General features: G+C 35.8%; 6 protein-coding genes and 1 long non-coding RNA gene across 18 annotated transcripts; 5 read left to right on the forward strand and 2 right to left on the reverse strand.

The window, feature by feature from the left end:
- The first annotated feature begins 1,308 nt into the window (after positions 1-1,308).
- LOC123547524 (ankyrin repeat and protein kinase domain-containing protein 1-like) lies at positions 1,309-16,908 on the forward strand. Its single transcript, XM_045334697.2, has 5 exons — positions 1,309-1,583; positions 7,993-8,139; positions 10,346-10,573; positions 14,503-14,715; positions 15,432-16,908. The coding sequence occupies exons 1-5, from the start codon at positions 1,343-1,345 to the stop codon at positions 15,977-15,979; spliced, it is 1,377 nt and encodes a 458-aa protein (XP_045190632.1). The 5' UTR covers positions 1,309-1,342; the 3' UTR covers positions 15,980-16,908.
- A 7,824-nt stretch (positions 16,909-24,732) lies between these two features.
- LOC123547525 (uncharacterized) lies at positions 24,733-30,751 on the reverse strand. The gene is made up of 2 exons (XR_006685667.2): positions 30,642-30,751; positions 24,733-30,268 (listed from the first exon to the last, which is right to left on the reverse strand). It is a non-coding gene; the product is annotated as an uncharacterized LOC123547525 (long non-coding RNA).
- Positions 30,752-38,547: 7,796 nt separating this feature from the next.
- On the forward strand, positions 38,548-54,677 carry LOC123546317 (uncharacterized). 3 transcript variants are annotated; one of them, XM_053551790.1, is made up of 6 exons: positions 38,548-38,667; positions 40,054-40,252; positions 40,992-41,329; positions 41,831-42,000; positions 48,333-48,507; positions 50,544-54,677. In XM_053551790.1, exons 2-6 carry the CDS (start codon positions 40,146-40,148, stop codon positions 51,293-51,295), a joined length of 1,542 nt encoding a protein of 513 aa, XP_053407765.1. In that variant the 5' UTR covers positions 38,548-38,667; positions 40,054-40,145; the 3' UTR covers positions 51,296-54,677. The 3 variants fall into 3 exon arrangements, with proteins under 3 accessions (XP_053407765.1, XP_053407766.1, XP_053407767.1); XM_053551791.1 differs by having other exon boundaries at positions 38,550-38,667; positions 40,115-40,252; XM_053551792.1 differs by lacking the exon at positions 40,054-40,252 and having other exon boundaries at positions 38,570-38,667.
- LOC123547526 (NHL repeat-containing protein 2-like) lies at positions 54,495-177,284 on the forward strand. Of its 2 annotated transcripts, none has more exons than XM_053551788.1 (13): positions 54,495-54,631; positions 67,108-67,262; positions 80,611-81,110; positions 92,068-92,157; positions 115,184-115,318; positions 121,108-121,240; positions 126,226-126,319; positions 142,011-142,145; positions 148,595-148,685; positions 159,552-159,674; positions 161,233-161,442; positions 165,485-165,665; positions 176,884-177,284. In XM_053551788.1, the coding sequence occupies exons 2-13, from the start codon at positions 67,115-67,117 to the stop codon at positions 177,126-177,128; spliced, it is 2,085 nt and encodes a 694-aa protein (XP_053407763.1). In that variant the 5' UTR covers positions 54,495-54,631; positions 67,108-67,114; the 3' UTR covers positions 177,129-177,284. The 2 variants fall into 2 exon arrangements, with proteins under 2 accessions (XP_053407763.1, XP_053407764.1); XM_053551789.1 differs by lacking the exon at positions 54,495-54,631 and adding an exon at positions 57,511-57,585.
- LOC123547527 (uncharacterized) lies at positions 108,203-112,090 on the reverse strand. Its single transcript, XM_045334699.2, has 2 exons — positions 111,886-112,090; positions 108,203-109,513 (listed from the first exon to the last, which is right to left on the reverse strand). The coding sequence occupies exons 1-2, from the start codon at positions 111,944-111,946 to the stop codon at positions 108,531-108,533; spliced, it is 1,044 nt and encodes a 347-aa protein (XP_045190634.2). The 5' UTR covers positions 111,947-112,090; the 3' UTR covers positions 108,203-108,530.
- Positions 177,285-183,378: 6,094 nt separating the features above from the next.
- Positions 183,379-233,046, forward strand: LOC123546318 (nucleolar protein dao-5-like). Of its 9 annotated transcripts, none has more exons than XM_053551778.1 (9): positions 183,379-184,870; positions 217,312-217,496; positions 221,274-221,636; positions 224,060-224,099; positions 225,608-225,670; positions 226,063-227,303; positions 227,573-227,593; positions 228,991-229,062; positions 229,688-233,046. In XM_053551778.1, exons 1-9 carry the CDS (start codon positions 184,203-184,205, stop codon positions 232,000-232,002), a joined length of 4,968 nt encoding a protein of 1,655 aa, XP_053407753.1. In that variant the 5' UTR covers positions 183,379-184,202; the 3' UTR covers positions 232,003-233,046. The 9 variants fall into 9 exon arrangements, with proteins under 9 accessions (XP_053407753.1, XP_053407754.1, XP_053407755.1 ...); XM_053551781.1 differs by lacking the exon at positions 183,379-184,870 and adding an exon at positions 190,803-191,327; XM_053551783.1 differs by lacking the exon at positions 183,379-184,870 and adding an exon at positions 191,922-192,573.
- Positions 233,047-235,862: 2,816 nt separating this feature from the next.
- On the forward strand, positions 235,863-242,795 carry LOC128559343 (uncharacterized). The gene is made up of 6 exons (XM_053550662.1): positions 235,863-235,872; positions 237,745-237,766; positions 238,157-238,443; positions 240,023-240,784; positions 240,959-241,030; positions 242,437-242,795. Exons 1-6 carry the CDS (start codon positions 235,863-235,865, stop codon positions 242,793-242,795), a joined length of 1,512 nt encoding a protein of 503 aa, XP_053406637.1.
- The last annotated feature ends 860 nt before the right edge of the window (positions 242,796-243,655 follow it).

Here is a 243,655-nt window from a genome sequence, read left to right on the forward strand (position 1 = left end):
GCTTTTTAGTCTTTTATTGCATTTTATTTCAGTTTCAGCTTTTGTTTTTCCAGTTACAGCTTGTCAGCATGCTCGCTAGTCTACATATTTTAAACCTTTTCTTATAATGTACTGTATATTATTTTATCCTGCTTTTGTCAGACGTCAGACGTGTTTTTTTAACCATGTTTAAATGTAAGTATTTTTGTTTATAATACTAACATAATATCTTTAGTAACAGGTTGTTTTTGTTTTTTTTTTAATGCTTTGTTATGTCTTTTGTGTAATAGTCGGAAAATAGCAAATTACTAATGCTAATGTTATATGTTAAAACATAAGACTCAAATAAAGATTAGGGGCCTCCGTGGTCGAGTGGTTAAGGTCGATGACTTCAAATCACTTGCCACTCATCGATGTGGGTTCGAGCCTCACTCGGGGTGTTGAATTCTTCATGTGAGGAAGCCATCCAGCTGGCTTACGGCATCCAGCTGGCTTACGGAAGGTCGGTGGTTCTACCCAGGTGCCCGCTCGTGATGAAATAATGCACGGAGGGGCACCTGGGGTCTTCCTCCACCACCAAAGCTGGAAAGTCGCCATATGACCTATAATTGTGTCGATGCGACGTTAAACACGACAAAATAAATAAATCAATCAAGTAGATATTTTTGTGTTTGCTCTCAGACGCGGAACACCTGGCCCCGATTTCACGAAAAAACTTAAGTAATTACTTAGCTAAGTCTGTTATTTTAAATGCCTGTCTTTGCTCTTTATGTGTGGTTAATGTTGACTTTTTTAGTTATAACAGAACCGTATATGACTATTTCATAAATAAACAGACAAATATTCTGAATTTTAAAGAAAACAAAGTATAAAAATAATAAATATACTTAAGAAAATACTTAAGTTCGTTATATCGTGCTTAAGTAGAAATGTGATATTTGCTTGACTGAAATAAGTACTGCAGACAAAAACCAGTAACCATAGTTTAATTTAGATACCAATACATTGTTATAGAAAACATCAACATAAAATAGCAATGAATTAAGCAATAGCATAATTTTGAAATAACAGACTTAACTAAGTAATTACTTAAGTTGTTTCGCGAAATCGGGGCCAGTACTGATATTGGCAGTTGGACAACAGTTTAGAATTGACCCAAATTAAGGGATAAATTATTGTAGAAATCTATTATAATTGATATTTTTAAATAGTTTGTGAAAGTTACAATAAACTCTGTCAACAATTAATTCATCATATACAGTAAAATTCATATTTTTATCAAATATAAAATGTTAGATCAATATTTATAAATAAAAACGTAATATTTTTATAATTTAACAATTAGTCCCGGATTTTCAGGAAAATGTCCCGGCGGCGATGTGACATCAATTTAAAAGACATAGAGGACGAGAAAAGACTCGTAGAAGTAACAAAATCAGGAGATTACAACGAGGCAGAAAGACTTCTGCAATATGGGGTGTCTCCAGATACGACCGAGTATAACAGACAATTGTTTTACCAGTCCGAAAATTACATGACACCGCTCCATTTTGCAACTGTGAAAGGATTTCCAAGGCTTTTAAAACTGTTCATTAGTAAAGGGGGTTTGTATAGATGATTCTTTATCGTTATTTGACAAGTTGGAACTACTGTATTTATTTGTCATGTCAAATAATTGCCGAGATATTAATGTGACTGTACTAGTGTTCGGACAGATATATCTGGATACAGATTTAAGAGATGTTAGCATTATACGCAGTTGTACAGTGAACATGTCCTTTATTGTACATTTGTTAATTGATTTAATCATATTTTATTGCTTCTGAACACATAATACATAGCACATATACATAATAAGTAACAAAAGCAAATGGGTTGGGCTACAAGTTATTGCAACATTAGAAGTCAGCCCTTCCCAAGTGCGTAACATTAATAGCAAATGAAAAATGAACGAGTGTATTAGTTTAATTAAGCATTCCTTATACAAAGATATATGATAGTGATAACTACAAAGATAAAAAGATGAAGGAGAAGAAAAAGAAGAAGAAGAAGGGAAATATTATAATGATGATATCAATGTAGTAACAAAATGATAACCCTAATAGTATTTATGATAATAATTACACGATGATGTAGTAACAAAATGATAACAATAATAGTATTTATGATAATAATTACACGATGATGTAGTAACAAAATGATAACAATAATAGTATTTATGATAATAATTACACAATGATAATTAATAAATTTCAGTATTAGTCAAGTTATGGTTGTAATCATTATAGCTGAGTTAGAGAAAAGAAAAAGAAATATATGCTGCTCTATATCCCCGAGTGTCTACCCAGTAATCACAAACATCCTGTCCCAAAGTAACGTAATAATGACAAGAGGACATAAGAAATACATTATGTACTGTCGAAACGTCTTGTATGTTTGATATAGTTTTGAACTTCTGTGAAAAGAGTAGTGTTATCTTCTATAGAAATATTATCATTGCCATATAAAAGCTTAATGACACTTAGTGGATGAAATAATCTTGTTTTAGTAAAAAGTTCTCTTCTTTGATGTGAAAAACGAGTGCATTTAAAGAAATAGTGTTCTGCGTCTTCCGTTTCGGATCCGCAGTCGCAGTTTGGATTTTCTCTGATGTGATTATTAAACAAGTCGGCGTTTAGATTACTGCACTTGTTTCGTATCCTAGCGTGAAACACAGAGTATCGTCTGTCACCAATTAAGTAAAAAGTAGGGAATTGTGGAGGCTTGAAAATTTCTTTAAGTTTACTTTTGAAAGCCGAAAGAGTTGGTAGTTGACGAGTTTCAATGTTCAGATCATTCCATAATTTTATTGCAGAGGGAATAGTAGATTGGGAGTAAATTTCAATACGCCTAGCTAAAGTTTCAAAATCGGCATTGTTTCTCAAATTGTACTGGTTTGAGTCATTCACGATCGATGGAAATAAATCTAGTAAATATGTTGGAAGATCATCATGTTTTCCTTTGTATATTAAAATTAATTTTTGTATTTTTCTGCGTTCAGAAAGAGAAACCCATCCAATTTCGTTAAGAAGTCTTTCTATTGATACTGAACGCGTTAGCCCAGTAACAATACGCGCTGCTTCAAGTTGAATCTTTTCTAATTGATCTTTTTCATAACATTTGTTAATTATAATATACAGGCAAACATGTGAACAAAAGCCAGCCAAGAAGTCTAATATGAAATTAGGTGCTACCTAAAAAGGAGAGCTCCCTTGAAAAATCACCAGTGCCCCATAAAAAATTAGAGTGGTGTTATTGCAGTGGCTGCAAATATCTGGAATTATAGATCCGTTTTAGGAAGTTTATGTTCCATTAGATCTATTACAATTATTTGTATTAATGATAATTCATGATTTCTGAATGCAATATAAGTTTGTTATGACAGTCTTAGACTGCATTAAGATTAAATCTCGATATGTGAAAACTCGACAAATATTCTAAACAAAAGAAAGTTCAGTATAGATTTAGATCTACACCAAGATGAAGAGAAAAACGTATTTGAATGATTTCTGTTGTTCATATTTAATCGTACTGCATCAACAATTTTACATAAATTAATATTAACATTCGCCCTATTCTTTTCCATTGAAAATTATGACGTTCATTTCATATGAACAGCAAAAGGAAAGGCGCAGAATTTACGTCATCGCTGCTTAGTGATAACCGACCGCTGTTTTGACGACGACCGCGTATAGGCAGGGAGAACGTTCCTTAGATGACGTCGAAATTGTTCCGTGTGGTGAACAGAATGGCCGGGAATCTTATTTTAATGTTAAATGCCACAAAATATGTGCAATTTATAATATTACCTTGTTTACAAATGGAAAGGAAATATAATGTAAATATAAGAAATGAAACTATTTTTTTTCGGTGTTCATGCGAAATGAATGACAGAAAAGGATCGGCAAATTAAACATGAATCGCTAGTACAATTCATGGATTTGCTGATCCTATTTTGTCGTTCATTTCACATGAACACAGAAAAAAATCATTTCATTTATTAATTATCATAGAAACCAGTCGCTTCAAAATTGAAAAGCTTGAACTGTGAAATTTTTAAACCTAACAGAATCTCGTTAGGCTTTTAGCCTAAGAAATTGTGTCTCTTTTCATGTGAATGTTTGGAAATGAGGACATAATGTAAAAAGTTTATATAATAATTCATTAAAAATCACTCTTTATTGAATTTTCAGCCACCTGGCCTTTATCGAAACATGAAAAGTCATTGGTACAGCTATGTAACATACATTTTATTTATAGCTGTATCAATGACTTTTCATGTTTTGATAAAGGCCAGGTGGCTGAAAATTCAATAAAGAGTGATTTTTAATGAATTATTATATCTACTTCCCTATGGAAGATCTTTGAATGAATATAAAAAGATTATGTTCCAATTCCAAAGTTTATAGAGATCAGAATTTACGTAATCCTGGGATCGTAGACAATGACTATTGTAATTCTTTTTAGTGACATTATTGTCAATTAAGACAATTTACGGTTCTTTTTGGAAGGACCAATGGGTCCAACTTTCAGGCAAAAATACTGCTATGATAGACGTTTGGTATGGGAGAATGACAAACAATTATTTACATGTACAAAGCTCGTTTTAAATTGAAAAGACAAACCATTTTTAAAAGTTAATGATCAGAATTTTGCTCAGAGAAAAACTGTTTAATTTACTGAACTGCTAAGTTAACAGTCTATGGCTTTTTTAAGGTTATCTTAGCTCTATAGAGTAGGGATGGCAGTAGGAACTTTTTTTATGTTTATTGATAATTCTCATGATTTTGTATAGCCAATACTTTTTTCCAAGTGTTAACCTCTGGTCAGTAATTTTTAAGATAGTGGATGAAATATATGTGAAAGGGGAGAAGAGCAATATATGTGCTTTTCAAAGTTCAATGCCTGTTAATTTTGACCTAAAAACTTTTTAAAAAAGTTATATCTACTGTACAGGCAGTACATTGGAACCTTACATCAAAACAAAACGCTGGTTAGATTTTCACACATCAAAACAAAACGCTGGTTAGATTTTCACAAGAATGACTTTTGTTACAATATTTTCAAAATTCATGATAAAAAAAAAAAATAGTAGTGAAATAAAAACAAGAAATAAAAAAAAAAAATGTGTGGTTCTGGTGAGGATCGAACTCCCGACCTCTGGATTTTGAAGCGAACATGCCAACCATTAGGCCACAGTGGAACTATGACGTCATATACCTTACAAACATATGTATATATAATAAATCTAAGTTACGGTAGCGTGACGAAAATCATTTCACATTGGAAATATTGCATTTTATTTAATTTTTCTACGTAGTAAATATATATTGCGCTAATTTCTTATTTTCAAACGCTCATTTACATTTTTTATTCAGTGTTCAAAGCAGTTAGCGAGACGCTTTTATCATCCGTAAACAGCAAGCGTCTACTGACTCCGATAAATTACTATGCGCATAGTGTACTGGAAGAAACCTGATTCCTAAAAGTACCACGAATTTTCAACTCGATAGTATACACAATATTCATTTTCTTTTTCACACGTCTAACCGTAATGCGGCGCCAGTAGCTCTGCTGTTAATAGACAGCCTTGCATAGACTTATTATATCTGAAAGTGTTTATATCTTAGTTATTCCTAACCCTTAACTGGTATTGCAGGTCCTGTCAGTAATAGATTTTAATTTCAAAAGAGTTTTTGCTATATTTGATACTCCAACATTTAAACTTAAAAAATCCCCATGAAGAAAAATCCTTAAGATTGTTGTCAGTGAACAGTCCAGGCTTTCACATGATGATCCGCACAATTAGCCAGATGCTTTCTCATTGAAGCAAGACTTGTGATCATTTGTACTAGCTGTCAAAATCAAGGCTTTTTTTTGAAAAATTCTTTTTTGAAATTAAGAACAGATATATAATTGTGTTTGCAGACAAAAAAGTTTTACAATAAGTGGTTACTGTTTACTATAAGAAGAAACTATATTACCCCAGTGATTTTAGATAAGCAAATTTTGGGGAATTTTTTCTGTTGTGCATATCCAATTTTAATGTGAAAATAATATTTTCTTTTTTATTCCTTTTAACTGTCATGGTTTGCAACAACATGGATACAATTTAGAAACAGAAAATAGCTGCAAGTGCTAATTTTCCAAAGGCTCGGATCAATGAGAAGGCTCAGAATTATGAGGAAAGAGACATACATATTTTTTTACATCTCCATATGAAATAAAGGATTGGTATTTTACTAAAATTAAATTAATGAAACATACACATCAAAAATGCTGTTATTTTGTAGTTATTTCATTAGGCTTCATGTTAAACATCTTTCATGGTTAAATTGTGTTGTTAAGGATCATAGTTCACAGCTTGTTGCAGGTAAGACTGTATTTTAACCACTTTGCCTGATGAGGTTCTTAAGATCTCCAGAAAAGTGTATGTAGGAAATCTTGTAAGGGTTGCTTTACTGAAATGGCTGCTAGGAGACAAATCCTAACTCAACGCTTGTCTTCTGGCTCAGCAGGAGGTAAAAATAAACAGTTCTTCAGTTTTGCTCATGATTAATTACATTTGCTTTTTTAGCTCACCTGAGCACGAAGTGCTCAAAGGTGAGCTTTAGTGATCACCCTGTGTCCGGCGTCCGTCGTCGTCCGTCGTCCGTCCGTCCGTCCGTCCGTCGTCAACAATTTGACTGTTAACACTCTAGAGGTCACATTTTTGGCCCAATCTTAATGAAACTTGGTCAGAATGTTACCCTCCATAAAATCTTGGACGAGTTCGATATTGGGTCATCTGGGTTCAAAAACTAGGTCACCAGGTCAAATCAAAGGAAAAGCTTGTTAACACTCTAGAGGTCACAATTTTGACCCAATCTTAATGAAACTTGGTCAGAATGTTACCCTCCATAAAGTCTTGGACGAGTTCGATATTGGGTCATCTGGGGTTAAAAACTAGGTCACCAGGTCAAATCAAAGGAAAAGCTTGTTAACACTCTAGAGGTCACATTTTTGGCCCAATCTTAATGAAACTTGGTCAGAATGTTACCCTCCATAAAATCTTGGATGAGTTCGATATTGGGTCATCTGGGGTCAAAAACTAGGTCACTGGGTCAAATCAAAGGAAAAGCTTGTTAACACTCTAGAGGTCACAATTTTGGCCCAATCTTAATGAAACATAGTCAGAATGTTATCCTTAAAAAAGTCTTGGACGAGTTTGATATTGGGTCATCTGGGGTCAAAAACTAGGTCACCAGGTCAAATCAAAGGAAAAGCTTGTTAACACTGTAGAGGCCGCATTTATGACTATATCTTCATGAAACTTGGTCAGAATGTTAATATTGATGATCTTAAGGTCCAGTTTGAATCTGGGTCATGTAGGGTTAAAAACTAGGTCACCTGGTCAAATCAAAGGAAAAGCTAGTTAACATTGTAGAGGCCACATTTATGACCATATCTAATGAAACTTGGTCAGAATGCTTATCTTGATGCTCTTTAGGTCAAGTTTAAACCTGGGTCAGCTTCGGTCAAAAACTAGGTCACTAGGTTAAATCAAAGGAAAAGCTTGTTAACAGTGTAGAGGCCACATTTATGACTATATCTTCATGAAACTTAGTCAGAATATTAAACTTGATGATCTTTAGGTCAAGTTCGAATCTGGGTCATGTTGGGTCAAGAATTAGGTCATGGGGGCAAATCAAAGGAAAAGCTTGTTAACACTCTAGAGGCCACATTTATGACTGTATCTTCATGAAACTTAGAATGTTAAACTTGATGATCTTTAGGTCAAGTTCGAATCTGGGTCATGTTGGGTCAAAAACTAGGTCACGGGGTCAAATCAAAAGAAAAGCTAGTTAATACTGTAGAGGCCACATTTATGAACATATCTTGATGAAACTTGGTCAGAATGTTAATCTTGATGATCTTTAGGTCAATAGGTCAGGTGAGCGATACAGGGCCTTCATGGCCCTCTTGTTTATTTAGCCAATGTGAATGCGAAGGACAGGTTTGATGTGACACCACTACATACAGCAGCAGAGCTTGGACATGAGGAATGTTTGGCATTGTTGCTAGAAGGAGGGGCAGATTGTAACATTAGTACAAAGTACTCTAAGCATGGGTCATATACTGGTAAGACAGGGAAACGTTATTTCAACATTCAAAAGAAAAAAATATTGTAGGCATCATTGAAATTAATGTACTTTACAGAGAATTGAAAAATATTCTTGCATAAAACTGATTTCAAACTGTTTAAGTTAAGGAGGTAGGTTACCTTGTTACAAGGGTAAATTCAAGTTAGTTTAACCGCAACATGTTTTTGTATTTCGTGTAATATGATGTTTTAACTGCTACAATCTCAATTTCGTTTGTCTCTGTCCCTTCAAGTTCAATTTTTATCTAGGTTTGAAGAACATGACCCTCTAAAGATATTTCATATTAAAGAAAGAAGGAAAATACGGATATTTAACACTTTTCAGCGTATTTTAGTTTCATTGATATTCGTAGAAGTCTGCATAAATATTAATTTTCCTAGTATGCACGTTAGCTTTCTAATATAAGCTTTAAATGCATATGTCGCGGGGCTCGTGTTTCCATGGTAACGCATTTTCTCTCATTTTTAAACAACTATGTATAAAAATAGGGGTTTTCGACGGCCTAAGTGGCATTCTGTTAATGACTAACATGGAATATTTGGGAAATATTAGAAGCAAAATACCATGCACTTTACATGGTACCCTAGTTTTCTTAAAGTTTTCAGTAACCATGGCAACATAGATGTTTAAAATAGCTTATATCTTACTTTTTGTCGTAATTTCTTATAAAAATATATTGAATAAGATTATCTTTCTAGTTACTGTAGCTTTAAAACATATTATTTCTAACGTAAGTTATATTTTCTTGTTATTTGCATTTATTCAAACAAATTTTACAGCTTAGAATACATACGACAGTACCCCTCGCCTGGCATTTTTCATGGAAAAATAGTTCAGCATGCTGATATTATTCTTATGGATATTGTTGAAATGAAAATAAAAAGCCGAAGTTGTGTTTCTTAAATAGACCAGTGTCAACGCTTTTGAATTTTACATTTAGATACATAGGTCACGGGCTTCGTTTCCATGGTAACATCAATTAAATTTAAGGAATCACATTTTTCTACTAAAAATTGAACAGTTTTAGATCTTATTTTTAGTATATAAGTAAAAAATTATCAATGGAACCTGAAAAATAGGTAATACAAATCAAACTGCTAGATTTTTTATTTGAAAATGGCCGTTACAAGTAACCTTTCATCCAACTATATTCCAAATAACATTGGTTACCATCATCCATTTTCTTACAATCCGCATAACGTTTCAATATAACTACATAAAAGAAGCAAAATATTGATGATTATTCAGAGCAAAAGATTCATAACAAATATTTCAGCAAATATTTGTTATTTGAAGAAAGTTAAAATAAAGAAAATGCACAGAAATACGTACTTTCAAGATAAAAGCTATTAATTTTGCGCGGTAACTGACACGTAACGTCATGACGTCAATGACGTCATTTTAAGGCAACATTGTTTTGAAGCGTTTCTGCGGCGATTGATTCATTATTTCTGCATTATTAAACCATAAAGTAACAGATCGGAGGCAGGTTCATGATTTGTTTTCAGGAGAATGAATATACAAACACATTTAATTTGTCGTAAACGTCGTCGTAAATCGTCACGTTAGCTTCCGGTTGGACATGCGCACATACAAATATGAAGGTAACCTACCTCCTTAAAGCCTTTTTCTGCATCAGTTATCATCAGCTTGAAAGGGTTCTGTGGCCAAGTGACACTGACTTCAAATCATTTGCCCCTCACGAATGTGGATACGAGCCTTGCTCTGGGTGTTGAATTCTTTATGTGAGGAAGCCGTCTAGCTAGCTTACGAAAGGTCGGCAGTCCTACCTAGGTGCCAACACGCAATGAAATAATGGGTCATCATCAATGCTGGAAAGTCGCTGTGTGACCTATGATTGTGTCGGTGTGATGTTAAACCCAACAAAAACATTATAAGCTAGAAAGGGCTAGTACTGCTAGGCAATGTACTTCCAGAATTGTTCACGAGTGTAAACAGTAGTACTCATACATTTTATACCAGTAACAGTTTCTTCAAATCAAGTAAGCTCTACACTAATCCAGGTAATAGGACATTTAGGAACAGCCTGATAACTTTTAGAGATATTAGATCATAAAATAACCAATCCCATTAAGCTGAACAAGTAAGGCTAAGTGCATTGATGGTTTTAGATTAAAACTTGCTGTTATATAACGAAAGTGATGATACTATTTTTGTTACAGCTGTACCGCACCCTGGTGGAACCACTCCACTGCATCTAGCAGCTGCTAACAATCATGTGAGCTGTGTTAAGTTACTGATCTGGAATGGAGCAGATTATAACGCCGTTGATGAGAGATGTAGAACCAGTCTGTATCTAGCTGCACAGCAAGGATTTGCTCCGTGTGTTCATGCTCATCTTGATAATGCAATATGGAAAGATATTCTGTCTCTCCCAGAAAAGCATACAGGTACAACTTACTTTTCAGTTAGTTTGTTTTACTTGTAAGGTTTATGCTTGATCAGACTTGGTCTTAGCCATTTCAAATGCAAATGGAGCATATATATTTTCAAAGTAAGAAATTGAAATAATTTTAAGAGCCAAATGATAAGAAATTGAACAATGGAATAAAATGAAATTACATGTGAAACACAGCTGGTTAGAGCATCTAATAAACTATGACTGAAGCAAAAGGGCGGACTCGAACAGTTGGTATGGTCCCCAGCCGTTGTCCAAATGATAAAAGTTTGAAGATGAGAGTGAAATCATAGCAAATGTCTCAAGTGGTTAATTGCAGGGTAAGAGTTGGTTGGTATGTCTGTGTGGGGAATGGAGTATTGCAGGGTAAGAGTTGGTTGGTATGTCTGTGTGGGGAATGGAGTATTGCAGGGTAAGAGTTGGTTGGTATGTCTGTGTGGGGAATGGAGTATTGCAGGGTAAGAGTTGGTTGGTATGTCTGTGTGGGGAATGGAATATTGCAGGGTAAGAGTTGGTTGGTATGTCTGTGTGGGGAAAAGAGTATTGCAGGGTAAAAGTTGGTTGGTATGTCTGTGTGGGGAATGGAGTATTGCAGGGTAAGAGTTGGTTGGTATGTCTGTGTGGGGAATGGAGTATTGCAGGGTAAGAGTTGGTTGGTATGTCTGTATGGAGAATGGAGTATTGCAGAATATACTTTCAAAAACCTAACCATTTGTATATAAGATAAGAAGATATTCATTTTGGGATGGCGTTGTTACACTGTCTTGATATTTTTAACATAAATTTTTTTAAAATATTAAATTTTAGATTCAAAACTTAGAAAATGATCAATCGTTTCAAAAAAATGAAATGAATGTATTCTACTGGTCATCTGGCTTTTACAGTTTATTGATTATGTATAAGGTCCTAGTAGTTGACAGTTCATTAAGTTGAATGTTTTGATATTCAGGCAGTCTAGCGTCCCTAAAATTCCTACTTTTTCCTATTTTTTTTCAGTTTGGCTAAAATTCCTATTTTTTTAAAAAAATCAAAGGAAATTCCTAAAAAGGCCCTATTTTTTCACAAAGATTCCTAATTTTTAAACATTTTTGCAATGATCAAAAAGAGAAAATGTTTTAAATGTTGTTTAAAAGTTCTTCTAATTCAGAAAAAAACAGTTTAGCACAGTTCAAAGCAGTTTACCAGTGGATCCATGTGTTCAGCTTGTTATTGGTTGTGACTAGATGACAGAGATAGGATTTCTGAAGGTAAATTGTGATACTTGAAAGATCTATTTCCCAATGAAGATTATCTGAGGGATATTTAGTGCTCCTTCACTCGAAGTGTAGCATACACACAGTGCAGAAGTAATACCTAGTTAATAGGTGTATATAGGTGTAGACATAATAACAAATCAGGTCAAATTCTGATTATTTACTTGGCCAGTTCTTCATAATTATGTAATATGTGATCACAGTTCAGATTTATTCTTTATACATGTATGTTAATTGTTTGCAAGCTATACAAGTTTCTAGTCAAATACGTAACTGATGCCCATCAACATTTTTATTAGACTATTAGATGTATATTTTTTCCCACTGCAATTTTTTTTGAGCTGTCAATGCTTCAAATTAACAAATTGTTTATTGTGGAATGTGATAGCTGAAAAGGGTGAAGAGGAGACGATTCTTGAGATTTTTCTCACAATCATGCACTGATGTCAACAAATGTATGGCTTGGAAACAGTTTTTGTAAATTTGCTAATTTAATGACCTGTGCTGGTTTAATTTGTATTTTCTAAGTATATCAAGTACCTGATATCCATGCTGAATGTTGTAAAACTATGTATTTGTTGGTAATAAGTGTGTTATAATTTCTGTACAAATTAATCATAGTTATGAGTTTGTTGAACACTTGTCTTAGTTCACTCTCATTTTGTGTACTCTGATATGCACTGTTGCTGGCAATACACTGTACTCCAATTGACAGCATTTCTTACTTTTTGGCATTGTTTCATTGTTTAAAAAATTAAAGAATAAAAAAATATGGTGTGGATTGTGATGGCTATAAGGGAAGAAGAGGAGGCCATAATTAAACTCTTTACAGTCAGACGTAGTAAGTGTATAGCTAGTGACACTGTGCTCTTTTTAATGTGTACTTTTAGTCAAAGTAGTTAATTCTCATTTCTGTTTATTTCCAGGATACAGCCAACAATAGCTGAAAACAGTGGAAAGCTGGTAGACGTCTTTTCTGTAAATAAAGCACTATTTGTGAGTTACTTTTATGTCAATCACATAAAGGTAAGCACATTACATGGTCTTTAAAGTCCATATTTTAATTTAAAAAATTCCTAAATTTAGCCCTAAAATTTCCTTTAAATTGTACCAAATTCCTAATTTTAGCCCTATTTTTTTGTACAAATTGCCCTAAAATTAGCCCTAATTTTTTGTCAGGGTATGCTAGACAGCCTGGATATTAAAAAATAAAAATATTGTTGGTTAAAAAAAAATTAAGATGCAGTATTCTAATAATTAAGTTTATCTCTGTTAAAACACGCCTACGCTAGATTGACGTCACGCATACATGTCATACGTCCCGGATTGTCCAGGATTGTCCCGGAAATGACATACTCATCCCAGTGTCCCGGACAGTGTTGAAATGTCCTGGAAATTTAAAAATACAGAAAACAAAAATAACCCCCCAAAAAACTAGTTTTTTTGGTCAATAAATTGTTGAATTTTACATTAATAAAACACAATAAACAGTCCTCGGTGTAACATTGTTTATTCCTAATTATCCGATATCAGTTTCATGCCCTCGAGCGGCACACATGTTGATTAAGCCAGCTCCAATCAACACTCATATATTGAACGTGACCCTGATTATGAATTGACAGAATTATGCAATCAATAACAGTTTTATGATAAGTTAATGTTAGGAACAATAGCCGAAAATCTCGTTGTTTTTAGCACGTCGGCGGTGAAGCTACATGTAGCCTTTATGGAAGAAGTGGCTGAAAACGTTCAATTAAATGATAATTATTTTAAAAGGTTGTAATCTTTTAAAATGTAGATTGATTGTCACACATATTCTAAAGTAAAATTTTGACTGTTGAATGGCTTTGCCGACTGATCCATGAAAATTGACCCAACCCGAAATATTTTATATCGATTTTATCTACAAGATTTATTTTATTCCTTTGAGGATTCCATTTTATTAATGATTAGATAAGCGTTCAAGCTTTAAAATGATACCAAATAAGCTGGATTCTAAATCATGATGACCAGGTTAATTCTTCGTATGTAGTAAGTCTCCTAATTCTGTTCCCCTCGGGAACGCAACCAATTCACGTGCCGAACTATAGACGTGAATTACCCTATTTACCTCCCTTAGAATCTAGACGACATTTGCAGCAAATTATTCCTAAGCGAGTGAACAATGTTTATCTCCCGAAACTACATGTAATTTTATGATATTTATGCATGAAACAGACGAATACTAATGTCACGGTGTATGTCCTTGACAAAGGGTAAAAATCCTGGAAATTTTAACTCAGAATCCCGGAAATGTCCTGAAAAATTATGGCATGTATGCGTCATGTTAACGTGCGGTGACGTCAAAGTTTTTGTTGCGACAAGAAAGAGCGCTACTATATTTGATCTACTGTTTAGATTAAAGGCATATTAGAATTGAAATAATTTATAGCAAATCCGTGTTTTAACACTATACACTCGGGCGGTAATACGTCACGCAAATAATTCCACTTGGGCTATGCCCTCGAGATATTTTTACGTCCAACGTATAACCGCCCATTGTGCATAAATAGTGTTAAAGCACTCTTTTCCTATAAATTATTTCTTAAACAAATGCACTTTGGAACTGTTGTAAAATGTGTACAAGTAGTGGTTGTATAGCATGGTGTATTTTACTTTAAACAAACAGGTGATACACCTCTCCATGAATGTGTGCGGAAAAACCTGCTGGACTGTATCATAAAGTTACTAGAACGAGGCTCTGATGTGAATCATTTAAACCAGACAGGATTCTCTCCCTTGCACCTTGCCATTCGTGCTGGTGAAAACTTCAACATAGACGTTATAAAATCTCTCATCATAAAAGGCTACAACACAAATGTGAATCTCCCAGAAACTACAAGTAGGTCACAAAATCAGTACTTTGACCGTTAAATAGATAAAAGATGACTTAGAATTTAATCATTTTACCTTACTTGTGATTGAATATTTATGATATTTTCTTTAACATGAAACTTTATATTGTAATGAAGCTTGAATACCTTACCATTACTAATGTTGTTACAGATTCTAGATGTAGGACAGAGACTGTGAATTGAAATCTCCATCAAGAAATGAATAAGGAGGGAAGGAGCATAGTGACCAACTGTGGTTTCTTGATGAAGCTTTCACTTCATAGCTTCTGTCAGACTTGGTGATTTTACAAGTTTTTCAGTGCAGCTATGGATAAATCAGCCTGTTATATATATTGTACAATTTGTACACTCATCATGAATAAGTATTTGAAAAATCAGAAAATGTCTTGTATGAGATTTGTTGCAAAGGTAGGTTAAACACTTCCTAAAAGTCATTGGTGTTGACTACATACAGATTGTTATAAAATGTAGCGGGGATAAACAAGGTTGTAGATCACCATAACTTTTCCATAAAGAAAAGGCAACTTGCACATGTGCATTATGATATTACATTATGACCTCATAAAGTAAATACAGAATTTCCATAAAGGGTTTATAATGTACAATATTTTTGAAACTGATGCCATGACATTAACAGTAGGGAAAAAAATCTGTTAATGGCATTTACGGCAGTTGCTACTACAGTATTTCTTTGATTTTACAGATTGTTTTACGCCACTACATTACGTGTGTTTCAATGATGCCCAGCATCAGGAGCGACGGCCTGAAGTAGCTGTACTACTTCTTGCTTATGGTGCAAATTACAATGTCAGAAATAAACATGGTGACAGTGTCCTAGTTAGTGAACTTAGAGGTCGCCATAGAGACACAACTATACTCAGTGCAATAGCTAAATGCATGACACACCTACCCAGTCTTGATGCTTTAGGGCTTGGGGCACTGCATGCAAATCAAAATCCATTAATGATGCCCCCACCCCCACATCCCCCACCCCCTGCACACCTTATTCGTCAGGATCACCAGGACTTTCGACAGCATCAAATGAACATGGCAAGATTGTGGTCAGAAAACCAACAGGCTAAATTCGCTTGGTATAAAGAAATGTTAAAAGGACCAAGAAGTTTGCAGCATTATTGCCGCTGTGTAATTCGGAACAGTATGGGCCCAAAAAGACTGAGAAAAATAGATGTTCTGCCTTTACCAACAACAATGAAAGAATTTTTATTATTAGAACATGAGGAGTTAAGGTGATGGTTATAATCTTTAAGCAGTGAAGGAATGTATAAGGATATACTCCTTTCCGTTGTTGTAACTACACAGCTACTAAACCCTAGCTCCACCACCCAAAAGTGGTGATAAGGAAACGGCTTATTTGTGTGCACAGAAATGTTCTTATAGGGCGTCTATGCATCAAAATGTTGTTGGAATACTGGCTGACACCAAAATTGTGTAAATGTCAATCTGGAGAAAAGGTTTTGGCATAGCAATGTACATAAATAACTTACTGAAAATCTAGTCAGCCATTAAAAATGTTCTTACAAAGCACCACATTCTCATATTTTCAAAGTAAGTTCTATCACTAAGAATAGAAGATAAATTGTTTACAGTTTGAACATGGTGGTGGCTGTACAAGCGAAATGTCTGCAGTCCCTTTTCTTATCACCACTTTTTGGTGGTGGAGCAAACATTTAGTAGCCATGACCTCGTATTTTCCATTTTCTCTAAAAAAAGGAGGGCAAGCACTTTTTGTTTCCCCTCCAAATTTTTTCAAAGGTGGGAGCTCTTGGATTTGCCCTTGTCCGTCCAAATTTTGTTGTGCCTATCTCAAAAAGTATTTGACCTAGAGACATCAAACCTCAGGGTTGTTACTAAGCATGTAACGTTGTGCACATGGTGTTTTAAATAGGATTTTACACAGCCGGACCAGAGTTGTGGCCATTTACTTAAATCAAAAATATGCATACAGTGACAGGAGTGGGGGTACAAGTGTCTTATGGACACACATCTAGTTTTTACTGTGTTGATCATGGGAAAATTACATGTCTCAGTGTCTTGGAGGGTTTTATTGATTTAATTTTAAGTTCATTTGGAAGTTACATGTTAAGAGATGCTGTTAAACTGCTTTTGAACATTCTGTGAAATTGTAAATATTTGCTGAAGACTAATTTTTGTGGAATTCTTGGTTGCATTATTCCTTGTTGTTCATCTTTACCCTGCTAATTTTCTGTAATGAACTTGTCCATCTTTCAATTTGGACAGTACCATTAACTGTTTATAGGGGTGCTTACCAAAAAGATACTGACTGAATGGCGAACAGTGCAGATCATGATCAGACTGCAAGGATGTGCAGGCTGATCATGATCTACACTGGTCGCAAAGGCAGAATAAATTGTGTCCATCATGATAAGGGTTAAATCCCAACAAACATGTAAAATCCATATTCATTTTATCTTCAGACTTTGAAATCCACAAGTATTTGTCCCCATTGAATAGCTTTTTTAACCAGAACTGCAGAATTTCATGCCCACTAAATTAAATGATTTTGCAGTACATTGTTAAAACTTATCATTCTTAAATCAGTGAAATCTAGTCTTGTTAGAAATGATATTCCTAGAGTTTAAACCCATCCAAAAGAATTGAACATGACTGTGCAGATTTCCTGTAAAAAATAGTGCAATGATTATCATGTAGTTTACTATGTATAAGTAAATCTTACGTTTACCTATATGTTGAAAATGTATCCTCCTGAGTTTATAATACAGATTGGAAAGCAGTCTCAGAATGCTCTATTGCCATTGGTCAGTGTCAGTAGTATGCTCTGAAACAGCCAATCAGATTCTGTAGTTGTGTGACTGGTTTCCAGTCTAAGTCAGCTGTGAAATCTAAGAAAATTAGTCCTCTTAGAAATATTATTTTCATAGTGGTTCTGTTAATGGGAACTAAAATTCAACTAAATACCGCTGTTTAAGAAAATAGTGCAGACAGCATTGTTCTGCAAGTGGAATTCCCAGTAATCATTCCAAATATTTTGAGTAGTTTATAATGAGATTATATCACAATTACAGAAAAACGCCTTTTTTAGCTCACCTGTCACAAAGTGACAAGGTGAGCTTTTGTGATCGTGCGGTGTCCGTCGTCCGTGCGTGCGTGCGTCCGTGCGTGCGTGCGTCCGTCCGTAAACTTTTTGCTTGTGACCACTCTAGAGGTCACATTTTTCATGGGATCTTTATGAAAGTTGGTCAGAATATTCATCTTGATGATATCTAGGTCAAGTTCGAAACTGGGTCACGTGCCATCAAAAACTAGGTCAGTAGGTCTAAAAATAGAAAAACCTTGTGACCTCTCTGGAGGCCATATATTTCACAAGATCTTCATGAAAATTGGTCAGAATGTTCACCTTGATGATATCTAGGTCAAGTTCGAAACTGGGTCACGTGCCATCAAAAACTAGGTCAGTAGGTCTAAAAATAGAAAAACCTTGTGACCTCTCTAGAGGCCATATATTTCACAAGATCTTCATGAAAATTAGTCAGAACGTTCACCTTGATGATATCTAGGTCAAGTTCGAAACTGGGTCACATGCCTTCAAAAACTAGGTCAGTAGGTTAAATAATAGAAAAACCTTGTGACCTCTCTAGAGGCCACATTTTTCATGGGATCTGTATGAAACGTGGTCTGGATGTTCATCTTGATGATATCTAGGTCAGGTTCGAAACTGGGTCACGTGCGGTCAAAAACTAGGTCAGTAGGTCTAAAAATAGAAAAACCTTGTGCTCTCTCTAGAGGCCATATATTTTATGAGATCTTCATGAAAATTAGTCAGAATGTTCACCTTGATGATATCTAGGTCAGGTTCGAAAGTGGGTCACGTGCCATCAAAAACTAGGTCAGTAGGTCAAATAATAGAAACACCTTGTGACCTCTCTAGAGGCCATTTTTTTCATGGGATCTGTATGAAAGTTGGTCTGAATGTTCATCTTGATGATATCTATATCAGTTTCGAAAGTGGGTCACGTGCCATCAAAAACTAGGTCAGTAGGTCAAATAATAGAAAAACCTTGTGACCTCTCTAAAGGCCATATTTTTCATGGAATCTGTATGAAAGTTGGTCTGAATGTTCATCTTGATGATATCTAGGTCAAGTTCGAAACAGGGTCATGTACGTTCAAAAACTAGGTCATTAGGTCTAAAAATAGAAAAACCTTGTGACCTCTCTAGAGGCCATACTTGTGAATGGATCTCCATAAAAATTGGTCAGAATGTTCACCTTGATGATATCTAGGTCAAGTTTGAAACTGGGTCATGTGCCTTAAAAAACTAGGTCAGTAGGTCAAATAATAAAAAAACCTTGTGACCTCTCTAGAGGCCATACATGTGATCTGTATGAAAGTTGGTCTGAATGTTCATCTTGATATTACATAGGTCAAGTTTGAAACTTGGTCAACTGTGGTCAAAAACTAGGTCAGTAGGTCTAAAATTATTAAAATCTTTTGACCTCTCTAGAGGCCATATTTTTCAATGGATTTTCATGAAAATTGATCTGAATGTTCACCTTGATGATATCTAGGTCAGTTTCGAAACTGGGTCACGTGTGGTCAAAAACTAGGCCAGTAGGTATAAAAATAGAAAAACCTTGTGACCTCTCTAGAGGCCATATTTTTCATGAGATCTTCATGAAAATTAGTGAGAATGTTAACCTTGATGATATCTAGGTCAAGTTCGAAACAGGGTCATGTACGGTCAAAAACTAGGTCAATAGGTCAGATAATAGAAAAACCTTGTGACCTCTCTAGAGACCATAGTTTTCAATGGATCTTCTTGAAAATTGGTCAGAATTTTTATCTAGATAATATTTAGGTCATGTTCAAAACTGGGTCACATGAGCTCAAAAGGTAGGTCACTATGTCAAATAATAGAAAAAACGACGTCATACTCAAAACTGGGTCATGTGGGAAGAGGTGAGCGATTCAGGACCATCATGGTCCTCTTGTTTGGTCTTTTCTACTAGTGCCTCATTTTGTAAGCATGTACGTTTGATCATTGTCTCATGCCAGAATAACCAGGGTTTGACCTTAAGGACTGCCCTATTGCCCTGGGCAGGTAAATCATACTCAGTTGCCAATCGGGCAAGCAAAATATATGAAAGATCACAATACTTCTCAGATATTCGTGTACTACTGTTCATAACAATATATTGTCACATCACCACAACCAAAACTTTGATTAAGGCAAGTAAAAATATAGTTGAAGTTGCCCAATGGGCAAGTGCTCTAGAGTTGAAGTCAAGCCCTGGTAACAGGCCTGTATTTTTTTACAGAGACATTTTATACTCGTTTATTAACGTCATTTTGAAAATAATCACTGCTTTTCCGATTGAAAAACCTGATCATATGTGATTTTTTTTGTAACAGTCCTGTTTTCCAGCAGTATTTTGTTGAATTTAACACTGTTTTTAGCTCACCAGTCATGTAGTGACGAGGTGAGCTTTTGTGATCACCTGTCGTCTGTCCGTCCAGTGTCCATTCACAATTTCTTGTGGACACGATAGAGACCACATTTTGCAATCGATTTTAATCAAACTTGCACACAACATGTATTGGCATCATATCTTGATTCCTTTCGAAAACTGGCCAGATCCCATCATGGGTTCCAGAGTTATGGCCCTTTAAAGGGCCAAAATTTGCTATTTTGACTTTTGCAGCCATACAGAGACTTCATTTATGGTTTGATTTGATACAAACTTGCAGAATATCTTTAACAACAATAGATCTTGGTTTCCATGATTCAATGATAGGTTCCAGAGTTATGGTTCCTGATTGATGCCTGAAAGAGCGAACATTTGTTAATATTTACTTTGTGAACACAATAGAAGTGACATTTATTTGATTTTAACCACACAGACAACTTACAAGTCACAATAACATCTGGGTTCCTTTTGAAAACCGTCTAGATTCCATCATGGGTTCTAGAGTTACTGCCTCTGAAAGGGGCAAAATTTTCTATCTTGGCCCTTTTGGCCATATAGAGGTTTCATTTATGCTTTGATTTGATACAAACTTGCACAGAATGTTTATCTTGATGGTCTCTAGGCCAGGTTAAAAACTGGGTCATGTGGGGTCTAAAACTAGGTCACCAGGTCAAATCAAGGGAAAAGCTTGTTAACTCCATAGAAGCCACATTTATGACCTTGTCTTCATGAAACTTTGTCAGAATGATTATTCTAATGATTCTAATGCCAAGGGCAAAACTGGGTCATATGGGGTCAAAAATTAGGTCACCTGGTCAAATCAAAGGAAAAGCTTGTTAACACTCTTGAGGCCAAATTTATGACCCTGTCTTCATGAAACTTGGTCAATATGTTTATCTTGATGATATCTAGGCCAGATTCGAAACTTGGTCAAATGGGGTCAGAAACTAGGTAACACACCCAAATCAAAGGAAACTAGGTCACCAGGTCAAATCAAGGGAAAAGCTTGTTTTCTCCCTAGAAGCCACATTTATGACCTTATCTTCATGAAACTTTGTCAGAATGATTATTCTAATGATTCTAATGCCAAGTTCAAAACTGGGTCATATGGGATCAAAAATTAGGTCACCTGGTCAAATCAAAGGAAAAGCTTGTTAACACTCTTGAGGCCAAATTTATGACCCTATCTTCATGAAACTTGGTCAATATGTTTATCTTGATGATATCTAGGCCAGATTCGAAACTTGGTCAAATGGGGTCAGAAACTAGGTAACACACCCAAATCAAAGGAAACTAGGTCACCAGGTCAAATCAAGGGAAAAGCTTGTTTTCTCCCTAGAAGCCACATTTATGACCTTATCTTCATGAAACTTTGTCAGAATGATTATTCTAATGATTCTAATGCCAAGTTCAAAACTGGGTCATATGGGGTCAAAAATTAGGTCACCTGGTCAAATCAAAGGAAAAGCTTGTTAACACTTTTGAGGCCAAATTTATGACCCTATCTTCATGAAACTGGTCAGTATGTTTATCTTGATGATATCTAGGCCAGATTCGAAACTTGGTCATGTGGGGTCAGAAACTAGGTAACACACCCAAATCAAAGGAAAAGCTTGTTAACACTGTAGAGGCCATATTTATGAACCTATCTTCATGAAACTTGGTAAGAATGTTTATCTTGATGATTCCTAGGCCAAGTTCGAAACTGGGTCATGTGGGGTCAAAAATTAGGTCACCACCTAATTCAAAGAAGGAAAAGCATGTTAACACTGTAGAGGCCACATTTATGACCCTATCTTCATGAAACTTGGTCAGAATTTTTTAGCTCAACTATTCAAAGAATAGCCTAGCTGTTCTACTCACCGTGGCGTCAGCATTACACCTTGATTAAAGTTTTGCATGCAAGTACATATGGCTATCATTTAAAGGCATATAGCTTTGAAACTTATTTTTAGCTCGACTATTTGAATAATAGTCTAGCTATTCTACTCACCCTGGCATCGGCATCGGCGTCACACCTTGGTTAAAGTTTCGCATGCAAGTACATGTACATATGGCTATCATTTAAAGGCATAGAGCTTTGAAACTTATTTTTTCTTTTTCTAGATGAATTACCAACCGCACCGGGTCAAGTCCCATAACTCTGACATGTATTTTGGGCAAATTATGCCCCCTTTTGGACTTAGAAAATCCTCCCATTACTCTGACCTGCATTTTGGCCAAATTAAGCCCCCTTTTGGACTTAGAAAATCCTGGTTAATGTTTTGCGTGCAAGTACATACAGCTTATTTTTTGATTTTGGTCAAATTATGTCCTCTTTTTCTGGTTAAAGTTTTGCATGCAAGTTACTATCTCATGGTTCGCACAGGTCCTTGAAAGTCCTTGAATTTGATCCCAAGTCCTTGATTTTTTTCTTCCAAAAAATCCCCTGAAAAAGAACTTGAATTTTGAAAAAAAGGTGGAAAATCCTTAAATATTGCTAAAAACGGGGGTGCAATCGTATTGTAGGGGAAAAATACAAAAAATAAATAATAAATAAATCAAAACGAGCGAAAAAATGGTGTAAAATAAAAATACATGCACACCGACGGAGGGAACGCTAGTTGAACACCGTTTCGGTACGGAAGTTTTGTATGGAATAGCGATTTTCACAACGTTAAAATATGTGCAAGTAGCGATTTTCACAAGGTTGAAATATTATGCGCAATGAGTGGCCCTAAAAATAAATGTAGTTTCGCCAGTAAATGGCTTACACAGGATGATTATTCATCGTGGTTAAAGGAGTTTAAGTCGGACAAGCATAAGTGTATTTGTACTTTGTGTGATAAACTCATTGATGTCGGAACAATGGGAGAAAGTGCGTTGAAATCACACACGAAAAGTCCCTTGAGGACAAATTGAAAACTAGTCTTGAGAGCTTGAAAGACTTATAAGAAACATGTACTAGTATGTATACAGGCAAATATAGCTCATAAAAGGTAATCCCATTGAAGATCTCATAAAGGTTAAGATATGCTATTGTAGCTTATGGAAAATAAAACTGTTCTGTAACTTTTCTTCTATCATAATGCCTTATGAAGAGCCTAAATGGTTTTGTAATTTAAGATTTAAAGGAATTAAAATAGTCCTTGAAAATCGATAAAAAGTCCTTGAAAAGTCCTTGAATTTTTTTTGCAAAGTCCTGTATGAACCATGTATCTCCAAAACAAATGCAGATACTGGATTGAAACTCTATAGATATTTTAACATTTAGGGTAATACTTTCCTGCTTCTGGGACAATAATTCGAATAGTCAAGCATTGGCTATCTTAAGGATAGCTCTTGTTATCTTGATGATTCCTTTGCCAAGGTTAACAGGTGAGCGATATACGGTCATCATGACCCTCTTGTTTTCATTATTGTTGGGAGTTTTCACTGCTTTCAGCAGTAATATGTTTAAATATCGCATTCATTTAACAAGGTTTCAGAGATTGTCCTGTTTCATCAAGTAATTTACAACTTCTAAACATGAATTATAGAGAATATGTGGACTTTGATATATTGTCTGTACTCAGTCGTCTTGGAAAACATATGGCTTTCAGGAAATTCATATCTATGACATCCTGAAAACCTTATGCTTTGTAATTTGAAACATAATTATGAAATTGGCAATAAAAGAGCTACTAATGTAAATTCCACTCAATTGCCCTCAAAACTGTTGTTTGATGTGGAGAAGTTGTCATTTCCGCAGCCCCATATTGTGTAAGGAATCCTGGAACGCTGTTTCTTTTACTGTCATTACTAAGATTTTTGATATAAAACATTATGTTATTATAGTACTATTTTTGTAAGTATGTGTACTTGTATGTATGAACCCTTTAGAATTGTTATTGTTATTACTGCATTCTCAAAGCAACTATTATACATCCTCATATGAGCCGCGCCATGAGAAAACCAACATAGTGGGTTTGCGACCAGCAAGGATCCAGACCAGCCTGCGCATCCGCGCAGTCTGGTCAGGATCCATGCTGTTCGCTAACAGTTTCTCCAATTCCAGTAGGCTTTAAAAGTGAACAGCATGGAGCCTGACCAGACTGCGCGGATGCTCAGGCTGGTCTGGATCCATGCTGGTCGCATACCCACTATGTTGATTTTCTCATGGCACGGCTCATATATCATAAATAAAAAATCATTATGGACTTTATTTGTAGTATTCAGCTGTCAAAGTCACTTAAGAAGGTCTTATCTAGTATACTAGCAGAAAATTCAGAGGTTCTGTCATGCTATTTCAGAGGCTTTATCTTCCCAACTATCAGAAAGTTTACCTCATATGGAATGGATGCTTTGTTAAGCTTTATTAGTCCCCTACCAGTGGCTGCTCAAGGACAGTTTCAACTGTAGTTTCTATGACTATAATAAGTTCTGTAGAATTTCTTGAGTTTTGGACAAGTTTTGGAACAACATGAAGTAAACAGTAAATTGAATTTACTGGGCTCATGGACTAAAGAAATCCAGGGAACACTTTGTTAAGGATATGAAAAACAACAATTTGAAATCATTAGTTTTCATGAAATCATTAATATTAATTTCCTGGTGTCAATCCACCAAAATTAAATCCCAGCAAACACATGAAATTTCCATTCATATTAATATCTTTAAAAAATAAAGTCTTGATATTTATATACCCACAAAAATAGTTATTTCCACCTAAGCCAGAGTGATTTAATGCCCCCAAAAGTTGAAGGTTTTCACAATATACCATACTAAGTATTCTTTTAAATTAAGCAGAAAACATACAATAGAAAATTCAACTTAATTTCAGAATTTAAACTCTGGATGCAGTTAATTTCTAAGCATGGTAATGTGTTTCAAATGATTAACTAGTGGAATATAAATTATTTTGTAGAATACACAGTATGATATGGAATTACATTTTATTTCCCTGCTAGCTTATGTAAGTGCTAAGTCTTACATAAAATGATATATTTATACCACAGGTGTTTGAAGCTCCATCAATGAAATATATATGCAGGTTAGATCTCTTGAAGTAGTATATTAAGTGGTTGGGATATGATAATGCATATATAACTATTGATAGAGCTTCAAGGTCTTTGATTTATAAATCACTTTGCAAAGGAAGTAACTTTAAAAATTCAAGTCATAAGTTTCTAGCGTTTACTATGGATTGAACTTAAACTCCTAAAAACTATCACCAAATAAAGCCAATAAACATGAAGAAAAATTTATATCTATATTGAAAAGAACATATTTGCAAATAATTCTTACATTCAAATATCTGAAAAATAATCCTGAGTGTCTCCTTTTGAGTGACAATAATAATTTTTTTTTAGTGCAGCGTTTGTTTTAGAAATTCATTTAATTTAGAACAATATATAAGCATTCTTCAGCAGTTTTACTGTATAACATCAGAATTTGGCAGTTTTAAGAAAAGTATTTAGTTCCACATATTGGCGCAGTTTTGATTTAAGTCTGTAGTGGGTACGTCCAAATTCAACTGTTCACAGACTGGTTGAGAATTATTTTGCACAACAGACTTTGTCTGCCAGTAGTGCCGTAATAAAAATACCGCTAAAGTTAAGTGTTACAGAGTACTACATTTTGTAACTTTGTTACACAGTATCTTTGAAATATAATGGAAATATAAACAATAACTATGGCACATAGAATTCACAAATGAATGATGGCATGTTGAAATCATTAAATAATTGTGTAATATATTATAATCTATATTTGCTAAAATAATAGCACAATGAATACACTAGATAAATAGGACAATCTGAACAAGTGTTGTTTTTATATATGGCACATCGAATTCACTCTATAGTAGCATATTGCAAGCATCTAATAATGAAACTATGAAATTAACTAAACCATGGCACATCGTGTTCACCAAAAAGTAGCACACTGCATTCGTTAGATGAATGGAACTATGAAATAAACTAAACAAGGGCACATCCAATTCACTCTAGAGCCCGCCCGCTTAGCTCAGTAGGTAGAGCGTCGGTCTACGGATCGCGGGATCGTGAGTTCGATCCTCGGGCGGGGCGTATGTTCTCCGTGACTATTTGATAAACGACATTGTGTCTGAAATCATTAGTTCTCCACCTCTGATTCATGTGGGGAAGTTGGCAGTTACTTGCGGAGAACAGGTTTGTACTGGTACAGAATCCAGGAACACTGGTTAGGTTAACTGCCCGCCGTTACATGACTGAAATACTGTTGAAAAACGGCGTTAAACCCAAAACAAACAAAAAAAAATTCACTCTAGAGTAGCATATTGCAATCATCAAATAATGGAACTATGAAGTTAAATAAACAATGGCACATCCAATTTCTAATTTCTATTGAAATCACTCAATAATAGCACATTGCAAACATTAAATAATGGAACTATGAAATTACCTAACAATGTCACATCAAATTCACTCAATAGTAACACATTGCATTCATCAAATAATGGAACTGTGAAATTAATTTAACAGAGAAATCGCAAATTGAATTCATTTAAATAAAATTACATCTGTTGTGATATATACATATTACATTATCTTGCTTACTGGCTACAAAAGGAACAAAAACAAATAAAATTTGAACAGATAAAAGTCAAAGGGAAGGTCAAAATAAATGACTTGCTTTGGATATCCATAACTAAAATATGCTTCATAGTTTTAGATATTGTACTAGCTTGATTTAAACTTTATTTCAGCAAGTTTGACATACATGGTATACAACAATAGATGCATGAAATTAATGGAATCGGAAAACAAGTTATTTAAAACTTATATAAATTCTTCTCCATATATGAAATAACTACAAATCATCAAATACCACATTGTCAGGAATCATGGCTAGTGATAACTAATTTTATATGACAAATAAGGATTGTATAACATAGTCGTAATACTATCTGTTCCTACTGAATTTTGTAAAATAAAAAGGAGTGTTGCTTGAACCAAGTATATAATTATGGTACCGGTAGCTTACAGTAGTATATTTATGTAACATATTCCTCCTACTAAATGCCCACCCATATTTGCCATATGCCATAGAGATTTTTAGTCCGCTTAGTTTGGTAAATGGTTAAGATTCATTAGAAGCTGGGATTATCCTTGTATTCATTTTGAAATTTGTATTTTTTTTAAAGTTGGCACCTAAATAGGGACTTCAAGCACTTCGCCAAATGTAATGCTCCTGGAGTGTTTATTCAGGGGTATATGGGGTGTATTTTTTTTTTTTTTTTTTTTTGAGAGAAAAATCCTGAGAAATAAGGTTCTGAACTTACAAGGATGACGCCAGTCCTATTTCTGATTTTCCACAATTTTTGTAAAAAACATATAGGTCTTTATCTAGTTGCTTATGAAAAAAAAGAAGAGAAAACTTTCTTACTTCTATAATTATTATACAAAGAATATATCTCTTGATGTACATAATTTAATTGCCACAATTGTAATTTATCATTTGACCGAAACAAAATTATATCTTAATGTGATCCATTAGTATGTCATTTGGAAAATACTTATTCATAGTGTAAGAGTATAAAGTTACCACATGAATACAGGTCAATAACCTTTATATAGGAGTAATGAATTAAACTTATATATATATACCAGTACAAAAATATCAATAGATGAACAAGTAAAGCTGCCATCGCTAATTTTGATATCGATGTATAGGCGATATTTTCATGTCAATGATATATCGAAACAGGATACTGGAATAACCGTATAATTAGAAAAAAATCACAAACTTGCAAAAAATATACTCCCCCCATGAATACTCAAAAGAACATGAACTTATAAAATTCTGGTGCAAAATTGTTATTTAACCTTGGCTGCATAAGAGCAAGGTCGGTACATCGATGTATTGTCGATATGTATCAGCTGATACATCGATACCAAATTTTCAGTCAACAGTCCTGTGTGTATGCCCTAAAAGTATCAGCACTAAAAATGTATCAGATTACAAATGTATATATCTGGAGAAGCTGTACTAGAATGAAACTGAATTTGTTTTAATTTTTAGATCTAGAATTAGTACGAGTCTTTCATAGCATTTATCTTTCAGTTGTATAAAGTTTTAAAATGTGTGTTCTTACGACATAACGATAGATTCACTACGCCATTTATACCATGACGTCATTTTAACATTACTGACAAAATTCATTCAATCATGCTTATTGTTACACTAATGACAAAACAGATTAACACTAAAATATGAAATTTCACCGGTCCTGTATTCTCCGCATTAAATTTGTTTCAGCAAGACGACAAGAAACGGATGTTTTCTACGGTCGTCTGCTTGGTACAAAATTTAATATACCCGTAATTCGGAACTGCAGTATTTATTTATGATTTGGCCAAAACTGTATTTTTCTAGCGACCAGTCATGCAGAACCCCCTTTTGTAACAAAAAAGATATTTAACAAAGGCAACCGCTTAAAGTTTCATTGACTTTAATATTTTATAAGTTATGGAAAGTCGCTGCTCAGTACCCTTTTTGGAAGGTCCCTAGAAAAGCACATTTTTGATCTTTTTTCAAAGAATGTATCACTCGCTCTTTGCATGTACTCATATGTGAAGATGTTAAAAAGTGACAAAAATATTATCAGTTATACAAAATGGCCGTATCTGCGTCGCTGTACAGAAATTCAAATACCAATATTTTTGAACATACATAAAATGATAGATGATTCTCATGCACCATAAAATAACTAAGATGATTATTTACACAGGTAATGTTACACTCATTCCTTCGTTAATGGTATTAAATGATGTTACTCGAAAATTAATGAATTGCTGGCCCCGCTTACACTGTAATAGAAAGGAACTATTTTCGGTAGGTGAAACATTACGTAAATACCCCCAGTTCAAACCTTACGACGGACGGTTTAAACAGTTTCTAACTGTAGTTGTTCTGTTACACAAACGCATTTTATGATTAATACTTTGTTGCCGAGCATTTTGCCTGTCCGTTGTAAAGAGTAAATATCCGATTTGGAATTTTAAAAAATCGTCAGTGTAAGAGGAGCCAAGATGGAAAAAAAATCACAGAAAATTCACCGGGATTTCTCATCGTGTCCAAGATATGACTACATTTTATTATGCTTCTATTCACTACAACGACTAAAGTATATATTTAGTCTGGGAAAGGAGAAAAGAGCCACCACCAAGATGGAACTTTGGTATAAGCTGGTTCTTGTATCGGTAGACCATGTTTTGTAGAGCTGAAGGAGGATATTTTTGCAGGTGGTCTTTATCCACATCTTCAGTTATGAAAAACGGACATTATTAAAGTAATGTTTTCTTAAATACAGGTGGTCAGTGTTCACAGGTATCTTAAGAACAGGTTTGACTGTTTCATTTCTCATGTACGTAATGAATTATGGTGTTAAACAAATACCGTCAACCATGTATACATCCATTTATATAACACACCACCTTGAAGTATTAAAAGCCCATGCAGCCTCTGTTAGAATCACATGCTGTCAGATTAATTTCTTGCTGCTAAGTTTTGAAATACAAAGATCTTCTTTCTTCATACTTGACACTGGCTTTTGCAAAAACACGTATATATTGTCTCTTTATTTGGGTGTTAAAGAAGATTTCACATTTTCAGTTTGAATCTAAACTTTTACTAGACCTTATAAAATGCATTCTCATCCATCAGAGGTTTGTCAAAATCCCGAGACGAACCGAGGAACCATGGCAGACCTCTGGTATGCAAGTGGTTGTTTCCGTCGAACTTTAATCCAAAATTAGTTTTCATCGATCAATTTTTTTTGTAAGATTCTGTTGTTGCTGGTTCTATTGCTAAGTTGATGTTTTTGTTTTGCCACAGCATAAAGTAGCCATTTACCATTTTAACATCTATGAGATAGGCTCACCGTTGCCTCCGGCACGTTGCAGATGGAAGAAGACATGTGTCCCGGCCTTTTGGTCGTGTAGGTTGCAGATTGAAGAAGACATGACTCCCACCCTTCAAGTCGATGGAAGAAGGCAGGCTCCAGTTCGCAGATCATGCAGGTTGTGGACTTAAAATGCATGGTTCTGAACTGTCTTCATACATACACTGCCCTTTAAAATAGACAAAAAAAAGAAATATGAAAATGTGAATAAAGTAAGGGTCTAGACAAGTACAGATTGCGTTGTTTTAGAAAGAGGTCACAAAAAAACAACTATCGTGGACATCCTTGGCTTGGTGGTTAAGAGCGCTGGTACCGAATTTCTTGTTACGCATTATAATTGTTAGCAGTTCGAAATCCATGTGAGGAAGTTCTCCAGCAAGCTTGCGGACAGTCCATGTTCTATCCGACGATCCACGGGGACATGACCTAAATTGTGTAGGAATGACTTTTAACACCCAACACAACACACAAACAATGAAACAGGCACAGAGAAAAATGCAATACAGCATTCTGGAATTCTAAGAGAAAAATATTTTTCTTACCAAAAAACCGCAGCTGCTTTTATCTTTAAACACTTTTCCATTTTTCTTATTAAAACCTGAAATTATAACATAATTATCATTGCGTACGTGAGAATTCTGAAAGCACTTACGTATCGGCAAATGGACACATACAGTGTATAGAGAAAAAAAGTAATTCCTCTGATCATATGCAGCTTTAGGGAAGTCTTTCAAATACACACCGAAATTTGCATTTCCTGAAAGAATTTCATTATTTTCTAAAATATAAAAAAAATGTAAGCGAATTCAATCAAACAACCAACGTTGTTTTACCTTGTATATAAATTAACCCACATAGCTAGTCCCAGTAACCTAGATTCGAGTGACATGAATAATTTAACCTAGAGACCTATTTGGTTTTGAAAATAGCTTTAACTGGATGTTGCTCTTGTAGAAGAAAATGAAGTTGAATTAAAAAGCAAATTTTATGAATAATTCAATGCGATATCATAAATAATTATATGTGCACAATATATGTAAAAATAACTATTTATATACTTAATAGATCAAGTATAATATACAAAATTGTAAGTACTTACTCGTCCAATTTATTTTTATTTTGTTGAGTTTAACGTCGCACCGACACAATTTTAGGTCATATGGCGACGTTCCAGCTTTAATGGTGGAGGAAGACCCCAGGTGCCCCTCCGTGCACAATTTCATCACGAGCCGGCTTACTCGTCCAAATTGTATTTAAAAAAAATCATTTAATATTACATCTTAAATAATCCCAGTAGGGACACTCTCCTCACGACACGTCCACAACTATGACAGAATCTTGAAAATACGTATTCGAATGTATATAAAACTGACGTATTAGCAAGGAAAGAGAAAAAAAAACGATAGAAGTGTTACCGCAGCGGTCGTTGACCCACCAGCAATCAATATCTTGAAGCAGTGTGAATGACCGAAGAGCTGTTAACTCCTAATGTACTGATACAATATTTGCGTGTTTTAGATGTATGAAATGTTGGTAAAATTTACCTTATTGACGAAAATTTCAACGTTAAATCTTGGTCTAATTACGATATGGACTACATGTAATGAATATAAGTTTGGCAAAATTCACAATGCTGAAATGTTTTTATAGGCTGTTGCACAAAGGTTTAATCCGTATCATTTTAAGTATCTAAGTTTCCACTCTTAACCGGCACCTCTAGAAAGCGGAAACCCCTCCAAACGGAACAATTGTCTTATCCGGGACATGCCCGCTATACCCCCTCCAAACTAGAAACTCCCTAAAAATGAACCGTCCCGGGTCGGTTTACAGGTCGTTCAGATTTATATTTAACGATAGTTTAATTAGCTTGTTTATTTGTCTGGGGCTGGGCGCCGTTTTCAACAGTATTTCAGTCATGTAACGGTGGGCAGTTAACCTAACTAACGTTCAGTACTAGACTGTTTTCTGCAACGGTACTTGCCAACTTCTCCACATGAATCAGAGATGGGGGACGAATGATTTCAAAACACAATGTCTTTCATCAAATCGTCAAGGAGGACATAAACTTCGTCCGAGGATCGAACTTAAGACCTTCTGCGATCTCCCTATTGAGCTAAGACCTGCGATCTCCCTATTGAGCTAAGACCTTCTGCGATCTCCATATTGAGCTAAGACCTTCTGCGATCTCCCTATTGAGCTAAGACCTTCTGCGATCTCCCTACTGAGCTAAGCAGGATAAATGCGGGCATCTACTTCTTACACACATGCATTATAAAATGTAATTACAAGTACAAAGTCTGTTACAAAATATCGATGGCAACGAGATAAAGTGGTAACATCTTTCGAAAAGATACAGGTCAGGTAAAATAATTATCTTTGTCCAAAATAGCGGTCAGGTGAATGACATTTTATGTCAAATTGATCATGGAAAAACGATATTTCTTAAAAAGCACGACCAGATAACCAGATCTTTTGCTGTGTTAAATTATTTGAAACAAAACCGACTAGTTTTTGTGACAACCGTTAAGTGAATGGATCTTTTTTGTTAGCTTGAGCTTCTTTTTTTCATTTTCAAATATTATCTCTAGCTTTTGTCAACCTTTCGCCAGCATCCGCGCCGCAGACGTTTTGTGTGTAAGCATGCAGGTTTCTCAACATTTCAGTCTGAATCAAATGCTTTCAAACTTCAGTCATGTCTTCTGCAACATCAGATTAATTTAGTAAAATAAGTTTTGTCAAAATTATGTCCCTTTTTAACATAGAAATTTCGGTAAGCAGGTTTCTCCGAAGTTGCTATCAAAAGTCCTTTGGCATTTTTAGATTCTAACACTATAAGTTACGTAACTTCAAACAACTCGTCAAAGTTATGCCACATTTTATCATAGAAGTTTTGGTGAAAGTTTTGCATGTTTCTCAGAAACATGACTGAGTGCTAAGCATTGCTTTACAACTCATCACGACTCTTGGGCAATATGAAATATGATCTCACAACTCTAACTTACAATTTGTCAAACTTATTTTAACATAATTTGTGCGTGAAAGTTTTGCATGAAAGCAGGTTTCTCAGAACAGAAACTACTAATCCAAAAACAATCCATCCACACACGTCTTTTTGATCGTATGGTGGCTGTGCAAGACAGGTTTCGTAACTTTTGCTTGCATTTTGACAAAATAATGTCCCTTCTTTACTTAATAAAATGAAAATATATTTAAGCAGTTTTCTTATGTGTGATTGGACTGAATGCTTTTAAACTCACCACAAAACTTCGGCATCATCAAATGATGGCTCTGCGCCAGGTTCTGTAACTCTGACTTACAGTTTACGAAACTATGCATTTTTTCTAAACTTAGAATTCTTTTTAGAATTATCCTAGGGTTTCGAACAGTCAAGCACATTGTCACTAGACAACTGTTAAAGTGAATCACATGACAAATGTGGACGCATTTGTTGATAGGGTTAACACGCTTTCCTACGTAGGTGAAAACCCCGGGTTCGATTCCTGGCTACTCTCATTACGGTGTGTCCTTCGGTAAGGCACTTTATTCCGACTGCCTCAGACGACCCAGCTGTAATTGGGTACCAGCAAATTGCTGGGGATAATGTATTATTGGTTTAAACCGTTCTTGAAAATGTGTCACTTAAAAGCTCTACAGAGCTTATTTTCATCGTTTCACAAAGCGACGGTAAATAAAACTTACCATTACCTTCATATACCTATTATATTTTATTCGGTGTGAAAACGTCGGCATACTGACCTCAAATGATCATACGGGCGAGCGGTTAAGTTTGAGGCCATCATCTGAGGTATAGGCTGATTGCCGATACCAGACACTTGAATATTTTACATACCACTGAGCCTGTTGTTGACCATATTGTTGATATAGTTGCCCGTAAGCTTATTATACTAATTTATTTTAAGTCGATTGTGAATCGAGTTCTACAACTATATATTAATCACTCTTGATACCTCATTCCTGAAGGAATACATCGCCATGAGGGTACGAGAGAAGTCACGCTAATTCCCTTTTAATGCTGAGCACCAAGCAAGGGAGCTACTGGTACCATTTTTCAAAATGGTACCAGCTCCCTTGCTTGGTGCTCATAAGTTATGTCTTTGGTTTGATGCGACGGGTATCGAACCCACGACCTCCCGCGCTCGTAGCGGACGCTCTACCACTAGGCAGTTCAAAGGCTCTACTTATCAGTGCAACATTATTTGCCAAGGCCAAAACTGAAATAGCATTTGAAGTTATTTGACCGGTTGCTATCCTCTTTCATCCCTCTGTTATAAAAATGACGCCAAATATCTAAGCTTTAGACTTCCCGGTTTTTGGACAAGAAGATTTTTATATAAGTCTGTGTCAATCAAGTGAAACTCTGGACGGGGTCAATTTGACCCAAGAGGCATGAGAGGCATGATCTGATCAAACTTGGCAGAGGAAAGAACAAAAGGCAAGGGTAGATTTCTCGGTAGCACAGAGCATCGCATACACAGTCGGAGAGCCATGCGTCGCAAAGTAGGCCAGCAACAAAAAGGGACTGTAGTAGAAAGATACTAGTATAGCAGACGGGTTGTTTAAAAATCCAACAAGTACATTTTAATTATATTCAAAAATGAAACAATAGGTAAGTGTTAAATAAAGGGGTAAGGTGTTAGGGGAAGTGGAAAATGCAAGGATGAATATTTAAAAGGGAAAGCAACGCTCAAAAACTCAGTTTCCATCCACGTAAACCACACCTGCGCAAAGACGTACATACGCACACACGCGGCTAGCTTTTAAGGGCACGACTAAGCAAGTTGCAATACTCCAACCGTCTTTTTTGTAGGATTTAGGAAAAAAGCATCGCGGAGTCTCACACTTTATTGGTCATCGTAGCATCAAAAACATTACAAATATTTGATTAAAATAAGCATTATTTTCCGAAGTGTATAAACTACATCTCCACAGTATGCGAGGTGTGTAAGACCAAGTTCTAGAAGTGTTTTAAGGTTTTTGTTATATTTCTCTAGTAGTAAAAATTGAATAAAGCCGCTCGTAGTTTATGATATCGGTAACCCTATTGTTTTAAGCTCTTTCAAAACGATTAAGCTGTGAGACAACGTATGGTGTCAATTGAGGAAACAATCCAAGGAACAACCAGTCAAAGTTTCATCATCTTTTACAAAACGGTTTCTAGAGGAGAAAAAAACACAACAAGCGGGTCATTCACCCTAAAGCGCTTACGTACAAAGCTTCAAGTGTGTTTGTATAACGTAATGGTACAAGTACAGAGTTAGGTTTCTTCTATGTTAGCCTATATTATATACATGTAACGCACATTTTTTAACCTAGGGCAAATCATTGAATTTGAACAATCACGGCAGACAGTACAACTCTGATATCATACGCCAAATATCATAGCTATTATTGATTCAGAGAAGAAGATTTTCAAAGACTATTTCTGGTCTGTCTGAGGTGCACAACTTCATATATTCTATATAATAATCCTTTGATCTTTTATGACTATAGGTCAAATCAACTTTGAGATACAATGTACACAAACTTTTATGTCCTTTTTACACATTTTTCACTAAGTCAAGTCAGCGTTCGACACTAACTTTTTTGCCAGGTATCCCGAAGGAATACCTGCTGGGAAATTTAGGAATCCCTGCTGAAAATTAGGAGTCCCTGATAACAAAATGTGGTAAGAACATGAAAAAACTAAAATGTAACAAACACAACTGTTTACAGTACTACATGTATTTTATTTCCACTTTATTTCCATTTTACATCAATGACAACAATAGCTTGTATGACTTTTGCTGTAAAAGAATAATGTCATTTCTGTCCAAGTCCTCTTCCCCCTCGTCTTCACTACCATCGCACTCCTCTGTCATTTGTTGTAGTTCGTCTAAATGTATGCCGCCTAGTTCATTCCCCCTTATAACCCCCTTATTAGTAATCATTTTTTTGACATAAAAAAAAATTCCGAAGTCTCCCTTAAATAAAAAAAAAAAATTCAAAAAAAAAAAAATTTTCCGACCTACCTACCCTAATTTTTTGAGCATGTTACCAGATACAAAGATTTTTTAGGCCTTATTAATGCAACTCCCAGACTTTATCTACAACTAGTACATTGGTCATAACAGATTTTCTTAAACATTTCATTTTAGTTGTTTTATTTTGCACATTGCCTAAAAGTGGGTGGGGTTTAGTGTTTGCATGCTTTTATTATCAGCAAATTCTTCTAAATAAGAGCTGCTTTGGCAACAGTGATCATATTTTTCGTAAATGCAGACGTTTTATTGGCTTTTAATTTTAGTTTGTACTAGAAAAATCTTGTAAGAAATGATAAAAATGTTCGAAATTGTCGGTCTAGAAAACGAGAGGACAAATACGTAAAACAAAAGTAACAGTTAAAGTTCTTGAAAAGATAACTGTTTTAACTTTATTTTCTCATCATACCACGTATAATTTCTGCTTATTTAATTTGTTTTGCCCAAACAAAGCCTCGGCAATGATAATAAATTTGTTATAGACCGTAACGGCCGACCGGCTTATGTAATCGTATCGAGCACACAAAATAATGGTACAAACATGATAATCTAAGGCTGCATTGTTTATCAATTAACATGTAAACATTGATCAATAAACACCTTTGATAATGACAAGGCATATTGTACTAAATACAAACCGCGATTATCTCTCGCGGTTTGTATTTAGTACAATATGCCTTGTCGCACGTGCTTATCGCACGTGTCATTTGGCGCGTGGCGTGACTGACATCTGTCGGTAGCTAATTAACATACGACGCTCCGCCTACTGCCATATTTCCGCTTGTGCTGGCGAACAATATTGAAATTCACTGGGATTTTGATTGACAGGGGGCAGAACTAGCGAACTTGGAACGCATCTAAGTAAATTTCCGCGAGTCAAGCTGACGCACGTGCCGTAATTTATGCGGGTAAAATACGAGATTTTCTCGATTTTCGCGGGTCAAAACCCGGGACCTCGGGTCAACTGAACGCTTAGCTTAGCAAAAGAGCGGTGTTTGAGCGAACAAGACTGGGGAATTTCATTTTTTTTTAGAATCATATTTTATCTGAAAATCAAGAGTCCCGACGGAACACCGAAATTGTGAACTTTAGGATCCCTTGCGGATTTTTGGTGTCCTCGGGATTCCGGGACACCGTTAGTGTCGAACGCTGCAGTCAAGTACATTTTGAGATACATGGGACACAAGCTTGTATATGCCTTAATGGATATTTTTGACAAGGGGCATTAACTGGTCTTGCAGTGTAAAATTCAGAAAAGAACCTCAAGTACACAAATTCACATGATGAATGATATTCCTGCATGGTTTCATGACTCTATGTGAAATGTTTTTAAGTTATATGTGTAAAAGGAGCGGAAAAAATGTGCAGCCAGATACAGGACTCGAACCTGCGACCTTCTACTTGCAGGTCAGATGCTCTACCAACTGAGCTAATCGGACAATCGATATCATAGACTAATTATATACACACTGTTACATTCTTCTCTCCTTTTTTTCAAAGACAAACTCAGATTCTTTTGACTAACCCAGCCATTGCTTCACCCTAGCTCTAGGATTCCAAGGCTAGTCACCACACTCACGGCACCAATGTAATAGGGGCGGGAAAATGTGCAGCCCGATACAGGACTCGAACCTGCGACCTTAATTCTGCTTGCAAGTCAGATGCTCTTCCAACTGAGCTAATCGATATCATAGACTATTTATTTACATTATATACACACTGCTACATATGCAATAGAAACTTTTAAGCGTTTTATGTGCATTTTTCACTAAGTCAAGGACCATTACTCTGGTTTGGATGAGTGAAATCTCAAACAGAACCCCAGGACTGGTGCACAACTCCACATGCTATAAAACAATCCTCTATTGTTTTATAACTCTAAGTCACTTCCTGAGATACATGCGACACTAACTTGTATGCCCTTAATGCATATTTTGACAATCAATGGACATAACTCTAGTCGGACCCAAAGACTTCAAATGCTAGATAATGTCCTGTTGTGTTTCATGATCCTAGGTCAACTTGATTGTTTTGTTATTGTTGGAATGAATTTCACTAGTGTGACTGGTGATTCCGAAACTGCCTAAGGTCAACAGAACTCCTAAAAGGAATGTTTTTGTTGTGTCAACTAATTGACAACTTTTTATCGAATAAGTATAAACCTCAAATAAGATTTGAACAGCTTTTTTATCCAGGATTTTCCCTGGATCCTGGATTGTTTAAGATTTTTCTGGCTACCAGGTAGATTCCAGTTTTTCCCTGGCTACAAGAATGATTCTAGGATTTTAGGTTTCTAGTTCAAACTGGAATATTCCTGCTGGTATTTTCCTCGTACCAGGACCATATTTCCTAATTTCTGCACGGGTTAGTACGGTACGGTACAGATTTTATCCAGGAACATTCATACGTTTACAAACCCAGATGGATGAATTACAGTCACTTGTATAACCCAGATCAAAATTGTGAAACACGTGAACAAAGAAGGTGTATTTTAACCGTTTTGCCAGTTTGAGCAGAAAAGTTGGAACAGGTCAGAACAAAATTTTATCCCTTTTGTTCCGTTTAAAGTATAGATCTAGATAATATCGTCCGAATGTCTGGCCGTCCGGCTGATTTTGTGTTGTGTATCTCAAAAAGTATTTTGACCCAGTCGTCAAACGTCATGTTGTGGCCCCTCATTTGACAGGAATCTGGTCTGGCGAAGTCAGTTTCAGCTGGTACTTCAATAATATTGCGGACTATGCGGTACAAAATGATGACTTTGGCATTTTGACGACATTGTTGTAAAGATTCTCAGGGATTCCCATACTTCTTGCAGCAAAGATGTCACGTATACCTCTTGATGCTATTTTCGTGTTATATCTGATCTCGCGGTATTTGATTTTTGCGAGAACAACAATGTGCAGTGCTCTCTACTGGAAACAAATTTGACCTACTTTGAAAGCTGATTACGTTTCACAACCTATTGGTGTAAACGTAGGTTAATTAATATTTAAATGCCCTCGTCGATCATTTGACAAAGTAAAAATTGTAATGAATTGTGTGTTGTCTAAATATTTGATGGATTTACCCTGCCACTGTCTTAAATTTACATTGCAATAATTGTTAATGTCTTACTCACGAAATTAATTTTGAAAATATACTGTGAAATCATTAATATTCGTGGGGGACTAATTTTCATGGATCTCGTGGTTCAGTCAATCCACGAAGTTTAATCCCAACGAACAAGTAAAATTCCCATTCATTTTGTGTTCAAAAGTTGAAATCAAAGAATTCATATCCCCCACGAAATTACAGTTTTGACCAAAACCATGAAATTTCATGCCCACGAAATTAAATGATTCACAGTAGGGGTCCGTTCACACAGGATGCGCTTTATCAAGTCGGATGCCGTAACACAAAATTAGAATTAACTCCCTTGGTAAAAGTGAAGGTCACATGCACCGAAAACAGGATGGGTTTTAAAGGAAACAAGGACTAGAAAAATGATTTTCTTCTTAAAATAATAGTGGAGAAGAAAGGGTTTACGACGTTAATAGGAAGTAACATAGCAATATAATATTGTTTTTCTTTCCTTTATTCATTTATTACCGCAAAAATAGGTGCAAACGGGCTACACTGCTAGTTCTGTTGTATTCCCCAGTAACGTATCTTGCAGCTCTTCGTTGAACTTGTTTTATTTTACTGATGTTAGATTGTTACCATATAATATCTATATAATAAATGAAATTCTGCTCCTTATGTTCTGTTTAGGATTTCACTCAGCCAGACCAGAGCTAGGGTCCTTGAGTCGACTTGTTGAACAAATACACATAAAGTGCCTAAAAGTTTCTTAAAAATATTTCACCTTCAGTCATGGACACACATCTAGCTCATTGAATTGTTTCATGTCATTATTATTATCTCATTTTTCTAGGTGTATGTTTCAGTTTCTCATAAATACCTTCAAGTTTATTACTTCTTAATTGTTATTGAAGAGGATGGAGTAAACGCTGAAATGAGGGAACAATGAGCTGGAGGTTATTGGTCCAAACTCTTCGGAAAAGGTGTAGCAACCAGTTTATGAAATTGAATGAAAACAAGCCTGTAAGGAAAACCAACAAATTATTAAAGAGGTTTGTAAAAGACTTGATCTGAATACATTGTTTAACCTTAAGCCTACTGGCGGCTAGTGATTCTACCCTTTGCGACCAGTGCGGACCAAGGTCATGGTCTGCACTGTTTGCTATTCAGTCAGTAAATTTTCATTGAACACCCCATCGAATAATATTAATAAATGGTACTACCGTACTGCCCAAATTGAATGATGGACCAGTCCATTTTAGAAATTTAGCAGGGTTAAGGTTAAAGGTGAAGGAATGCCTTATAATAAATAGATTTTAGAAAAGCCATTGTTGACACTGTTATAAAGCTTTTTTTAAGTGTGTCTTTTGTGGACATTTACACACTGTTGAACTTTTTAAAAAAATATAAAAACCCGAAGTGCTCATGGTGAGCTATTGTAATCACACTGTGTCTGTTGTTCATGTGTGTGGCATGCACTTACTATAGGCTTATATATTAGAAACTTTGAAAATCTTTTTCTCTGAATCAATAATAGCTAGAGCCTTGATATTTGGCATGTGATATCAGAGTTGTACAGTCTACCAAGATTGTTCAAATTATTGCCCTAGGTTCAAAAATGTGTGTGATATTTATATAATATAGGCTAACATAGAAGAAACCTAACTCTGTATAATTGTACTATTACGTTATACAAACACACTTGAAGCCTTGTACACAGGTTAGTGCTTTAGGGTCAGTGACCCTCTTGTTTGCTTCATTGATTGAACATTTTTGTTATCTTTTTTTCAGTACCGAGATGGAACCTGCAAAAAAGAAACAGAAATTTATACCAGAAGAGTGTGAATTAATGATCGAAATAAATAAGAAAGGGGAATGCAGGTTTGATATCATATCGAAGGTAGAATCTGTCTGTGACGATAAGATATTGAACTTCCCAACTACTAAAGAAAAAGTGCCAAGGCTGTCAGAAAGTACTGATATAGATAATGCCAAACCTGCTGATGAAGTGGATTCTGCAGAAGATATTTGTGATATTGGCGATATAGGAACTCAGTTACCTCCGACCTCCAAGTATGTGGCCCTCGATTGTGAATTTGTTGGCGTATTAGGTGATATTAGTGCATTAGGTAAGACATACTGCACTGAAAAAGTGTAGATTTGTAGTAATAAATTCATAAATGATATTTAAAATTAGTATGATAGTGCAAACATCCAACTTTGACTCTTTCCATTAAATAAATATTTGTAGTTTAAATCAAGTACTTTATTTAATTCAGTTGAAACAATACACAAAAACAATTTCTTGCAGGTACAGTAAAAGCAAGTTGTATCCAGATATTTTATAAGCCTAGACCGGACACAATCTTTTTGCCACACATTTTAATATTTTCTCTTAAAATCATAATTTTTGTTGAGCTGATGTGTGGATGAAAGGAAATCTGGAAAAAGTTGTTAATAAATTTTCAAGAAGATTAAAATAGTCTTAATCTAAATTTTTTTGGTTGAGTTTAACGTCGCACCGACACAATCATAGGTCATATGGCAACTTTCCAGCTTTGATGTGTGCCCCCCGTGCATATTTTCTGAAGCTAAATACTGACTAAATATTTCTATGCTTGGTATTGCAGGGCGGTGTAGTATTGTAAGTTATGACGGAGATGTTATCTGTGATATATATGCACAGCCTCTAGAGAAAATCACCACATACCGAACAAAATGGAGTGGTATCACGAAAACACACATGAAGCGAGCAATACCTTTAGAAAGTGCATTGTCACAGATTTCTGATATAATTCAGGTGAGTGAAACATTTTATGTCTCTCCCCCCCACCCCACACACTGGGGGAGACGTAATGTTTTTGCCCTGTCTGTCCGTCACACTTCATTTCCGATCAATAACTGGAGAACCATTTCACCTAGAACCTTTAAACTTCATTGGTTGACAAGGCTTATGGAGAAGACGACCCCTATTGTTTTTGGGGTCACTCCATCAAAGGTCAAGGTCACAGGGGCCTGAACATGGAAAACCATTTCCGATCAATAACTTGAGAACCACTTGACCCAGAATATTGAAACTTCATGATTGGTCATGCAGAGTAGATGACCCCTATTGATTTTGGGATCACTCTGTTAAAGGTCAAGGTCACAGGGGCCTGAACATGGAAAACAATTTCCAGTCAGTAACTTGAGAACCACATGACCCAGAATGTTGAAACTTCATAGGATGATTGGACATGCAGAGTAGATGACCCCTATTGATTTTGGGGTCACTCTATTAAAGGTCAAGGTTACAGGGGCCTGAACAGGGAAAACCATTTCCGGTCAGTAACTTGAGAACCACATGACCCAGAATATTGAAACTTCATAGATGATTTGACATGCATAGTAGACCATTAGATGACCCTAAGTGATTTTGGGGTCACTATTTAAGGTCAAGGTCGCAGCGGACAGAACATGGAAATCCATGGAAATTTCATTATTGTCATTAGTTGGACTGACTGAGCCAATCAGGGTAGATAACTATGGACTGATTTTATGTCAAATTACCTCCCTTTATTTCAAATTAAAATAGGTATATCTCCGTAACTAATGAAGATACTGATCTGAAATTTCATTTATGTCAACAGATTTATTTGGCAGATCCTTCTTTTATTCACTTACAATAATTTTCTTTTTAATTACTTCCCTTTTACATTACTAAAAATAGCTTTTTTTAAGTAACTTTTTTATTATTGGCCGTAGAGGAGAACCAAGACCACTTTTCTGTGGTACAACATGGATGGTACCTCCAATTTTTAGGTGTATTTTGACATATCTGTACCTTTTAAGAATTCTTTTTTCTTTTTGGTTAAATTTCTTCCCTTTGTTGTTCCTGTCCTTTGGACTTAGATATTTTTTCTGAGGACCTTCTTGTCCTCAAGTGCAATGATAACAGGTGAGCGATATAGGGCCATCATGGCCCTCTTGTTTTCAGTAAGTACTATAGGATAGTATAATTTTAAGACGAATAGAACAAACCACAACTGAACATAGGGACATTTTGTTTTATACTTACATTGGTTAGGGATTTTTCCAGACCTCTAAAAGGGGCAGGGTGCTGCTAAAAAGGGGCAGTGTGCATTTTGCGAACCTTGGACTACAAAAATCAAAAGGTCGATTTCCATGGTTTTTGGTTATAAATGTCCGTTTTGTAAGTTACTACATTATGTATTAGATTGTGCAATACAATCTTTATGCAGAACTTAACATTTTATGGTATTTCTAATCAAGAAAACTTGCAAGACAAAAATATTGAATGCAATCATAAAACAAACAGTATGTATTTATTAATGATAAGCATGTTATGTAAACAAACAGGAATAATGTTGTTTTTTTTTTCATTCAAATTCATTGCAAGTTTCTTCTAGTGTAAATCTGATTACATTTTCAATAAATGTCATTATACATTCATCATATTATTGAATATAGTTGATACTCGTGTAAAATTCGCAGATTTTTTATCTCTGGGACCCCCCATCCCGTCCTTCTGTCCTTCCGTTAACAATTTCTCGTTATCGCATCTCCTCAGAAACTACTGGGGGGGATTTTGACCAAACTTTGTCAGAATGATGTATTGATACCCTAGTTGTGTCCCTCTGAAAATCAGACTGGTTCAACAATTTTTGAGTGAGTTATGACTCTTTGTTTATTTTTATAATTTACTTAGATTTATATAGGGAAAAACTTTGAAAATCTTCTTGTCCAAAACCACAGGGCCTAGGACTTTGATATTTGGTATGTAGCATCATCTAGCAGTCCTCTACCAAGATTATCCAAATTATTTCCCTAGGGTGAAATATGGCCCCGCCCCGGGGGTCACATGGTTTAATTATATAGACTTATATAGGGAAAAACTTCAGAAATCTTCTTGTCATAACATACAACATTCAAATTTGGACCTTATGTATAGTTTTGAGTGGCTAGATGAACCTTGACATGAGTTGACCTTGATCTTGACCTAGTGACCTACTTTCACATTTCTGTAGCTACAGCCTTCAAGTTTGGACCACATGCATAGGTTTGTGTACCGAATGAAACTTTGACCTTGACATTGACCTAGTGACCTACTTTCACATTTAATTTGGACCACATGCATAGTTTTGTGTTCCGAAATGAAATTATGTCTCCCCCAGGAGACATATTGTTTTTTGCCCTGTCCGTCCGTCCTTCCATCCGTCTGTCCGTACGACACACTTCATTTCCGAGCAATAACTGGAGAACCATTTGACCTAGAACCTTCAAACTTCATAGGGTTGTAGGGCTGCTGGAGTAGACGACCCCTATTATTTTTGGGGTCACTCCGTCAAAGGTCAAGGTCACAGGGGCCCGAACATTGAAAACCATTTCCGATCAATAACTAGAGAACCACCTGGCCCAGAATGTTGAAACTTCATAGGATGATTGTACATGCAGAGTAGATGACCCCTATCGATTTTGGGGTCACTCCATTAAAGGTCAAGGTCACAGGGGCCCGAACATTGAAAACAATTTCCGGTCAGTAACTTCAGAACCACTTGACCCAGAATGTTGAAACTTCATAGGATGATTGGTCATGAAGAGTAGATGACCCATATTGATTTTGGGGTCACTCTGTCAAAGGTCAAGGTCACAGGGGCCTGAATATGGAAAACCATTTCCGATCAATAACTAGAGAACCACTTGACCCAGAATGTTGAAACTTCATAGGATGATTGTACATGCAGAGTAGATGACCCCTATCGATTTTGGGGTCACTCCATTAAAGGTCAAGGTCACAGGGGCCCAAACATTGAAAACCATTTCCGGTCAGTAACTTCAGAACCACTTGACCCAGAATGTTGAAACTTCATAGGATGATTGGTCATGAAGAGTAGATGACCCCTATTGATTTTGGGGTTACTCTGTCAAAGGTCAAGGTCACAGGGGCCTGAACATTGAAAACCATTTCCGATCAATAACTAGAGAACCACTTGACACAGAATGTTGAAACTTCATAGGATGATTGGTCATGCAGAGTAGATGACCCCTATCGATTTTGGGGTCACTCCATTAAAGGTCAAGGTCACAGGGGCCTGAACATTGAAAACCTTTTCCGGTCAGTAACTTGAGAACCACTTGACCCAGAATGTTGAAACTTAATAGGATGATTGGTCATGCAGAGTAGATGACCCCTATCGATTTTGGGGTCACTCTGTGAAAGGTCAAGGTCACAGGGGCCTGAACATTGAAAACCATTTCCGGTCAGTAACTTGAGAACCACTTGACCCAGAATGATGAAATTTCATAGGATGATTGGTCATACAGAGTAGATGACCCCTATTGATTTAAGGGTCACTCTGTTAAAGGTCAAGGCCACAGGGGCCTGAACATGGAAAACCATTTCCAATCAATAACTTGAGAACCTCTCAACCCAGAATGTTGAAACTTCATATGATGATTGTTCATGCAGAGTAAATGACCCCTAATGATTTTGGGGTCACTCTATTAAAGGTCAAGGTCACAGGGGCCTGAACTTTGATAACCAGTTCCGATCAATAACTTGAGAACCTCTCGACCCAGAATGTTGAAACTTCATAGGATGATTGAACATGCAGAGTAGATGACCCCTATTGATTTTGGGGTCAGTCTATTAAAGGTCAAGGCCACAGTGGCCTGTTCATGTAAAATCATTTTTTGGAAATAACTTGAGAACCACTTGACCTACAATGTTGAAACTTAATAGGAGAGATCGCCGTGACGTCACGCGTTAACATCTGTTTATCTGGTGGTTGGCAAAACAAATGATTTTAACACCGTTTGCGTATTGAATCAGAATTTTCAATTTTTAATAACTTTTTTGCTCATTTATGGATTTTCAAAATTCAAAAAGATTTGAAATACTAACAATCTTCATATTTTTGTATCCAAATATCTTTTTTCAATGAATAACCGTTTTAAATGACATACAATTTTAAAAGCGGCGTAGTGATTTTCACAACCTTTAGAAAAACAGTGTAAGTTAAGCGTTCATAATTAATCCATTTTATTTCGAAATAACAATTAAAAGTAATCAATAAATTGCTTGTTTTATAACCTTTCCATTGATCAAAAAATTATTTATGTTATTTGTGTTTTAAGAAAGTTTAGACCGTTAGAAAAACATCACTGTTTACAAAAAACATGGACGGTCGGCTTCTGCCCACCCGATCACTGTCTTATCAGTTCTAAAAATAGAATTTGTATACAAACACGATCTCTCCTATAGGATGATTGAACATGCAGAGTAGATGACCCCTATTGTTTTTGGGGTCACTCCGTTAAAGGTCAAGGTCACAGGGGCCTGAACATTGATAACCAGTTCCGATCAATAACTTGAGAACCTCTCGACCCAGAATGTTGAAACTTCATAGGATGATTGAACATGCAGAGTAGATGACCCCTATTGATTTTGGGGTCAGTCTATTAAAGGTCAAGGCCGCAGTGGCCTGTTCATGTAAAATCATTTTTTTGGAAATAACTTGAGAACCACTTGACCTACAATGTTGAAACTTAATAGGATGATTGGACTTGCAGAGTAGATGACCCCTATTTATTTTGAGGTCACTTGATCAAAGGTCAAGGTCACAGAAGCCTGAACAGTGACTTGAGAACCACTAGGCCAAGAGTGTTGAAATTTAGCGGGATGATTGGACATGCCAAGTAGATGATCCCTATTGCAGCCAACCATCAGTGTCTCTTTGACTTTTGCTCCTGACCCCTATTGACTTCTTGCCTATAGGACTTTGCATTGGGGGAGACATGCGCTTTTTTACAAAAGCATTTTCTAGTTTGACCTTGATTTTGACATAATGACCTACTTTCACATTTCTCAAGCTACAGCCTTCAAATTTGGACCATGTGCATAGTTTTGTGTACTGAAATGAACTTTGACCTTGAGATTGACCTAGTGTCCTACTTTCACATTTCTGTAGCTACAGCCTTCAAATTTGGACCAGATGCATAGGTTTATGTACAGAAATAAACTTTGACCTTGTCATTTATCTAGTGACCTACTTTCACATTTTTGAAGGTACAGGCTTCAGATTTGGACCACATGCATAGTTTTGTGTTCCGAAATGAAATTTGACCTTGATTTTGACCTAGTGACCTACTTTCACAATTCTTAAGCTGCAGCCTTCAAATTTGGAACACATGCATAGTTTTGTTTACCGAAATGAACTTTGACCTTGAGATTGACCTAGTGAGCTACTTTCACATTTCTCAAGCTACAGGCTTCAAATTTGGACCACATTCATAGTTTTGTGTTCTGAATTGAAATTTGACCTTGAATTTTACCTAGTACCTACTTTCACATTTCTCAAGCTACAGCCTTCAAATTTGAAGCAGATGCATAGTTTTGTGTACAGAAATGAACTTTGACCTTGAAATTGATTTAGTGACCTACTTTCACATTTCTCAGGCTACAGCTTCAAATTTGGACCACATGCACAGTGTTTTGTACTGAATGAAATTTGACCTTGAGCTAGTCTTGAAATTTGAAACGTTCAAAAATTGCTCAGTGGTGGGTGCGAAGACCACTCTGTGATCTCTTGTTAGGTTAATAGGTTAAAGGTCAAGGTCAGATTGAACCAGAACGGTAGAACTTTTGTTTACAGTGAGCATACAATTTCTGTTCCTTGTGCAATTACTGAATGCATCAAGGGGGGCATTTCGTGTTTGACGAGCTCTTGTTACTGAAACTGTGACTAAAACTTTCAACATAAATGAGTAGTTTTAACAAATTAACTCTGAGGAAGTTGTGCAGCTTGCTTGTGGAGGGTTATGGTTCTTCCGCACTGTTCAGTAATGACAGGAGGGACTGTTGGTATCTTTGCTCCGAAATAAGGCTTGGAAAAGCGCCACAGGACGTGAATAAGGTCATTTGACTTTATAAGCTACATAATGCAGGTGTAAAATTGTGAAATATGACGTAAATTTCAATAAAAGCAGTCTCTTTAATTAGGTTGGGAAAAGCTCCGCAGGACATTAGTAAGGTCCATGTGACTTAGTAAGCTAATGTACAATTGTGAAATATATATAAATTTGTATAAAAGCAGACATCTTATTAGATTTCAATATTCTGTATTATTTCAGGACAAGATTGTTGTGGGTCATGGTATACACAATGATTTCCGAGTTCTCGGCTTTGGTCATCCTGAACATATGATCAGAGACACTCAGAAATGTAAATTTCTCCGTGATAAAATGGAGCTTGATTGTGACAGTAATCAGTGCCTGTCTTTGAAAAATATGGCTCTTAAATTGTTAGGTAAGTTCAAGACAGAGGGAACTTGAATTTGAGTTGTTTCTGTTATACATCTTCTTTGAAATTGCTGGGTTACTGCAGCAAGTTTGATACAAATGGTCTTAATGTAACTCTACCAAGGTTTTTCAAATTATTCTGATTGGTAAAAAAACCCACATTACCTACCTGTATTTATTTAATTGAAACTTTTAAATATTCTTGTCAGAAAACACCGGCACTATTTCAATATAATTTCACAGACATTTTCCTTGCATAACGATCTACAAAAACTGTTTAAGCAAACAGCGTAACTGAAAGTGAGTGTTCTATGGCCATCCTGGCCCTCTTGGTTTTTGTCGAGCCCGCTTGCAGAAGCGAAGACATGGTCATCCAAATGGCTGTTCGGTGTATGTGTAGCACGCACCTTGTTTTTCCGGACCATAACTTTGACATGCATGGAGCAATCCATGAATATTAACCTCAGTGAGACGGAGTGTCATGTGCAAACCCCAGGTTCCTATCTCAAAGGTCAAGGTCACAGTTGAAGGTCAAAGGTCATGTCAGACCTTGTCTGGCCCATAACTTTGACGTGCATTGAGGAATCTTGTTTATATTTAGCATGACTGTTTAACTCAATGAGACGAAGTGTCACGTGCAAAGCCCAGGTTCCTATCTCAAAGGTCAAGGTCACAGTTAGGGGTCAAAGGGCTCGACATGTTGCCCATGAGCATCAAGTTTTTACCATTTAAACTTGTAAAAGACATTTTGATGTAAATTAGGTGTGAAACCAAAATTTAAAACCTTTTTATGCCCCCGGTATCTACTGATGCGGGAGGCATATAGTGATTGTCCCGTCCATTCGTCCGTCCGTTAGAGGTAAACCAAATGGGACCGTTTTGTCTAGCATCAGTACCCCTTACTAGAATGACTTGATCACCTGACCTCAGTTTGACCTTGACCTCATTTTGGACTTAGGTTGCTTTATATGGGCCATCTCTTGGTTAACCAAATGGGACCGTTTCGTCTAGCATCAGTACCGCTTACAAGAATGAATTGATACTAATACAGATGTAACCTGTGACCATTCCTCATCTTCAGACATCACCTTACCTCAGTTTGACCTTGACCTCGTTTTGGACTTGGGTTGCTTTGTTTCGACAAGGATGCCACCGGGGGCATCAAGCGTTTATTGAACGCAGCTCCTTGTTTGGACCATAGTTGTTACCTGTACTGTGTTGGAAAACCATAATTCATAATATTATTATGCCCCCCTTTGAAGAAGGAAGGGTATATTGTTTTGCAGATGTCTGTCGGTCGGTATGTAGACCAATCCATTTCCGAATGATAACTCAAGAACGCTTGGGCCTAGGATCATGAAAGATGATAGGGAGATTGGTCATAACCAGCAGATGACCTCTATTGATTTTGAGATCAGTAGGTCAAAGGTCAAGGTCACAGTGACCCCGAACATTTAAATGATTTCCGGATGATAACTCAAGAATGCTTGGGCCTAGGATTATGAAAGTTGATAGGGAGGTTGGTCATGACCAGCAGATGACCCCTATTAATTTTGAGGTCAGTAGGTGAAAGATCAAGGTCACAGTGACCCGGAACAGTTTAACAGTTTCTTGATGATAACTTGAGAATGCTTGGGCCTAGGATCACAAAACTTGATAGGGAAGTTGATCATGATCAGCAGATGACCCCTATTGATTTTGAGGTCAGTAGGTCAAAGGTCACAGTGACCCAGAGCAGTTAAACTGTTTCCAGAAGATAACTTGAGAATGCTTGGGCCTCGGTTCGTGAAAGTTGATAGGGAGGTTAATCATGACCAGCAGATAACCCCTATTGATTTTGAGGTCAACAGGTCGAAGGTCAAGGTCACATTGACCCAGAGCAGTAGAACTTTTGTGTACAGTGACCATATAATTTCTGTTCCTTGTGCAATTACTGAATCCATCAAGGGGGGGGGGGGCAGTTCGTGTTTTTTATGAGCTCTTGTTTTAACAATCAGGATCTGTGAACTATAATTATGTACAGACTATGACACTAAATTTCAGGTAAAACCATTCAGACTGGAGCTCATTGTTCTGTGATAGATGCTACAGTTACCATGGAGTTATTTAAACTTGTTCGGGAGGAATGGGAGACCAGTCTGTTGAAAAAAGGCAGAACATCAAGCTTTCCAGATGACCTTGATCAGTCATTTAATCACACTGATGAAACGGTGGGTACCAAAAAGGAAAATAATGGACTGGTTTACAAAGAAAGTAAACATTCAAATAATGTGGATCATATTGTGTCTTTGACTGGTATACAAAATGGTAGAATAAGAAAGAAGAGAAATAGGAATAAGAAAAAGACTGGATTTAGAACTCATTTTGGACAAATAATTGCTGGTAATAAAAATCTTACAGATTATTTCAAAGAAGATGTTACTGTTTTGAAAAAGGGAAAGACCAAATTCTCAGAATTCTTAAAAAACAAATTTTGTGAAGGGAAGACCTCAGAAGCAGGTTATGCAGACAGTAATGGAGTTCTAGCATCAGCCTCAGACATGTCCATCGAAATATGTAATCCTATGTCACTGAGAGATGGTACAACATATCAAACAGCCAGTAGGAACAGAAAAATGTCGTGGAAGGAGTCTAGAAACAGAAAATTAAAATTGAAAACATCGTCAGAAAAATTAACTTTGAAGTCTAGTTATGCGGAGAATATCAAACAGTTGTTCCATGATGATTTTTGGAATGATGGGCATGTGTTTGAAGATACAGATAACAGTGTCGGTGCTGTATCTGTCGAGAAATAATATTTATTTAAATTTCATTGCAAGATTTTAATATCTAATACCGTATTTTATTTGACATTTGACACAGAACAAGGCTGCTATAACTATACTGGGTTATGAATTTACAAGTGAACTGATCACAAATTGACAAGTTGACACCAGGTTGAAGCTGAGTAACAAACTGCAGTAAACCCTCTTGAAGGGAGTATTGTGTTGGGGTAACATTAATCAGTTGAAACTTGGGCTATGGAAATCTTGTATCAAGGTCGCAATTGCATACACACATGGTGATCAAATACTGTCATGTGTAATTGATTATTAATTAATTACATGGGACAAATTCATTCAAATTGATTATTACAAAACCAATTATATAATACATACCACTATACAAATTCAGTAACAAAATGAAAAAAAAAATGATGTTCCAGCACTTGGGAGGCACTAGAAAATTTGCTTTAAAGGGAAAATGTATGTTTGTAAATGAAATTGTGTTGAGTAACTTTATTTAAAACTAATCTTATAGATGTTTACAGTCAACATTTTTACTTTCTACTTCATGGTTTCAGTATTGTAAAACAAGCTTACGGTGGGATATGCATATCATCGGACTATTACTTCATGAAAGTAAACTTTAATTAATCGTTACACCTTTGAAGGTGTTTGCCACTAAATTCAGGAAATAAAATGGCTGAATATCTCAATTTCTTGATTTTTATCCACCCTGTGTCCCGCCTATAACTTTTGTTGTGCTTCAGATTTTAGATTAAGCTTGCAAAAATAACTACTATAACAAGATGACATATCTTATGCAGAATGCAAACTCCTACCTCAAAGGTCAAGGTCACACTGCAGTCAAATAGATGCCCTCACCGTTGAAAATTTAGGCGCATACAGTTTTGCCCGTCGGTGTTTGCGCAGAATTGTGCCCGGTGTATGACTTGGTTGTGCTCCGTAAGATTTTGAAATAACTGGTATAGAAATTCACCATAACAAGACAGTGTGTTAAAATCAAAGATTTAAAGGCATTTTTCTTTTCTGCTATAAAACATTTTTATGCATGCATTGATGTTCAAATAACTTGACAGAGACCTTCATCATTACAAAGCCTGTCCCGCTTAGCTCAGTAGGGAGAGTGTTGGTATATGGATCGCGGGGTTGTGAGTTCAATCCCCGTGTGGGGCGAATGTTCTCTTTGACGATTTGCTAAAAGACATTTTGTCTGAAATCATTCGTCCTCCACCTCTTATTCATGTGGGGAAGTTGGCAGTTACTTGCGGAGAACAGGTTTGTACTGGTACAGAATCCAGGAACCCTGGTTAAGTTTACTGCCCGCCGTTACTTGACTGAAATTTTCTGTTGAAAAATGCCATTAAATCCAAAACAGACTAACAAATCTCCATTACAAGACAACTTATCAAATTAAAGACACATACCCCTACTTTAAAGGTCAAGGTTACACTTACAGGTCAAAGATTTTACACTATGAATGAATGTTAAAATACCTTGTTATTCACAATATCTAGACAGTTTGTTGTATGCAAAACCTAACCCATTGTTGAGAAGTCTAGTTCACCTTTAGATGTCAAGATTTTACACAGATAACTTCTGAATGAATGGATGAATTTTGATATAACTTGGCACAAATATCCACCATTACCAGTGATTTCAAGATTTTATTATTTCAGACTCAGTACGTGATACATTTAGATATGCGATGTCATGTGTAAGACCTAGACCTCAGACTCGAGTCAAGTTCATACTTAGAGGTAAAACTCAGAGGTTAAAGGTTTTTCTTCATTTTTCTTTTTGAGACTGTAACATTATTTGTATATGTTAAAGGATATTCAAATAATTTGTATACGTTAAAGGATATTCAAATAATTTGTATACGTTAAAGGATATTCAAATAATTTGTATACGTTAAAGGATATTCAAATAACCTTGTACAAACATTCACCATAAGAAGATGATGTGTCAAGAGCAAGACTTTGGCCCCTAGCTCAAAGGTCAAGACCACACTTCAGAGGTCGAATTTTTTTATCTTATTATTTGTCTGAGCTATAAATATTATAAGCATAGCAGGACGTTCAAATAGATTGGTACAAACTTTCACCATAACAGGACAATGTAATAAATAATTATTTAAATCATGTAAAATAAATATTTACAGGAATTTTTTCCTGTCAAAAGCTCCAGTAGTATACTTCTGTTTTCGAAGTGAAATTACTCACAGGACTCGCATTTTTGTGTACAAACATCATCTCTAACCTTGAATCACTAGCCTCTTACCAATGAGGGTTCAAGCCTCATTTTGAAAATTTAAATGAAGAATTTAAGCCAAAATTTAAAGTTGTTACATTTGTATCACTCTGTGTATTAAACATTTTGTGCTCCTAAAAAACAGTGGTGTTGTGTAAATGTCTTTCTCCATTTTGCTTCATTTTATTATCATTTCTTTTATTTTGAGGACTCATTATGTCTCCCACCACACAGTGGTGTGGGAGACATATTGATTTACTCCACTCTGTGTGTCTGTCACAAAGGTTGTCCGCACTCTAAGTTGAACGTTTCTCATCAGTTCTTCACCAAACTTGAACAAAAGGTGTTTGACCATAAGACCTTTGCCAAGTTCGATAACTAGCCAAATCGGTTCAGGCATTTTGGAGTAACGGCCCTTGAATTACCGAAAAATCTGCCTTTTTGCTCTTGTCCGCACTCTAAGTCGAACATTTCTTATCCGATCTTCACCAAATTTGAACAAAATGTGTTTGACCATAAGACCCGTCTAGGCCTTTTGGAGTTCTGGACCTTGAATTGTAGTGAGTATATAAAGACTGACTTGCTATTTAGATGACTAGGCAGTTGTGGGAGACATTCGCTTTTCTCAAAAGCAGCTCTAGTTGTTTACTGATAAAGCCTGTCCTAGTTTTGAGACATCAAGTGTGTCAATAAGTTCTTTATAGACTATGATTTCTAGAAGGTTCCATAAACAGGGTGTGTACACAGTTTTAAAGTCTGGGTTATTCTGGATTTTTCCAGAATCTTTTTATTCTTGGTTATACATGAAAGTGCTGGAACTTTCCATGATGCTTTAAATAGGACATCTGTCTGAGGACAGGGCAGAACCTAAAGTAAGATCTTGTTGATAAACTTTCCTGTATTTCTTAATAACAAAATGTTACCATTTTGGACGTTTAACATTTAAAAAAAAATATTTTATTTTCAAAGACAGGATTTATATTCTTTCAATGAAATTTGGAATAAATACTGACTGGATTGAAATTTGACCAAGACAGGATTTGTACTATTCTTTCATATTATAATTAGACTTGATGGCTAGTTAATATTTTAAAGGTATTTTGATTATTATTTTTCAGAATAAACTTTGTTATTGTTAATAGTTGCTGGTTTGTTTTTCTGATACCATAAGTATTTTAAGTAACAATGGTTTCAGTTCTAACTTATAAATGAATCAGCTGAGTAAAAATAGAATATACTAAGTTAAGTCTACCACATGGCCACTTCCTTTATATGATTATTTGCTGTGTAGACCCCTCCATACTCTTTAGAGGCACAACCTCCGCCACTCGGGAAGTTTTCTATTTGGTACTAGGAAATATGCCATGATTAAGTGAAAAAGCACTAATTAAAAATTTGGAGGCTTCCACTGCCAAGTGGTAAGTTAAAGTTGCTGACTTTGAGTCATTTGACCCTTAATGATGTGGGTCCTAAACTTTTCTTTATGTTAGGAAGTCATCCAGCTAACTTAAAGAAGGCTGGTGGTTCTACACAGGAGCCCGCCCATGCCTGAAATAATGCCTGGTGGGGTACCTGGGGTCGTCCGTCACAAGCAAAAGCAAAGTTGCTGTATGACCAAAGTATTGTTGATGTGACTCTTAACCCAGCAAAAATATTTAAAATTCAAAATGGCTGTGCATTTTGTATCTTCAATACCCTAGTGACAGAATGTTCATAGCTGGCCAATTTGGCCACTGCTAATCTTGTATAATATTATGTCCCATTGTCTAGCTGCCAATAACGTCCTGAATATTGATTTGTGCAACATCGGAAAAAGATATACAGTGTTTAAAGAGTTTAGTCCATGTAGATGCAATGGGGAATGAGTAATATTGCCTTAAATAGGCAAAAAAGTTTAATCTATATAAATCCTATAGATGTTTTATAAGTCTTAAGTGATAGGCTACATGATAGCTGCCTATTCCATGGTATGCAGTATATGTTGTTTAGTAGAGAGTAAAGTCTAGGTACATGTATATGTTATTATGTCTCCTACTTTCATAAATACATTGGTCACAGGAAATGTCACAGGAAATGGTTTCAGCTCAAGAACTTGAGAAACCATGCAACCTAGAACCTTCAAACTTGGTAGCATGATTGAACTTATAAAGAAGATGACCCCTATTGTTTTTAGAGTCAGTAGGTCAAAAGTCAAGGTTACAGGGCCTGAACCTGGAAAACTGTTTCCATTTAATAACTTGAGAAAGACTCTACCCAGAACCTTCAAACTTGATAGCATATCTGGGCTTATGAAGTAGATGACACCTATTGCTTTAGAGGTATGTAGGTAAAAAGTCAAGGTCACAGGGCACTTTCTGTTCAATACCATTCAAAATTGATAGCATAATTGGGCTTACCAAGTAGATGACCTCCATTGCTTTGGGGGTCAGTAAGTCAAAGGTCATGGTCACAGGGCCTTAAACTTGAAAACGGTTTCCACTCAATAACTTGACAACCACTTGACCTAAAACCTTCAAACTTGAAAGCCTGAATGATTTTATGAAGTAGATGGCCCCTGTAGTTTTTCGTGTCAATAGGTCAAGGTCACAGGGACCTGAACATTTAAAACAGTTAACCTACAACCTTCAAACTTAAGAGCATCATTGAATAGACGACCCCTAATGGTTTTGGGATCAATATGCTAAAGGTCAAGGTCACAGGCGCGAACCCTGAAAAATGTTTCTGGGCAACCACTTGCAAACCACTTGACCCAGTATTTTCAAACTTGATAGCATTATATGAAGTTGATTTCCTGTATTGTTTTAGGTGTTAATATTTCAAAGGTCATAGTGTAAATGGGACAAGCCATCATGAAGGGCATATGTGTTTTTTGTTGTCTGGCATCAATCACCATCCATCATCCTTTGTCCTGTGTCAACATTTTTCCTAAACATCTTCTCTGTATCAAATCAAACTTGGTTTGTAGCATTCTGGCATTGGCTTTTCTTCAAATGGTTTAGCTTGGCGCCTTCAGGGATTGCCAAAGCTAAGAATAGAAAAAAAAACTAAAAAAACTTAACAAATTTGCATCCCTTTATGGTCCTCTCTTATGATTTTTCAAACAGTGCCGTTTTGGATCCTTTTAGAGGCCATCAAAGCCAAAAACAGAAAAAAAACTTAAACAACTTTTATTCAAGAAGCAAGTATTTGATCTTTACCAAACTTTGCCTGTAGCAGGATTATTCAAATGGTTCTGCTTTACCCCACTGAGTGGCAGTCAGAAGTAAAAAAGAGACAAAATCTTTAAATGTCTTCTCAAAAACCACATGATGGATCTTCACCAGACTTGGTCTGTAGTATCCTGGCATCATCCTCTTTCAAGATTGTTCAGATAGTTCCGCTTGGTCCCCTTCTAGAGGCCACCGGTGCTAAAAACAAAAACTTTCATCAACTTCTCATGAACTAATTGATGGATCTTAACAAAACTCTGTAGCAGCTTTGTATAGTCCGCTCCTTCAAGCTTGCTCTAAAGATTCAATTGAGGCCCTTTTAGGGACTTCAGAGAGAAAAAAGCATGAGAGAAAACATAAACAACTACTTAGAAACCACTGTATGGATCAACACCAAACCTGGTATGTAACATCCTTGTAAGGTTCTCTCCAAAAAAATACATTCTTGGCCCTTTTTCAGGCTACAAGTGCTAAAGATTGAAAAAGACTTTAAACAACTCCTCATGAAATATTTGATGGATTGTCACCAAATTTAGTCTGTAGACTAATTTACCTTTTACCTTTACCCTTTAGACAACGTCTTCTCAAGAACATCTGAATTGATCTTCACCAACTTTGGTCTGTAGGTTTCTTGCTTGGACCTTTTCGTATTTTATTCAAGTTTTAAACGTTTCAAATTTGCATAACTGAAAACATTGCAATTTGCACCTGTGGACATTCAATTAGTTTACTGTACATGGATGGTACGGTACGGTACAGGGAATAGATCCGTCTGCGGAAGTACGGGAAGTACACTTATTTGTCAAAATAAACTGAAATTAATACAGTTGTAGTTTTCAGGTAAGTTAAATAATTTACACATGTATTGCGCATAACATTGGAAGTCTTTACCCTCATTATGAATCAGAAAATATGTAAAAAATATCGCAATATTTTAAATTATCATCAGTTTACGCGACACGGACCATTCCACAGAAGGTCAGAAACGGCTATTTACTTTCCCACAGGCTTCCATCATAAGGATTAATTCTTCCAAATACCTCAAAATTGACAGAGGTCCATTGAAATATGATTCTTTTAATTAGATTACCTGTCAAACACCAAAAAGTAACGGCCTATAGTTACCAGTTACCAGTATTAGTAGGTCATATCAAGTCAAAACGTCTGCTAGTCCAGGGCCTCTGAGTTTTTCATACTTGTCGCCAACCTTTTCGCCAATTTGAAAAAGTTAGAGCCACTTTAAAGCCAATGGCCCATTTTTGAGCCAAAGTTCTGAGCCACTTTATTTCTCTTAGTTGGCTGTCATAGTGTGCATAGAGAAATAAAATATTGTAAATAATTTCATTAGGAATAATAACAACTTTTGAATGTGTATTAGTTTATTGTAGAAGTAAATTCAGTTTGTAGCTGGATACCATATCCATGTCAGAATTACCAATATTTCAGGACTCATTTATTTTCAGAAAGGAAAATTTGGATTTTTTTCTATTTTAAAAGGTCGAGTTGAACACTCGTCTAACGATTTTTAAGAAGCCATGGTAGCAAGTGATATCTTCCAATTTCTGAACATTTCAAAGAAACTAACCAGGTCCAGGATACAAATTGAGACCGATGTGTTTTTGTTTTCGGATCCATTGTTAAAATCTTTTCTGAAAACTGATGAATTACAAAATTATCTTGCAAAGAGTAACAAATTAAATGTATCTTTCGTACTTATTTAAATGTATCTTTCATACTTAATTCGTCAGTCATACAACTGCATGCCACAAACATGTCGATCTTTTTTTGTAAAAATCGCAACACATAAAGTACACCGTAATCGGCGTTAATTTTGGTGAATTCTCGGCAGAGGTCAAACATACAAGCTGGCAGATGTTTTGATTATTGATTAATCATCAGTTCACACATTATTACGCAATTATCTTCTCAAAGTGTCAACCAACTTCAATAGTTGAATTGTCAAATACACCGCCTAGACTGGTTATCGATTTTATTCACTACCAGCGCCTAGGTAAACACGTGTATCGGGAACCAATTCTTGGGCCGCTTATATCTATTTATCACTACGGAAAAAACAAATGCCGAGGAAAAAAAACTATGTGCCACTTATTTTCACCAGTTCGCAAAATCTAGCGCCAAATTCTTAAAATTATCGCAAATGGCGACATTGGTGATCGACAGCGGAGGCCCTGTGGTCAAGACACCCCCAGTCAAAACACCCTCCATTTTGGTCAAATCGTCCCCCATTTGGTTTAGAATTTGGTCAAAACATCCCCTCCCTATAAAACACCCCCTATTTCTTTTTTTTTAAATAAAAATTTATATATATTATAAAGAATAAGGTCATGCAGTAATTCGGTCGAAAATGTGCTTCCGTGGTGTAGTCGAAAGAAGTCCATAGTAAATAGATCCTAATTTTCCCATATTTTGCACAAATACGTATAGAACGAGAGCCTTAATCACACTTTTTCACTACTAGAATACATTCTGCATGAAATGAGACAGTTTTCATGTTCATACACCACAAATGACAAGTTTTGTAGATCGAAACCGGAAGTAGGTGCTTATTCTGCTGACAAGAGCAAATACACTGACGAGATATGAAAATGCAACAAACATACGCCTGAATATATATGTTTTACTACAAAAAGCATCACCTGGAAATGTTCAACACGTAGAGGATATTTGTTTGTTTGCAGTGTGATATCGAAATATATCTTCACTGATAAGGGAGACAATTGAATATTTTCACGAAGGCAGAGCCTGAGTGAAAATATCAAAATTGTCTCCCTTATCTGTGAATATCGGTCTATATATTTCGATATCTCACTGAAAGCAAACAAATTCAAATAAGACCAATACTTCATGATGAAATTCGAATTTATATGGGCTACCATGTTACATATGATGCATCCGCTAAATTACCATGGACATTTAGGCACATTGATATCGAATATTGGTGATTAGGTCCGGGAAATCAACATGACGCCATTTTGTTTTTAAAAACAAAAACTGCATTTAAAATATTTTGTTTAAAAAATGCACAAAAATCTGTGGCCAACAGACAGTGGCAAATGTTAGTATTTAAAACTTTTCGGGTCAATGCCGTGAATAACCAGAAGCTTGTTTTGTTTACAACACGCTGAAGGTCAGATTGGGGACTATCCAAAAGTCCTTGGAAAATCAAGCTGCAGAATTGAATATCATCATGGATTCAATGGAAATACTGATCTAGGAGCTGTATAGCACAACAAATAGGGATGTCATCATGAATATTGGAACACAACTAGCTGGGTGGGAAAGTATTTCGACAAAAATGCTGGCATATTACGTAATGTTGAGTTGATGTCTTGTGATAATAAACTAAGACAACAATCATCTAAATGTGCTGTCGCCAGTAAAATCTACCATACAATAGTAATGAACCGATGAAAAGTGGAGGAAGCAAGTATCTATAGCTATATGAATGGCAAGGCCAAGCAACCAAGGTAACATTTCTAGAGCATTGCTATTATTTCTTTTGCAAACTTTATTATAGCTAGCTTGTCCTATATAGGATTGTCTAGCTGTACATGACTTGTGTATCAGTGTATGGCTTGAATATTAGGATAATCATAGGGTACCAGTTATTCTAAAGGCAACAAAGGGAGTTAATTAAAGAATATATAAAAGAAGTTCGGCACTGTGAGTAATATAGAGAAATATCTCACTGATATTTTTCAGTATTTCACCAGTTAGCATAAAATGAATACACATCTCGATACTCTATACCCATTGTGTTCAAATTTAATCAGTACAACAAACTGTAAAATTAACACAATGGGTATAGAGTATTGAGATGTGTATGTGTTGAACATTTCAAAGTGATGCTTTTTATGGTAAAACATATATTCAGACATATAATTGTTGCGTTTTCATATCTCATCAGTGTATGTGCCATTTTTAGGGTAGCAGACCACAACTGACTGGCATTTCACTAGGAACTATTCAACCTCGTATTTTCTTTTCATTTTTAGCTCACTTTCTGATCGCTTGATGTCCGTCGTGTCTGTCGTCCGTCTGTCGTCTGTCTGTCGTCCGTCAACATTTAGCTTGTGTATGCGATAGAGGCTGTATTTTTCAACTGATCTTCATGAAATTTGGTCAGTATGATGACCTTGATGAAATCTAGGCCGAGCTTGAAAATGGGTCATCTGGGGTCAAAAACTAGGTCACTAGGTCAAATCAAGGAAAAACCTTGTGTATGCGATAGAGGCTGTATTTTTCAACTGATCTTCATGAAATTTGGTCAGAATGATTACCTTGATAAAATCTAGGCCGAGTTCTAAAATAAGTCATCTGGGATCAAAAACTAGGTCACTAGGTCAAATCAAAGAAAAACCTTGTGTATGCGATAGAGGCTGTATTTTTCAATTGATCTTCATGAATTGTGGTCAGAATGATTACCTTGATGAAATCTAGGACGAGTTCGAAAATGGGTCATCTGGGGTCAAAAACTAGGTCACTAGGTCAAATCAAGGAAAAACCTTGTGTATGCGATAGAGGCTGTATTTTTCAGTTGATCTTCATGAAATTTGGTCAGAATGATGACCTTGATGAAATCTAGGCCGAGTTCGAAAATAAGTCATCTGGGGTCAAAAACTAGGTCACTAGGTCAAATCAAGGAAAAACCTTGTGTATGCGATAGAGGCTGTATTTTTCAATTGATCTTCATGAATTTTGGCCAGAATGATTACCTTGATGGAATCTAGGCCGAGTTCGAAAATGGGTCATCTGGGGTCAAAAACTAGGTCACTAGGTCAAATCAAAGAAAAACCTTGTGTATGCGAAAGAGGCTGTATTTTTCAACTGATCTTCATGAAATTTAGTCAGAATGATAACATTGATAAAATCTAGGCAGAGTTTGAAAATGGGTCATCTAGAGTCAAAAACTAGGTCACTAGGTCAAATCGAAGAAAAACATTGTGTATGCAATAAAGGCTGTATTTTTCAATTGATCTTCATGAAATTTGTTCAGGATGATTGCCTTGATGAAATCTAGGTCGAGTGTGAATATGGTTTATCATGGATCAAAAACTAGGTCACTAGGTCAAATTAAAGAAAAACCTTGTGTATGCGATAGAGGCTGTATTTTTCAATTGATCTTCATTAAATTTGGTCAGAATGATTGCCTTGATAAAATCTAGGTCGAGTTTGAACATGGGTCATCTAGGATAAAAAACTAGGTCACTAGGTCAAAGTAAAGAAAAATCTTGTGTATGCAATAGAGACTGTATTTTTCAATTGATTTTTATGAAATTTGGTCAGGATGATTGCCTTTTTGAATCTAGGTCGACTTTGAATATGGGTCATTTGGGGTCAGAAACTAGGTCATTTGGTCAAATCAAAGAAAAACCTTGTGTATGTGATAGAGGCTGTATTTTTCAATTGATCTTCATGAATTTTGGTCAGAATGATTGCCTTGATAAAATCTAGGTCAAATTTGAACATGGGTCATCTAGGGTCAAAAACTAGGTCACTAGATCATATCTAAGAAAATGCTTGTTTAATCCCAAGAGGCCAATATTTTGGTCCAATCTTAATGAAAATTGGTCAGAATATTTGTTTCCATGAAATCACTAGGTCAAACATGTTTTACACTGTTATGGTGTGTTTCTTAGGTGAGTGACCTAGGGCCATCTTGGCCCTCTTGTTAATACGCCCGTCTCTGAAAGAGCGGGGCGTATTATGTGAACACCCGTGGCGGGCAGGCGGTCGGCATCCAAAGCATGTCCGCTCTAAGTTGAAACAGTTTTCATTCGATCTTCACCAAACTTGCTGACAGTGTTTGTGGGCATAATTTCTTGGCCAGGTTCCATAACCAGCCAAATTGCCCCAGGCACTGGATTATGGCCCTTGAATTACTGGATAAACTGCAAATTTAGCCTTGTCCTCTCTTTAAGTCGAACAGTTTTCATCCGATCTTCACCAATCTAGCTGACAATGTTTGTGGGCATAATATCTCGGCCATGTTTGAAAACCAGCCAAATCGGGCGCTCTTAGATTATTGTCCTTGAATTACTTGAAAAACTACGAATTTAGCCTTGTCCGCTCTCAAAGTCGAACAGTTTTCATCCGATCTTCACCAAACTTGCTGACAATGTTTGTGGGCATAATATTTTGGTCAAGTTCAATAACCACCCAGATCGCCCCTGGCACTCCTGGATTATGGCCCTTGAATTAGGCCAAGTTCGATGACGGGTGTATTTTGTGACAGTCTGGCGCTCTTGTTCGTTAATTTATGATAGAACTTTCATGAAAAATATGTGTAGGAAAAAGTGATGTTCTATAAAGATACGTAAAGATGACCTGAAGTTGTTGTTTTTTATATGAAACAAAGAAGGATTTGAATTACTGACCTTCAACCGTAATTTTTATCTCAGTTCTTGTTAGCTCACCTGTCATGTAGTGACAGGGTGAGCTTTTGCGATCGCCCTTTGTCTATCGTCTGTTCATCAGTTCTCTATTTCTTGTGAACACGATAGAGACCACATTTTGCAACTGATTTTAATCAGACTTGCACACAACTTGTATTGGCATATCTTGGTTCCTTTCGAAAGCTGGCCAGATTCTGTCATCAGTTCAAGAGTTATGGCCCCTTAAAGGGCCAAAATTTGCTATTTTGGGCTTGTAAACACGATAGAGACTATATTTTGCAATTGATTTTAATAAAACTTGCACACAACTTGTATCAGTTGGCATAATATCTCGGTTCCTTTCGAAAACTGGCCAAATCCCATTATGGGTTCCAGATTTGCTATTTTGGCTTTTGCAGCCATATAGAGACTTTGTTTATGGTTGTATTTGATAAAAACTTGCAAGATATCTTTAACAACAATAGATCTTGGATCCCATGATGAATCCGTCAGATCCAATCATAGGTTCCTGGGTTACGGCTCCTAATTGACCCCTGAAAGAGCCAAAATTTGTTAATTTTTACCTTGTGAACACAATAGAAGTGACATTTTACATTTGATTTTAACCACACTTAAACACAACTTAAGTCACAGTAAGATCTCAGTTCCTTTCGAAAACTGGCTAGATTCCATCATGGGTTCTAGAGTTTCTGCCCTGGGGCAAATTTTCTATTTTGGCCCTTTCAACCATATAGAGGTTTCATTTATGCTTTGATTTGATACAAACTTGCACAAAATGTTTATGTTGTTTGCAACTGGGTCATATGGGGTCAAAAACTAGGTCACTAGGTCAAATCAAAGGAAAAGCTTGTTAACACCCTAGAGGCCACATTTATGACTCTATCTTCTTGAAACTTAGTCAGAATGTTTGTCTTGATGATTCCTAAGCCAGATTCAAAACTGGGTTATGTGGGGTCAAAAACGAGGTCACCAGGTCAAATCAAAGGAAAAGCTTGTTAACACTGTAGAGGCTACATTTATGACTATCTTCATGAAACTTGGTCAGAATGTTTATCTTGATGATTCAAAGGCCAAGTTTAACAGGTGAGCGGTACAGGGGCATCATGTCCCTCTTGTTAGATTAAAAACAACAATTATCATCCAATAAATCGGAGCTCCCTTAAGGTTTATGTCAATACAATGTTTAGGTTCTTCCTTTTACATGTATTTTCTTTCTTGTAGTCTGACTTTATCAGAATATTTCAATACCAAGTTAGTTTATGTTGTGGTGTCAAAGTTGATTTAATCAACACCTTTTAGCTCACCTGTCACGTAGTGACAGGGTGAGCTTTTGTGATCGCACTTCGTCCATCGTCCGTTCACAATTTATTGTTTCTTCTCGATAGAGACCACATTTTGCAATTGATTGTAATCAAACTTACACACAACTTGTATTGGCATAATATCTCAATTCCTTTCGAAAACTGGCCAGATCCCATCAAGGGTTTCAGAGTTATGGCCTCTTAAAAGGCCAAAATTTACTGTTTTTGGCTTGTGAACAAGATAGAGACCACATTTTGCAATTGATGATAATAAAACTTGCACACAAGTTGTTTTGGCATAATATCTCAGTTCCTTTAGAAAACTGGTCATATTAATTCATGGGTTCCAGAGTTATGACCCCTTAAAGGGCCAAAAATTGCTATTTTGACTTTTGCAGCCATATAGAGACTTCATTTATGGTTTGTAGTGTTATTTCTAGAGCTCAAAAAGGGCAGGGTGCTGTCCGAAAGGGGCAGGGTGCCCTTTTAGATGTGAAAGTTACCATAGCAGTAGTTGCATTTCTAGATGTCTATAGTTAATATGTATTCCATTTATCTTTATTGCACACTTAAAAGAAATGTCACAGAATAAAGTAGTAAATCTTCCTAAAGGCAGTAACATAGTTTAAAAAGGCCTTTTACTTACTTAATAGTTCAGGTTAAACCATTCAAGCCTTTCTCTTAAAAATGTCACCAAGAATGTCAACTTATTCATATGAATTCAATATGAAATAGTGGAGGGCTTTAATGTAAGCTTAATCTTGAAACCAAGATCATGTTGTAAACAACATAGTAAAATGCCTGTTTCAGGCCACATTGTAAACTAATAATTATCAAAAGTCATTTTGTGTTGATCAGGTCTTTCATCAATATTTCATTAACAATAAAAAGCTATTACAGTCAGGTTAAAGTTTACTAAAACGCATATCCAAAATATACTATCCGGATACTGGTACACTTTGGGAATGTTGTCTGAAAGTAGTTTTTACTCAGTTTACATGAACCACTAGGGTAAACCAGAGATAGTTCCTCAAATTTTGATGTTTCTCGTCATAAAAAATACACCGACAGTCAGCTTTTTTGAAGGAAATATAGAAAAATTGCATACGACATCGGGAGGAATAAGACTCGTGAACGGACATTCTAAATTTAGTTTTACTTTCAATATTCATTGATATATACTTGTTATTATACTAAACAACGGTCTAATTTAAATTTTGCACAAAGGAATCTAGGGCACTTTTCATGTGCTCGGTAATCAGCTGGCCGCTTACGAACGCCTTTTTGACATTACACAGGATCCATTCTCTTTATCAGTTAGTTTTAACACTTCATTGATTCTCATTACCTGTGTGCACTCGCCGTGACGTAATTTGCTGATCAAAAAATCGTCGAGGCATGTCAGCAGGATAATTTGCGGGATTTAGCAGAAGATCAAAGGCAAGAGGGCACATTTTAAGGGCAGCATGGCGGCAGTAAAAAAGGGCAGGGCGGGGCGCCCCGCTGCGTCGCTGTAGAAGTAACACTAGGTTTGATTTGATACAAACTTGCAAAATATCTTTAACAACAATAAATCTTGGATTCCATGATATATCTGGCAGATCCAATCATAGGTTCCTGAGTTACAGCCCCTGATTGACCCCTGAAAGAGCCAAAATTTGTTAATATTACCTTGTGAACATAATAGAAGTAACATTTTATATTTGATTTTAACCACACTTACACACAACTTAAGTCACAATAAGATCTCAATTTCTTTTGAAAATCAGCTAAATTCCATCATGGGTTCTAGAGTTACTGCCCCTGAAAAGGGCAAAATTTTCTATATTGGCCCTTTCAGCCATATAGAGGTTTCATTTATGCTTTGATTTGATACAAACTTGCACAGAATGTTTATCTTGATGATCTCTAGGCCAAGATTGAAACTGGTAAAGCTTGTATACACTCTAGAGGCCACTTTTTTTGCTCCAATCTTCCTGAAACTTTGTCAGAATGTTTGTTTTCATGAAATGTTGGACAAGTACATATCTGGATCATGTTGGGTAAAAATCTAGGTCAAATCAAAGAAAATGCTTTCAAACGGCCACATTTTTGGTGCAGTCTTAATGAAAATTGGTCATAATATTTGTTTCCATGAAATCACTAGGTAAAACATGTTTACACTAATATGGTGTTACTCAAGTGTGCGACCTAGGGCCATCTTGGCCCTCTGGTCTAAATTCTGTTGTTAAAGATTGAAAAACAGGTGTCATAAACATCAGTATATATGGATGCATTTGTCAAAAGGGCTAAGACGCTCTCCTATGGAGGTGAAGGCCCAGTTCAATTCCTGGCTACTTACACTTTATCGCATTTGCTTCAGTTGACCCAGCTGTAAATGGGTACCAGCAAATTGCTGGGGGTAAGGTATAATTGGTTTTAAATGTTCTTGAATAGGGTCACTTAAAAGTTTTACAGAGCTTAATATGTTCATTGTTTCACAAAGCAGCGGTAAATAAAATTTACCTTTATAGAGTTATGAAAATTAAGAGGCCAGAGTTATACATATAAGTTACTTAAGTCAAGTGAATAGAGTTATACAGTTTAAGTAGCCAAATATTTTATAGGAAGTACAAAAACTTCATAATTTATGTTTATATTTTCAGAGTGAGAATGCATGATATAAATGATGTTTTGGAAGCATGCAGTGATCTTGATGAGAAACTGTCAGGGGAAACTTACTCCAGAGAAGAGGAGATTAAAACACATCTCAATTTGGTGGAATCCAAATTGAAATTTGAAGTGCCAGATTTTCCAGACGGTAATCTTTTCTTACTTCATTTCCTTAAGCTATACCATGATGGATAGATCCATGTTTGAGGGTGCTTCAGCTGGTAGTTTTACAGCAGTAATAAAAGAAACCCCAGAAACACCAGTAATGATGTAAAATCATAATCCCAGTGTCAGTTTCTGTTCATTACCATATTACTGTTTTTTTATACGCCCGTTCTGAAAAAACGGACATATGTGATTGCGCATGCATAATTCGTGACCAGAGCATAACTTCATCACAATTAAAGATATTGACTTTAAACTTGGCATATAGGGAGATGGCGATGAGATGATGTGCAGAGCGATTGAACCGGCTCTGTAGGTCAAAGATCAAGGTCACAACTTGAGCTCAAAGGTCAACACTGTCCATCATATTTTGTGTCTTGATTATATCTTAACCATTCAAGGTATTGACTTCAAACATGGCATGTAGGTAGGTAGTGATGAGACAATATGCAGAGAACATGAACCTGGTCTGTAGATTTAAGGTCAAGGTCACAATTTGAGCTCAAAGGTAAAATCTGTCTGTCATATTTTGTGTCAAGAGCATAACTTATTAGCCATTCAAGGTATTGACTTCAAACTTGGGATGTAGGTAGGTGGTGATAAGTCGATATTCAGAGTGCATATATCAAAGGTCAAGGTGAAATCTGCCCATCATATTTTTTGTCCAGAGCATAACATAGAAAATATTAAAGGTATTCCTTGAAACTTATGAAACTTAGAATACAGACAGGTGGTGATGAGACGATTGCAGACTGCAAAAATCTACATTACACTTTCCCCCATTAACCCTTTCCCTGCCCCCCCCCCCCCCCCCCCCCCCACTCCCAACCACCAACACAACAGAAAAACATCATTAATTTTCTTGCCCTTTAGTATCCTGTCACCACCTGCACTTCTGTTCGGGCATATATTGCCCCACTGGTGGAGCTCTTGTTTTCCATTTTTTCACAGTTTAAGGCTTTTTTAGCTCGACTATATGAAGTATATGGAGAGCTATCCTACTTTACCCGGTGTCAGTGTCTTTCCGCGTCCACACCTTGGTTATAGTTTTGATGCATTTTCTTTTTTTTCTCTTTATCTAAATGTAATTTCTTGATGGATTTGCTGCAAATTTAAAATAGTTATTCCTCATCATCACTCACATGATATATAACACAAGGGCCTTAGCACCAATATTTCATGAATTACCCCCCCCCCCCCCCCCCCCCCCCCCCCCCGTACTTTTTACTTACAATTTCAGGTTAAAGTTTTGGTGCACTTTCACTCTTGTCACAATTATTTCTAAATGGATTTGATTCGAACTTAAAATAATTGTTCCACATCATCACCCACATGATATGACACACAATGTCATGAATTAAGCCCTCTTTTTACCTAAAATTTTAGGTTAATTTTGTTGCATTTTCACTATATCTCTGTAATTGCAGAAGGGATTTGATTTGAGCTTAAAATAATTGTTCCACATTATCACCCACATCATTTTACACAAGGGCCGTAACTGGCACCAATATTTCATAATTATACCCCCTTTTTTTCTTAAAATTTCAGGTTATAGTTATGATACACTTTCACTCCATATCTGTTATTACCAAACAGATTTTATTCAAACTTAAAGTAATTGTTCCACATCATCACCCACATCATTTGACTCATGGGCCATAACTCTGCCACCAATATCTCATGAATTATTCTCCTCTTTACTTAAAATTTCAGGTTTAAGTTTTGATGCACTTTTACTTGCACTTTTAGTTTATCTGCTATTACTCAACAGATTTGATTCAAACTTAAAACAGTTGTACCACATCATTACCCACATCATATGACACATGGGCTAAACTCTTGCACCAATATTTCATAAATTATGCCCCTTTTTGCTTAGAATTACAGGTTACCGTAATGTTGGTGCATTTCGATTATATCTTTGTTATTCATGAATTTGATTCAGACTTAAAATAGTTCTTCCACATCATCATCCTCATCATATGACACAAGGTCCATAACTCTTGCACAACTATTTTGTGAATTATGTCCCCTTTTTAGCCCACCATCATCAGATGGTGGGCTATTAAAATCACTCTGCATCCGTGGTCCGTCCGTCCGTCCGTTAACAATTTCTTGTTATCGCATCTCCTCAGAAACTACTGGGGGGATTTTGACCAAACTTTGTCAGAATGATGTATTGGTACCTTTGTTGTGTCCCCCTGAAAATCAGACTGGTTCAACAATTTTTTAGTGAGTTATGGCCCTTTGTTTATTTTTATAATTTACATAGATTTATATGGGGAAAATTTTTGAAAATCTTCTTGTCCAAATCCACAGAGCCTAGGGCTTTGATACTTGGTATGAAGCATCATCTAGTGGTCCTCTACCAAGATGATTCAAATTATATCCCAGGGGTCAAATTTGGCCACGCCCCAGGGTCACATGGTTTATATATACTTATATAGGGAAAAACTTTGAAAAACCTCTTGTCCAAAACCACAGGGCCTAGGGCTTTGATATTTTGCATGTGACATCATCTAGTGGTCTTCTACTAAGATTGTTCAAATTATCCCCCTAGGGTCAAATATGGCCCCGCCCTGGGGGTCACATGGTTTACATAGACTTATATAGGGAAAAACTTTGAAAATCTTCTTGTCCAAACCCCAAAGTCCTGGGCTTTGATATTTGTTATGTAGCATCATCTCATGGTTCTCTACCATGTGACATCATCTAGTGGTCGTCTTCTAAGATTGTTCAAATTATCCCCCTAGGGTCAAATATGGCCCGGCCACAGGGGTCACATGGTTCATATAGACTTATATAGGGAAAAGCTTTTAAAATCTTGTCAATAACCTACAGCATTCAAATTTGGACCTCATGTATAGTTTTGAGTGGTGAGATGAACATTGACATGAGTTGACCTTGATCTTGAGCTAGTGACCTACTTTCACATTTCTGTAGCTACAGCCTTCAAATTTGGACCACATGCATAATTTTGTGCACCGGAAAAAACTTTGACCTTGACATTGACCTAGTGACCTACTTTCACATTTTTTAAGGTACATGCTTCAAATTTGGACCACATGCATAGTTTTGTGTTCCGAAATGAAATTTGACCTTGATTTTGACCTAGTTACCTACTTTCACATTTCTCAAGCTACAGCCTTCAAATTTGGACGACATGCATAGTTTTGTGTTCCGAAAAAAACTTTGACCTTGACATTGACCTAGTGACCTACTTTCACATTTCTCAAGCTACAGCCTTCAAATTTGGACCACATGCATAGTTTTGTGTACCGAAAAAACTTTGACCTTGACATTGACCTAGTGACCTACTTTCACATTTTTGAAGGTACAGGCTTCAAATTTGGACCACACGCGTAGTTTTGTGTTCCGAAATGAAATATGACCTTGATTTTGACCTAGTGACCTACTTTCACATTTCTCAGTCTACAGCCTTCAAATTTGGACCACATGCATAGTGTTGTGTTCCGAAATGAAATTTGACCTTGATTTTGACCTAGTGACCTACTTTCACATTTTTCAAGCTACAGCCTTCAAATTTGGACCACATGCATAGTTTTGTATACCGAAAAAAACTTTGACATTAACATTGACCTAGTGACCTACTTGCACATTTCTCAAGCTACAGCCTTCAAATTTGGACCACATGCATAGTTTTTTACTGAAATGAAATTTGACCTCGACATTGGCCTAGTGACCTACTTTCACATTTCTCAATCTACATCCTTCAGATTTGGACCACATGCATAGTTTTGTGTTCCGAAATGAACTTTGATCTTGAGATTGACCTAGTGACCTACTTTCACATTTCTCAAGCTACAGCCTTCAAATTTGGACCACATGCATAGTTTTGTGTTCCGAAAAAAACTTTGACCTTGATTTTGACCTAGTGACCTACTTTCACATTTCTCAAGCTACAGCCTTCAAATTTGGACCACATGCATAGTTTTGTGTTCCGAAAAAACTTTGACCTTGACATTGACCTAGTGACCTACTTTCACATTTTTGAAGGTACAGGCTTCAAATTTGGACCACACGCATAGTTTTGTGTTCCGAAATGAAATATGACCTTGATTTTGACCTAGTGACCTACTTTCACATTTCTCAATCTACAGCCTTCAAATTTGGACCACATGCATAGTTTTGTGTTCCGAAATGAAATTTGACCTTGATTTTGACCTAGTGACCTACTTTTACATTTCTCAATCTACAGCCTTCAAATTTGGACCACATGCATAGTTTTGTATACCGAAAAAAACTTTGACCTTGACATTGACCTAGTGACTTTCTTGCACATTTCTCAAGCTACAACCTTCAAATTTGGACCACATGCATAGTTTTGTTTACCAAAATGAAATTTGACCTCGACATTGGCCTAGTGACCTACTTTCACCTTTCTCAATCTACATCCTTCAGATTTGGATCACATGCATAGTTTTGTGTACCGAAATGAACTTTGATCTTGAGATTGACCTAGTGACCTACTTTCACATTTCTCAAGCTACAGGCTTCAAATTTGGACCACATGCATATTTTTGTGTTCCGAATTGAAATTTGACATTGATTTTTATCTAGTACATACTTTCACATTTCTCAAGCTGCAGCCTCCAAATTTGAAGCACATGCATAGTTTTGTTTACCGAAATGAACTTTGACCTTGAAATTGATCTTGTGACCTACTTTCACATTTCTCAAGCTACAGCTTTCAAATTTGGACCACATGCATGGACCACATGCACAGTGATGTGTACTGAAATGAAATTTGACCTTGATTTTGACCTTGAGCTAGTCTTGAAATTTGGAACAATCAAAAATGGCTCAATGGTGGGTGCCAAGATCACTCTGTGATCTCTTGTTACTTAAAATTTCAGTTAAAAATGTTTAGATACACTTTATTTCTATCTTTGTTATCCTGTCCAATATTTTTATCAACATTGGAGTCTTTAAAACACTCCAGTGTCAGCTCCAGCTTCCTCAGATGTGCCCAGTTTCACTATCCAGCATCGAAACAGTCGAGTGCACTGTCTCCTGTGACAGCTTTTGTACTGTATGAAAATTAAGATTAGGATTGAACCGTTTGATACAATGTCATGTTTTATCCCGTATTGACTTTCTTGGCTTAGTATTACTAAGATAGTGTAACAGTATTATGGCTGTATTACAGTACATCAGATTCTGTCTCATGGAAAAATTCTGGTACAGTAAAACACCACTCGCTCGAGGTCGCAAGGGGATGAGCAAAATGCTCGAGTTATCCATGGTTTTGAGCGACCCAAACATTGACCTACATACGAAGAAAATTCAAGTTTGCTTTACCAATTTTCGTCGGGACCATTTGCAGAGTAAACGGAGATGCGTAATAATAACATACTTGTGATTTTTAAAAAAAAAACAAAAAAAAAAACCATATTACAAACGTTATATATGACTGACGTTTCAGTATGTAATTTTTAAATGGCACATGTGAAGAAACAACTAAGACTTATTTTATTTTTATTTATCAACAAGGGCATATCAGAATTATTGTCTCAATTTTATGAAAATGCTTTATTATTTCCTTCATTTGCATGCAAACAACAGCTGATTGAAATACTAAGATCTCATAACTGTCTTCTCGATCCTGCAGAAAAGATGTTTTAAGTTATCAGTAATTGATCGAAATTTGATCAATAAAACTTTTCTTCAACATTTTATTAATAATTAATCTCATTATAAGTCATTATAAGATGATATATACCGACAAACAAACATTTAAGATAGCTGGGGAGTAGACCATGCAATTCTCACGGTGTGTGAAAATGTTTAATTAACCGATACATTCTGACCGCCGAAAGTGTGAAAATTTTGACACCTCTGTTCGAGTTTGCCAAAAGAAACGAAGAATAAATTAATACACATGGACCAGGTGTCATGCTCGAGCGATCGAGTTATCGATGCTCGACCCAGCCATGGTAATTCACATAGAAAATAGAAGGATATCGACCGCGACCACATCAATTGCTCGAGCGAGCCCTGGTGCTCGAGTCATCGATGCTGGAGCAAGCAGTGTTTCACTGTGTTTCCCTTTAATGTCAGTTTCCACAAATTCACAAATTTTGAACATTAATGTATATTTGTCTAACATAGAGTAACTTAGTTAAAAGAAAGAAATCGTTGTAATGCATAGTGTAGATTTTTCTCAAAACTGCTGATTTCTGTTTTATAGAAAAACTTCAGAAGTTAAGTAAATGAACAAGGTTGTGGATCTTTAAATGTCGAAGCATTATTATGGTGGAAAGTAAGTTCTGTAAATGATGTTACTGGAGATGAAAGTCAAATCTGATTTTAAGTACATTGTCACGTCCTGTTGTATTCTTGATTTTATAACACAGATAAAGTGTAAAACATGACTTTGATCTGACAGATACCTAAAGAACAATTTATGTCAGACATCTCAGGTAAGAAAACAGACTTTCAAAATAAGGCAAACTAAGTCATTTTTTGCAGATGTAGGTAATATCTCTTTAAACATAATTCTCAAAAGTGTGTAAGATTGCACAGTAGCAGGCAGTCGATATACGTCAAAATGCATCATCTATTCCCATGCAGTTAAAATATCTGCAAAACCATAAAAATTCTCACAAGTGTTTAACATCAGCATACAGGACATGTGTTAATAAAGTTAAAATGATGAAGTCCTCAGCTCCTGGGAGATTATAGGGCTGTCATTGATAGAAACGATATCGATGTATCAACGATATTTTTTGGTCGATCGATTATCGATTCCCATTTTCAAAAATCGATATTTAACAGAGAGAAAAAACTACCCAAATAAACACTCAGACCCTAAAAAACAACTAAAGTTCACAAAGTTGTAAATTTGGATAAATGCAAAAAAAGGAGTGAAGGCAAAATAAAAATGAAAGATGTCATTAATTATTACGTATTTCTTTTATTTCATAAATACAAATACAACACAATCAAACAGAAATATGGAAAGTAGGCAATAAAATTTAAAATAGCATTTACAGGAAGGTATATAGTATGCATATGAACAAATAGGTCATTAATCTAACTTAATAATCAGTATATCGATGTATCGTCGATATTTGTCTTCTGATATATTGGTATCGTCGATACGTCTAAGACCCAATCAATGACAGCCCTAGGAGATTATGCAGGATATGTCATTGAGCATGCTTATATTCACACGACTTTGAATTTAAAGGAAAAGTTAAATAACCAGAACTAGTCTTCACCCAATATTTGTAGGAAGACTTTTGTTGTTACGGTAATTTTTTTCAAGGAAATTTCGAACATGTGTACTTCTTTCCAGAGACGAAACATGAACAGAATCTCCGAATTATTCAACTAAGAGAAGCCGGAAATACTTGGCGACAAGTTTATGAGTTAATGGGCGAGACAATTCCACAGAGAGTCATGCGTTACAGATATAGGCGATTTAAAATCCATGGAACTGTCCATGACCTGAAAAGATCGGGACGACCTAGAAAAATGTCTGAAAGTGAAGATAAATTTGTTTTGAAACAGGTGCTGGATAATCGACGTGTCTCGTTAAGACAGATTAGTGAAGAACTTGAACAGCAGTCTGGCGGGACAGTGACTGTCAGTCCGTCAACATTATCAAGGAGACTGAAGTCAATGGGTGTGAAAAAAAATTAAATGAATTATGATACAGAGGATTAATACACTTATTATATATCATAAACTTTTAAGAGGACATCTCTGTCACTGGAAAAGCCAACCAAAAAGCTAGGAGACAAAACAAATAATGAGTGTAAATATTTATAATGTCAGAAGACGGAAAGATGTGATTATTCATTTGTGATAAAAACAGTTTTATAAAGGGTCAACAGACAGTATTTGTTTATTATAGTATTATAAACATATGCTCTTTTTTAGCTCACCTGAGCCAAAGGCTCACGGTGAGCTATTGTGATTGCTCACTGTCCGGCGTCCGTCTGTCTGGCGTTCATCCATCCACACTTTCCTTTAAACAACATCTCCTCCTAAACCACCAGTTCAGTTTTGATGAAACTTCACAGGAATAATCCTTGGATGGCCCACTTTCCAAATTATTCAAAGAATTGAATTCCACCATGGCAAGGGAAAGGAACAACTTAAAAAATCTTCTTGTCCAAAACTGCTAGGCATAGAGCATTGATATTTGGCTTGTAACATCATCTAATGGTCCTTTATAAAGATTATTCAAATTATGCCCCTGGGGTGAAAAGAGGCCCCACCCCAGGGTCCCAAATTTTACATAGAGTTATGTAGGAAAAAAACTTTAAAAATCTTCTTGTTCAAAACCACAGGTCCTAGGCCTTTGATATTTCGCATGTAGCATTACCTTGTGGTCCTCTACAAAGACTGTTCAAATTATCCCCCTAGGGTCAAATATGGCCCCGTCCCGAGTTTCCATGGTTTATATAGACTTATATAGGGAAAAACTTTGAAAATCTTCTTGTCCAAAACCACAGGGCCTAGGGCTTTGATATTTGGTATGTAGTATCATCTAGCAGTTCTCTACCAAGTTTTTCAAATTATACCCCTAGGGTCAAATATGGCCCCGCCCCGGGGGTCACATAGTTCATATAGACTTACATAGGGAAAAACTTTGAAAATCCTTTTGTCCATAACCACAGGGCGTAGGGCTTTGATATTTGGTATGTAGCATCATCTAATGGTCATCTACCAAGATAATTCAAACAATCGCCCTGGGGTCAAATATGGCCCCACCCCGGGGAGCACATTGTTTAAATGGGCTTGTACAGGGAAAAACCTTTAAAATAAATTCTTGTCTTAAACCATAGGGTCTGAGAGCTTAGATATTTAGTATGTGTTATGATGTAGTGGTTCTTTACCAAGATTGTTCAAATCATGACCCTGGGGTCAATATAGGCCATGCTGCGGTGGTCCCTTGTTTTACAGAGAATTACTTGTTTTTGAAGCAGTGGCAAAGAAATTTGGACCACAAGCATAATGTTTGATACAGATTTCGATATTCATCTTGAATTGTCTTAACTACTTTCTTGTTTTTGAAGATACAGCATAGAAATTTGGACCACGTTTATAACTTTTGATACTGATTTCAATACTCATCTTTAAATCCCTAACCCAGAACTACTGACCTACTTTCTTGTTTTTGAAGCTAAGCAAAGAAATTTGGACCACCAGTTTAATTTCTAAACAGATTTTATTAGTTATCTTGAATAATCTTTACCATGACATACTCAACTAGTTTTTGTTAGTGAAGCTTAAACAAAGAAATTTGTTTAAGCAAGCGACTAAACTCAGGTGAGCGATATAGGGCCATCATTGCCCTCTTGTTTAAAAAACAAAATAGCTTTGAGAATTATTATCCATAATATGTGCCTTGTCTTCCCTACAGTTGGACCTTTATGCAATATAATTTTGACATGTTCGTTTGTTATATTAGTTATTACTGCATGTTTTATTTGTAAATATACATGTACTGCCAGTATTTCATAACATTGAACAACAAACTGTTCAATTATATATTTGTTAGTTACCATAGAAGAGTTTCTTACATTGTGGAAAGTAATATGAATGAAGCATGTTTCACATTTTATAGAGGGACAGGAATTTGAGTCTTCTATCTATTTCCCCTGAATTTTATAAAGATAAAATAAAGCCATCAGTCTGTAAAGGTATAATGTTTAGACAAGAAAAACTATCAATTGTTGTACTGCAAATTCAGTTAGTAATTTGTTTAGCACTGTTGTATAATTGACCATAGTTTTATTTCAGAATATTCAATGTCATTCACAATTTTTTTGTATAAAAAAAGGGCTGCCTTGAAAATTTTGCAAAGATTGAGAATATCATCCTGCTGTAGGATGTACCTAGGTTAAAGATTTTAGAGTTGAGCTTGTAGACCAGTCTAGGACTGTGTCCTTGCCATTGGTCAGTTTCAAATTTTACCTTGAAATTAACCAATCAGATGCAACAGTTTCAGACTGATCTCCAAACTCAACCTTGTTTTTTAACCTCTGACACAGGATAGCATTAATTAAGTGTTTCCTACTCTCTATGGTCATCAGAGGATGGCATTTTATTAAACACTTAAAAATACAAAAATTTTCATCAATCAAAATGACAATAAAGGATGTAAACTTTGGTTTTGTAAATGCAGAATGTTTTGTTCATTATTGTATGTAAATGTTTTAATGTGTGTTTAATTATGCCAATATGTGCCTGAATGTATTACCAAATATGCATTTTTACCTTTACTTTACAAACAGTAGACAGAGCTGTTGCACTTACCCTTTTATCAGCACCCTGGTTGGTGAAGTCGTTGTAATGCTATGTAAGCTGGTGCCCGCCCGCTTAGCAAAGTAGGGAGTGTGCAGATCTACAGATCTCGGGATTGTGAGTTTGATCCACGGGCAAGGTGTATGTTCTCCATGACGATTTGATAAAAGATATTGTGTCTGAAATCATTCATCCTCCACCTCTAATTCATGTGGGGAAGTTGGCAGTTACTTGCGGAGAACAGCCCGCCCGCTTAGCTCAGTAGGTAGAGCATTGGTCTATGGATCGCGGGGTCGTGAGTTCGATCCTCGGGCGGGGCGTATGTTCTCCGTGACTATTTGATAAACAACATTGTGTCTGAAATCATTAGTCCTCCACCACTGATTCATGTGGGGAAGTTGGCAGTTACTTGCGGAGAACAGGTTTGTACTGGTACAGAATCGAGGAACACTGGTTAGGTTAACTGCCCACCGTTACATGACTGAAATACTGTTGAAAAACGGCGTTAAACCCAACACAAACAAACAAACTTGCGGAGAACAGGTTTTTACTAGTACAGAATCCAGGAACACTGGTTAGGTTAACTGCCTGCCATTACATAACTGAAATACTGTTGAAAAACAGCGTTTAACCCAAAACAAACAAACAAAAATGTAAGCTGGTATCTCAGTAACAACTGGTAGGAATTGATTGAAACTTAACAAACTTGTTCACTGTGATAATTGATATGCAATTTACATGTTCCATAGTTTTCCTAAAGTTTTGTCAGTTTTACCTCTGGCATTATATACATGCAGAATTACTTAACATTTTTTTGTAACCAGACGAGCTCTGGTTTTGTTACACTATACGTCTGATACTTTAACTTACAGTTGTAAAGAACAACATCTTGTTTTACAGTATATTGTGATTTATATCTCATGTTGATCTCTTAAAGCTATGCACATTTATCCAGTGTAAATATTTCTTATTTGTAACATTGATGAATTATGACATAAATAGTCTGTTATAAATAAAGCATTTTTATACTTTGTTAAAATAATGACTTTATTTTTCTCTGTTTAATGTCTTAAAAATTGAAAGTTTGCCAGTCTTAGATGAAGAAGAGACTTGGACTGAGCTGCTGAAATAATTTAACTGATACCCCAGTCAAAGGTCATAAAGCAATGTTTGAAGACCAGTCTCAAAGCTGAACATCTGATTGGTTGTTTCAGGGCAAAATTTTGAAATCTACCAATGGTAAGCTTGCGACCAATGGTGACTGGTCTCCAAGCTCACTTTTATGACACTGACTGGAAATCAAAATTTTGTAAAACATTTGATGGAAAATTGAAGTGTTGTAAAAGATTGACTGTTGGTCTGGATTAGGTTTGAAACAAACAATCGAAAGAAAGTTTATATACATTATGGTTTGTCATAATACATTCTGATGGTGAATTTTTGTTTTGGTCACGATATGATTTTTTTCTCAAAATCTCGAAATCTCAAGTGACAGTTTTGAAAGTAAGTATTTCAAGATAAATGGAGCAAATATAATGTAATATTGCAATGGGATTGAATCCCTGCAAGACTATCTAATTTCTGTTCAGTATTTTAACAGAATATATATTAACATTTAGATAAAAATTTGAAAAGAAGCAGGCAGCAAAATACTGGTTTTGATACAGTCGAACTTGGATACCACATTTTACTTGACTCGGGAAAATTCCTGTAAAATGTATATTGTCTGATGGCTTGAACTACCAATAACTCAAACAAATTTTGCCTGTCGCATCAAGATTGTTTGAACGATCTTTGACTATATAGATGCCACTGTACTTCAAAAGTAAAATTGGCAGAATTGTTAGGTATCTGTTCATGTACTACATTTTCAGCATTACAGTTTTGACTTTCATCTCCATACAGTGAATTCCTTAACAAGTACTGAAAATCTTCATTAGCTTTCTTGATAAATCACCTCTGTCTCTTATGTCGAAAAATGGTAACAGAAATTGGTATTTAAAGGGAGATAAAAAAAAAAATTTCTTAAAATAAAATTGTGTCATCGGTGAAAGGTGTTAGTCAAAGTTGAAAGAAAATTTTGCTATAAATGCCACTTTTTGACAATTTGTGACGTTGCAAACACACAAGAAGGTAACTTTCGTCAGAGAAAAGTGACTGTCTGAATTTAATTGATCATAAAAAGATAGGTTTTTTAAAAAAACATGGTTTAAAATGTCCCAGATGTGACCTGTATCTTCCTTGCCTGCCAACAAACTTGAAAAAACGGCCTTGGTTTTAAAGCTTTACAATTGATCATATTGCTTGATATTATTTTTACAAAGAGACATATATTTCTTAAGCATAGATAAACCCCTGGGCCTCACACTTATTATTACAGTTATAGTATTATCTCAGAATGACCCTTCTTTTTGGGGGGGCCTTCAGATTTGGTGGCCATGTTGTTAGTACAGAACACTTCCATCATAAGGTGATCCCAGAGGGAGTCTGCCACAGGATGCTGATGCTGACAGATGCCAGTATATCTTAGGTCATTTCATGTCACTCAACTCTCACATGTGCAGGGAAGTTGATAGGTAGTTTGCAATAACTAGAAAGTACTGAAATAGATTTAAGGAGCACTGATTAGTAAAACTGATTGCAGTTAGGTTACACAAGAAGTGAGAGAATTTCAGAGGTAATGGTGTTCTATATCCATATCAAACAAACAAACAAAATCCTTTTTAGCTCAACATTTTGATGTCGCCATTGGTTAAAGGTTTTGATAAAGTCAGATATCTCTGTTACTATCAAAGCTATCGACTTGAAACTTAAAATAATTATTTACTATCAAAGTCTACACCTGGAGAAACAATCCCCATAACTCTGGTTTGAATTTTGACAGAGTTATGCCCCTTTTTAACTTAGAAGTTTTTGGTTAAAGTTTTTTCTGGCAAAGCCCTAATTCAGTGTCAAGCTCTGAGAAAAGTTTCTTGTTTGGTAGTTTTGTGGCTGTCTCCTCACAGATTATCTTGAGGCAAACAAAAACATCTCTTATTTTTAACTTTCAGGACTAGAATGGCTAAATGTCTCTGAACCTTTATTCTTGAAAAACCATCTGAAGGGAAAAATTGTTGTTCTTGACTTTTTCACTTACTGTTGTGTAAACTGTATGCACATTTTGCCTGACCTTGAGGCTCTAGAAAGCACATTCTCAGTTAGTGATGGTGTTGCCGTGATTGGTGTACATTCAGCAAAGTTTGAGAATGAGAAAGTGTCAGCGAATATTCTAAGTGCCATTCTGCGTTACAACATTCACCATCCGGTAGTGAATGATCATGCAGCAACATTGTGGTCAAAGCTTCAGATTGCCTGTTGGCCAACACTGGTCATCGTTGGTCCATCAGGGCAGTTTCTGTACCAACTTGTTGGAGAAGGACATCGGCAGAAGTTATTAGAGTTTGTTCGTGTAGCGAGACAGTACTACCTTGAAAAGGGTGAAGTCATGAACCATGACCTGCCGATCAAGTTGGAACAACTGCCACCATCACCTTTAAGCTTCCCTGGAAAGGTAAGAGCAACGTTTTCTTTTTTTCTTTAAAGCAGCAAGAAGTATACAAGAATAACTAAATCAGTATTAATTATTGGGTTTGTTGGGTACCCTCTGCGGAAATATGTAGGGTCAGTTTGATAAATGGTGGTTGGTGGCGGGGGAGACGGGGGTGAAGCATTAGCCGAGTCCCTATATTTATCATACTGACCCAGCATATTTCCAAGGAGGGTCACTAACAGACACTATAATTGATTTGATTTATCAACCACTTATTTTTAGCTTAGGACAACATGAAAAACTACTGACCCTACACAGAAATAAAAAGGGTCACCGCATGACTACCTTATAACCAGTGAAAATGCTAGAATCTTATGGGAGGTAAAATATTTACAAAGAGCAAGTGGTAAGATCTCCATCTAAGGTTATCCCCCCAATCCCCATGCTCCACATATTCAATTATATGTTCCTAGTGCACTATTTTTCATGAGATTGAACTGTGAATATTTTATGCCGGGGGCATATTGTTTTTGAACCGTCTGTCTGTCGGTCTGTCAGTCTGTCAGTCTGTCCGCAATTTTCGTGTCCAGTCCATATCTTTGTCATCCATGGATGGATTTTCAAATAACTTGGCATGAATGTGTACCACAGCTAGATGTTAAATGTCATTTTTCATGATAGTGCATTGATGGGCGTGTCCGGTCCATATCTTTGTCATCCATGGATGGATTTTCAAATAACTTGGCATGAATGTGTACCACAGTAAGATGACCTGTCGCGCGTAAGACCCAGGTCCGTAGCTCAAAGATCAAGGTCACACTTAGATGTTAAAGGTCATTTTTCATGATAGTGCATTGATGGGCATGTCTGGTCCATATCTTTGTCATTCATGGATGGATTTTCAAGTAACTACGCATGAATGTGTACCACAGTAAGACGACATGTTGCGCGCAAGACCCAGGTCCGTAGCTCAAAGGTCAAGGTCACACTTAGACGTTAAAGGTCATATTTCATGATAGTGCATTGATGGGCGTGTCCGGTCCATATCTTTGTCATTCATGCATGGATTTTAAAATAACAACGCATGAACGTGTGGCACAGTAAGACGACGTGTCGCGCGCAAGACCCAGGTCTGTAGGTCAAAGGTCCTAAACTCTAACATCGGCCATAACTATTCATTCAAAGTGCCATCGGGGGAATGTGTCATCCTATGGAGACAGCTCTTGTTGTGAATATGTTTTATGCTCTTAAAAGGAGGTATATAGTAATCACACCTTACAGAAATTCGTTACTCTATTTGAAAACTGTTACTTTTAAATGTTCGAAGGTGAGGGTCACACACAGAGTACTACTAGTTTTCATGTACATTCATAGATAAGTGTCTAGGCATAGAGCAATTGATGTGATCATCAGTTTGTCTGTCTGTACGAACCAGATCTCCTCCAGCCCACATTAATGTCCCGATTTAGTTCATACTAACACTTAATAATCCTTGTGGCAAGACCTACAAACTGACCTATATATCAATGACCTTGAACCTCATATGACCTTCAAACTTAAAAACCTTAAAAAAACATTTTATGGCCCTACAGCCTGCGGTTATGACCCAAATAAAGTTAATACACTCATTGGACCTTGTGGCAAGATCTATAAATTAACTTTGATCTTCACCTTTAATCTTAAAACTTCAAAAACAACATCTTTGGTCATGTACCCTTGGGCATGATTTTGCCTCCTTGAAGCTATTAAGTATTCAAGGCAGTAACTGTTAAAATACTGCAAAGAAGTTGATGTTTATGATAATCATAAATTCCAACTACAACATGCTCTTCAGCAGCCACTGTCACTTAGTAGTGATATTTCTTGTTTGTTCTTAAAGAAATATAGTCCATGTCAAAAACACTATTTTTTGTAACATTGTAACAGTTTTGCGCTATTTTCTGCAAAGTGTTATTTACTAATATTGCCCTAAATTGTGACTACTGTTCGAATTATAAATTCTGTAATAGGGTTTTTAGTCAATTAACCTTTAGCCAGGTGGTTGCAAGTGACTTTGCCTTTGCGACCAGTGCAGACCAAGATCAGCCTGGATGTCTGTGCAGGCTGATCATGGTCTGCACTGTTCGCTATTCAGTCAGTAAATTTTCAGTGAACAGCTCTTCGAATAATAAATGGTACTGCCCAGATTGAATGATGGACAAGTCCATTTTAGAAATTTATCAAGGTAAAGGTTAAAAGAAACTTGATTATTTCACTGATATTGCAGTGATTGAGTTCAAGAACTAAATTTATAACAAAAAACATTTAACTATTTTTTGTCCTTTGTAAATTTGAGCTATTTTTGATTCCTGCATAGTGAAAATTATTTTTAGATAGCAAAATTTGAGTTTTGACTGCACTTGATAGATTGTTATGTCATGTTCAAAGTATATCAACTGGCATGCAAGTAAGATGTTTTTGTTAAAAAAAAACATATATACTAGAAGATATTTGTTTGTTTCAGTGTAAGATTGAAATATCTTTCACAAGTGTACACCAGATGCAGTATTTTCACAAGTGGCATAGCCATGAGTGAAAATGTAAAATATGGTGGTCTTGAGTGGAAGATATTTTGATCTTACATGTAAATTTTTTTTTTCATGTTTTGACAAAATTTTCCCATTTTTAGCTCGACTTTTCGAAGAAATAGTAGAGCTGTTGCACTCGCCCCAGTGCCGGCGTCGCCATTGCTTAAAGTTTTTGATTAAGTCAAATATCTCTGTTACTATCAAAGCTTTTGACTTGAAACTTAAAATAGTTATTTACTATCAAAGTCTACGCCAGGAGAAACAGTTCCCATCACTCTGGTTTGAATTTTGACAGAGTTATGCCCCTTTTAAACTTAGAATTTTTTGGTTAAAGTTTTCTAAAGTTTTTACTGGCAAAGCTCAAATTCAGAGTCAAGCACTGAGAAAAGTCGAGCGTGCTGTCATCAGCCAGTTCTTGTATAGTTTCTTACAATTGAAAAATATATGTGATATTTTTCTGACACTTTCAATGTTCTAACTTCCATTCTTGGAGATTTTCAAAACTAAGTACTGTTAAATCGTTCAGCTTAAGGACACTAAATTTTAGGGTGAAAATGGCCATTTCTAATGTTTTCATGGGGATATAATATATATTTCAAATTTTGTCCAAAAAGGTAATGGCAATTTTACTTGGTTACTAGTCTTGGACTTAATTTTGTGGATTGGCTCAGGCGCGAATTCCTCAAATCTTAGTCCCCTTTTAAAATTAGTTATTTCAAAATACAACTAGACTGGCTCCCGTCCCTATGTACATATATTACATATATCAGTTTTCTTCATTAAGAGGGAAGTAACTCCACTGAGTCCAGAAGGTTGTTTCTACATTGACATTTTTTATTGCCCCTGGCTCCAAACATAGGTTCAGCCATCAGATAAAATTGTGCTATTTTAGAGGCTTAGAATTTGTGAATCAGACAATAATTACAGACAGATTTATAGCCTTGCCTACAAAAATATGAGGGGATGCCAGTTTTTACAGTATTAAAAGGTGGCTACATTAGCAGTAATGATGATACTTTAACAGTCTTATTATCTTTTTTGTGTTTTATGTTAACAGACTAATGTGTTGTCTGCAAATCTCCCCTTAAATAGGCAAAATAAATTACAGCTTGTCATGCCAGTCTCCTGTCTTCATATTTCTTAACTAATTTTTGCTCGTAACTTTTGCCACACATGATGATAGGTATTTTCATGGTTCTTATTTGATAAACTCTTAGTCTCCCAGTACCTTCTTCACTGGCAAAACAGACAAGAAAGAAATAGAAAAAATCTGCACAAATGTCATGCTAGGGATGTCACTATAAGGCATATCTAGACAGTTATCAATATATAAAATAGACATACCATGCAATATAGCCAAGGTAGGAGGCCAGTCTTAGATTGATTGATTCTGAGCTCAAGCCTGAAATTGAATGGCAAAATGTATGTAATAGGTCCATGCGTTTGCCTGTCTGTTTCTGCTGAATGACTTGGTAACCACTTGACCCAGAACATTCAAACTTGAACACATGACCCCTTTTGTTTTTGGGCACAATAGGTCACATAGGTCTAGGTCACAGGGACATGAACATTAAACACTAATTTGACTATTTCTGCATAGTAACTTGAGAACCACTTGAACCAGAACCTTGAAAACAGTTTCTGCTCAGTATCTTGAAAACCATCTTACCCAGAACCTTCAAACACAATAACATGATTGGGCTAATGAAGTAAATGACCCTTACTGTTTTTAGCTCACGTGTGTCAGTCAACATTTTCTAAAAAAATCTTGAAAACCACTGGGCAGAATTACACCAAACTTCACAGGAATGATTCTTGGGTGGTCCCCTTTCAAAATTATTCAAAGAAATTAATTTCATGCAGCCATGGCAACCGAAAGGAAAAACTTTAAAAATCTCCTTGTCCAAAACCACAAGACATAGAGCCTTGATATTTGGCACGTGACATCATCTTATGGTCCTTTATCAAGATTGTTCAAATTGTGCCCCTGGGGTGAAAAGAGGCCCCGCCCCGGGGGTCACAAGTTTTACATAGACTTATATAGGAAAAAACTTAAAAATCTTCCTGTCTAAAACCACAGTACCTACAAGTTTGTTTGATATTTGGTATGTAGCATTGCCTTTTGGTCCTCTACCAAAAATTTTCAAATTATTACCCTTGGGTGAAAAGAGGCCCCGCCCCGGGGGCCTCAAGTTTTACATAGACTTGTATAGGAAAAAACTTTAAAAATCTTCTTGTCTGAAACTACAAGACCTGAGTAGGCCTATGATATTTTGTATGTAGCATTGCCTTATGGTCCTCTTTGAAGATTGTTCAAATTGTGCCCCAGGGGTGAAAAGAGGCCCTGCATAGGGGGTTCCAAGTTTTACATAGACTTATATAGGGAAAAACTTTAAAAATCTTCTTGTCTGAAACTGCAAGACCTAGGCTTTTGATATTTGGTATGTTGAATTGCCTTGTGGTCCTCAAATTATTACCCTGTGGTGTAAAGAGGCCCTGTCCTGGGGGTCCCAAATTTAACATAGACTTATATAGGGGAAAAAAAAAATCTTTTTGTCTGAAAGTTCAAGGCCTAGGCCTTTGATATTTGGTATATATCATTGCCTAGTGGATCTTTTACAGGATTGTTCAAATTATACCCCTGGGAAGAGGCCCCGCCATGATGGTCACTTGTTATATGAGTTATATAGGAAAAAATACTTCAAAAATTATCAGATCATATTTCCTAGACTGTTTAATTATATTTACCTGATGTACCCAAGTGATTACATGTCACCTTACTGTGACCTTGACCTACTGACCTACTTCCTTGTTTTTTGAGATACAGCCTTGAAATTTGGATGACATGTACAGTTTTGCATACGGATGTTAAAACTGACTTTCAGTTACCATGAATGTGACCTACTGACCTACTTTCTAATATTTTAGCATCAGTTTGCCATTTGAAACATGTGGCTCATATTACTCAAGTGAGCGATTTAGGGTCATCATGACCCTTTTGTTTAGATCTATAGCTCAAAGGTCAAGGTCACAGGTACCTGAACATTGAAAACTGTTTCTGCAAGGTAACTTGAGAACCACTTGAACCAGAACCTTCAAACTTAGTAGCATGATTGATCTTATGAAGAACATGACCCCTGTCGCTTTTGGCTTCAGTATGTCAGAGGCCAAGGTCACAGTTAATTATGTCTCCCCAGGTCACAGTTAATTATGTCTCCCCCCCTCTGGGGGAGACATACTGTTTTTGCCCTGTCCGTCCGTCCGTACGTCACACTTCATTTCCGAGCAATAACTGGAGAACCATTTGACCTAGAACCTTCAAACTTCATAGGGTTGTAGGGCTGCTGGAGTAGACGACCCCTATTGTTTTTGGGGTCAGTCTGTCAAAGGTCAAGGTCACAGGGGCCTGAACATTGAAAACCATTTCCGATCAATAACTAGAGAACCACTTGACCCAGAATGTTGAAACTTCATAGGATGATTGGTCATGAAGAGTAGATGACACCTATTGGTTTTGGGGTCACTCCGTCAAAGGTCAAGGTCACAGAGGCCTGAACATTGAAAACCATTTCAGATCAATAACTACAGAACCACTTGACCCAGAATGTTGAAACTTCATAGGATGATTGGTCATGAAGAGTAGATGACCCTTATTGATTTTGGGGTCACTCCGTTAAAGGTCAGGGTCACAGGGGCCTGAACATTGAAAACCATTTCCGATCAATAACTAGAGAACCACTTGACCCAGAATGTTGAAACTTCACAGGATGATTGATCATGAAGAGTAGATGACCCCTATCGATTTTGGGGTCACTCCGTTAAAGGTCAGGGTCACAGGGGCCTGAACATTGAAAACCATTTCCGATCAATAACTAGAGAACCACTTGACCCAGAATGTTGAAACTTCATAGAATGATTGATCATGATGAGTAGATGATCCCTATCGATTTTGGGGTCACTCCGTCAAAGGTCAAGGTCAAAGGGGCCTGAACATTGAAAACCATTTCCGATCAATAACTAGAGAACCACTTGACCCAGAATGTTGAAACTTCATAGGATGATTGGTCATGAACAGTAGATGACTCCTATCGATTTTGGGGTCACTCTGTTAAAGGTCAAGGTCACAGGGGCCTGAACATTGATAACCAGTTCCGATCAATAACTAGAGAACCACTTGACCCAGAATGTTGAAACTTCATAGGATGATTGAACATGCAGAGTAGATGACCCCTATCGATTTTGGGGTCACTCCGTCAAAGGTCAAGGTCACAGAGGCCTGAACATTGAAAACCATTTCCGATCAATAGCTAGAGTTCTAACCACTTGACCCAGAATGTTGAAACTTCATAGGATGATTGGTCATGAACAGTAGATGACCCCTATCTATTTTTGGGGTCACTCCGTTAAAGGTCAAGGTCACAGGGGCCTGAACATTGATAACCAGTTCCGATCAATAACTTGAGAACCACTTGACCCAGAATGTTGAAACTTCATAGGATGATTGAACATGCAGAGTAGATGACCCCTATTGATTTTGGGGTCAGTCTGTTAAAGGTCAAGGTCACAGGGGCCTGGTCATGTAAAATCATATTTTGGAAATAACTTGAGAACCACTTGACCTAGAATGTTGAAACTTAATAGGATGATTGGACATGCAGAGTAGATGACCCCTATTTATTTTGAGGTCACTTGATCAAAGGTCAAGGTCACAGGAGCCTGAACAGTGACTTGAGAACCACTAGGCCAAGAGTGTTGAAATTTAGGGGGATGACTGGACATGCCAAGTTGATGATCCCTATTGCAGCCAACTATCAGTGTCTCTTTGACTTTCGCTCCTGACCCCTATTGACTTCTTGCCTATTGGACTTTGCATTGGGGGAGACATGCGCTTTTTTACAAAAGCAATTTCTAGTTGAACATTGAAAACTTTGTTTACCTGAGGAACCCTTGACCAAAACCTTTCAAACTTGATAGGATGATTGGGCTTAGTGTAGATGACCCTTATGTCACTGCACCGCCACCCTCCCCCCCAACCCGAAAAAAAGTTTCTTGTTAATTACTGAGTATTTTTTCATCACCCCTATAACTGACTGGTCAGGAAGGGGGACATGCATGTTATTCTGTCATCTCTTGTTATCATTAGGTTAGTAAGTAGGTCAAAAAGCATAAATCCTTTTTGCATTTTCTTTTAAATACGGCCCTTAATTTACGTGGAAAATTTGGAATTTCTTGGTTATTTTTAGCTCACCTGAGCACAAAGTGCTCATGGTGAGATATTGTGATCACTCTGTGTCCGTTGTGCGTCCGTGTGTGTGTCGTCTACAATTGTGTTTAAACGACATCTCCATAACCACTAAATGGATTTGGATGAAACTTGGCATGGATGTTCCTTGGATGGTCCTCTACCAAAGTTATGCAAATGGTTACGCTTAATTGCACATAGGGGTGCCAGAGCTAAAAATAGAAAAAACTTCAAACGACATCTCCTTCTAAACTGATGGTCCGATTTTGAAAGAAATTCACACAAATGGTCCTTATGTCACTCTCTACCAAGACTGTTCAAATTATTCCAATTCATTAAAAAAACATGGCTGCCAGAGGGCGTGGTCACTTTTCTCTATATGTATATAGTGGAAACTTTATAAATCTTCTTGTGTGAAACTGCTGGCCCGATTTTAGAATAATTTTACTTAAATGGTCCTTAATTGACCCTCTACCAAGATTGTTCAGATTATTTTGGTTCGTCAAAAAACATGGCTGCCAGAGGGCGTGGTCACTTTTCCCTATATGTATATAGTGGAAACTTTATAAATCTTCTTGTGTGAAACTGCTTGCCCGTTTTTAGAATAATTTTACACAGATAGTCCTTGTGTGAACCCCTACCAAGATTGTTCAAATTATTTTGATTTGTCAAAAAACATGGCCGCCAGAGGGCGTGGTCACTTTTCCTATACTTAATTTATTATGTATATAGTGGAAACTTTAAAAATCTTCTTGTGTGAAACTGCTGGCCCGATTTTAGAATAATTTTACACAAATAGTCCTTATAACACCCTCTACCAAGACTTTTCAAATTATTTTGATTCGTTAAAAAACATGGCCGCCAGAGGGCGTGGTCACTTTTCCCTATATGTATATAGTGGAAACTTTAAAAATCTTCTTGTGTGAAACTGCTGGCCTGATTTTATAATATTTTTACACAAATAGTCCTTGTGTGACCCTCTACCAAGATTGTTCAAATTATTTTGATTCGTCAAAAAACGTGGCCGCTAGAGGGCATGGTCATTTTTCCCTATATGTATATAGTGGAAATTTAAAAATCTTCTTGTCTGAAACTGCTAGTCCGATTTTAAAATAATTTTACACAAATGGTTCGTGTGTGACCCTCTACCAGGATTATTCAAATTATTTCGATTCGTCAAAAAACATGGCTGCCAGGGGGCGTGGTCACTTTTCCCTTTATGTATACCATACTTGCCCAAATTATTGCCCTAAGGTCAAAAGATGGCCACACCCCTGTGTCTGACATATACTTACTATAGGCTTTTATATTAGAAACATTGAAAATCTTCTTCTCTGAATCAATAAAAGCTAGAGCCTTGATATTTGGCGTGTGATATCAGATTTGTAATGTCTACCGTAATTGTTCAAATTATTGTCCTAGGTTCAGAAGTATGTGTGACATGTATGTAATATAGGTTAACATAGAAGAAACCTAACTCTATAGTTATACAAGCTCATTTGAAGCCTTGTACACAGGTGAGCGTTTTAGGGTCAATGACCCTCTTGTTTTATTTGAATCGACTTTTCTTTAATACTGTAGCACTTACAGAGGAGCTTTAAAGCACATGTGGGCAGTGCTCTTGCTAACTTGGTGGTTTCTGAACACAAGTTTTAACTATTGGCAGTATTCTGAAATGGATCCTAAAACTAAGGCTTGCAGTTATGGAGCCTGAATTAAATGGCCCGTGTGTAATTATATACATTAGAATAAAATAAATAGTCTGAAATAATGGATTATTTGTGTAAGATAGTTGACAGTTTATTTATTGGACCGTGGTCAGAGATGTTTATTAATTTCCAGATTATAATAGTGACTCGTTGTTTGGAAATAGAATAATTAATTTTGTTTTAATGTTTTTGTTTGTTTTTAGTTTAATGCTATTCAGCTTTTGAATGGCAAGGATTGAATAAAGTACACAGTAACCAATTATTCCAGATAAAGTCTCTAATAATTTTGTCAAATTGCCATGAAAAATAATAATTATTGTCTCAACTGGGATCAAACTAGAAACCCTTTGGTTTAAAGTCATGTGTTATACGTACTGGGCTACCAAGGTAGACTTTGTGGTATCTAGTACAAGCTGTAGTAATGAAAAAGCCTGCCATCTAAACTCAATAGGGAGAGCGCAGATCTACAGATTGCGGGATTATGAGTTTGATGCCTGGTAGGCGAGATATATGCTCTCCATGATGATTTGATGAAAGACGTATCTGAAATCATTCATCCTCCATCCCTTATTCATATGGAGAAGTTGGCAGTTACATGCAGAGTACAAGTTAGTACTGGTACAGAATTCATGAACACTGATTAGGTTAACCGACTGCCATCACATAACTGAAATAGTGTTGAAAAACCGCACTAAACGCAAAACAAAGTACCGAAATGTAAATTGCTGACAGTACAGGTTGCACAGCAGGAATATTAGTTCTAAACTATTTTCAGAAAGACTACCTTTTTATACGCCTGTCTCTGAAAGAGCGGTGCGTATTTTGTGAACATCCGTGGCGGCGGGCGGTCGGCGTCCAAAGCATGTCTGCTCTCCAAGTAGAACAGTTTTCATCCGAACCGCACCAAACTTGCTGACAATGTTTTTTGGCATGATATCTCGGCCAAGCTCGATAACCGGCCAAATCGCCCTAGGCACTCTTGGATTATGGCCCTTGAAATAGGCAAGTTCGATGACGGGCGTATTTTGTGACAGTCTGGCACTCTTGTTTCAATATAATTAACAATTTTTAAGTCCTCATTTTAAATCTACCTGTAAATACTAAATCCTAGACCACACATTCAAATTTAAGTTCAGATATGAAGATTGTGGACTAGTCTAAAAACTCTAGCATTTGGTTGGCTATTCCTGAGCACATGACTGATACTGACTAATGGTAGGGTTGCATTCTTAGACTGGTCTTTCAGCCTCATAATTATGGTCTTGTGCAGTGGATGGTTCAGTACAGAAATAACAAGTACATGAATGAACCCCACATGTCTGATTTGACATAAATGAACACCAGCTATGAAATATGTGTCCAAAAATATTTTTAATCAATAAATAACAAATTTAAAAGCACTAGTATATATTAGTAAAAAATGTAATTTTGTAAACATTTTATTTCTTTGTTTTTTCCAGGTATGTGTAAGTGAAGACGGCAGAACAGTGGTTGTCACAGATACTGGACATCATAGAGTTATTGTTGCGGACAAAAATGGACATGTTAAGGTATATGTTATTACATGTTCTGTATATCCCTTGGGCATAGCATTTTACTCAGCCTCTCCCCCCTCCCCTCCCCCAAACACTGAAAGTGAGATTTAATTAACAAAATGTAACACCACCAAACGTATGACATTAATTTCTAGAATTAAAACAAAATACTAGTAACTGAATTAGTTATCACAAAGAGAATGTTCATTCTTCAGGAGAAAAACTAAACAATGTTTTGCCTTTTAGTTTGCATATTCAGCAAGATAATTTTACAAAATACACTTAAATTTGACATATGCATGTAAACCGAAGTAAATTGCAGAATATGATTTTAATACTATATAAGGAGAGACAGCTTCCTGAACCATTAATAAAACCGAAAAATGTATGAAAGCTGGATACTAAATTATTAACAGATGCTGTTATTTAAGAAATAATATATATCAGAACCATGTTTTAACATAAGAAAACTATGACGAGGTTGTAAGGTCGCAGAATAATTTCACAAGGGCATAGCCCGAGTGAATTATACACTTGGCGTATAACCGATTCATACTGTTGAGATTCAGCCTGTGAAGTTGTGCACCCAGTGTTTTAACTGTGATTTCACACAGCCAGACCAGAGTTATGGCCCTTGACTTAGTAAAAAAATATGTATACAGTGACAGCAGTGCTATGGACGCACATCTAGTCTATAAATGTTCATCTTTGACACAGTGCTGTGTGTATTCATATTTTCTTCGGAAATATATTAATAAAATGGAAGAACATGAAAGTCTGTTACTTACTGTAAGATCTTCCTTCAAATATAAGTAAAAATATATCATAGAATACACAAAGTGTTGTATACATGTACAAATGAAATAAGGTATACATGTACTTGTATTTTTTGCTTGGCTTGAAAAAATTGTGCTTGGTATTGTAACTTGGGGACTCTGATGCCAAGAATCCATAGACACAGCCGGTGAAAACTACAGGTGAAGGATATAAATGGTGTCTTGCATTTAAATAAAATTTACTTGTATATGACAATAACAATGAAAAAGTATAATTACAAAATAACATTCAGTGAATATAAATATACCTCAGCATTTTTCAATGAGAAAAAAACAGCATTGTTGGGAGTATTGAGCTCTGTCTACTGGAGTGATGGGCAACTGTGTAACCACTATGTCATTCTAAATAGTTCTAGCAGTGGGTGTTTCTAATCTAAATAAGGTAAACTGAGTCATGCTGATTTACATAATGGACAGACAAGTTCATAAATTTAACTCTCAAACGTGGAAAATCAAACTATATGACCTTTTTGTGTTATAATATTCGCAGAAGTTGTAAAAAAAACAAACCTATCGAGTTTACAATTATAGTAACTCTATTTTTATGCACTATGTGTTACTATTTTTGTTTGTACATTAATTTGTCATATTACACTTAATGTATCATGCAGTTTGTCAATTCAGACACATTAAATGTCATGTATTTGCACGGGCAACGTGACTTTCTCACTTGACCTTATGAAAGTAATAATAAATTTGTTACCAGGTTTGTAAATCATCTTGTTTACAAGTATCCTGTCTGTTCAATGTATTCACTATTTAATATAATCTCCATTAATAAGTAGCCTCCTATGTAGTTATGCCCGAATTTACCTCCAAAGTCTTGAACGACACACTCCTTTCAAAAGCTTTAGAATGTGGTTCTGTACAGTCCACCTGGAAATGTTTCTTCAAGTTTGTTGTTTAATTAGTACCCATGGGGGCCTCTGTGACCAGTTGGTCAAGGTGACTTCAGATCACTTGCCCCTCACCAATGTGGGTTCGACCGTCACTCAGGAGGTTAAATTTTTCATGTAAGGAAGGCATCCAGCTGGCTTATGGAAGGTTGGTGGTTCTACCTAGGTTTCCGCATAATGCTCAGAGGGGCACCTGGGGTCTTCTTCCACCTTCAAAGCTGGAAAGTCGCCATATGACTTATAACTGTGTAGGTGTGACATTAAACCCATCAAAAATTAGTACACATGAAATTAAATCATTTTTTACATGGGTCAGTCGCCACTGGAGTCATTTGGTGTACACGAAGATGGCTTATAGTTAATTGTTTTCAATATGTCTCAAATTAAAAGGCTATTTTTCTTATGCATCTTCTTACTTTTCTACTGAGTGGCTCAAAAACGTTTTGAACTAGTGACTGTACGTGTACCCTGTCACAATATGTGGTAGGGTTAGGGTTATAAAAGATAAAAAATATATGGTATTTATAAATGTCCTGAACTTTTTACTGATACTTTTCATTATCAATATCCTGTTGTTTTCTCTTCTTATTTTTTTCTGCAGCAGGTATTAATAATGTTAATTGCATGTTATTTATTTATGACCGACAGTTGTTGTTGACCAACATTCATGAACATAAGATCAAGAATATGGAAAAACGTGTAACATATCATGTAACTAGCTTTTGTTAAATGCTGACTCAATTCATTTTTTGGCGTGGACTTCCTGCTGAGGGATACAGGCTTGGAATCAATTCCATTCTACCACAGTGACTATGGGTATGAGCCCTACTTGGGGATCATCAAGTAAACATTTACCTATCCAGCTTGTTTGCAGAAGGTTGTTGGTACTGACTGTGCCTTAGATAATGCCAGGAGCTTGGAGCTGTCAAGTATGCTTGTAAAAGGTTGTTAATTGGTTCTTCCTAGGTGCCTGCATGTGCCTTAAATAATGCTAGGTGCTTGGAGCTGTCAAGTATGCTTGTATAAGGTTGTTAATTGGTTTTTCCTAGGTACCTGCATGTGCCTTAAATAATGCCAGGTGCTTGGAGCTGTCAAGTATGCTTGTATAAGTTTGTTAATTGGTTCTTCCTAGGTGCCTGCATGAGCCTTAAATAATGCCAGGTGCTTAGAGCTGTCAAGTATGCTTGCATAAGTTTGTTAATTGGTGCTTGGAGCTGTCAAGTATGCTTGTATAAATTTGTTAATTGGTTCTTCCTAGGTGCCTGCATGAGCCTTAAATAATGCCAGGAGCTTGGAGCTGTCAAGTATGCGTGTATAAGGTTGTTAATTGGTTCTTCCTAGGTGCCTGCATGTGCCTTAGATAATGCCAGGAGCTTGGAGCTGTCAAGTATGCTTGTATAAGGTTGTTAATTGGTTCTTCCTAGGTGCCTGCATGTGCCTTAGATAATGCCAGGAATTTGGAGCTGTCAAGTATGCTTGTATAAGGTTGTTAATTGGTTCTTCCTATGTGCCTGCATGTGTCTTAGATAATGCCAGGAGCTTGGAGCTGTCAAGTATGCTTGTATAAGGCTGTTAATAGGTTCTTCCTAGGTGCCTGCATGTGCCTTAGATAATGCCAGGAGCTTGGAGCTGTCAAGTATGCTTGTATAAGGTTGTTAATTGGTTCTTCCTAGGTGCCTGCATGTGCCTTAGATAATGCCAGGGGCTTGGAGCTGTCAAGTATGCTTGTATAAGGTTGTTAATTTGTTCTTCCTATGTGCCTGCATGTGTCTTAGATAATGCCAGGAACTTGGAGCTGTCAAGTATGCTTGTATAAGGTTGTTAATTGGTTCTTCCTATGTGCCTGCATCTGTCTTATAGATAATGCCAGGAGCTTTGAGCTGTCAAGTATGCTTGTATAAGGTTGTTAATTGGTTCTTCCTAGGTTCTTGCATGTGTCTTAGATAATGCCAGGAGCTTGGAGCTGTCAGGTATGCTTGTATAAGGTTGTTAATTGGTTCTTCCTAGGTGCCTGCATGTGCCTTAGATAATGCCAGGAGCTTGGAGCTGTCAGGTATGCTTGTATAAGGTTGTTAATTGGTTCTTCCTAGGTGCTTGCATGTGCCTTAGATAATGCCAGGAGCTTGGAGCTGTCAAGTATGCTTGTATAAGGTTGTTAATTGGTTCTTCCTAGGTGCCTGCATGTGCCTTAGATAATGCCAGGAGCTTGGAGCTGTCAAGTATGCTTGTATAAGGTTGTTAATTGGTTCTTCCTAGGTGCCTGCATGTGCCTTAGATAATGCCAGGAGCTTGGAGCTGTCAAGTATGCCTGTATAAGGTTGTTAATTGGTTCTACATAGATGCCTGACTGTGCCTTAGATAATGCCAGGAGCTTGGAACTGTCAAGTATGCCTGTATAAGGTTGTTAATTTGTTCTACATAGATGCCTGACTGTGCCTTAAATAATGCCAGGAGCTTGGAGCTGTCAAGTATGCTTGTATAAGGTTGTCAATTTGTTCTACTTAGGTGCCTGCATGTGCCTTAGATAATGCAAGGAGTATAGAGGGGCACACTGGATCTTCCTCCGCTATTAAAGTTGGAGAGTCACCATATGACTTAAATTGTATGGGTGTGACTTGATACCACCAAAAACACTTTAAAAATTATTTTGTGAACCCACTTGTCAATACAGTGTGCTTAACATCACAAGATTTCTGAGTGTGAAATGAAATAAAAGTCAGTGTTTATTGTATCATGGATTTTTTATGTCATTAAAAAATGTCAGCTGTTCTAACTCAACAAGATGTTTATGTGTGAATTATGACAATAAGTCTTCAAACAGTATCTCAATAAACACATAAACTAAAGGTAAATATTAGTGTGAAAAGTTGAAATTGAAACCAGGGGCAGTGAATATTTTGCCCAGGCTGACAAGCGTTTTATGATTTGACATAAAATGGTATGAGGTTGCTATGTTGCAGAGACATAAATGAGAAAAAAAGGAGGAAGGAGGCCAGAGAGAGAGTTTGTCTGTTTTAAAACACTGTTTCTGTATTCAGCTGTTGCATCAAAAGTTTTACTAGCATTCTTTATTAGCTTCACAGTTCAAAGAATAGACAGAGCTATTTGCAGCCCCACATTCACTGGCGTCAGCGGCCACATGCTGATTTGGTAAACTTTTCGAAAGTAAAGTGGTATGCAGGAATGAACTGAAACTTCATATAGTACTCACTGTGATGATCTGATGTGCATTGCACATGTACTGTGGCCCTCCTTTGCTTTTTTACAAATTTAGGCCCTTTTTTTGACATAGCAATTTTTGGTTAAGTTTGTGTATATAAATTGGTATCTCAGTACCCACTAGAGGGAATAAATGGAATCTTCATATACTTGTTCACTGTGGTGGTCTGACATGCAATGAACAGATTTCCTATTTTTTTAGCTCAGGTGAGTTATTGTGATCGCTTGATGTTCGATGTCCGTCGTCTGTCTGTTGTCCGTCAACATTTGGCGATAGAGGCTGTATTTTTCAACTGATCTTCATGAAATTTTGTCAGAATGATTACCTTGATAAAATCTAGGCCAAGTTTGAAAATGGGTCATCTGAGATCAAAAACTAGGTCACTAGGTCAAATCAAAGAAAAACCTTGTGAATGCGATAGAGGCTGTATTTTTCAGTTGATCCTAATGAATTTTGGTCAGAATTTTAACCTTGATGAAATCTAGGCAAGTTCGAAAATGGGTCATCTGGGGTCAAAAACTAGGTCACTAGGTCAAATCAAAGAAAAACCTTGTGTATGCGATAGAGGCTGTATTTTTCAACTCATCTTCGTGAAATTTTGTTAGAATGATTACCTTGATAAAATCTAGGCCAAATTCAAAAATGGGTCATCTGGGGTCAAAAACTAGGTCACTAGGTCAAATCAAAGAAAAACCTTGTGTATGCGATAGAGGCTGTATTTTTCAATTGAACTTCATGAATTTTGGTCAGAATGATTGCCTTGATGAAATCTAGGTCAAGTTTGAAAATGGGTCAACTGGGTTCAAAAATTAGGTCACTAGGTCAAATCAAAGAAAAACCTTGTGTATGCAATAGGGGCTGCATTTTTCACTGGATCTTCATGAAATTTGGTCAGAATGTAGGGATAATACACGTTTTTTTGTGTATTAACATCTGCAGAAGCCCACGGGATTGTTTGTGACCGAGACATGGGCAGATCCAGAGAAAAAAGTAGTTTTTATGCAAGAATGTTTGTCTGGATGCAATCTAGGTTAAGTTCGAATATAGGTCATCTAGGGTTAAAAACTAGGTCACTCGGTCAAATTAAAGAAAAACCTTGTGTATACAGTAGGGGCTGCTTTTTACACTGGATATTCATAGAATTTAGTCAGAATGATTGCCTTGATGAAGTCTAGGTCAAGTTCGAATGTGGGTCATGGGTGAAAAACTAGGTCATTAGGTTAAGTCAAAGAAAAACCTTGTGTATGCAATAGGGGCTGCATTTTGCATCGGATCTTCATGAAATTTGATCAGAATGTTTGTCTTGATGAAATCTAGATCAAGTTTGAATATGGGTCATCTGGGGTCAAAAACTAGGTCACCTGGCCAAATTAAAGAAAAACCTTGTGTACGCAATAGGGGCTGCTTTTTACACTGGATATTCATAAAATTTTGTCAGAATGATTGCCTTGATAAAATCTAGGTCAAGTTTGAATATGGGTAATCTGTGGTCAAAAACTAGGTCACTGGGTCAAATTAAAGAAAAACCTTGTTTACGCAATAGGGGCTGCTTTTTACACTGGATATTCATAAATTGGATTATGGGTCATCTGGGGTCAAAAAGTAGGTCGCTAGGACAAATCAAAGCATCAGATCTTCATGAAATTTGATCAGAATGTTTGTCTGGATGAAATCTAGGTTGAGTTTGAATATGGGTCATCTGGGGTCAAAAACTAGGTCACCCGGCCAAATTAAAGAAAAACCTTGTGTACGCAATAGGGGCTGCTTTTTACACTGGATATTCATAAAATTTTGTCAGAATGATTGCCTTGATGAAATCTAGGTCAGATTTCAATATGGGTCAAAAACTAGGTCACTAGGTAAAATCAAAGAAAAACCTTGTGTATGCGATAGAGACTGTATTTTTCAATTGATCTTCATAAAATTTGGTCAGAATGATAGCCTTGATGAAATCAATGTCAAGCTTGATTACGAGTCATCTGGGTTCAAAAAGTAGGTCGCTAGGACAAATCAAAGAAAAACGTTTTGTATGCAATAGAGGCTGTAATTTTTCAATTGAGGTTCATGAAATTTAGTCAGAATGATTACCTTTATGAAATCTAGGTCAAGTTCAAATATTTGTCATCTGGGGTTAAAAACTAGGTCACTAGGTCAAATCAAAGAAAAACCTTGCGTATGCAATTGGGACTGCATTTTGCACCAGATTGTCATGAAATTAAGTCAGAATGGTTGCCTTGATGAAATCGAGGTCATGTTTGAATATGGGTAATCTTGGGTCAAAAACTAGGTCACTAGGTCAAATCAATTAAAAACTTTGCGTATGCAACAGGGACTGCATTTTACTCCTGATCATCATGAAATTTGATCAGAATGTTTGTCTAGATGAAATCTAGATCAAGAGCGAATATGGGTCATCTGGGGTCAAAAACTAGGTCACCTGGTCAAATCAAAGAAAAACCTTTTGTATGGAATAGGGACTGCATTTTACTCCTGATCATCATGAAATTTGATCAGAATGTTTGTCTAGATGAAATCTAGATCAAGTTTGAAAATGGGTCATCTGGGGTCAAAAACTAGGTCACCTGGTCAAATCAAAGAAAAACCTTTTGTATGCAATAGGGACTGCATTTTACAGTGGATATTCATAAAATTTAATCAGAATGGCTGCCTTGATGAAGTCTAGGTCACGTGTGGCCAAAAATCTAGGTCATTAGGTCAAATCAAAGAAAATACTTGTTTGAGACCACATTTTTGGTCCAATCTTAATGAAAATTGGTCAGAATATTCATTTTCATGAAATCACTAGGTCAAACATGTTTACACTGTTATGGTGTGTTTCTCAGGTGAGCGACCTAGGGCCATCTTGGCCCTCTTGTTTACAATTATGCTCTTTTTATCCACCTGGCAGTCTTTAAACGGGACATATTATGGGAACGCCCCGGGTATGCGGCGTCCACAAACATTGTCTGTAGCATATCTTCTTGAACCAGGTCCCTAGTTCGGAATTACTTCCCTTTGTTGTTACTATAAATAGATTATATTGTAACTTTTTTATTACTGGCCATAGGGAAAAATCAAGACCACTTTTCTGTAGTACAACATGCATTTTACACCAAATTTTTAGGTGCATTTTTACCTATCGCTACCTGGTAAGGATTTTTTTGTGGACTTTTTTTTATGCCCCCGGCATCTACTGATGCGGGAGGCATATAATGATTGTCCTGTCCGTTTGTTCGTCAGTTCGTTTGTCTGTCCGTATGAGGTTAACCAAATGAGACCGTTTCGTCTAGCATCAATACCCCTTACTAGAATGACTTGATACTAATGCAGATGTAACCTGTGACCATTCCTCATCTTCAGACATCACCTGACCTCAGTTTGACCTTGACCTTGACCACATTTTGGACTTAGGTTGCTTTATATGGGCCATCTCTTGGTTAACCAAATGGGACCGTTTCGTTTAGCATCAGTACCCCTTACTAGAATGACTTGATACTAATGCAGATGTAACATGTGACCATTCCTCATCTTCAGACATCACCTCACCTCAGTTTGACCTTGACCTTGACCTCATTTTGGACTTGACCTCATTTTGGACTTAGGTAGCTTTATATGGGCCATCTCTTGGTTAACCAAATGGGACCTTTTAGTCTAGCATCAATACCCCTTACTAGAATGACTTGATACTAATGCAGATGTAACCTGTGACCATTTTTCATTTTCTGACATCACCTGACCTGAGTTTGACCTTGAACTTGACCTTGTTTTGGACTAAGGTTGCTTTGTATCGATAAGGATGCCACCGGGGGGCATCAAGCGTTTATTGGACGCAGCTTCTTGTTTAAAGTTTTTTTTAAAGAATTGACTTCTCTTTGTTGTTACCATAAATAACTTATATTGTAACTTTTTTTTATAATTGACTGTAGGGAAAAAACCAAGACCACTTTTCTGACTGGTACAACATAGATGTTACTTTCAAACTTTAGGTGTATTTTAAGGTATCTCTACCTGGTGGAGTTTTTTGTGGACTTAGAAAAAACAAAATGTATATTTCTTGCGGACTTACTTCCCTTTGTTGCTACTGTAAATAGCTTATCCTTGAAACTTTTTAACCTGGTTGTTAGAATTGGATATGTCATTGTTTGGGTTTACTGTCTACCAAACTTATACTGAATATGTTTTACTGTAACATCTACATGATAGACGTATATTGTGACATTCTTGCAGTCTAGTTGGTTATTATAAAAAGCTTTTTGTATGTAAAATGGTATATTACTGCCAGAAGGAATGGAAACTTCACACGCATGTTCACTGTAATGATGTGACATGCCATTCTCAGGTTTCTTAAATGTGTTTGCTTTTTTCACAAAGTTAAACACCATATATGTTTAAGGACCAGAGATTGTGGGTTCAAGCCACAGTGTGGTTGCGTCCAGCCTTCTTGTATGACTTCAGAACTGGTTTTTCCAGGGAGAGGACTTGAGAGTGGTTAAATAAGCTTGCAATCTGACTAAAGTACATCTCCTATTATGCTACGCTTAGGATCTGAGAACGAGCTATTGATAGCCTCGTTCTGACGACCCTTTCGCTAGCCAATCAGAGCTTAACTTACAACATTTTGCAAATCTATAGTTAGCCTTGATTTTTGATATTTACAATTCTTATGTCATAATGTGTCAGGTAGCCAGTCAGCTCAGTCGGTAGGCCACTTGCGCTGTAAGCGAGGGGTCCCGGTTTCGAGCTCTGGATTGACAGCACATTTTTCTTACTCATTGACATTCGAACAAGTTGTCTGATTGATTCAAATAAAAATAGATTTGCAAAAATAAAAATAGCAATATTGGAAATCCAAAATATACAGAAGACGAATGTGAATGGGTCGTTCTCAGATCTTCGTTCAGAAGATCAAGGACTTTAGTCGGATTGATAAGCTTGAAGCTTTCATCACAGTCAAGCTAAAATAAATTAATATTAACTAATGCATTTGAATATTCGAGCATTACTGCAATGATGACTGGATTATAGGAGTTGGAAGTCAGCCTGGTATTTTTAGCTCACCTGTCACAAAGTGACAAGGTGAGCTTTTGTGATAGCGTGGTGTCCGTTGTCCGTCTGTCCGTCCGTGCGTGCCTGCGTCCGTCCGTCCGTAAACTTTTGCTTGTGACCACTCTAGAGGTCACATTTTTCATGGGATCTTTATGAAAATTGGTCAGAATGTTCATCATGATGATATCTAGGTCAAGTTCGAAACTGGGTCACGTGCCTAAAAAAACAAGGTCAGTAGATCTAAAAATAGAAAAACCTTGTGACCTCTCTAGAGGCCATATATTTCACAAGATCTTCATGAAAATTGGTCAGAATGTTCACCTTGATGATATCTATGTCAAGTTCGAAACTGGGTCACGTGCCTTCAAAAACTAGGTCAGTAGATCTAAAAATAGAAAAACCTTCTGACCTCTCTAGAGGCCATATATTTCACAAGATCTTCATGAAAATTGGTCAGAATGTTCACCTTGATGATATCTATATCAAGTTTGAAACTGGGTCACGTGCCTTCAAAAACTAGGTCAGTAGGTCTAAAAATAGAAAAACCTTGTGACCTCTCTAGAGGCCATATATTTCACAAGATCTTCATGAAAATTATTCAGAACGTTCACCTTGATGATATCTAGGTAAGTTCGAAACTGGGTCACGTGCCATCAAAAACTAGGTCAGTAGGTCTAAAAATAGAAAAACCTTGTGACCTCTCTAGAGGCCATATATTTCATGAGATCTTCATGAAAATTGGTCAGAATGTTCACCTTGATGATATCTAGGTAAAGTTCGAAAGTGGGTCACGTGCCATCAAAAACTAGGTCAGTAGGTCAAATAATAGAAAAACCTTGTGACCTCTCTAGAGGCCATATTTTTCATGGGATCTGTATGAAAGTTGGTCTGAAAGTTCACCTTGGTGATATCTAGGTCAAGTTTGAAACGGGCTCATGTGCGGTCAAAAACTAGGTCAGTAGGTTTAAAAATAGAAAAACCTTGTGACCTCTCTAGAGGCCATACTTGTGAATGGATCTCCATAAAAATTGGTCAGAATGTTCACCTTGATGATATCTAGGTCAAGTTTGAAACTGGGTCACGTGCCTTAAAAAACTAGGTCAGTAGGTCAAATGATAAAAAAACCTTGTGACCTCTCTAGAGGCCATACTTTTCATGGGATCTGTATGAAAGTTGGTCTGAATGTTCATCTTGATGATATCTAGGTCAAGTTTGAAACTAGGTCAACTGCGGTCAAAAACTAGGTCAGTAGGTCTAAAATTATTAAAATCTTTTGACCTCTCTAGAGGCCATATTTTTCAGTGGATCGTCATGAAAATTTATCTGAATGTTCATCTTGATGATATCTAGGTCAGTTTCGAAACTGGGTCACGTGCCTTTAAAAACTAGGTTAATAGGTCTAAAAATAGAAAAACCTTGTGACCTCTCTAGAGGCCATATATTTCACAAGATCTTCATGAAAATTGGTCAGAATGTTCACCTTGATGATATCTACGTCAAGTTCGAACTGGGTCACGTGCCTTCAAAAACTAGGCCAGTAGGTATAAAAATAGAAAAACCTTGTGACCTCTCTAGAGGCCATATTTTTTAATGAGATCTTCATGAAAATTAGTGAGAATGTTCACCTTGATGATATCTAGGTAAAATTCAAAAACAGGGTCACATACCTTCGAAAACTAGGTCAATAGGTCAGATTATAGAAAAACCCTTGTGACCTCTCTAGAGACCATATTTTTCAATGGATCTTCATGAAAATTGGTCAGAATTTTTATCTTGATAATATCTAGGTCAGGTTCAAAACTGGGTCACATGAGCTCAAAAACTAGGTCACTATGTCAAATAATAGAAAAAACAGCGTCATACTCAAAGCTGGGTCATGTGGGAAGAGGTGAGCGATTCAGGACCATCATGGTCCTCTTGTTTTATATTGCCACCATTCTTTATTGGAACAGCAGATTAATCTAAAATCCACAAACCACAGTTTGCTGAAACTATCAGCCGTCTGCCCACTCAGCTCAGTAGGGAGAGCTTTGATCCCCAAGCGATGCGTATTTTCTCCTTGACGAATGATAAGAACCAGAGGTCTTCAAAACAAATAACTGAAGGTCCATCTTGTTCACATGCACAATGGATGACTGTATGAGAATTGTAATGAAAGTATATGTATTAAAAACGCAATTATTATTTTTCAGGTTTTTAATTTTCAAATTTTCTATTTATTTTAACACAGTGTCTTAGGTTCAGAACATTTCTTTTAATTAACACGAAACAGTATGGACATCAGAATAGTACAAAAAGTTGAATGGATTAGATATACATTGTAGTAGGCTGTCTAATTACCATATATTTGGTGATATCAACTAAGACTTTATTTTCATATTTGAACTCGCATTTATCCAAATTCTGTTTATCTTGAAGATATTTTCAAGTCCCGTCTGAAAACACATGCATAAAATATTATGTTAAGTAGAATTTCGGTTATCTCGAAGTAAAATGTTTGATACCTTGGTATTCGAGATACCAAGTTTCATCTGTATAGTCAGAACTTAAGACTTCAAAATGGGCATGAATTACAAGTATCATTATATAAAAACCACAAACATTCCTTAACAATGAAAAATTAAAGCTGATAATTATTTAAAAAAAAAAAAAAAACATTACAAAAACAGATAATAAATACTCATTATCGCTTCAACATGATTTTGCAGTTTTCTTTTGGATTTAGGTTTTAGACCTATAGTGACAATTGATAATTTCTGTTTGATTGCATACATTCTGTTCAAGATTGTATATTTTCATTATATTTATTCTGACATTTTCTGACTGTGTTACCGAAAGCTAAATCTATGTATCAGAATATCTTGAATTGCTGGAGAATACTAAAGTAGAATATAGAGAACAAGTAAATTGCATGAAAAATTTGGAATACCATTATGAGTCCTCTACCTTTCATTCATATTCTATGTTATGTGATTGTATTTGTATTTCGTCGCTGTGCTATCTATAATCCTTAGAATGATGTAATAATTTCCCATATTTTGTAAAAAGGCTATTGGCTCATCATAAACAAAAGTAGACCAAAATTGTTCCGTCAAGAAATGGAAAGAACATATTCTCTTATTTTTACGGTTTGGTCAGTACCAGATTGTTAAGAATGTTTATCACTGTTGATTTTGTTTTCTTGCTGGTTTCCTAAGAGAAGCCAATTTTTCTATTAATTCTATTTTTAGCTCATCTGATTTTTTGAAAAAAAATGATGAGTTATTGTCATCACTTGAGCGGTTGTCGGCGTCGGCGTCTGCGTCGGCGTTGCCTGGTTAAGTTTTATGTTTAGGTCAGCTTTTCTCCTAAACTATCAAAGCTATTGCTTTGAAACTTGGAATACTTGTTCACCATCATAAGCTGACCCTGTACAGCAAGAAACATAACTCCATCTTGCTTTTTGCAAGATTTATGGCCCCTTTTGTACTTACAAAATATCAGATTTCTTGGTTAAGTTTTATGTTTAGGTCAACTTTTCTCCTAAACTATTAAAGCTATTGCTTTGAAACTTGGAATACTTGTTCACCATCATAAGCAGACCCTGTACATCAAGAAACATAACTCCATCTTGCTTTTTGCAAGATTTATTGCCCCTTTTGGACTTAGAAAATCAGTTTTCTTGGTTAAGTTTTATGTTTAGGTCAGCTTTTATCCTTAACTATCAAAGCTATTGCTTTAAAACTTGCAACACTTGTTCACCATCATAAGTTGACCCTGTACAGCAAGAAACATAACTCCATCCTGCTTTTTGCAAGATTTATGGCCCCTTTTGGACTTAGAAAATATCAGATTTCTTGGTTAAGTTTTATGTTTAGGTCAACTTTTTCTCTTAAACTATCAAAGCTATTGCTTTGAAACTTGCAACACTTGTTGACCATCATAAGCCGACCCTGTACAGCAAGCAACATAACTCCATCCTGCTTTTTGCAATAATTATTGCATCTGATTTTTTGAAAAAAAATGATGAGTTATTGTCATCACTTGAGCGGTTGTCGGCGTCGGCGTCTGCGTCGGCGTTGCCTGGTTAAGTTTTATGTTTAGGTCAGCTTTTCTCCTAAACTATCAAAGCTATTGCTTTGAAACTTGGAATACTTGTTCACCATCATAAGCTGACCCTGTACAGCAAGAAACATAACTCCATCTTGCTTTTTGCAAGATTTATGGCCCCTTTTGTACTTACAAAATATCAGATTTCTTGGTTAAGTTTTATGTTTAGGTCAACTTTTCTCCTAAACTATTAAAGCTATTGCTTTGAAACTTGGAATACTTGTTCACCATCATAAGCAGACCCTGTACATCAAGAAACATAACTCCATCTTGCTTTTTGCAAGATTTATTGCCCCTTTTGGACTTAGAAAATCAGTTTTCTTGGTTAAGTTTTATGTTTAGGTCAGCTTTTATCCTTAACTATCAAAGCTATTGCTTTAAAACTTGCAACACTTGTTCACCATCATAAGTTGACCCTGTACAGCAAGAAACATAACTCCATCCTGCTTTTTGCAAGATTTATGGCCCCTTTTGGACTTAGAAAATATCAGATTTCTTGGTTAAGTTTTATGTTTAGGTCAACTTTTTCTCTTAAACTATCAAAGCTATTGCTTTGAAACTTGCAACACTTGTTGACCATCATAAGCCGACCCTGTACAGCAAGCAACATAACTCCATCCTGCTTTTTGCAATAATTATTGCCCCTTTTGGACTTGGAAAATCATTTTCTTGGTTGAGTATTATGTTTAAGTCAACTTTTCTCATAAACTATCAAAGCTATTGCTTTAAAACTTGCAACAGTTTTTCACCATCATAAGTGGACACTGAACATCAAGAAACATAACCCTATCCTGCTTTTTGCAAGAATGATGGCCCTTTTTAGACTTAGAAAATCATGGGTAGGACAATATTTCTATTACACAAAAAAAATCAGATGAGCGTCAGCACCCGCAAGGTGGTGCTCTTGTTAGTAACATTGACCTAGGTGACCTTGACGTGACCAGGGTTTGGTAAGAACCCAAAGTATGAACCCAATACCCCTTACGGTTAAGAAACTTAATCTTTAAACTGAACAGATGTCAATTATTTTATCTTCACCATTAAAAAATAATAAATTAATTTTACGAGATTCTTAGATATTGGAAATCATTAAAATATAACTGTGTCTAAAGTCAAGTAAAGAAGACATTGAAACCACAGAACTTCTTTAAATTAGGGTAACCAACAAGTAATGACATTTCCCAAATTTCATTTGATTCTTATATTCTCTTAATGCTCTATAATAACAAGGCTAACTCCATTTTATTTGACGTTTCGACAATTTATTTTGTCTTCATCAGGCAGTCAACAAATATGATATGAAATAAACCTATAGGCATCCTCCGGATACTAATGCAGTTCATAGTCGAAGAATGCTACAATCATGTTTGGAGATTATGTAATTGCATTTTGTTACCTCCCAACTGCAAATGTTCTTGCTTTACATCAGTCAGATTAGGCTATTCTTTTTATTGATTTTGTTTGGTTTAAAGACCTGCTCCAGTCCTACCTTAAATTGTCAGTGAAAAAGAATGAAAATCCAGACTATGAACTATGAAGTAAAGTGTGTCGCGTGGCCGTTAACTGTTACCTTTTGTAATCATGGGTTGCATACACACAATAGAATTTGAATAGCCGCGGAGCAGGGCTTTAACAACACCTTGACACTTCAGTTTTATGTTGACTGATATTCAAGAAATTCATGAACGTTTCCACATCGCAAACTTTTCCACTTACTCAGTATAAACTGATACGAAACACAAAATCTTAACAACATCAATATGTCAGACTCGAATATGTCGGCTGTCTATTAAATCTTCAAATAAAGTTAGGCAAAATATTACTCCAACTAAAGTACAGTAAAAAGAACATTGAGTTTCTGGAACTCTGGTCTGTAATGCAATATTCTTTTGTCTCACCACTTACTTAATAAAATGATTTCTGATCTTCCGAAAGTTTTTGATGTTATGAGAAAAAAACACACAAGAAATACAACACTTTATGATATTCACTGTACCTTAGTATTATTTTTGCTCAAAATTAAAGCAGTTGCAAAAGTGAAACTACAATAGTAATATTATTAAATGTTTACTCATTGCAAATTCTTAACAAAATTAGGAAAAGTGCCAGTTAAATAAAAATAAAATCTGTACAGTCACTTGGAAGCTTGGTTGATGAATATGATCAAGTAGTGAATGAGGCAATATGTCTCAAAAATGTAACATTTATTTCATTTCCGGCTGAAAATAAAAGCTCTTCCTCTGCTCCTGCTTCGTCCTAAATCTTTGAACAAGATGCCACGTGAATGTTTTGAAACCTTGTCTAAAATCCCATCATTTCCATTCCACTCATTGCCATCATATTCATTGGACTCATGCCCCCGTTTGAAGTACCTGAAGATTGTCCAGATGTCATTGGCATACTTAAACCTGACGGCATTGTCATGCCAGGCGGTAACATTAATCCTGATGCCATAGCTGACGCTGCCTGACTGTTTGCAGCAGCCATCATTTTGGCAAAGATATCATTTTGTGACGGTGGTTTTGGAGTCGTTGCTGAAGCTGCTGCTTTTGGTGCTGATGGTTTTGCTGCAGGATCAGCAGCTGCTTTTTTATCAGATTGAGATGCGGCAAATTGAGCAAGTGAAGCACGAGCAGCTGCTGCTGCACGAGCGGTTGCAGCAGCACTGTTTGCTGTTGATGACTGTGATGATGATGATGTCATGCTTGAACTGGAAAATGGATTACCATTGTTCATGGCATTACTCATTAAGAAAAGTCCAGCATTTTCAACAAAAGCTCCAGCCATATTTCTTTGCTGCATCCACTGGAGAGACTTTTGGAAAATGTAGTTTTCAATTTGTTCTTTTGTTGCTTCACCTGCCACACCAGGCACTTTGATTTTCATGTCTTTAGCTATACCCTGCATGATGGTAATGTATGGGATCATTTTAGCGGCATTAATGGGAAGTCCACCATCACTGCTGTAGAGGACCATCAAGGCTGGATTTACAGTAGCTCCAGGACCAACAATAGTATATACAAGGTTGTTGAGAACCATTAATTCAGAACCGCTCAGTTCAATGGTTCCCATAGCGAGACTCATCAAAGGATCGTTCATTTGCGACCCCATCATCATCATGTTATTCATCATCATGTTGGAGCCTAAATTACCCATTCCACTCATTCCGGGCATCATGGATGGATTCATGGACCCGAACATTCCACTCATGCCAGACATCATGGATGGATTCATAGATCCAAACATATTAGACATACCGGAGAGACCTGGGAATTGGCATTTTCCTGAAAATAGACATTTTCAAAATGTTAAGTTTGTATAAAATGATAGTAAAATGTGAGGAATTTATAGTTTCCTGTCTCAGTATACTCTCCTCACTCCAGGCTAGATAAATCCAGCATTGTTTACTTGAATTCGGATTGCTCACATGCCCTCCTGTGCTCAAATGTCACATATATATATTGTTCTACCTTGGATCGCTCGAACACTGATGCCCTCAAACTGTACATAAAGTCCCAGTTATTATATTATAGTTAAGATAACACCTTTTGCTCCTATAACAAAAAATGCAAGTCTAATCATAATAAAAAATCCAAAAAAGAACAACAAAAGGTTGGAGTTGAATTTTTAGGACAACCAGTTTGCACAGTTTGTTCGTGCAGACATTTTACACTTTTTTGAATTGGCAATTAAGTGTAAACTTAGTAAGTGATTAATTATTGGCCCTCCGCACCCTGTGAGATTATTTTTTTGACGTTATTTTAATAACAGTCTTAATATGAGTATTTAAAAAATTTAAAAAACATCTTTAACTGCTCTATGTAGATAAAATGCAATAATTATTATTGTGTATTAATCAAATATTTAACTCCATGTTTACACTACAACTATCAGTACATGCTTAAAACGATCTAATTTTAGACTGGCGCATGCCACTTTAACACATCTTACAGAAATATTGCTTTTAAAGCAATAGTGTGTCTGTATTGAATCAGCATAAAACTGTAATCTTTAGCCTGCTGGAGGCATGTGATTCTGCCTTTGCGACAAGTGTAGACCAAGATCAGCCTGCACATCCATGCAGTCTGATCATGGTCTGCACTGTTTGCTATTCAGTCAGTAAATTTTCAGTGAACACCCCTCCAAATGATAAATGGTACTGCCCAAATTGAATGATGGGACAGTCCATTATAGAAATTTAGCAGGCGAAAGGTTAATATAAACACAGATTTTATAATTGTTTCATATATTCCAGAATTAATTACTTTATATGATATGCTGTACATATTAAAATTTACTAATATTTCACTAGTTTATCTCCAACCAAAGAATATATGACACTTGGTTTGAACTACCTATGGTATTTTTTTTTGGCCATATTTGTCAAACTGTTAACTTTTTATAAGCGAAGGGAGATAATTTATAAACAATGAACAGCCTGATTAGGAATGTGCACTTCTGCTGTTCTGAAGAGAATTCCATTACATTTTGCTATGTGAAGTAAAAATTGTACTAATTGTTTATTCAAAAAGAAAATGACTTTAATTTACTTGATTTGAGATCAGTAGGTCAATATTATTACACAACGTCTTATATAAATATCCAGTCAATAATTTATTCTGTTGACCAGTCTATACAGTTTGACACTAAATTTTACTGGGCTAAAGTCAAGAATTTATTTATGATGTACTTTGAACTTCGGGCAATAGTTTTGTCTATGAACTAAGCAAGCTATTCTTTGAGTGTAGTTATCATTATCCTTCTCGGATGTCCAACTTACAAATGTTAAGACCAGTACATTCTTTCAGTTTGAATTGTCAGCCAATATATTAATTCTTGTTAAATCCTATTTCCGACAATTGTTTTCTCTAATATTTGTCAAAGGTTTGAATATTAATCCGTTATAGTGGAAAGAATCTGTTGTTTTGATTACCTCCCTTTATGGCTCTGACTGTAAAATTTCATCTGCATTATTAAAACTAGTGCTTTTCTAATCATATAACATAAGATCTAAAGCCTTATATTTCAGGAGTTCTGTCAAACTGACAGACTAGGCCAGAATCAGTACAGAAAACATGTCTTGTTGACCTCTTAGACCAGATACAAATGCCCTGATCAACTCAATAGTATAATATTCCATATTATGCTTTGAAGAGAAATCTTGGCAAGTCAGTTTTCTATTAAAAAAAAAATACTTCTGGGATAATGCATTTGTGTATTTACTGTATAGACTGAATTACTTCTGTTTAAAGCATAAAAAACTAAATGAATAGATATTTTTTGAAAAGATATACCTGTAGAATTATGATAAAAAAATACAAAAAAAAAAAAAATGAATTTTTCTTTGATTTTGTTTTTAAACTAAGAATATCAAGAAGATAATATTGTTGAATAAATATTTTTCTACTTATAAAATGACTACCACAGGGTATACAAATTTTGACTGAAGAATTATAAAAGAAAAGGTTTTTTTTTTAATTAAATAATTTGGTTTTAACTATGGTTTATTTGTTTAATGAAATAAATATATTTTCTTCTGTTAGATCAAAAGGTGGATCAGAAGGAATTAGAAAGGCAATTATTTAAAAACAGTGTGTTGGTTTAGTTACCATTATTGGCATTGACTATAAATAAAAAAAATCAAAATCTCACTTACCACTAGTTAAAAGAACAGTAAAAATAGCGAAAGTTAAGGTAGTCCTTGATCTGGTCCTCATTTTTAAAAAAAAAATATGTATTTAGTTAATTTCTTTGGTTTTATATGTTCACAAAGTTTTCTAAGACCAAAAAGAAAAATCTACTGCTGTCCTGTCTGTTTAGAGCAGGAGCTCGGACACAGTGATCTATATTTCCGCTAATGACAATATAAGCACTTGGATGTTGATTTTTCATGTTATTTTTATGATTGTTGACAGGTGGGCGGAGCTTAAAGCACGTTGACGTGACTTACTGGTAATTAAAGGCCTGTCTTGATTGACAAATTACCTGAATTGGCCTGACATTGTTGACAATACTGAAGAATTTTTTTTGTAGCTAAAATATATTTTATTTCTTCTTTAACATGTTCATATTCAAGACAACAGCAAAACATATTAATTAGCATTAAACAGAAATAATTCTTATAAAACATTCATGAAATTTGTTCATTGCTGTTGTCATTATTTTGAATTCCGAATAAATTATGTAAATGTGGCACAATCACAATGAAACTGCCCCAAAGAATGAAAAAAGAAAATGAATTATAATTGTCATCGAAGATTGCCCGATAAAACTAGTAATAATTTATTACACAAAGTGCACAGTTGCACTGCTTGTAAAATGAAAGATATTTAAACAGACAGAGAAATTTGCCCCATTTATACATACAGTTGAACTTGACGGGACTGGCAAAATTTAGACCAGTTATATCTGTTATTCAAGCATTCGAACAATATACATTATACAGTGATATTGCAGTGACCTGATGATGAGTTCCAGCAAGAGGTGGTGTTTGAATGATCTATTTCAAGCAGGTGAAGTTCGACTGTAACAGATAATGAAAATCCACAATAAATACTATAAAGTTTGTGATTTTTTTAAAGGCTCATAATGCCTTTGTTTAAAATGTGGCTGCCACATTTTCCGTTTTGAACATAAAACACATTAATGTCTTGTTAAATCCTATTTTTGATAATTACTTTCTTTAACATTTGTCAAAGGTTTGAATATTGCTGAATATACTGGAATTTTTTACTGAATCTATTGTTTTTATTACCTCCCTTTATGGCTCTAACTATAACAGTTCATGTGCAATATTAAAAGTAGTGCCTTTCTAACCATGTAAGTACGCACAACATCTATTTGGAAAACTGTTTCATCTGTTTTTAAGGTAAAAAAATTAAGTATTATGGACCTTTAAAGGGTCTTCTGAATACTTATGTTCTGTACCACTGAAATGTTAACAGTCGGGCCTGTATTAGACAGTAAGCCAAGGGAGTGACATAATATGGCTGCTTAAGACAGGTGGCTGCTTAAGGGAGTAGACTGATTAAGGGAGGTGGCTGCTGTATGCAGGTAGAAATTAGAACAAAATGTCAATTCAGTAAGTTAACTGACTGGCTGCTTAAGCCAGAGGCTGCTTATTACAGGTGGCAGCTAAGGCAGGTTAAACTGTTTACAACGGTTACATAAAGCAATGTCAGGTGTTAAAATATTGTTAATATATCTATTTTTGAGAAATATATATACAATTTTGTCTTCACTTTAAAGCTTTTTAACTTCATACCTATGATTTGAATCCTGTTTGGCACCATATAACCTATACCGTGTTGGTGCGCCGTAAAACCCAAATAAATAAATAAATAAACTATGATTTGAAAAACTTAGGTACTAGCTCTACATTAAAGGGTCAAAAATTGCTATTTTGGCTTTTGCAGCCATATAGAGACTTTAACAACAATAGATGAAATTGAATATGGGTCATGTGGGGTAAAAAATCAGGTCACTAGGTCAAATCAAAGAAAATGTTTGTTTACACGCAAGAGGCCATGTTTTTCGGTCCAGTCTTAATGAAAATTGGTCAGAATATGTGTCTCCATGAAATCACTAGGTAAAACATGTTTACACTGTTATGGTGTGTTACTCAGGTGAGCGACCTAGGGCCATCTTGGCCCTCTTGTTGTGTATTATTAGCATTAAAACATGGTTTTTCAATACATTATTTCTTAAATGAACTACAGGAATACATGAATAAAACAATGTTTATGGAAAGGGTCAGTGTTTTGTGCATTGTTTGATATAAGATAAAGAGAAGAAGTGCTTGACTTATAATTGACTTGTTTCTTGAGGTGTCTGTAAGACAAATTGTTATATCAAAGTTTTACACTGTTTGTTGCAGCTGCAGCTCACTTTATGATCAAAAGACCATGTATTTGTCGAGGTTACTTGTTCCTGTCCAGTCATGAAATACTTGAATACACATTACAGCCGTCCAATTAGTAATGTGACATCAGTCATGTCATGTCTGGTGACAAAAAGTCACAAAATAATGAAAGTGTTAATTTCATGACACCATTCACAGGGTTTTATGGTTCAGGTGTCGTAAAAGGTGCATGCAAATTATCAATTAATCATGTTACAGACATAAAAGATTGATGAAGTAACTGACCATCAGGTCACAACACATATATTTTTATATTATTGTTTGTCACCCTAGAAAGAGTGGGATGGTTTGTCCTTGATCCGTCTGTGCAATCCAGAAACCAATGCTTTGTTCATTTATAGGCAGATTTGTCTCAGACTTTTACAGATGATTTTAAATCTTGTGTATGTAAAGAATTGAAATTAGTGTTGTTATTTTTATTGTTATTATTCCACATTTATAAAGCAATCTTGTCATATATATCTAAATATGTTCAAGAGCCCTTAAAGAGTACAGACTACTACAGTACTGTTTTTCTGCAAGGATGAGTACCCAGAAACAATTTAAACAAGATTCAGACTTTTTCACAGTTGAAATAAAATGAGCCGTGCCATGAGAAAACCAACATAGTGGGTATGCGACCAGCATGGATCCAGACCAGCTTGCGCATCCACGCAGTCTGGTCAGGATCCATGCTGTTCGCTAACAGTTTCTCCAATTCCAATAGGCTTTAAAAGCGAACAGCATGGAGCCTGACCAGACTGCGCAGATGCGCAGGCTGGTCTGGATCCATGCTGGTCGCAAACCTACTATGTTGGTTTTCTCATGACGCGGCTCAAATACAGTTAAAACTCGATATCTCAAACTCCCTTATCTCAGAATTCTGACAATCTCAAAGACATTTTTAAGGGCTGTCATAAAAAACACGTGCACAAAATATCATTTAAAGTCCAATTTTGATTATCTAGAAGTAAAATGCTTGATCCCTTGGAATTTGAATTGCCGAGTTTCAATTGTATATAGTAAAAAGTATACTTACCATTTTACGTTACAGCATGTGATTGGAGGCCCAGACAGAGGGAATAAAGATGGTTGTTTTGAGGAGGCCCGGTTTTCATCACCTCAAGGTCTAGCCCTGGATGGTTCCAGTGTTTACATAGCTGATACTGACAATCACACTATCAGAAAGGTAAGAGAAATTGTAAATTACAGTATAGAAATTGAATAAATTTCACACAGAAGAGAAAAGATATGTTTCAATCTGGCATTTGAACAAAACCTCACATGGAAGACAAATGATAGGTGTCAGTCTTGTATTTGAATGAAATATCCCATGGGTTTCAGTCTGAAATTGTAACAAAGAATCTCATGGAAGATATAGATGATATCTGCTTGTTTCAGCATAAGATTGGAATATCTTTCATAAAAAGAACACCAGATGCAATATTTTCACAAGTGGAGTAGCCATGAGTGAAAACGTATGGTATGGTGTTTATGAGTGAAAGAAATTCTGATCTTACATGTAAAATAAACAATTTTTCTTTTTATTTCATGTTTGGACTAAATTTACCTATTTAATTAATAGGTTCTTACCTATGAAAAATATTTCACTCTAATATTTTTGATAATTCACTGAAAAAATGAAATAAAATTTCTCCATGAAAGAGAAATTACAGTTTTCAGTCAGCACAGTATTTGAACAAAATTTCCTGTATAAGAGAAATTGTAGGTTTCAAGTTGGTATCTGGACCAAATTTCCTTTGGAAAGAAAATATTAAAATAGCTGCAGTTTCAGTTTGATATCTGGAGAAAATTTCCAAGGAACAAAAAAGATAGGTCCCAATCTGGGATCTGAAAAAAATTTCCCCGTAGAAAAGAAGAGTTTTCAGTATTATAGTGTCTGGACCAAATTTCCAGGTAAGAGTAATTAGAGGTTTTAATCATGGAAGAGGTTTTAGTCAGGTGTTAAAACAAAATTCCCAAGGAAAAGGTTTCAGTCAGGTGTTAAAATAAATTTTCCCATGGAAAAGGTTTCAGTCACGTGTTAAAACAAATTTTTCCATGGAAAAGGTTTTAGTCAGGTGTTAAAACAAATTTTCCCTTGGAAAAGGTTTCAATTTGGTGTTAAAACAAAATTCCCATGGAAAAGGTTTCAGTCAGGTGTTAAAACAAATTTTTCCATGGAAAAGGTTTCAGTCAGGTGTTAAAACAAATTTTTCCTTGGAAAAGATTTCAGTCTGGTGTTAAAACAAATTTTCCCATAGAAAAGGTTTTAATCTGGTGTTAAAACAAATTTCCCCATGGAAAAGGTTTCATTCAGGTGTTAAATTTTCCCATGGAAAAGGTTTCAGTCTGGTGTTAAAACAAATTTTCCCATGGAATAGGTTTCAATCTAGTGTTAAAACAAATTTTCCCATGGAAAAGGTTTCAATCTGGTGTCTGAACAGTTTTGGCCATGGAAAACCTATTATAGGTTTAAATAGAGAAATACTACCTTAGTGCATTCCATTCTTGTGCAAAGTTTTTCCTTGTTTTTTTTTTCTGCCAGTGAAACTAAGTTCCCATTGACTTAATAGTGGATGAGACCTCTGTGGCTGAGGGAAAAAGGTCGCTGACTCTGAATTACTTGCCCCTCACCAATGTGGGTTCAAGCTTCATTCTAGGAGTCGAATTCTTCATGTGAGAAAGCCTCTAGCTGGCTTACGGAAGGTCGATGATTTTACCAAAATGTCTGCCCGTAATAAAATAATGCATAGAGGGGCACCTGAGCTCTTCCTCCATCGCAGAAAGCTGGAAAGTCGCCATATGAGCTTAAATTTGACTGTGCGACATTGAACCCAACAGAAAAAATTAATCGTAGATATTTTTAAACAAAGCCAATAATGACTAGTTTAAGGTAAACACTATATCAAACATATATGGTGTCAAAGAAAACAGTTATGGCACACAAGCAGATGTTTGTCTTTAATCTGGTCTATTTACCATAAAATTGGGGTGTATAGATAAGTTTGTTCAAAACCATTAAACTACATGTACCTCATTGACTCTGTTTGTACAAAGGTTCTGCCTGCAGGTTTTATATGAAGTACTTCTCAAATTTAGCATGCAAAATATTTGTGGTTATTAAAAAAGAACTAATTCACATTTATAATTTTCATTAACAGTTTGATATATGCTAATATAAACTATATTACAGCAATAAAATTTATGTAAATAGCAGACATATCATAATTTTGTCTTCTTTTCGTCAACATTTTCAATTATGCAAATTTGGCCATGAATAAAGACTTAGTGAGCATGAATTTAAATGGTATAATTGCAATTTAATACATTTTAATGTAATTAATAGTATAAAAATACCAATTCTTGAATTCTTATGTGTCTGTTAACAGGAATGTTTTACTTTAAAGTGTATTTTAAGGTTAAGGAGTATATTATCAAAACACAGAAATATTTGATAAACTAACAACATCTTTATCAACAATCAAGCTGTCCGCTACCTTTCTACCTTACTGTATCTTAAAATACAAGGGTTGATCCAAAAGTAATGTCATTTGAGCCATAAAAATGCGATTAATGAAAAGAAAATAACAAAAAGTCAATGGGGCGTTTTTCATGTTATACGAAATTCACAATGCATTTATCAATATTAAATTTTTTTTGTATATTGAAGTCAATTGCAAACTCATGAACAACATTTAATATCAAAATATCCAGACCTTTGTTAGATAAAAGATCTGTTCATTATACTCAGTACTGACTTTTATTCTGCTCCAAAGGACTCTGCATTTCTCAAAATCTTATATATTGAAAAGGTTTAAACACCACCTAGTTAATATATCGTGATTGGAAAGTCACCAGAATTACACTGGGCAGGCTTCGGCTCTATTAAAGACTCTTAATATATGCTTGACAGCACCACATGCGTGTTTTAAATTCAGTCAACGTCACTATATTGGCGTGTTGCAATGTGAAAATCAATTTGTCCTTTTATCATCGGACAAATTGGTCATTTTTTTTCTCTGATATTATATACTTAACTGATATTGGATATTCTTATTAAGTGCAACAACCAAATCTCTATATATCCGAACACAACTTGCTCGAATGTAAGCATCATGAGTGGTAGTTACACTTTGTTTAGCACAGACAAATTACTACGTTAATACCCTTATTTACTGTGTATATTTCATGAATATAATACATTGCGATAATGTTCATGGATAAAAATTTTCAAATACATAGACGGGGCATTTTTAAAGGGACTAACCCACACATTTGAGGGGAAAAATAATTTCTCTCAAAAATTCATAAAATGTGAGTACTCTGAAAGTAACTAGAGTGGTGGAACCTATGCTCGCGGTATTTTGTACATATATAATCTTTTTAAGAAGCAAGAAAAAATTATTATTTCGATTTGCCTATGCAAAAACATAAAGTTATCCTCCTTTTATCGAAACATATTGTTGATGTACGTCATCACGTGACTTAGTCGTCTCGTGAACTATCGACACAGCATACGTGAAAAGGTGAAAATTCGCCCTGAAGGGAACCTATGCTGGCGGTATGTAATATCGATTAAACTAAGGACGAGAAAAAAAATCAGCAGGCTAAAAATGAACAAACAAGCATATGCGAATATGATATTTAGAACATTACTCATTTATTATGTGAAAAACAAAATAAATGGGGATAAAATTTAGTATGTGCCTCTATGTGTATATTTCCCTTTCCGAAATGGAGTCACTATTAGAACAAAGCTTAAAAACGTATAATAATGTTGTTTAAAAAATTAAGGATTCAAACAACGACAGTGATTAACTCGCTAATGTTTTCTACACTTCTTTTGTGTGTAGGAAATTTACTCCTCCCTACATCTCAGAAAGAACCATTTGGACTTTGTCAAAATACTAAGATCAACATCGATCTTTTCATGGTTCGAAAGGCACTCGTAGTGTAGCCAGGCGTCACATTCATCACATCTTGCTCTTAAATGTATCTTATATCTGAATGTAATGCATGATTTCTAAAAAACTAGCTTTAGTTTAGTGATTTTGATATATTTGTGTGAGATTTGTGCGACGGATACAGATTGCGTAAAATGTATCGGCTGCTGTATACGTGACGTGAGCGGCACACGCGGCTATCGCTACGTTTGTTGTAAAGGCATTTCACCACTGGTCGGTGTTGAACATAGCATGATGAAATATTTTTATCAGTGCTTCTGCAGAGAGCATATTTATCGAAATACCACGAGCAAAGGAATACCGCGAGCATAGGTTCCACCACTCTAGTGGTACAAACTTATTGGCAGATATTCTTATAATAAACCAAAAATATTGTGCAAAAGCAGTAAACAATTGCTAGGCTTTTGACCTAATGCAGAAAATGTACATTCTTCTTGCATTTTTACCAATATCTAACTTTTATTTCACCCACTTAATCATTTTTCAGTGTCATAGGTACATTCTATGCCAAACTTGGTGGAAATAAACATGTTAAAAAGTTCACCCAAACTGTGGGCGTGTAGCTTTGGTTTAAACAATATTTTATTTATATATATTTACAGCATGAAACGCTACATAATTAGAGCATGAAGGATTGAGTAGAAAGCCAAGCCTATTTGAAACTCTCTCTAGTTAAGCTTTAAAGTCCTTAGTGTATGTATTTGCTATTATAGGGGTAACACAAGAAGGTCAAGGTTCATACACAATGCTGCAGAAAAAGACAGCCAGTACAGCAGTAATACTAGTAAATTTATTAAAAGTTGAAACTTTGCATTCCGCAAATTGCAGTGACTTCAGGCAAATTTATTGTTACATTTTCATGCAAAATAAAAATGGTGTCACTTGTCCAGTTTATGACCTTTAAGACACATGATTGTTAATTCAAGTAATAATGTGTTGACATGAAATATGTCTTGAATATATTGACCTGTCATATAAAATAAACCTGCTGATCAGTGATTTATGTGAGAAAACTGGTAATGATAATTTTATTTCCCCCAGCTGAAGGCAGAGGGATGTTGTTTTGGCATTGTCATTTTGTCTGTGTGAATTTGGGTCGGTTGTCCATCCGAAGTTGAAAATGCTCATAATTCATAAAGTATTTTCGCAAGAGGCACATATCTTCACATAATTATTAATTAGCACTTGGCCTTTGCTCACATTTAGTTTTATTCCCCATAATCCAGCTTGACCCAATAAAAGCAGAGTTTTTCCCCTTGACTTGGTAAAAACAAAAATTGAAAATGCTTGTTATTTAAAATTATTAGATATTTTAGCTCGCCAAACCTCACATAATTATTCATTAGCACATGACCATTGCCCCATGGACCACTAAAAGCAGAGATTTCCCCTTGATTTGGTAAAAAATAGGGATTTCTGGCTGTGTCTAGGTAACCTATTGATGGATCTTCATGAAACTTTACACAAATGTAGATCGCTATAGGGCAGTGGTGCATGCACAGCTTTCATCAGGTTCATTTCAGTAACTAGAATGATAGGCCTTCATTTGTTTAACAATCCATTAATTTCCACATAACAAAGTAATCCCTTGATGGATCTTCATGAAATTTAACACAAATATAGATCACTCTAGGTTGGTGATGCTTGCACACCTGTCATCAGGATCTCTTCAGTTACTACTGTCAGAGTGATTTGTATCTTGAGCCAGGTGGACCCTCAGTTCACAGTGGGATTGGGAAACAAACAAACCTGACTTGAGGTATATTATTCTTCCTTTTCATGAATCCATCCAGCTGTCATACAAAATGTAAGTGGTTCTACCCATGGATTTGAGCCTGGAAAAATGCACGGACCGGCACCTTAGGTGTCCTTCCGCAATCCAAAACTGGGTAGACACCGTATAATATCTGTAATTGTGCTGGTGTAACATTAAACCCAGCAAAACAACAACAAAAAGTCTCAGTATTTTACACCAGTTTGTAACTGATTACTAGAGGTATTCAAATTACAGGCTGACCTCAATGAAAGAAAGGTTGTTACACTCGCTGGCACAGGTATCCAAGGTAACGACAAAGAAGGAGGAAAATCTGGTACGCTACAGGAACTATCTTCACCATGGGATTTATGTATAGCTGATAGCATAGGTAACTTTGTATTTTACTTTATGTCCAAGTATTTCATAGATAAATCCCTACCAAACTGGTTAGGAGGAGCTGTTACAGGAACAACTTTCTTTGATCTGGTTGTCTGGCCTACCATTTATCTTTTGACTCATCCATATGTTCGATCTGATCCAGCTCCAGGGTGGCCAGTGCAAACCACATGACTTTTTGATTTTATACAAACGGGGAAAATCGCTTGATTTATGCTACAGTTTTGTATGCAACTTTCTTGTTAACTGATGGATTTTAATGAAATGATAGGTATTCAAGACAGAAAAATGAGTGCTTTCCTCAGCATGAAATATTTGCCCCTCTTAATCTATACTGTCTTCAAAAACTTTGCCCAAATTCCAGTGTGTACCTTATGTATGCATTTGGTCCGTGGCGAAGTGTTTGAGAACAGTATAAAGAGTTTCTGGAAGTTGGTTCATGGTGGAGAAAGCACTTATTTTCCTGTCTTCAACATTTTTTATTTTACTAAAATCTGTCAAATAATAAGGAAATTATAAACAAAAAAATGTTACCTGAATCAAGCGATTTTACCCATGTGTATGATATCGAAAAATCCCATCTGACAGTTGGCCACACTGAGGTCATGCAAGAACCAAAAACTGGTCACAGTCCCTTCCAGAAAATACATGCACAAAATATCATTTTAAGTCAAATTTTGGTTATCTTGAATTAAAACACTCGATCCCTTGGAAGTCGAGATACCAAGATTCAACTGTAGTTTATTTGTTGTTCATAAGTCCTCCGTCTAGAAAGATGAATTTACTGAGAATTTTATCGAACTGCTTGACATGTTTGCTCTCTTTGGGAGAGTCCATAACACAGCTTATTATGTCAAGTACTAATAAACTTTGATAATGTGGCAGTTGACCTGAATACAATCGACACTGTTTATTGTCCAATACAGGTAAATACAATAATTGCTTTGCAATAGATCTATGACGGATTATCTTTGAACACCCCTGGACTTACTGAACTCAGCTGCCACATTATCAAAGTTTATTAGTAAATAACTTTTCTATGCACAAACTGATATTCAAATAACTAGTCAAAACCAAGCACTATAGTAAGATAGAATGTCATTGCTTTTGGAGGGCAAAGATTAACAGTGTCTGTTTTGTGTCCACTCAATAAGCGTGCTATCCAGCAATAGATTTTTAGCTCACTAGAATATGAAGTGCTTTAGATGAGCTGTTGTAATCACTCACTGTCATACATCTCCTGTCCATCCTCCATCCACATTTTTCTTCAAACAACACAAACTCTGAAACTATATGGTGAAAATTGATGAAACTTGGTCTGGGTGTTCCTTGGATATTCTGTATCAAAATTATTCAATTGAGGACACTAGGCTGCTTTTTAAGGCCACTAGACCTAAAAATAAATACCTTAAAACAGCTTCTTCTCATGAACCACTGGATGGATTTTCATAAAAGTTGGGTTGTTACATCATTAAAAGGTCCTATCCCAGATTTGTTCAGTGGGGAGCAAAATGGAATACCTCTAAGCAGCTTCTTGTTAAAGGCTAGATGGATCTTCATCAAACTTGGTCTGTAACATTCGTTATTATAAGGTCCTCTCTGATAAGTTATTTCAAGTTGGGGCTCTTCTAGGGTCTGCTTAAACTAAACATTGAAGTAGAAAATCTGGATAAATATCACCTTTGTTTCACAAGTTTGCAGGCTTAAATCTGAACTCTGAAATCACTGTTTCTTTTTGACATCATGTTGATTTGTTTAAAAAAATGCTGTCATGATAGAAATTTTGTTTAAAGTCATGTGAGTAATTCAGGACCATCACTGCTTTCTTGTAATATTACATTGTACAAATGTTCAAAATAAGGAGGCACTATGTGTCTTGCATAACTCCCAAACTCCGAGCTCTAAGGTCAAGTTCACACTTAAGGGTCAGAAATTAAAAGGGTTTGTTTTATTCTTCTTGCCATAACTCTTCCACCTGTTTTTAAGGGATTTTCAATATTACTTGGCAATAATACCCTCCTATATAAAGACCATGTAAGTTAAATGAAATGTATGCTGCGGTTGTACATATTTCATTTATTTATGGGTGGCCCAGTGGTCTAGTGGTAACATGCTTAACTGTCAATCTAGGGGTCCAGGGTTTGAATCCCAGTCCAAGCACTGGAAATTTCTAAGATGCTCTTGAGCGTCCCCACCTAACTATGAGGCCAGTACTTGTTCTTTCTAGGAAAGATGCCCTTGTGTGTATCGGTACTATACATAGGTCATTTAAAGAACTAGACTGTCTATTTGCATAGAGCTAAGCAAAGTTAGCTGGACAGGCCTGTATCTAAAGGATTTCTCTGTCTCGATTGTTAGGACTTCCTTCTGCTTGTCCCTCTGGTCAGATTCCTCTTGTGTCTGTACTAGTAGAGGACAATTATGGCACCCTGAGTGGCTACCTTAAATGTACTATGTAAAGTGCCTTTTGAATATGTTTGTCATGTTAATGGCGCTATATAAATCTTGTATAATGTAATACCCTGAAATCCCGAAAATAAGCCGCGGCTTAATTTAAATTTTCGTAAGGATTTGGTGGCTTATTATCGAGATCGGCTTATTTTTGAGTCCAGCGAACTTTTGAGTACATGTATTCGGTAGCGGTTTAAAACCGGCGTATTTTCGAGTACCGACATACTGAAGATACGGATGTCATATTTTAGCTTATTAGTAAAAAGATCGACGTTGGTAAATACTTGTACTTCTGACATACCTGTTTTATTACAATTTCTTTATGAAAATAATCCGAAGCTAACAGGTAATTACCCATTAAACAGTTTTGTCTGGTCTAACAAACAAATACACATAGATGATTTAATAACCCAATGGGTATGAGTAACTTACACAATAGGTGTTAAACACTGCTATGTGTTATAAAGATGGGTTATGATAATTAGTAGAACTGACGTGACAAGAAGTGTTTGAGACAGTAATTTTATTGCTTTTAAAGTTTGAATTTGTCGAGGGTTTTAAGAATAAGTACAACTTGCATTGTTTTAAGTGGCTTTTTTTAATTCCAAAGTATGTTTTATTGCTAGTACATGTGGAAATAAATTGGCTGTGTACACGTTTGCAACTTGTGCTATCTTTCATGGTGATCGAACAAAGTCATTATTACTATTACAGATACAAAAATTATGAACGGCTTATTTTTGAGTGCGGCTAATTTATGAGCCCGTTTTGCCTGTAGTGAAATGGTGGCTTATTTTCGAGACTGGCTTATTTTCAAAACCAGCTTATTTTTGGGATTTTAGGGTATTACATGACTTTCAAATAGTAGACTGTTGCTGTCCTCTGAGTTTTGAGTTTGAGTAATTTTAGAGATTGCTTTTATTACATGGTGCTACAAATGTTAAGTTATCAGAGTACCTTTAATGTCTGTGTTTCAAAAAAAAGAATCACATATTCTTCTTTTGTCATCTTTACTGTAACACAATGATTTTTATGATAATGACTTAAATTAGCAAACGTAGATGTAAAATGTCATTGTCACATGACACACATTTACCATGAAGTGTTCCATTTGGTAAAATGATGTTCCATCATGATAAATGACATCAGAACGTTCATTCACAGAAATGTTAAGAATGAACATTTGTGGCAATTTACAGGAGACAAAGATTCGTGATCCAAATCTATTTTTAGACCATCTTAATGAAAGTCATGATGAATTCATGGTACTTCTTCAAGTTACACACACTGATGCTGATAACATCAATGTGAAATGCATTACTTCAATGAAATTACTGGTCAGAATCACACCAAACTTTGTCCGTAACATCCAGGCATTGACCTCTAACAAATTTTTGCAAATGGCTTGGCATGGTCCTTTTTAGGAGCCACCAGAGCTAACAATAGACAGAACTTTTTCTCATGAACTACTTGATGAATCTTCACTAATCTTAGTCTTTGTTCTCCTTCTATGGTGCTCTCAGTTTTCTTCAGATGTTTCTACTTAGCCCATTTTAACGACTGCTATAGTTAAAAATAGAAAAACCTTTAACAACTTCTTCTCATGAACTGCTGAATGGATCTTTACTAAAGTTGATCTGTAATATCTTTGTAGGGTTTTCTCTTAAATTTGTTCATATAGTTCCACCTGACCCCTTTTAGGGGCTGCCAGAGCCAGAAATAGGAAAACACCTTTGAAGTTACTTATTTTATGAACCACTTGAAAGGTCTTCAGGGCACTAGACAACTTTTGGGGACAGGTACCCATACCCTCAGGAAGGGGAATTTTTCGACATTTTAAGACGAAAAGGGGAAGTTTAAGCCATGTATATGTACCGGTAACTACTTTTCACACTTATTAATACTGTTTTCAATCATTCCTAACTGATATGACTATATTGCAACAGTAATCTTCCTTAGAGGTACTATATAATATTAAAAGAAAGAGTTCATATCTATTTGTGTCAAACAACCTATCATCAGGGGAATTTTCTTCTGAGAAAGGGGAAAAAACATATTATTTTAGGAGGGGAATGGTACCCATATTCGGCCCCAAAAATGGCCAAACGAGTGCCCTGGTCTTGGTGAAACTTGGCATGTAGTATCCTTGGATATACCTTTTTCAAATTTATTTAAATGTTTCCACTTGACTGAGGGTATAGGCTGTTAGAAGTTTAAAAGAATCATCTTAAAACAACTTATTCTTATGAACTTGATGGGCCAGACTTGGTTTGTAGCATACTTGGTTGGATTTCTTTCAAGTCTGCTCCTAAGCTAGTGGCTACACATTTTTTGGGCAGTCACAGAAAAAAAGCTGTATATTACATTTAATGAACTGCTTAATGGGTCTGAAGCATGATCAAAAGGTAAAAGTTCTCTTCAGGTGGACGACTTAGACTCATTTGGGCCTCTTGTTATTTAAAATGATCTGACTAAATCCATGATGGTTAATCGTAAAAAATGTACATACATACATTTTAATTTCAGGAGGAGAAAAGAATGCTGTATTATATATAGCCATGGCAGGTACTCACCAGATCTGGGCCTACTTTCTTGTTGATGCTGTATGGTATAAAAACAAGTAAGTAACAGAAATTCTAAATTATCATTGCCAGGAGTTTAGAGTGATGGTTACAAAAATGAAATGACAGATACCTGCCACTGCTGTGGTAGGGGTTAAAAGTAGATGGGAGATGGACATTTTCTAGGCTGGTGGGGTATGTTTCCTAGGATATACTTACAGGGATTATACTGCCACTTGTGTTAAACTTTGGACAGAAGGCCTCAGTGGCGAATTGGTTAGGTCGCTGACTTAGAATCTCTTGCCCCTCACCGATGTGAGTTTGAGTCTCACTCAGGGCATTGAATTGTTCATGTGGGGAAGCCATCCAGCTGGCTTACGGAAGGTCGGTATTTCTACCCAGGTGCCCGCCTGTGATAAAATAATGCATGAAGGGGCACCTGGGGTCTTCCTTCACCATCTTAGCTGGAAAGTCGCCATATGACCTATAGTTGTGTCAGTGTGACGTTAAACCCAACAAAAACAAAACGAAAAAATCAAAAGACAGAATTTTTGCAGACCACTGTCTCATCACAGTTTTTAGCTTGACTATTCGAAGAATAACGAGCAAATTCGATGGATTGGTATCCCCCGCCGAAAGGGTTTGTGGTGAGGAATGGCAAAAAAATATATCCGGCAAAAAGTTAAGGATGTTAATAAGAAGCAAATAATTTTATTAGTCAAAATCAATTTAACAGAAAACAAATGTTTAATAAAAGAGTACATAATAAATATATGATACTTTGATTCTGACTAAAGAATTTATTTTGAATGGGATATGCTTACTGTAATAAGCTTAGCTTTTAAAATTAAATTCAGTTAATTGAAATGTGAGCTTGAAGTTTAACTGGAACGAAATATTGTCTTTGAGTGGTTTGGCACCAGGTGTTGCTGTTTAACATGTACATTTGAACTTAAAAGAACAGATGTTCTTAAGAGAACACAGGTAAGATATCTTGAACATGGCTGAGGACAAGGTTTGTGCAGTCACAACTTAATATATTTATTATACCCCCACCAGACATGTTTGGAGGGGGGTATATCGGAGTCAGTTTTGTTGCATCGCGTCGCGTCCAGTCCCGTCCCGTAATCTATTATCTCAGTTATTACTAAATGGATTTGATTCAAACTTAAAATAGATGTTCCACCTTATCACCCACATCATGTGACACAAGGTGCATAACTCTGACACCAAGTTTTCATGAATTATGTCCCCTTTTACTTAGAATTTAAGGTTAATTTTGTTGTACTTTCACTATATCTCAGTTACTACTAAATGGATTTGATTCAAACTTAAAATAGTTGCGCCACCTCATCACCCACATCATGTGACATAAGGTGCTTAACACTGACACCAATTTTTCATGAATTATGCCCCTTTTTACTTAGAATTTAAGGTAAATTTTGATGTATATTCAGTGTATCTCAGTTACTACTAAATGGATTTTTTATGAATTATGTCCCCTTTTTACTTTAAATTTAAGGTTGATTTTGATGTATTTTCACTATATCTCAGTTATTTTAAAACGGATTTGATTCAAACTTAAAATAGGTGTTCCACCTCATCACCCACATCATGTGACACAAGGTGCATAACTCTGACACCAAGTTTTCATGAATTATGCCCCTTTTTATTTAGAATTTAAGGTTAATTTTGATGTATATTCACTGTATCTCAGTTACTACTAAATGGATTTGATTTAAACTTAAAATAGATGTTCTACCTCATCACCCACATCATGTGACACAAGGTGCATAACTCTGACACCAATTTTTCTTGAATTATGTCCCCTTTTACTTAGAATTTAAGGTTAATTTTGATGTATTTTTAGCTCACCTGTCACAAAGTGACAAGGTGAGCTTTTGTGATCGCGCAGTGTCCGTCGTCCGTCCGTCCGTCCGTGCGTGCGTCAGTAAACTTTTGCTTGTGACCACTCTAGAGGTCACATTTTTCATGGAATCTATATGAAAGTTGGTCAGAATGTTCATCTTCATGATATCTAGGTCAAGTTCGAAACTGGATTACGTGCCTTCAAAAACTAGGTCAGTAGGTCTAAAAATAGAAAAACCTTGTGACCTCTCTAGAGGCCATATATTTCACAAGATCTTCATGAAAATTGGTCAGAATGTTCACCTGGATGATATCTAGGTCTAGTTCGAAACTGCCTCACGTGCCGTCAAAAACTGGGTCAGTAGGTCTAAAAATAGAAAAACCTTGTGACCTCTCTAGAGGCCATATATTTCACAAGATCTTCATTAAAGTTGGACAGAACGTTCATCTTGATGATATCTAGGTCAAGTTCGAAACTGGGTCACATGCCGTCAAAAACTAGGTCAGTAGGTCTAAAAATAGAAAAACCTTGTGACCTCTCTAGAGGCCATATATTTCATGAGATCTTCATGAAAATTGGTCAGAATGTTCACCTTGATGATATCTAGGTCAGGTTCGAAACTGGGTCACATGGGATCAAAAACTAGGTCAGTAGGTCTTAAAATAGAAAAACCTTGTGACCTCTCTAGAGGCCATATATTTCACGAGATCTTCATGAAAATTGGTCAGAATGTTCACCTTGATGATATCTAGGTCAAGTTCGAAAGTGGGTCACATGCTGTCAAAAACTAGGTCAGTAGGTCAAATAATAGAAAAACCTTGTGACCTCTCTAGAGGCCATATTTTTCATGGGATCTGTATGAAAGTTGGTCTGAATGTTCATCTTGATGATATCTAGATCAGTTTTGAAAGTGGGTCACGTGCCATCAAAAACTAGGTCAGTAGGTCAAATAATAGAAAAACCTTGTGACCTCTCTAAAGGCCATATTTTTCATGGGATCTGTATGAAAGTTGGTCTGAATGTTCATCTTGATGATATCTAGGTCAGTTTCGAAACAGGGTCATGTGCCATCAAAAACTAGGTCAGTAGGTCTAAAAATAGAAAAACCTTGTGACCTCTCTAGAGGCCATACTTGTGAATGGATCTCCATAAAAATTATTAAGAATATTCATCTTGGTGATATCTAGGTCAAGTTTGAAACTGGGTCACGTACCTTAAAAAACTAGGTAAGTAGGTCAAATAATAAAAAAAACCTTGTGACCTCTCTATAGGCCATACTTTTCATGGGATCTGTATGAAAGTTGGTCTGAATGTTCATCTTGATGATATCTAGGTCAAGTTTGAAACTGGGTCAACTGCAGTCAAAAACTAGGTCAGTGGTCTTAAATTATTAAAATCTTTTGACCTCTCTAGAGAACATATTTTTCAATGGATCTTCATGAAAATTGATCTGAATGTTCACCTTGATGATATCTAGGTCAGTTTCGAAACTGGGTCACGTGCGGTCAAAAACTAGGCCAGTAGGTATAAAAATAGAAAAACCTTGTGACCTCTCTAGAGGCCATATTTTTCATGAGATCTTCATGAAAATTAGTGAGAATGTTCACCTTGATGATATCTAGGTAAAATTCAAAACAGGGTCACGTACCTTGGAAAACTAGGTCAATAGGTCAAATAATAGAAAAACCTTGTGACCTCTCTAGAGACCATACTTTTCAATGGATCTTCTTGAAAAATTGTCAGAATTTTTATCTTGATAATATCTAGGTCAGGTTCAAAACTGGGTCACATGAGCTCAAAAACTAGGTCACTATGTCAAATAATAGAAAAAACGACGTCATACTCTAAACTTGGTCATGTGGGAAGAGGTGAGCGATTCAGGACCATCATGGTCCTCTTGTTACTATATCTCATTCTGATTGGCTTAGAGCCAAAGGGAAGTAACCTTATTTTAAACTTTTGTACTGAGTTTCTTCCCCTTAAATTCCAGGAATTAGTCTATTTTTAGAAATCCTATTTTTAGATTTTCAGTATTTTTGGTATTTTTCTAACTTTTTTATTATCAGTCCTATGTAAAAAGTAAATACATTTTTCTGTGGTAACATGGGTCGGTAAGACACTTTTTTGTATTAACTTTTAGTGTATCTCTAATAGAGATTTTTTATATTTACCTCATCCCTCATCCAGGGCACATAATTATACTAGTATTACTTATATGTGGAAGCCCAGGATAAAGTACTCCAAAGACGAGTAAACTTCTTTTTAAGTATGAAGCTTTTTTGACATTTTTATATTATTCTAAGTATTTTTAAGATTACTTATGGTTGCCATTCTTCTGTGACAAGACCGTATGGTAGGGGTATGAGTCACTCCTGTGACAGTTCTAGTTTTTTTAGGGGGTGGGGGTGCGGGGGAAGGGGAGAGGAAACAAAATTTCACATGTTGATTATAAATATTGAAGGAAAATTAAAAATGAAAAAAAAGGGTAAAAAGTTGGGGTGGGGGGGGGAAGCAGAGCAGAGGATGCATGATCAGTGGTGGGCATGACTGGGTGGAGGAGTGAGGTGGGGAATGGTACAACTTGCATGTTGATAAATAATCATGGAAGGTTTGAAAAAAATCTAAAATAAGAAATGAAAAAAAATAATTTTTTTTTGGAGGGGGGGGGGGGGGTTGGGGGGGGGGGGGATATGACCAAGGCAAGTGGGTAACCAGGTGTAGGTGCGCAACTTCACATGTTTATAATAAATGTTCACAGAAAAGAATGAAAGAAATTTAATGAAATTCTGCCAAATGGTAAATTTGTTATGGACAAACATGTGGATTTTTAGAAAATTAAAGGGCAATAACTCTGAAGTTACAAAAGAAACACGTTTGAAATTGTGTGTGCACAACCGCATTATAGTGCTCTAAATTCTGTTAAAGTTTCATAGTTCAAGGTCAAATATATCAAAAGTTATGATGCAGAAATTGCCATATCTATAGATCTATAGTACCCTATATAGTTAACACTGGAAACTTCTAAGGGCCATAACTCTGGCTTTACTTGGGCAATCTGTCTGAAACTTGATGGGCCCCATAACCCCATAGTGATGAACATGTATATGAAGTTTGTTTAAAAAAATTTAAATAAGGAATTTTTTTTTTTTTTTTTTTTTTTTGGGGGGGGGGGGGGGGGGGGGGGGTCGGGGGATAGGGAGGGGTATGATCAAGGTAAGGGGGTGACCAGGTGTGGGTACACAACTTCACATGTTTACAATAAATTTTCATGGAAAAGAATGAAAGAAATTTAATGAAATTCTACCAAATGGTAAGTTTTTATACAAATATGTGGATTTTTATACAATTAAAGGGCAATAACTCTTAATTTACAAATAATTAAATCAGAACGAAATTGTGTGTACACAACCACATTATGGTGATCTGAATTCTGTTTAAGTTTCATAGTTCTAGGTCAAATATATCAAAAATTATGATGCAAAAATTGCCATATTCATAGTACCCTATATAGTTAACACTAGAAATTTCTAAGGGCCATAACTCCGGTGTTACTTGGGAAATCTGACTGAAACTTGACGGGCCGCAAGAACTCATAGTTTTGAACATGTATATGAAGTTTTAAATAAATATTCCCAACCATTTCCTAGATATGGCTCTGGACGGATGGAAAGACGGACGGAAGGACGGAAGGACAAGGCCAAAACTATATCCCTCCAACTTTCGTCGGGGGATAATTAAGGAGAGCTATCCTACTCACCACAATGTTGGCATCACACTTTGGTCAAGTTTTTCCTACCAGTCCACATTGACAAAACCTTTTGACACAATTATAGCTTTGAAACTTACAACACTTGTATACCATTATTATGTCCAGTTTTAGGCAAGATACATAACTCCATCAAGGATTTTATCTGAATTATGGCCCTTTTTAACTTCAAATCTTGGTTAAGTTTTTTGTACCAGTTCATATTTTGTGTAAACTATTTGACATATGGCTTTGAAACTTTTATCACTTGTTTATTAGCTCACCTGTCACATAGTGACAGGATGAACTTTTGTGATCACCGTTCGTCCGTCGTCTGTCCGTCGTCCGTCCACAATTTCTTGTCTGCACGAAAGTGGTTTCATTTATGATTTTATTTTAACCAAACTTGCACACAACTTGTATCACCACAAGGTCTTGGTTCCTTTCTTGAACTGGCCAGATTCCCTTATGGGTTCCAGAGTTATGGCCCCTGAAAGGGCCAAAATTAGCTATTTTTACCTTGTCTGCACAATAGCAGCTTCATTTATGCAGGGCTCACGCTGTCAGTCGCCATTATCGCCATTTGCGATTATTTTATTTAAATGGCGAATATTTTTTCATTTTGGCGACAGGAACTGGCGATTATTTTATTTAATAGCTACATAAATAATTATGCCAAGTGACAGTAACCTGCGGTCTGCTAGTGTAGAAAATCAATAGAGCGGACTGTTTATTACCTCGTGTATTCCAAACACGTGTCAACTATGCCGATAACATTGCCCAAGGCGGTATGATGCAGACGACAATTAAACCGATTATAACCGGAAGTTAATCTTACTTATTTAGCTATCAATCAGATTGAACTGGCAGGCTACTTTTTTGGAACATTTTAAAACGCCAGCGCAAATTTTCTTCAACTCTATATTCGGCAAACGACAATTAAACCAATTTGTACGGGCAGTTTCCAGATGAAAAATTAAATTGCCATCTATAGTTACCGCTAATTTAATAATCTTTAAAAACATATTATAAACTGACCTAACTGTCAACGGTTTCAAAATGTCTTTAATCAGGATCTAGGTTAGATCTATATCTGTTTTTAATCTAAAATGAAATTGTTCGAAGCGAAAAAAATATTTTTTTTTGAATTTTCAGAATTTGTAAAGAACGCGAATTTGTTGAAATATTACAGGCCAGATATTTTTAATAGTCTATTTTTTTTACCAAGACAATTCTGGCATAATAAATGTTTTTTGTTTTGCACATTAATTAAAAAAATATCGGAAAACCCAATCCTGTTTCTATTTTTAGAAACATGGCCGATACGGGCAAACTAAAAAAATCAACAAATAAATGTGCTTGCATACTGTAATAAGCGTAAGTAAAAACATTCTAAAACACTTAAAAATTAGTATATTTATTGAATAAAGCATCAAAAACTTCTTGACAAAAAGCTGTAATTCAATAGTGTGCATAGATGCCAAATATCACGTATTTTCGCGACTTGATTGTTTTGTACTTTTCGAGCAATTTAAGTGCAGTTATGGTCAAAAGAATCATGAAAACACTTTTGTATAAAGAAAAAGTATAAACATGAGTGATACTCAAAGACTTGGTAAACTTTCCATTGTGTGCAACTGTGTCCTTATTGTGTGTGCATGAATGGGGCTAATTGAGCCATTGCCCGGTCCATAATGTCAATATAAACAATTTTAGCTGCCTTACACAAACTAACTATGTGTCCTGTAAATGCCATCAAAATCCATCAGAATATAGCATTTTAAACTGTTATAGTGGGACCCCACCACCAATATTAGGAAGTAATTTCCCTGAATCCCCGATTCCCACACCCGCTGTTGGGGCCTGCTACTTTTTAAAGTAATTAAGAAGGTATATATGTTGAAATTTATCATTTTTATTTTTATAAAAATTTGCACGCAAAGATCCGCATCAATTTTGGCTATTAATTTTTCATAGGTTAAAAAGTTGGCTATTATTTTTTGGAGGCCAGTGTGAGCCCTGTTTATGATTTGAATTTAATCAAACCTGCGCACAACTTGTATCACCATAAGATCTTGGTTCCTTTCTTGAACTGGCCAGATCCCATTATGGGTTTTAGAGTTATGGCCCCTGAAAGGGCCAGAATTAGCTATTTTGACCTTGTCTGTACAATAGCAGCTTCATTTATGATTTGATTAATTTAACCAAACTTGCACACAACTTGTATCACTATAAGATCATGGTTCCTTTTTTGAACTGGCTAGATTCCATTATGGGTTCCAGAGTTATGGCCCCTGAAAGGGCCAGAATTAGCTATTTTGACCTTGTCTGCACAATAGCAATTTCATTTATGATTTGAATTTAATCAAACTTGCACAAAACTTGTATCACTATAAGATCTTGGTTCCTTTCTTGAACTGGCTAGATTCCATTATGGGTTCTAGAGTTATGGCCCCTAAAAGGGCCAGAATTAGCTATTTCGACCTTGTCTGCACAATAGCAGCTTCATTTATGATTTGAGTTTAATCAAACTTGCACAAAACTTGTGCTGCCATAAGATCTCAGTTCCTTTGTTGAACCGGCCAGATCCCATAATGGGTTCCAGAGTTATGGCCCCTGAAAGGGCCAAATTAGCTATTTTGACCTTGTCTGCACAATAGCAACTTCATTTATGATTTGATTTTAACCAAACTTGCACACAACTTATATCACCACAAGATCTTGATTTCTTTCTTGAACTGGCCAGATTCCATTATGGGTTCCAGAGTTATGGCTCCTTAAAGTTCCAAAATTGGCTATTTTGGCTTTTGCAGCCATATAGAGACTTCATTTATGGTTTTATTTGATACAAACTTCCAAAATATCTTCAACAACAATAAATCTTGGATTCCATGACAAATCAGATCCAATCGTAGGTTCCAGAGTTATTTTATATCTAATTACCTCCCCTGATTGTAATCAAAATAGATTTATATTAGTAAGTTCTTATAGGACTTATTTGAAATTTCAGTATTGTCATTAGTTGGACTGAGCCAATCAGGCTAGATAACTATGGACTGATTTTATGTCAAATTACCTCCCTTTATTTCAAATTAAAATGGGTATATCTCCGTAACTCATGAAGATACCGATCTGAAATTTCATTTATGTCAACAGATTTATTTGGCAGATCATTCTTTTGATCACTTACAATAATTTTCTTTTTAATTACTTCCCCTTTACGTTAATATAAATAGCTTATTTTTAGTAACTTTTTCATTATTGGCCGTAGGGAAGAACCGAGACCACTTTTCTGTGGTACAACATGGATGGTACCTCCAATTTTTAGGTGTATTTTGACATATCTGTACCTTGTAAGATTTTTTTTTTTTTTTGGTTAAATTTCTTTCCTTTGTTGTTCCTGTCCTTTGGACTTAGATATTTTTTCTGAGGACCTTCTTGTCCTCAAGTGCAGTGATAACAGGTGAGCAATTTAGGGCCATCATGGCCCTCTTGTGATAACAGTCTCTATCTGTAGGCAAGAGTACATAACTCTGTCAAGTAATTTGGCTGAATTATGTCCCTTTTTGGACTTGGAAATTGATTCAGTTTTGATGAAACTATTTGACATCTGGCTTTGACACATTGAACACTTGTTTATCGTCAAAAACTCCATCTGTAGTCAAGGGTATGTAACTATGTCAAAGATATTTGGCTGAATTTTGGCCCTTTCTGGACTTGGAAATCAAAAAAAATTTTGTATCAGTCCATATTTTGTCTAAACTGTTTGACATATGGCTTTGAAACTTTAACCACTTATCTCCATATGTAGGCAAGACTACATAACTTAGGACAATGATTTTGGGTCAGTTATGGCCTTTTTTATGCCCCCGAAGGGAGGCATATAGTTTTTGAACCGTCTGTCAGTCTGTCGGTCTGTCAGTTTGTCCGTCTGTCAGTCTGTCCGCAATTTTCGTGTCCGGTCCATATCTTTGTCATCGATGGATGGATTTTCAAATAACTTGGCATGAACGTGTACCACAGTAAGACGACGTGTCGCGCGCAAGACCCAGGTCCGTAGCTCAAAGGTCAAGGTCACACTTAGACATTAAAGGATAGTGCATTGATGGGCGTGTCCGGTCCATATCTTTGTCATCGATAGATGGATTTTCAAATAACTTGGCATGAATGTGTACCACAGTAAGACGACGTGTCGCGCGCAAGACCCAGGTCCGTAGCTCAAAGGTCAAGGTCACACTTAGACTTTAAAGGATAGTGCATTGATGGGCGTGTCCGGTCCATATCTTTGTCATCCATGGATGGATTTTCAAATAACTTGGCATGAATATGTACCACAGTAAGACGACTTGTCGCGTGCAAGACCCAGGTCCGTAGCTCAAAGGTCAAGGTCACACTTAGACGTTAAAGGATAGTGCATTGATGGGCGTGTCCGGTCCATATCTTTGTCATCCATGGATGGATTTTCAAATAACTTGGCATGAATGTGTACCACAGTAAGACGACGTGTCATGCACAAGGCCCAGGTCCGTAGCTCAAAGGTCAAGGTCACACTTAGACGTTAAAGGTCATTTTTCATGATAGTGCATTGATGGGCGTGTCCGGTCCATATCTTTGTCATTCATGCATGGATTTTAAAATAACTACGCATGAATGTGTGACACAGTAAGACGACGTGTCGCGCAAGACCCAGCTCCGTAGGTCAAAGGTCCTAAACTCTAACATCGGCCATAACTATTCATTCAAAGTGCCATCGGGGGCATTTGTCATCCTATGGAGACAGCTCTTGTTTGTCATAGAAATTACTGACTAGCTCGACTAATTGAAGAATAGTCTAGCTACTTCTACTCATCCTGGTGTCGACGTCACACCTTGGTTGAAGTTTTGCATGCAAGTACATAATTATGTCTATCAACCAGATAGATTTGAAACTTATTTTTTCTTTTTCTAGGTCAGTTACCAACCTTACTGGGTCAAGTCCTATAACTCTGGCATGTATTTTGGCCAAATTATGCCCCCTTTTGGACTTAGAAAATCCTGGTTAAAGTTTTGCATGCAAGTACATATAGCTATTACTTAAAGGCATATCTGATAACTCTGACACGTATTTTGGTCAAATTATGCCTCCTTTTGGACTTAGAAAATCCTGCAAAATTGCAAATTACTATCTCCAAATCAAATGCAGATATTGAATTGAAACTTAACATGTGTGTCTTAAGGGTTATAAAACTTGATTATAGCATCAAGTCCCACAACTCTGACATGCATTTTGGCCAAATTATGTCCCCTGTGAACTTAATACTTCTGGTAAAAGTTTTGCATGCTAGTTACTACCTCCAAAACTAATGCAGATACTGGATTGAAACTCTACAGATATTCTAACATTGAGGGTAATATTCCTGCTTCTGGGACAACAATTCGAATAGTTGAGGATTTGCTGTCTTACGGACAGCTCTTGTTTTTATTATTATTATTTTGACCCTCTACTTATATCAATTCTTCGAATAGTCAAGCGTGCTGTCAACAGTCAGCTCTTGTTATTAAATTACATGCATCTCAGTGACGTGTTGTCCAGATTTCTGTCCTGGGTTCAAGGATATGAAAATGACATGGAACCAGTCTCAGAATGCTAACCTGTCATTGGTCAGTTTCACACATGAGCTCAGAAGCAGCCAATCAGATTATACAAATTTTAGACTCACCAGGTTTCCAAACTCATCAGTACAACATAAGCCCCTAAAACAGTTTGACAAATGGCAAGATTGCATTCAGAAACAATACTCCCTTCAAACTAAGTTTTATAATACAGTTGAAACTTGGTATCTCAATTTCCTTGAAATGATATTTTGTGCTAGTGTTTTAGGGACAGGACTTGAAAATGTCTTTTAGATGGATGGAATTTTGAGATAAGCTAGTTCAAGATACCGAGTTTCAACTGTATTTGAAATAGGGACTGCTCTGTTTATATTCTTATATTGTGAAATATCTTGTCTCCAATTTTTTGTACCGTAATTATTAGTCAGGTCTGACAGATAAAAATTTCCACCTTTTCCATTAAATTCAACAATCTGGTAACAAGTCATACTAAATTTGTAACTTCAGACATCTTCAAATGAAAAAAACATTTGAGTCAGACATGTGTCAACTCAAGAATATCCTTGCAAATGGGACTTTTTCATGACAAGACTTGACATCTTTCATTACTGAACTGCCGTGGGGTTAGGTAAAGCTATAGATATAGATTAATCTTTGCTGTCAGACTAGTATTATTGATAATCCAGCATTGTGGTTCATATTTTTTCTTTTAAACCATCATATGATGGAGGCAAAATGGTGAAGGGGTAGAGTGCTCTACTTCTTATCTGATAGTCACTGGTTTAAATCCTGGCAAAATGAAAAAGTCTCCCATCGTTTACCAAGGGGTGAATATTTGTCACCAATGCAGTCCAGCTGGAGTATGGAAGGCCACTGATTCTCTGTCTGTGCCTGAAGCAATACCAAGAGGTGACCCTTTAGCTTTAAACCTTTAATATAGCTATATGAACTGAACTGCATTTGTGTAACTTAAAACACAACCTGAAGCACAACAACAAATTTAAATGCATTTCTGTCATTGCATTCCAGGAAAGTCTTGTCAATTTTTTATAAGTATTTTCTTAATTAATGCCACTTGTCTTTCTGTTTATAAGATTTTGTGGCAAATTTATGTCAAGAGTTGAGTTTTATTTGCATTGCTATAAAATCATTAATATTTGTGAAGGACTACTTTTCATTGATTAGCTCGACTATACGAGGTATATGGAGAGCTATCCTACTCGCCCTGGTGTCGGCGTTGGCGTCCTTCCACGTCCACACCTTGGTTAAAGTTTTTTTTGCACTTTCTCTTTCTTCTGTTTATCTCTGTAATTACATGATGGATTAGCTTCAGACTCAAAATAGATATTAATCATCATCACCCACATCATCTAGCACAAGGATCATAACTCTTGCACCAATATATTATGAATTATCCCCCTTTTTGGTTAGAATTTCAGGTTAAAGTTTTGGTGCATTTCACTCTATCTCAGTTACTATGTCTCACACCACACAGTGGTGTGGGAGACATATTGATTTACTCCTGTCTAGATCTGTGTGTTTGTGTGTGTGTCTGTCTGTCTGTCACAAATCTTGTCGACCATTTCTCATCCGATCTTCACCAGACTTTAACAAAATGTGTTTGACCATAAGTCCTCGGCCAAGTTCGATAACTAGCCAAATCGGTCTAGACACTACGGAATTATGGCCCTTGAATTACCGAAAATCGGCCTTTTTACTCTTGTCCGCACTCTAAGTTGAACATTTCTCATCCGATCTTCAGCAAACTTAAACAAAATGTGTTTGACCATAAGTCCTCAGCCATGTTTGATAATTAGCCAAATCGGCTTAGGCACTTTGGAATCATGGCCCTTGAATTACTGAAAATCGGCTTTTTTACTCTTGTCCGCGCTCTAAGTCGAACATTTCTCATTTGATCTTCACAAAACTTGAACAAAATGTGTTTGACCATAAGTCCTCAGCCAAGTTCGATAACTAGCCAAATTGGTCTATAGACACTACGGAATTATGGCCCTTGAATTACTGAAAATCGGCCTTTTTACTCTTGTCCGCTCTCTAAGTTGAACATTTCTCATCCGATCTTCACCAAACTTAAACAAAATGTGTTTGACCATAAGTCCTTGACCATGTTCGATAACTAGCCAAATCGCCTGAGGCTTTTTAGAATTATGGCCGTTGAATTACCCAAATTCAGTTTTTTTACCCTTCAAAGGTATATTTGTAGTGAGTAAACAGTATAATAAAGACTGACTTACTATTTTGATGATTTAAGGCAGTTGTGGGAGACATGCACTTTTCTCAAAAGCAGCTCTAGTTACTAAATGGATTTGATTCAAACTTAAAATATTGTTTCACATCATCACCCTCATCATATGATACAAGGTCAATAAGTCTGACACCAATTTTTTATGAATTATGCCCCCTTTTTAGAATTTTAGGTTAATTTTGATGCATTTTCACTATATCTCTGTTATTATAATAGTAAGACGACGTGTCACACGCAAGACCCAGGTCGGTAGCTCAAAGGTCAAGGTCACACTTAGACGTTAAAGGTCATTTTTCATGATCGTGCATTCGTGTCCGGTCCATATCTTCGTCATCCTTGGATGGATTTTCAAATAATTTGGCATGAATGTGTACCACAGTAAGACGACGTGTCACGCGCAAGACCCAGGTCAATAGCTCAAAGGTCAAGGTCACACTTAGACATTAAAGGTCATTTTTCATGATAGGGCATTCGTGTCTGGTCCATATCTTTGTCATCCATGAATGGATTTTCAAATAACTTGGCGTGAATGTGTACCACAGTAAGACGACGTGTAGCGCGCAAGACCCAGTCCGTAGCTCACAGGTCAAGGTCACACTTAGATGTTAAAGGTCATATTTCATGATAGTGCATTGATGGGCGTGTCCGGTCCATATCTTTGTCATTCATGCATGGATTTTAAAATTATTGGGCATGAATGTGAACCACAGTATGACAACGTGTCGCACGCAAGACCGAGGTCCGTAGGTCAAAGGTCCTAAACTCTAACATCGGCCATAACTATTCATTCAAAGTGCCATCGGGGGCATGTGTCATCCTATGGAGACAGCTCTTGTTTTTTAAGCTCACCTGTCACAAATTGACAAGGTGAGCTTTTGTGATTGCGTGGTGTCCGTCGTCCGTGCGTGCGTGCGTCTGTAAACTTTTGCTTGTGACCACTCTAGAGGTCGCATTTTTCATGGGATCTTTATGAAAGTTGGTCAGAATGTTCATCTTGATGATATCTAGGTCAAGTTTGAAACTGGGTCACGTGCCGTCAAAAACTAGGTCAGTAGGTCTAAAAATAGAAAAACCTTGTGACCTCTCTAGAGGCCATATATTTCACAAGATCTTCATGAAAATTGGTCAGAACGTTTACCTTGATGATAACTAGGTCAGGTTGGAAACTGGGTCACATGCCCTCAAAAACTAGGTCAGTAGGTCAAATATTAGAAAAACCTTGTGACCTCTCTAAAGGCCATATTTTTCATGGGATCTGTATGAAAGTTGGTCTGTATGTTCATCTTGATGTTATCTAGGTCAAGTTCGAAACAGGGTCATGTGCGGTCAAAAACTAGGTCAGTAGGTCTAAAAATAGAAAAACCTTGTGACCTCTCTAGAGGCCATACTTGTGAATGGATCTCCATAAAAATTGGTCAGAATGTTCACCTTGATGATATCTAGGTCAAGTTTGAAACTGGGTCATGTGCCGTCAAAAACTAGGTCAGTAGGTCAAATAATAAAAAAACCTTGTGACCTCTTTAGAGGCCATACTTTTCATGGGATCTGTATGAAAGTTGGTCTGAATGTTCACCTTGATGATATCTAGGTTAAATTTTAAACTGGGTCAACTGCGGTCAAAAACTAGGTCAGTAGGTCTTAAATTATTAAAATCTTTTGACCTCTCTAGAGGCCATATTTTTCAATAGCTCTTCATGAAAATTGATCTGAATGTTCACCTTGATGATATCTAGGTCAATTTCGAAACTGGGTCACGTGTGGTCAAAAACTATGCCAGTAGGTATAAAAATAGAAAAACGTTGTGACCTCTCTAGAGGCCATATTTTTCATGAGATCTTCATGAGAATTAGTGAGAATGTTCACCTTGATGATATCTAGGTAAAGTTCAAAAGAGCGTCACGTACCTTCGAAAACTAGGTCAATAGGTCAAATAATAGAAAAACCTTGTGACCTCTCTAGAGATCATATTTTTCAATGGATCTGCATGAAAATTGGTCAGAATTTTTTATCTTGATAATATCTAGGTCAAGTTCAAAACTGGGTCACATGAGCTCAAAAACTAGGTCACTATGTCAAATAATAGAAAAAAACGACGTCATACTCAAAACTGGGTCATGTGGGAAGAGGTGAGCGATTCAGGACCATCATGGTCCTCTTGTTTTTTAATTTGAAACCCCTGAGTTAATATCGTCTGCAATAAATTATTTTGCCTAAAATAAAAAAAATGTGTAGGCCAACAAAATGTATGGATTTTACAGTATATTATTATGTTTTCAGACAGATAAGTGCTAGAACATGTATGAGATTTGCAGGCTGCGGTGTCGAGGAAAATCGTAACAACAGTTATCCTGAGAAAGCTGGTTTTGCACAACCTTCAGGTGTCACCTTGTCTAAAAAACATAACTGTCTTTTGTAAGTACTTAATAGGCTTTAGAAACAACATATACTGTTTGATCCGGGTCTTCCATAACCCCATTTCATTGATTTCCCTTTAAATATAGGGCAGTACCATTTATATTATAGATCAATGATAACACACTTGACTTCAATCCAGAGGTCCGGGGTTCAAATCCCAGTCCAGGCACTGGAAATTTCTGAGATGCTCTTTAGTGTCTCCCACTTGACTAAGCTAGTACTTGTCCTTCCTAGGAATGACAGTTAAATTGCACATATCGGTGGTATACACCGGGCACATTAAAGAACCAGACTGTCTATTCACAAAGAACTAGGCTAAGATAGCCGGACAGGCATGTATCTGAAGGATTTCTCTCTATCTGTTCTGGGGGCTTTCTCTCACTCTGCCCCTCTTGTCAGATCACTCTGTGTCTGTACTAGTAGAGGATGAGTTCCTGAGTGGCTGCCTTTGCACTACGTAAAGCGCCTTTGAATGTGTTTATCATGAAAAGGGCGCTATATAAATCTGGTATCATGATAATAATAATCATTCTAAAAATTTCCGAGACTGGTAATGGGACTTCATAAATTCAATATTGTTTACAGATTAAACAGTACTTTCAGGATGTTTTGCAACATTTTTATTAGCTCACCTGTCACAAAGTGACAAGGTGAGCTTTTGTGATCGCGTGGCGACCGTCGTGCGTCCGTCCGTCTGTGCGTCCGTCCGTCTGTGCGTCCGTCCGTCTGTGTGTGCGTACGTGCGTGCGTAAACTTTTGCTTGTGACCACTCTAGAGGTCACATTTTTCATGGGATCTTTATGAAAGTTGGTCAGAATGTTCATCTTGATGATATCTAGGTCAAGTTCGAAACTGGGTCACGTGGGGTTAAAAACTAGGTCAGTAGGTCTAAAAATAGAAAAACCTTGTGACCTCTCTAGAGGCCATATTTCTCAATGGATCGTCATGAAAATTGGTGAGAATGTTCACCTTGATGATATCTAGGTCAAGTTTGAAACTGGGTCAAGTGCGGTCAAAATCTAGGTCAGTAGGTCTATAAATAGAAAAACCTTGTGACCTCTCTAGAGGCCATATTTTTCATGGGATCTTTATGAAAATTAGTCAGATTGTTCACCTTGATGATATCTAGGTCAAGTTTGAAACTGGGTCACATGCGGTTAATAACTAGGTCAGTAGGTCTAAAAATAGAAAAACCTTGTGACCTCTGTAGAGGCCATATTTTTCAAGAGATCTTCATGAAAGTTGATTAGAATGTTCATCTTGATGATATCTAGATCAAGTTTGAAACTGGGTCACGTGCAGTCAAAAACTAGGTCAGTAGGTCTAAAAATAGAAAAACCTTGTGACCTCTCTAGAGGCCATATTTCTCAATGGGTCTTCATGAAAATTGGTGAGAGTGTTCAACTTGATGATATCTAGGTCAAATTCAAAACTGGGTCAGGTGCGGTCAAAAACTAGGTCAGTAGGTCTAAAAATAAAAAAACCTTGTGACCTCCCTAGAAGCCATATTTTTCAATGGATCTTCATGAAAATTAGTGAGGATGTTCACTTTGATGATATCTAGGTCAAATTCGAAACTGGGTCATGTGCGGTCAGAAACTAGGTCAGTAGGTCTAAAAATAGAAAAACCTTGTGACCTCCCTAGAAGCCATATTTTTCAATGGATCTTCATGAAAATTAGTGAGGATGTTCACCTTGATGATATCTAGGTCAAGTTCAAAAGTGGGTCACGTGCCTTCAAAAACTATGTCATTAGGTCTAAAAATAGAAAAACCTTGTGACCTCTCTAGAAGTCATTTTTTTAAATGGATCTTCATGAAAATTGGTCGGAATTTTTTATCTTGATGATATCTAGGTCACATGTGCTCAAAAACTAGGTCACTATGTCAAATAATAGAAATAACAACGTCATACTCAGTTCAAAACTGGGTCATGTGGGGATAGGTGAGCGATTCAGGACCATCATGGTCCTCTTGTTGTTAAAAGTGTGGCGGATGGGGAATGTTTATTTTTTAAGATTTCATTAGCAGGAATTTGATGTAGGGGAAAATTTGTTTTAGAATTAAAATCGACGTCATGTCACAAGTTATCTTTAAAATTCACAAATTTCCTGCTATCTCTTCTTGATACTTTTATAATGACATATAAATTATAACAAGATATTGCATAATAAAGCCAAAATTTGCAAAAATAAATAGGTACAGCTTTAGTGAATCAAACAGTACGTTTTTACATCATTATGGAGGCAAATGTTTCCTTTCCAGGTAGACCAAGACCTGTATTTGTCAACATTATAAGTCTGAAATTTAGCTATAGACATTTAATTGCTAAATTTTCTTTTTTCATGTAAAACTGTTGAAATAGCACATATTGTCCTGATATTAAAATTGCACAAATAAACTTTGACTGGAGACAAGTCTGAAATATTTCAGCATTACACAGTTGAAACTCGATATCTCAAACTTGATTATTTCAAATTCCTGCTATCTCGAAAAGATTTTTTCAAGTCCGTCTTAATTAAAGTCTAACGTTGATGAATATAGATCCAGAAGTAAAGTCTAACATTGAAGAATATAGACCCAGAATTTAAGTTTATGTTTCAGAATTAAAACATTGATGAATACAATAACAGAGTTTAAGTTCAAGACTTAAAATGTTGATGAATACAGACATTTAAGTCTTGAAAGCTAAAGCATATATTCAAAATGTTAATAAAGAAAGACTCAGAGTCCTAACTCTAAATTTCAGACTTTAAAAGTTGATGAATACAGAACTAGAATCTGAAGATAAAATCTCAAACTCAGCAGACTTGGAGTCTAAGTCTGAATTTCAGTCCCAGAGTATAAGTTTCAGACTTTAATGTTAATGAATACAGACCCCGATTACCTGCAAAATACTGGTTTTTGCTCTACAATCGTTACAATGTAAACATTGCATGCAATTTAAGTGTATGACCACAATTAAATGTTATTTATTGGATTCTAGCTGTCATGTTATATGTGTTTGTCATATGTTTTGAGGTGTCATATTTGGTAATATAAGTATGCTGATTATAATTTGACAGTAATTTATTGCTTTTTTGTCGGGGTCATTTCCTGTGTCTATAATACAGATATATTATTGACAGAAAACGTTACAAACCTTTAAACCTCATATAATCATAAATGATGCTAATTCAACAACCGATCATGCGAAATGCACACTGGACTGCATATAGAAAACTTTAACCACACTGCAAAATCAATATTAAAAACAACTTAATTATATTTATGTCTCCCCCAGGAGACATATTGTTTTTGCCCAGTCCGTCCGTCCTTCCGTTCGTCCGTCCTTCCGTCCGTCCGTCCGTCCGTCCATCCGTACGTCACACTTCATTTCCGAGCAATAACTGGAGAACCATTTGATCTAGAACCTTCAAACTTTATAGGGTTGTAGGGCTGCTGCAGTAGACGACCCCTATTGTTTTTTGGGGTCACTCTGTCAAAGGTCAAGGTCACAGGGGCCTGAACATTGAAAACCATTTCCGATCAATAACTAGAGAACCACTTGACCCAGAATGTTGAAACTTCATACGATGATTGGTCATGAAGAGTAGATGACCCCTATTGATTTTGGGGTCACTCAGTCAAAGGTCAAGGTCACAGGGGCCTGAACATTGAAAACCATTTCCGATCAATAACTAGAGAACCACTTGACCCAGAATGTTGAAACTTCATAGGATGATTGGTCATGAAGAGTAGATGACCCCTGTTGATTTTGGGGTCACTCTGTCAAAGGTCAGGTCACAGGGGCCTGAACATTGAAAACCATTTCCGATCAATAACTAGAGAACCACTTGACCCAGAATGTTGAAACTTCATAGGATAATTGTACATGCAAAGTAGATGACCCCTATCGATTTTAGGGTCACTCCATTAAAGGTCAAGGTCACAGGGGCCTGAACATTGAAAACCATTTCCGGTCAGTAACTTGAGAACCACTTGACCCAGAATATTGAAACTTAATAGGATGATTGGTCATGCAGAGTAGATGACCCCTAACGATTTTGGGGTCACTCTGTGAAAGGTCAAGGTCACAGGGGCCTGAACATTGAAAACCATTTCCGGTCAATAACTTGAGAACCACTTGAACCAGAATGATGAAACTTCATAGGATGATTGGTCATGCAGAGTAGATGACCCCTAACAATTTTGGGGTCACTCTGTTAAAGGTCAAGGCCACAGGGGCCTGAACATGGAAAACCATTTCCAATCAATAACTTGAGAACCTCTCGACCCAGAATGTTGAAACTTCATAGGATGATTGTTCATGCAGAGTAAATGACCCCTATTGTTTTTGGGGTCACTCCGTTAAAGGTCAAGGTCACAGGGGCCTGAACATTGATAACCAGTTCCGATCAATAACTTGAGAACCACTTGACCCAGAATGTTGAAACTTGATAGGATGATTGAACATGCAGAGTAGATGACCCCTATTGATTTTGGGGTCAGTCAATTAAAGGTCAAGGTCACAGTGGCCTGTTCATGTAAAATCATTTTTTGGAAATAACTTGAGAACCACTTGACCTACAATGTTTAAACTTAATAGGATGATTGGACATGCAGAGTAGATGACCCCTATTTATTTTGAGGTCACTTGATCAAAGGTCAAGGTCACAGGAGCCTGAACAGTGACTTGAGAACCACTAGGCCAAGAGTGTTGAAATTTAGCGGGATGACTGGACAACCCAAGTAGATGATCCCTATTGCAGCCAACCATCAGTGTCTCTTTGACTTTCGCTCCTGACCGCTATTGACTTCTTGCCTATAGGACTTTGCATTGGGGGAGACATGCACTTTTTTACAAAAGCATTTTCTAGTTTGATCAAGTATTGGATTTGTTTGAAGTTTAGCCTTATTTGAGGTTTTTAAGTACTTAATTTACATACTAGATTTTCACTGGAGTTTTTTTTTAACTTTGATTTCCCTGTCTTTGTTGTTAAGCCAAAATAGATATTTTAGCATATGTTTAAATTTAATAAACATACTTTGTCTAAGGTATGATATGAATATAGTAACTATAGTATTATATTTATCATAGATTTACAGTAACAAATATACATTTTGCCAAAATTCGATGTAAATGAGATGTGGATTTATTTATTTATTTGGGTTTTACGGCGCACCAACACAGTATAGGTTATATGGCGCCAAACAGGACTACAAATTTTGGTTCCACATCTCATTTATATCGAAATAAAAACATGAGGTATGGAATCAAAATTTGCATACCTGCTGGAATCACAGAGTTACTGCAAAGTCAAGTGTTAAGACCCTATTAGTCACCTCTTACGATCATGCAAGGGTAAGGCAGTGGTTCCAATTCTTTTCATACACAGATCATCCCAGAACCACATGGGGCAAATGAGATGTGAAACCAAAATTTGTAGTCCTGTTTGGCGCCATATAACCTATACTGTGTTGGTGAGCCATAAAACCCAAATAAATAAATAAATGAATTTAGCCAAAATTCATTAGAAATGCAAGTTTGTAAAATTATCATTACATGCCTTTACCAATCTTGGTTGTGCAACTAGGATAGATTCTAAATAATTGAATTTAAAAGCTACACACTGTTTTAAAACTTGTCTTTTGGTTTAGATGGTTGAAATATCAAATGTAAAAGTAAAACTGCAAATTATAATGAAATAAAAAGAAACAGTACCTGTTTTAAATAATTCCATATTGATGGGAGCAATTACAATTTTCATAAAAAATAATAAAACAGACATTTTTGACAGGGATTTTACTCTGTGTAATAGGTCTTTTTGTCCAGTAAAGAACTCTTTAATAGGATGGACTAAAAATGAAAAATGTCATAAAATATTGCTTAAATATAATTGACTGCCTTTAATCATGGTGGACATATTTTCTTGAATTTAGTGTTAGTGACAGTCCGCAAGATTAAACTCATTGGAATATCCTACCTGAACCTCAAAACCATTATCTCTTCAGTGGCAGCATATCATCAAACCATACTTTCACATTAAAACATCCTCATTTTAACCTCAAAACCATAATTTGATTATTAGCAACATTGTATCAAACTATATCTTTACATGGAACTTCCACATTTTAACCACAAAACTATTACTGTGAAATCATTTAAATTCGCTGGCATGAAATTTCGCACTAATGTGAAAAAGGACTGTTTTGCGCGGGCTTTAATTCGCAAATTTTCAGTCTAAGAAATGAAAAATAAAATTAAAAAATAATAATAGCGCGGTCTTAAATTCGCGCATCGGTCGTAGCGCGAAATACGCGAAAATTCGTCCTACGCTAATGAAAATTATTTCACAGTATCTCTTCATTCGCTGCATTGCATCAAACCATACTTGGTCACCTAACCTCAAAACCATTATATCTCTATATATATATATTGACAGACAATATACTTCTTATTTTCAGCATTGCAGATAGTGAAAGTTCCTCTATTAGAAGCATTCAGCTAAAAGACGGTTCAGTGAAGAATGTTGTAGGTGGTGATATTGACCCAAGGGTATGCATCTTTCTATACAAGTTGTCACAGTTTTCTTTTTAATTCAGAATTTGATGTCTTATTAAAAAAGAACATTTGCAACCGAACAGCATCAATATTATTTCCTGTAATTTTAGAGGAATTTTCATTTTTCGTTTTAACTCGGTATACAAATTAGTTAATGGAAAATAATTTTTAGAAATGATAATCTGCAGCAATTCCAAGCAAGTCAACTTAAATGTTACAGCATTTGAGAATTAGTGGACATTCAGCTTAGCACTTGAGAATTAAAGGATAGTCAGCATAGCATCAGCTTAAAAGATGGTTAGACCAAGAATCTTGAAGATATTGATACTGACTCAAGGGTGTACTTCATTCCACACAGCTTGATGAATTGTTAGGGGTTTTTTTTTATTTTTTTACAAAAAAAGTAAACTTGCAATTAGTTATCGTCATAATTATTAACAGCCTGTCTGTTAGTTTTAATAGGGAGACCGTAGATCTTAGGATTTCGGGGTTGTGAGTTCAATCCTCAAGCATGAAGTATGTACTCTTTGATAATTTGGTAAAAGTCATTATGTCTAAAATCACTCTTCCTCCACCTCTGATTCATGTGAGGAAGTTGGCAGTTACTTGTAGAGAACAGTTTTGTACTGGTACGGAATCCAGCAACACTGGTTAAGTTAACTGCCCGCCATGAGATAACTGAAACACTGTTGAAAAATGGCGTAAAACCTCCCAAAAAAACTAATAACTATTTCATGGCAGTTTCATGTATTTTCTTTTTTTAATTCCGAATACTCTTGGTAGAAATTCTTTTCAAGAAGAATACATCTGCATATACTGAAATTCTAAAAAAAAGTCAACCAAATGTTTCACCCTTATCATGCTGGACATGATTGATTCTGCCTTTGCGACCAGTGTAGATCATGATCAGCCTGCACATCTGTACAGTCTGATCATGATCTGCACTGTTTGCCATTCAGTCAGTATCTCTTTGGTAAGCACCTCCTTTTTACAGTTAATGGTACTGTCCATTTTGAAAGATGGACAAGTTCATTATAGAAATTTAGCAGGATAAGGGTTAGTTTTGGCTGTGAGGCATTAGGGAGCTGATGCATATAAAATGCATGACTGTTCTTGAAAAACAAGAAGTTGAATATAAGATGTTCACCTTATCCATGTGTATTTTTCTTCAAATAGTCTTACATAATGTAAAATGAAAATTGTATATCTATATAGATTTTAATTGCACACTATGATATTAACTGGGCATTTCTTGGTTTAAGACCAGTTTCTATGTAGATACCATACCAGAGCTCTTCGCATACTATATATAGTGGTTTTTACAAGTGCACCGGTTACGATTAAAAATGTAAACAACGGACTCTGTCTATGAATTATTGGAATGAATGAATGACAGTCGATCTTAGTCATAATACTTTTTGACAGTAAATGCTAATGACTTCGTGTGTTGCAGAGAGGTACTTAGTTTGTAACTGTAATTTCCTATCAATTGAAATCCTCTCGAAACTGGTAAAATGATTGCTTAAATTTGAACAAAGCTCACTGTCTTTGCTGTTCACCAGCTGCTGAAAGGGCAAATATTAAAGATTCAATGTAAGTTATATTTCACTGGTACTACCAGTTCTTAAGTTAATACATTCATGGGCAGTTTTGACTGATTAAATTGTTGGCAAAATTAGATTATATTTTTTCTTTACAAGAAAATTGCCATTAAGTAACAAAGCGAATATGCCGATAATCCAGAGTACACCGGACATGTTATTGTCACGAAATTGTTCCAGCTCACGTAATCTAGTGGGGAAGAGATTAGGGGTTCACTTAAACTTCCTAGCTATGGCTACTGCTGTAGGGAAGTGGTAGAGTGTCTGCCTTAGGTGTGAGAGGTCCTGGGTTCGAGTCCCGGCCAGAGCTTAAGTATTTGCATTCTGCTACTGCATGTTTTTGCTGTTATCAGACTGTTCCAGATGTTCTATATTTTTAGCGAACAATATCATTGATAATTATTTAGCAGTCCAGATCACAGCTGAATGTTAAATCAAATGCACCCAAATAGAAAATATTCAATATATTATGTCACTTTTATTTGATGTTTCTGCTCTCCATGTTCAAGAAGAGTTATATTTCCTTGATCACAAAATTTTCTTTTATATAAATTCTCATAACTCTACGTTATTGGTTAAAATACAGTCAATATATCTATTTTTGAGACATTTGCCTTCATTTCAAAGCTTTTTAACTTCATACCTATGATTTGAAAAAATTAGGTACTATTTCTATTCTATACCATGTATGTTGTTTTGCCATCTTTACTTAGAATTTAAGGTTAAAGTTTTAATGCACTTTCACACTTTTTATTACTAAATGGATTTGATTGAAAATAATTGTTCTATCATCAGTCACATCATGTAACACAAGGTCTATTACTCAGGTGGAAATTTTGAATTATGCCCCTTTTATACTTAGTATTTCTGGTTAATATTTTATTACGCTCTCTGTTGTTATTGAATGGATTTGACTCAAACTTAAAATGATCATGAAGTAGACATGCACACAGTGTTGACATTTTCCTTAGAAATAATATATCCCATACAGGGATTTGTCATTGAATAAAATCATTGCTTGGAGTTTAGATATAAAGGAATTATATCAGAGTGTGCAGCCATTCGTAAGTGTTATAATAATACTCATTTTAAAGACAAACAATGATTTTATTCAAGAGCATATCACTGATTATCTGTTATCAAGGATTATTTACACACATCTTGATGACATCCATCAGATATTTTCAAGTTTCCCTTCCAGTGACCCGCTATGCCATTTGACACTATGACGTTATAATTGTGACATCAGAAAAATGAATGGTTGAATGTTAACACACAGTTTTCAGCCTCCTTTGTTTAATAGGAAAACACATTGAGTTGTGTTAAAATGATAAATTAAAATATGATTTTTAGCTCACCTTGAGCACTTCATGATCGCCCTGTGTCCGTCGTCCATCCGTCCGTCGTCCGTCATCAACAATTTGACTGTTAACACTCTAGAGGTCACAGTTTTGGCCTAATCTTAATGAAACTTGGTCATAATGTTACCTTCATAAAAAATATTGGACGAGTTCGATATTGGGTCATCTGGGGCCAAAAACTAGGTCACCATGTCAAATCAAAGGAAAAGCTTGTTAACACTCCAGAGGTCACAATTTTGACCCAATCTTAATGAAACTTGTTCAGAATGTTACCCTCAATAAAATCTTGGAAGAGTTCGATATTGGGTCATCTGGGGTCAAAAACTAGGTCACCAGGTCAAATCAAAGGAAAGACTTGTTAACACTGTAGAGGTCAAATTTATGACTGTATCTTCATGAAACTTGGTCAAAATGTTACTCATGATGATCTCAAAGTCAAGTTTGAATCTGGATCATGTAGGGTCAAAATCAAAGGAAAAGCTAGTTTACACTCTAGAGGCCACATTTTTGACCATATCTTAATGAAACTTGGTCAGAATGTTAATCTTGATGATCTATAGGTCATGTTCAAATCTGGGTCAGGTGGGGGTCAAAAACTAGGTTACTGGGTCAAATCAAAGGAAAAGCTTGTTAACACTCTGGCTAGAGGCCACATTTATAACTATATCTTCATGAAACTTAGTCAGAATCTTAATCTTGATAATCTTTAGGACAAGTTCGAATCTGGGTCATGTGGGGTCAAAAACTAGGTCACTGGGTCAAATCAAAGGAAAAGCTTGTTAACACTAGAGGCCAAATTTATGTCTGTATCTTCATGAAACTTAGTCAGAATGTTAATCTTGATGATCTTTAGGTCAAGTTTGAATCTGGGTCATACGGGGTCAAAAACAAGGTACCAGGTCAAATCAAAGGAAAAGTTAGTTAACACTCTAGAGGCCACATTTTTGACCATATCTTAATGAACTTAGGTAGATTGTTAATCTTGATGATATATAGGTCATGTTCAAATCTGGGTCAGGTGGGGTAAAAAATTAGGTTACTGGGTCAAATCAAAGGAAAAGCTTGTTAACACTCCATAGGCCACATTTATGAATGTATCTTCATGAAACATAGTCAGAATGTTAATCTTGATGATCTTTAGGTCAATTTCGAATCTGGGTCATATGGGGTCAAAACCTAGGTCACCAGGTCAAATCAAAGGAAAAGTTAGTTAACACTTTAGGGGTCACATTTATGACCATATCTTAATGAACTTATCTTGATGATCTTTAGGTCAATAGGTCAGATGAGCGATACAGGGCCTTCATGGCCCTCTTGTTAGTAGTTTCAAGACTTTGTGCTGATTCATCAGAGACTTGTCTTGATATAATTTCATTCATCACTTACTGTATAACTGTACATTCAGTTGATGTCCTCTATTTTATGGACTGTTTAATATAACAGTGATTAGGGATGCAATATTCAAATGAGATTTGATAATAAAATTATATATTTTATATTCTGTTTTGAATTCTTAAAATATCCTTGTTTATCAATGAAAATTTTGACTTTATTGACATCAGCTTAATCATTTATGCAAATTTGAAAGCAAGAGCTTTGATGAAAATTCAGTTCAAATTTTAGTTTTAATTGCTTTACCTCGTTAACTTATTTAAATTGGTTAAATGGTTCAGCACGGTTAATGTATACAATATACCATGTAAATAAGTAAAATCCAGCATAAATTATGATTTTAATATATCACTGTACATTTAAATTTTGAATACAGGGACTAATACAGTAACACTTGTATTAGTTTTTTTTGTGGGGACGGTGTAGGGGATGGGGTAAAGGAGGGGGAGGTAAATCCCAAATAAAACCCCTGAAGTCACTACTTCATAAAATTTCCTATAAAGTGTCATGATTCTAGGTCAAATACTTTATTAGACTAAGTGTCTTGTGACACAAACTTTCAGACCTTTAATGCATAGAGTTTTTTTATTTCTTGGATTAGAAATCTACTAGATTTTATTTCAAAAGTTATTGTCCCATTTTCTCAGCAAAGCAACCAACAAAAAAGGATGCATTCAAGCCCGAACAAAAAACCTGTGAAAAAGGTTTTGTTTTAAAAAATCAAGCAGGGTTCCTTATAGGCACTGCCAGAACATTTCATCACAACAACCCTTTCATCCAAACTATTGAATTTTGTACAAGGGAAGAAAAGCAAGTGGGTGGGATGTGAATTGTTAAGCAGACACTTTGTCTATTCCAACTGGAATTCCTATACCTGATTTGCATATTATAGCTTCAACCTCTTGGAGCAGGTTTTGCACATGTGATCTGGGTGCTTTTTATAGCAATTTTCTCCTTGAATGTCTCAATTTTGCCTAAAAAATATGAGAATTTTCATTCTGTTGTAAATACTTATAGTTTTTTCCATTTTCTTTAAATCATCAAATAACCAATATATGAATGTTTCATTAATTACGGGATGCTGTCAGACTTTGTTAAAATTGGTTTCACAATTTGTAATTGGCTGTCAAAAAGTACAGTCAAAACTCGATATCTCAAATTTCAAGTGACCGTGCTTTTTATTTCGAGATAACCGAAATTCGAGTTATGAGAAGGGACGTATATAGATGTTATGATGAAAAAAGTTAGTTTAGTAACGAAAAGTTTTAATAAAAAATAAAAACTGTTTCCGTGACGCCGTGTATGCGCTGACAGGTACACGATTCCGTACAGTTTGTGTTTATCAAAGTTTTCAGTTCTTTTGAAGAATAAAAATGATACTAACCTTAAACGTTTTTGAGCCAAGTTCCTTTTCGTACCACGTTCCTCTCCCGGAGGATTGACAGCATTTCGACCTGACATTTTGAACGAATGATGCTTTCCCCAAAAAAGTTAATTGTTTATACATTCTCATCACGATTACCTCTAATTAATCCTTATCAAAGATCCCAGCTGTTCAAACTAATTAAATCATTAGTTTAAATTAAAAGCAACTTTCATAACGTCTCAAAAACAAATCACCGCTGATTAAGAAATCTAATGTTTACATCAAACAATTATCATTATGACATGTGCAAACAAGTATGACATAATCATGCAATAAACATGGACATGTGTTAAAAACCAACCACATTCACATTGAGATGTGTGAAATTTTATCGCATATTTTTCCCCTTTGACTTACCGAGTTTACAATGCACTTGAATTTTATTGACGGAACTGAAAATCCCTTCGACACATCCAGAGTCTCAGCAAGTCAAATTTTGACGTAACCGGAGTTGAATTACATATATGAAGAAGGAAATATGACGGGACTTGAAAATTACTTCGACTTAAGCGGAATTTCGAGGTAAGCGAGTTTGAGATACCGAGTTTCGACTGTATTTATTTCAACAAATCATGTATTAGTGAATTTGATATAACAATATTTTACAAATGAAATATCAATCAGCTTCTCCTACTGCTAGGGATCACAATTTTGGCCAATCTTAATCAAACTTGGTGAGAATGTAACCCTCAATAAAGTTGTAGATGATTTTGTTATTGGATCAACAGGGCTCAAAAACTAGGTTACAATTTCAGTTTATAGGAAAACATTGTTCTCACTCTAAAGGCCACATTTCGATATTCTCATCTTCATGAAACAGAATGTTTGTATTGAATCTAGGTCAGTTTTTAAACTGGGTTTCTCAAGGTCAAAAACCAGGTCACATTATAGAAAAGCCTTGTTAGCACTCTATAGACCGCCACATTATCTATTTGATTATCAGAATACTTGTCGCTGTGAAACATAGATCATATTCAGAATTTGTTACCGGAGGTCAAAACTGGATCACTTGGTCATATCATGTAACAAAGAGCTATGAAAATAAATAGATCGGCAACTTGAAAGGCATATAGAGCAAATCTCACCAACATCCCGTGACAGCTGAATGAGATCTCGTTTACCGGAAGTGAAGTGTTCTCCACGCGCCATTTTGTATGCGAAAGCAATTATTCATCGGTAGATTAATTATCACTGTATGACCACGCTTTTTTTGATGGTAAGAAACATGTACTTTGTGTCTTAAGACTATTTCACATTAAACTAATGTTGTTTTAGAAGCTAACATGTATTTTAAATGTAGTTTTAAAGGTACAAATTGTAACTCTATGCTCGCCGATGTTTGTTTTTACTAAGATAACGCTGATTCACGTTCTGACACGAGATCACGCGAGATTACAGCCAGTTGCCATGCTGTGTATTTTATACTTCTTTGGCCTATATCATAGAAAAAAGTATTCAAAATCTATGTAATACTCTAGAAAGGCCCATTTATCTGCTTGATCTTCATAAAACTTTTTATACGCCCGTTTGAAAAACGGGACGTATTATGGGAATGCCCCTGGCGGGCGGATGGGCGGGCGGGCGGGCGGCGTCCACAGACCTTGTCCGGAGCATATCTTCTACATGCATGGAGGGATTTTGATGAAACTTGGCACAGTTGTTCACCATCATGAGACGGAGTGTCATGCGCAAGAACCAGGTCCCTAGGTCTAAGGTCAAGGTCACACTTAGAGGTCAAAGGTCAAATTCAAGTATGACTTTGTCCGGAGCATATCTTCTTCATGCATAGAGGGATTTTGATGAAACTTGGCACAATTGTTTATCATCATGAGACGGAGTGTCATGCGCAAGAACCAGGTCCCTAGGTCTAAGGTCAAGGTCACACTTAGAGGTCAAAGGATACAAGAATGAAAACTTTGTCCGGAGCATATCTTCTTCATGCATAGAGGGATTTTGATATAACTTGGCACAAATGTTCATCATCATGAGACGGAGTGTCATGCGCAAGAACCAGGTCCCTAGGTCTAAGGTCACACTTAGAGGTCAAAGGATACAAGAATGAAAACTTTGTCCGGAGCATTTCTTCTTCATGCATGGAGGGATTTTGATATAACTTGGCACAAATGTTCACCACCACAAGACGGAGTGTCATGCGCAAGAACCAGGTCCCTAGGTCTAAGGTCAAGGTCACACTTAGAGGCCAAAGGTCAGATACAAGAATGACTGTCCGAAGCATTTCTTCTTCATGCATAGAGGGATTTTGATGTAACTTGGCACAATTATACACCATCATGAGACGAAGTGTCATGCGCAGTTCCCTTCTTTAGAATTACTTCCCTTTGTTGTTACTATAAATAGCTTATATTGTAACTTTTTCATTACTAGTGGTAGGGAAAAATCGAGACCACTTTTCTGTAGTACAACATGCATGCTACATCCAATTATGAGGTGTATTTTGACCAATCTCTACCTGGTAAAGATTTTTGTGTGGACTTACAATATTTTTTTTGATTTTTTTTTTTTTTTTTTTTTTTTTAAGATTACCTTCCCTTAGTTGTTACTATAAATAACTTATATAGTAACTTTTTTATAATTGACCGTAGGGAAAAAACAAGACCACTTTTCTGTGGTACAACATAGATGTTACTTTCAAATTTTAGGTGTATTTTAAGGTATCTCTACCTGGTAAGAGTTTTTTTGTGGACTTAGAAAAACAAAAGACTTACAATGATTACTAAACAACCACAAAATTAAAATTCCATTTGGAAATACAGGTGCTAGAGTAAAGAAGTTTGCTGTGACGGGTGTATATTGTGACATTCTGGCACTCTTGTTCAGAATTTCTGGTTCTATGAAATCTGGATCACTTTTAGAACTGGGTTACCTGAGGTCAAAATCTAGGTCACTTGGTAAATTATTAACAGGAAGACCTTGTTATCACTCTAGAGTGAGCATTCCACATTTGATCTTCATAAAAAATTGTCAGAATATCTGTGTCAAGTTCAAAACTACGTAACCAGGTCAGATCTTAGAAATGCCTTATTAGCACTATATAGGCCACATTTACTTACTTGATCATCATAAATCTCTTGTCAGAATGTTTGTCTGTATGAACTGTAAGTCAGATACATCATGGCTGCGTGATGTTCTTTTGTCCGTAGATGACCCTTAGTATTTTAGAGGTTGATGGTCAGTGTCACAGTGATCTTGAGTCTGCACTTGTTTGGGATGTTTTAATCGAGTTATTCCACATGTTCCGCAGGAGTACCAAATTGATGCATGCGCAACGAGCCCGAATAAAATACAAATCAGGTGAAATCGGTGTACCATGCAAATTCAGGCTACACAATTGAGCCTACCTATTGTATTTCAAGGATAAACAGTGGTGTTTAGATGTTAAAGTGAAGTTAAAGATTTTTTTATATTTATAGTTTCCAGAAAATGAGACATAGCTATTGTCAAATCTTAGTTTTGTTGCGTGCAAAGGATCATCATTTTTACACATACTTGTTAAGAGTCTTTTAGATTTAAGCACGAGAAGTAAGGATAGGGGCATCTGGGGGCATCTTGGCAGAAAAAGTTTTAAACATTAAGTCATCTACAGTGCAGTCTTGGGCGATTTCCACACCAATTGCATTCAGTTATTTTACCAGAATTTTCATCAATATGTTAAGTCTGTATTCAGACCCAGTATTTTGTTCACAGGAGATAACACCTGATTTTGTATTTTGTATAATTACTTCCCTTTTCTTATCAAAGAGGAAGAGGGAGTTCTGAAAAAGAAAAGCAAAATGTAGAAAATTAGAAAACTATTTCTAAACAATTGAAATGGTAATTAGACTAATTAATATGCCTGCCCCTAAAATATTTTGTATAGCATATGAGTCATTTGATGTTTTGTTTGCAATGCCTTTCATAACAATCTTGTCATTTTGTCAGATTTATGCTGTTTTCTAGTTTTCAAATGCTTTGGAGTATTTCCGTCAAAGACAATTGTCATAACTAAACCTTTTAATCCAGGAAATAAACAAACTTTAAGAATGAAAATATGTTTAGAATTCTAAATCATGCTCTTATTAAAAATCTGTTAAAATTTCCAAGTTAATTGATTGGAGACAAAAAAAGGGGGGAAAAAAAAGAAAAAAAAAGAAGCTGATTCTTTATTAATCATGATTAAAATCACGTACAACATGTGCTTGACTTGCCAGAACTGGTTCAGACATTAACACAATGAAATAACAATAGAATAACATGACACCTTGACAGGACAATTTTTCACAATTCTAGCTGTCTGATTAAAATCATTTTACTTCCACAATAACAACTATAAATTAAAATTTTGTCAACAAAATTATTTGTCAACAGTAGATTCATCTTATTTTGAGGCCTTATCAAGTTGTCAGATTTTGTTGACGATGAAAATTTTTGTCACCAGTCACATCATTAACCATTTACTACTGATTTAATTGCATACCATAAGACCATATGATTGATTCCACATCACTTCTAATTTCATTGACTTTCGATCTAAATAAGAAAGATCTGCCAGTGCAGAATAGTCTGATATGGAATGTGTTTGCAAAACCTTTAGTTCATTCTTTCAACTTTATTTAGAATTGACTTTCGTTAAGGGAGCTGTCACATTTTACCTGATAGCATATTAAACAGACGTCACATGGATAGAAAAATTGTGGCAGAGTGTTATCAGTGATGGAAGTTCACTGGACATCAATGGACAAGAACTGGACAATAACAGGACAAGGAAATCAAGATTTCAGAACAAAATGCCTGCCAGCATAAAGCTGCAGTACATTCAGCTTGTATCTTCATCTGTTGGAGTCAGTTGCAAGTTATGTGCATGCTCAGAACTTTCCACTGGATTGAAAGGACCTTGACTGAGAAAGAACGCATTAGCCGAATGAGAAACAGACATGAAACACATGACGGAGATGAACAGATTGAAAATTTTTGTTCTCTGTTGGATGTCCATTAACGTTATATTGTAAGATGTAATAGACTCTTAAGAATTTGTCTGCCTTTATGGTGATATTGGTCAATTTTGTCATATCTATTTTTTTAGAACTTGTTTGCCTATGGTGATGTTGACGGTACAGGAACCCAGGCAAAACTTCAGCATCCTCTTGGTGTTTCCATGGCAACAGAAGATGGTCCTCTTCTTATTGCAGACTCTTACAATCACAAGGTTAGACACTGAGTTTACATGTTAAAATACCTCAAGATTAATGTTTGTTTCTCAATTTGTGTAACAGGTAATTAAATATTACTTGTGTCAGCTATCAATAGGTTAGTCTGAGTTAAAACTGCCTTTCAGGCATAGATCATTAAGTACCAGTTCAGGACCTATAGTTTGCATACTTGATGTTGATGGTTCTTTCCTTTGTTTATACCCCAGTCACACATACAGCGCGGATAGCTACGTTTAGCCACGGAAAGAAATGTAGTAATCCATATTGATCTGTACCTGAGCTGTACCTCAAAGTATAATCTGTATCAATCCTTACCAACACTTGGTCAAAACATATTCAACACTTATCCCAAACTTGCAAGTTTCTCCAACTTTTGAACATGCACAAAAGTTTGAGCGATCTCTAGCCATTTGAGTGTGACTTGATTGAAACTTATTCATCAGTAGTTAAACGTTATCCGTACTGAAACATACCTTGCTGTATTGATCCGTAGCTGAACATAGTTATCCGACGCTGAACATACTTAGTTCAACGTAGTTAGCCACAGACCTGCCCACGCACTTGGCAAGTTGCCAGGTGCTGTAAAACGTAGTACTTACTTGCGTCCTGTATTTTTTTGTTCCCCGTTTCTCACCATTTTTCCCATAAGAAAAAGATGTACTGCTCCTTACTTATCCGTGTTCACCCCCCACAGACCAATCCCATCCACACTTTACCTCAACGCATGGACATATCCGTATGTGTGACTGTAGCTTACAGGAAAATAAGTTGTACTTATTGCTTACAACAACCAATAACTGGAGAACATTTTGGCCTAGTACTGACAAATTATATAGGACAAAAATATAGTAAGAACTTGACCCCTCTTGTCGTAAGAGTTAGTAGGTCAAAGGTCAAGGACTCACCAACATAGAGACCTAATGTGGTTTCTGATTAAAGGTTTAAGAACACTATGTTATGAGCCTAATAATGGACATCAACCTTTATAATTTGTTGTGTGGTTTTATGGCCAAAATATGACCTTATTGTTTTCTCAGGGGAGGGTCAAAGGTATGACTGCCTTTTGCCAATGGGATGACCCTATTATTTAGTGGGTCAGGATGTATATAATGGTCAAGGTCACAATGACCCTGAGGCTAAAAATCATTCAGACTGTATAGCAGGAAACCACTTTGGACACTCATGGTCATCAAACTTTAGCCTGTTCATTTATGGTCATCTGAGGACCTCTATTACTTTAGGGTCATCTTATGAGAGCATAGTTCAAACTAAAAATTGTACACCTTGATTACCTTTGACAGAGCATAATGGTGGGAGACATATGTATTCAAACAGCCCTTGTCCAAATTATTTTATCTTCTCAGAATTAAGTTTGTATATCACAAGTTGATGTTTCAAGGAAGTAAATGATTGTTGCAGTATCTTGTTCTTCACATATTTCAAAATTGTTTGTGTGGCGTTTTAAGTTTTCATATCCTATTTCAACTGAAAATAGAGAAGATATGACCATGAAATACTCCTTCTGTATATCCATATTTTCTTCCATATTTCCAGATCAAAAGTATAGATATAGCCAAGCGATCATGTCAGACTTTACTTGGCACAGGGAAGCCCGGCTCTAGTAGGGGAGGTAACTTACTTGAGACAGAGTTAAATGAACCTGGTGGCCTGAGTAGTGATTGGAGAGGAAAGAAAGTCTACATTGCCGACACAAATAACCATGATATAAAAGTGCTCAATTTAGAGGACCAGACTGTCCATAGTGTGAGTATTCTATCAGATTAAAAGCTTTCATCTTAGTTTCAGACCATATTACAGCTTCCTGCAAGGTGTAGTAATGTAGGGTTAGGGCACAGTGAAATATATTTCATTTCCTTGGAATGAAATTTCATAGTTTTGACCTTAATAGCTATTTACTAATCACTAAGAACCTTTGTTGGAGAGTCTTGCATCCTTTGTAAGTCTTTTCTTCTGAAACTGCTGGTCAGAATTACACAAAACTGGTTCCATAGCAACCCAGCAAGAACCTTTCTCAAATTTGTTCAAAGAGTTCACTTGACCCTCTTTTTAGGGGCCTCAAGGGCTTAAACAAGTCTTTGAACATTTTTTTCCGATGAATCACTTGAAAGAACTTAGCATACTTGTTCTGTATCATCCTTGTGAGATCCTTCCTCAAGTTAGTTAAACTGGTGGTTCATCTTAACCCCTTTAAGGGCCGCCAGAGCTGAAAGTACAAAAACCTTTTAAACAACTTCATTTCTGTGTGATGTTGTGATAGAAGACAATAGTAATTCTTCCTACGATCTGATTTATGTAAGGAAATTCTCAGTACCCTGAAATATGTAAGGAAGTTTTCAGTACCCTGAACTATGTGAGGAAATTCTCAGTACACTGAAATATGTGAAGAAGTTCACAGTACCTTGAAATATGAGAGGAAATTCTCAGTACCCTAAAATATGTGAAGAAGTTCACAGTACCCTGAAATATGTGAGGAAATTCTCAGTACCCTGAAATATCTGACAAAATTCTTGGTACCCTGAAATATTTGAAGAAGTTCTCAGTACCCTAAAATATGTGAGGACGTTCTCAGTATCCTGAAATATGTGAGGACGTTCTCAGTACCCTGAAATATGTGAGGGCATTCACAGTACCCTGATGCATGTGGGAAGATATCAGTACTCTGAAGTATGTGAGGAAGTTATCAGTATCATGATTTATGTGAGGAAATCAGTACCCTGGTTTATGTGAGGAAGTTATCAGTACCCTGAAGTATGTGAGGAAGTTATCAGTATCTTGAAATATGTGAGGAAGTTATCAGTATCTTGATTTATGTGAAGAAATCAGTACCCTGGTTTATGTTAGGAAATTATCAATACTCTGGTTTATGTGAGGAAGTTATCAGTACCCTGAAATATGTGAGGAAGTTATCAGTACCCTGATTTATGTGAGGAAATCAGTACCCTGGTTTATGAGAGGAAGTTATCAGTACTATGGTTTATATGAGGAAATTATCAGTACCCTGAGTTATGTAAGGAAGTTAACAGTATTCTGTTTTATGTGAGGAAGTTATTAGTATTCTGACTAGTGTTAAGGAAGTTATCAGTTCCCTGAATTATGTGAGGAAAAAATCAGTACCCTGGTTTATGCGAGGAAATCAGTACCCTATTTTATGTGAGGAAGTTCTCAGTACACCGATTTACCAGGATGTGAGGAAGTTATCAGTACCCAGATACCTGTGAGGAATTTATCAGTTAGACTGGTTTATGTGAGGAAGTTATCAGCACCCTGATTTATGTGAGGAAGTTATCAATATTCTGGTTTATGTGGGGAATTTATCAGTAGACTCTGATTAGGAGTTAGACTCTAGTTAATTTGGGAAAGATGTCATGTAAACTCTGGTTTATCTGGGGAACGTATGAGTTTCTTTGTAAGAAAACTGACATGAAGAAGACTGATAATGTTGACTTAGATCTGTCTATTGTTTTATGGTATGAAACCAATATCAGATAAAACCAGTTTGATATGGAGGTTTGTAAAATTTAGACAGTTAGGAGGTGCAGTTTCAGATATGTGACACCAGTTGTATAGGGACTTGCCTCCATTAAAACTCCAGAATTTATCAGAATTTTCAAGATTTACAAAACCTTCAGTTGTCTCTGACTCAGTATTCAGATCTGTAAATCAGTGTTATTTTAGTTGATGTTCTATAATTATTATAAAGAAAAATACAGCTAGATTACTTCTATCTTTATCATGTCACATTTCAGAAGAATAACTTCTGAATACTTACAACATATTTTACCCTCTTCAAGTTTGCTTTTACAAATAGATACTTCATAGAGCACACCTAAGAGCATGTTGACACTGGACAAGCAGTCCACAATTTTGGTATTGATTAAATAAAAAGTAACATCTACCAGTACCTTATACCCAACATTTTACAAGGGAAGGAACTTATTTAGAATAAGTACACAGCTTAACTAAGCATTACTTCCCTTCATATACAGTGTACTGGTAGAAATAACATAACAGAATTGGAGATCTACTTGTATTGATTTCAATTTTAAGTTCATGGTATAGGTTGTTAAGGGTCTATAAAGAGAGAAGTTTTAAAGGATTACATAAAGTAAACATCTTGGTATACATGATATAGCTGTGTACATTTACCACGAAACCGAAAGTAGATCATATATAGTGCATTAATTTTCAAGCAGTGTGGAGAGGACTGAGACCTACATATATTGTTGCAATATTTCAGGTGGGTATAAATATTTGATAAAGGTGACTTTTTCCTGAAAGTAAAAACATGTATGATGATCGTGGATATATGAACTTTATTTTTTATTTAAAACTTTTAAAAGAGGGAAGGGTACATTTTAATGTGTCATTTGTGCAACAAATTATGTGTGTCACAGACTAATTAAACATCATACATTTATTTAAAAACAGTTTGAAATGATTCTATTGGAAAATAACTTAACTCTGCATTTTTGGCTTCATCACAAACCTATTATCTAATATACACGTTTATATAATCATTATGCACAGGTGCTTTGGAATTTTGGTTGCCTTGACAACACAAGTAACATTTATTTGTAAAATATGGTAGATTTTCAGTTGCATTAGATAACTGTTTTACAAATACTAGTTTATACTTTCTTCAGGAACATAAGAAAAACAATGATTTTCCAGTATTTTAAACTATTCATTATAAATGCAAGTCAATAATACAGGTTTTTTCATGGAATGGCCCACGTATATAGAGAATATTTTTGTTTATAACATTAAAAATACCTTTCACGAGTGATCACCAGATGTAATATTTTCACTAGTTGCATAGTGAAAATGAAAGATATGGTGTTCATGAGGGAAAGATATTTGTGCCCACACCACTCAGTGGAGGGGGCATATAGCTTTGGTCTTGTCCATCCATGCGTCCGAAAAAAGTTTGAGATGCACCTAGCTCAAAAAGTATTTCATATAAATTGATGAAACCTTGCATGAGTCTTTATCATGAAATGAACTTGGGCACATTTAATTTTTCGTCATGCTCTGCCCCATCTTTCCAGAGTTATGGACCCTGAAATAGTAAAAAATACACATTTTCACCTTGAGACGCACCTAGCTCTGAGTCTGTATCATGATATGAACTTGTGCACCTCCTATTTTTCGTTTGGCTGCCCCCTATTTCCAGAGTTATGGCTCATGAAATAGTCAAAATTGCACATTTCCACTGTTTGATGCGCTTAGCTCAAAAAGTATTTCATATAAATTGATGAAACCTTGCATGAGTCTTTATCATGATATGAAATTGCGCACCTTCTATTTTTTGTCTGGCTCCAGCCCCTATTTGCAAAGTTTTGGCTTCTGAAATAGAAAAAAAATGCACATTTTTCACATAATGATGTGCCTAGCTCAAAAACTATTTGATGTAAATTCATGAAACCTTGCTTGAGTCTTTATCATGATGTGACCTTGCACACTTGGCATTCTTCTTTAGATTTTAGCACTTATTACAGAGTTACGGCCCTTGAAATAGCCAAAATAGTGGATTTTTTGTTTGTGATGCTCATAGCTCAAGAAGTATATTGCCTAGAATAATGAGTCTCTTATGTAAAATGTCTATTGAGGCTATACCCCCTTAAGACTGCAAACATTTCAATTATTGTCCCTTATTTTTGACAAATATACCAGTGGGGGCACACCCTGTGTCTACAGACACATCCTAGTTTTAATTTTATTTTCACATGTTGAAAAAATATGCACTGGTACTTCTTGAAATGCAGATATACTTCTTTTTTTCCAGCTTCCATTCATATTTGCATCTGAATCTAGCAACCTTGATCAACTTGACGAAGGTAGATCTGTGTCACAGAGAGGCATGGGTGACCAGGAAAACAGTGTAACTGTCAAGTTGGAAATCAAACCAGCAGAAGGAGTACATCTAAACGAGGAGGCTCCAAACTCATGGAAATTATATTCTGAAGGTAATCTGGTGTTTAAATTTTAAGAGTTTTAGTTACAAGTAGCTGATACTGTCTTGAATAATGTCAGCATTTTGGTCATGGGTTCAAGCCCTACTTAAGGTAGTTCTGCATGTTTGATAAACCGGTAGTAATAGTGTAATGTCATTTATCTGGAAATTTATTTGTAGAATAAAGCCTGGAATTGGTGTACAGAAATGAAAATCATTTTATGAATCTGGCAATTTATTACAACACCAGTGTAACTATCTTTCTAAAGTTAAAATATGATATCAAATTAAGATAAATAATCCAAAAAAATGTCTTAAAATCGGCTTGAAATGCGCGGATCTCTTTGATCATGGGTAAATATCTCAAAAACAAGCACCTATGCCAATACATTTCATTTACATATTATAGGCCATATGTGAGAAGTTTCATTAAAGTCTACTTTGCAGAAAAAATTCTGTTTGTGAAAATGTTATCAAAATTGTGATTTTCGCATAGACTTCCATTATGAAAACTTGTATGACGTCAAATATTTTCAACAAGTCTAGCAAAAAATCATGCTCAAAACCCTTTCCTTCTTGTTTTGCCAAATTTTCTAAATATATTCTAATGTCTTTAAAAATAAGGGTTAAATCAAATTCTTCATTCTAGAGAAAATTTTGACCTGAACATGCAGAACTACCTGAAGTCACGGAAAACCAAACAACAGCTTTTCCAAGGAGGCAGATTTACGACAGATTAAAAAATAGTTCCAAATTTTTTGTAACATTTGATCATACATGAATTACTGGTGTAATAAACTTAACATTTTGAGAGTGATGATATATTTAATTCATAAAACTGTCTATAACTGTATTTTGTATTTTTGAAAAAGAAAACAAAATACTGAACTTCGTAGAATCAGACGTGACTCCGAATAAAACATAAAAATTCTTCCAATACAATCATGTACTATACATGCAGTAATCAAGTTTTGCATCAAAAGAACACAGACAATCAATAGAACCTGTAAATGGAGCTTTAATCAAGCAGCAGATATTTTTTTTTTGATTACGTTGTTTTAGTTGTAAATTGCATGATACTGTCAAGTGCCAAGAATCAATATGATATCAGGTTGATGAATACAGTTGAATGTGCCTTAGCAGCCACCTCTGGTAAGCAGCCACTTGCCTTAAACAGCCAGTCAGCTAAAAATTGGCATTTTGTTCTAATTTCACCAGCTTAAGCAGCCACTTGCCTTAAGCGGTCACCTGCCTTAAGCGACCAACTGCCTTAAGTGGCCAGATTGTGTCAGTTCCTTGACTGGCTGCTTAATACAGGTTTGGCTGTAGTTGAATAAAAAAGGTCTTTCTGACAAAGATCATTTGCCTAATCATAACAATGTTTTATCTTTTCAGCAAAAAATGTAATATATTGGGAAAATAAAACAGTTTTTTTAAAAAAAAACTTTAAAAAAACTGACATGTTTCTTTTTAAAAAAACTTTAAAAAACTGTTTTATTTTCCCAATATATTTCATTTTTTGCTGCAAAGATAAAAGATCAGCAACTCTGTATAGAGAAGCAATTTCTTCCTGTCATGGTTATGTACCTTCTAGGACAGGAGCATAATACATAAAAGATGATACTCTGTCTTAAATTCAAGAATAAGTTTATTATGCCCCCCTTTGAAAAAGGAGGGGTATATTGTTTTGCAGATGTCGGTCGGTCTGTCGGTCGGTCGGAATGTAGACCTATCCGTTTCCGGATGATAACTCAAGAACGCTTGGGCCTAGGATCATGAAAGTTGATAGGGAGGTTGGTCATCACCAGCAGATGACCCCTATTGATTTTGAGGTCTGTATGTCAAAGGTCAAGGTCACAGTGACCCTGAATAGTAAAACGGTTTCCAGATGATAACTCAAGAACACTTGGGCCTAGGATCATGAAAGTTGATAGGGAGGTTGGTCATGACCAGCAGATGACCCCTATTGATTTTGAGGTCAGTATGTTAAAGGTCAAGGTCACAGTGACCCTGAACAGTAAAACAGTTTCCGGATGATAACTCAAGAACGCTTAGGCCTAGGATCACGAAAGTTGATAGGGAGATTGGTCATGACCAGCAGGTGACCCCTATTGATTTTGAGGTCAGTATGTCAAAGGTCAAGGTCACAGTGACCAGGAACAGTAAAATGGTTTCCAGGCAATAACTCAAGAACGCTTGGGCCTAGTGTCAGGAAAATTGATAGTTAGGTTGGCCATGACCAGCTGATGACCCCTATTGATTTTGAGGTCAGTATGTTAAAGGTCAAGGTCACAGTGACCCTGAACAGTAAAACAGTTTCTGGATGATAACTCAAGAACGCTTAGGCCTAGGATCACGAAAGTTGATAGGGAGGTTGGTCATGACCAGCTGGTGACCCCTATTGATTTTGAGGTCATTAGGTCAAAGGTCAAGGTCACATTGGCCAGGAACAGTTAAATGGTTTCTGATCTTCTTGTCCAAAACCATAGGGCCTAGGGCTTTGATATTTGGTATGTAGCAAAATCTAGTGGTCCTCTACCAAGATTGTACAGATTATTTCCCTGGGGTCAAATATGGCCCCACTCCTAGGGTCACATGGTTTATATAGCCTTATATAGGAAAAAACTTTGAAAAACCTCTTGTCCAAAACCACAGGGCCTAGGGCTTTGATATTTTGTATATGACATCATCTAGTGATCCTCTACTAAGATTATTCAAATTATTCCCCAAGGGTCAAATATGGCTCCGCCCTGTGGGTCACATGGTTTACATATACTTATTTACAGTGTGCATATAATTTCTGTTCCTTGTGCAATTACTAAATGCATCAAGGGGGGCATTTCGTGTTCGACGAGCTCTTGTTATTCTCTAAACTTTTGTAACAGTAAGAAATATTGCCCGCCTGCTTAGCTCAGGAAGAGCACAGATCTACGGATTGCGGGGTCGTGAGTTCGATTCCTGGATGGGGCGTATGTGCTCCATGACTATTTGATAAAAGACATTGTGTATTGATATCATTTGTCCTCCACCTCTGATTCGAGTGGGGAAGTTGTCAGTTTCTTGTGGAGAACAGGTTTATACTGGTACAGAAATCAGGAACACTGATTAGGTTAACTGCCCGCCTTTTCATAACCGAAATACTGTTGAACAATGATGTTAAACCCAAAATAAAACAAACAAACAAATATCTCTTTACATGAAATAATGACACAAAACATGTTTAGTTCAGTGTTCTGATGTTGTATATTTGTAGAAGTAGAATGGAAAACTGAAACAAAACTTTGAAGTGGATGAAAATACAAGTAAAAATTAGCTTTCTATTATTTGAACTGAAAAAAAAAATTCTAGAAATAATGAAATTGAAAACTGGCAGCACCATTTTGTCATGACACTAATCCACTTTTGAAAGAAAACAGAACATGAGAACTGGAATTACAAAAGTTTCCATAAATATTAGATAAAAAATAATGTGTAAAAACACCTTAATGCAGACAACTGTCAGATCACGAATATAAATTAGAAATTATAGATCCTTTGATAAGAACAAGTAATATCTCGTGAGCATATTCAGTTGGTGGGAACAGCATGAAATATTGTTAACTTTTCACATAAATATTCAGCTGAAGATAAAGTTACCATACAATACCCAATACTGTGAAACCATCTTATTTCATGCCCAAAATTTCATTTTTTTTGTCAAAACTGCTATTTCCTAGGGATATGAATTGGTGGAATTCAGATTTTGAACATAAAATGAACTGGAATTTTATTTATTTACTGGGATAAAATTTCTTTATTGACTCAACCACGAAATACATGAAAACATGTCCCCCACAAATATTAATGATTTTACACTACACAAATGCACCATAAACAGAGACTATTCCCAGAAATTTGCATTGCTATAAAGACTGATAAACTAGCAATACTGTTAAGACTGCTATTCTTGTACAGAAAAAGCTTTGTATGTATTAAGTATGAAGAGTGTTAAATAAAATACCTGGAAAGGTGCTCTAGTATCTTTATATCTGGTCCCTTTTTTGTTAAAATTGGCAAATATGATAGTTAACCCTTAGCCTGCTGCAGGCGAATTTAACAGCCTTTGCAAACAGCTTGGAACCAGATCAGACGCCGATTAAATCGGCGTCTGATCAGGTTCCAAGCTGTTTGCTACTCTGACAATATTTCTTCCAATTTTGGAGCAAATTGAATGAACATAACAATTTTAGCAGACGACATTTCCAGCAGACGACAATTTATCTAGCATGCTAAAGGTTAAGGACATATTAAAAGTGGATATTTACAATTTACACAGATTTCAGAAAATGCCCGTTATTCATTTATCATCTCTAAGGTAACGTCACTACCTCTAAAGCAGCCCAATGTCTTGACAGGCATATCACACACCTTCGTATGAACAAATAAATACTGATATTCTTGTCTGCTTGTCATATTGCTGAAATGGGACACTGAACTGTGATGCACCAATCCATATCAAGCAGTTGTTTAATTAAAAAAAAGTGAGTGCTGACATCTGAGCAGCAGGTCATCAACAATATTATCCTGACCAGGAGCTTTTAAGAGCCACTAGAGCTGAAAATAGATATATCTTTAAACAACTTCTCACAGACAACTTGATGAATCTTTTACCAAACTTGGTCTGTAGCAACATCGTAAGGTCTTCTCCCAGAATTGTTCAAATGGGGGCACTCAGCCTCCTTTTAGTGTCCACAAGAGCTAAATATAGAAATAACTTTAAGCAACATATTCTCATGAACCACTCAATGCCCTATAGCATCATTATAAGGTCTCTCTCAAGATTATGCAAATGAGGGCACTTGGTCCCTTCTAGGGGTTTTTAGTGGTAACATTAGAACCTTCCAAAATACCCTCAGCCTGCTCCAGTTGTCTGTCAGTGCTTTTTCCATCCTATTTTAAAGACCCAAGAAGCATATAGTGTTTGAACTGTTTGTCACCTGTCACACAAATTTATGTACTTCTGGAACTTTCAAAACTTGAAGCATATTATAGTCCTGCACACTCTCTAGCCTGTTTAAGCTCTGGAATTCATACGAGGGATGGATATAGGGCTTTCTTGTTTCTTGTTTGTAGCAAGGGAGGTAGCTGTGCAAGCTTTATATATAGCATCTTAAAGTGCTATAAATTTAAGTCCTTTTAATATTAAGTAGATAAAAGAAGAATAAAATGTAAGTGGAAGCTTTCTTGGGATTCAATTTTGTAGAATTGAAGTGTTTGTTTAAGCATTAACTTTTAAGATCAATACTATATCTCATATTAAAGTTGTCACAATAGTAGTGTAGAGAAGAAGAAGAATTAATTTTTTTTTTATTTGTAAGCTTATCAGAAACAGTTTCTTGTCTTCAAAGGTATGAGCTACAGATTTTTAAGTAAGTGTAATAATACCTACTAAATTACAGTCAAACGTTGTTCGTTCTAACTCACATATTTCAGGGGCCCCCATGGCCGAGTGGTTAAGGTTGCTGACTTATTTGCCCCTCACTGATGATGGTTTAAGCCTCACTCAGGGCATTGAATTCTTCATGTGAAGAAGCCATCCAGCTGGCTTATGAAGGTCAGTGGTTCTACCCAGGTGCCCGCCTATTATGAAACGGAGGGGCACTGGGATCTTCCTCCACCACAGAAGTTAGAAAGTTGCCATATGACCTGTACTTGTGTCGGCGTGACGTTAAACCCAACAAAACTAACAAACAAACTTGAATACTTCAAACACCACCCTTTGCTCAAACTCACTCTCCCGACAAAATCCCTGTATAATGTATTTTGCTTGAGGGCTCGAACTACCAATAACTTGTACAGATTTTGCTGGTCCCATTGAGCTCAAGTGAACAAAGTTTGACTGTATTTGAAAACTAACAATAGCAGCCCTTTATGCAAATGACTGCTAGTTTTTATTACTAATGATAGATCTTGTTGGATTTTGAGTTACACAGACATGGGTTAGTTATTGTTTAATGATGGTGTAAGATCACAGATGTCCATCATGCAGTATTTCTGGCATGAGAAAGCATCTGCCAAGAACCACTGATCTTCCACAAGCAAGGTGGATGGCTTGTTCACATTTAAGAATTGTACATCTCCAGCTGGGCTCAAACTTACAGTGATGCGGGCAAGTGATTTGATGTAAGTGACTTAAACCAATTGACATTATAGACCTGTAGCCCCAATAATCATAATCAACATACTAGTAAACAAAAGCTATCTTAACCCTTAGCCTGCTAAATTTCTAAAATGGACTGTTCCGTCATTCAGTTTGGGCAATACCATTAATTATTCGAAGGAGTGTTCACTGAAAATTTACTAACTGAATAGCGAACAGTGCAGACCATGATCAGCCTGCACGGACGTGCAGGCTGATCTTGGTCTACACTGGTCGCAAAGGCAAAACCAATCGCCGCCAGCAGGCTAAGGGTTAACAAATACGTTTGTTACAGAGCCAGGGATATTTCTACAGATGTGATTATAACTATAAAAAATTATGTGTTTTAAAATGTGAATTTCATGATAAAAACTTTTTCAAAACAAGAGCTGCATTCAAGAGTTGCAGGCATATAGTTAAGGTAGATCTGCACATTTGATTAGCTGGAAATGATAACTTAATGTCCTTTATTTGGAGAACCTAAAATAATTCTTGGTAACCATTTTACGGGTAGAATAAATATTGCCTGGAATCTGTTAATTCCTCTGTACCAAGACGTAGTGTTAAACAGTCAGCAATTCTATCTTTCTTAAGAATATATAGATTTTGACTACAATAATTCAAAAATTAAAATGAAATAAGCAGCATTGTAAAGGTTTCAATTGATATTTGGCAAATTGTGAAAAATCAAGCACACAGACCGATATATTTTGTTTTGTCATATGGTTGAAAATAGGAGAATCTACAGCTTTGAAAAGCTTTAGTACAATCTATGTCATGGAACTTTTTCTATAGGCGTAAATGTCATCAAAAATGTGACTTTCCCATCGGAGCCCATTGTGAAATTTGACTGGAGGACAATATTTTAAAATTGGTCTAACAAAATATCAGGCACGCAACTCTGTTATTTTTATTTGGCAGACTTTCATATTATACTGTAAAATAAATTAATTATGTTTGCACGAAATTTCGTGTTTTTGGCCAAAATGGCTGTTTCGTGGGGATATAAATTCGTGGATTTCAAATTTTCAAATTTTTTTTTTATAATTTCCACAGGACTAGATTTAGTATATCATTTTGTTCATACATGTGAAACCTACACGTAACACGTGTCAAACAGCGCTACCATGGTTACTGAATTTGCAATCTATGCCGCAGGAGATTAGAGAGTGATCATGTGCCATTTAACGCCCACGTTATCTTAAATGACCCCTAATTTGCAAAACTTAGTGAAACTGTGAGATATTCAATAAGAAAAGTCGGCGCTAATTAAAAAGTGTCAAACAGTAGGACCTGGGATATAGTCTTGCATAAGTAGCATATAATCGTGTTTTCGTTTAAGTTGTTTATATCAATGTGCATGTGTCATCTTCAATGTGTTGAGTTGTTATCGTCCATTGCCTGTTTGTTTGTTTTTCATCAAATGAAATTATATATGAAAATGTTTGAATTAGCCATTCTCTAGCAGTTTTTTTCCTTTTAAAAATTCTTACAAAATATCAATTTCCCCTGTCTGATTTCACCAATGTATGTCTTCATAGATCTTATTATATTAAATTAAATATGCACGTTTCCTGCTGAAAAACTTGTAATGTGAATTGGGTAATAATGCATCGGACGCAAATCTAGCAATTAATTTATAATATTTGATTGTCCCACTTTAAGCACTAGTAGTTAACTACATGTCAGTAAAAATAAAGGATAGAGAATAAACATGTCAGAGCGGGGCTGAATAAATGCGTTTAACAGCCGCAGTATAGTGCAGTCTGTCACGTGACGCTATGTCTAACTACTATTTTTAGTATCTACTTTTACTTTGCGGAATTTGTCATAAACAGTTGGTTTTGTTCCTACGCATACCTATTATTCATCGTTGGTGGAGCCTCCATAAACTACATGAAAGCTGCAGGTCAGTACTGCAGCATGCACATATCTACGGACCAGATCAGACGGCTATGGTGTCTTTTGAGTATAATTTACATTATCTCGGGCACAATTTGTTCGTTGGGACTTAAATTTCGTGGTTGGGCTGAACCACGAAATCCATGAAAATTAATCTCCCACAAATAATAATGATTTTACAGTATTCTGAAGTTTTGAAAGATCAGGGTTTACTCAAATTTTACGTTGTAGAGTTTTTTTTTTGACCCAAATGTGCAGAACTTGGGTTGTAACCTTATGCCAAAAAGCAAAGATGTGACACCTGACCTGTTAAGGTATGGTTACACTTAACTATAAAAAGACCTTTACTTTATCTTTTATACAAATACAGTACAGTAGACATTTCTGCTAATAACAGTCAGTTTGATTATTTAGGTAAGAAATTACAAATGTATAATGATCATTGTATCCTGAGAATAACCCAATATGACCACGGCAGTTAGAATCACTAACAAGGATAAAGGCAACCTGTTAAGATAAAGTTTTCAGCGGATTTCAGAAAATGAATATGTAAATACAAAAATTGTCCATTTTATAAGAAAACAGTACAATACTTAATCATTTTTTTTATAATTGCTATTTTATAATGTCCAGCTATATAAAACACTACACCTTATTATTTAGCAAGATTGTGAAGTCCAGCTAATGGAAAAAAGAATTACTATGATTAAATGACAACCTGCATGTTGATTGATAATATAAAAACAAACATCTTCGCACATGAAATAATTTCAAATAATGTAATACTTTTATACTATAGGTTGCATAATTTTCATGTCACTTTTATTTTGTGGCTTTGAGAGTCAGCTGACACAGATTTGGTTTTGTTTTAAAGAATTTGTACTGCTTTAAAATAGCTGTGGTCATTTTAAATTGGTGAGTTTTACTGTTTGCAAATATTAATACATGATTGCACTAAATTGGCCCTATTGTATTTATTCCATCTTGTTTATTATTTATTATTGTACAATCATGAACATGATATGACATGTCTGTAATGACAGGACAAGACAAGATTATTTCTTGTAATGCCACAGATTTAACTCCATTTTTGATTTTATTTTACTGTAGTATCTGTTGTCACTTTTAAAAGTTCATTAGTGTCGATATTTTATATGTTTAAAGTATTTAAATAATCAAGTAATTGTTACTGTGTTAATGTATATAATAAACAACTGTTTAAATGGCAGTGATGTGCCATAAAGTTATGTGGTTTCTAGCTATCCTGAGCCAATATCAGCATCCTCATGCTAAGATATGTTTAGTCGTGCTTATAATGCATGACATTGCCATTTAATAAGCGAATATTATGATTCAACTATGCAATATTGGACACAATTTTAGATAAATTGTGCAGATCATATGAAGCAGATTTAGCAAATAGCAAACTCCACTGAGCCAGTATGAGAAAATCAAAGCCAATATGAAAACAATATATGCCAATATGAGAACAGGGTCAATACTAAAACTGGATTCAGGCATTTTAGTTGTTTAAATTCAAGTTGGCCAATACAGGATTGAATAATAAAGTTATCATTAATCAAATGATTTCATATTATTATACACCCGTCTCTGAAAGAGTGGGGCATATTATGTGAACACCCGTGGCAGCAGGAAGATGGGCGGTTGGCTTCCAAAGCATGTCTGCTCTCTATGCGAACAGTTTTCATCCGATCTTCACCAAACTTGCTGACAATGTTTGTGGGCATAATATCTTGGCCAAGTTCGATAACCACCAAAATCGCTTTAGACACTCTTGGATTATGGCCCTTTAATTACTCGAAAAACTGTGAATTTAGCCTTGTCCACTCTCAAAACCGAACAGTTTTCATCCGATCTTCATTAAACTTGCTGACAATGTTTGTGGGCATAATATCTCGGGCAAGTTTAATAACCACCCAAATCACCCCAGGCACTCTTAGATTATGGCCCTTGAATTAGGCCAAGTTCGATGATGGGCGTATTTTGTGACAGTCTGGCACTCTGATTGTTATTATTATTATTATTATCATTAAAATTATTTTTATTATCATTATAAGTCCTCTGGGAGTATGGGCCAATACAACCACCCTCGGACAAATAATAAGGTCAATATGAAATCATTTGATTAATAACATTTTAAAATAAAACCATTTGAAGAGTATAGTTTAATCTACAGTATTCCAAATATAATTGAAAGGGGAGTGGTGTCTAGTAGTTAAGATGTAGGCTGCTCAACCAGGGAGAGGTCGGTTTGAGCCCCATTTGGGTCAAGACCACACCTTCTCATATGACACCAGTACTGATTTTTCCTTGAAGTGGACTCAAAGAGTGGTTCAAATAAACTTGAAGCTTTCATCAGATTAAGGCAAAAATAAATAAGTATAAACTAAATAGATTTTTCATCTGTCTATGTTGCTGTTTGTACTTTTTTTAAACCTTTAAAGTGTTGATACATTAAGGTTATAACATCCTGTGAAATCATATATATTTCTTTTTTTATGGATTTCATGGTAGCTTTAATCCATGCAATTAAATCTCAACAAAAATTAATCTCATTCACTTTCATTTTACCTTCAAAGATGAAATCTGGGAATTTATTTTACCGTGAAATAGCTGAAATATCTGTTTTGGTAAAAACCATGAAATTTAGGCTCACAAAATTAGATTATTTTACAGTAGTCATGTGATTATTGGGTCTAGACTGACAGAGCAGTTCTAAAAAGGTAAAGCATCATACTCTTTAACTTTGAGGCCCCAATAATAGCAGATGATTAATAAATGCTTACCTAAAAGTGGGTTCTTGTTTTAAAGTCAATCTTCAGAATGTATTATGAACTTTCTTGACAGTTGATGGAAAATAAATAAACTACAGCATTTTTGCAGGTTTCTGATTTATGCTTTGTTTACTTTCAGATTTCTGATTCAACCATTTTTACTTGCAGACTTCTGATTTATACCATGTTTACTTGCAGACTTCTGAACTATACCATGTTTACTTGCAGATTTCTGATTTAACCATGTTTCCTTGCAGATTTCAGATTTACACAGTGACTGTTTACTTGCAGACTTCTGATTTATACCATGTTTACTTGCAGACTTCTGAATTATACCATGACTTGTTTACTTGCAGATGACACGGTTAAAGAGTACTTGGAATCCAGTGGAGCAAAATTGTCAGGAGATTTGACACAAGATTTAAACCAGACCCTAGTTGTTCTACCAGCATCAGGTGCCTCAGGGGAGCTGTGCCTTAAACTAGACCTGTTTGTGTGTAAAGACACAGCCTGCAGTATGGAAAAGAAAACGCTCAAACTGACACTCGACTCATCAAAATCGGAACAAGTGTTCCCTTTAGAGTTGGAAGACAAACTTTGAAAGCTCCACTTAAAATAGATGTAAAATAAAATATTGCTTGATAACCCACCTACCCAGTTATATCAGCAATTTTACTCTTTCTTTAAAATGGTATTTACCTTGAAATACTAGTGGAGTATGTACCTGTACATTGTAGTGCATTATTTAAGTTATCAAACTTAAGTTATCAAACTCACAGCAATGATTATCTCCCCTAGCAATACATTAACCACTGCCTTCACAAGTACCGTGTGACCATGAAAATCACATGACCGCTTTGGTTTATCACCCACATAAGTATTAAATCTATGAAAAATACGCAAAACAGTTTTTGTAACTAAAACCTTAAATCATATGATGAAAAAAAAAGATGATTTATCAAAGTATCTTGATTAATATGTTGTATATACTATATAAGGTGAGACCACTGCATAGCAGATTGCAGCAAAAACTAATTGGGCCAATTTGTTTTGCAAAATTTCTAACATGGACTGGTCTCTCATTCAGTTTGGGCAGTACTATTTTTCATAGAGGTGTTCACTGAAAACTTACTGACTGAAAAGCGAACAGTGCAGATGAAGATCAGTCTGCATGGATGTGCAGGCTGATCTTGGTGTTCACTGGTTGCAAAGGCAGAATCACTGGATGCCAGCAAGCTAAAGTTTGCTCCCTAGGTACCCCTATGGTGTATGTTCTCCAGCAAGATTTGATAGAAGACAATAGGTGTGAGGTCAGTGATCTTCATGTGAGGAAGTTGTCATTTACTAGAGGGGTACAATTTAGTACTGGTACAAAACTCACAGAAACACTGACAGTGTGAAATGACCTCTTTACTTAATCTAAAGTACTTTTGAAAAATGGCATTTAACCCACATTGAACAAACAAAACCGGCCTATATATGTTTGAATTTCTTGTATTAGAGTGAATGTTTGATGTTTTTTCGATATTCTAATATGAAAAGGCATGCACATTTTCATTAAAACATGGCCAGCAATATTGACGTCGCAATAATATTTTATTTTGCGGCGAGTAAGAGTGCTACCAAAGTTGATCTGCTGTTTTATATAAAAGGTGTTTCAGGATTGAAATGAAATAACAGAATGGTGTTACACTTAAGTCACATACTCTAAATTGATTATTAGGCATGCAGAATATCCCACTAGATGTCAACGTGCTACTTAGGAAGCTTTTTGTCAGAACATGTTACCTCCCATGTTTTATCAAAATATGGTTACGCATTGCGTAACATCAGCCTATTATATTTGGTGTAAAACATGTGCCATGAATAAGTGCTTTCCTATTTCATCTAATTTATTTACATAAAAGACATAATTAGAATGGTAGTTAAGTATAGCAGGACCATGTTTTGATATATCGAAATACTCCAAAACGGTTATATGCCCCGCATAGTTACTCACTAAAGCTATCCCCTTGCGAAATAACTCCTCAGGCATATAACGTCTTCATATTGTTTCGATGTAATAAAACATGATATTGCAATATGCTGTTTCTTAAATATGGTCAGTTAACAATAGAATTACTTTCATAAATGTTTTAGATAAGTTGTTTTTGATGTTATATTTGAATATAATTGTCTTGTTTGTTTTGGTTTACATTGTCACCAACAGAAAAGGTGAATTTTAATCTTTATTGTTGAAGGTTATGACCTCAGGTGCACCCATTTTGGATTAAAACAATTTTTTTATAATCAGATTGTGATAACAAATGGGGAAAGTGTATCATTTAAAAAATATATTAAAGCTTGTTTGTTGAAGGGGCCTAAACATGCTTCCAGATTTTGTGTCAATTTTTTCAAAATTTATTAAATGCTATCATGAGATTGTATTTGTAATAGGAAAAAGGACTAAAGCAGTTCTCTGTGATTTAGACACTATTGATAAAAACATCTTTCAGAGGTGTTAGTCATGCAATAAAAACTTTGTATATACCAGATGGGATTCAGCTGTACGTTATCTCATACATTAAAATGTCATTTCAACTGATACTTAATATGTATTATTTTTTAAATTTAACATTAGTTGCTGTCTGAGTTTTAAATTTTTCATTATTTTGCAATATATCACACTTGAATTATGAACAAAATTATGATTATGCATGTTTATTATGTCTCCCACAGTGGTGTGGGAGACATATTGATTTACTCCAGTCTGTGTGTGTGTGTCTGTATTGATATACTTCAGTCTGTGTGTGTGTCTATGTGTGTGTGTGTCTGTCACAAATCTTGTCCGCACTCTAAGTCGAACATTTCTCATCCGATTATCACCAAACTTGAACAAATTGTGTTTGACCATAAGTCCTCAGCCAAGGTCGATAACTAGCCAAATCGGCCCAAGCACTTCTGAATTATGGCCCTTGAATTACCGAAAATTGGCCTTTTTACTCTTGTTCGTGCTCTAAGTCGAACATTTCTCATCAGATCTTCACCAAACTTGAACAAAATGTGTTTGAACATTAGTCCTCGGCAAAGTTTGATAACTAGTCAAATCGGCCGAGGCACTTTGGAATTATGGCCCTTGGATTACTGAAAATTGGCCTTTTTACTCTTGTTCGTGCTCTGAGTCGAACATTTCTCATCAGATCTTCACCAAACTTGAACAAAATGTGTTTGACCATAAGTCCTCGGCAAAGTTTGATAACTAGGCAAATCGGCCGAGGCACTTTGAAATTATGGCCCTTGAATTACTGAAAATCGGTCTTTTTGCTCTTGTCCGCACTCTTTAAGTTGAACATTTTGCCTCCGATCTTCTCCAAACTTCAACAAAATGTGTTTGACCATAAGTCCTTGCCCAAGTTTGATAACTAGCCAAATCGGCCCAGGCACTTCGGAATTATGGCCCTTGAATTGCCAAAAATCGGCCTTTTTACTCTTGTCCATGCTCTAAGTCGAACAGTTCTCATCCGATCATCACCAAACTTGAACCAAATGTTTTTGACCATAACTCCTTGGCCAAGTTCGTTAACAAGCCAAATCACCCGAGGCACTTCAGAACTATGGCCCTTGAATTACCCCAAATCAGCCTTTTTACTCTTCAAAGGTATATTTGTAGTGAGTAAACAGTATAATATAAAGACTGACTTATTATTTAGATGATTAGGCAGTTGTGGGAGACACGTGCTTTTCTCAAAAGCAGCTCCAGTTTTATTCTGAAATTGATATAACTTTTTGGAAAATGATCTTTTGAATGCATAACTTAGGGGTTTGAACCACTAATCTTCAAGCCAACAAGAGTTCAGACCACAAGCTTATATCGGCATATGACGTGATCTTGTAGCCAATGCTGACCATATATAGTTTTACTTAATAGTAGGGGGCCTCTGTGGCCCAGTGGTTAAGATCACTGACTTTGAATCACTTGCCCCTCCTTGATGTGTGTTTGGGCCTCGTTCGGGGCGTTGAATTCTTCATGCGAGGATGCCATTCATCAGACTTACCGAAGGTCGATGGTTCTACCCAGGTGCCAAACTGTGATGAAATAATGCGTGGAGGAACCCTTGGGTCTTCCTCCATCTCCAAGAGCTAGAGAGTCACCATATGAACTATAATGTTACTAATAGGGTCTTAACACTTGGTTTTGCTGTAACTCTGTGATTCCAGCAGGTATGCAAATTTTGATTCCATACCTCATGTTTTTATTTCGATGTAAATGTAATGTGAAACCAAAATTTGTAGTCCTGTTTGGCGCCATATAACCTATACTGGGTTGGTGCGCCGTTAAACCCAAATAAATAAATAAATATTCTGATATTTATTTTCTCTAATATTTGTCAAAGGTTTGAATATTGATGAACATACTTTAGTGTTTTATTGAATCTATTTGGAATGCTGTTTATCTGATTTTATCGTAAAATTTAAAGCCTTATAGAACCTTAAACTTAGACTGTAAAGATGCCATGGAAGGTCCATTCAATTATGCACATGTAGTCTTTTCATTACATTTATTTTAATGGGAGCCAACCTTCCTTTCAAAGTTTCAAGATGATCTGTAGGAATTTTTATTCTTCCTAAAATTGAAAAGACCTACACAGATTTATGTTTTCTTTCGAACTACAAGTTCACTTCAGATTTTAATAATCAGCGGTTAAAGGAAAATCTTATTCAAGGATGAATTTTCTTTAAAGTAGACTAAAATTTACTTTCAGCTTCAGAATGTGACTAAAAAGATAGTCGGGTAGAAGGTTTATGTCTAATTTTATCAATTTAATAAGGTAAAAAAAGATTTACGAACTAATTTAGAAACCTAGATATCTGAAAAACAAAATTACAAGCAAACCCGGTAGTTTTGTACCTGCTTATCTTGCCTTAACTTGTAGAAAAAATATTTTTAATCACGGCATTTGAAATTCTTAAGTCAAATGTGATTTTTTTGTTCATTCATTCATAACAACCAATTAACGAAGTCGGCCGGAGTTATTGTTAACTTGACTTAATGTACAAATATAATTTAAAATGACCTTCTATAAACTCTATATATACATATATTTGTAAAGTATTTACCTAAAATATTTTGTAATGCCCCCATTAAGCAAGCACCTTATACCGGTTATAGACGGTGCCTTTTATATTTACAGAAACATGTATGTTTTTTAAAGAGGTTTCATAATAGTTTTAGTAACAAAAAGTTATTTTGATTTCACTTTTGAAACTCAGTTGTAAAGTGCCTTTAATAGTATAATTGCCCGTTATTAACCGGGTCGGGTTTCTACACTTGCAAGGGTTTCGTATTATTATAAAAAATTATTACTAGTTGACATGCAAAGAATTCAGTTTATTTAGTTTTACAGTTTTTTTTAATAGTTTGATTTAATCTTAAGCAACTCTGTGCCATTAATAAATTTTACATTCAGTTATTTATTTCTATAGTGTCTTCGTAGTTATACTGATTTAAAGCAGCAGCTATCTAGTTTGAGCAGGTATTTTATTTGTAAAAAAATGTGAAATTTTATATTCTTAGACCCCCCAACACACACACTTTCTCTCACTGCACCCCCATCCCCCCCTCACATACACACACTTTTCAAATCTCCAGATACGTTGTTATTTCATATACACTATGGAAAATAAAAAAGCAAAAAGCAAAACTTTTAACATCAATGCTTTAAATACCTGAATTCATTTAACACAAGTTTAAATACCTGAATTGGAAGTCATGCCATTATTTGATATTCGACTGACTCGTATTAAATTAAAGGTATCAAGGGTACGATAAAATCAGTAACTCTGTGGGCTTTAAGAATTTATCAATACTAAAATTCTTTTTCGTTTCACCTTGAAATTCAACTGATATTTATCTAAATGCACATCAGACATTTAGATATTGTTAATGTTATATCATTATACTGCCATAAAAGTATTAAAACTTTTCAATATTGTATAAGATACAAGTGCGTAGGCTCTGCCTTTCCTTGACTACTTGCTTAAAATTAAACATATAACATTGACTAAGGTTTTATCATTATAATATTGTGCATATTTAAGGAAGTGGTGACTTTGAATCAAAGGACAGGCAAACTGAGTGTACTTTTATATAGTTTTGTAATACGATTGGGAGCTTTTAAGAAAATAGCACTTTTGCCAGGTATTTTTGTTCTGGTTGTGAAAAAGCAACTTTTACTGTGAATGAACCACAGAACTATATAATAGCTTTGCGAAACACTGAATTTCTTTCAAATCTGAGGGAAAAAAACAAGTCTATTAGGTGGGTATTGCATACTTTTGAAGTTAATGAAACTCTTTATCTTTTTGAGATTATAGCTTTAAGTATAATGACTGTCTTACTTGTAAATAAATAACAATATAAAAGAGTCTGGATCCTTTCTATTATGTGGTACGTCTTTTCTTTCTGTTCTGATAGCTCATAAAACTATAGACCAAAATTAAGGGCCATACTTGTAAATTTTGACCTATTATGGGTTTACCAAATGAAGGAGTCACATTCTCCGTTAGCGTTGACCCGAGTACTATTTTCACGCCCATAAGTATAACACGGTCCGCTCCCCTGCGCCGTCAAGTGATTCCATAGCACGTATTTAATATACGGATATGATCACTTGCTATTAATAAATTTAATTATACTTTTCATTTATAAAGACGGAATTTAGTGCCAGTCACCATAGTCAGGCTACGTGATTGAGTTATGAAATATTTAGTTTTATTTGTGATTGATACCTTTTCAATCTACATTTATTACACTACAGTATATTAAAACGCATGGTAAACAAGGGACATCGCCGATTACAGTCCTAGGCAATACGCTTAAAAACAATAATACACAAAAAGCTAATCCTTACTCGTATTTTAAAAATGTCACTTTTTGTAACATGTACTTAGTATAGTCATGGATTATCACCAGATTTGAGAATTAAAGAAAAAGGGATGATATAACCGAAGTTTAAAGAAGTTTAAAAAGTAACCAAAACGAAAATATCGTATTATGACAACAGATATAACCGTTAGAATTCGGATACATAAAATAAATAAGCCGTTTTACCTGATATACAAATATGCCATTATTTAGTTTTGGGCGAAGGTCTTAAAACTTTCATAACGAATTTGAATATTTCGAACATTTGTTATTTTGATATTTGAGAATGTCAGTCTGATTGTGTGAACATTTCTTGGATGCTACGTAAATATTAATTTGATTTTTATAATATTGATTTGGATGATTCTTTAATCAAAAACCTTACAAAACAGTTGGGATGCACGCGCGTTATTTATTCAAATGATGAAATGAATATTGATGTGTATTCTTTTTTAATTATGAAATTCGGAGCGAACAACTAGTGTAATTAAAGCTTTGGGTACCATTTCTGTTATTTGTTGAATAGAAGACTAACAATATAAAATCGCTTTTTAAATATTGCGCAAATACCCAAGTTGAATTTCAATTACAACTGGTAAAAGAACGGGCAAATAAAATTTATTGACAACTATTCGACGTGGAAATTTAGTAAAAGTGTTATAATTTTTTGTAAGTCTGTGTTTGGTTCAACACATACGGATTTGTGATAATAGCTTATTTATTCATATGATAATGGATTAATGTACAAGTTGTAGAGGACAGACAGTCTAAATGTCTCTTTTGCCTGAAATTGGTACCGGCAGGCTTGTTATTTCCGGACAGGAACCGGAAAAGGGCCAGATAACAAAAAGCGGAAATGTAGTACGACGAAGAAAGGGAAACAAGTCCTTGCTAGAAATTTCGCAGAATTTACAATCTATTCATCACGAGGACGGCAAAAGATTAAGGTCAAGGTCGTATGACCATTCGTCGGGTGATGAAATTGAAAATCAGGAAAGAAAAAAGGCAAAAATTGATAGAAGTAAAAGTTTAGGTCGTGCCGAAAGAAAATGGGAACAAAAACGAAAACAACCAGTCGGTAAGGAAAATAACTTTGCCGATGAAAATAAAATGTCGAAAAGCAAATCTCCAAAAAGAACCATGTCGGGCAGACGAGTTCGATTCGACAGCAGTTCTGATGATTCCTTTAACCAGAAAGGCGGCGGGAAAAGTTCCGAATTTAAATCTTCAACTCCAAAGCCAAAAGGTGTTCAGTACAAGATAGGAGGAAACAAGAACGATGTTGCCATGGAAACATCGCCGATTACTAGCGGAGAAGTATCCCCTACTGTACCCAGAAAACGGGCTCAACCAGGAACGCACAAGTCGAGACTCGAAGCTGCTAGGGAAAGGGCTAAAGTATGGACAGAGACCTGGTCAGACCCAGGACCTAGTGAGAGGTATGTTTAAAAAGTAATATAGCGTATTCAAGTTACTCGCCATTATGTACCAGTAAATATTGCCGACATGATAAAAAGTTGCCAATATTTTTGTTTAATACTACTTCTTAGTGTAGGCAGTGTTACAGCCTGTGTATTACTGGTGAACAGACCCAGCCTAATGTTCATACCTCCGAGGTTCGAAATATCAACAACTGCAGAAATTAGAGGTAAAAAGTGGAAACTAAGTGATTTAGTTCCTGGCAGTTTTTGTATTATTTCTGAAACCACTCGCATATTATATAGAAAAGAAATCCACTGCACAAGTCGCCTAAAACAGACGGAATTTTAGCTTGATAAATGATAATTTTATTATTCACTTCCGTATTGGTCACCACAGTTAAGCAGTCAAAATGCTTACATCCCTTATTGACCCTGTTTTATCGTATTGGCCCTTATTCTTTTATATTTGCCTAAGATGTTTATGGAAGAGCATTAATGCCAGTTGTATGTTAGTTATTAACAAGAAATTTCAAGATACGTTACTCGAAATTTCGACTTGTATATTGCTATTTTACTCGCAAAATTTGAATGTGTCCGTCTGCCAAATGCCAAAATGTTAATGGGCTATATATAGTCAAAGTATAAAGCGAATACATCTACTTACACAACCGTATATTGTGCCCAACATGTAAGGACTTGAACATATACTTCCGTACATCGATGTATGACCTACCCTTAGAGCTGCTCAAGATTTCAAACTGCATACAGCATAAAAACCTACATTTACATGTATAGTAGGGACTCGAACTAGGTCGAAAATTGGAACACGACTTGCTCACTTTCTACTATCTCTCCACAAAATCTGGCTCTATCCAGATACCCGATCTTGGTCGGACTCATAACTTTACGTTCTTTTATGGTCAGTCTATATTGCATTGTCATATAGGCTCAATTAAATTGGGTCGAAAACCTTGAACAAACGCTGCCCGGCCATCTTATATGACCCTCTAGTGCTACCCAAGAGCTATACAAGGTAGAGCCTATACATCTACGAATACTTTGGCAGTTCGTTACTCGAAATTTCGACTTAGTATCTCGAAATTTCGAGTTAATCAATAGCATTCACCTGGCACTGATGCTCTACCGTACATATTGGCTCAGTTACACACTATTATTTGTTAATCATGAAGTTTTTTTTCATTGAACACAACCTTTATACACGCTAGAGCATGTAGAGGACCGTGTTCATTTTGTGCTCAAGGAGGTAATATTCCCAAATCTCCCAGTTATCTTTATGTCTTTTTTTTATTCGTGTGAACTACAGAGAACGTATTTTGCACGATTGTGATGTTTTACCTTTAGCCTGCCGACGGCAAGTGATTTTGCCTTTGCGACCCGTGCAGACCAAGACCGTACAGGCTGATCATGGTCTGCACTGTTCGCTATTCAGTCAGTAAATTTTCAGTGAACACCCCTTTAAATAATAAATGGTACTGCCCAAATTGAATGATGGACCAGTTCATTTTAGAAATGTCGGCTTAAAAATGTTTAAATACTTGAATGAAGATTGACTTAGTACGATTACAATGAAAAAGTGTAACCCACGACTTGATAGGTTTCTTTACAGGCATTTCAATTTAAAATGGTGAATATTAAGCATACTTGTAGAGGTCAGGAAAAGTTCTTTCAATTTTTCATTTGGTTTTGAATACACTATTAAAGTATCATTAAACACCAAAGTTTTTCAATACATTGCAAAAGTCGTCTAAGAGTGCTGTTTTGACGTCTGCACTGCGTATCCCGGATAGGGCGCATGTTCTTCGTGGTGAAGACAACACCACAAATGGCATTTTTTACACCTCTGTCTCACTCTGTCTCATGTGGGGAAGTTGTCAGTTACTTGTGGAGAACAGGTTAATACTGGTAAGGACTAAAGGGACATTTGTTCTTTAAAGAAGAACAAAAAGGCCTGACTTGTTTCTAGTTTGTGGTGACATTCAGGCCTAAGGGCGCATTTAGCCTCGGCTGTTGTGTCATTCAGGCCTAAGGGCGCGTTTGGCCTCGGCTGTCGTGTCATTCAGACCTAAGGGCTCTTGTGTCATTCAAGCCTAAGGGCGCGTTTGGCCTCGGCTGTGGTGACATTCAGGCCAAAGGGCGCATGTAGCCTAGGCTGTGATGTCATTCAGGCCTAAGGGCGCGTTTGGCCTCGGCTTTGATGACATTCAGACCTAAGGGCACATGTACCCTCATTCTCATTACAGGTTAAAAATACAGATTTTTCTAAAAGTACGTATAACTTCCCATGTCCAACGGTAGGTGCGCTATTATTTTGTCAGTTGCTGCAACAAAGGGTCCATTAAGAACTAAATAACAGACTCGCGCTATTTCATTAAAAACAGTATGAAATATATCTCTGTGTGTACTTGTAATATGACGTTACCTGACAGAAGCTCTTTAATACGACGATTGTGAAGAGTGCTTAAATCTTCAAACACACAGTAGTGTCCAATTAAACAAATTTTCCAGAGAAGAGCAAATATTTGTTCAACAGGTTATAGAGAAGTTTAAACACTTTCATTTTTGTTTATGGTTCTTTCTATTTTTTTTTTTTAAATATGTGTATTCAATTACATTTCTTTTAAGAAAACGACGTGGCTATTGCTTTTACGTAAGACAAATATTTGATAAAATGTTTTCCCCATAAGAACATTGACTGACCTGTTAACTTCTTTCTTTAGCTACCGAAGTCAAACAGACTATTTAAATACAAACACATCCGCTTTTTTCTTTATTACTACTGTTTTGTTTGTACCACTAAATCGGTAACAACGATTTTTTCACGAAATGCGGCTTTACTTTTCCAAGATCCAGATATAACTCATTATACAACATTCTAAAAGTTCTTAAGAGTAGTGTAATGACCTTTCTGATATTTAGAGTTTTTACGTTTTCGATTCTATAGGCAAAATCTCTATCACTTTCCCTTTATAAAATTCAGACCCACTGAAAACCCCCATTTTTTTTAAATTAGTACCCGGAAAGTTTTCGTTTATGCTAACTAAAAATCTTGAAATTTAATTAACAATTCATCGACAAATCAAGTCAAAATTGAAATTTAAAACAAGTTGAATGCTGTCCATAATGGCTGAAATTTTGCAATACCCCAATATCAGACTCGTTTTTGACGATAAATTCAGATATTTTGAAAATGAAAAAAAAAACAAAAAAACGTTCCTGTTACCAGCGCTGGAGTTTATGAGAATGTTGTATCATATTAATGACATTGTCATATCAAGGAAAACCCTTGTTACGGAATGAATGAATCAAACAATATATATGGTATATTATTTTTTTTCTATTTGAGCCGCACCATGAGAAAGCCAACGTAGTGCGTATGCGACCAGCATTGACCCAGACCAGCCTGCGCATCCGCGCAGTCTGGTCAGGATCCATGCTGTTCGCTTTCAAAGCCTATTGCAATTAGAGAAACCTTTAGCGAACAGCATGGATCCTGACCAGACTGAGCGGATGCGCAGGCTGTGGGGGTCATGCTGGTCGCAAACGCACTATGTTGGTTTTCTCATGGCACGGCTCATTTTATGATGTCCCTGTTTAATATTATTTAAAAGTTAAGTTCGTTATTTAATATTCGATGATAAATTACTAAAGCGAAAATAATTTCGCTGTCTATGAATGAATTTAAGTGATAAATGAAAGACTTTACCGCCTCTATTTTGATAATTTCTTTATAGTGTACCGATCATTATAAAAGTTTAAAAGTTTTCAATCGTCAATGCATTTTGTGTTGTTATATATGGAATCAAAAGATTTAAAGTTGTCAAAAGTACATAAATTGTCTGTTCTGTTATTCGAATGTGTATGTGTATAGTACACTGAAAAACTTCAACTTTTAAACTGAACAGAAAAATACGAAATGTCAATTGAAAAGAGACAATAATGTGATCATGACACGGCGGTTTTTCAGAATACAGTGCAGCTTAAGATAAGATCAGATAAGATTTATTCGTGAATATGTATGTATGTCACAAAATGTCACAGGTAGATATCACAACAACAACAAACTTTATTAGCAACGTCGACATAACATATCACAATGGTCACATAGTTCAATAAGTCCGCTTTCTGGAAAAAAACAGTACTGGTGTCATATGAGAAGACGTGGTCGTGGCTCTAGTAGGACTCGAACCCGTTGACACTATAACCACAAGACCACCGTTCGGCTGTACATGAGAGTCTGAAATTTATTTGTTGTTGTTATGGAGAGGTCAAAGTCTATAGTTGGAGCGTTTTAGTGATGTTATTTTGCTCTTTATATGTAACAGTTACAGAGGGTCTGTTGTATATGATTGTACGCAAAGACAAGAGATTTTTGTTTTGGTTTAACATTACAATGACACAGTTATAGGTCATACGGCGACTTTCTAGCTTTCGTGGTGAAGGAAGACCGCAGGTGCCACTCCATGCATCACGGGCGGACACCTAGGTAGAACCATCGACCTTCCGTAGGCCAGCTGGATGGCTTCCTCTCTTGAACAATTATACACCCCAAGTGAGGCTCGAGCCCACATTGGCGAGGGGCAAGTGATTTGAAGTCAGCGACCCTAACCACTCAGCCACGGAGGCTCTCAAGTTAAGTTTTAGGAATCAAATATGAAACAATTTTGATTTCAATAGATTGTGTAGATAGTCTCGTAAACGTATTTATAGAAGAGAAAACAGAAAATAATATATTTAACAAATCGTCACATACAAAAAAAAACCCAGTCGAATAGCTCTCTTTGTCAACTTGTATAACATAAACGTTTTAAACATTTAAATATAGCGAAAATACAAAAAAAAAAATGTATTTGCGATATTTTATATTGAGAAAGTTTTAATTAAGAATCCTAATAAATCATACTTCTGTACGTCCGGTACAACTATTTGAAGAATAGGTAGGGCTATTCGGCGCACCCGTGCGTCGGCGTCGGCGTCGGCGTCCCGATTTGGTTAAGTTTTTGTATGTAAGCTAGTATCACAATAAGTTTCAGTATTTGGCTAAATAGATACCTGGTCTCCATAGTGAGCATGCCCATATCAGATAAAATTTATGTAGGTAATTGGTCGGAATCTCGCAGATAGGTCCTACACAAAGCCGAAGTCTACTTGATATAAAATTTGAACGACATCAGTTTATTTTTATGATTGTAAAACCAAACGATTAAATGCCTTTCGTCACTACCGAACTGATGACGCGTATGTTTTCTTTAACAAATTAAAACATCTATAAAAATTAAGTCAAATATCGGTCAGAGGTCAAACTTGTAACAATTTAACAAAACGGCATCTGTCTAACACAAAAAACCCCATAAAGGTCTAAAACGAAAGATAGATATGGGTTAGTTGGCTTGGGCACACTCTCATTCTCGCTCCCACCCACAACCACCCTTTTAATCTCATCTGCTCATATATCGAACACACATACATGCCCGTTGTTGCTCTAGCCTACTTGTCACTCCCTTTTGTAGCGCGGATATGTTTCTATACAAAATGGCGAAACAATATGGATTAATGTTAATCCTTTTATTCTGACGAATAAAGTCGGGTAAATCGCATTTTACGCAAAGTAAATTGTATTTTTCAATGTAATACACACGTTGCCTAAATAGAAAATAACATAGAACTGAAGTAGAATTCAGAGTTGTGTATCACTGGAATTAAATGATGTATTTCACTGGCGGTTCCGAACACTCGGAGCATGTGCTAAGTCGAAGGAAGATCAGTGTTCTTAGAAATTCGCAGCGTGTGCGGGTTTCAGTTTTATAGACAGAACAGTCGAGGAATAAAATCATGCCCATAAATCACGACACGATATCTGACTTCTGTGAATACATATTAGAATATCTGTTCCTTTTTATTTCCATATACAACATTAATTTGGAGTATAATTCAAATAAGGAGTACTGTTCAAAAACGTAAAAGGAATATACCGTAAAATATCTTAAGTCATAAGTTTGACAAATATGCAGAAGGTCTTACATGTACATGGTTCCAAAAACCTGTCGGGTTTACAGTCACTTCCGGGTATTGGTGAAAAAAGAAAGGTCAAGGTCACTGAGAACAATAAGAGAAACCGGAAGCAAACTAAAACTCCCAGACATTTCGACGTGCGTTTCCCCAAAGTTGGTAGGTCCGACGATTGGGCTGGTTCTAGGGAACATGTCAAGGTCACGGAGAAAAATAAGGGAGACCTGTACCAAACTGATATTCTCAGGCATGTCGACGTGCATTTCCCAAAGGTTGGTCGGCATGACGACTGGGCGAGTTCGAAGAAAAAGTTGAGGACAGTCGAGTGGTTGAATAATAATGATTCAGAAAGTTCATATTTCGAGGATGGGATATTTGATCCAGTTTACAAAATAGAAATTTTTGGCGGTTCAAAACGAGTTTCCTTCAGTAACAACATTTCAGTCAGGTAAAACAATCTTATCAGATTCTGCTGACTATAAATAATGTTTTGCAGTCATATGAATTCATGTGTATTAAAACCTTCCTCATTAGTTTTCTTACTGAAAGACACACACGCACCCGTGACTGGCATCAAATCTGCCGTCAAACAACAGTATAGGTTCTTTTACGCCGCCTCCTCCGGGGCTTTAGTCACATTGGTCCATCTTCCTTTCGCTTTTCTGCGACTTATTGTGTCATCTTACTATTTCTCTTTTTCAGTGTCGGGGTCCTATTCGAGTAACCCCTTAAATAGATATCTGTACAAATTTTTATTTAAAAATTATCATTTTTGTTAAAAACAAGCACATAATTATATTACACATATACTGGAAACATATTCATCTTCATACAGGGTGCAGTATTTTTTAGATTCCATCAGGATTTCGTGGTGCTATTTTCAGAATTATCAACTACCACATCCCCTTGTCCCAAACGCAATCCATTTCTAAAGATGCAAAGGTGCAAAAAAAAAAAACAACAAAAAAAAAACAAAAAAAAACAAAACAACAAAAACATCTCAATTAGAGCGGTGTAATTATACGGCATGCTATACCTTTTGTCAAGCGGCTATTGTCACATCTATATCGGTCTCTCAGATAAGATCGTAACTTTAAAACAATAGGTCTTATTGAATACGATCTTGCGAGGTAATTACTATAACTTCTTTAAAACTACACATTATAACTCTTTACATGAAATACATTAATGCCGTGAAGAAAAACAAAGTATATTTTATGTTGACATATATTTCGGAAATAGTGTACTGGATGCTTCAGAGCTAGTTAAAATGTGAAGGAAATATGTAGGCCTAACCCTTTTTCTTGAAGTTGTGTTTTCACTCTGATTTAATCTGTTATTAACCTGACAAAAATGGGGACATAGTCTACTAAATAGCCAGTGTGTGATACTTTTGATGTGTAATGAAGAAAAACGAACTCTATTTTGTGACATTTTCAATGGATCATGTATCGCCGGTTTGCGTTCGACTCCGTGCAAGGGACGAAAAATTTGACCAACCTTAGGGTTCTACCAGCTATAGGAGATGGGTTCGGTGGGGAAGGGTTCGTTCACGGGGAAAGTGTTGACATTGATGATATTTTTGTTGAGGAAAGTGAACAAGGAAGTGAAAATTTCCTCCAACCGATCAATAAAGTTGAAATATTAGACAAAAAATCTAAAAGTGTCCATTTTGACCAGTTTGTGTACATCAGGTAAGATAGCTCTTATAAGCAGAATTTTGCTTTTACAATATAGGAAAACATATGCTGTGTGGCTATTTCTGTTTATATGCATTTGCTCAATTTTCAATTTCATGCATATAATGGATTTTTGCATATTTTTTCCTCCTCACTTTCTCTGGATACATCAATGTGTTTGATCTACGTGAACACAATTCTCTTTATCTCTTATAACATCATAATCGTGCCTGTTTATTTCATTACCGTTTACTTCATTTCAACTGTCTCAAAGTGTTAAGATGGACATAATGTTCTTGCATCATTAGGTCTATGGCATGCCAATTGTCCAATAATTATGTGAACCCAGGTTCACGGTCGAAAAACTAGGATTAACGATCGATAAACAAGGTTTTTCGAACGTAAATCCATGTTTTTCGAATACTAACCTATATTTTCGAGCGAAATCACAAGGTAACGGGCGTAAACTATAGTTTACGCTCGTGAACTCAGGTTTACGTTCGATAAACTAGGTTTCTCGATTGAACTATGAATTTCAGTTGTTATCCTAAGTTCACGAGCGTGAACCTATATTTACGGGCGTCAACCTGGGTTCACGAGCGTAACCATAGTTTACGAACGTGAACCTATGTTAACGACCGTGAACTTGGGTTTACGACCGTGAACATAGGTTTACGACCGTAAACATAGGTTCACGCTCGTAAACATAGGATAACGACCGAAACCTAGTTTATCGAACGTAAACCTAGGTTCACGCTCGTAAACCCAAGTTCACGGTCGTAAACATAGGTTCCCGCTCGTAAACAAATAGGTTCACGTCCGTAAACCACATGTATGGTTCACGGTAAGCCAATTATCCAATAATTCTGTTCTTGGTCGAAAAACTAGGATTATCGAATACTAGCCTAGATTCACGTCCATGGTTTACGTTCGATAAACTAGGTTTCTCGATTGAACTATGAATTTCGGTCGTTATCTTACGTTTACGAGCGTGAACTGGGGTTCACGAGCGTGAACCTATGTTTACGACCGTAAACTTGGGTTTACGATGGTGAACCTACGTTTACGAGCGTGAATTATGGTTTACGACGTTATTCTGTGTTTTCGCTCGAAAAAATAGGTTATCATGCTTTTATGTTCGAAAAACCTAGTTTATCGATCGTTGATCCTAGTTTTTCGACCGTGAACCTGGGACAGTTGCCATATATGTCACGTCCCGTAAAGTATAGTTTACGGTCATAAACCTAGGCTCACGGTCGTAAACATGGATTTACGTTCGTAAACGTAGGTTCACGCTCTTAAACATAGGTTCACGGCCATAAACCCATGTTCACGCCCGAAACTCATAGTTGATTTTATTACCCTAATATATCGACCGTAAAACATGATTTACGTTTGATAAACTAGGTTTCTCGATTGAACTACACATTTCGGTCGTCACCTATGTTCACGGTCGTTATCTTATGTTTACGCTCGTGAACCCCAGTTCACGCTCGTAAACCATAGTTTACGAACGTTAATGTATGTTTACGAGCGTGAACCTACGTTTACGAGCGTGAACTATGGTTTACGGTGTTATCCTGTGTTTTTACTCGAAAATATAGTTTAGTATTTGAAAAACCTGGTTTTACGTTCGAAAAACCTGGTTTATCGATCGTTAATCCTAGTCTTTCGACCGTGAACCTGGGTTCGCGTAATTATTGGACAATTGGCGTGCCATACACGTCATGCTTGTTTCTGTTTGTATTATGTCTGTACGTATACTTGCTAGTGACATACTCTTGTTCCGACTATCTAAAGATGCTGGCACTGCGTGAACAACTATTAGTCTTCTACTCTGACAACATCATGTGCGCGGTAATTTTTTGTTTGAACACTAAGCACGCAATGTTTACGATCATTTGCCTATCATAGTGCTGTCTGTTGTTGTGTTCTTTCTGTCCGACCAAAATTGCTCAGTGTATCTTTAAGTGCTTGAAATTGGTGTTCATAATATTTTTCTTTTCTTACAATATCGCCATCATGCCTGTTTTGTTATTGTTCTTTGTTCTTGCTCTGGATATCTCGAAATGTTTGAAATACATGTACATAATGGTTTCCTCTCCGACAATATCATGGTTTGTCTATTAGTGACCAGGCATCATTTATCAACGTTAAAATTTATCGGAGTCAATGGAATAACATTTGAGGGGATCAAAATGACATGTTGGTTTCGTCCTCGGCACCGCATCTTGCATGTCTGATCTTGGAAACAAGAATTTTTTCATAATTCTGTGGCATTCGAAGCACCGTATTTGTCACGTGCAGCGAGCATCGATATGGCGTGACTTGCGTCTGTATGATACGTCGCGTTGTTCAATACCGTCGCGCATCTCGTTTTTTTATTCAGTTTATATAAGTTTAATATTAACCTGCACGGAAATTAACGTATCCTGATCAACTTACATGATCTCACATAAACCTAAAACGTCCTACACAGGTTCGAATCCTGCGGGTCAAAACTAAGAATATTTCACTGACCATATCTTGAAGCTTTTTGATCTGGTGCAACCCCCTTCTGACCAGGACATATACATGCATACCTATATATTACACACTAACGTGCAGGTATCGAAGATAAAACGTGAAAGTCTCTTCTTAGTGACTAGTTGCTATGCCATTTATTTATAGCAACTTCTAAATCAATATTGAAACCACATCTGAAATACCTTTCCCTGGTATCTTATATTCTGACGTTTTTATTTTAATAGCTTGCACTTTGCATTACAATTCATCTCATTATGGATAATCTTGAACAAATATACTCGTTCTTTAAAGTGGATATTGTACGTATTGAACGGGTAATTCGTGTCATTATTTACTTTATTGCAACTGTATCTAACGAGGTAAATGCATATTTTTGCTCGTTTTAAAGTGCATATTTCTATTTTTTATCAGGGTACCTCCTTTATTTATTTATTTAGAATTGAAAATACAGACAATCCTGTATATAGCGTCATACGTCACGTTTCACCCACGATCAATGCAGGTACATGTACATGTACGTAAACTGGAAGAAAAAATATTTCTTTATCAGATACGTATTTTTTTAAAAAATTATATTAAACACTAAGTATGTTTTTCAAAACTTTTCTGCAATTTCTTATCAAATTTTCACGAAGTTCCTATTGCAAATAGATCAACAATGATATCAAGGCAGATTGGATGATCGCGGGATCACTTATATGATTGTAGATTTTAAAGTCTTATAAAATAAATTCAGATCTACTTTTTTAAGGTGAAATGTAGATATGATATAATTTGCAACATATAACACATTATATATAAACACTCAGAAAATTGGCATTTAAATTAAAGTATTTAACCATATAGATGGTTCATTTTTAGCTCGACTATTCGAAGAATAGTCTAGCTATTCTACTCACCCTGGCGTCGGCGTCGGCGTCGGCGTCACACCTTGGTTAAGTTTTTGCATGCAAATACATACAGCTATCATTTAAAGGCATAAAGCTTTGAAACTTATTTTTTCTTTTTCTAGATAAATTACCAACCTCACTGGGTCAAGTTCCATAACTCTGACATGTATTTTGGGCAAATTATGCCCCCTTTTGGACTTAGAAAATCCTGGTTAAAGTTTTACATGCAAGTTACTATCTCCAAAACTAATGCAGATATTGAATTGAAACTTAATATCTGTCTTCGGGGTTATAAAACTAGTTGATAGCATCAAGTCCCATAACTCCGACCTGCATTTTAGCCAAATTATGCCCCCTTTTGGACTTAGAAAATCCTGGTTAAAGTTTTGCGTGCAAGTACATACAGCTATTACCAAAAGGCATATAGATTTGAAACTTAATTTTTCTTTTGCTAGATCAATTACCAACCTCACTGGGTCAAGTCCCATAACTCTGACCTGTATTTTTTGGGCATATTATGCCCCCTTTTGGACTTAGAAAATCCTGGTTAAAGTTTTACATGCAAGTTACTATCTCCAAAGCTAATGCAGATATTGACTTGAAACTTCACATGGGTCTTTTGGGTTATAAAACTAGTTGATAGCATCAAGTCCCATAACTCTGACCTTCATTTTAGCCAGATTATGCCCCCTTTGGACTTAGAAAATCCTGGTTAAAGTTTTGCGTGCAAGTACATACAGCTATTACTTAAAGGCATATAGATTTGAAACTTATTTTTTCATTTTCTAGATCAATTACCAACCTCACTGGGTCAAGTCCCATAACTCTGACATTTATTTTTGACAAATTATGCCCCCTTTTGGACTTAAAAAATCAATCAGTCTGGTTAAAGTTTTACATGCAAGTTGCTATCTCCAAAACTAATGCAGATATTGAATTGAAACTTCACATGTGCCTTCGGGGTTATAAAACTAGTTGATAGCATCAAGTCCCATAACTCTGATATGATTTTGGTCAAATTATGTCCCCTTTTGAACATAAAACTCTTTTGATATTTAACATTTTGGGTAATATTTTCCTGCTTCTTGGACAATATTTCGAATAGTCGAGTTTGGCTGTCTTACGGACATCTCTTGTTCCTTTTAAGTTTATGCCAAACTGTGCTATTGGCGTAACTGATAGAATTTTAGAGCGATGCCTGCATGCCATGGTTAACCTTCAGCCTGCTGGCGGCAAGTGATTCTGCCTTTTCAACCAGTGCAGACCATGATCAGCCTGCACTGTTCGCTATTCAGTCAGTAAATTTTCAGTGAACACCCCTCTGAATAAGAAGTGGTTCTGCCGAAATTGAATGATGGACCAGTCCATTTTTTCAAAATGCTCCCGAAGGTAGGCATATTAAAATCGCACTGTCCGTCAGTGCGTGCGTGCGTCCGTGTAAATTCTTGTCCGGGCTGTAACTCTGCCATCCATAAAGGGATTTTGAAATAACTTGGCATAAATGTTCACCATAATGAGACGACGTGTCATGCGCAAGATCCAGACCCACAGCTGCTAGACATATACATATGTTATCAAATATGTTACTATATAGGCCTATATATGTATATAAAAGACTTTTATATACATATATAGGCCTTTATAGTAAAATATTTGATTATGTGTCTAGCACCTGTGCCCAGACCCCTAGCTCCAAGGTCAAGGTCACACTCAGAGGTCAAATTGTTAACAGAGTCTGTTTCGCGTCCGGTCCATAGCTCTGCCATCCATGAAGGGATTTTGAAATAACTTGGCATAAATGTTTACCGTAATAAGACGACATGTTAGACCCAGTCCCCTAGCTCCAAAGTCAAGGTCACACTTAGAAGTCAAAGGTTAACAGGGTCTGTTTTGTGTCCGTTCCATAACTCTGCCATTGATGAAGAGATTTTGAAATTACTTGGCATAAATGTTCCCCGTATTGAGACGACATGTCAAGCGCAAGACCCAGACCCCCTAGCTCCAAGGTCAATGTCACACTTAGAAGTCAAAGGTTTTTCTTGTCCATAACTCTGCCATTTATCAAGGGATTTGAAAATAGTTTGAAACAAATGTTAACCAATTTGAGAAGGTGTGTCACGTTTATGACCCAGGTCAAGTTCAAGGTCACGAAATGATTGGATTTTTTTGCGCAGACAACTGTAGCGTTCTTTGGCACGTTTCGGGGGCATTTGTCACCAATAATGACAACTTTTGTTCTTTCTTCTTTCCCTTTCTTATCGTACTCTTGTTTTCTCTGTTTACCAATCTTTTTATTTGTTTGCCAGTTTGTGTATCTATCTACTTCTGATTATATGCTAACGACTCTTTCTGCTAAGTTTGGTTTGTTAATTTTGACAATACTCTTAGCCATTGTCATAACATTGTGGATTCTTATCGGGGGCTTTAATGTTTTAAAACAATTGGCAGAAACGACCGATTTAAACTTGGTAGTTCCCAATATCACGTGAACTTAAAACAATCGGGGTAAATTTTTTCTGTGACAAAGGATTGGTAAATTCTTTCGCGCGTAGTATCATCGAATATATCTTTATGTATTTAATACTGAAATGGAGCAGTTAATTGTTCTTTTGCAAATCAATGATCTTTTAATGTGTGGTTCTGATTTAATGATTTATAAGTGTTGATATGAAACTGGTTGGAAGAAGTGGAATTATGGTAGATTTTTTTTTCGATTTGGAGCATTTCTACTATCTTTTATTGGGTTTCACTGTGTTTTGCGCTTCATCTGTAATTGAGTGCATAACTGATACTATGAACACATGTGAAACAGTGAAAATTTGACGATTTTTCTTCTATAATGTGACGGGTCGATGATTTTGCCTTGCAGTTTATTCATTTGGACAACAAAATGTAAATTAACTGTGGAAGAAAGTGCCCGCTAATGTGGGCTTTCGGGGCATTTTGTTATTTATACAATGGGAAGATATGTATGAAGCCGTTACCATGGTACGGTACGTAAAAAAGCAAGTTTTTGAAAGATACGTTGACACACCATCTCCATCTAAAAATCTCAGTGACCAACCGGTGGTGCCCCCTATCGGCATTAAGAAAAAGAGGTTTAAGCGGGGAACCAGTAGTCGAAGCCTTCATGCAGACGATATCAAACTCGGCAGTATATCTAGCCGCCAAAGTTTTCAACCGGACCTTAAAATCAATGGTATAGGGAGTCGGCAGAGTTTCCAACAGGACCTTAAAACCCCTGGCATCACCAGCCAACAGAGTCTTCATCTGGACGATATAAAACTTGAAAAGAAATCAGCTACTCATTTCGGCTACCCTCGTCCAGTAGAAAAAGTTGTAGTCAATGTAGATAAACAAAAAACTGTCCATTTTGATGACATTGTTCGAATCAGGTAGACAACATTTTATTTCCTTGCTTAGAAATGTTTCACCATTCATTTTCCCATTTAAATGTGACAGTTTTTATGTCATTTTACGGTGCAAGATGAGTAGAATAGCGGACGGAATCCATTTTGTGTATATATTTCATTCCAGGATTATATTTCACTGTACAAAAGAGTGTGTGTGCCCCAAGTTGCCTGAGAAGTGTCCTACACTTATAAAAGTTTAGACTCAAAATTGCACCAGCGGCCACTATTTCTTCCCTATATTTACATAATCCCAATGGCCCCGAAGGCAAGAGGATACCCCGAGGGATTGAACAGCATTTGGGTACTTTACATGTCTCTCTGTTAGGTTGTTATATTCATCGGTCTCTTCCTACGTCCAGATTAATGATATTTTTGTACTCAGAATTTAGAATAAAAATGCACAAAACGTCCCACGAGGAAACACTCCTGACACACCTTCCCATTCCAGTATCTACCCTAACTCGGCACTATACCCTCTCCCAGTAGAAACCTTCTCAATACTGGCCTGATATCGCATGAAAAAGGCCAATAAAATATTGTCTTGTTTTCTGGTTTTCGTGAAAAGCGCTATTTATTTATTACGTAAACAGCCCAACAAGTCAACACAATTATTTCTGATGCAAAGCTGATACAGTCGACATCGTACTTGCGACCACCTCTATTAAGCGATTTTTGTATTAAACGACCGGTCAAAATCCCTCCCGAACGTTTTCAGTAAATAAATTCATTCCATTAAACGACTTTTTTATTAAACGACTAGCGACCACATTAATGAAGTCCCGACAGGTAAAATATTCGACAAAAGTATCTATTAAGCGACCGGGTACCAAATTCTACCGGGCATTTCTGCATCTGTGTAATTAGCGAGTACGTTTTGCACGTGACTGAATGCAATTAACCTTTGTATCAGTCGAACTGACAAACAATCTAGCCATAGTTTATACTGTTTGTGGACTTGGAAAAGTGTTCACGATGTTAAAATAAATTTTTAAACCATACATGTATGTTCATAATAAATACAGTTACATTAACAGTTAAAAATATCTTTTCTTTTCATCTAACTGAAATCCATTAAGAGACCATTCCATTAAGAGACCACTTCTTAGCAGTCCCTTGCGTGGTCTCTTAATACAATGCCGACTGTATCCTGATATCGTCGGTGTGTAGAACAATTACACTTTTTCTATCCATGGAACACTTACTTTTTCTAGTAGATTCCTGAGCGTGTGGAAGGGGCCTCAAACGACGCTTCCTATATGCAATAACATTGTATTGTTTTGTTGTTTTAATGTGCTAGGCACGGTTGTCGGAGGGATAGCCCACCGAGATATTTCAAAGCACGAAAATGTTGAATTCTGTAAAACGAAGTATAAATGTGAGGGTGGCACGAGGGTCCTCCACATACAGATATTTTTAAAACATCCCACATAAACATAAATGGTGAATTCTGTGCGTGTTTTAGGGTCTTAGATAAATATTTTCGGCAAAAGCAGTTTTTCTCTTTAAAGTTGGAGGTTTCAAGAATCCACCACAAACATCTTTGAAACACAACGTAAAAGAATGGTTAAATGTGGGCGTGGGCTTACTCGAATAATTTTCCAAAAACTAAATCTTCCGTCGTTAGATTTAGATTTTTATTTTGGTGTATACATGCGAGTGGTATTTTTGGGTCCTCCCCTACAACGCATGAAAATGGTGTGTTCTGTGTGTTTAAATGGGTAAGAAATATATAATCTACTCAGAAATGAAGCTTCCTCCGCAATAAGGTATACAATGTCAAGTATCTTATTATTTATCTACATGTATAAATGCGCATGATTTTCTCTAAATATTTATCGCAGAGTTTGGCTTTTTTCTTCATTTGTATACGACGTATTATGAGAACACCTGTGGAGGGCGGGCGGTGGGTGAGAGGGCGGCTCCAAAAGTTGTTCGCTATCTGACTTGAGCATTTCTTATCCAATGTTCACCAAACTTTGTCAGGATGTTAACATCTCGGGGAAGTTCGATAATCAGCCGGATCGTCCGAGTAGGTCTGGAGTTAAGCCCCTTTAATTCCTCAAAATTGCAAGTATTGACAGCGTCCGCTCTTTAACTTGAGCAGTTCCAGTTGTGTCAAGTTCCTTCAGTATAACTCGATGTATGTCAAAGTTAGTGTTGCATTGACTTCTCTCACGTGTGTTCCAATGGTCTTGCTTGACTGAATCTAGGGCCGTTATATTTTTAAGGCCAAAAGGTCAAGGTTGGATGAGCGGCTAAGTTCCATCATGACTCTTTGAAATAATATTTTCCATTCGTCACAAAATATTCTTTTTGTAAATCATGAGATTATTATTAATGCCGATTTGCGTTTGATGTGTACATTTTGTTACTACATTTTTGTAAACTACCAAATTGCGTTGAGTGTAACGCATTTTGGTCGTGACTACCAAATTTGGTAGTGACTACCAAAATCCGTTGCTACCATTTTGAGGTGCGACAAATGTTGAGCTTCATATAAAGAGTTGGTTCACTTCGGACGAACGTTTGATATACATTGAGTTTTAAAAACGTGTTCATTGATGAACGTTACTGATATTCAAGCTCAGTTTTTAGGTAAAAAGTGTTTGCTCAATACGTTAATCTTATTATGAAAGTATACACAGAACTTCGTGTTTAATGTATTAAACTAAAACTCACCGACTGCCTTTTTTTCAAAAATAGTTCTTGTTTTATGATAAGACTGTAACGCTAGAATGTCCTATGAACTAACTTTAAACGGGTAATTGATATTCAAGAGATGGATAAATATTTTCCAGTCACAGTATTCTTCTGTCCCTAACCATCACCAAGCCTCGGCTTGACTCTTGGCACCCTGTTCTTCACAGGATATGGACATGCCACTGCGTTGATCAAAATTGGGGTTAACTGCGCTGAACAATCGTCGATTATATATGAAATTATTTCCCTTTGTTGATAATTTTATTTAGAATTAAAGGAGTTTTCTTGTACCTTTCCGGTAAAATTTCATTTTGAAGCGTCAGTCAAATAAAAAAGTTTTTATCAAGTCGTTATTTTGGTGGAATGTTACATTTGCGACTAACGTGGTTTATACAATATTTGGAAAATATGTTAGCACTTTCGTTTTAAATGGCTTCGCAGACTCACTTTTTAAAAACATCTAATTTACAATATATTCGAAAGTGGTTATCAGCTAAAAAGAAAGAAAAAACCACAACGTAAACTAATGGACAGGCTAGACTGTTTAGCAGATTTTCATAGAGGTAAATGCTAAAATGCGTCTACATTTTGTGTATCTAAAGAATATTACCTAATACTTGTGACGGTGTTAAATTTAAGTGAAAAGGTTTTTCAATTAAACTTCCGTGGCGGTTTAAGTGAATGGCGTCAGTTTAGATTAAGATTATGCACTTTTTCTGTCATAATGTACGTGCTGTACAACTGTATTTTTTTTGCACGCCAGGTAATGTGACCTTGATTTTTATTTCGCACACTTGTAGTAATTAAAGGTTGTGGGTTTGCCAAATATATCAACAAAAGGCTAAAATTATTCAGATTTTGGATCGGGATCAAATCCCTTTTTACGATCAATTAGATATAATTTGGTATTTGATAACAGAAATTTCTAAAGTGAGGCATTTTTGTTCTCAAATTTAATAGAAAATATGTAAGCGGTGTCATTATAAAAACTCTGTCAACCCCCTAGACCGTGCTATGGGATCGAACCTAGTTCCCTTTGTACGTCATTGACCAGTTCTGAAGGCACATAAAAATGATTCCAACAATCGCCATTCTTATAAAAATTGCCTCGTATACAGAAAAAATCATTACGAGACATTTATAATGAAAAACATATTATCTTGCCGGAAAATTAGAGACTAATACGTTGTACATAAAGGCCAAATCTCCTGACCAGCTTGAACTAAATTGATACAAATGCTTATCCTTTATGTATCTATACGAGTATAAAACCATCTAAGATGGACGAAAAGTCATTGAAGACATTTAAAACATCGTCTACAGACTGCTATTTCAGAACAACAAGGCGGTTAAGTGCATGCGCCAAAAGAGTAATCGACCACTAAGTCAGGGGTTTGCTGGTTCGAACATGACTAGCGACGAAGGCCTGTCGGTCTCGCTCTGAACTGATCAAATCTGCTTCGCAGTCGAGTCTAAATTGCGAACACGTCGCCTGAAAATCCATTGGTATGGATATTGATACATTACATTACTAATTATCAAAACAGAGTATTTGAAGCCCATGACTTATCGAACAAAGATCCTCATTTGTACTAGATCAGAATATAAGAGTTTATTGAGAAAGTGTAGATATGAATACGATAAGCAGAAAACTTCCCAACTTGAAAACTGTAGGTTTAAAAATGCACGTAGATACTGGAAAATGTTGAAAGAAGCTGCTGGCGTTAAACCAACAAGTATCCCTGTATCAACGTTTGAGCAATATTTTAGAGCAGTGAATAACCCAGAAGATAGATTTTTTGTACCTGACGAAGATGTATTAGAATTTAACAATAGATATAGGGAAAATGAATTTAAAGTTATGTTTGAAGAGTTGAATACTATTATATCTGAAAATGAAATTAGAATAGCAATAAACCAATTAAAACACAATCGTTCTGCAGGTCCGGATTTATTACTTAATGAATTTTTCATTGCAGGAAAGGACATTTTTGTACCGTTATTGTATATTCTGTTTAACAAAATTTTTGAAATAGGACACTTCCCTGACAGATGGTCAGAAGGTTACGTCATTCCTTTACATAAGAAAGGAAGTATTAATAATGTTGAAAACTACAGAGGAATTACACTATTGAGTAGTCTAGGTAAATTATTTACAAGTGTCATAAATACTAGATTGAAAAACTGGGCTGAATCTTATAATGTATATGTTGAGGCTCAAGCTGGCTTTAGATCAAACATGAGTACTATAGATAATGTGTTTGTATTAAATGGTTTAATTTCCAATTTTTTAAATCAAGGGAAGCAACTTTTCTGTCTGTTTGTTGATTATAGTAAAGCATTTGATTATGTTGTTAGAGAAAATCTCTGGTACAAACTTATTAGATTAGGATTACGTGGAAACATTTTAAATATAATTCAATCGATGTATGATTGTGTGAAACCAAAGGTAAAATACTTGAACAACTTGAGCGAAGAGTTTACATGTTCACTCGGTGTCAGACAGGGGGAGTGCTTATCTCCCTTTCTTTTTTCTATGCTGCTGAATGATCTGGAAGAAACATTTATACATAGTGGTATTGAGGGTCTTGATATTCATATGTTTAAACTTTTTCTGCTTTTGTACGCCGATGACATTGCCATTTTCGCCAATTCTGCTGAAGAATTGCAACAATGTATACATTTGTTAAATGATTATTGTAATACTTGGAAATTAAAAGTAAATGTATCCAAAACTAAAGTGATGATATTCAAAAGGGGTGGTAGATTGGCCAGGGATCTGGCGTTTTATTATAACGGAAACTTAATTGAAATTGTTACGAAATTTACATATCTAGGTATTGTTTTTACATGTGGAGGCTCTTTTAGCACTGCGCAAACAACGTTAGCAGGACAAGCGCAGAAAGCAATTTTTAGTTTAGAGAAATACCTATATAAATTTACGTATATTAAACCTAGACATAAGATGGATTTATTTGATACTTTAATTGCCCCAATACTGAATTATGGAAGTGAAGTTATGGGTTTTAGTTCTAGTCAATCCATGGAACGTGTACATATGCAATATTGTAAAAAAGTCTTAGGTGTTAAAAAAACAACACAGAATGATTTTATATATGGAGAACTAGGTAGAATATCCTTACACTGTAGACACTTATTTAATGTTATTAAATACTGGATAAAAATCTTAGGTAGTAAAGAGAACAAGTATATAAGTAGAATTTATCAGGTATTGAAAAATGATTTTGAAACTAACCCAGGAAGACAGAACTTGTGTTCTCAATTAAAAGGACTTTTATGTTCTCTTGGCTTTTACGAAGTTTGGCTGCAACAAAGCGTAGGTAATGCAGATATGTTTTTAGAAATAGTTAAGCAAAGATTAAAAGATAATTTTGTACAGAATTGGCATGAAAGGTTACAAGAATCGACTCGAGCATTATTTTATAGAACTATTGCAAATTTTAAATTTCAAGATTATTTAGATTATTTCACGGTTAATAAACTTTGTCAATCTTTTGTAAGATTAAGAGTGTCATCTCATAGGTTACAAATAGAAGCCGGTCGATGGGCAAGACCAGTAAGAATCCCAGTGATTGATAGAAAATGTGTAATATGTAATAAGCTAGAAGATGAATATCATTTCATACTTGAATGTTCAATGTACTCTGATTTAAGAAAACTTTACATACATAAAAGGTATTGGAAACATCCAAATATGTTCAAATTTATTGAGTTGTTAACGCTAGAGAATACCATATATATAAGAAAACTAGGAATTTATGTATATAAAGCATTTCAAAGAAGAAACGACAGGTTATATGGTACACGTGAATAAATGTTTTTAGACATGAATAAGATATCACTACAATTACGTTTTTGTATAAAAGAAAATAACCATCTTTAAGTCAATAATTCTGAGGCTACTTCATTATCTTTACTTTATGTGTTTTGAAGAAATTTATCCATGGTATCTGTCTTGCATGTATATTTTTGTAAGATTGATAAATTTGTGGATATAGTATATTGATGTTAAAATAAGTAGCCTTTCTTACTTTTCGTTTCGGTAAGATCGGTCGCTTAGCCGCAGTTAGTATTTTTGTGTGTGCATATGTATATTAATGTGTTTATCGTTTGACAATATAAATGTTATGCAATTGCATAACTGTCAATTCTCACTAAGAAATGCAGAATTTATAGATTGTATAATTCCTGAAATTTTATCAGAATGAATGTGTCTACTATATCATTATTTTATATACAAGTGTAGTTGATACATTAAAAGAAATATTGTATTAACATAATCTAAATCATTTATGTTAAATGAAAAGGTTGCAAAAAATATTTGTCAGACCTTCTCCACATTGAAGTGTATGTAATTATATATATGTTTTCACTGTTCGTCATATCTGTATGTATGCTTGTTATGCCATGATGGGCTAATAGCCTTATGGAATAAATAAAATAAAATTGAATTGAATTGAATTGTACTTGTACATAAAGCGTATATTGGGTGCAATGCCTTTTCATATGTTCCATCTTCAAACACCCACCTTACTGTTTGTTTGTTTTTTGCTTCGATAATTAAGCTTATTGAAAACTTAAAAAGTGAGCTGAATATAAAAGATACAATTATCATACGTTATTGACCGGCAATGTTTCTGGGCGGACGGAAGGATAGGTGGGTGGGGTGTTTAATAACTTAAGTTTGGGTTGAAGTATTAAAATGAAATTTGGCCTATAGGTAGTTTGTAGAAATGTTGCATATTGGGTCATAAGGCACTGATACTTCAAACAGGAAATAAAAACAGTTACCAATCAATATATTTAGTTTGTAAGTAAAATTGACTGATAAGTAGTAGCATCAAGTTCAAGGTCAGTAACACTTGATTAATTTGTACACTTTGAAAATAACATTTATTGATTGTACTTGGGGGGCAATGTTACTTGACTTTGAAAAATGATTTAAACTGAGATAGTCTGGTGGAATTAGGTAGGTACCTAGCTTTATAGGACATAGAGTTGGTATTGTTGCCACTTGTTATGTCAAGGTCATTGTTACTAAATATAGAAAATGTTTGAAAAGCCTGCTTTTCATGGGATTTTCACATCTTTTTTTCTCTGTTATACTGCTAGGCGCTGAAGGTGTCATGTTCAGTTTCCCGCCAGAGGTCACAAAAATGAATTAAAAATGTATATCAAAAGATTAACGTATTTAAAATCATATGCACAGCTGAACTAAAAGACCCTCCCTCTGTAGTGAAAAATCAATCACATCTTTTCTGTCATGTTTGCAATGAAATGCTTTCAAATAATGTGAAATTTGATTTCTTTTGCGTCAGCCAATAATAATAGTTAAAAGAGTTTTTAAATATTTAAGTTTAGGCATGTACCACACAGATACAATAATTAATATCAGATATATCCGGACAACAAAATATTTGGTCAAAATTTGTTTACCTTAGGCATTATATTACCATCAATTGGTTTTTAACATATTTTCTTTGAGAAAATTTAATGTTTTGCTTCAGATTTAAACGTTCTATTGAAAACATCAAGTGCCGGTGCGAAATCCAATTTTACAGTAAACTGAAATTATAACAAGGCGTTTTTAGCGTGTTTTATCAACGTTAAGATCGCAGGCGCAATTAAAGGATACCAAAAAATCGAACTGTGTAATCAATTATCAATTCATTTGGACTTTAACTTGGAAATTTGTGTTGATATGTGCGTCAAATACTGTTTAACTGCTTTGTTTACTTAAAGGAGGAGGCAATGTTTTGAATAGTAACTAAATTGTAAAAAGAACGGTGAACATTCTAAAACCATGTTTGTATGGAATCTGTTTTGTCAATTGAATACAGTTTTGATGTTATAAAAAAAAGTAAAGAAAAATCGTAAACGCAAAGCCGTGTACAGGACTGTGTAATGAGCTACGTTGATACTAAAACGCTTCACGTTTTACACAGAAAGCGAAGCAGGTAGGTACCTCGAACACATTTTTATTGACCATGAATTGTACGCAGAGAGCACCTCGAACACACTTTTATTGACCACGAATTGTACACAAAAAGCGAAACAGGTAGTATAACGGGCACATTTTTATTGACCATGATTTGTATACAAAAAAGCGTAGCAAATGAGTGCCAAGAACATAGTTTTGTTTGATCTTGCCGTGTTCAAAGAAAGTGTAGCAGGTACGGGTCACAAACACATTTTTGTTGTTCATGGCATATACAAAGAAAGCGTATCAGGTATGAACCATGAACAGACTTATACCTCGAGCGTTACAAAGAAAGCGTAGCAGGGTAGTACCACGAGCACATTTTTACCATGAGCGTTATAAAGAAAGCATAGAAGGTAAGTACCACGAACACACCTTTACCGCGAGCGTTACAAAGAAAGCATAGAAGGTAAGTACCACGAACACACTTTTACCGCGAGCGTTACAAAGAAAGCGTAGCAGGTAAGTACCACGAACACACTTTTACCGCGAGCGTTACAAAGAAAGCGTAGCAGGTAAGTACCAGGAACACACTTTTACCATGAGCGTTACGAAGAAAGCGTAGCAGGTATACCATGAACACACTTTTACCATGAGCGTTACAAATAAAGCGTAGCAGGTAAGTACCATGAACACACTTTTACCATGAGCGTTACAAAGAAAGCGTAGAAGGTAAGTACCACTAACACACTTTTACCGCGAGCGTTACAAAGAAAGCGTAGCAGGTAAGTACCACGAACACACTTTTACCGCGAGCGTTACACAGAAAGCGTAGCAGGTAAGTACCATGAACACACCTTTACCACGAGCGGTACAAAGAAAGCATAGAAGGTAAGTACCACGAACACACTTTTACCGCGAGCGTTACAAAGAAAGCGAAGCAGGTAAGTACCATAAACACACTTTTATCACGAGCGTTACAAAGAAAGCGTAGCAGGTAGGTACCAAGGACACACTTTTACCACAAGCATTACAAAGAACAGACTTTTACCAGGAGCGTTACAAAGAAAGCGTAGCAGGTAAGTGCAAGGATTACACTTCCGTTGACCATGTCTTTTACTTCCGTAGTTCCCAGTGTGTGCTGAAGACAAGGTTTATTTTTCACGACTTGTCCATAAAACAATAAAAGAAACAAGATGAGAACGACACCATAGTAGGAAAAGCCGAATATTAAATGTACATTGATATCAAATAAGCAGTGTCGTAAATACATGACATTGATATTAATGAACGATTGTTTGCCCTATTAAGATACTTGAAAACTTAGACTTCAGACGTATGTGTACATGTCTTTTATAGTTTTATATAAAGTCTGGTTGCTATCGATTTTCAGTTTGAGGATAATTCTTGGGTATGTTTAAGGGAACACTTTCTGTCTGAATTGATAACATGAAAAACGCTTTTTTTACTGATATGTATCAATGTAACGATCGGCTTGCGGTGCTTCGTACCTCAGTGATAAACGTAATTGTCAATTTAGTAAAGCTATTTTGATAGTGGAATCTTTTGCATTTTTGTTAAAGCTTTGAGATTAGATGCAAGCTGTATATGAAATGAGCCGCGCCATGAGAAAATCAACATAGTGGCTTTGCGACCAGCATGGATCCAGACCATGCGCACAGTCTGGTCAGGATCCATGCTGTTCGCTTTCTAAGCCTAAATTGCAATTAGAGAAACCGTTAGCGAATAGCATGGATCCTGACCAGACTGCGCGGATGCGCAGGCTGGTCTGGATCCATGCTGGTCGCAAAGCCACTATGTTGATTTGCTCTTGGCGCGGCTCAAATCATATAAATTAGGTAACAGTTGCTTTACATTATTCATGGTTTCAAACGTATTATGCTATCATTATATCTCTGATGAATAGATAGAAAGACCTTGTGAGTGAAATTACTTTGGAAGTTAATACTAGCAAAGTAGTTTATTTCCATAGAACTTTTATCAACATATTATAGTTTATTTAATAATCAATGAATTCGCGTTGTTTATCCTCTGATTTACAACGATATCTGTAACCAGGAATTGAACCAGAGGCCTTAGCCGGAGTTGTTAAATTTCAAAGCTCCTGAACTATGAACAGTGATAAACATTATTAAACATTGTTATTTTCATTCTTACATTCTCATTAAAACATGATGACAAAGATTATGCTGAAGTTGGAATGGACCAGGCTTCATGTAGTTATTGACGTCATAATTGACGTCAAAATGTGCTGTCATCTGTCCGCGCGCCAACCGTTGTTTATTGCAGAATATATAATCCTTGGCTTCTTTCTTTGTTTAGTTTCTGTCAGAAGTTTGATACGGAAGTGTGTGAGCTCCTTTACTTATCAATGGTTGACATGAACAAAGTCAAAAGTGAACATTATATATCTGACAAAAACCGCACCATTGTGTCAAACCTAGCGGTGTCATCTCACACATGAATCCTTGAATTATAATTAAATACAATTTAACTTTTGTGTAGCACAGTTCCATTATAACATGATATACCCTTTTACGATATAACACGCTCATTAAAGTTTCAATAAGAAGTATGTTTAATTTTTGTGCCAAATTCGGACTACTTTTACTGTTTTTAAGTTAGATCTATTTATTTTCGGTTAACATCTAGATTTTTGTAAATTTAGTATGAGTTCGGACATAATTAAACAAAATGAAAAGAAGAGGACCAAATTTATGGACCTAAATTTTTTAAGGTAGGTATGAATCTTCCATGAAACTTACAATTAACAACTTTAATGATTTTTTAAAAAAAACTGTTTACCAGTATTTTTTCTGCAAAAAGTCACGTGTTTGCGTTTAACACGAAAACTTGTGCGGGGTTGAGGAAGAGATATGGGTGTAGATATATCAACACGTGAACCCACTTTGAATGAAATAACACAGAGTTTATATTTTCCTGAGTATTATTAATCAAGCTTTAGAGAAAATGCATCCTGTTTACTTGACATTTTCTTGTATTTCTTGTCACTAGGCACTGTGGTGATAAATTTCCCATCTGTATGGCTTATTTACAGCAAATAGAACTGTTACGAGCGTCAACGATTGGCATTTCAGTTTTGATTTTCAGTGAATATATAGGCCTCCGTGGCCGAGTGGTAATGGACGCTGACACTGAATCACTTGTCCCTCACCGATATTGGTTCGAGCCTCTCTTGGGGCGTTGAATTCTTCATGATTGCAGAGGGTCGGTGCCTCTACTGCACCCAGGTGCCAGCCCGTGATGAAACAATGTAGGGAGGAGCAATTGAGGTCTTCCTCCACCAACACAGCTGGAAAGTCGCCATATGACATATAACTGTGTCGGTGTCACAGTAAATTAAAATAATCAGTGAATATATTTTCGCGTGGCTAAAATGATGGTTAATTGTCTACAAATAGTGCTGCACATACCAGAATAACTTTATGTGGGTTTCTAGAAAGAACTCAAAGCCAGTGTTCGCTATTTTTCTTGGAGATGATTTGCTGTAGAAATCGCAATACATCTGGTTGCCCTATATCCAACGTTTTTCCGTTTAATCACATTTCTCGAGCAGAAGCGTTTAAAGCATATATTTTACTGAAACATCTTTGTGTCTAATTTGTGACAGACGAAGTTATGGTCAGAAATATGGATAGAAAGCAGCGTGCGATTTTTCTGCTCCTACAATACAGAAATTCACGCACCAACTCCCAACACACGCATACACACACATTTTCACATAAACTCTCTGTACTTCAAACTAGCTCTGTTCTTTATGGATTGTAGGTTAAAGGCAATCAAATTTGTTTTGGATGTTACCTGTCGCCTTTACGTTGATGGTTAAAGTAACAGGGCAAATTGAGTTTTCAAAGCATGAACCAATATCCACTGAAAATATTGTCCATAATGTACTTATAATTTTGACCTAATATACACATAAAAACGTGTGCCAAAAATTTAATCAAACTTTTTTTTGAAGGAACTGAATGAAAGCTCGCATTAAAAACGAATATATGTTAATACCCTGTGATCTCACAAGTATTCAAATATTATTACAAAATATATTAATATATTTTCAGACATTCCGCATGCATTATTTTCTTATTGCTAACGGATCTCTAACCGAAATAATTTTTGTTGAAACGTCTTCACTCGGGCGTTGATAGTAAAATCGTTTTTCAATAATTTGATAATAGCAGAACTGTCAACAAAGTTTGGTATCTAATACATGATTATGATTAATATTTATATTGTATGTATTATGTGGACAAAACGATGTTTAAGCCTGAAATAATCTTCTAATAAGATATATACATTTACTTTTATTTGAAAGGTATATACTAATAGACCTAGATTTCATATTTGAAAATATTAACAATTACTATATATAGTTTAAGTAAGTATGAAATTAACAATTTATGTTATTAAAGGACAAAGAAAGTTGGACAGTAAGTTAATTCATATTGAAAGTTACATGTACAAAAATGAAATGAATGTTTGAACAACTGATGTTATTGCCTGGCACATCTCGCTACCTGTTGAGTTAAAGTTAAATTCTTTGATGAAGTTATCTACATTTGAAGCAAATATCAAAATGTCTTTGAGTAAATTTTTGGCATTGGATCATAAAATCTAAATTATGCGTTGTATATATATCGTATAGCAAATGATGCAAATTTCTAATTTGAAAGAATATAACAAGCTGGTTACAGGAAGATAGAGTGTAGGTCAAAATCAAGCTTTTGAATTTTAATTTCGGTAATCAGACAATGCTATTTAAGAAAGTACTGAATTCAATTATGAATTAGATTATTACATTAGATTCTATTTGAAATACAAATAAGTAGATCTTTATATTGCCTTTAGACAAGCTTTTCTAAAGCAGGGTACGCATTAAGAGAAATTTATAATTTTGTTATAGAACTAAAAGTCAGTAATTTCAATTGATTCGGTGAACAGAAAACTGATACTCTTTAACAATGTAATTTAAACCGTTCATTTTTATTTTCATTCTTCAAAATTCTGATTATAACATAAAAAAAATCAAGACAATTTTAGAGTATGAGGATGGCAAATCTATCATTTTAGAAAAAATAGAGGCATCTGCCTACTTAAGGCAGTTCTGCATGTTCCAGTCATCTCTACATTGTATAATTTGATTAAATCCTGATTTTCAAACTTAAAATTACTTAGAAATTTCGGAAATTAAAAAAAATAGGTCATGTGCTTGATTTTCTAAGGACTGATTTGATCGTGTTTTGAATGGCGTTCTATGGGAAGCACATTTTGATAACATTATTTTGACAGAAATTTTTCTACAATGTAGTTTTAGTGAAACTTCTTACAGTTTACATAGACATATGGTCTAAAATTATGGTGAAAACACTTACATAATATGTGTGCTTGTTTTTTTAGATAATTGCCCATGATTTAAGACACTGTCACAGTACACTTTGAATTTAAGACTGTTTGAAAGTGTTTAATATTTTTATGTTTTAATATCGTCTTTAAAAAAGTAAGGTTGCCGTTTGATAAATAAACTCACAAGGGGCCATTAATTCAGTTAACGATTTTCATTTCCGAGTCGAGGCTTAATTCCACGGACGTTACGCGTTTACTTCCGGTTTATGAAACGTGAAGAATTACCTTTAGGTACGTTTCGTATTATACTGCCGCTATCTGGTCATGAGCAATATCATTTAGTCTGTTTTATGATGTTTTTCTTAAAGGTGGTCTTTGCAATCGGTTAGGCCTCACTATTTGTGTTCTTGATTTATTGATCCATTATGATAATTATTCTTCGAATCATTCAACCAATATTGATTATGGAGAAAAATCTTTTTTTCAAGGATTTTCTGTTTATCATAAATCATATATGCGATACTCTTGACCCAGGATCGATCCTACCTGCTGCGGAATTGGCAGGTAGATTATATAATAGCGCGATTGCTGGTCACAGTGACCAAGCGTTTTTTATCGATGTATCCTTTCATATAAGAGAAATGTTGTGGCCTCCGCAGCCGAGCAGTTTAAGTCAATTGCCCTTCGCTTGCTGTGTAAAATTATTTCTTGTGAGTAAGCTATCCAGCTGGAATACGGCGTTCCCATCCACCAGAGGTTCGTCAATATCCTGAGATGAACTAGAGAACCATGGTAGACCCCTGGTATGCGAGAATGGCATATGAAAGGCCGATGTTTCTATATCTACATGCCTGTCTGTGACCGAAATAGTGCCAAGAGGGTCATCTTCGGTGTTCCTCCATCATCAAATCTAAAAGGTCTCGATAAGAACTTAGGTTGAATCGGTGAATCATACTAAACCTTAACGGTTTAAAAAAATAAATACACGTAAATTTATCAAATTAAAAACTGACTATAGTAAAATAGTAATTTGAATGACATGACTAGCCTACTTCTCGTGTGAAAGACAACTTTTACGTAACCAAGCATCGGATAAAGCCGATCGATGTAGCCGATCGTGAGAGGATCTTAAAACAAACAATTTTGCCATTTATATTAGCTAAGATTATAGATCCGATTATCTTTTGACTTTGTTGATACCGCTACAATCGATGTTGACAATGAAAAAGTGAGACATATCTTTTACAGTACTGTGTTGCTATGCTGACGATAATCGAAAAATAACTTATCTTATAAGAGGCTTTAATATGGGGATCTAGGCAGTATGTGAATGTTGGTATCTTTTGTAAGTTTGTTAAAGAAAATATGGTTAACTTAAAGCATACTTCTTAAGTATTTCCGGCTTTGTTTATAAGCTTATAAAATGACACAAAAGTGCGAAAATAGTTTCAGTTAGATATAAACAATGAAGGAACAGGGAGAACCTAGAGTGGCAATGGAAAAATGGACTTTGCCAAGGATAAGAGCCGTGACTGGGTTTGAACGAAATTTTCGTGAAAATACTACTGGAAGTAACCTGTATCAAAGGACTTACACACGTGCTAGCACGCGATTCTTTGACAGTGTGTCTTCTAACAATAAAAACCGGGAACTTTCTTTTATGCCTGATAGCGAAACCGGCGTGAAATACACGGGATATTTATTTAATTTGAAGTATGTTCTTTATGATAGCAGAATAATATTGACACATGAAAATGTAATACGTATGCAGTGATTTTAAAGCTATACATTCGATCTTCGTTCACTCGTTGGATAATTCGAACGCCACCCTTCGCTCGAACTCCTCGTCAGGTCCCAACAAAATCTGTGAATGATGTATAATCTTCGATGACTCGAACTGCAGATAACTCGAACAAATTTTGCCGGTCCGGTCGAGTTCGAGCGAGCGAAGTTCGACTATTCGCATTTTGATAACGTTGATGTCATAACATGATGTCGTAAAGTGCTTCGAAATATTTTTGTCTGAAACTTTTGAATTAATGTTTTAAAAGATAACATACCCACTTCTAAAATATTAATATATTGTTAAAATACCTGTTGTAGTTACAAGTAATTTTATGCAATTCAAAATGTGTATAAAACTTGACCATCCAAATAAGCAATTATCTAAATATATAACTGCTAATGTAAAATCTAAGGCAGTGTACAAATATTGTATCACATTTATTGGTTTTATTCTATCGTGGTGTGAATGGTCTGATTTTAGTGCAATTTTGTTATTGTGGTGTATTGTTGGTCCTTGTGAAAATATTGACCTCAAAAGAAAATTGTCCTCTACTACATGTACTTTTATATTTTAGTTGGTTTACTAGAGTGGTGCAGAGTTCTTACTTTGTATGGGTACGCGTACTTGTTGGATTTTTTATGTACTTTTGTGAGCGTATGTGATATCAGTGGTCAAAGTTCTGACCATCACCATTTAAACCAAATTTAGACATACCTGTTAATGAACCACTTGTAAAACCTAATTTTGTCGTTTGAAACCATGCACATGAATGCAGTTCAGTTTCTCAGCTGATTTTAATTCAATCTTGATGGATGGAATTATTGTGACTATAACATATAATTCTTTAAAGAAACCTCTCTGGATATTAAAAAAGGATAACAAGGAAAGGAAAATCAAATTTTACCCTATTTTAACAGTGTTGTAATACGGATTAAGGTTCGTGTATTCTGTTTTTCTGTCAGAAGATGATTTATGAATAAATTAACTGATCATCCTTTTCATAACAGCTCGCCGCTTATAGTTTTTATTCTGATGCCAAAAAACGCTGAAATATTCGATTTTATCTGTCGGTAAATTTAAATGATTTGGAAGAGTTTTAATTATTAATAATAAGATGTATTGTGATCCTAGATATGCTTTTGTTAGATAATGACCTTGTTTAAAGGTATAAATAATTAATCTAAGTAACATTGTATGTGCTAAACATAACTGAAAAATATTAGATGTTTATGTAGATGTGCGTTTTGCGGAAAGTTTTCTGTTTGAAGTGCAAATATGCCTGTCTTACAATTGCGAAGGTCAAGGACAGTTCTTGTCCGTATGCCGGTTGTTGTACTGTGAGTAAATACATCGCGATATCTATTTTTCGGTCATGGACTTTGCGGAAATGCTTACCAGTTCTACTCGACAACTTAAAAAAAATTTGTGACTGTACATTTTGGATTTATTTTGTTCCACGGATATTTCAAATTATAGCATTTGATAATAATTTTGTTGATTGCCTTTCGAATTTAATTCTTCTTTTATTCAAGGAAATAACTACGATATATATTGAAACTCTGTATAGTGTCATTGACTGTCATTCATCAAGACGAGTTGCATCTATTGGTAATTGTTAGCGACAATAGAGTATACGCAAAAATATAGAGTTACAAGAAAATACATATTATAACTGCTTTTATATCATTTTTCACATTCGTAGATATACAATTTCGAAAATACATCGTGACTTTCAGTTTACTGTATTTCTGTCAAATTGTCTTGTAACAATACGCAAACACGTGTAGCTGGAAATCGAAATACTTATGATGATTTATGTCTCAGCATTACGTATATATGCGTGTTTATTTTATCCAGAGGCATAAGTGCCAAATGAAGCTGAAGAAAACTCAACTACTTTTAAATGAGTCAAACATGCACCGTGACAAACATGTATAAGACTATGACAGGTTGCAAGTTCAATCACCAGACGACGATTCACGTTACAGAATACAGCATATTTTGGAGTCATTCATCCCCCATCGCTAATTCATTTTGGGGTGTCGTCTACTACTTGCACTTCTGCAGAATCCAGGAATTTAATTAATGGTGTATATTTTGTTCTATCTTCAGATCTATAGACCATGACAAGGTCCTCAAGGGTCAACCAGTTGATCCACGGCGCAGTCGAATTCCAACAGACACTGCACGTAACAAACATGCACAGTACATGAACCAAGACAAACAAGATGGCCGACCTAAAGCAGCAGACAAAGGGAGACGACTCCAGTCGCTTCCGTCCAAAAAAGAATCACATGGTAAGGCATTTTGTAAAAAGTGGAAACTTTTTAAATAGTGGTAACTTATTACTAACTTATCATGTACCCTTAGAAATAACCAATACGCTCTTTTTCAACACAGGAGATATACCGGTCCTATTTTTGAACGAGAATTACCAAAGAGAAACTTAATTTCAAGGGTTTTTTCTGAAACACGTCTCCAAAACCCTAGCTCCTAGGGTTTAGCAGCCGTGTGAAAGTTCATGTTATAGATATTGTACAATGGAAACATATCGCAACAGTAATGGACAAATGATTAAAGTAACTGTACAAAAGGAATGTTTAAAACTATTTACTTTTCTAGCGAAATTACACCCATTTCCTGTAGAATACTGACAGTCCTGCTTTTGTGCGATTGGCAGGAAGTGACCAGGTCAGTCATTGAATGGTTCAAAACATTTTGCAAAATACGTATAAACATATCATTTTACCTTGCTACTTTTACTTTGTTCTAGAACAATCATTTAAGATTTGCATAAGTAGTGTTTGGTCGATCTAGTTTTAATTTCAGAAATATTAACAGGTGTCCGAATTACCATGATTCAAAAACCTAAACAATGAGCCCAACGAAATAAATGAACCGGAAGTAGAAAGCAGGAACTTCTAAACTCACAATTATTTCGAGACTTGAGGAGTAAAACGATTTTTGTCAACAAACGCTCATTACCACAAACATTCTAATTCCTTAAACATAAACAACACCCGTCAACTTGTAAATGGAAAAAATGAAATCGTAAAAAAGAGACATTGCTTAGTTGCATGTTACTGGTACTGATGATAAATCCGGACAGATGATAAATCCGGACAGATGATAGATGATAAATCCGGACAGATGATAAATCCGGACAGATGATAAAGTCGAACACCTTGGAAATATTCGATTGCAATCGGGTATTTATAAAATTGAACACACCATTGTCCACTTACAACACCAACTGGTGTAAACAAAACCAAAATTGGTAAATATTCTGTATAAATATAATAATACCAAGAAAATTTTGTAAATGAGAAAGGGTTCGAATTTATCATCAGTCAACGTTCATAAAGTCCCCTTTTTACATACCCCTTTCAGGCCCTCACTTCGTGTAGTTTGCTTACTAAATATAAATTTGAATTATGTTTTCAGCAAAGGTTAAGCTTTATTTTGATACCGACCATTGATTTCAATTTGCAGAAATAAAAAGTTACAGGTAAAAAAACTCATTTTCTGTTCGGGTTTATCATCAGTACCAGTAAGGTGATCAATCACACTTGAGCAGCATTTTAAGACATTTTTAATTCTAGTATATTAAGTTATTAATTTATTTAAGGAACAGAAGGACCCATTTCATACAGTTAGATCCCTGTTAGGAATGTATGTTTCATTATTTCAATGGGGTTTTGTTATTACTTCCCTTTATTATGAAAGTATTGAAAAAGGAAGAAATTATTGTTTTTGATTTCAGTATACTTTCTAATTTTACATTTGCATTGGAATTCATATCTATCTTGGTTGCTCAACCAAGATAGGTAAAGGGAGGTAATAATAGTTTTACAAACTTGCATTTCTAATGAAATTTGGGTAAATATATGTTTCTTAATGTAAACATTGACAAATAGTATACAAAAAAAAATCATATTCATATCATGTTTTATAACTGCAAAATGTGTTCATCAAACTTATATATATATATGCTACAACTGAGCAATCAGGACAGGAAAATGCCTTCAGTGAAATTCTTACATGTATTAAGTAGTCAATGAACACAAATAAGTGTAAATTATCATTTGTTAAACTTTTTACAAAATCAATTACTTGATCAAAATCTAAACGACCGCCTAAAGTACGTTGTATTTTGGTAAGAACTTTTTAAAATGTCTATACTAGTACCTAATTTAAACGCCATTTGTAATACTCGCACCAAAACCCATGAAAAACTCGTGCAGAATTTCGTTTTTGTTAATTATTTTGGAAGAATCTCAGACGCTTTACTGTTTTTGTTTTTTTGCACGGATACTTTGCTACTGCAGCACGTATTTTCATAACACACTAAATTTTGATAAACGATTTGCCTAGACATAACAATAGTCTGGTTTAAATGGTTTCTATTTCATAGTCATTTAAGTGCGTTAGACCCACACAATCAATATAATTTATCACAGTCAGAATTGCTACAAAGCTATTATTACAAACAGCGTTTGAACGAATAAATGAAATTATATTCTATAATACTCTGTATTTGTATCAAAGACGTCTGTCACTATTCAAATTAACTATTTTGGTTAAAGGACACATTATAAATTCATTCTTGATAGAATGTAAATACTGAATTGAAAGGGACAAATGTTGATATAACAATATAATAATATATTTTCCAGTGTGACAAGCTTTAATGCGGGTGGGATGGGAAAATTTCATTACAAATATAAGAGAGTACAATGTAGGTGGTGTTCTAAAATTAATCGCATTGAGCTGTAAAAAGAGACTTTAAGATATTGAAAGGTCCATCTACCTCTTATTTTGATATTGTACAAGATTAGAATGCAACTGCACGTGATCAATTTATACAATTTTGTACAAACATGGGTCGTTTTTCTTACAAAATTTGTGTAAAAAGGTCATACTTACCTTCATGGGGATGGGTCACCCGAAGACACTGCAGAACACATACAATATAAAGAATTATTAGGAATTTACAACATATCAGGTGGATTTTATAACACATGTGAACAGTGTACGGTTATTAAGGGAAGGGCATAAAGTCATGGTAATAATTTTTTAAAACTTGAACGATTCTGATTTGATTATATCAAAGTACCTTGTGTTTACTCCATTGAAATATAATAAAATTTACCCAGTTTCTGTGGCAGCAATATGCATACATAGCGTCATTTTACAAACGCGACTAATTATACTTCTTACTTTTCATGACTTTGCCGCAAGTAGTATATGATCAAACTTTCACACAATCTGTAGAACCGTTGATAAAGATGAAATCAGAATGCGGAAACGTTGTCTAGAGATAAAACCCTTCCTACAGAAATAAATCAAGATAGTGGTCCAATATTACGGAATGTGTGCTATATTGCTTAACGTATAAATCTGTTAAAACTCCACTTTTGACTTAATATTTTTTTTATAGTATGATACTTATTTGAACTCTTTCACTTTATCTGTACTGTGTAATTCTAACAGACAGTGTTTCAAAAATATGAGTGTTTTGTTTACTTTTAACGTAGCTTTATGTTACAAATTTATGTCGTATGGCGACTTTCCAGCTTTTATTGTTCATGAAGACCCAATGTGTCCTACTTGATATGATTTCAAGTACAAGCGGGCACCTGGGGAGAACAATGTGCCTTCTGTAAGCCAGCTTCCTGAAATGAACATATTCTACAACCCTTGAGGGGTTTCAAACTTATTAAACCGAGCCAAAATACAAGCGATTCGAAATCACTGACATAAACATCTCAGTCCTGTAAGCCAGCTGTATCGCTTCTGAAATGAACATTTTCTATCACCCTTGCGGGGTTTCGAACCTATTTAACCGAGTCAAAATACAAGCGGTTCTAAAGGACCGACGTAAACAACTGAGTCACGGAGACCCATAACATAGGAGAAGCAAACTATCGTAGAATAAAAATTCAAACAATTGTATTTAAACTGACGTTCTTGAAGTTTGTGGATTTATATTACTGTATAATTTTCCGTATAAATGAGGAACACCACTGGGACTTAATTAATGCATTAATATAAATGTTGAAACCATTTTGTAGCATCTGAAACTGAAGAGCGGCCAGTGATCTCAGCTCCGTCCAAAGATCAAGGTCAAATGGACGCACCTATGCCAAAAATAAACACTTTAGTGCCAAAAGATCATCAAGCCAGTTCGCAGCCTGGTACCAATACATCTAGTGAACCTTCACCTATAAAATCAAAAGAACCATCTATTAGCCCAACAAAATCAAAAGAGCCAGCTTTCAACCCTACAAAATCAAAGGAACCAGCTATTAGTCCTACAAAATCAAAGGATCCAGCTGACAGTCCTAGAAAATTGAAGGAACCAGCTGTAAGTCCGCAGAAACGGGAGCCTGAAAATAAACCGAAAGAGACACGACGTGTTGAAATAAACGTAACAGGTATGGAACATGATATGTTTACAATAACTTCATTTTTATGCCCCCGAAGGGAGGCATATAGTTTTTGAACCGTCTGCCCGTCTGTCGGTCTGTCAGTCTGTCAGTCTGTCCGCAATTTTCGTGTCCGGTCCATATCTTTGTCATCGATGGATGGATTTTCAAATAACTTGGCATGAATGTGTACCACAGTAAGACGACGTGTCGCGCGCAAGACCCAGGTCAGTAGCTCAAAGGTCAAGGTCACACTTAGACATTAAAGGATAGTGCATTGATGGGCGTGTCTGGTCCATATCTTTGTCATCGATGGATGGATTTTCAAATAACTTGGCATGAATGTGTACCACAGTAAGACGACGTGTCGCGCGCAGGACCCAGGTCAGTAGCTCAAAGGTCAAGGTCACACTTAGACTTTAAAGGATAGTGCATTGATGGGCGTGTCTGGTCCATATCTTTGTCAACCATGGATGGATTTTCAAATAACTTGGCATGAATGTGTACCACAGTAAGACGACGTGTCGCGCGCAAGACCCAGGTCCGTAGCTCAAAGGTCAAGGTCACACTTAAACGTTAAAGGTCATTTTTCATGATAGTGCATTGATGGGCGTGTCCGGTCCATATCTTTGTCATCGATGGATGGATTTTCAAATAACTTGGCATGAATGTGTACCACAGTAAGACGACGTGTCGCGCGCAAGACCCAGGTCCGTAGCTCAAAGGTCAAGGTCACACTTAGACTTTAAAGGATAGTGCATTGATGGGCGTGTCTGGTCCATATCTTTGTCAACCATGGATGGATTTTCAAATAACTTGGCATGAATGTGTACCACAGTAAGACGACGTGTCGCGCGCAAGACCCAGGTCCGTAGCTCAAAGGTCAAGGTCACACTTAAACGTTAAAGGTCATTTTTCATGATAGTGCATTGATGGGCGTGTCCGGTCCATATCTTTGTCATTCATGCATGGATTTTAAAATAACTACGCATGAATGTGTGACACAGTAAGACGACGTGTCGCGCGCAAGACCCAGCTCCATAGGTCAAAGGTCCTAAACTCTAACATCGGCCATAACTACTCATTCAAAGTGCCATCGGGGGCATATGTCATCCTATGGAGACAGCTCTTGTTTGGAATGAATTTCATTTTCTCGAGTGTCTTGATTGAATTTGTTAAATGTTACAATGTCACAGTGTAATTAGATAGACGACGCTTTTTTTCCAAAACAATTTCGGTTTCTCAACTATTTTTGAACAAAAAGTGTATATTTATCTACTGTCAAAAGTTATTTTAATTGTCCAATTTTCAGAAATTATCCGTAGTTAGTACAGTGTTACTAAATTAGCAAGTGATTTCCTTTTATACTGTAACCATGGATTTTAACTGATAATCGTCTAAAATTGTAATTATTTATATTCCCCTACTCTAAAAGTATTTTTATTTCATTTTTTAGATATTGTTTTCAACTATTGGGAAAAATATTATTCGAATGTAAGATTTAGTCATAACATGTTTACGAGCTACAAAAATTGAGAAATAGTTTGACATATATCATATGCGCATTCTTTATTCATGGGGATATTTACTAATTAACTTATTTGAAATAGCTGTAAATATTTGAAATATCATTTTGATAATTTGATACGTGTTTTTGTGTGTATCACCACTGACAATGGCGTATTTAAAGCAGAAGATTATCTTTACATCCGCTTAATTAATGTCGCGCGCAACAAAGACTTCCAAACCTCCAAATGACTGGTTGAGACCTATTGAGGCAATATTGATTCCTTCTGAAGCTATTTTAAGTAAATAAAGATATTTATAAGTAAACAAAATATTATTTGTGTGTGTCTGCGGCAGAAGAACAGTATAATTTAAATTCAAAACTGCCTTTCAATTACAAATCTGAAAAGGAGTGAGGAAAATTTCTTTATAAACTTGGAATACAGTTTGACATTTAACATATTTTTGTACAATTTGTCGTTAGCGCTTTCTATTTTGTGTGTTTTTGTAAGATACAAAGTTTATATAGATTAACAATGCTGAATTTGGGAGATGTTCTAATCAATGCTACACAAGAAAACTCACAAAAATGGAAAGAACTGAACGCTTCGCTCGAGATAGATGTCGACTGCTGGTTTGACTTTGTATGTATCTTTAATTACGTTTGCTTGTTTAATGAACTCAACTCAATTTGATATAAACTATTAAAAGAACAGTACTACTAGACACAAAAATGCCCCGGAAAAATGGTACGGAGTTTGGACGGAGGGTTGGATATAACGTCAATAAGGTCCGATTTAGTGGACGTTATGGAGAACTCCACCATACATACAGTGCTGGACGAATGTCAAACTTGTCAAGGGAAATTTATAATGATGTTGTTAGATTTGAAGAAGAAATTGCAACAATGCATATTAAAATTACAGGTGTTGCTGGACGTACCACCATGGATGAAGACAGTAACAGGTAAAAATATATTTATCTAAATAAAGAGTAGCATCTCTGGAATAATTTTTCACTAGCTTTTCAAATTTTACAGGATATGACAAAGCTTAGTTCACTTTTAAATTATACAAGTACAATGTACATAATTTACCATTTAGTATATTTACGCTTCTTTAAGAATAAACACATAATTGCCCCTAAGTTTGAAAGAATTGGCCTTAATGCAGGTAATTCAGCTGAATCTAATCATACCCCTTCTTAACCCTTACCCTGCTAAATTTCTAAAATGAACTTGTCCATCTTTCAGTTTGGACAGTACCATTAACTGTTAAAAGGGGCGCTTACCAAAAGGATACTAACTGAATGGCGAACAGTGCAGACCATGATCAGCCTGCACGTCCGTGCAGGCTGATCTTGGTCTGCACTGGTCGCAAAAGTAGAATCACTTGCCGCCAGCAGGCTAAGGCTTAAAGGGAAAGGCAACGTTGTTCTTACGTTAATTTTGTCAGCTTGGATTTCTTAAATCATTTAAAGAAGTGAAAGAATTTTCAAAATCGGAGCAAAAATGATAAAGTTATCAGCATCTAAATATTTGGTCAAATTGGCGGCCATTTTGTTTCCATGGCAACACAACAAAAAATGGCGGAATTACTAAATTTTTAGATTCACATTTGAACTGTATTTACTTATGTCTGTAAAATAATTTCTCAACTTTTTACAGCTATAATGAAAGAAATTATCATGTTTTACACCTTACATGACGTCATAAACACACTTAAATGGCTGCCTCCATGATCAGCCATTTTCTTAAATTTCAAATTGCCTTATCTTTTTCAATAGTAGTCCGATTTTAAAAATACTTTCAGCGTTATGAAAGGCTTGAGGATAGCTTTCATATAGAATTAACTTATTGTCAGACTTTCCTTACCCTTTAAGCTAACATAAAATGCCGTTAATTGGCATGGTCCTACCGTTTTGTTTCTTCATCCTATATTTTCAGCTGCTGGCCTGTTGTTTTTGAAATTTTCTACCGTCATTGATATACATGTTAAAAACAGCAGTAACAAGAAAAAGGTAGCCTGGCCACCAAATTTATTTAATGTTTTTATCATAACCCCAAAAATGAAATTTCGAGGTATACAAGTGTTATCTCTATCTATAAAATTCATTTTAGGCCTTGTGAAACAATGTACGTACGCTCTGAAGAGCATTTGAACGAACCTATTTTAACAACAGTGTAAACAAATTATGCCTTACCCCCAGCAATTTGCTGGTACCCATTTACAGCTGGATTGACTGAGGCAGTCGTGATAAAATGCCTTGCTCAAGCACACACCGCAATGGGAGTAGCCAGGAATCGAACCCATGACCCTCATGTTGATAAGAAAGCGTCTTAACCTCTTTGACCAATGCGTCCACATTTAAAGATAAACCAGGTGCCAGTGCCAGATGTACATCTTTGAGGAAAGCGGCAAATTAAGTGTAACATTTTCTATTCAAGTGTAACTAAAACAATTGACATTTTATAGGAACAACAAGAATACTCCTTCCACAGGTCAAGATCGTTCAGAAGGAAGTCCTACAAAGTTAAAGTAAGGCGTTAAACCTTCCTTTCATTTGTATATTTTAACTTCTTTGGATTAAAAAAGAATTTATATATACTGTAACTGGTCAAAATTGACAGCCTTTTGAAACGGGCATAGCGGACTGCATATTTGGTATGCAATCAACACTAAGAAATTTCTGTAGCGAAGACATTATGCAAACTACTAGTATTACCCACATTTTTCCATATTTCTTGAAATAAATGATGTTTCTTTGAGCAGAATGTTTTTAGACTATGAAGGGCAATTCAGGAAAAACATTGTTTACCTAAATATCTCATAGAAAACGAAAACAGTTTAACATACGTTGTTGTTTAAGACTTGTCAACAAACTTGGGTTAATAATATTGGTAAAAAGAAACTAACAAAATTTGTTTCAGGGATGAAAAGCGACGACTTCCTGCTGATGATCACGGACCGGTTAATCCAACTCCTAAGCCAGCACATGTCACTAAACCATCTGCGGACAGTGTATCTCCATCGGATCCAAACTTCAAGTACTACGCATCAGAAAAACAAAGAGCCGCAGATGGTGGGAATTTCTTTGAGGACTCTCCAAGAGTACCGTCAGAAAAAAGTTCGAAAACAGACAAATCATGGACTACTATAAAAACCAAAAGCAGCTTTCCTGCAGCTCCAACTAAATCAAAAACTACGTATGAGTTTTCACAAACTCCTTCATTGGCAAACAGTGACAAGAAACGACGCGAGGTGACGATAGTTGACCCAAAATATGTACGAAAAAATAATAAAAATGTTACTGACGATGACGACGTCGAACCATTTATGCACGAGTACGAATTTAGTCATAATCAAATTAAACATCACAGGGACTTTAGAGACATGACTGATGAAGAGAAAATAGAATATTTTCGGGACAAATTGCACATGAAACCTGAACAAGTTAGAGAACTTACGTTTCATCCTAAGGTAACAGAACCAAAACTGATACATCATACATATACAGGTATTGAAACCGTAAATTGGACTTCCGGTCGAATAAAATCTGGAAAACGTCCCAAGTCAAAAAAATTGAGTATGTATAAAAAGGTATCGGTCGTGCCACCATCCAAAAGAAAGAGTGCTATGTTAACTAAACTGCAAGGGGTGGTTTATCGACATATAAACAAGGTTTATGACAGTTCCCCACGTGATATGCGTGAAAAACAATTCTTTGAAAAACTTGCCCAAATTCAGATAAATGATATGCAACACCGTTATGAGATGCTTGCGGAGAAAGAACGAAAAACGTTAGAATCCAAATACCGACAACGTGAACAACTACGCCGCCTCAGACGTAAATTTGAAGATGACGCTTGGAGGCGGTTTATGACGCAATATGTGACGTCAAAAGTAGTGGAAGCAGAGTACAGGGACCGTGGAGAATATGGTTTGCCGAATGATCTAAACGAAGGACGTAAAAGAAATCCCTATGCAGTTCAAAAGACAAACGCAAAACGGGCGCAATTTGCAATGACTCCAAAACGCATGCAAAGAAAAAATCAGAAGAAATACGGAAGTATTTTCAAATATAATGCCGGGCCCGTACCAAAGTCAGGAGGCAAGCCGCTGAAGTTTGAAGGCTTCGATGCAGTGTATATTGATACGGAAGATGAGAATGGTATGCATTTTTAGCCTTTCCCTATAGATTCTTAGGTTACTTCTTATAAACTGTTTGAAGATTTACCTAGGATCACCTTATTTATAGAATTGAAAATTTCAAACCTCTTTTCTAGTTACCTTTGTTCTTATAATGAGTAATCTTTTTTAAGGATACAAAATTTTGTTTTATAATCCAAGGGAGTTAATAATTCAGTAGACATATGTTCTAATAAAAAAACAAAAAGCAAAACTTTTCATAAATATTCTGAAATGGTTTTAATATCACAGATCCCGACGCAACAACATCAGGTTTGTAAAACCGTCTTCTTTTCTGCCATGTCTAATGCTGAAAATGATTGGTTTCATGGGTTACTTGTCAATACTTGACGCTACTAACAGATTGGAGTTCCTTATACGTAAATGTTCATTGAGCTTGTTAACGACTTCATCTGTGTCAGTGTCACTGGGCGCTAATTTCATCTATTCTTAGACGTAATTTATTGGCGCTAATAAGTTTTATTTTTAAACATGAATTCATTCGTGCTAAGTAAACTTTATTTCATTAGCGTAAAAGAAGCTTCTATGACAGGGACAATTCATTTCTGTATCACGTTTGTATTAATGCTTTTGTGATGTATTTTAACTAATAAGGTATAACCAAGTAGTAAAATTAACACGAAAACGTATTGAAATTGTGAATACTGAAAGTCGTTGTCAGTACAGATTTCTATGTAATTTTTACATTCTTGTAAAGTAGAATTTGCTTCTTCTTTCTATATTACAGTGAGAGATTTAACAGTAACAGAACTAATAACTTTGGTTATAAACTCGGAAATCAATCACAGTTCTAATAAAATAATTTAGTTGTCTCTGAACTGGTAATATGATTCAAATTTGGGACACCACATTTAGAAGTTTTCTCATACTTAATGCAGAGCGAATTTAAATTCATTTTTCTGGTGGGGCATATGTGCTTATAAGTCGATGGGTTGCTTTGATGTTTAAAGGCACATCAATCTGAGGCAGGAAAAATGTCAGCTTGGTGGCAGAATACGTGTGCACAGTGCCATATAGGCTTAAATATAACTTTCAACCAAGCATAATATATATAACCCATGCGAAACGGAGGTTATATTTGTCCTAAATACAATGCAAGGGAAATAAATGTTAAATTTTATATCCGATTAGCTCAGTAGTGGTTATTGTATATGAACTAACATTTAACTTTTTTCTTTTCATAGTTTCTAACAGTTTTCTTTGTAGTACAATCAGATAAATGTAGAATTATATCTAGAAGTTTAATGAGTAGAACACATCAGTTCCACTGCCATGCTAAATACTAAAATCTTCCATAAGTTCCTTACCAATTAATAATTGTGTATTGCCAAAGGCAGATAACTGCCGATTTGCAAATAAACTTGACTTGACTTGACTTTGACCAATATATATAATATAAAACATAGGTGAAATGACTAGGAAATAAACCTAACAATTAGTATACATGTACTATAAACCTTTATTACTCTTATTTTGAAAGAAATGCAATATATTACAAAAGATGTATTAATACATTTTCTCTGACAGTATGTAAATGTGCTTAGCATAGTTACACCTAACATTGCACGTGTAATCTGCAAAACTAGTGCAACCTCATTGAATATGACAGAAATTTGTTAAATACCGTTCATATTTATGTACAATTTCAGGAAAACCAACGAAGAAAAGGCAAAATGTTGAAGCTCTTATGCAAGAGGCCAGGCGTATTCTTGACCAGTCAGGTAGCTCGTCTTATTTAATTGCTGCACAGCTTAACAGTCATACTTAAATTTGTCTATAAGGAGATAATATCCACTGTATTGAAAAAAATGTGGTATAAATGTTAAACTTAATGGTCTCAAATCATAGGTAGCCGAAAATTATGGACTTGTATAAAAAGATAGACAATCATTTTAGTAAGACACAGAATAGGACATTTGATAAGACACACTCAACCTGTAAAAGTTTACCATCAGATATTAAAGTATAGAAACGAATCGGTTACTTAAATTTATTTCTTTTGTCGGCCTGTTTTGTGCTTATTTTGGGATGTAATTTTTTTTGAAAGCAAAAGAATTTCTTTAATATTTTCATTTTAAAACAGAATGAACGACTTTGAAAATATACTTTTGTAGCATTTAGATCGTACACAGTTTGTTACAATTTTTTTTATTGTATTTCATCAAAGTGTTTTGTAGCAGCTTAAAATCTATAGAAACATTTCTATATATATTATATTGAATAATTGAATGTTTGTTTTGCCTCCATTCAAAATAAACCAACTCAGATCTTAAGTACTACCCTGTGACTATTATTCTTCAACATGTACACAATTGTATATAATCTGATGGTATGCTAAAATTCTAGATGATGACACGGACTATGAAGACACGCCTAGAAAGTTAGTACCTGCTAGACGTAGCCTGCCAGAAAGACCTCGTCACAATCGGTCACGAAACACAAAACATATTCAAGATGACAAATCTTTCAAATCGTCACAGTCAAAACAATCAACGACGCGCTCAACGAGTTATAGCAAGACGCCACCACGCACAATGAAAGAACTAATAAACCAAAGGAAGCGTCCAGAAGCTCCTGGAAATAGATATAAAGCTAGCAACTTCAATGCAATGAAAGCGGATTTACTTAAAGACAGTGATATATTGAATAAGAATGAGAAATTAAAGGAACCGAAATCTGAACTTCCAAATTTTGAAACTTCTAGTAAATCTGATAACAGTCGGCACGAGGTTGCTCAGATGAAACCACAAAGAGATAGAAGTCCAGAGAAGATACCAGAACCAGTTACACACAGGGTGACAACACCAGTTGTTTCACCAACGCCCGCAAAAAGTCAAGTACAAACAAAAACTGTAACCACAACACAAGTAACAACAGTGAAAACAGAAACAACAACATCAACGGCTGATGATGAAACAGCCGATAAAAAGGAATGGAAGGTAAAAGAAGGAAATGTTTATCTCGACAATATGGAAACACAAATGGCAATCGAGACCGCACGTGACAAAATAGTCGATGAGAATAATCCAAATAGAGGACCTAGTCGCGCTAGCAAAAATATAGACAATAAATTACAAAATGGATATTCTACCACAAAGACAGTTGAAAAGCCTGCAAGCCGGACACCGTCCCGTATTAGTTTTAGAGGGAAACAAGAGACATCTGGGCCAAAGGATTTGCGTCCTCCAAGAGCTCCGTCCAGATCAAGTCTATTCTCAAATGATGCAAAGACCAACAAGCCACAAGGACGGACCTCTCGGACAAGTATGAACCCTGTTAATGAAAATCAATCTCAGGAGACAAGTAACATTAACGGTTCAAACAAAAACATTAAGACTGAAACTACTGTTACTGAAAATGTAATCGAAACGGTAAATGTCTCAAATGGCAAATCAACAAATACTACGAAACCAAATCATTTGAAAGATGAAACTTTCCAACCAAAATCTGTAGGCGGGTCAAAAATAAATATAAGGCAGGAAAGTCGCCGCAATTCAGTTTCTTCCAACCAACAAAAACAACCGGCCAGTGGAAGAACAAGTGTCGTTGGCATAGCAACCAGTAATGGACGCGTTTCTCCAGCCATTGAAAAGCAGCGTCAACCTGCAAGCCGACGTGAAAGTTTTGTTGATAAACAAAGAGAAACAGTTAGCGGAAAAGGAAGTATTTTTGAAAAATCTTCTGTTACGACTGGAGATGGATCAAAGAAGACTGTAGATAAACATACAAATGGACATATTTATCCAGGATCTAGAAAAACAGATAGTGATTATTCAGTACCGAAAGCTGTGGTTGCGAAAAGTATTAATGTATCTGAAAATGTTACTGAAAACGTAATTGAAACAACGAACTCTGAAAGGTCTAAGAACAAACAGCCCATGAAGAGACAGAGCATAAATGAACCGAAAAGAAGTGTTGATCATTCAACCAATGATTTATCGTCAAGTAAGAGATCAGCGTTTAGTGAGCGTAGGCCTAACAGTGATGAAAATAAAGAGAAACCAAAACAAACAGAAAAACCTGTACAGAAAAGAGACATGTCAAAAGGGAAGAAAGCACCGGCCGGTCGCAGGTCACGGTCTCGCACACCTCAAAGAAAACAAGATATCAATGGACATGGAGATATCAAAATGGATAGAAATGAGTATGAAGCGAAGGGGCATGATGGGAATAGACCTTCTCGTCGTCAAAGGTCAGGGTCAAAGGAAGGTAGTTCAGGTGGCAGACGACGATCTACATCTAGGGGACGAAAACCTTCAAAGAGCCGGAAACGATCAATATCGAATGAGAGGAAGAAACCTAAAAAAGGCTCTGTTTCGAAATCAAGATTCCCCGATATTACGAAGAAGGATGGTGAATGGAAGATAAGTGCCAGGTCCCCAACACAAAAGGTTACAAGGAGCGATGCTGTCGATGAATATACAACTGAAAGGGTAATCACACCGAAGCCAGCTGGTGGTAATCAGTGGAAGGATCTCGTAGAAAAATACCTCAGGCAACCTAGTCCAAAAGTTGGAAGAACTGATGATAGATCTTTACTAGATTCAAATATAACTGATGATGACGACGATGATGATGAAATGGACATTTTCAAACGCGCTCAGATGAAATATAAACTGGCAGTTAGCCAAACCGACGAAGAAGATTCAGACGATGATTAAACGTGACTTTGACAAGATAAAATATCAAACAGCGTTTCGAAACAATTCCAAAACATTCTGCGCTTGCCTATTTCTTATATATATCTTGCAGTTAAGCAAGAAATGGGACCCAACATTATGATCAGGATCTTTAACCTGTACCAACAAATACTATTTTGACTAGAAATCGGTAATAACTAGATAAGAAATGAATTAAAAGTCAGTAAATCTACGGTATAATTTCGTTTGTTTATTTAAAATATAACTATTGATAAATAGAAGCAGAAGCCTTCTGAATTTGAAACACGTTAGGCTTCTTCGAGTATTTACGAGATATACAGTGCTTACTCTAAAGCGGTGAAATAGTGACAAAACTTTTATATATTGCAGTTTACTTTTTCATTCCTGCATCAGAGTATAAAACTAGCGATCATTAGAAAATGAACCTTAAATTGTTTTGAAATTTGTAAAGTGAACTATTTCAATCCATCCGGCTGTGTTGTGATATAAAATTTTGTGACATTTATTGGATAAATACGGAAATCATGAGATTCGCGTTTTGCTGAACACTTTGGATGTTTTTGTATAAGAACACTGCCTGCACCCATTTCATGTGTTTGGATATTTTCATTACACCGCTGCGAACAAAATCAGATTGATACAAGTACACAAAAAGAGATATATTTTAAATTCTTCATTAGAAATGTTCGTAGTTATGAAATGGAGCATAAAAGTGCTTAGAATTAATGCTGAGACTTGTCAGGGAACATGATGAAGGAAATAGGTGTAACTTATTTATAAGATTATTCTGTTTAGAATTTGTGAGATTGATATTTTCTAATGTTAATTATATATTTATTGTGATAAACCGCCTGTGATATTGATAGATATATATTTATTTGTATTATAGTAATGATCATACATTTGTGCTGTTTCTCTCTGGAGGCACAGTTTTGTCTCAAACATGTTTATACATGAATCATTATGTATATTTTGATATTCTGAGTTATTTAGAGATAAAATATATTTGTTTAATTAAAATGAAAGTACAAATTTATTCACGGATTGTGTTTTGTTTTTCTATGACCAAGTTGCATTTGATATACAGTTGAAACTCGGTATCTCGAATTCATTGTCTTCGAGATAACCAAAATTCGATTTAAAATGATATTTTGTGTACGTGTCTTCGGAAGGGGACTTGAAAATATCTTCGAGATAGGGGAATTTTGAGAAAAGCGAGCTCGAGATATCGAGTTTCAACTGTATTTACATTTTGATGTTTTAGCTCAAATCTCGCCAGAGTGTACTGAAACTACTTAGCCGGTTTTCAGAAGTGAGCCTGTTCCATAAAATAAAAAAGCGGTAAACCGCAGGTCATCCAACACGATATAAACGAAAATGTTGCAGGGTCGGTTTGATTGAGCCTGTTCATGGACGATAGTGGAAGTGTACCTCTAGCCGCGGGTTGAGCAGAACTCAACATTTACATGTTATAGGTACCAGAATGTAAATTAGAGGCATCCGCAGATGTATTCATACGGCGGTGCACATGGAACCTTTAATGATGCACAGAGTGCAGTTCCACGAAAAGCGACGTATGGTCCCCAGATAAAATAATGGCTGTGCCCTAACGAGAAAACAATGGGCAAAACTAAACGAACAGGAATTTAGAGAGGGGATCTGTAGTTATGGAGCCTGCATATCACAGAAACTGCCAAAAGGCAAAATTAAAAAGACTTCCATCGAGATCATAGAGTTCAATCAGTGTTATCTATATAAGAGGACCTACGAAGCCGGTGTTAGCTTAAGACATATTTTATTGCTTTCTACCATAATGATACAACAACTGTGCATATGTTTTACCGGTCAGGAAAAATTAAGGGAATCGGGGCTAGAAATTACTTGTACGTCAGTACTCAGTCCTTCCCGGTGTTAGGGGCTTGAGGATTGTTGCACGTTTAATTACTTTTCATAAACAGACTCTACCAAATGAGTCTGCTGTAGGTTGCGTTCAGTCCTTCCAGAGAATGTCTAACAAATTTAATCCACCTTAACAACAGCAGGATTTAAATATGTTTGCGGCGTAACATGATGACCAAAGTTATTGGTTATTATAACTGGTTCTTTGAGATTAAAGAGACCAATCATTAAATGAGCCGTGCCATGAGAAAACCAACATAGTGGGTTTGCGACCAGCATGGATCCAGACCAGCCTGCGCATCCGCGCAGTCTGGTCAGGATCCATGCTATTCGCTAACGGTTTCTCCAATTCCAATAGGCTTTAAAAGCAAACAGCATGGATCCTGACCAGACTGCGCGGATGCGCAGGCTGGTCTGGATCCTTGCTGGTCGCAAACCCACTATGTTGGTTTTCTCATGGCACGGCTCAAATGTTATTTAATAACAGAGTTCTGCTAATTCTAGTGCAAGGGGACGTGGGGATTACTGCACATATCAATGGACTAAAAAAAAAACAACAGAATCTGCTGCAGTAACTGTTTTGTTTGTTTGTTTGCCATACCTTTCTTGCAAATTTGATTTCCAGTTTTATACGTTTTTTCTTTCTCTTTTTGTTTGGGTTAACGTCACATCGACACAATTATAGGTCACATGGCGACTTTCCAGCTTTCCGCGGCGCAAGAAGACCCAAGATGCCCCTCTGGGCATTATTTCATCACGGGCAGGCACCTGGCTAGATTCACCAACCTTAAGTAAACCAGCTGGTTAGCTTCCTCACATAACGAATTCTACGCCCCAAGTGAGGCTCGAACCAACATCGGCGAGGAGGATGTAACTTGAAGTCAGCGACCTTAACAACTCGGCCAAGGTAGCCCCTAGTTTTAGACATGGACTTATTCAACATCCTTAACATCTGTTCACGTTCACAGTTTTTTATAGAGCAAAGTTAGATACTACCATAAACAATATCATTTAGAGAAGGGCTAAATCAGATCGGTATTTTCATTCCCTCACAGAAATCCCTTTTTTCAAATACACTACAATACATCTCAGTTTAAAAAAAACATCAGTATGTAGTCAGCTTCTTACATGATATGATAGCTGCTTTTATTGCACTTAATTGCAACCAATTTATTAGTCCAATTTTCATCCAGTTTATTAGTAAACGAGTGCACAAATAATTTCAGCTTGTCTTGTTTCTTGCTCTTGTATGGCTGTCTAGAAGCAGTTTGCGCAATTATCACCTACTGATCTTAGCAAGATAAAAACAGTTAAATTTAGAACTTTGCCTGTTCCAGCTGTTGTGATGAGAAAAATTTGGTACTGTAATGAACGTTTATCAAATCGGGTATTTTTTAAATAAAGTTGCATACCATCACATCCAACTACCCTGCTAGCAAGTTGACAGGATGCAAAGGTTAGAGAGGGGAATCGTTTTAAGGTAACTTTCCTTAGCAATAAGTTAGTAATAAACATTTTGTCTAAAGACATTGTCTCTCCTTTACCGGTAAAAATCATTTTCGTAATAAAAACTGAGTTACGATATTTTCTGATCACTCATTTTTGTGCGACTAACAAAACATAAAATTTAACATGTACTATATTTGAATAAACATTGCTTTTAATCCCTGCTTTATTGAAAATTAATGATTTACTCTGTCCAAGCGTTTAAGATTTTGTTTTATAGTACATGTAATATTCAATGACCTGACACAAAAATGAACCATGTACTATTTTGAAACTTTATTGGCCTTGTTACACTGGGCTGATTAGTATAATTATGTTTTGCGGTCATTTTGATTGTTAATCCGAAGTAATCTTTTCATTTGTGAAAATAATTCGATGCAAACATACAGTTTTCGTTTACACGAATATGGTTATATTTTGGACAGTCAACGACCGTAGCTGCATATATAACTAAAATGAGTGAAGGTATGTGTTCTTGTTATTAATATGATGATGAAACGTGAAATAAAAACTTTTGAGTAAAACATTTAGTTTAGCAGGTTTCATTTTAAGTTATGACTTCTGACTTCTTTCTTCACTGTTTTTTCCAGTTACTATGTGAAAATCATAAATAATAAAAAAGATATATCTAGCCGAGATAGATATTTTTATCAACGAGGCCAAGTGGTGTGCCCAAAGAAATAACAATAGTTGAATGTAAGATAGTCAATCAAATTTTGGACAAGTAAACTTTACCAATTTAGCATTCGTACAGATGCTAATTTTACTGAGCACTTGATAATGCTAGACAGCAAGTGTTTTTTTGAAATTTGATAATCTATCCAATTGTTTGCCATTCCTAGCATATTTAACATAAGATACACAGACAATACCCGAGGAATTAAAGGAATCTGAGAACATTGTCATTACGCTTTCTTAATAACATTTATTTACATTGTATATTCTATAACAATTCGATCAAAATCGAAATTTTAAAAAGACTGTTACTAGTTTTTAATTAGAAATAAATAAACGCAGGATAAATTGAAAAGGAACAATTGACAGGTCTAAAGAGTGGCTTGTTGTTGAGATTATTGATGTATCCTACAAGTCATAAACTAAATGTGAAACAGAAAAAGCAACCGAAATTGAAATAAATGCGTATATCACAAACCCTGAATGGAGGCATTTGAGAAATATGATATACATTTACGAAACCATTGCTCTGTAATGACCATTCTCGTTCAAAATAAAATGCATCTTTTCTGAACTTTCCCGTCGGATTTATTTCAGTTTTAGCTAATGGAAAAATAATCTTATTGGAAAAAGAACAATCAAAAATTATTTTACTTGTAAAACAGTACTGTTTATAACTTGATATTACAATATAATGAAAAATCCAATTGGATATTTGATCCAACAGAAACATCTTCTGATTCGATTCTCTCAGAAGCAAGATGGACAAAAAATCCAATGGGATTATAAAACAGTTCGCAGATGACGGTTATATTATGATCTTCTGCTCCTATTTACAATAAACAATATCAAAAAGTCCATCTGGCACTAGAAAAGGGAAAAATATCCAAGGGGATAGTCAATATTTCCTATTGGAAGACATACCTTTCAGTATTGTTTAAAGTAAATTTTGTACAAATCAGACAAAATTGAGTCCAAACTTGAACTGACTGGAAATTGGAGGGAGATAAAATTGTCAAAATACCATGTTTGCGGAGACACCTCGCCACCTTAATATTTTGGTAGTAAAACCATTTATTATAATCATATAATTTTGACGTCTTTTTATCTTAAGGTTTAGCAGTATATCATAAAACAACAGATTTTTTTTAGTAAATGAACAGCATTTTGACAAACAACTTATCTGTCCAATACATGTTTTACTGTTCTGTTCCACAGAGTTGGATACTTAAAATATTCTTAATGAGTTATCCCCCTTTAAATAAGACTGCCATTTGTAACGAAATAAATGTAAACAATTGTCAAAAACGATGTTTTACCTAGTTATGTAAAGTTTAAACACTCGCACGATGTTGCAAATGCATCAAAACGAAGACATGTAACAGCTTTTAGAAAATGGTGAGTTTTTAAAGCCGCTGAACTGTCCAGAAGTGTGGCCCCTTCATGCAGTCCCTTTCCGGATTTCAATACATATATCAGTAAATTGACAATGGTTTTGTAGAATAATATAAATGTTTTATAAGCTGTTAAATTTTCATGTAAAACAATGCTTTCTTTCTATGATTTGGTGACGTTCGAACTTTTTTCTCCGAAACATGGACCTATACCTTAAAATCCAAGCGGTATGATTCATAGTTTTCTTCTTCCTTTTACTTTTCACAGGTCCTAAAGAAAAGAGTGGCAGGTCAGTAACTTACACTATACCTTTTACCTTGTTTTGTAACACACTAAAAGGCATCGTTATATTTATGTTGTAAAACTTTGCTTTACTTTTTGTGTACAATATAGGAAGCACAGTGTATATGCTGAAAGCAAGCGACCATACCCGATATCGTAGCAAGTATGTTGTGTGTTTTAACTCGAAAGCATATAAAAGCTCGCAAAAGTTATGGATTGTTTCTGTTATTTTATAAAAAAAGACTGCATACTATGAATTCAAATCAATACCAGTCCTTAATGATTTGAAATGGAATTTAGCAAGTACCTTAGTGCCGAAGTGCGAAATACACTCTTATATATATATATTAATATAACTTAAAAGTAACAATTTATTTACAATTACCATAATTACCAGCCGGCAGTCACGAAGAAGGAGCTTCGTACTCAAGACTCCGGATGTTCTTCGGCACAAGCCTTTTCAGTCACAGCAGAGAAGCCGCACAAAGCATGGAAGTGCGCCAAGCCGAAAAGGCAGTTCCCGTGTTACGTCATCTAACTCAAAAACTAATAAATGGTACGGATCCGGATATCCAGCACTGAGAATTGCGGACAAGAAAATACGAGAAGTTCGTGTGCGACAAGAACAGCAACAGGCGAAAGAGCAAAGCAGTCCTTTTAGGAGGAGTAGGAGCTACAGCAGAGGTGAATTGATACAAATGTTGTTTATTTGTTTTTGGTTTCAGTTTGGTTTACAACGTTGTTTTATTTCAGTTTATATTTGTATGGTATTTAAGTAACAAAGCTGAATAAGTTCGGGATTCAGTGAGCATTACTAACACTACACATTTTGACCAATTTTGACAAAATAAGTTCAGTGCGACAAATGTAATGACGTCATAATAGTACCATTACGCTTTAGCAAATATATCTAAATTAATGAAAATTCGAAGGAGCTTTTTTTATTTCTTACAATTTTGTGAGACCATATAAGCCTAGGTTGTTATGTCATACTAATATCCAGGTCAGTTCAATAACTAGGTCAGTATGCCAATTGTTATGAAATATCTAAACTATTATTTTTGCAGAATTTATGAAATTTCAAATGAGACCGAAGCACAATGACTTTATTCTGCGAAACTTAGGCCGCTTCCTTAAACAATCACTAGCTCATAGTATGTTAAATTACGTTCTATCATTATATTAAAGGGGAACCTTATACCTTATGTATTTTCCTCATTTTTGATTAACAAATTCTTGTAATGGCTACTTTTTTGTTGTTTTGTTAGGTTTAAAATCACATAGACAAAACTTAGGGCATATGGTGAGTTTTCCAGCTTTTGGTGGTGGAGGAAGACCTAAGATGCCCCTTCAAAGAGCGGGCATCTTGTTTGAAACATCTTCTTTCCGTAAGCCAGCTGGATAGCTCCCTAACATGAAATACCCAAAGCCAGCTGCCGAACCCAAAGCAGTAAGGGAAAGTGATTTAAAGTCACCTTAACCACTCGGATATACAGGTCCCCGTTATATATTCTATCAGAGTTAGAAATACTTGTTCAATCTGTTGAAATTCAAAGTCAGAATGTCGAAGGTTACAATCCTGCAAATACACAGTATATTCTGTAATCTTTGAAACAAAATAATGAAGCATTACTGCTTTAACCTGCAAAATAACTGAAGTTGAAGTAAGCAGAGGACTTTTTTACGGTCGGGTTGTTTAACTTCAGTGAAAACTAATTATTTTTAAAATGTTCATTTCATGTACATGTGAACACCCTTGTAATGACTGAAAATTAGCATTTGAAAATTGTGTCACCAGGTGAAAGTATTGACCATCTTAAACACAGGAATTGATGAAATGTCAACTTGAAATGTCTTAGATACCTTTACATGTAGAGGTTAAAAGCTGACTTCAATTTTCCATAAACATCAAGTACATTTAAACTGTTACTGCAGGACCACAGTTGTCTGGAAGCCTATATAGATTTTGAAAAAAGTATTTGGTGTAGCGATAACTCTATTTTGACAATGAGTTTTGTTTGTAACGTTTTCTTGTTTATTCTTGCTCAAAACTGATCCGATGGAAGAAATGTGGCTAGAATATAGTGCGTGTATGTATTCCAGAGAATCAGCAGGGTAAGCAATATTTGAGAAAACGGCATTCTCAAAGCGAAAGTAAGAAGGAACATTTTTATGGCAGCGAAAACTAAACAAAATATGTATATGAAGATATTTTTCCTTTGCTACATTTGCCGAGCACTATATCTTAACTTGGCAATTTCAGGAAGAAGTGTATATTTCAACAAGGATGATCCTACTATCCCATACTATAGATCAAAGTCGGTGGACGGTTCCCGAGTTAGCAGCGCTCCATTTGACCCGGTAGTCAATGAAAAAGATGTAATCAGACTAACATATACGGGTAGTGTTTCTAGAGAAAATTCGATGTCACATACATCAATTGGTTCGCGTCGGGGCTCTTTCAGTAGCAGGCGAGGATCTGGGATCGTTCAAAAGAAAGTGGACTCTGTTGTTCCTCACATGAGAGGAAGTTACACATTTGATGATTTACAGACCCGGATCTATCAACAGATTTACAAGATTTACGGGGAACCTGACACAGACTTGAAAAATAAACAGTTCTTTCTGACACTGGCTCAAATGCAGTCCGAACATTTCCGAATGAAACACATGAAACTAACCAAAAGCGATAGACAGTTTCTCGAAAATATGTTTCAAGAGGTAAAAAATCTTAAAAAGGAAACTGGTAAAATCCTCAGAAATTCTGAACATCGGTATTCAACCCAGTTTGAACATCCTAGTCCGGTCAATGAAAAAGTCCGGAGACTTCCTAGAGGAAGGCAGAGTGAGAGTTTCCTCACAAAACTTCCAAGAACTAGAGAAAAGCTGAGGCTGAAGCCGATCCGGCATCGAGTTCCGCACAAAAGAGGGACATACTACGGACAATACAAGAATTATGAACAGTATGAAAAATACAGCCGCCAAGACTTTAACAGACATTCGGATCATTTTCAGAGAGCAAAAGGTCAGTTTCAAAAATCCAATTTCAAATGTATATGTAGAAAGTAGTTTTTCTTTGTATTATTTTAGTAATCAACCAGGTAGCAAAAATGTAATTTGCTTAGAAGAAGACATTCTAACTTACTGCAAGTGGGATATAAAATAAGCAGCAAATTGAAATTTAATTATTGTCTTTCAGAGGGAGATAATCCGTCAGACATGCTAAAGTTTCTCCAACAAGCCGAGCGTTTATTGACTGCATACAACCAAGGTTTGTCTATATTCTCTACAATATGGGATAGAGGAATGAACAATATGTATAAAGTACTACTCGTAAATTAAAAAAGGAAAAGACAACTGTGTCCTAATTACTATTCAGTTCCTTGAAGTCTTCAATTTAATTCATTTGATTATACAGTTATCCTGTACTTTAATAGAATTCCGTTTACAGGTAGGCCGAGGCATGAAAGTTGTTGCATATTTCATTACCTCTCATGAATAGAATCAATCTAACCGAGCCTGCTGATATTTTCTTGGTTTCGTTTTGCACTCTATGGTTCAAAAGGATCTTCTTACAGATTTTATCTACTTTCACAGCAGCAATCTTTAAGTACCATTTGGCGGCTTTACTTGGACTAAATGTTGCTTTATCTTCTGGTCCTTTGGGATCATAGATTTCATTCCATTTTACTATATTGGAATTCCTCTGAAGCAGATGCCCGGAGACGTGAGGATTTTTGCACAATTCATTAACTTTCATGAGCAGACTCAATCAAACCGAGTCTCCAATTATTTTACGTGGTTGCGTCCTATGCTTTCAAAAGATATTCTTACAGATTTTATTACATTTATTTTGTAAACTTATTTTGTAAACTACAGCCTATCCCAAAGCCATGAATTACAAGCTCAGTGTTAAACTATTGATATATATTTCGTATTAGAGAGTTTGCATACCTATGAGAAAGGTTTTGGTAAGGAAATTGTCGAAATTATTTTCAAGTGTGAATAAATAGTTCATTTGAATAAAGAGGAAGTAGATGGATTTAAACGTTCGGGAAAACAAGTTGGACTGAGACCTTGATATGGGATAAAATATAACAGAGAAAATGCTACATAAGGGTATTAATTCGTACACTTACCATTACAATTTTGAATCTTAACAAAGTAAATCACATACTCATTGAAAAAAAATGGATTTACAAACGTTTAAAGTTTAAATTTATCTAGTCAAAACACATGTTTTTCCAAACAACTAAGCTAAACCGACTGATACACCCTTGTACATAAATCATTGATTTTTTTAGCAAGAATATTTAAATTTTATCACCTGTACAAAATATCATAATTTGTTTTGGAAAGGAAAAAATTCAATCTGTGTTCTTTCGTTTACGCTTGCTGTATTACTTTTTAGAACCTTATAGTTTCTATCATCAGTTTCATTTGGGGGATTTCCATGCTAGTAAATTTAAAGGTAGTTTGCATAGGTTGAAAGATAAATCAACAGTGTATGGAATGAAAGGATGCTTATTTATTATCCAGTTGAGATTATTCAAATTTCTAAAAAATCCATATTAAGGACGCTGATCATTTATTTTTACTATTAACTTATTACCTATATTTATGCAATGAATGATGTAAGCGTGGGTGTAAAATATTATTTAATACAATCTTTTTCAGGACTACTTGATAACTCATTGAAAGGATTTGAAACTGAACCCAACAGAATTCAAGAGCCCTCGCAACCAAGCAAGCCGGCTAAGCTGAAACCAATTCAGCATCAATACCATCGTCAGTCACCATCTGAACATAAACAAATTAAGCATGAACGGACATCCCCACAGAAACAATCATCGAGCAACACGAATGCAGAACACCAGCCGCACGCGCCTGTTTACAAGAGACCCGAATCCTTTTATGATGCACGGAAACATTTGTACTTTCATAATCGAGCAAATCTTGTTGACCACCAACTAAATGAAGCAAAGAACAATGGGTCAGGTGGTCCTAGATACAGTCTGAGTACCTTTGCAAAATAAAATCTTTCACCAAAATATACATAGCAGACAAAATGAGTGTCCATTTATATGTACACAGGAGACAATTGTAGAGCATTTGAACAATAAAATCAGTGATTTCAATGCAAATTAGCTGTGTATATATTGAATATATTTAAAACTGATACCTATTTGACCATTCTTACATTTGATAACCACTGTCAAATATAGTCAGTTCGACTTGTATTGCCATTGCAGACACAGACAGAGTGCCTCAGCAGACAATTTAATCAGTGCTTAAAACACAGAGAGAGCTAGAGAACAGTGTAATCAATGTGTACATTCAGACAGTGCGATTGCCCATACAAAATAAACTTTAGTCTGTTTTGCCACTATTTTAATAGCAGCGAGTGACCCTTTGGAAAATAAAGTTAGTTAGACTTTTCTGTACACTGCGGTTAGTTTCAGTTGGCATGTTGATTAAAAACATTTTGCCACAATATGTATCAGTATCAGTTTGAGTACCATAGAAATAAAGTCAGTTTGACAACTGGGTACATAATTGACAGTCAGCGCAAGCGTGTTGAAAAGTCAGTTTAACAGCCGTATACAATGCAGGCAGTTTGAGTGACCTTGAAGAAAACACAGTTTTAAGATTGTACATAGCAGACAGTTTGATGTCCTTCAAGAATACAGTCATTCTGCCAATTCTATACAATGCAGACAATTTTGAGTGTCACAAAGCAGAAAGTTTTGAGTGTCCTTGAAGAATACAGTCAGTCTGGCGATTGCATACACAGCAGACTGCTTGAGTGTCCTTGAAGAATTAAGTCAGTCTGGCGATTATATACATAACAGTTTGATGTCCTTCAAGAATACAGTCATTCTGCCAATTGTATAGA

This window comes from Mercenaria mercenaria, chromosome 9 (genome assembly GCF_021730395.1).
Source record: "Mercenaria mercenaria strain notata chromosome 9, MADL_Memer_1, whole genome shotgun sequence".
NCBI lineage: Eukaryota > Metazoa > Mollusca > Bivalvia > Venerida > Veneridae > Mercenaria > Mercenaria mercenaria.

Coding starts and splice junctions, on each gene's coding strand:
- LOC123547524 (XM_045334697.2), top strand. CDS start 1,343: ATGTCCCGGCGGCGATGTGACATCAATTTAAAAGACATAGAGGACGAG. Junction 1,584..7,992: donor ACTGTTCATTAGTAAAGGGG/GTTTGTATAGAT, acceptor TTGTTTATTTAG/CCAATGTGAATGCGAAGGAC. Junction 8,140..10,345: donor TAAGCATGGGTCATATACTG/GTAAGACAGGGA, acceptor TTTTTGTTACAG/CTGTACCGCACCCTGGTGGA.
- LOC123546317 (XM_053551790.1), top strand. CDS start 40,146: ATGAGCTGGAGGTTATTGGTCCAAACTCTTCGGAAAAGGTGTAGCAAC. Junction 40,253..40,991: donor ACCAACAAATTATTAAAGAG/GTTTGTAAAAGA, acceptor TCTTTTTTTCAG/TACCGAGATGGAACCTGCAA. Junction 48,508..50,543: donor TATGGCTCTTAAATTGTTAG/GTAAGTTCAAGA, acceptor ACTAAATTTCAG/GTAAAACCATTCAGACTGGA.
- LOC123547526 (XM_053551788.1), top strand. CDS start 67,115: ATGCATGATATAAATGATGTTTTGGAAGCATGCAGTGATCTTGATGAG. Junction 142,146..148,594: donor AAAAAACATAACTGTCTTTT/GTAAGTACTTAA, acceptor TCTTATTTTCAG/CATTGCAGATAGTGAAAGTT. Junction 161,443..165,484: donor AGGACCAGACTGTCCATAGT/GTGAGTATTCTA, acceptor CTTTTTTTCCAG/CTTCCATTCATATTTGCATC.
- LOC123546318 (XM_053551778.1), top strand. CDS start 184,203: ATGTCTCTTTTGCCTGAAATTGGTACCGGCAGGCTTGTTATTTCCGGA. Junction 221,637..224,059: donor TGTTGAAATAAACGTAACAG/GTATGGAACATG, acceptor TTAAAATTACAG/GTGTTGCTGGACGTACCACC. Junction 224,100..225,607: donor ATGGATGAAGACAGTAACAG/GTAAAAATATAT, acceptor GACATTTTATAG/GAACAACAAGAATACTCCTT.
- LOC123547527 (XM_045334699.2), bottom strand. CDS start 111,946: ATGAGGACCAGATCAAGGACTACCTTAACTTTCGCTATTTTTACTGTT. Junction 109,514..111,885: donor TACTGTTCTTTTAACTAGTG/GTAAGTGAGATT, acceptor GTCTATTTTCAG/GAAAATGCCAATTCCCAGGT.
- LOC128559343 (XM_053550662.1), top strand. Junction 238,444..240,022: donor GAGTAGGAGCTACAGCAGAG/GTGAATTGATAC, acceptor TGGCAATTTCAG/GAAGAAGTGTATATTTCAAC. Junction 241,031..242,436: donor ATTGACTGCATACAACCAAG/GTTTGTCTATAT, acceptor AATCTTTTTCAG/GACTACTTGATAACTCATTG.